This window comes from Ranitomeya imitator, chromosome 3, assembly GCF_032444005.1.
Source record: "Ranitomeya imitator isolate aRanImi1 chromosome 3, aRanImi1.pri, whole genome shotgun sequence".
Classification (NCBI taxonomy): Eukaryota; Metazoa; Chordata; class Amphibia; order Anura; family Dendrobatidae; genus Ranitomeya; species Ranitomeya imitator.
The window spans coordinates 149,506,714-149,756,573 of NC_091284.1; the positions used below are offsets into that span (position 1 = coordinate 149,506,714).

A 249,860-nucleotide genomic window follows, 5' to 3' on the forward strand; every position below is an offset into this window, starting at 1 on the left:
ACAGGAGAAATTGGACCCCAGAAATTGTTGCGCAGTTTATCCTGAGTACACTGATACCCCATATGTGGGGGTAAACCACTGTTTGGGCACACGTCAGGGCTCGGAAGTGAGGGAGCACCATTTGACTTTTTGAATACGAGATTGGCTGGAATCAATGGTGGCGCCATGTTGCGTTTGGAGACCCCTGATAGGCCTAAACAGTGGTAACCCCTCAATTCTACCTCCAACACTAATCCCAACACACCCCTAACCCTAATCCCAACTGTAGCCTAACCCTAATCACAACCCTAACCACAACCCTAATTCCAACCCTAACCCTAAGGCTATGTGCCCACGTTGCGGATTCGTGTGAGATATTTCCGCACCATTTTTGAAAAATCCGCGGGTAAAAGGCACTGCGTTTTACCTGCGGATTTTCTGCGGATTTCCAGTGTTTTTTGTGCGGATTTTACCTGCGGATTCCTATTGAGGAACAGGTGTAAAACGCCGCGGAATCCGCACAAAGAATTGACATGCTGCGGAAAATACAACGCAGCGTTTCCGCGCGGTATTTTCTGCACCATGGGCACAGCGGATTTGGTTTTTCATATGTTTACATGGTACTGTAAACCTGATGGAATACTGCTGCGAATCCGCAGCGGCCAATCCGCAGTGTGGGCACATGGCCTAATTCTAAAGGTATGTGCACACGCTGCGGAAAACACTGCGGATCCGCAGCAGTTTTCCATGAGTTTACAGTTCAATGTAAACCTATGGGAAACAAAAATCGCTGTACACATGCTGCGGAAAAACTGCACGGAAACGCAGCGGTTTACATTCCGCAGCATGTCACTTCTTTGTGCGGATTCTGCAGCGGTTTTACAACTGCTCAAATAGAAAATCGCAATTGTAAAACCGCAGTGAAATGCGCAGAAAAAAACGCGCCATAAATCCGCAGCGGTTTAGCACTGCGGATTTATCAAATCCGCAGCGGAAAAATCCGCAGAGGACCAGAATACGTGTGCACATACCGAAACCCTAACCCTAGCCCTAACCCTAACCCTACCCCTAACCCTAACCCTACCCCTAGCCCTAACCCTAGCCCTACCCCTAACCCTACCCCTAACCCTAGCCCTAACCCTAGCCCCACCCCTAACCCTAACCCTACCCCTAACCCTACCCCTAACCCTAACCCTATTCTAACATTAGTGGGAAAAAAAAAATTTCTTTATTTTTTTATTGTCCCTAGCTATGGGGGTGACAAAGGGGGGGGGGGGTCATTTATTATTTTTTTATTTTGATCACTGAGATATAATCTATCTCAGTGATCAAAATGCACTTTGGAACGAATCTGCCGGCCGGCAGATTCGGCGGGCGCACTGCGCATGCGCCCGCCATTTTGGAAGATGGCGGCGCCCAGGGAGAAGACGGACGGGACCCCGGCAGGATCGGTAAGTATGATGGGGTGGGGGGGGGACCACGGGGGGGGGATCGGAGCACGGGGGGGGGAATCGGAGCGCGGCAGGCGTGGAACAGAGCACGGGGGGCGTGGAACGGAGCACGGGGGGGCTGGAACGGAGCACGGGGGGCTGGAACGGAGCACGGGGGGGTGGAACGGAGCACGGAGGGGGGTGGATCGGAGTGCAGGGGGGGTGATTGGAGCACGGGGGGGTGATTGAAGCACGGGGGTAGCGGACAAGAGCACGGGGGGAGCGGAGCACTGGATGGAGGGGAGCCGGAGCAGTGTACCGGCCAGATCGGGGGGCTGGGGGGTCGATCGGTGGGGTGGGGTGGGGGCACATTAGTATTTCCAGCCATGGCCGATGATATTGCAGCATCAGCCATGGCTGGATTGTAATATTTCACCCGTTATAATAGGTGAAATATTACAAATCGCTCTGATTGGCAGTTTCACTTTCAACAGCCAATCAGAGCGATCGTAGCCACGAGGGGGTGAAGCCACCCCCCCTGGGCTAAACTACCACTCCCCTTGTCCCTGCAGATCGGGTGAAATGAGAGTTAACCCTTTCACCGGATCTGCAGGGACGCGATCTTTCCATGACGCCACATAGGCGTCATGGGTCGGATTGGCACCGACTTTCATGACGCCTACGTGGCGTCATGGGTCGGGAAGGGGTTAAAGCCGTATCTGAACCTTTGTGTTAAAAACATGTCAAATAAAATTGCAAAATTCTCCTGTAAATAATTGTTCTAAGAGGGAACCATCATACCATTAAAAAATAGGAGTAAATTTTCCTGGACCCATCCAGTATGTGGGTTCCAAGGCCTAATGGGGTGCATATGACTGACTATGCAGCAGGGCTGGCCTTGCCGCCAATGTGTAAAACCAAGGAGTACGGGAGTACAAAATGCATATTGTGAAGTGGGTTTTCCTGGGCACATCCAGTATGTGGTTTCAAGGTTTAATGGGGAGCATATGACTGACTATGCAGCATGGCTGGCCTTGCCGCCAATGTATAAAACAAAGGAGTATGGAGCACAAAGTGCATATTGTGAAGTGGGTTTTCCTGGGCAAATCCAGTATGTGGGTTCAAAGGCTTATTGGGGTGCCTATGAATTGGTAGCAGGGCATGCCTTGATTTCAATGCAACACTTTTTCAGGACATCTTATGACAGGGGTATTGTGGTGCGTTGTAATTCTTGGCAGCCCATCCACTCACAGCATAGGCTACAACAGTTTTGGAGACCCACTGTTTCATACTGGCCCTTTAAGAAGATTAATGCCGCCTAATGTACCAGTTGAAATAGGCTCTGTGACTTTAAGAGTCCCTCCTTCGTAAATGAAGCAAGATGGGTCTGCTTATGTGTCACACACCACATGGCCAGCTAGGGTTGTTAAATGTTACAATGACATTTTCCAGTGAATGCATTTGTAGTGGTTGAAAGCAATGTTAAAGTTGAAAAACGCTTCAAAAACGCAGCATCTGAACTAAGCCTAACTGGGAGAGGAAATTTTCGGTCTGGGGTGAAATATTTGTACTTTCAGGCAAGTCATTAACTTGCAAAGGATGTACCTTGACATATTTCCAAGCAAAACCCATTTTAGTTTCGTTTTCATGTGTTTTTTTGTGGTACTGGGAAAAATGGCATGAATCTCAGAAAAAAATGATTAAAGCCGTGAACTAGGAGTCAGGAATGCTTCAAGGGGCGATCCCCACGATGTCCCTGTGTTATTTGAGCAGTGTTTCCATCATTTTCAGACGTTTTTAGACCCTAGAGGACCCCCTGAGGGATTGCGGCAAAAATACTCGGGTCTCCCATAGACTTACATTGGACTCGTTGTTCTGGCCGAGTACCCGAGTATTCCAATTTGCTCGACCCGCGCAACGAGCAGCCGAGCATTTTAGTGCTCGCCCATCACTAGTTATACATTTTTGTGGAAATTCAAAAACTGAAAAGTGGGGCGTGCAATATTATTCGGCCCCTTTAACTTAATACTTTGTTGCGCCACCTTTTGCTGTAATTACAGCTGCAAGTCGCAAGGGGTATGTCTCTATCAGTTTTGTACATACAGAGACTGAAATTCTTGCCCATTATTCCTTGGCAAACAGCTCAAGCTCAGTGAGGTTTGATGGAGATCTTTTGTGAACAGCAGTTTTCAGCTCTTTCCACAGATTCTCGATTGGATCGAGGTCTGGACTTTGAATTGGCCATTCTAGCACCTGGATACATTAATTTGTGAACCATTCCATTGTAGATTTTGCTTTATGTTTGGGATCATTGTCTTGTTGGAAGTCAAATATCCGCCCCAGTCTCAGTTCTTTTGCAGACTCCAACAGGTTTTCTTCAAGAATGGTCCTGTATTTGGCTCCATCCATCTTCCCATTGATTTTAACCATCTTCCCTGTCCCTACTGAAGAAAAGCAGGCCCAAACCATGATGCTGCCACCACCATGCTTGACAGTGGGGATGTTGTGTTCAGGGTGATGAGCTGTGTTGCCTTTTTGCCAAAAATATCGTTTGGCATTGTTGCCAAAAAGTTCGATTTTGGTTTCATCTGACCAGAGCACCTTCTTTCACGTTTGGTGTGTCTCCCAGGTGGCTTGTTGCAAACTTTAGACAACACTTTTTATGGATATCTTTGAGAAATGTCTTTCTTCTTGCCACTCTTCCGTAAAGGCCAGATTTGTGCATTGTACGACTGATTGTTGTCCTATGTACAGACTGTCCCACCTCAGCTGTAGATCTCTACAGTTCATCCAGAGTGATCATGGGCCTCTTGGCTGCATCTCTGATCAGTCTTCTCCTTAGTTTGAGATGAGAGTTTAGAGGGATGGCCATGCCTTGGTAGATTTGCAGTGGTATGATACTCCTTCCATTTCATTATGAACACTTACACAGTGCTCCTTGGGATGTTTAAAGTTTTGGAAATCCAGCTTTAAATTTCTCCACAACAGTATCACGGTCCTGCCTGTTGTGTTCCTTGGTCTTCATGGTGCTCTATGTTTCAAACAGAACCCTGAGACTATCACAGAGCAGGTGCATTTATACGGAGACTTGATTACACACAGGTGGATTATATTTATCATCATTAGGCATTTAGGACAACATTGGATCATTCAGAGATCCACAATAAACTTCTGGAGTGAGTTTGCTGCAATGAAAGTAAAGGGGCTGAATAATATTGCACGCTCCACTTTTCAGTTTTTGAATTTCCTCAAAAATTTAAAATAACTAATAATTTTAGTTCAACTTCACAATTGTGTTCCACTTCTTGATTCTTCACCAAAAATTAACATTTGGTATCTTTATGTTTGAAGCATGATATGTGGAAAAAGGTTTCAAAATTCAAGAGGGCCGAATACTGTACTTTCGCAAGGCACTGTTTGTTACAGTAAATACATAATAAGTAACATTTCCCACATGTCTACTTTACATCAGCACAATTTTGGAACCAAAACTTTTTTGGGTTAGGGAGTTATAAGGATTGAAAGTTGACCAGCGATTTCTTATTTTTACAGCACCGTTTTTTTTTAGGGACCATATTACATTTGAAGTCACTTTGAGGGGTCTATATGATAGAAAATACCCAAAAGTGACACCATTCTAAAAACTGCACCCATCAAGGTGTTCAAAACCACATTCCAGATGTTTATTAACCCTTCAGGTGCTTCACAGGAATTTTTGGAATATTTAAAAAAAAAATGAACATTTAACTTTTTTCACAAAAATTTACTTCAGATCCAATTTGTTTTATTTTACCAAGGGTAATAGGATAAATTGAACCACAAAAGTTGTTGTACAATTTGTCCTGAGTACGGCGATACCCCATATGTTTGGATAAACCACTGTTTGGGCGCATTGCAGAGCTTGAAAGGGAAGAAGCGCTGTTTGACTTTTCAGTGCAAAATTGGCTGGAATTGAGATCGGATGCCATGTCGCGTTTGCAGAGCCCCTGATGTGCCTAAACAGTGGAAACCCCCCACAAGTGACACCATTTTGGAAAGTAGACCCCCTAAGGAAGTTATCTAGATGTGTGGTGAGCACTTTGAACCCCAAGTGTTTCACTAAAGGTTATAACGCAGAGCTGTGAAAACAACATCTTTTTTTCCCACAAAAATAATTTTTAGCCACCAATTTTGTATTTTTCCAAGGGTAACAGGCGACATTGGACCCAAAAAGTTGTTGTTCAATTTATCCTGAGTATGCTGATACCCGATATGTGGGAGAAAACTACTGTTTGTGCACACGTAGGGGGTCAGAAGGGAAGTAGTGATGTTTTGGAATGCAGACTTTGATGGAATGGTCTACGGGCATCATATTCCATTTGCAGAGCCCCTGATGTGCCTAAACAGTAAAAAAAAACATAAGTGACATTATTTTGGAAACTACACCCCCCCAAGGAACTTATTTAGATGTGTTGTGAGAACTTTGAACCCCCAATTGTTTCACTAAAGTTTATAATGCAGAGCCGTGAAAATCGCAAAAATCATTTTTTACCACAAAAATTATTTTTCAGCCCCCAAATTTTTATTTTCCCTAGGGTAACTGGACAAAGTGGACAGCAAAAATTGTTGTCCAATTTGTCCTGTGTACGCCGATACCCCATATGTGGGGATAAACCACTGTTTGGGCGCATTGCAGAGCTCAGAAGGGAAGGAGCACCGTTTTAGTTTTTCAGTGCAAAATTGGCTGGAATTGAGATCGGACACCATGTCGCATTTGGAGAGCCCCTGATGTGTCTAAACAGTGGAAACCCCCCACAAGTGACACCATTTTGAAATGTTGACCCCCTACGGAACTTATCTAGATGTCTGGTGAGCACTTTAAACCCCCAAGTGTTTCACTAAAGTTTATAACGCAGAGCCATGAAAATAAAAAAAATCCTTTTTTTTCCACAAAAATAATTTTTTAGCCCCCAATTTTGTATTTTTCCAAGGGTAACAGGTGACATTGGACCCCAAAAGTTGTTGTCCAATTTATCCTGAGTATGCTGATACCCCATATGTTAGAGAAAACTACTGTTTGGGCACACGTCGGGGCTCAGAAGGGAAGCAGTGACGTTTTGGAATGCAGACTTTGATAGAGTGGTCTGCGGGCGTCATGTTCCGTTTGCAGAGCACCTGAAGTGCCTAAACAATTAAAAAAACACAAGTGACATTATTTTGTAAACTACACCCCCCCAAGGAACTTATCTAGATGTGTTGTAAGAACTTTGAACCCCCAACTGTTTCACTAAAATTTATAAAGCAAGGCACTTGAAAATAAAAAATCATTTTTTTCCCCACAAAAATAGTTTTTCAGCCTCCAACTTTTTATTTTCCTAAGAGTAACAGGAGAAATTGGACAGTAAAAGATGTCCAATTTGTCCTGAGTATGCTGATTCCCCATATGTGGAGGTAAACTACTGTTTGGGCGCATGGCAGAGCTCAGAAGGGAAGGAGCACTGTTTTACTTTGTCAACACAGAATTGGCTGGAATTGAGATAGGACACCATGTCGCGTTTGGAGAGTCAGTGATGTGCCTAAACATTGGAAACCCCCCAATTCTAACTACAACCCTAACTACAACACACCCCTAACCCTAATCCCAACCCTAACCACAACCACACCCCTAACCCGAACACACCACTAACTCCAATCCCCACCCAACCACAACCCTAACCCCAAGACACCCTTAACCCCAACACATCCCTAACCCTAATCCCACCCCTAACCCTAACCACACCCCTTAACCCTGACACACCCCTAACCTTAATCCCAACCCTAATCCCAGGCGTAAACATAATCCAAACCCTAACCCCAACCCTGACTTTAGCCCCAACCCTAACCCTAACTTTAACCCCAACCCTAACTTTAGCCCCAACCCTAACCCTAACTTTAGCCCCAACCCTAACCCTATTGGGAAAATGGAAATAAATACATTTTTTATTTTATTATTTTTCCCTAACTAAGGGGGTGATAAAGGGGGTTTGATTTACTATTTATAGCGTGTTTTTATGTTGGATTTTATGTTTGGCAGCTGTCACACGCTAAAAGACACTTTTTTGCATCACCAGATTTTGAGAGCTATAATTTTTCCATATTTTGGCTCACAGAGTCATGTGAGGTCTTGTTTTTTGCGGGACGAGATGACGTTTTTATTGGTACAATTTTCAGGCACATGACCTTTTTTGATTGCTTTTTATTATGATTTTTTGGGAGGCAGAATGAACAAAAAACAGCAATTCATGAATTTCTTTTGGTTGGGGCGTTTATACTGTTTCGCATGTGGTAAAATTGATAAGGCAGTTTTGTTTTTGTGTCAGTACGATTACAGCGATACCTCATTTTTTTTTTTTATGTTTTGTTGCTTTTATACAATTAAAACTATTTTATATAAAAAATAATTGTTTTTGCATCACTTTATTCTGAGAGCTATAACTTTTTTTTTACGCCGATGGTGCTGTATGGTGGCTGTTTTTTTGCGGGACAAGATGACATTTTCAGCGGTACCATGTTTATATCTTTTTGATCACGTGTTATTCCACTTTTTGTTCGTCTGTATGATGATCAAGCATTGTTTTTTGCTTAGTTTTTTTATTTTTTTTTACGGTGTTCACTGAAGGGGTTAACTAGTGGGACAGTTTTATAGGTCAGGTCGTTACGTACGCGGGGATACCAATTATGTGTACTTTTATTGTTTTTTTTATTTACATAAAGAAATGTATTTATTGGAACAATATTTTTTTTTTTATTTAGGAATGTTTAAAAAACTATTTTTACACAGTATAATATTTAACGTTTTACTTTTTTACATTGTCCCAGGGTGGGACATCACTGTTTAAAGTCAGATCGCTGATCTGACACTTTGCAGAGCACTGTCAGCGATCTGACAGCACTGTATCAGATCAGCGATCTCACAGGCAGTGCAGGAGGCTTGCCGATGCCTGCTCTCAGCAGGCACTGACAAGCCACCTCCCTGCAGGACCCGGAAAGACCCTGTGGCCATCTTGCATCCAGGGCCCTGCAGATCGCGTTGTTCTGAGGGTCTCGGAAGCATGCAGGGAGCCCTCTCCCTGCGCGATGCTTCCCTATGCCACCGGAATGCTGCGATGTTGTTTGATCGCAGTGTTTTGGGGTTTAACGTGTCGGGAGCGGTCCGTGACCACTCCTGGCACATAGTGACGGGTGTCAGCTGTGATAATCAGCTAACACCCAGCCACGATCGGCTGCGCTCCCCCCGTGAGCGCAGCTGATCGCATATGACGTCGATGGTCATACGGGCCCAAGTCACCTCGAAGGGATAGTACATCTGATGTCAGAAAGGGGCTAGAAAGTATGTCAATAAATTGTACATAATGCCCCCATAAACAGAACAACCTAAAATAATAGTATCCGCCACAAAGCATGTCCACAAACTGTAGATAGAGAATGCCCCCATAAATAGTATCAACCAGTGTACCCTCATAAACAGCTAGCAAGACACTACCCTGTTACCTCCTTCCTGACATGCGCCATACATATACTGCTGTGTGGGAGGTGCGCTTCCATTTCAGGTCACCGCGTGGCATCGCGCAGTGACCGGGTTAAGATGGTTGCTGTCCCTGATAGCAGACCATACCTGCACATTGACCCGGGGGTCTGTACTGCCCCCCCGCATCTGTGATCACTATGATTGGCTGGTCAATTCTGACCAGCCAATCATTGCAATATGTCAATAAAGTTATGGAAAATAAACAAAAACATGTGACATACTGTCATCGGTTCTGTGTGACACAGCACCAATCACAGCCGTTGCAATATGTGGAATGATCACGACGTCACCTGATTTGATTAACCCCTTTAGCACTGATTGGCCAAACAATAGTTAGTATAGCATAGTTTTAGAGGTAGCGTAGATGGCGTCCTACAGAGTAGTTTTAGGTAGCGAGGTAGCACATTAGGTAGCCAGCGTCACAGTGTTAGTGACTATCGATCTTGTTTTAGAAAAAAATTTTTTTACAGCATATGTTAGGTGTTCAGTTCCCGCCGCTGCACAGGGGGAATCTCAAACCATCTCCGCTGCGGTCTCCCATTCTCCTCCAGCCACAGTGGAGCCTGCTCAGCTGAGACGTCAGTCCCAGCGTCTGGCTCAAGCTGATACTGTGCGGCTGGTTACTGCTGTCCTTCCAGGCTCAGCCATTGTAACCAATATTGATCAACGGCAAGCAGGCGCTCCTGGGACTAAGTCCTGCTTTGTTTCTTCTGAGCATTTGCAAGGGACGACCTCCCATTGGAGGTCATGGGTCACATTCTCAGGTCCTGAAGCAGCTCCTATTTACCACTAGGAAGGTCCCGGAGAGCTTCCGCTATAAAAGGCTTGCATGGCCACACGGCCATGCGCTAGTATAAACCTGTTATCGTGTGTGTGTGGATGTATGCCTGTTCTGGTGAATGCTCCTTAATCATACCCATTCCTAGTGATGTTGAATGTTCGCGAATGATAGAGCTACCTAGCGCCTGACAGTGCTATCCTGCACAGAAGCACGACTTTACTGCGTCAAATCAGCAGCAACCGCCAGTACGGCGCCGTGCGCAACTAGTGCGCTTTCCTGACCCTAGTTAGGGTGAATAGTGGTGTCCGCCAGTGCGGCGCTGTACGCACTCTGTGCGGTAAATGTTAGTTTAGTTCTGTCCTGACAACTGGACAGTGTAGAGTGGGAATTCCCGCTTGGACTCTGCATCTGACTCAGGGCGTCCTCAGGAGTGGGCTCAAAAGCCACCGAGGGCCAGAGCGAGTCCAATCACCAGTTTAGTGGGGGTGATTCATAGGGATCCCATCAGCGTCTTTCAGCTGCACCCTGTGACTGCTAACAGGGTGCAGCGTTTATTTGGCGACTCTGTGAAGCAACAGAGTTCGCTTCCATTCACACTGGGTGAGGTCTAACCCACGTGTGAGCAAGCGTCCCTCTGCCATTACTCAGCAGCAGGTTCCATCTCTGCCCGGTGGATCCCGGGCGTCACAGTGTTAGTGTTATAGTTTTATAGGTAGCAAGGTAGCACGTTAGTGTAGCCAGAGTCACAGTGTTTGGTGACGACTGATCTTTTTTTTAGAGAAAAACAAAAGTCATACAGAGTAGTTTTATAGGCAGCGTGTTAGTATAGCCGGCGTTAGTGTTTGGTGATGTCCGATCTTGGTTTAGGGAAAAAAAAGTATAGAGTAGTTTTATAGGTAGGGAGGGAGCATCTTTTTTTTATGCATAAAAAATACTGCTATCGCCGGGTAATTTCTAGTGCGTTAGAGGAGCGTACATCACATTGTTGGTGACATTTGTTTTTCTCTTGTAGAAAAAATAGCTGCATCGAGTAATTTTTAGCGAGTGCATTAGAGGAGCGTTCGTCACATTGTTTTTGATGTTCGTTTTTCTTTAGTAAAAAAATAATTAGTTGCATCAAGTAAATTTTTAAGGGAGCGTACGTCACATTGTTTGTGACGTTCGTTTTTCTTTAGTAAAAAAAAAGTTAGGTGCGTTGAGTACATTTTTAGCAAGTGCATTAGGGGAGCGTTAGTCACATTGTTGGTGATGTGCGATTTTCTTTAGTAAAAAAATAATTAGTTGCGTAAATTTTTAGGGGAGCGTATGTCACATTGTTTGTGACGTTTGTTTTTCTTTAGTAAAAAAAAGAATTAGCTGCGTCGAGTAAATTTTACATCGTGCATTATGGGAGCATGCGTCACATTGTTGGTGATATTCGTTTTTCTTTTGTAAAACAAAATTAGTTGCATCGAGTAAATTTTTAGCGAGTGCATTAGGAAAGCGTACGTCACATTGTTGGTGACGTCCGTTTTTCTTTTGTAAAAAATAATTATTTGCATCGGGTACATTTATAGGGAGGGCATTAGTGAAGAGAATGTCTAATTTTTTTTTATACAAACTTTTTTTTTCATCTGATTTATCTATTTTTTTTCATTTTTTCATTTTTTTTTTTCATTTTTTTCATTTAATTTTTTTTAATTTTATCTCTCTACTTTTTCCTCTCTCTGTTTTTTATAATAAATAGTACCTGTAGCACCCGCATTTCTACCTGCAGTCCCTCTCTCCCTGCAGAGACACCAGTGTACTCACCGCCGAGGCTCCCATCCTGCTCAGAAGGCGTGCACTCCAAGCAAATCTCCAGGAACTATGCTTAGGGCGTGCGCGAGCACACTTCCTCTTTCTTAAAGGGACCATGTGCATTCCTCTAAAGTGTCCCCAGCCAATAAGTGGAGCTCACTTACTATTTAAACCGCCACCTCCAACATGGAGGTGTCTGTGCAATGTTGTGAGTTTGTTCTTAACATGCTTGTCAGTTATTAGGTCCCTGTACTTGCATCTCAGCCTGCTGCACCCTCCAGTGCTTTTTTCAATGGTAGCCGAGTATACGGTACCCACCAGTGCCGCCACGGCAGCTGAACCAGCTTCACCCACCAGTGCTCACCTCAACGGCAGTCAAGCCAGCTGCACCAGCCAGAGCTCACCTCTACGGCAGCTGAACCAGCTGCACCTGCCAATGCTCACCTCAACGACAGCCAAGCCAGCTGCACCTGCTAGTGCTCTACTCAACGGCAGCTGAGCCAGTTGTACCAACCAGTGCTCATCTCTCCATCAGACTGTCATGCCTGCACCTGTGATTCCTGTCATCTTCTCTGCCTACATCTGTTGGACATGTCCCCGGGCCATTCCAGTTATCCCTTCCTAGGGGTCAGCCGCCATCTACCTAAGGTCAGTCCTGGAGTAGCACCTCCCTTGTCTCTCCACAGACCGCGGTATCATTAGCTGTTGTGTGTCCACGGTCAGATTGGGTGAGGCTCCTAGTCATGTCCCTTCAGGTCTTCCTTGAGCTTTGGCACAGTGGTTCCACCACCCAGCCCGTTACAGATTGCACAGGCCATGGAATCTGCTGGCTCTCAGGCGTCTTCCATCTCGAACGTATACCAGGAATTCTCTGGCCAGAAGGATCAGCAGGACAAGATTCTTTCTTATCTATGGTCTGTGAATATCCATCTTGATAAGCTGGCAGTACTGGCCGCTTCCACACCCTCTCAGGCGGCAGTTACCACCACGGTGACCCACCAGGCAGCCAGTTGTGCATAAGGTTCCAGACCTCGTCTGTTGGCTCCCCCATATTTTAGCGGAGAACCCGCACTGTGTCAAGGGTTCTTTAACCACTGCACACTATACTTCCAGCTCCTGGCTCATCAGTTCATACCGAGCTAAAGTGGCTTTCATCATGTCACATCTATTTGGTGAGGCTCTAGCATGTAGCATGACTCAATCCTCTGTTGGAAAGAGGGGATCCAGTAGCGTTGAACCTACAGTCCTTCTTAGAAGCCCTTTGTAAGGTCATCGACGAGCCGGTCATGTTTCTTCTGCAGTCTCTTCTCTGCTCCAGTTACGCCAAGGTAACCTCTCCATGGACCGGTGTGCTGTCCGTTTTCGTACCTTGTCTTCGAAACTCGCTTGGAACAATGAGGCTTTGGTAGCAACCTTCTGGAAAGGCCTCTCCAAGTGAATCAAGAAAGAACTGGCTGGCCGGGAGATACCCACCTCTCTGGATGTCCTGGTGTCTCTCGCAAACTGAATTGACATTAGGTTTCAAGAATGGACCAAAGAGATGAACCGCAAGAGAAGATTGGTATGCCTGGCTCCCACCTTTCAACGACCAATCATTAAGCAAGTTCCTGCTGCGACTTCTTCATTTTAACCTATGCAGATTGACCAGGTTATGCAATCCAAGAGGTTCATCGGGCCGAAAGAACATGCTTCTAGAAAGAACGGGAAACGCCAGTGCCTAGGGTTGGTAGGAGAGGCTACTCTGGGCAAGACTTCTACCTCTCCATCATTGACCCTGACTCTGTCTGTCTCCTGTGGCAAAGGGTCTTTTGTTGACTTGGCCCACCTGGACTCCAGCTCTGCGGGTAACTTTGTTCAACAGGCTGTGGTTGAGCAATATAAGATTCTGGTCCTACATTTTCTGAATCTGTTGGTGATTTCTTCAGTAGATGGAAAGCCTCTTCCCGAGACCATCCAGTTCATCACGGAGCCCGTGGAGCTTCAGGTGGGGATGCTGCATTCAGAGAAGATTTCTCTTCATGTGCGATCTGGTCTTTTTTATCCTGTACTTTCAGGTCTCCTGTGGCTGCAAAAACATGAACCTGTTCTGGACTGAAGGTCTGGAGAAGTACTCAGGATGTCAAGAAATGTGCCTTGCTCCCTTTTGTCCTGTCCGGTCTTCTAGTTTTCTTACTAATTTGCTTGGCCTGCCCGCGGCAAATTGGACATATGCGGACATCTTTGACAAGAAGGAGGCTGAGACCTTTCTACCTCATAGGCCATATGACTGCCCGATGGACCTCCTACCGGGTTCCTCACCTCCATGAGGCTGAATCTACCCCCTGTCCCAGGCAGAGACTTGTGCTATGTCCGAGTAAAATGAAGAGAACCTCGCTAGAGTATTAATCCGGAAATCCTCATCTCCGGCCAGAGCAGGGTTTTTCTTTGTGAAGAATGGGCCTTAACCAAATCACCGTAAAAAATAAGTACCCCCTACCCCTGATCTGCGAGCTGTTTGATCGCCTGAAGGATTCCAGAGTCTTCACGAAACTTGACCTACGAGAGGCATGCAACCTGGTTCGAATTTGGCTGGGAGACGAGTGGAAGACGGCTTTCAACACCCTCGATGGCCATTACGTGTATCGCGTTATGCTGTTTGGACTCTGTAATGCTCCAGCCATCTTCCAAGAACTGGTGAATGACATCTTTCATGACCTGCTCTATACATGTGTGGTAGTATAACTGGATGATATCTTGGTATTCTCTCCTGAGCTGTCAACACACAGGAGAGACATTCACCAGGTTCTACAAAGATGAAGAACTAACCGTCTCTACCCCAAATATAAAAAGTTCATATTCGAACAGTCCCTTCCATTTCTGGGATACATCGTTTCTGAGACTGGTCTGAAGATGGATCCCAAGAAGGTATACGCTGTAATGAAGTGGCCCCGTCCAGACGGTCTTAAGGCTATCCAGTGGTTTATCGGATTTGCAAATTATTATCGCCAAATAGTTCTTCATTTTTCTTCCCGGACTGCTCCTATTTTTGCTCTGACCCGCAAAGGAGCCAATCCTAAGGAATGGACTCCTGAAGCAGAAGATGCCTTTGTATCACTCAGGCATTCTCCTCGGCTCCAGTGCTGCATTGCCCAAACCATAACAAGCAGTTCTTCCTAGAGGTGGATACATCTTCCACAGATGCCTGTGCCGTTCTCACTCAGAAGTCTTCATCCGGTCGCATGGTGTCCTGTGGCTTTTCCTCTAAACTCTTCACAGCACCAGAATGTAATTACTCTATTGGCGATAGAGAACTGCTCATGAATAGAGATAATAGATATTGCGGTGTTCGAGTTGAACTGTTCGCCAATTTCAAATTCGAGCTGTTTTAGGCGGTGTTGTGTCATTCGTCGAACTCGAACAATTTGTTTAAAATTCGAGTTTCTGTTCGATAACTGTTCATTCACCAAAAGCCTAACTTGATTTTCACATTTAAACTGTTTATCAATGTTAAAAGACTGTTTCAGTGTATAGTGGGCGGGGGATAGATCTGTGCTGAAATAATGCTGATCTCCATTTTTTTTTCTTTCTCGCATTTACAGTGGGGTGGTGCAGTCTCTCAGCCTATCAGCAGTGCACACACAGCAATGTGCATGTGATGCACACAAGCAAGGGCATGCGTATGTCACATGTCCTTGCTCTATAAGAACCAGTCATTTTCCCCGTCGCCACCATTTCCTCACTGCTGCAGCTTAGTGTTAGACGGCACTGCTGCTGCTGTGTGCGCTATACAGTCTAAGAGTGGTTTTTGCGAGCAACATAGAGCAACATAGAGAGAGATATGTTTAGGGAGTCGGGACTAGTTGTAATATCAGCTCTTTTCAGGGTAGGTTACAGCAGTTCATAGCACTTTTTGCCAGGCAGGTCTGTGCCAGTGCTGTGCAAGTGTTTGTCGCAGCATTTGGTGTAATCCAGCTCAGCCAATCCTTTTGGGCTAGTAGCATTGTCTGGTAGTCATCTGAGTAGCCTGCCTGTGAAGCTAGCTACACCGCCTGTGCATCTAAATTTTTACTGCATCTAACCCACTAAATCATTTTGGGCTTAGTAGCAGTGTCTGCACGTCAGCGGAGTAGCCCGCCTGTGAAGCGACACCGCCTGTGTATCTAAATTTTTACTGCATCTAACCCAGTAAATTGTTTTGGGCCTAGGAGCAGTGTCTGCACGTCAGCGGAGTAGCCCACCTGTGAAGCTACACCGCCTGTGTGTGTATCTAAATTTTTACTGCATCTAACCCAGTAAATCGTTTTGGGCCTAGGAGCAGTGTCTGCACGTTAGCGGAGTAGCCCGCCTGTGAAGCTAACTACACTGCCTGTGTATCTAAATTTTTACTGCATCTAACCCAGTAAATCGTTTTAGGCCTAGGAGCAGTGTCTGCACATCAGCGGAATAGCCCGCCTGTGAGGCTAGCTACACCGCCTGTGTATCTGAATTTTTACTGCATCTAACCCAGAAATCGTTTTGGGCCTAGTAGCAGTTTCTGCTACTCAGCAGAGTATCCCACCCATGAAACAAGCTACACCGACTTCTTCCTTTCTCAATCTAACCCCTCGGCTCTGGGGTGTCCACTCTCCCTCCAGCTCTCTCCTTCTCACAGGTGGACTACCGCATGTATTCACACTGTGGCGAATGTTTTGGGCCCAGGCATAAGAAGTTGTCGAGGTAATGGATAATATGTGCCCTCTTAGAAACGTACATGACGACCCATTCGAGGAAGCAACTAAACTCAAATAGTGAGCAGGATATGGAGCACCCCATGGGCAAACAGTGATCTATGTAGGATGCTCCTTCACAGAAGCAGCCTAATAGGCGGACACAATTCGGAGGCACAGGTAGTAACTGGAACGCCCCCTCAATGTCTGTTTTGGCCATTAGGGTGCCTGTTCCCAACTTCTTGACCCACCTGATTGCCTCGTCAAAGGAGGTACAGTATATAGTACTGTACTTGGTTCCGCATCGAGGTTGTCGTTTACTGACCTGCCCCTTGGATATGACAAATGGTGGATTAGTCTGAATGTATTGGGTTCCTTTTTTGGCACGACTCCCAATGGGGATACCACTACATCTTCTAAGGAAAGTGTTCTGAATGGACCCGCCATTCTACCTAAAGATATTTATTTTTTAAAATTTTTTGTCATGACGTCTGGGTGTTGGTAGGCTAATTTCAGATTTTTACTCCAGCCTTTCTTGATTTTAGAAGGGCATGACATGCCTATATCTGTGTCTCCTCCTCCTTTTACTCCTCCACCTCTTTTACTTTCGCATGACTATATGTACTTGTGACTTTTCCATGTGTTTGTTGTGTCTTCTGAGCAGTTTGTCAGCTTTTGGACACCTTTTAAGGTGTTTTCTATGTGTTTGTATGTGTTTGTGTTTGCCTGCCATTGGTTTCAATGGGGTTCTATGGTGTTCGTCGAACGTTCGAGGAACATTCGTCGAACATGCCCCAATTCGACGAACTGAACTTGAACACTAGGGGGGAGGCTCAACACTACTCGTAAACAAGCTGGCTCTGGAGGAGTGGCAGTACTTGCTCAAAGGAGCGTTGCCCCCTGTGGTAATTTACATTGACCACAAGAATCTGGCATATCTGCAGTCTGCTCAGTGGCTTAACCCCCGTCAAGCCTGGTGGTCTTTGTTCTTCGCTCTTTTCAACTTCACACTCCACTTTCGACCGGCTGATAAAAACTTTAAGGCAGACGCACTCTCCAGGTCCTTCCAGGCCTCCGACCAGGAGGAGGAGCCTAAACATATCATCAAGTCCTCAAAAATAATCACAGTCTCTCGGCTAGACTTGTCTACCCGCTGGTAAGACTTACTTGGCTGAACCTGACAGGAAGAGGGTTCTTCTCTGGGACATTCTTCTAAGGTGGCTGGCCATGCCGGACAGAAGACAACTCTCCTTATCTCTCAACGCTATTGGTGGCCAACACTGGGCAAACATGTTGCAAATTTTGTGTCCGCTTGTCCCTCGAATGCCCGAAATAAGACTCCCAAACAGCTTCTGACCGGTTGGTCACATCCCTTTACTGTGCCGTCTGCTCCCTGGCAGCATATCTCCACGGATTTTATCACGGATCTGCCAGTGTCGGCTGGATGTACCGTCATCGTCATCTGGGTGGTAGTGTATCATTTCTCCAAGATGGCTCATGTCATCCCGATATCTGGTCTTCCATATGCGCCAGTACTGGCAAAATAATTAATTCTTCAGATTTTTCGTTTCCATGGTCTACCGCTTCACACAGTCTCCAATAGAGGTGTCCAGTTTACCTCTCGTCTCTGGAGGGCCATCTGTAAGCTACTGGATGTTACTTTGACTTTCTCCTTTTCTTACCATCCTCAGTCCAATGGCCAAGTGAAATGAGTCAATCAGATCCTGATTAATTTTCTCCAGCATTTTGTCAATGCTCACCATAGTGACTGGGCTGAGCTCCTGGCTTGGGCCAAATTCTCTTACAATAACCATGTGAGTGAGTCTTCGGTCAAATCTCCGTTTTTTGTGGTCTACGGTCAGCAACCCAAAGTGCCGTTCCCTGTGGCTGTTACCTCCGATATTCCCGCTGCCGATTCCCTCGTCAGGAACTTTTCTGAGATCTGGGAAGACACCAAAGTGTCCATGGTGAAATCCTCTGAACGGATGAAAAGACATTCCGATAAGAGACTTCGGAACTCAACTCTGTTCCATCCTGGAGATAAGGTCTGGCTATCATTTAAGTATATCCGCATCAAGATATCCTACTATAAATCTGGTCCTCGCTTCATTGATCCCTTTGAGGTGTTGAAGCAGACTAATCCAGTAGCCTACAAATTTAAACTCCTGGCCTCTTTGAGAATCCCTAATTCCTTCCATGTGTCTCATTTCAAACCTGTTGTCCTCAGTTCTTTCTTTAAGGTTCCTGGTGCCACTCCGACTCCTGTCAGTGCTGAGGGCGTTTTTGAGGCAGAGAACATTTTGGCCACCAAGAAGGTAAGAAGGAAGACCTTCTTTCTTGTAGATTAGAAGGGTTTGATCCTGAGGAGAGGTCCTGGGAGCCCAGGGAAAACATCCATGCCCCTCTCCTCCTGGAGAAATTTCTGACAGGCTTGAAAAAGAGTGGGTGTAAGGGGGCTACTGTAGCTCCCGCATCTCTGCCTGAAGTCCCTCTCACCCTGCAGAGACACCAGCGTGCTCACCACCAAAGCTCCCGTCCTTCTCCTTCCAGGTCTCCTGCTGCCCTGAGTGCATGCACTCCTAGCAATTCTCCAGGCACTGTGCTTAGGTCACGCGCGCACACTTCCTCTTTCTTAAAGGTGCCGCGCGTGTTCCTCTAAAGTGTCCCCAGCTAATTAGTGTTCGGAGTATGTAAAAGCCATTTGCACAAGTTGCAAAGTTTAACCCTTTCACTGCCTTACTACACTCATCATTTTTTAAGCCAAATATATCTCCTTCTGATAGAGTCCCTTGTATGGAGCCAGACACGTTTTTCCTATAGTAAAACCGGTTTACATCAAGAATAAAAGCTTCATATGTCTAATGCAAAATGAAAAAAATAATGAGGTAAATTATTTGTAGAAAAACTGCTACAGAAAAAAACAACAAATCTGAAAACAGCCGTATGTAGTCAGTAATGCTTGTCACGCAGTTATAATTCGACTGCAAATTAATTCAAGTAAAAGTTAAGAAGTAATTTGTATATTCCATATGCTGAAGGTTCTTATGGCTCTAAGTGCCTCATAAGTAGGTCAGATGAGAAAGCAATTGTCTGAGCCCTGCTAAGTCCTCTGGAGTAACACCTCTCAGTGGGAAAGCAGCTTATAAAAGCCGACTGAGCTGTTGCATATCATACCAACATGTGCTCCTCCGAAGAACTTGAATACCCTCAGAAACTTCTTGACTATGCACATGGATTTTTAGTCTCAAAGGTAAGAATTCAGTTGTATTTGTGCAGATATTCAGCGGATTTAAAGATTTGTCTGTGGAATCTTTAACTTTAGAATTTTTTACCTACTCAGACATATAGCTTGCAAATATAATTTTTCTGGTTAGCCAATATAGGCATCATTCTTAGGGTACGGTCTTCCTATTGTAAAAATTGGACAAGTGCTATCCATCATTTTGACTGACAGCATTTTACTGCATGTTATTATGGAGCCGTGCACATGTCCGATTTTTTTCTTTTTCAAGTTGCATCTGATTAACAGATCATACTCAACTATTCATGTCTATCGGTCCGTGGAAATAATCGCAGCATGTATAATATGCATCTAATTATTGGTTTGCTCTTGGCCATTTATGTCTGAGGGTCTGTGCAGATAGCATCCGAGTGTGGTCTAATTTTCATGGAAAGACTAAGGCCTCTTTCACATTTCCGTCGGTATGGGGCCGTCGCAAACCATCGGCCCGACATACCGTCGGACGTTGTGCAAAATTGTGCACAACGTGGGCAGCGGATGCAGTTTTCCGACACACCCGCTGCCCATTCTGAAGTCCGGGGAGGAGGGCGCGGAGTTCCGGCCGCACATGCGCGGTCGGAAATGGTGGACTTGACGGACGAAAACGTTTTTTCATCACGATGGTCCGCAAAAACACGACGCATCCGTTGCATGACGGATGCAAAGTGTGGCCATCCGTCGCAATCCGTCGTCAATAAAAGTCTATGGCAAAAAAACGCATCCTGCGAGCACATTTGCAGGATCCATTTTTTTGCCAAAACGACGGATTGCGACCGATGGCAAAAAACGGAAGTGTGAAAGAGGCCTAAATGGAGAAGATGGAAACATTTTTGTCACATCTGAGAGAATCAGATCAAACTCAGATTTTCTATAATGAGAGAAATTCAGTAATGTGAACGTGGCCTTAGAATGCTTTTATCTTTTTGGAGTATAAAAGTATTTACATCGATTTTTCTCGCTAACTTGGTACCACAATGTAATTTTTTTAATGTACATCAGGATATAATAATAATATTCTATGTACAGGTCCTTCTCAAAAAATTAGCATATAGTGTTAAATTTCATTATTTACCATAATGTAATGATTACAATTAAACTTTCATATATTATAGATTCATTATCCACCAACTGAAATTTGTCAGGTCTTTTATTGTTTTAATACTGATGATTTTGGCATACAACTCCTGATAACCCAAAAAACCTGTCTCAATAAATTAGCATATTTCACCCATCCAATCAAATAAAAGTGTTTTTTAATAACAAACAAAAAAACCAACAAATAATAATGTTCAGTTATGCACTCAATACTTGGTCGGGAATCCTTTGGCAGAAATGACTGCTTCAATGCGGCGTGGCATGGAGGCAATCAGCCTGTGACACTGCTGAGATGTTATGGAGGCCCAGGATGCTTCAATAGCGGCCTTAAGCTCATCCAGAGTGTTGGGTCTTGCGTCTCTCAACTTTCTCTTCACAATATCCCACAGATTCTCTATGGGGTTCAGGTCAGGAGAGTTGGCAGGCCAATTGAGCACAGTAATACCATGGTCAGTAAACCATTTACCAGTGGTTTTGGCACTGTGAGCAGGTGCCAGGTCGTGCTGAAAAATGAAATCTTCATCTCCATAAAGCATTTCAGCCGATGGAAGCAAGAAGTGCTCCAAAATCTCCTGATAGCTAGCTGCATTGACCCTGCCCTTGATGAAACACAGTGGACCAACACCAGCAGCTGACATGACACCCCACACCATCACTGACTGTGGGTACTTGACACTGGACTTCAGGCATTTTGGCATTTCCTTCTCCCCAGTCTTCCTCCAGACTCTGGCACCTTGATTTCCGAATGACATGCAAAATTTGCTTTCATCAGAAAAAAGTACTTGGGACCACTTAGCAACAGTCCAGTGCTGCTTCTCTGTAGCTCAAAAGTGGCTTTACCTGGGGAATGCGGCACCTGTAGCCCATTTCCTGCACACGCCTGTGCACGGTGGCTCTGGATGTTTCCACACCAGACTCAGTCCACTGCTTCCTCAGGTTCCCCAAGGTCTGGAATCGGTCCTTCTCCACAATCTTCCTCAGGGTCCGGTCTCCTCTTGTTGTACAGCGTTTTCTGCCACATTGTTTCCTTCCAACAGACTTACCATTGAGGTGCCTTGATACAGCACTCTGGGAACAGCCTATTTGTTGAGAAATTTCTTTCTGGGTCTTACCCTCTTGCTTGAGGGTGTCAATGATGGCCTTCTTGACATCTGTCAGGTCGCTAGTCTTACCCATGATGGGGGTTTTGAGTAATGAACCAGGCAGGGAGTTTATAAAAGCCTCAGGTATCTTTTGCATGTGTTTAGAGTTAATTAGTTGATTCAGAAGATTAGGGTAATAGGTCGTTTAGAGAACCTTTTCTTGATATGCTAATTTATTGAGACAGGTTTTTTGGGTTATCAGGAGTTGTATGCCAAAATCATCAGTATTAAAACAATAAAAGACCTGACAAATTTCAGTTGGTGGATAATGAATCTATAATATATGAAAGTTTAATTGTAATCATTACATTATGGTAAATAATGAAATTTAACACTATATGCTAATTTTTTGAGAAGGACCTGTATAGTACGATATATGGATTATACCAGTATTTGTAAAGAATAATGTAAGTCTTAGCTCACCAGTCTTTATCAAACTTAGATTTTTTATTACAGTTATTAGTTTGCATGTGTAAATGACAAAACATGTGCTGAACATTAGAAATATTATAATGGTAGGAAGATAGTCCATCATTGCAAAAGGCTTATTTTTTCCTTGTGGATTTTAACTATCAAAGTGTTTTGTTTTTTTAAATCTGCAGCTTGCCAATTCTGTCAACTTTTTTGCAGAGTTTTTCACCCCTTCAAATGAGTGGGAAAAAAGTACATGGAAAAACTCATGGATTTTATATAGTGTTTGTCTTATATTTATAAACCAGGTCTATGTGTTACCCAGTAAAACATGAAATGAAAGCCATATGAGCAATAAAAAAGATTTTTATTGAAAAATATTTAAAAAAAACAACACATTAAATTAAACTTCAGAAAAAGGTGACAAAAGAAGGGACACAGGTTCTAATACTATACGCATAGAAAATACATGATCTCTCTTTATTGTTGCGGTTGGAGGTTGCTCATTGTAGCGGATGCAAGATTGTAATTGCCTATTGCGGACACTAATGTTTTATCTTAGATAAATATTAAAGTAAAATATTCACTTGCTAAATAAACCACTTGTGTAATAATGTGAGTATTGTACTGAAATCACATAAATGCAGTCATGTAAGGATACCTGGAACTGGAGCCAAATGATACGGGTGAATACATTACACACAGAGTCGGACTGGACCACCAGAGAACCGGAGGATTCTCCGGTGGACCCAGGCCCTGACGCCTGCTCGCATACAGGGCCAGCAACTGCCTAGGGCCCCGCTGCTCCAAGGGCCCCCAGCTGCATGGCGTGTCACTAATAGCGGCACACCACGCAGCTGCTATGGGGGTTCCTGGTGCCAGCGGAGCAGCAGCGGGTGACAGGAAGTCTAAGCCTGTTCCCGCTGCTAAAGTGAAAAGAATATTCACGCTGCCCCATGCCCCCATGGGTGTGGAGAGGAGTGATTTCATTTAACTTTAATAGGGGGCAGTGTTCGCTGCCAGCTGCGGCTAACACTGCCCGCTATCAGGGCCTGGAGACCAGGGGCCCTGCTCCCTCAGGTGCCCCCAGCCCATGCGTCCGCTATGGGGCCATAAGCCAGAGGTTCCCAGCATCAGCGCCGCCCCTCAGTGCGCATTAATAAAGGAGACAGCGTCAGATGATGCTCCCTCTCTCATCATTCCCCTCTGCCTCTGACACACAGCGGGTGCACGATGACGTCACTTAATTGCGTACCTGCTGTGTGCCAGGCCGACTGCAGCGCATCTCCTGACATCGGAGCAGAGCTGCCACCGGAATGAGCATGGGAGTGAGGAGGAGAGGGGAGTATTGTTTTTTTTTTTTTATATATATATATATCAGTGAGTCCTGGTTGTATGGGGTGGGGAGTTGCATGATACCCTATTGTGGGTGACCTGCATGATACTCTCTGGGGTGGTGAGCTGCTTGATACCCTATAGGTGGGAGCTGCATGATACCCTAGGGGAGTGATCTGCTTAATACCCTATGGGGGGTGAGCTGCATGATACCCTAGGGGAGTGAGCTGCATGATACCCTATGGGGAAGAGCTGCATGATACCCTATGGGGGAGCTGCATGATACCCTATGGGCAGCTGCGTGATACCCTATGGGGGGCAGTATGATACCCTATGAGGGGGGGCAGCCTGATATCCTATGAGGGGGCAGCATGATACCCTATGAGGAGGAGCAGAATACTATCCTATGAGGGGGGCAGCATGATATCCTATGAGGGGGGCAGCATGATATTCTATGAGGTGGGGCAGCATGATACCCTTTGAGGGGTGGAAGCATGATACCCCGTGAAGGGGCAGAATGATATCCTATGGGGGGAACATGGTACCCTATGGGGGGCAGCATGATACCCTATGGGGGGCAGCATGATACCCTATAAGGGGGCAGCATGATTACCTATGGGGGCATGATATCCTATGAGGGGGTCAGCATGCTACCCTATGAGGGGGGCAGCATAATACCCTATGAGGGGGGCAGCATGATACCCTATGAGGAGAGGGCAGCATGATACCCTTTGAGGGGGGGCACATGATACCCTGTGAGGGGGCAGAATGATCCCCCATGAGGGGGGCAGCATGATATCCTATGAGGGGGGCAGCATGATACCCTATGGGGGGGCAGCATGATACCCTATGAGGGGGGGCAGCATGGTATCCTATGGGGGCAGCATGACACCATATGGGGGCAGCATGATACCCTTTGAGGGGGCAGCATGATACCATATGAGGGGCTGCATTATATTCCATGAAGGGGCGGCTTTATACCTTATGATGGGGCTGCATTATACTCTGAGGGGGCTACCTTATATTTTATGGGGGGCTGTATTATGCTATTTGAAAGGGGCTACATTATACGTTATGAGGGGGCTACCTAATATTCTATGCGGGGACTGCATGATACCTTATGATTGGGTTGCACTATACTCTAAGGGGGCTATCTTATACCCTATGGGCTTCATTATACTCCAAGGCTGGTTGCATTATATTCTATGGGGGGCCACATCTTCTATGGAGGGCTGCATTATTTGCTATGAGGGGGCTACATTCTATATGAGGGCTGCATTATATTCTGTGAGGGGGCTACATTATACTATATAAGGGGGCTACTTTATATACTATGAGGGGGATGCATTGTTGTACCCTATGACGGGGCTACTTTATATGCTATGAGGGGGGCTACCCTAATCCCCGCTACATAATTAAGACATGTACTACTTTATATTATACCCTGATATTAGCGTGTTTTACCGCACAATTGGTGGTCTTGTATTTATTTATATGTAGCTACATAGTGGGCCCCAATAATGATTTTCTTTGGTGGCCCAAGGTGCTCCAATCCGACACTGGTTACACAACACTTGGATTTTTCTTTGGCAAGGTGCAGTTTCCTGAACATTTCCATGGGGGCTGATAAGGTGGTTTACTCTTTCCAACTTTTTTTGCTTCATTATTATGTCCGTGTTAAAAATAAAATCATTTCGGGATTGTTAAGAGGCTGAATCAGCAGAACTGCTGAGCCCAGAGATTAGCTGCAGCGGTCACTGTTGCAGCCTGCAAACAATCACCAGAGCGGCGATGGAGATGCAGCCCTGGTCCTTGGGAGGAAGAGTAACTGCTGATTTAATTGTTTTTAGGCCAGAAACTGTGATGGAGTAAAGAAAGTTACTATACTATTGCTTCCTGCTTGTGGCTAGGCTGACAAATAGCATTTGTGTGTAACACAGTAAGACCATACACAATGTGCTGTAATACTGCAGCATATCGAGGTGACGCTCATACAAACCATCTCATCACCTGTACCTGCTGCAGATCCATTTACAAGTACAGGTAAAGTACATGAGTTTTTTTGTTTTTTAATTGAACTCACTGAAAAAACAATAGTAAACCGCTTGTCTTTTCCACTCGATTCCTGGCTGCACATTATCCTACCACTCCTCAAACTGCACAAGGGCACTTGGCTTCAGAATCAAAATTAACCATATGTTAGTTACCCTCTGCTTACATACATTTATTTATTTATTTATTTTTTACATAAAATGTCTAAAACTGTTGACATGCAGCAGGGATCTGAATGTCATTTTCTGGCTTTCCTTTGTAGACCATGTTCACAGCATGTGAACTAGGAGTATTTGATTGTCTACATGAAGCACAGGAACCAGTGTCTGCAGCAACCATTGCTTCTCGCTTGAGCACGACTGTGGATGGGATGGAGCGCTTGCTTGACGCCTGTGTTGGACTGAAGCTGTTAAAGGTTGACTTGAAAAATAATGAAGGTAATTTAATTTTAGGAATTTAAGTTTCTCATTAGAGTCTACAATGCCGGGTACAAGTCAAATCTGATATCATCACGTGAAGTTGTCCTCATGGTTGAACATGCCGTCCCAACACAATCCCCTACACAGTCCTCCATACCAACCTGTTGGATTGACAGAAGCCTGTCCTAAAATGGTTATAGGATAGGAGCATGTGCAGTATGAAGCTTCACCTCCCAATTTTATGTGCAGTAGGAAGCTACATTGCTGTGACCTGGAGATTACCGCCCTCACGCCGCATCCCATTTTCATTTTTGCGTTTCTTTCTTTTCCTCCCCTTCTTCCCAGAGTCATAACTTTTTTTTATTTTTCCGCCACTATAGTCATGTAAGGGCTTGTTTTTTGCGTGATGAGTTGTAGTTGTAAACGACACCATTGCTTTCAAAATATAGTGCACTGGAAAACAGGAAAAAAATTCCAAGTGCTGTGAAAATCCCCCCAAAAAGTGCAATTCCACAATTTTTTTTTTTTACTAATTTAACCAAATTTGTTTTCAAAGTAAAAAGGTAAATGTAGGAGTATACTAAATTAATTAATCACCACGAGAGACCCCAATTTAAAGATACATTAAAATATAACTTTTAATACATTTTGTAAAATTACTAATACAGTGAAATCGATGTGAATACTTTTCTGCCCAATGATGACAGAAGTATTCTAGGAGTGATACCTTTATTGGCTAACCAGAAAATAATATGTTTGCAAGCTTTCAGAGCACAGCGGCTCCTTCTTCAGGCAAGATTACAGATAGATTAATAAGAAAAAAGCACAATATTTAAAGAACAGTACAGCAGGACATTTTTGATGTCTGTACTGTTCTTTAAATATTGTGCTTTTTTCTTATTAATCTATCTGTAATCTTGCCTGAAGAAGGAGCCACTGTGCTCTGAAAGCTTGCAAACATATTATTTTCTGGTTAGCCAATAAAGGTATCACTCCCAGAATACTTCTGTCATGATTGGGCAGAAAAGTATTCACATCGATTTTTCTGGCTAACACGGTACCACAATACAATTTGTTATTGTACATCATAATACAGTGAAATAAACACATACCACCACCAAAGTATCATATAGACACGTGATAAGAAATACCTAAGGAGGTGCCCATCCCTATAGTACGCTACCTAACAGTGGAGGTTGGCACTATAAATCCTGCGCAATGGCGCACCCGCTCGTCGACGGCTCACCCTGCTGGCCATACTGGCCCTACTATGGAACAGGGGAAAAAGAAAAAAAATTAAAAAGATTACAGCACTAAATAGAGATATAGTGTTCAAAAAGTGGGGCTAGAGAATTTTGTAATTCAAAAGTGTCTTATATGGAAAATATTTTTAGCTGCCCCTATACTCACAAGAGTGCCTAACAGCGGGGGTTGGCAACCTAGATATAGCGAGAATGGTGCCCCCACTCATCGGTGGCTGTCCCTTCAATCCATTGTCTGAATTAGATACCTTTATGGTCTAATTTAAAGGGAGAGGGTGAGGAGGTGCTTGATATCAGTGGCTATAAGGTTATAGTTGATGTAACGCAGAGTACAGCCGTAACATTGTAGTGAGAATGATAATAACAAGTCCCACAAATATAACAAGACTAAAATAGATAGTAACTGGTGTTACAGTGGGGGAAATAATTATTTGATCCCTTGCTGATTTTCTAAGTTTGCTCACTGACAAAGACATGAACAGTCTATAATTTTAAGGGTAGGTTAATTGTAACATTGAGAGATAGAATATCAAAATTCAAAATCCAGAAAAACACATTGTATAAATTACCGGTATATACATTTATTTGAATTTTCAGTTTGAAATAAGTATTTGATCTCCTACCAACCATTAAGAGTTCTGGCTCCTACAGACCAGTTAGAGGCTCCTAATCAACTCATTACCTGAATTAATGACAGCTGTCTTACATAGTCACATTTATAAGACTCCTGTCCACAGACTCAAGTAATTAGTTAGACTCTAACAGCTACAACATGGGCAAGACCAAAGAGATTTCTAAGGATGTCAGGGACAAGATCATAGACAAAGCTGGAATGGGCTACAAAACCATAAGTAAGATGCTAGGTGAGAAGGAGACAACTGTTGGTGCATGGAGGAAATAAATAAACTGTCACCCAAAAAAGTGTATCAATAAAAAAGTACTACTGGGTATACCCTGTCAGGGGACGTGCCATACAAAGTTTAGTACTTATTCAAGATTTTTGTGCAGACGCTGGCAGTGGTCCAGTGTCCTATCACTCAACCCAAGGTACCTGATTAAATGGAAATAATGCCTATAGAGGAAGCATTTATCAAATGCTAATACAGATAAACAGATAACCTTGGTTGCATTAGTATTAGCAGTTATCACAAAATAAAGGGAGGGGTAAGATCAATTGGAAAAGGTATGTACACAAATGTAATATTGGAACAATCTCACCAATTGCTGAGGATAGGTAAGGCGGAGCCCCAATTTGCTTAGGTGGAGAAATCCTTCAAGCCACAACATCAGGAGACAATTCCCTGTCAGTCCCTGGGGGGCTATCAATAAATCTCAATCCCCGAGCTCCAGCCCTTAAGGTACCTTCACACATAACGATTTAGTTAACGATATCGTTGCTTTTTGTGACGTAGCAACGATATCGTTAACTAAATCGTTATGTGTGACAGCGACCAACGATCAGGCCCCTGCTGGGAGATCGTTGGTCGCTGCAAATGATCAGGACCTTTTTTTGGTCGCTGATCACCCGCTGTCATCGCTGAATCGGCGTGTGTGACGCCAATCCAGCGATGTGTTCACTGGTAACCAGGGTAAATATCGGGTTACTAAGCGCAGGGCCGCGCTTAGTAACCCGATATTTACCCTGGTTACCATTGTAAAAGTAAAAAAAAAAACACTACATACTCACATTCCGATGTCTGTCACGTCCCCCGGCGTCAGCTATCTGCACTGACTGTGTCAGCGCCGGCCGGCCGTAAAGCAGAGCACAGCAGTGACATCACCGCTCTGCTTTACGGCCGACGCTTACACAGTGCAGGGACGCTGACGCCGGGGGACGTGACAGACATCGGAATGTGAGTATGTGTTTGTTTTTTTTCTTTTACAATGGTAACCAGGGTAAATATCGGATTACTAAGCGCGGCCCTGCACTTAGTAACCTGATGTTTACCCTGGTTACCCGGGGACTTCGGCATTGTTGAAGACAGTTTCAATGATTCAATGTTTTTCCCCTGATCGTTGGTCGCTGGAGAGAGCTGTCTGTGTGACAGCTCCCCAGCGACCACACAACGACTTACCAACGATCACGGCCAGGTGGTATCGCTGGCCGTGATCGTTGGTAAATCGTTTAGTGTAACGGTACCTTTACAAGGACAGTCCACATCTACCAAGGTTATCTGTTTATCTGTATTGGCATTTGATAAATACTTCCTCTATAGGCATTATTTCCATTATTTCCATTTAATCAGGTACCTTGGGTTGAGTGATAGGACACTGGACCACTGCCAGCGTCTGCACAAAAATCTTGAATATGTACTAAATTTTGTATGGTACATCCCCTGACAGGGTATACCCAGTACTTTTTTATCGATACACTTTTTTGGGTGACAGTTTATTTAATATATTCCTTTATTTGGTTACTAGATGGCAGCCCGATTCTAAAGAATCGGGAGTCTAGAATCCATATATACTTTATTTATTCAAATGTAAAAATAATACAATTAGTAAATAATAGTAAGAAAGAACAAAAAATGGCTGCACTCACCAGCTCTTGACAATTCTTGTTATTTAAGGTACAGTTACACAGGATCCATGAACATGCTTATGAGGGGAGGGATGAAAGACATCAGACGACAACTTTGCGTGTTGTGGGCAGTGTCAGGTAGTAGGAAAATAGCCAGTTAATAATAGGCAATAGTTCTTTGCAGGAATGCAGATATTAATAAATAGGCAGTTTATATTGCAGAGAAATTGCTGGGCAATAATGGACAATGTCCTTATGTGGCAAATAATAGAGCAATATACCCAATGTGGCAAAGAAGAGGTTAATAAACGGCAGTCTCTCAGTATAACAGTCAGTGAATAATAGGCAGTATATGGAGAAAACACCAAACAAAAGTTCAAAATTGGTGTGAAAATGTCACTGAACCACTTCACAACTAAATATATATAGTTTTGGTAAATGGTATTATCATTTTTTTGACGAAATTCGGCAGGAGCTTGAAGAGCAACGTCACTGGGCCCGCCTCCACGCAGTAGAAACTTGCTGTGAGGTAAAAATTTAAAAATCACACCAAAATGGCGGGCGGAGTGTGTCACAGTACGGCACGTTTCTGATTGGTCGCTCGCAGCAGGCGGCAACCAATCAGACACTGGACACTGTTGACGTCACTTATCTCCGGACATTAGCTCCGGACATTATCTCCGGACATTAGCTCCGGACATTAGCTCCGGACAGGAAGTTGGCACAAATTGCAGGAAGTAGTATTCTAGGCAATTATATATTAGATACATTAAAAGTTATGTTTTAATTCCTGCTTATGCTATGTTCTCAAGATTTTGGTAGGATCATGTGATACATTTAAACTATTATATATTGCTGTTTTCGCGTGCATGGAGGAAATACAAAATGACTGTCAAGCGACATCAATCTGGGGCACCATGCAAAATCTCACTTCGTGGGGTATCCTTGATCATGAGGAACGTGAGAGATCAGCCTAAAACTACACGGGGGGAACTTGATAATGATCTCAAGGCAGCTGGGACCACAGTCACCAAGAAAACTATTGGTAACACATTACGCCGTAAAGGTTTAAAATCCTGCAGTGCTCGCAAGGCCCCCCTGTTCAAGATAGCACATGTACAGGCCCATCTGAAGCTTGCCATTGAACACATGGATGCTTCTTTGAGTGATTGGGAGAAGGTGCTGTGGGCAGATGAGACAATAATTGAGCTCTTTGGCATTAACTCAACTCGCCATATTTGGAGGAAGAGAAATGCTGCCTATGACCCAAAGAACACCGTCCGCACTGTCAAGCATCGTGGTGGAAACATTATGTTTTGGGGGTGTTTCTCTGCTAACGGCACATGACTACTTCACCACTGTTGTGTGTCGGCGCTTTCCCCTGGACCACCTATGCGGATGACGTGACCCCTGCACCACCGATGGATATTCTATATGGGTGAATCCACGCCACACCGGTATTCACTCTAAGGGTTATCCTCTGCGTCCATTTCCTACATTCCTCCTGCTCTTGCCAAGCAACACTTGCTGCATAAGGACCCTAGAGCTCTACAGCTGTATCCACCTCACACGGGTACATTTATGCTGCATGGTATCCTCTGCTTCTGCCTTCTACAGTCCTTCCTTGTATTGCCATGGAACATGTGTTACATAAGGACCTTAGCTGAAACCTACATTGGACTATTGTACTGTACTTGAACCACACATAATTTTACTATTAAGAATAAGTACCCGCCGACATCCATCTGGGAGATCACGGGGCCGTACTTATTATTGAAGTCAATACTTACCATACGATACGTTTTGGACTACTACTAAGGCACCACTCTGTGATCAAGGCCACTGTGTGGCCGAAACATTAGAATTGTTGCCTTGTTACGTCTTCAACTTTTGCACCTTGAATAAAAACTTTCACTTCAGCAAAATTGACTTGCCCTGACGTGTGCAGTGATTCGTTTTCTTCAAGTATTTGGGGCCATCTGACTCCGTTCACTTGCACCGCCTACATCCCATCTACAGTCGAGTGCTAGCTCTTTGTTTACTCTACTTCACCACATCAACGGGAGAATAATAATAATTTATAATAATAATTTTATTTATATAGCGCCAACATATTCCGCAGCGCTTTACAAATTATAGAGGGGACTTGTACAGACAATAGACATTACAGCATAACAGAAATACAGTTCAAAACAGATACCAGGAGGAGTGAGGGCCCTGCTCGCAAGCTTACAAACTATGGGTTGAGAATGGATGGAGTCATGAACTGTAAAATCCCTGTTGATGGCAGAGTAAAGTACTGCAGTGCACAAATTCTGGGCCTCTCTGCCCTTTGTCGGCGCCTGTTAACCCCGTCCCGACCCATGACGCCACGTAGGCATCATGAAAGTCTGTGCCAATCCGACCCATGACGCCTATGTGGCGTCATGGAAAGATCGCGTCCCTGCAGATCGGGTGAAAGGGTTAACTCCCATTTCACCCGATCTGCAGGGACAGGGGGAGTGGTAGTTTAGCCCAGGGGGGGTGGCTTCACCCCCCCCCCGTGGCTACGATCGCTCTGATTGGCTGTTGAAAGTGAAACTGCCAATCAGAGCGATTTGTAATATTTCACCTATTAAAACTGGTGAAATATTACAATCCAGCCATGGCCGATGCTGCAATACCATCGGCCATGGCTGGAAACACTAATGTGCCCCCACCCCACCCCACCGATCGCCCCCCCCCAGCCCTCCGATCTGTCCGGTACACTGCTCCGGCTCCCCTCCGTCCTGTGCTCCGCTCCCCCGTGCTCTTGTCCGCTCCCCCCGTGCTCCAATCACCCCCCCTGCACTCCGATCCACCCCCCGTGCTCCAATCACCCCCCCTGCACTCCGATCCACCCCCCGTGCTCCGTTCCACCCCCCCGTGCTCCGTTCCACCCCCCCGTGCTCCGTTCCACCCCCCGTGCTCCGTTCCACCCCCCCATGCTCCGATCCCTTCCCCCCCGTGCTCCCCCCCACCCCATCATACTTACCGATCATTGCCGGGGTCCGTCCGTCTTCTCCCTGGGCGCCGCCATCTTCCAAAATGGCGGGCGCATGCGCAGTGCGCCCGCCGAATCTGCCGGCCGGCAGATTCGTTCCAAAGTGCATTTTGATCACTGAGATAGATTATATCTCAGTGATCAAAATAAAAAAAATAATAAATGACCCCCCCATCCTTTGTCACCCCCATAGGTAGGGACAATAAAAAAATAAAGAATTTTTTTTTTCCACTAATGTTAGAATAGGGTTAGGGTTAGGGCTAGGGTTAGGGCTAGGGTTAGGGCTAGGGGTAGGGTTAGGGGTAGGGTTAGGGGTAGGGTTAGGGGTAGGGTTAGGGCTAGGGTTAGGGTTAGGGTTTCGGTATGTGCACACGTATTCTAGTCCTCTGCGGATTTTTCCGCTGCGGATTTGATAAATCCACAGTGCTAAACAGCTGCGGATTTATGGCGGATTTACCGCGTTTTTTCTGCGCATTTCACTGCGGTTTTACAACTGCGATTTTCTATTTGAGCAGTTGTAAAACCGCTGCGGAATCCGCACAAAGAAGTGACATGCTGCGGAATGTAAACCGCTGCGTTTCCGTGCAGTTTTTCCGCAGCATGTGTACAGCGATTTTTGTTTCCCATAGGTTTGCACTGAGCTGTAAACTCATGGGAAATTGCTGCGGATCAGCCTTTAGAATTAGGCTATGTGCACACGGTGCGGATTTGGCTGCGGATCCGCAGCGGATTGGCCGCTGCGGATTCGCAGCAGTGTTCCATCAGGTTTACAGTTCCATGTAAACCTATGGAAAACCAAATCCGCTGTGCCCATGGTGCGGAAAATACCGCGTGGAAATGCTGCGTTGTATTTTCCGCAGCATGTCAATTCTTTGTGCGGATTCCGCAGCGTTTTACACCTGTTCCTCAATAGGAATCCGCAGGTGAAATCCGCACAAAAAACACTGGAAATCCGCGGAAAATCAGCAGGTAAAACGCAGTGCCTTTTACCCGCGGATTTTTCAAAAATGATGCTGAAAAATCTCACACGAATCCGCAACGTGGGCACATAGCCTTAGGGTTAGGGTTGGAATTAGGGTTGTGGTTAGGGTTAGGGGTGTGTTGGGGTTAGGGTTGTGGTTAGGGGTGTGATTAGGGTTATGGCTACAGTTGGGATTAGAGTTAGGGGTGTGTTGGGGTTAGTGTTGGAGGTAGAATTGAGGGGTTTCCACTGTTTAGGCACATCAGGGGTCTCCAAACGCAACATGGCGCCACCATTGATTCCAGCCAATCTCGTATTCAAAAAGTCAAATGGTGCTCCCTCAATTCCGAGCCCCGACGTGTGCCCAAACAGTGGTTTACCCCCACATATGGGGTACCAGCATACTCAGGATAAACTGCGCAACAATTACTGGGGTCCAATTTCTCCTGTTACCCTTGTGAAAATAAAAAAAATGCTTGCTAAAACATCATTTTTGAGGAAAGAAAAATGATTTTTTATTTTCACGGCACTGCGTTGTAAACGTCTGTGAAGCACTTGGGGGTTCAAAGTGCTCACCACATATCTAGATAAGTTCCTTGGGGGGTCTAGTTTCTAAAATGGGGTCACTTGTGGGGGGTTTCTACTGTTTAGGAACACCAGGGGCTCTGCAAACGCAACGTGACGCCCGCAGACCATTCCATCAAATTCTGCATTTCAAAAGTCACTACTTCCCTTCTGAGCCCCGACGTGTGCCCAAACAGTGGTTTACCTCCACACATGGGGCATCAGCATACTCAGGAGAAACTGGACAACCACTTTTGGGGTCCAATTTCTCCTGTAACCCTTGGGAAAATAAAAAATTCTGGGCTAAATAATTATTTTTGAGGAAAGAAAACGTATTTATTATTTTCACGGTTCTGCATTATAAACTTCTATGAAGCACTTGGGGGATCAAAGTGCTCACCACACATCTAGATAAGTTCCTTTCGGGGTCTAGTTTCCAAAATGGGGTCAATTGTGGGGGGTTTCTACTGTTTAGCCACATCAGGGGCTCTGCAAACGCAATGTGACGCCCGCAGAGCATTCCATCAAAGTCTGCATTTCAAAACGTCACTACTTCAATTCCGAACCCCGGCATGTACCCAAACAGTAGTTTACCCCCACATATGGGGTATCACCGTACTCAGGAGAAACTGGACAACAAATATTGGGGTCAAATTTCTCCTGTTACCCTTGGGAAAATTAAAAAATTCTGGGCTAAATAATTATTTTTGAGGAAAGAAAACGTATTTATTATTTTCACGGCTCTGCATTATAAACTTCTGTGAAGCACTTGGGGGTTCAAAGTGCTCACCACACATCTAGATAAGTTCCTTTCGGGGTCTAGTTTCCAAAATGGGGTCACTTGTGGGGGGTTTCTACTGTTAAGCCACATCAGGGGCTCTGCAAATGCAACGTGACGCCCACAGAGCATTCCATCAAAGTCTGCATTTCAAAACGTCACTACTTCACTTCCGAGCCCCGGTATGTGCCCAAACAGTGGTTTACCCCCACATATGGGGTATCAGCGTACTCAGGAGAAACTGGACAACAACTTTTGGGGTGAAATTTCTCCTGTTACCCTTGGGAAAATAAAAAATTCCAGGCTAAAAGATAATTTTTGAGAAAATAATTTTTTTATTTTCATGGCTCTGCGTTATAAACTTCTGTGAAGCACTTGGGGGTTCAAAGTCCTCACCACACATCTAGATTAGTTCCTTTGGGGGTCTAGTTTCCAAAATAGGGTCATTTCTGGGGGATCTCCAATGTTTAGGCACACAGGGGCTCTCCAAACGTGACATGGTGTCCGCTAATGATTGGAGCTAATTTTCCATTTAAAAAGCCAAATGGCGTGCCTTCCCTTCCGAGCCCTGCCGTGCGCCCAAACAGTGGTTTACCCCCACATATGGGGTATCAGCGTACTCAGGACAAACTGGACAACAACATTTGGGGTCCAATTTCTCCTATTACCCTTGGCAAAATAGGAAATTCCAGGCTAAAAAATCATTTTTGAGGAAAGAAAAATTATTTTTTATTTTCATGGCTCTGCGTTATTAACTTCTGTGAAGCACCTGGGGGTTTAAAGTGCTCAATATGCATCTAGATAAGTTCCTTGGGGGGTCTAGTTTCCAAAATGGGGTCACTTGTGGGGGAGCGCCAATGTTTAGGCACACAGGGTCTCTCCAAACGCGACATGGTGTCCGCTAACAATTGGAGCTAATTTTCCATTCAAAAAGTCAAATGGCGCTCCTTCCCTTCCGAGCCTTACCATGTGCCCAAACAGTGGTTTATCCCCACATGTGAGGTATTGGTGTACTCAGGAGAAATTGCCCAACAAATTTTAGGATCCATTTTATCCTGTTGCCCATGTGAAAATGAAAAAATTGAGGCTAAAAGAATTTTTTTGTGAAGAAAAAGTACTTTTTCATTTTTACGGATCAATTTGTGAAGCACCTGGGGGTTCAGAGTGCTCACTATGCATCTAGATAAGTTCCTTGGGGCGTCTAGTTTCCAAAATGGGGTCACTTGTGGGGGAGCTCCAATTTTTAGGCACACGAGGGCTCTCCAAACATGACATGGTGTCCGCTAAAGAGTGGAGCTAATTTTTCATTCAAAAAGTCAAATGGCGCTCCTTCCCTTCCAAGCCCTGCCGTGTGCCCAAACAGTGGTTTACCCCACATATGAGGTATCAGCGTACTCAGGACAAATTGGACAACAACTTTCGTGGTTCAGTTTCTCCTTTTACCATTGGGAAAATAAAAAAATTGTTGCTAAAAGATAATTTTTGTGACTAAAAAGTTAAATGTTCATTTTTTCCTTCCATGTTGCTTCTGCTGCTGTGAAGCACTTGAAGGGTTAATAAACTTCTTGAATGTGGTTTTGAGTACCTTGAGGGGTGCAGTTTTTAGAATGGTGTCACTTTTGGGTATTTTCAGCCATATAGACCCCTCAAACTGACTTCAAATGTGAGGTGGTCCCTAAAAAAAAATGGTTTTGTAAATTTCGTTGTAAAAATGAGAAATCACTGGTCAAATTTTAACCCTTATAACTTCCTAGCAAAAAAAATTTTGTTTCCAAAATTGTGCTGATGTAAAGTATACATGTGGGAAATGTTATTTATTAACTATTTTGTGTCACATAACTCTCTGGTTTAACAGAATAAAAATTCAAAATGTGAAAATTGCGAAATTTTCAAAATTTTCGCCAAATTTCCGTTTTTATCACAAATAAACGCAGAATTTATTGACCTAAATTTACAACTAACATGAAGCTCAATATGTCATGAAAAAACAATCTCAGAACCGCTAGGATCCGTTGAAGCGTTCCTGAGTTATTACCTCATAAAGGGACACTGGTCAGAATTGCAAAAAACGGCAAGGTCTTTAAGGTCAAAATAGGCTCGGTCATGAAAGGGTTAAGCAAAAAGAAATTGTGTCATTTTCCAAGACCCATAGCATCTTCATTTCTCATGATCTTGGGCTGGGTGAGAACTTGTTTTTTGTGCACCGAGCTGACATTTGTATTGATAAATTTTTGGTGTAGATACAATGTTGCAGCCAACAGAAAAAGGTAATTCTGTCATTTTGACTTTTTTTCTCTTTACGACGTTTACTGATCGGATTAATTTTTTTTTTTTTTTTACAGTGGGAAAAATAAGTATTTAGTCAGCCACCAATTGTGCACGTTCCCCACTTAATAAGATGAGAGACCCCTGTAATTGACATCATCGGTAGACCACAACTATGAGAGTCAAAATTGAGAAAACAAATCCAGACAATCACCTTGTCTGATTTGGCAAGATTTATTTTGAAAACTACGGTGGAAAATAAGTATTTGGTCATTAACAAAAGTTCATCTTAAAGGGAACCTGTCACCCCGTTTTTTCAGATTGAGATATAAATACTGTTAAATAGGGCCTGCGCTGTGCGTTACTATAGTGTATGTAGTGTACCCTGATTCCCCACCTATGCTGAGAAATACATTACCAAAGTCGCCGTTTTCGCCTGTCAATCAGGCTGGTCAGGTCGGGTGGGCGTGGTGACATCGCTCTTTTCTTCCCCAGCTTTCCGTTGGTGGCGTAGTGGTGTGCGCATGTCCAAGTTCCGAATTCCCTGCACGCACGTGAAGACACAGCGCGCGATCTGCGCTGTCATCCCTTTCATCGGTGAGGGCGGCCATCTTCCTGGGGCCGCGCGTGCGCAGATAGCGTGCTCTGCTGCACGGGGCTTCAGGAAAATGGCCGCGGGATGCCGTGCGTGCGCAGAAGAGATCGCGGCGGCCATTTTCCCAAAGCCGAGATGCAAACTCGGCTTTGGGAAAATGGCCGCCGCGATCTCTTGTGCGCACGCGCGGCATTCCGCGCCCATTTTCCTGAAGCCCCGTGCAGCAGAGCACTCTATCTGCGCACGCGCGGCCCCAGGAAGATGGCCGCCCCCACCGATGAAAGGGATGACAGCGCAGATCGCGCGCTGCTTGTTCACGTGCCCACAGTGGATTAGTCACTTCAACATGCGCACACCACTACGCCACCAACGTAAAGCTGAGGAAGAAACAGCGCTGTGAACATGCCCACCCGACCTGACCAGCCTGATTGACAGGCGAAAACGGCGACTTTGGTAATGTATTTCTCAGCATAGGTGGGGAATCAGGGTACACTACATACACTATAGTAACGCACAGCGCAGGCCCTATTTAACAGTATTTATATCTCAATCTCAAAAAACGGGGTGACAGGTTCCCTTTAATATTTTGTTATATATCCTTTGCTGGCAATGACAGAGGTCAAACGTTTTCTGTAACTCTTCACAAGGTTGGCACACACTCTTGTTGGTATGTTGGCCAATTCCTCCATGCAGATCTCCTCTAGAGCAGGGGTCCCCAACTCCAGTCCTCAAGGCCCACCAAGATGTTGGTAATAATTGCATCACCTGTGCAATGCAAAGGAAATCCTGAAAACATGACCTGTTGGTGGGCCTTGAGGACTGGAGTTGGGGACCTCTGCTCTAGAGCAGTGATGTTTTGGGCCTGTCGCTGGGCAACACGGATTTTCAACTCCTTCCAAAGGTTTTCTATGGGGTTGAGATCTGGAGACTGGCTAGGCCACTCCAGGATCTTCATATGCTTCTTATGAAGCCACACCTTCGTTGCCCTGGTGGTGTGCTTGAGATTATTATCATTCTGAAAGACCCATCCATATTTCATCTTCAATGCCCTTGCTGATGGAAGGAGGTTTGCACTCAAAATCTCATGATATATGGCCCCATTCATTCTTTCATGTACACAGGTCAGCCATCCTGGTCCCTTTGCAGAGAAACAGCCCCATAGCATGATGTTGCCACCCCCATGCTTTACAGTAGGTATGTTGTTCTTTGGAAGCAACTCAGCATTCTGTCTTCTCCAAACACGACGAGTTTTGTTTCTCTACCAAACCATTCTACTTTGGTTTCATCAGACCATATGACATTCTTCCAATACTCTTCTGGATAATCCAAATGCTCTCTAGCAAACTTCAGATGGACCCGGACATGTACTGGCTTAAGCAGGGGGACACATCTGGCACTGCAGGATCTGAGTCCCTGGCGGCATAGTGTGTTACTGATGGAAACCTTTGTTACAGTGGTTCCAGCTCTATGCAGGTCATTCTCTAGGACCCCCCGTGTGGTTCTTGGATTTTTGATCACCATTCTGGTAATCATTTTGACCCCACAGGGTGAGATTTTGCGTTGAGCCCCCAGATCGAGGCAGATTATAAGTGGTCTTGTATGTCTTCCATTTTATTATTTCTGCCACAGTTGATTTCATCACACGAAGCTGCTTGCCTATTGCAGATTCAGTCTTCCCAGCCTGGTGCAGGGCTACAATTCTGCTTCTGGTGTCTTTCGACATCTCTTTGGTCTTCAAAATAGTGGAGTTTGGAGTATGATTGTTTGAGGTTGTGGACAGGTGTCTTTTATACTGATAACAAGTTCAAACAGGTGCAATTACTACAGGTGGACAGAGGAGCCTCTTAAAGAAGAAGTTACAGGTCTGTGAGGTGACCATAATATTCAAAATAAATCTTGCCAAATCAGACATGGTGATTTTCTGGATTTGTTTTCTCAATTTTGACTGTCATAGTTGTGGTCTACCTATGATGTCAATTACAGGCCTCTCTCATATTTTTAAGTGGGAGAGCTTGCACAATTGGTAAGAAAGTAACATAGTAACATAGTTATTAAGGTTGAACGAAGACTTTAAGCCCATCTAGTTCAACCTATAGCCTAACCTAACATGCCCTAACATGTTGATCCAGAGTAAGTTCCACATTGGGGAAAACGATTCCTTTTCGACTCCACATACGGCAATCAGACAAGTTCCCTGGATCAACGCCCTATCAAGGAATCTAATATATATATATAACCTGTAGCATTATACTTTTCAAGAAAGGCATCCAGTCCCCTCTTAAATTTAAGTAATGAATCAGTCATTAAAACATCATACGGCAGAGAGTTCCATAGTCTCACTGCTCTTACAATAAAGAACCCACGTCTGTTATTATGCCTAAACCTTCTTTCCAGACGTAGACGATGCCCCCTTGTCCCTGTCTCAGGTCTATGATTAAAAAGATCATCAGACAGGTCTTTGTACTGTCCCCTCATACAGTCATGGCCAAAAGTATTGACACCCCTGCAATTCTGTCAGATAATACTCCGTTTCTTCCTGAAAATTATTGCAATCACAAATTCTTTGGTATTATTATCTTCATTTAATTTGTCTTAACCCTCCGTTACATACAACTGATCTGACAGGCGCTTCTCTTTTACTTTTATTTCTCCTTCCTCACCAGATTGTGAGGAAACCCCCTCCCTCCAGGTAGTCTCCTGTCTCTTGAAGGTCTGTGAAACCTGATATCACAGTTGGATTTCAGAGCTTCAGGGGAGAGGATATAGCTGCACAGATCTCTCAGGCTCATTGTATGTGAATACGTCACATTCGGTAAGGTTGGTATTTTATGTTTTTATTCATCACAATAGTTTATTTAGCTTGTTTTATGAATGTATAGCACAAAATGTGAGGATATTTCATAGAAATAAGGGAGATTTTATAAAAGAAAGTGTGCTGCTCAGGCATATACAGTAGTTCCCTAACATATTCCTTCTCTTGCTTCAGATTATCTGCTGAAATGGAGAGGAAAATGTACAATTTATCCAAACAACTTGCTGTTGAGGAAGTTACAAACATGCTGTTAGATGATAGAGACCTCACACTGAATGAGGATTTAGGAGAGGAAAGTGAGATTGATTCTCATGATGAGGTGGAAGAATGTGTCCTGGATTCTGAAACAGAGCAAGATGGTGACAGTGGTGAGGATGAAGAAGTTGGATCATATTATATTGGAAAAGATAAAAATACTAAATGGAACAAGAAGCCATTCCAGAAAAAACGTAGGGAACCTTTAAACATTATTACTCACCTTCCTGCAGTAATAGGAACTGCACGTAATGCAAAAACTGCAGTTGAATGCTGGAACAGTATATTTACAGATGACATTCTGGACTCTATTGTCACATATACCAACCAATATATAGACATTATAAAGGACAAGTACATCTGCAACAGAACCATCAAGCCCACAGATGAAATAGAACTGCGTGCATTTTTTGGATTACTGTACCTTGCAGGAGCTTATAGGGCAAATAGACAAAGTTTGGAGGAACTTTGGGGTAAAGATGGGGATGGAGTTGAAAAATTTAGCCTTGTTATGTCCATAAACAGATTCAAGATTCTAATTCGTTGCCTTCGGTTTGACGACAGAACTACCCGAACCGAACGCAAAACACATGACCGACTTGCTCCAATTCGTGATATATTTCAAAGATTTGTTGTAAACTGTAAACAAAGTTATTACCCTGGAGAGAATCTCGATATTGACGAAATGCTCCCTGGTTTTCGTGGTAGATGTGCCTTTCGTCAATATATTCCATCAAAGCCAAACAAATATGGAATAAAAATTTATGCCCTTGTTGATGCCAGTAAGACCTACACTTACAACCTGGAAGTTTATGCAGGAAAACAACCAGAAGGTCCTGACTGTGTGAGCAACAAACCCATTGATGTTGTAAAAAGACTGGCTGAACCCTTATTTGGATCGGGTCGCAATATTACAGCTGACAATTGGTTTACAAGTTGTGATCTGATTGATTATCTGAAAATTCAGAAGCTGTCATATGTGGGAACTGTAAGAAAAAACAAAAGGGAATTGCCGCCACAGTTTGTAAGTGTGAAAGAGAGACAACAGTACAGCAGTATGTTTGCATTCCATAATGGAAAGGCTTTAGTTTCCTATGTACCACATGCCAAAAAAATCGTACTTCTTCTATCAACACTTCATGATGATGCTGCCATCGATCCTGGGACTGGGGCAGAAAAAAAACCGGAGATAATTACATTTTACAATGCCACCAAAGGGGGTGTGGATACAGCAGATCAGATGTGCTCCACTTTCAACGTCAGCAGAAACATCAAACGCTGGCCAATGGTCATATTTTTTGCTATGTTGAATTTGGGTGGTATAAATTCACAAGTAATTTATCTTGAAAACAAGCTTGAACCACTCCGTAGACGATTGTATCTGAAAAAATTGGCCCATGAACTAGTACTTGGAGAGCTACGCAGGAGAAGCGTGAAAACAATCGGTATCCCCTCTCGCCTTCAAGTTCAGCTCAAAAGGTTCCGCCCAGAAGATGATGGTGAAAAGTCACCATCTGCACCACCTCACAAAAGAAGGAGATGCACCACCTGCCAAACGGAAAGCGGAACCAGAAGGCTTTCAAATTATGAATGTGTCTCAAATGTCATAAAGCAATTTGCCTGACACATGCAAAAATGGTGTGTAATTCTTGCTATTTGCTCTGCAAGTGTGACATTTCTGGGGAAACCTCAGCATCTACTTCTGACTGAATATGTTTTTAATAGTACTTAAGGTACCTTAAAATTAAGTTTGTGTTCAAAAATTTTCTTTGTACATTTTTTTGAGAGAGCCGAACTGGGGACTATTTGGCGGGAGTTTTGAAAAGTTTGTATTTCATAGTTATTAGTTTTATGTTAAGTAAATGTTTTTTTTTGCAACTGATTATGTGTAGTCTCTTTTATTACATCCCTATGAAGGTCACTGATCACTTTTAGAGCACTGAAATTGCAAACATTAGATATTATAGGTATTTTTCCAGCAGGCGCCTGACAGGCACATTGTATGTGAACTCGTTAGTCCGAATATTGTATGTGACAGAGGGTTAAATGAAAAAACACAAAAGAGAATGAAGCAAAAAGCAAAACATTGATCATTTCACACAAAACTCCAAAAATGGGCCAGACAAAAGTATTGGCACCTTCAGCCTAATACTTGGTTGCACAACCTTTAGCCAAAATAACTGCGACCAACCGCTTCCGGTAACCATTAATGAGTTTCTTACAATGCTCTGCTGGAATTTTAGACCATTCTTCTTTGGCAAACTGCTCCACGTCCCTGATATTTGAAGGGTGCCTTCTCCAAACTGCCATTTTTAGATATCTCCACAGGTGTTCTATGGGATTCAGGTCTGGACTCATTGCTGGCCACCTTAGAAGTCTCCAGTGCTTTCTCTCAAACCATTTTCTAGTGCTTTTTGAAGTGTGTTTTGGGTCATTGTCCTGCTGGAAGACCCATGATCTCTGAGGGAGACCCAGATTTCTCATACTGGGCCCTACATTATGCTGCAAAATTTGTTGGTAGTCTTCAGACTTCATAATGCCATGCACATGGTCAAGCAGTCCAGTGCCAGAGGCAGCAAAGCAAGCCCAAAACATCAGGGAACCTCCGCCACGTTTGACTGTAGGGACCATGTTCTTTTCTTTGAATGCCTCTTTTTTTTCTCCTGTAAACTCTATGTTGATGCCTTTGCCCAAAAAGCTCTACTTTTGTCTCATCTGACCAGAGAACATTCTTCCAAAACGTTTTAGGCTTTTTCAGGTAAGTTTTGGCAAACTCCAGCCTGGCTTTTTTATGTCTCGGGGTAAGAAGTGGGGTCTTGCTGGGTCTCCTACCATACAGTCCCTTTTCATTCAGATGCCGACAGATAGTACGGTGGTATGATACGGTGGTCTAGGAGCAACATGGAATGAGCTCTGAAGGAAGTGGTAACTGTACTGACCGCAGTCCCTAAGCTCAACACAACACTAGAAGTAGCCGTGGAATGCTCCTAACTCTCCCTAGGCATCTCGTCACAGCCTAAGAGCTAACTACCCCTAAGAATAGAAGCAGGAAAGCTATCTTGCCTCAGAGAAAATCCCCAAAGGATAGATTAGCCCCCCACAAATAATGACTGTGAGTGGAGAGGGAAAAGACATACACAGAATGAAATCAGGATGAGCACAGGAGGCCAGTCTAACTAAATAGATAGGACAGGATGGAATACTGTGCGGTCAGTATAAAACACTACAAAAATCCACACAGAGTTTACAAAAAATCTCCACACCTGACTAAAGGTGTGGAGGGCAAATCTGCCTCCCAGAGCTTCCAGCAAGACAGAATTAATTCACACTGATAAGCTGGACAAACATAGAAAGCACAGAATGGATAAGTCCACAATCTATGGACAGAAAAGGGCAAGCAAAAACTTAGCTTAGCTGAACTGGTCAGGATAACAGGGAACTCCAAAGAGATGTGAATCCAACCAGGAACCATTTACAAGTGGCACTGGCTGAAGATAGAGCCAGACTTAAATAGCCGAGCAGAAGAGACGATAAGTGGAGGCAGCTGATGACAGCTAACTCCAAGGAGCAGCCATACCACTAGAAACCACAAGAGGGAGCCCAAGAGCAGAACTCACAAAAGTGCCACTTACAACCACCGGAGGGAGCCCAAGAGCGGAATTCACAACAGTACCCCCCTCCCCTTGAGGAGGGGTCACCGAACCCTCACCAGAGCCCCCAGGCCGATGAGGACGAGCCAAGTGAAAAGCACGAACCAAATCGGTGGCATGGGCATCGGAGGCAACAACCCAAGAATTATCCTCCTGGCCATAACCCTTCCACTTGACAAGATACTGAAGCCTCTGCCTCGAAAAACGAGAATCCAAAATCTTCTCAATCTCATACTCCAACTCTCCTTCAACCAACAACGGGGCAGGAGGGTCAACCGAGGGAACAACGGGCACCACATATCTCCGCAACAAAGATCTATGGAAAACATTATGAATGGCAAAAGAGGCAGGAAGAGCCAAACGAAAAGACACCGGATTAATAATTTCAGAAATTTTATAAGGACCAATAAACCGAGGCTTAAACTTTGGAGAAGAAACCTTCATAGGAACATGACGAGAAGACAACCAAACCAAATCCCCCACACGAAGCCGGGGACCAACACACCGACGGCGGTTGTCAAAACGTTGAGCCCTTTCCTGAGACCACGTCAAATTGTCCACCACATGAGTCCAAATCTGCTGCAGCCTGTCCACCACAGAATCAACACCAGGACAATCAGAAGGCTCAACCTGCCCAGAAGAAAAACGAGGATGAAAACCAAAATTACAAAAGAAAGGTGAAACCAAAGTAGCCGAACTAGCCCGATTATTAAGGGCAAACTCGGCCAACGGCAAGAAAGACACCCAATCATCCTGATCAGCAGACACAAAGCATCTCAAATAGGTCTCCAAGGTCTGATTAGTTCGCTCAGTTTGGCCATTAGTCTGAGGATGAAACGCCGAAGAAAAAGACAAATCAATGCCCATCCTAGCACAAAAGGCCCGCCAAAATCTAGAGACAAACTGAGAACCTCTGTCAGACACAATATTCTCCGGAATGCCATGCAAACGATCCACATGCTGAAAAAATAATGGAACCAGATCTGAGGAGGAAGGCAACTTAGGCAAAGGTACCAGATGGACCATTCTAGAGAACCGGTCACAAACAACCCAGATAACAGACATCTTCTGGGAAACAGGAAGATCCGAAATAAAATCCATGGAAATATGCGTCCAGGGCCTCTCAAGGACCGGCAAAGGCAAAAGCAACCCACTAGCGCGGGAACAGCAAGGCTTTGCCCGGGCGCAAGTCCCACAGGACTGCAAAAAAGCACGCACATCGCGCGACAAGGAAGGCTACCAAAAGGACCTAGCAACCAAATCTCTGGTACCAAAAATCCCAGGATGCCCAGCCAACACTGAACAATGAACCTCAGAAATTACCTTACTTGTCCATCTATCAGGAACAAACAGCTTCCCCACTGGACAGCGGTCAGGCCTATCAGCCTGAAATTCCTGAAGCACCCGCCGCAAATCAGGGGAGATAGCAGAAAGAATCACCCCCTCCTTAAGAATGCCAACCAGCTCAAGGACTCCAGGAGAATCAGGCGAAAAACCCTTAGAGAGGGCATCAGCCTTAACATTCTTAGATCCCGGCAGATACGAGACCACAAAATCAAAACGGGAGAAAAACAGGGACCATCGAGCCTGTCTAGGATTCAGCCACTTGGCCGACTCGAGGTAAATCAGATTGAGATGAGAGGCATGATGGGAAAATAAGAGAAGTGAGGTGCTATAACTAACCACAGATATTTACTATGCCCAGGCAACGCCGGGCTCTTCAGCTAGTATGTGTATATATATATATATATATATATATATATATATATATATATATACAGTCATGGCCAAAAGTATTGACACCCCCGCAGTTCTGTCAGATAACACTCATTTTCTTCCTGAAAATGATTGCAAACACAAATTCTTTGGTATTATTATCTTCATTTAATTTGTCTTAAATGAAAAAACACAAAAGAGAATGACTCAAAAAGCAAAACATTGATCATTTCACACAAAACTCCAAAAATGGGCCAGACAAAAGTATTGGCACCTTCAGCCTAATACTTGGTTGCACAACCTTTAGCCAAAATAACTGCGACCAACCGCTTCCGGTAACCATTAATGAGTTTCTTACAATGCTCTGCTGGAATTTTAGACCATTCTTCTTTGGCAAACTGCTCCACGTCCCTGATATTTGAAGGGTGCCTTCTCCAAACTGCCATTTTTAGATATCTCCACAGGTGTTCTATGGGATTCAGGTCTGGACTCATTGCTGGCCACCTTAGAAGTCTCCAGTGCTTTCTCTCAAACCATTTTCTAGTGCTTTTTGAAGTGTGTTTTGGGTCATTGTCCTGCTGGAAGACCCATGATCTCTGAGGGAGACCCAGATTTCTCATACTGGGCCCTACATTATGCTGCAAAATTTGTTGGTAGTCTTCAGACTTCATAATGCCATGCACATGGTCAAGCAGTCCAGTGCCAGAGGCAGCAAAGCAAGCCCAAAACATCAGGGAACCTCCGCCACGTTTGACTGTAGGGACCATGTTCTTTTCTTTGAATGCCTCTTTTTTTTCTCCTGTAAACTCTATGTTGATGCCTTTGCCCACAAAGCTCTACTTTTGTCTCATCTGACCAGAGAACATTCTTCCAAAACGTTTTAGGCTTTTTCAGGTAAGTTTTGGCAAACTCCAGCCTGGCTTTTTTATGTCTCGGGGTAAGAAGTGGGGTCTTGCTGGGTCTCCTACCATACAGTCCCTTTTCATTCAGATGCCGACAGATAGTACGGTGGTATGATACGGTGGTCTAGGAGCAACATGGAATGAGCTCTGAAGGAAGTGGTAACTGTACTGACCGCAGTCCCTAAGCTCAACACAACACTAGAAGTAGCCGTGGAATGCTCCTAACTCTCCCTAGGCATCTCGTCACAGCCTAAGAGCTAACTACCCCTAAGAATAGAAGCAGGAAAGCTATCTTGCCTCAGAGAAAATCCCCAAAGGATAGATTAGCCCCCCACAAATAATGACTGTGAGTGGAGAGGGAAAAGACATACACAGAATGAAACCAGGATGAGCACAGGAGGCCAGTCTAACTAAATAGATAGGACAGGATGGAATACTGTGCGGTCAGTATAAAACACTACAAAAATCCACACAGAGTTTACAAAAAATCTCCACACCTGACTAAAGGTGTGGAGGGCAAATCTGCCTCCCAGAGCTTCCAGCAAGACAGAATTAATTCACACTGATAAGCTGGACAAACATAGAAAGCACAGAATGGATAAGTCCACAATCTATGGACAGAAAAGGGCAAGCAAAAACTTAGCTTAGCTGAACTGGTCAGGATAACAGGGAACTCCAAAGAGATGTGAATCCAACCAGGAACCATTTACAAGTGGCACTGGCTGAAGATAGAGCCAGACTTAAATAGCCGAGCAGAAGAGACGATAAGTGGAGGCAGCTGATGACAGCTAACTCCAAGGAGCAGCCATACCACTAGAAACCACAAGAGGGAGCCCAAGAGCAGAACTCACAAAAGTGCCACTTACAACCACCGGAGGGAGCCCAAGAGCGGAATTCACAACAGTACCCCCCTCCCCTTGAGGAGGGGTCACCGAACCCTCACCAGAGCCCCCAGGCCGATGAGGACGAGCCAAGTGAAAAGCACGAACCAAATCGGTGGCATGGGCATCGGAGGCAACAACCCAAGAATTATCCTCCTGGCCATAACCCTTCCACTTGACAAGATACTGAAGCCTCTGCCTCGAAAAACGAGAATCCAAAATCTTCTCAATCTCATACTCCAACTCTCCTTCAACCAACAACGGGGCAGGAGGGTCAACCGAGGGAACAACGGGCACCACATATCTCCGCAACAAAGATCTATGGAAAACATTATGAATGGCAAAAGAGGCAGGAAGAGCCAAACGAAAAGACACCGGATTAATAATTTCAGAAATTTTATAAGGACCAATAAACCGAGGCTTAAACTTTGGAGAAGAAACCTTCATAGGAACATGACGAGAAGACAACCAAACCAAATCCCCCACACGAAGCCGGGGACCAACACACCGACGGCGGTTGTCAAAACGTTGAGCCCTTTCCTGAGACCACGTCAAATTGTCCACCACATGAGTCCAAATCTGCTGCAGCCTGTCCACCACAGAATCAACACCAGGACAATCAGAAGGCTCAACCTGCCCAGAAGAAAAACGAGGATGAAAACCAAAATTACAAAAGAAAGGTGAAACCAAAGTAGCCGAACTAGCCCGATTATTAAGGGCAAACTCGGCCAACGGCAAGAAAGACACCCAATCATCCTGATCAGCAGACACAAAGCATCTCAAATAGGTCTCCAAGGTCTGATTAGTTCGCTCAGTTTGGCCATTAGTCTGAGGATGAAACGCCGAAGAAAAAGACAAATCAATGCCCATCCTAGCACAAAAGGCCCGCCAAAATCTAGAGACAAACTGAGAACCTCTGTCAGACACAATATTCTCCGGAATGCCATGCAAACGATCCACATGCTGAAAAAATAATGGAACCAGATCTGAGGAGGAAGGCAACTTAGGCAAAGGTACCAGATGGACCATTCTAGAGAACCGGTCACAAACAACCCAGATAACAGACATCTTCTGGGAAACAGGAAGATCCGAAATAAAATCCATGGAAATATGCGTCCAGGGCCTCTCAGGGACCGGCAAAGGCAAAAGCAACCCACTAGCGCGGGAACAGCAAGGCTTTGCCCGGGCGCAAGTCCCACAGGACTGCAAAAAAGCACGCACATCGCGCGACAAGGAAGGCTACCAAAAGGACCTAGCAACCAAATCTCTGGTACCAAAAATCCCAGGATGCCCAGCCAACACTGAACAATGAACCTCAGAAATTACCTTACTTGTCCATCTATCAGGAACAAACAGCTTCCCCACTGGACAGCGGTCAGGCCTATCAGCCTGAAATTCCTGAAGCACCCGCCGCAAATCAGGGGAGATAGCAGAAAGAATCACCCCCTCCTTAAGAATGCCAACCAGCTCAAGGACTCCAGGAGAATCAGGCGAAAAACCCTTAGAGAGGGCATCAGCCTTAACATTCTTAGATCCCGGCAGATACGAGACCACAAAATCAAAACGGGAGAAAAACAGGGACCATCGAGCCTGTCTAGGATTCAGCCGCTTGGCCGACTCGAGGTAAATCAGATTGAGATGAGAGGCATGATGGGAAAATAAGAGAAGTGAGGTGCTATAACTAACCACAGATATTTACTATGCCCAGGCAACGCCGGGCTCTTCAGCTAGTATGTGTATATATATATATATATATATATATATATATATATATATACAGTCATGGCCAAAAGTATTGACACCCCCGCAGTTCTGTCAGATAACACTCATTTTCTTCCTGAAAATGATTGCAAACACAAATTCTTTGGTATTATTATCTTCATTTAATTTGTCTTAAATGAAAAAACAAAAAAGAGAATGAAGCAAAAAGCAAAACATTGATCATTTCACACAAAACTCCAAAAATGGGCCAGACAAAAGTATTGGCACCTTCAGCCTAATACTTGGTTGCACAACCTTTAGCCAAAATAACTGCGACCAACCGCTTCCGGTAACCATTAATGAGTTTCTTACAATGCTCTGCTGGAATTTTAGACCATTCTTCTTTGGCAAACTGCTCCACGTCCCTGATATTTGAAGGGTGCCTTCTCCAAACTGCCATTTTTAGATATCTCCACAGGTGTTCTATGGGATTCAGGTCTGGACTCATTGCTGGCCACCTTAGAAGTCTCCAGTGCTTTCTCTCAAACCATTTTCTAGTGCTTTTTGAAGTGTGTTTTGGGTCATTGTCCTGCTGGAAGACCCATGATCTCTGAGGGAGACCCAGATTTCTCATACTGGGCCCTACATTATGCTGCAAAATTTGTTGGTAGTCTTCAGACTTCATAATGCCATGCACATGGTCAAGCAGTCCAGTGCCAGAGGCAGCAAAGCAAGCCCAAAACATCAGGGAACCTCCGCCACGTTTGACTGTAGGGACCATGTTCTTTTCTTTGAATGCCTCTTTTTTTTCTCCTGTAAACTCTATGTTGATGCCTTTGCCCAAAAAGCTCTACTTTTGTCTCATCTGACCAGAGAACATTCTTCCAAAACGTTTTAGGCTTTTTCAGGTAAGTTTTGGCAAACTCCAGCCTGGCTTTTTTATGTCTCGGGGTAAGAAGTGGGGTCTTGCTGGGTCTCCTACCATACAGTCCCTTTTCATTCAGATGCCGACAGATAGTACGGTGGTATGATACGGTGGTCTAGGAGCAACATGGAATGAGCTCTGAAGGAAGTGGTAACTGTACTGACCGCAGTCCCTAAGCTCAACACAACACTAGAAGTAGCCGTGGAATGCTCCTAACTCTCCCTAGGCATCTCTTCACAGCCTAAGAGCTAACTACCCCTAAGAATAGAAGCAGGAAAGCTATCTTGCCTCAGAGAAAATCCCGAAAGGATAGATTAGCCCCCCACAAATAATGACTGTGAGTGGAGAGGGAAAAGACATACACAGAATGAAACCAGGATGAGCACAGGAGGCCAGTCTAACTAAATAGATAGGACAGGATGGAATACTGTGCGGTCAGTATAAAACACTACAAAAATCCACACAGAGTTTACAAAAAATCTCCACACCTGACTAAAGGTGTGGAGGGCAAATCTGCCTCCCAGAGCTTCCAGCAAGACAGAATTAATTCACACTGATAAGCTGGACAAACATAGAAAGCACAGAATGGATAAGTCCACAATCTATGGACAGAAAAGGGCAAGCAAAAACTTAGCTTAGCTGAACTGGTCAGGATAACAGGGAACTCCAAAGAGATGTGAATCCAACCAGGAACCATTTACAAGTGGCACTGGCTGAAGATAGAGCCAGACTTAAATAGCCGAGCAGAAGAGACGATAAGTGGAAGCAGCTGATGACAGCTAACTCCAAGGAGCAGCCATACCATTAGAAACCACAAGAGGGAGCCCAAGAGCAGAACTCACAAAAGTGCCACTTACAACCACCGGAGGGAGCCCAAGAGCGGAATTCACAAAAGTACGGGTTGACACTGTTGTACCCTCGGACTGCAGGGCAGCTTGAACTTGTTTGGATGTTAGTCGAGGTTCTTTATCCAACATCCGCACAATCTTGCGTTGAAATCCCTTGTCAATTTTTCCTTTCCGTCCACATCCAGGGAGGTTAGCCACAGTGCCATGGGCTTTAAACTTCTTGATGACACTGCGCACGGTAGACACAGAAACATTCAGGTCTTTGGAGATTGACTTGTAGCCTTGCGATTGCTCATGCTCCTTAACAATTTGGTTTCTCAAGTCCTCAGACAGTTCTTTGGTCTTCTTTCATCTCTCCAGGCTCAATGTGGTACACACAAGGGCACAGGACAGAGGTTGAGTCAACATTAATCCATGTCAACTGGCTGCAAGTGTGATTTAGTTATTGCCAACACCTGTTAGGTGCCACAGGTAAGTTACAGGTGCTGTTAATTACACAAATTAGAGAAGCATCACATGATTTTTAGAACAGTGCCAATTACTTTTGTCCACCCCTTTTTTATGTTTGGTGTGGAATTATATCCAATTTGGCTTTAGGACAATTCTTTTTGTGTTTTTTTCATTTAAGACAAATAAAATGAAGATAATAATACCAAATAATTTTTGTTTGCAATCATTTTCAGGAAGAAAATGAGTATTATCTGACAGAATTGCAGGGGTGTCAATACTTTTGGCCATGACTGTATATTTATACATTAAAATAAGATCACCCCTTAGACTTTGTTTTTCCAAACTAAATAGCCCCAAGTGTAATACCCTATCAAGGATGCCCCCTTGTCCCTGTCTCAGGTCTATGATTAAAAAGATCATCAGAATGATGATGTCCCTTCATATATTTATACATTGTAAAAAGATCACCCCTTAGCCTTCGTTTTTCCAAACTAAATAGCCACAAGTGTAATAACCTATCTTGGTATTGCCCCCCAGTCCTCTAATAACCTTGGTCGCTCTTCTCTGCACCCGCTCTAGTTCAGCTATGTCTTTCTTATACACTGGAGAGCAGAACTGTACACAGTATTCTAAGTGTGGTCGAACTAGTGACTTGTATAGACGTAAAATTAATCTTTTAATGCATCCCATTATTTTATTTGCCTTTGTAGCAGCTGCCTGACACTGGCCACTAAATGTGAGTTTGTCATCCACCCATACACCCAGGTCTTTTTCATTGATGGTTTTGCCCAGAGTTTTAGAGTTAAGCACATAGTTATACATCTTACTACTTCTACCCAAGTGCATGACCTTACATTTATCCCCATTAAAGCTCATTTGCCATTTATCAGCCCAAGTTTCTAGTTTACATAAATCATCCTGTAATATAAAATTGTCCTCCTCTGTAGTGATTACCCTGCAGAGTTTAGTGTCATCTGCAAATATTGAAATACTGCTCTGTATGCCCCCTACAAGGTCATTAATAAATATGTTAAAAAAGAAGAGGGCCAAATACTGACCCCTGTGGTACCCCACTGCTAACCGCGACCCAGTCCTAGTGTGCTCCATTAATAACCACTCTTTGTTTCCTATCCCTGAGCCAGCTCTTAACCCACTTACACATATTTTCCCCTATCCCCATTATTCTCATTGTATGTATCAACTGTTATGAATAGGTAATTCAGAACCACAATGGACCTTGAAGTTCAGAGCACACAAGTGACCTGACTAAAACCATAAAACATAGGACGAGCTCTGAGACGTGGAAACTCTGCTGACCGCAATCCCTAAACCTATAAAACCACACTAGAGGTAGCCGTGGATTGCGCCTAACGCTCCCTATGCAACTCGGCACAGCCTGAGAAACTAGCTAGTCCTGAAGATAGAAAAATAAGCCTACCTTGCCTCAGAGAAATTCCCCAAAGGAAAAGGCAGCCCCCCACATATAATGACTGTGAGTTAAGATGAAAATACAAACACAGAGATGAAATAGATTAAGCAAAGTGAGGCCCGACTTACTGAATAGACCGAGGATAGGAAAGATAGCTTTGCGGTCAACACAAAAACCTACAAACAACCACGCAGAGGGGCAAAAAGACCCTCCGCACCGACTAACGGTACGGAGGTGCTCCCTCTGCGTCTCAGAGCTTCCAGCAAGCAAGCAAAACCAAAAAAGCAAGCTGGACAGAAAATAAAGCAACAAAAGTAACACAAGCAGAACTTAGCTTATGCTGAGCAGACAGGCCACAGGAACGATCCAGGAGGAAGCAAGACCAATACTAGAACATTGACTGGAGGCCAGGATCAAAGCACTAGGTGGAGTTAAATAGAGCAGCACCTAACGACTTAACCTCATCACCTGAGGAAGGAAACTCAGAAGCCGCAGTACCACTCGTGACCACGGGAGGGAGCTTGATCACAGAATTCACAACAGTACCCCCCCCTTGAGGAGGGGTCACCGAACCCTCACCAGAGCCCCCAGGCCGACCAGGATGAGCCATATGAAAGGCACGAACAAGATCGGCAGCATGGACATCAGAGGCAAAGACCCAGGAATTATCTTCCTGACCATAACCCTTCCACTTAACCAGATACTGGAGTTTCCGTCTCGAAACACGAGAATCCAAAATCTTCTCCACTATATACTCCAACTCCCCCTCCACCAAAACCGGGGCAGGAGGATCAACAGATGGAACCACAGGCGCCACGTATCTCCGCAACAATGACCTATGGAATACGTTATGGATGGAAAAAGAATCTGGAAGGGTCAAACGAAAAGACACAGGATTAAGAACCTCAGAAATCCTATACGGACCAATGAAACGAGGCTTAAACTTAGGAGAGGAAACCTTCATAGGAATATAACGAGATGACAACCAAACCAAATCCCCAACACGAAGTCGGGGACCCACACAGCGTCTGCGATTAGCGAAATGTTGAGCCTTCTCCTGGGACAAGGTCAAATTGTCCACTACATGAGTCCAAATCCGCTGCAACCTGTCCACCACAGTATCCACACCAGGACAGTCCGAAGACTCAACCTGCCCTGAAGAGAAACGAGGATGGAACCCAGAATTGCAGAAAAACGGTGAAACCAAGGTAGCCGAGCTGGCCCGATTATTAAGAGCGAACTCAGCCAACGGCAAAAAGGACACCCAATCATCCTGATCGGCAGAAACAAAACATCTCAGATATGTTTCCAAGGTCTGATTGGTTTGTTCAGTCTGGCCATTTGTCTGAGGATGGAAAGCCGAGGAAAAAGACAAATCAATGCCCATCCTAGCACAAAAGGCTCGCCAAAACCTCGAAACAAACTGGGAACCTCTGTCAGAAACGATGCTCTCCGGAATGCCATGCAAACGAACCACATGCTGGAAGAACAATGGCACCAAATCAGAGGAGGAAGGCAATTTAGACAAGGGTACCAAATGGATCATCTTAGAGAAGCGGTCACAAACTACCCAAATGACCGTCATTTTTTGAGAGACGGGGAGATCCGAAATAAAATCCATAGAGATATGTGTCCAAGGCCTCTTCGGGATCGGCAAGGGCAAAAGCAACCCACTGGCACGAGAACAGCAGGGCTTAGCCCGAGCACAAATCCCACAGGACTGCACAAAAGAACGCACATCCCGCGACAGAGACGGCCACCAAAAGGATCTAGCCACCAAATCTCTGGTACCAAAGATTCCAGGATGACCAGCCAACACCGAACAATGAACCTCAGAGATAACTTTATTCGTCCACCTATCAGGGACAAACAGTTTCTCTGCTGGGCAACGATCAGGTTTATTAGCCTGAAATTTTTGCGGCACCCGCCGCAAATCAGGGGAGATGGCAGACACAATTACTCCCTCTTTGAGAATACCTGCCGGCTCAGGCAAACCCGGAGAGTCGGGCACAAAACTCCTAGACAGGGCATCCGCCTTCACATTTTTAGAGCCCGGAAGGTACGAAACCACAAAGTCAAAACGGGAGAAAAACAGCGACCAACGAGCCTGTCTAGGATTCAACCGTTTGGCAGACTCGAGATAAGTCAAGTTTTTGTGATCAGTCAAGACCACCACGCGATGCTTAGCTCCTTCAAGCCAATGACGCCACTCCTCGAATGCCCACTTCATGGCCAGCAACTCTCGATTGCCAACATCATAATTTCGCTCAGCAGGCGAAAACTTCCTGGAAAAGAAGGCGCATGGCTTCATCACCGAGCAATCAGCACCTCTTTGCGACAAAACAGCCCCCGCTCCAATTTCAGAAGCATCAACCTCAACCTGGAACGGAAGCGAAACATCTGGTTGACACAACACAGGGGCAGAAGAAAAACGACGCTTTAACTCTTGAAAAGCTTCCACAGCAGCAGAAGACCAATTGACCACATCAGCACCCTTCTTGGTCAAATCGGTCAATGGTTTAGCAATACTAGAAAAATTACAGATGAAGCGACGATAAAAATTAGCAAAGCCAAGGAACTTTTGCAGACTCTTCAGAGATGTCGGCTGAGTCCAATCATAAATGGCCTGGACCTTAACAGGGTCCATCTCGATGGTAGAAGGGGAAAAAATGAACCCCAAAAATGAAACCTTCTGAACACCAAAGAGACACTTTGATCCCTTCACAAACAAAGAATTAGCACGCAGGACCTGGAACACCATTCTGACCTGCTTCACATGAGACTCCCAATCATCCGAGAAGACCAAAATATCATCCAAGTATACAATCAGGAATTTATCCAGGTACTCTCGGAAGATGTCATGCATAAAGGACTGAAATACTGATGGAGCATTGGCAAGTCCGAATGGCATAACTAGGTACTCAAAATGGCCCTCGGGCGTATTAAATGCAGTTTTCCATTCATCGCCCCGTTTAATACGCACAAGATTATATGCACCACAAAGATCTATCTTGGTGAACCAACTAGCCCCCTTAATCCGAGCAAACAAATCAGATAGCAGCGTCAAGGGGTACTGAAATTTGACCGTGATTTTATTTAGAAGAGGGTAATCAATACAAGGTCTCAGCGAACCATCCTTCTTGGCCACAAAAAAGAACCCTGCTCCCAATGGCGATGACGACGGCCGAATATGACCCTTCTCCAAGGATTCTTTTACGTAACTCCGCATAGCGGCGTGCTCAGGTACAGATAAATTAAACAGTCGACCCTTAGGAAACTTACTACCAGGAATCAACTCGATAGCACAATCACAATACCTATGCGGAGGTAGGGCATTGGACTTGGGCTCATCGAATACATCCCGGTAATCAGTCAAGAACTCTGGGACCTCAGAAGGGGTGGATGATGAGATAGACAGAAATGGAACATCACCATGTACCCCCTGACAACCCCAGCTGGACACAGACATTGATTTCCAATCTAATACTGGGTTATGGACTTGTAGCCATGGCAACCCCAACACGACCACATCATGCAGATTTTGCAACACCAGAAAGCGAATATCCTCCTGGTGCGCAGGAGCCATGCACATGGTCAGCTGGGTCCAATACTGAGGCTTATTCTTGGCCAAAGGCGTAGCATCAATTCCTCTCAATGGAATAAGACACTGCAAGGGCTCCAAGACAAACCCACAGCGCCTAGCAAACTCCAAGTCCATCAAATTCAGGGCAGCGCCTGAATCCACAAATGCCATGACAGAATAGGAAGACAAAGAGCAGATCAAAGTAACGGACAAAAGAAATTTCGACTGTACCGTACCAATGGTGGCAGACTTAGCGAACCGCTTAGTGCGCTTAGGACAATCGGAGATAGCATGAGTGGAATCACCACAGTAGAAACACAGCCCATTCTGACGTCTGTGTTCCTGCCTTTCAGCTCTGGTCAAAGTCCTATCGCACTGCATAGGCTCAGGTTTATGCTCAGATAATACCGCCAAATGGTGCACAGATTTACGCTCACGCAAGCGTCGACCAATCTGAATGGCCAAAGACATAGACTCATTCAGACCAGCAGGCATAGGAAATCCCACCATGACATCCTTAAGGGCTTCAGAGAGACCCTTTCTGAAGATTGCTGCCAAAGCACATTCATTCCATTGAGTGAGCACAGACCACTTTCTAAACTTCTGACAATAAATCTCTATCTCATCCTGACCCTGACACAGAGCCAGCAAATTTTTCTCTGCCTGATCCACTGAATTAGGTTCATCGTACAGTAATCCGAGCGCCAGAAAAAACGCATCAATATTACATAATGCAGGATCTCCTGGCGCAAGGGAAAATGCCCAGTCTTGAGGGTCGCCACGTAATAAAGAAATAATAATCTTAACTTGTTGAACTGGGTCACCAGAGGAGCGAGGTTTCAACGCCAGAAACAGTTTGCAATTATTTTTGAAACTCAGAAATTTAGCTCTATCTCCAGAAAACAAATCAGGAATAGGAATTCTTGGTTCTAACATAGAATTCTGAGCCACAAAGTCTTGAATATTTTGTACTCTTGCAGTGAGAAGATCCACACATGAAGACAGACCTTTAATGTCCATCACCACATCTGTGTCCTGAACCACCCAAATGTCTAGGGGAAAAAAAAGGCAAAACACAGTGCAAAGAAAAAAAAATGGTCTCAGAACTTCTTTTTTCCCTCTAGTGAGAAGCATAGTACTTTGGGCCTCCAGTACTGTTATGAATAGGTAATTCAGAACCACAATGGACCTTGAAGTTCAGAGCACACAAGTGACCTGACAAAAACCACAAAACATAGGACGAGCTCTGAGACGTTGAAACTCTGCTGACCGCAATCCCTAAACCTATAAAACCACACTAGAGGTAGCCGTGGATTGCGCCTAACGCTCCCTATGCAACTCGGCACAGCCTGAGAAACTAGCTAGTCCTGAAGATAGAAAAATAAGCCTACCTTGCCTCAGAGAAATTCCCCAAAGGAAAAGGCAGCCCCCCACATATAATGACTGTGAGTTAAGATGAAAATACAAACACAGAGATGAAATAGATTAAGCAAAGTGAGGCCCGACTTACTGAATAGACCGAGGATAGGAAAGATAGCTTTGCGGTCAACACAAAAACCTACAAACAACCACGCAGAGGGGCAAAAAGACCCTCCGCACCGACTAACGGTACGGAGGTGCTCCCTCCTCGTCTCAGAGCTTCCAGCAAGCAAGCAAAACCAAAAAAGCAAGCTGGACAGAAAATAAAGCAACAAAAGTAACACAAGCAGAACTTAGCTTATGCTGAGCAGACAGGCCACAGGAACGATCCAGGAGGAAGCAAGACCAATACTAGAACATTGACTGGAGGCCAGGATCAAAGCACTAGGTGGAGTTAAATAGAGCAGCACCTAACGACTTAACCTCAATACCTGAGGAAGGAAACTCAGAAGCCGCAGTACCACTCGTGACCACAGGAGGGAGCTTGATCACAGAATTCACAACAATCAACCTTTTGTGTGGCACCATATCAAAAGCTTTTGAAAAGTCCATATACACTACGTCCACTGCGTTCTCTTGGTCCAGTCCGAAACTTACCTCTTCATAGAAATTGATCAGATTTGTCTGATAGGAACGGTCCCTAGTAAACCCATGTTGATATTGGGTCATGAGGTTATTCTTCCTCAGATACTCCAGTATAGCATCCCTTAGAATGCCCTCCAGGATTTTACCCACAGTAGAGGTTAAGCTTACTGGCCCGATGGTCAGGGTTAGTGACGCATTTACGGCGCTTCAGAGATTGGCAGCAGCATTTAACAGGTTAACAGCTGCAGGTAGATTGTGGTACATTATGGGCACATGTCAGCTGTTGAAATGAGCTGAAGTGCCGGAAAAGATGTGAGCTTAGCTCTGGAGCCCACATCAAAGTGAGAAACCCGACATGTGCCGTACATGTATAGCGCATGTTGTTAAGGGGTTAACTCTTCCTTGTATTGTTATTCAAAAAATCAGCAGTGTGAGCTGCATTTTCTTACCTCTGGACCTCAAGTATCACCAGTATTAGATCAAATATACAGGGTGAGCAGCAGTGCGAGCAGCCTCTCTTTTCCTCAGTATCACTGATATTTCCAGTATTAGATCAGATAGACAGGGTAGGGAGTAGTGTTAGCACATTAGGTCCGTTCCTGTAATGTAGTGTGACTTGGCTCAACCCTGCAGACTCAGCCCTGTTAGTGCCTTGTTTTTTGCTCATGTTTATTGTATATGTCTATATTTGCCCCCTTTTCACATGTAAAGCGCCATGGAATAAATGGCACTATAAAAAATGTATAATAATGATAATAATAATAATAATAATAATAATAATACTACTAAAACATCAAATATTGTTTACAGACACATCAATAAAGTATTACATTGACCCAAATTTAGGGGGGGCCCTGAACATGCGCCTGGGAGCAATGCAAAAAGTCTGAATCTTTCCTCCACTGATGTTGGTGCTGATCCATCCCATCATTGGTGCAGGTCCATCCCTTGGCATCGGAAAAGCAGTTGTGACTTTCCACAGCGCTCCCGATTCCACAGCTATCTAATATATAATTGCCTAGAATACTACTTCCTGCAATTTGTGCCAACTTCCGTGGCTTTGTCCGGAGCTAATGTCCGGAGCTAATGTCCGGAGCTAATGGTCGGAGATAAGTGACGTCAACAGTGTCCAGTGTCTGATTGGTTGCCGCCTGCTGCGAGCGACCAATCAGAAACGTGCCGTACTGTGACACACTCCGCCCGCCATTTTGGTGTGATTTTTGAATTTTTACCTCACAGCAAGTTTCTACTGCGTGGAGGCGGGCCCAGTGATGTTGCTCTTCAAGCTCCTGCCGAATTTCGTCAAAAAAATGATAATACCATTTACCAAAACTATATATATTTAGTTGTGAAGTGGTTCAGTGACATTTTCACACCAATTTTGAACTTTTGTTTGGTGTTTTCTCCATATACTGCCTATTATTTTTGTTCTTTCTTACTATTATTTATTAATTGTATTATTCTTACATTTGAATAAATAAAGTATATATGGATTCTAGACTCCCGATTCTTTAGAATCGGGCTGCCATCTAGTCTAATATATAATTGCCTAGAATACTACTTCCTGCAATTTGTGCCAACTTCCGTGGCTTTGTCCGGAGCTAATGTCCGGAGCTAATGTCCGGAGCTAATGTCCGGAGATTAATTGCCTAGAATACTACTTCCTGCAATTTGTGCCAACTTCCGTGGCTTTGTCCGGAGCTAATGTCCGGAGCTAATGTCCGGAGCTAATGTGCGGAGCTAATGTCCGGAGCTAATGTCCGGAGCTAATGTCCGGAGATAAGTGACGTCAACAGTGTCCAGTGTCTGATTGGTAGCCGCCTGCTGCGAGCGACCAATCAGAAACGTGCCGTACTGTGACACACTCCGCCCGCCATTTTGGTGTGATTTTTGAATTTTTACTTAAATAACAAGAATTGTCAAGAGCTGGTGAGTGCAGCCACTTTTTGTTCTTTCTTACTATTATTTATTAATTGTATTATTCTTACATTTGAATAAATAAAGTATATATGGATTCTAGACTCCCGATTCTTTAGAATCGGGCTGCCATCTAGTTTTGTATAAAATGACAATGGGATTCCAATCTGACACAGAGAGGCAGCGGCAGCTGAACAGGAAGCACCAGGTATGGTGACTGTATATCAAAATGTTACATTTATTGTTGTGATGGATGGTCGCTTTAAGTTACACATCACACCTTTTGATGCTTCTGTCAGTCTGTCTGCATTTCATACAATATGATCACAACTGCAGTCTTAACGGACAAAATTAATATTTACATGCTTCCAAAAACATTTATATGCAGTAATAAAAAAATTACAAATGTCATATTTTACTTTTCTTTCTTTTAAGGTTATTATTCCAATACTGATGTTTCCTCTGTATATTTGGTCAAGTCTAGCCCTCGGACTCTCTTTCATATGATGAATTATGCCTCTCAGACCACATACATGTGCTGGCACTTCTTACCACAAGCTGTAAGGTACTGTACGTCTAAATGCAGTAGAGATGATAAAATTGTACATTAAAGGGCATTTGTTATAAAAAGACATTTAACATCTATCCAAAGTATGATTTCTGGAAGATCCATCCCTGAGAGTCCCACCAATCTCTAGAACTGGAGTCTTCATCCTCGATTACTATTCACTGCGGTTGGAAGAGAATCAAACTGCCTGGTTGTGCATGATCACTATCACTCCATTCATTGTCTATGGCACTTACAGAGGGAAGGAAGTGCTGAACAGTGCTCAGCCATCTGTCATTCCCATAGGCATGAACAGGGCAGCTGCGATCATGAGTGACCATACCACTACATCTAATCTGTGGTGGTACATCTAATCTGTGGGGGTCCCGGCAGCACCACACACAGCAATCAGACATTTATCATCCTACCTATAGATTTACATGAAATAAAATTGGAAGCACAAAAAAGGTACACTATAGCCCTATAACAGTCTATGGGTGCCATATTAAAGTGACTCTGGTTTTCTATAAAAATGTTACTTCAAATGCTAAATTTAAATTTAAAGTTAAAATGCCCTAAGCCCTCGTTTTCATCTTTCTGTTGTGATTTCTAAAATTCCATGTCCCCTTTAGTCTGACACTCCATCCTGCTCTCTGATAGACTGGTGCTGATGACCATAGGTCCTCCGAGCTTATATGTTTCTTGACTTGCTGTCAGTGATTATAAAGTCAGCTTATTCTTAGACTCAAGAGACTAATAAATAATATATACTATATACATAGAATTTATTTGTGTCAGTGATCATCAGTCCCATCTCGGATCACAATGCACTGACTGGCTGCATGTCTTGTGACTCCAAGGGTGACAGCTTCATATATTTCAATGAGGCCGTCATGCTCGGGGTCAGGAGACACATGGCCAGTCAGTGCATTCTGATCTGAGATCAGACCATTGATCACAGACATCTGAAAGAGCCCTAACTGTGCTGGATCTGTAGAATGTTTGCTTTCAATTTGTAGGGTTATGTCTTTACGACATGTTCCCGGAAGGAGTCAATCAATTCCCATAATCTTAGCTGGGCATTGTTGCTGCTCATATAGGGATGTCACTTTATGAGGTAAAACTCTGGACCACTTCCATGGATCCTGCTGATTCTGAGATAGTCGTTTCATGATATATTGTACTTCATGATAGTGGTAACATTTCTTCAATATGACTTGTGTTTATTTGTGTGAACCCCCCACCCCCTAGAAATTTGGTGAATATTTAGAAAGATTTGCAATTTTCAAACTTTGAATTCTTATGCCCTTAAATCAGAGAGATATGTCACATAAAATAATTAATATATAACATTTCCCACATGTCTACTTTACATCAGCACAATTTTTGAAACTATTTTTTTTTTCTTAGAAAGTTATAAGGGTTAAATGATGACCAGCATTTTTCTAATTTTTCCAGCAAAATTTTCAAAAATCATTTTTTTAGGGACCACATCACATTTATCATTGTGACTTTGAGGGGGGTCTATGTTATGTTTGCTAATGACAGGTGTTATGAAGGCAATCCAGAAACACAGTGTGCTTAGCGATCAGAGCACACACAGTGATCTGACAAATACCCAAAAACACAAGAACGAGCTCTGAGACGTGGAAACTCTGTAGACTGCACACCTGATCCTATCCTAAACACAACTAAAAGCGGCTGTGGATAGCGCCTAACAACTACCTAGGCAACTCGGCACAGCCTAAGAAACTAGCTAGCCTGAAGATAGAAAAATAGGCCTGACTTGCCCCAGAGAAATTCCCCAAAGGAAAAGGCAGCCCCCCACATATAATGACTGTGAGTAAGATGAAAAGACAAAACGTAGGGATGAAATAGATTCAGCAAAGTGGGGCCCGATATTCTAGGACAGAGCGAGGACAGTAAAGCAAACTTTGCAGTCTAAAAAAAAACCCTAAAGCAAAACCACGCAAAGGGGGCAAAAAAAACCCACCGTGCCGAACTAACGGCACGGCGGTACACCCTTTGCGTCTCAGAGCTTCCAGCAAAACAAAAGACAAGCTGGACAGAAAAAAAGCAACAAAAAAGCAAAAAGCACTTAGCTATACAGAGCAGCAGGTCACAGGAACAATCAGGAGAAGCTCAGATCCAACACTGAAACATTGACAAGGAGCAAGGATAGCAGCATCAGGCGGAGTTAAGTAATGAAGCAGTTAACGAGCTCACCAGAACACCTGAGGGAGGAAGCTCAGAAGCTGCAGTACCACTTGTGACCACAGGAGTGAATTCAGCCACAGAATTCACAACAGGTCTATATGACGAGTGAACCTATTTTGGAAACTAGACCCCCAAATAAATTTATATAGATGTGTGGTGAGCATTTTGAACTTTCAAGTGCTTAACAGAAAAATTATAACGTTGAGTTGTGAAAATAAAATACCGTATATACTCGAGTATAAGCCGACCCGAGTATAAGCCGACCCCCCTAATTTTGCCACAAAAAACTGGGAAAACTTATTGACTCGAGTATAAGCCTAGGGTAGAAAATGCAGCATTTACCGGTGAATTTCAAAAATAAAAATAGATGCTCCATACCGTTCATTATTGCCCCATAGATGCTCCATATACAACTGTGCTATATAGAATGCTCTGCACCGTTGATTATGGCCCCATAGATGCTCCTTATAATGCTGTGCCATATATGCTCTGCACCTTTGATTATGGCCCCATAGATGCTCCTTATAATGCTGTGCCATATATGCTCTGCACCTTTGATTATGGCCCCATAAATGCTCCTTATGTTGTGCCATATATGCTCTGCACCTTTGATTATGGCCCCATAAATGCTCCTTATAATGCTGTGCCCCATATATGCTCTGCACCTTTATGGCCCCATAGGTGCTCCTTATAATGCTGTGCCCCATATATGCTCTGCACCTTTATGGCCCCATAGGTGCTCCTTATAATGCTGTGCCCCATATATGCTCTGCACCTTTATGGCCCCATAGGTGCTCCTTATAATGCTGTGCCCCATATATGCTCTGCACCTTTATGGCCCCATAGGTGCTCCTTATAATGCTGTGCCCCTTATATGCTCTGCACCTTTATGGCCCCATAGGTGCTCCTTATAATGCTGTGCCATATATGCTCTGCACCTTTGATTATGGCCCCATAGGTGCTCCTTATAATGCTGTGCCCCATATATGCTCTGCACCTTGGATTATGGCCCCATAGGTGCTCCTTAGAATGTTGTGCCCCATATATGCTCTGCACCTTTGATTATGGCCCCATAGGTGCTCCTTAGAATGCTGTGCCATATATGCTCTGCACCTTTGATTATGGCCCCATAGGTGCTCCTTAGAATGCTGTGCCCCATATATGCTCTGCACCTTTGATTATGGCCCCATAGGTGCTCCTTAGAATGCTGTGCCCCTTATATGCTCTGCACCTTTATGGCCCCATAGGTGCTCCTTAGAATGCTGCTGGTGCTGCCATAAAAAAAAAAAAAATCACATACTCACCTCTCTTCTCAGGACGCCGGCGCTTTCAATAATTACCTGCTCCTCGTGCGGCTCCGTCTCCAGCACTGACGCTCAGCAGAGGGCGCGCACTGACTACGTCACAGCGCCCTCTAACCTGAGCGTCACTGCTAGAGGACGCTGCAGACGGAGCCGGAGCGAGGAGCAGGTAATTATAGCGCTGCGCTCCCCTTACCTGCTGCGGCGCGGTCCCTGCAGTCCCTGGCTTCTCCGGCGCTGCAGCTTCTTCCTGTAATTGAGCGGTCACATGGCACCGATCATTTACAGCAATGAATATGCGGCTCCTCCCCTATGGGGGTGGAGCTGCCTATTCATTTCTGTAATGAGCGGTGCCATGTGACCGCTCAGTGCAGGAAGAATCTGCAGCGCCGGAGAAGCCAGGGACTGCAGGGACCGCGCTGGGAGCAGGTAAGTATGATTACACGGCCCCCGCTCTCCCTCCCCTGCTGACACCCGGGTATATGACTCGAGTATAAGCCGAGAGGGGGACTTTCAGCCCCAAAAAATGGGCTGAAAATCTCGGCTTATACTCGAGTATATACGGTAATCACATTTTTTCCACAAAAAAGTTATTGTAGAACCCCCCAACTTATTTTAATAAGGATAACAGGAGAAAATGAACCTCAAAATTTGTTGCGCAATTTCTCCTGAGTACACTGGTACACCATATGTGGGCGAAAACTACTGTTTGGGCGCTCGTCGGGGCTCGGAAGGGAAGGAGTGACATTTTGGAATACAGACCTTGATGGAACGGTCTGTGGGCATCATGTCGCATTGGCAGAACCCTTCATGCGCCTAAACAGTGGAAATGCCCCACAAATTACCTCATTTTTTTTAATTATCTACTGTTTTCTGGTATGTGAATTTTATAATGTATTGGCATATGTAAATAGTGTAAAGTGCATCAGGTTGGCATACGCTAGTAGTGTAGTGTACGTCAGGTTGGCATTCTGGAGTTGTGTAAGTCTGAAATGAATTTAGGGGGTCCATGAATGTGTGGTACAGTCTGAAGCATTCTTTTATCCACATACCAGGTTTGTACTGGTAGGTGACATACTGATAAGTGGTGTCCTTAGGTATCCCCCTTCTGTAACACACTCGTCACTTGTTTTGAAACTTTTCCAATTTTTTACACTTTGGGGAACCTCCCCTGGGAAATGTTGGCCTGGAACGATACAAATACCTTCCGTTCTGGAAGTACTGGGGCCTGCTCCTTCCTGACATCCAAAGATTAGGACCTTGATCACTACCTCCTGTTACTGTAGGTACGACGTACCGTTCTGTCCTGCACATCGTGATAGAATAAAAGCGTTGTACATTGCCAACTGTATGATGTGCACGGCCAGTTTCTTGCACCACACTTTGGTCTTTCTTATGGCACTGTATGGCTGGAGGACTTTATCAGCGAGGTCAACACCCCCCATGTTCTTATTGTACCCCAGTACACAGTCTGGATTGCAGTCCTGTATAGAGGTACCTCGTACATGTATGATGGTTAAGAAAAGGACATCCCTCTTGTACTTAACCACCAGCATGTTGTCACTACATTGGGCTCTGCTCTTACCCTTTCCGAGAAGCTGCCCAATTATTGGTATAGGGAAGCCTCTCTGATTTTTGCGGAAAGTAACGCAGGCTGCAGTAGCTCGCGCAGTGAGGGACATGTACAGTGGGATGATGGTATAAAAGTTATCTGCACCAAATCCCACACAGTTTTCCCACTCACTCCCAGGACAGGGGGAAATTCAGGGGGGTCAATCTGGGATTCCTTCTGTTCATAAACCCTAAACTTGTAGGTGTACCCTGCAGTACTCTCACACAATTTGTACAGCTTACTTCTGTACCTAGCCCTTTTACTGGGCAGGTATCAGCGGAATTTCTGCCTCCCCTTGAAATGTATTGGGGAATGTACAACTCAGCAAACTTGTTGGTGAAGTACTCAATGACAAGCCGAAGTTTGAAAAGACGGTCAAAGTTGGGGTCACCTTGGGGAGGACATTGTACATTATCATTATAGCGCAAGATTTTTTGGATGGCCTCAAAATGTTTACAAGTCATGGCCATTCGTAACACTGTAGTGTTATATAAAACATCATCATTCCAATATTACTGAAATTCTGGCTTCTTCAGCAGCCCCATGTAAAGGACCAAGCCCCATAACAATCATAATTTCTACTGTGTCTGCAGGAGTCCAGCTACAAAATGATTACTGGCTGTTTTGTGACAAAAATTGTTTGGTTGACAATGAGGGTTACAAAATCCTCAGAGAAAAATACTTTGAAAAAGTCTATTTCTGTGAGGCCAGTGGTTTGAAATTTGATTCCTGATTGCGCCACAAAATCAGAAATCAGTGGCTCATAATCTTCTGGGGGTGAGGTCCATATAGGGTCAAAAACGTTGGGCAGTGGTCCAGTTTCTTGTCTGATGTGTCTGCGTGGTGGTTCGGTATCACTGGAGGAAGACGATGACGATGCATAGGAAAAATAAAGGAAGTTAGGATCCTCTCCCTAGCTGCCAGTGTCAAAGGCAAGGAAAGCATATGCCTCCTCTGCTGAATATTGGGTTGGGGACGAGCGGGACTTTTTTTTTTTTTTTATACATCGGTGATGTTTGTGTGAGTACAAAATTTTATTTGTGTGTGTGAGTGTTTGGTGTAAACTTTTATATTTTTTATAAATAAAAAAGCAGCAATTGGAGCTCGGTCACTGATGTACGTAGGACGGAAGCACGAATGTGGTGCATAAACGGTATTAATAAAAAATAGACATTGTGAGGGGGTTGACTCACTCAGTGGCTTCACAAGGTAGACACAGGAACATTATTAAGGGAGCTTAGTCTCCAGAAACGCGTTGAGATTCTTACCCATATGGTTCGTGCTGAAGTCTGTATCCTCTATGCTTAAAGTTTGTGAATAAAGAAAACTCTTTTTTACGGATTCAGTGAAGCTGGACATTCTCTTCTTTTTTTAGACACAGGAACAGTTCTGGTAGTAGTTCACCTGCTGGTTTGTTACATACAGCATAAACCTTAGCAGGGTTCAGCAAAATAAACAGAGCCTTTCTGGCATAAATGTAAAACAAAGAGAAAGTCCATCAGAGTCCTTTTACTTCAGGCTTCACTGCACGTGGGAGCCATGTGGGAGTTCCACCTCTCCTCAATACAGCCACCCACTGATGCTCATGGCCAGGTATTTAACACACATGTGATGGTCACATTACCTTGAGCTCACACAGGTCCTGTCAGGACTCTGCATGTGTAGATACGTGGACTTCCGCGCCCACCCGCTCTTTGAAGGTCCACTAAAACCAGCCCATTACATAGGTTCCTATTAACCCTCTCATTACTTAGCATGCTGGAGGCAAAAAACACTCTGGTTTTACACCACTGACCACAGTATGCGCAGTGATACGTATCTCCCTTCACGTACTATGCCAGTGACTCTGTCATATAATCTCCCCCTCTGCCCAAAGTCAGTGGTTTTGGCACCTTCAGATACTAAACAGGGAATTCGGGAGAGAGCATTGGCACTGCCATGTAACTTCTCTGGCCTTCTTGGAATGCGAAGTCTTGAAGGGCTAGGAACAACCTAGTCACCCTGCTAGTCACCCTGATGTTCTTACCCTTCTTCTTTCTCAACCATCTCAGAGGGGCATGGTCAGACACTAACTTAAACCTACAACCTAGCAGATAGTACTTCAGTGTGTCTACGGCCCACTTTATGGCTAAGCACTCTTTCTCCACTATTGTGTAGTTCTTTTCACAAGATGAGTTTCCAGCTCAGGTATAGGATGGGATGCTCTTCTCCATTGATTTGCTGTGATAGCACGGCTCCCAACCCAACCTCTGAAGCATGAATTTGTGGTCACATGACCTTGACCTCACACAGGTCCTGTCAGGACTCTGCATATGGAGATACATGGACTTCCGCCCACCCACTCCATGAAGGTCCACTAAAACCAGCCCATTACACAGGTTCTGTATTAACCCTCTCAGCACTTAGCGTGCTGGAGGAAAAAAATACTCTCTGGTTTTACATCACTGTTCATAGTGCAGTGACACATGTCTCCCTTCACATGCTTTGCTAGTGACTGTTACAATAGGAAAAAGTATATACAGTATATAGTACAGCAGCACTAGTACAGCAAAAATGGTCTCCTATTGCTGCAAATCTAGACAATAACCGCAATTTTGTCAATAGGATAAATCATTTTCTAGTAATAGATTTGCGCAGAATAAGACCTAGAAGAAAAACTGGGGGTAATACTTGAGACTGTCAGCTCGGGAAAAAACAATAAACCAATAAACAGATTGCACTATGCCCATAAGATAATTACACTTAGCCCATCTTGGTTCTTGCACCTTGCTCAGCTGTGGATGAAAAATACATTTAAACAGTTAAACAGCCAGCAATGGTTAATAGCCATCTGGAAGAATTTGTTAGGGGTCCTGCAATAAAAAACCTGCAATCAAAATAGTTTAGTGGAACAATAGGACAATGATATCAGCGATGTATGAAAGTCCGTAGGCTATTAACAGAGTCTTGGCAAGAACCAATTTGGGCTAAGTGCAATTATCTTATAGGCATAGTGCAATCTATTTATTGTTTTTTTCCATGCTGACATTCTCAAGTATTACCCCCAGAAAACACATGTTTTTCTTCTAGGTCTCATCTAGCACATAATTATTACCAAAATTACTGTGGATACACAGTATTTTTCTCTAGGTCTTATTCTGCGCATATCTATTACTAGGAAAAAAAAAAGTCCTTGCCAAAAATGAGCTCTGGCGCTAATCAGTGGTGTACGTTTGATTAGCGGCTCGGCGGCTGCAGGACTCACACATGAAGTGGTGCAAAAAGGAGGGAAGAAAAAATAGTGAGGAAAAAAAAGTTGTGGAAAACAGCAAGCATGAATGCGAATCAGCGATTTGAGTCCCTGATCAATGCTCGGCGGCTGCTGAATGCATGCCCGGACAAAAAAAAAGTCATTGCCAAATTAAGCGTTGGTGCTAATAAATGGTGAACGTCTGATCAGCGTATCCGGGGCTGCATAACGCACACACTGAGTTATTCAACGGGGGGGATAAGAAATAGTGAAAACAGAAAAGTTGTGTAAGGCCATGTTCACACGTAGCGTCGGGTCCCTGCGGGTTCTCCCACAGCGGATTTGATAAATCTGCAGGGCAAAACCGCTGCGGTTATCCCTGCAGATTTGTCACGTTTTGTCCTGTGGTTTCCGCTGCGGGATTTCCTACTATTGATGCTGCATATGCAGCATCAATAGTAATGTTAACCCCTTCCCGACCTTTGACGCCACGCAGGCGTCATGAAAGTCGGTGCCAATCCGACCCATGACGCCTATGTGGCGTCATGGAAAGATCGCGTCCCTGCAGATCGGGTGAAAGGGTTAACTCCCATTTCACCCGATCTGCAGGGACAGGGGGAGTGGTAGTTTAGCCCAGGGGGGGTGGCTTCACCCCCCCGTGGCTACGATCGCTCTGATTGGCTGTTGAAAGTGAAACTGCCAATCAGAGCGATTTGTAATATTTCACCTATTAAAACTGGTGAAATATTACAATCCAGCCATGGCCGATGCTGCAATATCATCGGCCATGGCTGGAAACACTAATGTGCCCCCACCCCACCGATCGCCCCCCCAGCCCTCCGATCTGTCCGGTACACTGCTCCGGCTCCCCTCCGTCCTGTGCTCCGCTCCCCCCGTGCTCTTGTCCGCTCCCCCCGTGCTGCAGTCACCCCCCTGTGCTCCAATCACCCTCCCTGCACTCCGATCCACCCCCCGTGCTCCGTTCCACCCCCGCGTGCTCCGTTCCACCCCCCCGTGCTCCGTTCCACCCCCCGTGCTCCGTTCCCCCCCTGCGCTCCGATCCACCCCCCCATGCTCCGATCCCCCCGTGCTCCCCCCCACCCCATCATACTTACCGATCCTGCCGGGGTCCGTCCGTCTTCTCCCTGGGCGCCGCCATCTTCCATTTTTTTTTTCCACTAATGTTAGAATAGGGTTAGGGGTAGGGTTAGGGTTAGGGGTAGGGTTAGGGTTAGGGGTAGGGTTAGGGTTAGGGGTAGGGGTAGGGTTAGGGTTAGTTGTAGGGTTAGGGGTAGGGGTAGGGTTAGGGTTAGGGGTAGGGTTAGGGCTAGGGGTAGGGTTAGGGCTAGGGGTAGGGTTAGGGCTAGGGTTAGGGTTTCGGTATGTGCACACGTATTCTGGTCCTCTGCGGATTTTTCCGCTGCGGATTTGATAAATCCGCATTGCTAAACCGCTGTGGATTTATGGCGGATTTACCGCGTTTTTTCTGCGCATTTCACTGCGGTTTTACAACTGCGATTTTCTATTGGAGCAGTTGTAAAACCGCTGCGGAATCCGCAGAAAGAAGTGACATGCTGCGGAATGTAAACCGCTGCGTTTCCGTGCAGTTTTTCTGCAGCATGTGTACAGCGATTTTTGTTTCCCATAGGTTTACATTGAACTGTAAACTGATGGGAAACTGCTGCGGATCCGCAGCGTTTTCCGCAGCGTGTGCACATACCTTTAGAATTAGGCTATGTGCACACGGTGCGGATTTGGCTGCGGATCCGCAGCGGATTGGCCGCTGCGGATTTGCAGCAGTGTTCCATCAGGTTTACAGTTCCATGTAAACCTATGGAAAACCAAATCCGCTGTGCCCATGGTGCGGAAAATACCGCGCGGAAACGCTGCGTTGTATTTTCCACAGCAGGTCAATTCTTTGTGCGGATTCCGCAGCGTTTTACACCTGTTCCTCCTTAGGAATCCGCAGGTGAAATCCGCACAAAAAACACTGGAAATCCGCGGAAAATCCGCAGGTAAAACGCAGTGCCTTTTACCCGCGCATTTTTCAAAAATAATGCTGAAAAATCTCACACGAATCCGCAACGTGGGCACATAGCCTTAGGGTTAGGGTTGGAATTAGGGTTGTGGTTAGGGTTGTGGTTAGGGTTACGGCTACAGTTGGGATAAGGGTTAGGGGTGTGTTGGAGGTAGAATTGAGGGGTTACCACTGTTTAGGCACATCATGGCGCCACCATTGATTCCAGCCAATCTTGTATTCAAAAAGTCAAATGGTGCTCCCTCAATTCCGAGCCCCGACGTGTGCCCAAACAGTGGTTTACCCCCACATATGGGGTACCAGCATACTCAGGATAAACTGCGCAACAATTACTGGGGTCCAAATTCTCCTGTTACCCTTGTGAAAATAAAAAAAATGCTTCCTAATACATCATTTTTGAGGAAAGAAAAATGATTTTTTATTTTCACGGCTCTGCGTTGTAAACGTCTGTGAAGCACTTGGGGGTTCAAAGTGCTCACCACATATCTAGATAAGTTCCTTGGGGGGTCTAGTTTCTAAAATGGAGTCACTTTTGGGGGGGTTTCTACTGTTTAGGCACACCAGGGGCTCTGCAAACGCAACGTGACGCCCGCAGACCATTCCATCAAAGTCTGCATTTCAAAAGTCACTACTTCCCTTCTGAGCCCCGACGTGTGCCCAAACAGTGGTTTACCCCCACACATGGGGTATCAGCGTACTCAGGAGAAACTGGACAACAACTTTTGGGGTCCAATTTCTCCTGTAACCCTTGGGAAAATAAAAAATTCTGGGCTAAATAATTATTTTTGAGGAAAGAAAACGTATTTATTATTTTCACGGCTCTGCATTATAAACTTCTATGAAGCACTTGGGGGTTCAAAGTGCTCACCACACATCTAGATAAGTTCCTTTCGGGGTCTAGTTTCCAAAATGGGGTCACTTGTGGGGGGTTTCTACTGTTTAGCCACATCAGGGGCTTTGCAAACGCAACGTGATGCCCGCAGAGCATTCCATCAATGTCTGCATTTCAAAACGTCACTACTTCAATTCCGAGCCCCAGCATGTGCCCAAACAGTGGTTTACCCCCACATATAGGGTATCAGCGTACTCAGGAGAAACTGGACAACAACTTTTGGTGTCAAATTTATCCTGTTACCCTTGGGAAAATAAAAATTTGCAGGCTAAAAATCATTTTTGAGAAAATAATTTTTATTTTTTATTTTCATGGCTCTGCGTTATAAACTTCTGTGAAGCACTTGGGGGTTCAAAGTCCTCACCACACATCTAGATTAGTTCCTTTGGGGGTCTAGTTTCCAAAATGGGGTCATTTTTGGGGGATCTCCAATGTTTAGGCACACAGGGGCTCTCCAAACGTGACATGGTGTCCGCTAATGATTGGAGCTAATTTTCCATTTAAAAAGCCAAATGGCGTGCCTTCCCTTCCGAGCCCTGCCGTGCGCCCAAATAGTGGTTTACCCCCACATATGTGGTATCAGCGTACTCAGGACAAACTGGACAACAACATTTGAGGTCCAATTTCTCCTATTACCCTTGGCAAAATAGGAAATTCCAGGCTAAAATATCATTTTTGAGGAAAGAAAAATTATTTTTTATTTTCATGGCTCTGCGTTATAAACTTCTGTGAAGCACCTGGGGGTTTAAAGTGCTCACTAGGCATCTAGATAAGTTCCTTGGGGGGTCTAGTTTCCAAAATGGGGTCATTTGTGGGGGAGCGCCAAAGTTTAGGCACACAGGGGCTCTCCAAACGCGACATGGTGTCCGCTAATGATGGAGATAATTTTTCATTCAAAAAGTCAAATGGCGCTCCTTCCCTTCCGAGCTTTACCATGTGCCCAAACAGTGGTTTACCCCCACATGTGAGGTATTGTTGTACTCAGGAGAAATTGCCCAACAAATTTTAGGATCCATTTTATCCTGTTGCCCATGTGAAAATGAAAAAATTGAGGCTAAAAGAATTTTTTTGTGAAAAAAAAGTACTTTTTCATTTTTACGGATCAATTTGTGAAGCACCTGGAAGTTCAAAGTGCTCACTATGCATCTAGATAAGTTCCTTGGGGCGTCTAGTTTCCAAAATGGGGTCACTGGTGGGGGAGCTCCAATTTTTAGGCACGCGGGGGCTCTCCAAACGTGACATGGTGTCCGCTAAAGAGTGGAGCCAATTTTTCATTCAAAAAGTCAAATGGCGCTCCTTCCCTTCCAAGCCCTGCCGTGCGCCCAAACAGTGGTTTACCCCCACATATGAGGTATCAGCATACTCAGGACAAATTGGACAACAACTTTCGTGGTTCAGTTTCTTCTTTTACCATTGGGAAAATAAAAAAATTGTTGCTAAAAGATAATTTTTGTGACTAAAAAGTTAAATGTTCATTTTTTCCTTCCATGTTGCTTCTGCTGCTGTGAAGTACCTGAAGGGTAAATAAACTTCTTGTATGTGGTTTTGAGTACCTTGAGGGGTGCATTTTTTAGAATGGTGTCACTTTTGGGTATTTTCAGCCATATAGACCCCTCAAACTGACTTCAAATGTGAGGTGGTCCCTAAAAAAAATGGTTTTGTAAATTTTGTTGTAAAAATGAGAAATCGCTGGTCAAATTTTAACCCTTATAACTTCCTAGCAAAAAAAAAATGTTGTTTCCAAAATTGTGCTGATGTAAAGTATACATGTGGGAAATGTTATTTATTAACTATTTTGTGTCACATAACTCTCTGGTTTAACAGAATAAAAATTCAAAATGTGAAAATTGCGAAATTTTCAAAATTTTCGCCAAATTTCCGTTTTTATCACAAATAAACGCAGAATTTATTGACCAAAATTTACCACTATCATGAAGCCCAATATGTCACGAAAAAACAATCTCAGAACCGCTAGGATCCGTTGAAGCGTTCCTGAGTTATTACCTCATAAAGGGACACTGGTCAGAATTGCAAAAAACGGCAAGGTCTTTAAGGTCAAAATAGGCTGGGTCATGAAGGGGTTAAAAAAAATGGTTATATACTCACCCTTTGACGTCCCAATCTCCTCGGTGCTGCAGGCGGCGGTCCGGTTCCAAAGATGCTGTGCAAGATGGACCTTCGTGACGTCACGGTCATGTGACCGCGACGTCACCGCAGGCCCTGCTTGCATAGCAAACCTGAGATCGGACGGGCGCGTGCAGCGCTGAGAGGTGAGTATATCATTATTTTTTATTTTAATTCTTTTTTTTTTTTAACCACAAATATGGTTCCCGGGGCCTGGAGGAGAGTCTCCTCTCCTCCACCCCGAGTACCACCCGCACATTATCCGCTTACTTCCCGCATGGTGGGCACAGCCCCATGCTGGAAGTAAGCGGATCAATGCATTTCTATGTGTGCAGAATCGCTGCAATTCTGCACAAAGAAGTGACGTGCTGCGGGTTGTAAACCGCTGAGTTTCTGCGCGTTTTTTCCCGCAGCATGTGCACAACGGTTTGTGTTGTGAATTCTGTGGCAGAGCTCCCTCCTGTGGTCACAAGTGGTACTTCGGCTGATTCTCTCTGGGAGCTTCTGTTTGGGAAGTAAAGTGGTACTGCGGCTTCTGAGTTTCCTCCCTCAGGTGATCTGGTGAGGTTGTTAGGTGCTTCTCTACTTAACTCCACCTAATGCTTTGATCCATGCTTCCTGTCAATGTTCCAGTGTTGGACTTGTTTTTCCCTGGATCATTCCTGTGGCCTGCTGCTCTGCATAGCTAAGTTCTTCTTTGCTATTTGTTTGCTATTTTTTCTGTCCAGCTTGTCTAATTGTTTTGCTGGAAGCTCTGGGACGCAAAGGGTGTACCTCCGTGCCGTTAGTTCGGTACGGAGGGTCTTTTTGCCCCCTTTGCGTGGTTTTCTTTAGGGTTTTGTGTAGACCGCAAAGTTATCTTTCCTATCCTCGCTCTGTTAAGAAAGTCGGGCCTCACTTTGCTGAATCTATTTCATCCCTACGTTTGTCTTTTCATCTTAACTCACAGTCATTATATGTGGGGGCTGCCTTTTCCTTTGGGGAAAGGTAGGCTTATTTTCTATCTTCAGGCTAGTTAGTTTCTCAGGCTGTGCCGAGTTGCATAGGCAGAGTTAGGCGCAATCCACGGCTGCCTCTAGTGTTGTTTGGAGAGGATTAGGGATTGCGGTCTGCAGAGTTCCCACGTCTCAGAGCTCGTTCTATTATTTTGGGTTATTGTCAGATCACTGTATGTGCTCTGACCGCTATGTCCATTGTGATACTGAATTGCGTATCACAACAGTACAGGAAGCCCAAAGTGCTAATGATTCTCAATAGAGGGAAAAAAGAAGTTCTGAGACCATTTTCTTTGCACTGTGTTTTGCCTTTTTTTTCCCCTAGACATTTGGGTGGTTCAGGACACAGGTGTAGCAATGGACATTAAAGGTCTGTCTTCATGTGTGGATCAGCTCACGGCAAGAGTTCAAAATATTCAAGATTTTGTGGTTCAGAATTCTTTGTTAGAACCGAGAATTCCTATTCCAGATTTGTTTTTTGGAGATAGAACTAAATTTCTGAGTTTCAAAAATAATTGTAAACTATTTCTGGCTTTGAAACCTCGCTCCTCTGGTGACCCAGTTCAACAGGTTAGGATCGTCATTTCTTTTTTGCGTGGCGACCCTCAGGACTCGGCATTTTCTCTTGCGTCAGGAGATCCTGCATTAAGTAATATCGATGCGTTTTTCCTGGCGCTTAGATTGCTGTACGATGAGCCTAATTCAGTGGATCAGGCAGAAAAAAATTTGCTGGCTCTTTGTCAGGCTCAGGATGAGATAGAGGTATATTGCCAGAAATTTAGAAAGTGGTCCGTGCTCACTCAATGGAATGAATCTGCGCTGGCAGCTATATTCAGAAAGGGTCTCTCTGAAGCCCTTAAGGATGTCATGGTGGGATTTCCTATGCCTGCTGGTTTGAATGAGTCTATGTCTTTGGCCATTCAGATCGGTCGACGCTTGCGTGAGCGTAAATCTGTGCACCATTTGGCGGTCTTACCTGAGATTAAACCTGAGCCTATGCAGTGCGATAGGACTATGACCAGAGTTGAACGGCAAGAACACAGGCGTCTGAATGGGCTGTGTTTCTACTGTGGTGATTCCACTCATGCTATCTCTGATTGTCCTAAGCGCACTAAGCGGTTCGCTAGGTCTGCCACCATTGGTACAGTACAGTCAAAATTTCTTCTATCCGTTACCTTGATCTGTTCTTTGTCATCGTATTCTGTCATGGCGTTTGTGGATTCAGGCGCTGCCCTGAATTTGATGGACTTGGAATATGCTAAGCGTTGTGGGTTTTTCTTGGAGCCCTTGCAGTGTCCTATTCCATTGAGAGGAATTGATGCTACGCCTTTGGCCAAGAATAAGCCTCAATACTGGACCCAGCTGACCATGTGCATGGCTCCTGCACATCAGGAGGTTATTCGCTTTCTGGTGTTGCATAATCTGCATGATGTGGTCGTGTTGGGGTTGCCATGGCTACAAGCCCGTAATCCAGTATTGGATTGGAAATCCATGTCGGTGTCCAGCTGGGGTTGTCAGGGGGTACATGGTGATCTTCCATTTCTGTCAATTTCGTCATCCACCCCTTCTGAGGTTCCAGAGTTCTTGTCTGATTACCGGGATGTATTTGATGAGCCCAAGTCCGATGCCCTACCTCCGCATAGGGATTGTGATTGTGCTATCAATTTGATTCCTGGTAGTAAATTCCCAAAAGGTCGACTGTTTAATTTATCCGTGCCTGAGCACACCGCTATGCGCAGTTATGTGAAGGAATCCCTGGAGAAGGGGCATATTCGCCCGTCATCGTCGCCATTAGGAGCAGGGTTCTTTTTTGTAGCCAAGAAGGATGGTTCGCTGAGACCTTGTATAGATTACCGCCTTCTTAATAAGATCACTGTTAAATTTCAGTACCCCTTGCCATTGTTATCTGATTTGTTTGCTCGGATTAAGGGGGCTAGTTGGTTCACCAAGATAGATCTTCGTGGTGCGTATAATCTGGTGCGTATCAGGCGAGGCGATGAATGGAAAACTGCATTTAATACGCCCGAGGGTCATTTTGAGTATCTAGTGATGCCATTCGGACTTGCCAATGCTCCATCAGTGTTTCAGTCCTTTATGCATGACATCTTCCGAGAGTACCTGGATAAATTCCTGATTGTGTACTTTGATGACATTTTGATCTTCTCGGATGATTGGGAGTCTCATGTGAAGCAGGTCAGAACGGTTTTTCAGGTCCTGCGTGCTAATTCTTTGTTTGTGAAGGGATCAAAGTGTCTCTTTGGTGTGCAGAAGGTTTCATTTTTGGGGTTCATTTTTTCCCCTTCTACTATCGAGATGGATCCTGTTAATGTCCAAGCCATCCATGATTGGACTCAGCCGACATCTCTGAAAAGTCTGCAAAAGTTCCTGGGCTTTGCTAATTTTTATCGTCGCTTCATCTGCAATTTTTCTAGTATTGCCAAACCATTGACCGATTTGACCAAGAAGGGTGCTGATTTGGTCAATTGGTCTTCTGCTGCTGTGGAAGCTTTTCAAGAGTTGAAGCGTCGTTTTTCTTCTGCCCCTGTGTTGTGTCAACCAGATGTTTCTCTTCCGTTCCAGGTCGAGGTTGATGCTTCTGAGATTGGAGCAGGGGCTGTTTTGTCGCAGAGAGGTTCTGATTGCTCAGTGATGAAACCATGCGCTTTTTTTTCCAGGAAGTTTTCGCCTGCTGAGCGAAATTATGATGTGGGCAACCGAGAGTTGCTGGCCATGAAGTGGGCATTCGAGGAGTGGCGTCATTGGCTTGAAGGAGCTAAGCATCGCGTGGTGGTATTGACTGATCATAAGAACTTGACTTATCTCGAGTCTGCTAAGCGTTTGAATCCTAGACAGGCTCGTTGGTCGCTGTTTTTTGCCCGTTTTGACTTTGTGATTTCGTACCTTCCGGGCTCTAAAAATGTGAAGGCGGATGCTCTGTCTAGGAGTTTTGTGCCCGACTCTCCGGGTTTATCTGAGCCGGCGGGTATCCTCAAGGAAGGAGTAATTGTGTCTGCCATCTCCCCTGATTTGCGGCGGGTGCTGCAAAAATTTCAGGCTAATAAACCTGATCGTTGTCCAGCGGAGAAACTGTTTGTCCCTGATAGGTGGACGAATAAAGTTATCTCTGAGGTTCATTGTTCGGTGTTGGCTGGTCATCCTGGAATCTTTGGTACCAGAGAGTTAGTGGCTAGATCCTTTTGGTGGCCATCTCTGTCGCGGGATGTGCGTACTTTTGTGCAGTCCTGAGGGATTTGTGCTCGGGCTAAGCCCTGCTGTTCTCGTGCCAGTGGGTTGCTTTTGCCCTTGCCAGTCCCGAAGAGGCCTTGGACACATATCTCTATGGATTTTATTTCAGATCTTCCCGTTTCTCAAAAGATGTCAGTCATTTGGGTGGTCTGTGATCGCTTTTCTAAGATGGTCCATCTGGTACCCTTGTCTAAATTGCCTTCCTCCTCTGATTTGGTGCCATTGTTCTTCCAGCATGTGGTTCGTTTGCATGGCATTCCAGAGAATATCGTTTCTGACAGAGGTTCCCAGTTTGTTTCGAGGTTTTGGCGAGCTTTTTGTGGTAGGATGGGCATTGACTTGTCTTTTTCCTCGGCTTTCCATCCTCAGACTAATGGCCAGACCGAACGAACCAATCAGACCTTGGAAACCTATCTGAGATGCTTTGTTTCTGCCGATCAGGATGACTGGGTGTCCTTTTTGCCTTTGGCTGAGTTCGCCCTTAATAATCGGGCCAGCTCGGCTACCTTGGTTTCGCCATTTTTCTGCAATTCTGGATTCCATCCTCGTTTCTCTTCAGGACAGGTTGAGTCTTCGGACTCTCCTGGTGTGGATACTGTGGTGGACAGGTTGCAGCAGATTTGGACTCATGTAGTGGACAATTTGACCTTGTCCCAGGAGAAGGCTCAACGTTTCGCTAATCGTAGACGCCGTGTGGGTCCCCGACTTCGTGTTGGGGATCTGGTTTGGTTATCTTCTCGTCATATTCCTATGAAGGTTTCCTCTCCTAAGTTTAAACCTCGTTTCATTGGTCCGTATAGGATTTCTGAGGTTCTTAATCCTGTGTCTTTTCGTCTGACCCTCCCAGATTCTTTTTCCATACATAACGTATTCCATAGGTCATTGTTGCGGAGATACGTGGCACCTATGGTTCCATCTGTTGACCCTCCTGCCCCGGTTTTGGTGGAGGGGGAATTGGAGTATATTGTGGAGAAGATTTTGGATTCTCGTGTTTCAAGACGGAAACTCCAGTATCTGGTTAAATGGAAGGGTTATGCTCAGGAAGATAATTCCTGGGTTTTTGCCTCTGATGTCCATGCTCCCGATCTTGTTCGTGCCTTTCATGTGGCTCATCCTGGTCGGCCTGGGGGCTCTGGTGAGGGTTCGGTGACCCCTCCTCAAGGGGGGGTACTGTTGTGAATACTGTGGCAGAGCTCCCTCCTGTGGTCACAAGTGGTACTTCGGCTGATTCTCTCTGGGAGCTTCTGTTTGTGGAGTAAAGTGGTACTGCGGCTTCTGAGTTTCCTCCCTCAGGTGATCTGGTGAGGTCGTTAGGTGCTTCTCTACTTAACTCCACCTAATGCTTTGATCCATGCTTCCTGTCAATGTTCCAGTGTTGGACTTGTTTTTCCCTGGATCATTCCTGTGGCCTGCTGCTCTGCATAGCTAAGTTCTTCTTTGCTATTTGTTTGCTATTTTTTCTGTCCAGCTTGTCTAATTGTTTTGCTGGAAGCTCTGGGACGCAAAGGGTGTACCTCCGTGCCGTTAGTTCGGTACGGAGGGTCTTTTTGCCCCCTTTGCGTGGTTTTCTTTAGGGTTTTGTGTAGACCGCAAAGTTATCTTTCCTATCCTCGCTCTGTTAAGAAAGTCGAGCCTCACTTTGCTGAATCTATTTCATCCCTACGTTTGTCTTTTCATCTTAACTCACAGTCATTATATGTGGGGGCTGCCTTTTCCTTTGGGGTATTTCTCTGAGGCAAGGTAGGCTTATTTTCTATCTTCAGGCTAGTTAGTTTCTCAGGCTGTGCCGAGTTGCATAGGCAGAGTTAGGCGCAATCCACGGCTGCCTCTAGTGTTGTTTGGAGAGGATTAGGGATTGCGGTCTGCAGAGTTCCCACGTCTCAGAGCTCGTTCTATTATTTTGGGTTATTGTCAGATCACTGTATGTGCTCTGACCGCTATGTCCATTGTGATACTGAATTGCCTATCACAACAGGTTTGCAGTTTCCCATTGGTTTACATGTTACTGTAAACGCAATGGAAACTGCTGCGGACCCACAGCATCAAAATCACAGCGGTTCCATGGTAAAAACCGCAACGTGTGCACATAACCTAAAACTGCGGATGCTGAATGTAAACATGGAGGCGGTGCAGCGGGGAGGGGGAGAGAAAAATGGACAGGGACAATAAAAGGCTGGGAAACAGCGAGTATGGAAGCTGATCAGAAAAAAACTGCCAGAAATGAATCGATCAAGTAGTGATCAGCGATCAAGTACTAAGCAGCGCTTGGCAGCAGAGGGGGGCTTTACGGTGGCTGAGGGGGAAAAAGGGTGGGTGGAAGAAGGGAGAGGGTGACTGGGGTGGATGAGGAGAGATCAAGCAAGGATCAAGGATCAGGAACTCTTTTTACTTCTTTCTTCAGCAGGAATGGCGATGATCAAGCAGCAGCAGCAGGATCTGTGAAGTCACAGGCTTGTGTGGTGCAACAGGGCTCAGGAAAGTGCACAGAGTGACCGCTGTGTACAAATCCGAAATTAGATTGAGGAAGTAAAGAGCGGTCACATGCAAGTCACAGCACGTCTGTGCGCTCTGATTATCATCGTCGATGGCACCAATCAGAGCTGGCCCTGGTGATCCTGGCATTGCCAGGTGGCGCCACTCCTCGGGACTGTGACACCATGTGCCCACCTCCAAGATGGTACTGGAATTTTAATGGTAGAACCGGGACCGCAGTGACAGTGCCGCATTAAAGATGAGATGCATCCATATGTACCCAGGTCAATCAGTACCAGGTCACAGGGACGTATGGATACTGTCGCACAGTCTGTTTGCTCCTACTCTGGCGCTGAGAAGATGCGCTTCTCCTTCATTTTAAATGTCTTTATTTCTTCTGGCAGAATCGGTGGTTAATTGGCCATGTTGGAAATTCCTGTGTTCACAGCTGAGCTCGGTTAGCCACTCCTTTCTCCTTTATAATCTGGGCTTTGCTATCAATTCTAGTCAGAGCAAGCATTTGCTGCATGGCTAACGGAGGGAGAGGAGCAGAGATGAGCAAATATTTCAATGTTCGGTTCAGATTACAATTGTTGAATTTGCAATATTCCTTGAATATTCGCAGAACATAACCAAACGTCATTCAATGTCAATGGGAGGCAAAAGGAAATGCATGCATAACACCTTATAACGGCACCAAATGTTGCCAAAACACATCAAATGAGGGACAAACACCAGGAACATTGCCTTTATTCACCCACAGTACAAATTGTAGCATGGCACTGCAGTAGTCAGCCAGGCATGAGGTATCAGGGTCTGGGACAGCATTTGCAGCTTTCAATTGAACGTCACAGTAAGACGAGGTGGGTGAGGGATTGGTGTTGGTGTTTGCTGGGAGCCCTGAAACCACATGCGACACCTCTACCTGTTTCATGCTGAGCCACACTCAGGTGGCACAAATATCAGTTTCGTAGACTACCATTGTCAGAAACATTTAAGGATAGTGACACCAAACATGGAGTGTTCACATTTAAAGAAAGTGGCATCAATTTTACCACAGTATAGACAGTATAATACGGACTGACATGTCTTCCACTACACCCAATCCAACAGATGGACACCCAACCAGGAGTGTTCACATTTCCAAAAATTATTGGCACACACCACCAAATTATCATCAATTTCACCACAGTAGAAATAGTATAATAGGGACCGAGAGGTCTTCCACTATGCCTAATCCAGCAGATGGACACCAAACCTGGATTTTCCATCTTTTAAAAAATGAGGGTCTGACACCATAGAAGTGGAAAACCTGTCACAAGAATAGAAATGGTATAATTGGGACTGACACGTCTTCCACTATAACTAACCCAGCAGTTGTAGACCAATCATGACTGTTCACATTTCCACAAATTTGTGTTAACATCAGCAAGAGCCACAGCAGGCACAGAAGCCACACTAAAGATCAGTTACATGACATTAATGCATCACACTAAAAAAATGCAATATCACTTAGTCTGTACAGTCTGCGATTGGGGTACAAAAGTCTTTGGAGATCCATGACTTGTTCATCTTCATCTAAGTTAGGTGGTCTACATTTTCAGGGGACAGCCGGCTGCGCTTATCCATTAGGACACTACCAGCATCGCTGAAGATATGTCCTGAGAGAACACTGTCTGCCGGGCACTATAAAACCTCCAAAGCATGTGAGGCAAGCTCAGGCCACTCATCCATTTTGGAAGAGCAAAATTTGAAAGGGTCCAAACCCTCCCTGATGGTATTGATATTTAGTTCTAGATACTCCTGCACCATAGTAACATAGTAACATAGTAACATAGTTAGTAAGGCCGAAAAAAGACATTTGTCCATCCAGTTCAGCCTATATTCCATCATAATAAATAAATACCCAGATCTACGTCCTTCTACAGAACCTAATAATTGTATGATACAATATTGTTCTGCTCCAGGAAGACATCCAGGCCTCTCTTGAACCCCTCGACTGAGTTCGCCATCACCACCTCCTCAGGCAAGCAATTCCAGATTCTCACTGCCCTAACAGTAAAGAATCCTCTTCTATGTTGGTGGAAAAACCTTCTCTCCTCCAGACGCAAAGAATGCCCCCTTGTGCCCGTCACCTTCCTTGGTATAAACAGATCCTCAGCGAGATATTTGTATTGTCCCCTTATATACTTATACATGGTTATTAGATCGCCCCTCAGTCGTCTTTTTTCTAGACTAAATAATCCTAATTTCGCTAATCTATCTGGGTATTGTAGTTCTCCCATCCCCTTTATTAATTTTGTTGCCCTCCTTTGTACTCTCTCTAGTTCCATTATATCCTTCCTGAGCACCGGTGCCCAAAACTGGACACAGTACTCCATGTGCGGTCTAACTAGGGATTTGTACAGAGGCAGTATAATGCTCTCATCATGTGTATCCAGACCTCTTTTAATGCACCCCATGATCCTGTTTGCCTTGGCAGCTGCTGCCTGGCACTGGCTGCTCCAGGTAAGTTTATCATTAACTAGGATCCCCAAGTCCTTCTCCCTGTCAGATTTACCCAGTGGTTTCCCGTTCAGTGTGTAATGGTGATATTGATTCCCTCTTCCCATGTGTATAACCTTACATTTATCATTGTTAAACCTCATCTGCCACCTTTCAGCCCAAGTTTCCAACTTATCCAGATCCATCTGTAGCAGAATACTATCTTCTCTTGTATTAACTGCTTTACATAGTTTTGTATCATCTGCAAATATCGATATTTTACTGTGTAAACCTTCTACCAGATCATTAATGAATATGTTGAAGAGAACAGGTCCCAATACTGACCCCTGCGGTACCCCACTGGTCACAGCGACCCAGTTAGAGACTATACCATTTATAACCACCCTCTGCTTTCTATCACTAAGCCAGTTACTAACCCATTTACACACATTTTCCCCCAGACCAAGCATTCTCATTTTGTGTACCAACCTCTTGTGCGGCACAGTATCAAACGCTTTGGAAAAATCGAGATATACCACGTCCAATGACTCACCGTGGTCCAGCCTATAGCTTACCTCTTCATAAAAACTGATTAGATTGGTTTGACAGGAGCGATTTCCCATAAACCCATGCTGATATGGAGTTAAACAGTTATTCTCATTGAAATAATCCAGAATAACATCCCTCAGAAACCCTTCAAATATTTTACCAACAATAGAGGTTAGACTTACTGGCCTATAATTTCCAGGTTCACTTTTAGAGCCCTTTTTGAATATTGGCACCACATTTGCTATGCGCCAGTCCTGCGGAACAGACCCTGTCGCTATAGAGTCACTAAAAATAAGAAATAATGGTTTATCTATTACATTACTTAGTTCTCTTAGTACTCGTGGGTGTATGCCATCCGGACCCGGAGATTTATCTATTTTAATCTTATTTAGCCGGTTTTGCACCTCTTCTTGGGTTAGATTGGTGACCCTTAATATAGGGTTTTCATTGTTTCTTGGGATTTCACCTAGCATTTCATTTTCCACCGTGAATACCGTGGAGAAGAAGGTGTTTAATATGTTAGCTTTTTCCTCGTCATCTACAACCATTCTTTCCTCACTATTTTTTAAGGGGCCTACATTTTCAGTTTTTATTCTTTTACTATTGATATAGTTGAAGAACAGTTTGGGATTAGTTTTACTCTCCTTAGCAATGTGCTTCTCTGTTTCCTTTTTGGCAGCTTTAATTAGTTTTTTAGATAAAGTATTTTTCTCCCTATAGTTTTTTAGAGCTTCAATGGTGCCATCCTGCTTTAGTAGTGCAAATGCTTTCTTTTTACTGTTAATTGCCTGTCTTCTTTGTTTAGCCACATTGGGTTTTTCCTATTTCTAGTCCTTTTATTCCCACAAGGTATAAACCGCTTACACTGCCTATTTAGGATGTTCTTAAACATTTCCCATTTATTATCTGTATTCTCATTTCTGAGGATATTGTCCCAGTCTACCAGATTAAGGGCATCTCTAAGCTGTTCAAACTTTGCCTTCCTAAAGTTCAATGTTTTTGTGACTCCCTGACAAGTCCCCCTAGTGAAAGACAGGTGAAACTGCACAATATTGTGGTCGCTATTTCCTAAATGCCCAACCACCTGCAGATTTGTTATTCTGTTAGGTCTATTAGATAGTATTAGGTCTAAAAGTGCTGCTCCTCTGGTTGGATTCTGCACCATCCTCTCCATTCGTTCACCAAGTGTAAGACTTGGACTCTGTTGTGCTGGTGCACAAGCTGGTCTAAAAAAAAGTGTCAAAGAACTCACAGAAATTGCTTCATCTACTCTACACTGCTACTGCTGCTAATGTTTTGCCATTGGCAAATTGATGTTCTGGTGGTTGGAAGTCTAGAGCTGCGTTGCGAACTGTGTGCTTCACTGCTGTCTTGGGGAAACGCTCTCTTAAGGTTGTGTAAAAGCGTGTTTCGATACTCCAGCATTCGCGGGTCCCTTTCCAGGGCAGGAAGCATCTGGTAAAATTTGGTTTTATAATGTGGATGTAACAGAGTGGCAACCCGGTAGTCAGCAATATTTCTAATCATAACTATACGGGGATCATGTTGCAGATAGTGCAGCAAGAAGGCACTCAGATGTCGGGCTCTACCATGAGGTCCAAGCTCATGCTGTGTTGGTAGCTGGGTAGCAATGATGCTTGGCTCCTCCATCCCCTCCCGCCAATCATGAACAACAGAGAGGGGGGACTATCCTCTTCATCTGACAGTTGCTCGCTCATCACCTCTGTTATGGCTGGCAATCAGGCAACACAGCGTGCAGTAATCAGCGCACATACAGAGATCTGGCAATAACCAAAAACAATAGGACGAGCTCTGAGACGTGGAATCTCTGTAGACTGCAGTACCTGATCTATCCTCACACAACTATAAGCAGCAGTGGATTGCGCCTATCACTACCTATGCAACTCGGCACTGCCTGAGGAGCTGACTAGCCTGAAGATAGAAATACAAGCCTGACTTACCTCAGAGAAATACCCCAAAGGAATAGGCAGCCCCCCACATATAATGACTGTTAGCAAGATGAAAAGACAAACGTAGGAATGAAATAGATTCAGCAAAGTGAGGCCCGATATTCTAGACAGAGCGAGGATAGCAAAGAGAACTATGCAGTCTACAAAAAACCCTAAAACGAAAACCACGCAAAGGGGCAAAAAGACCCACCGTGCCGAACTAACAGCACGGCGGTGCACCCCTTTGCTTCTCAGAGCTTCCAGCAAAAGTTAATAGCAAGCTGGACAGAAAAAACAGAAAACAAACTAGAAGCACTTATCTAGCAGAGCAGCAGGCCCAAGGAAAGATGCAGTAGCTCAGATCCAACACTGGAACATTGACAAGGAGCAAGGAAGACAGACTCAGGTGGAGCTAAATAGCAAGGCAGCCAACGAGCTCACCAAAACACCTGAGGGAGGAAGCCCAGAGACTGCAATACCACTTGTGACCACAGAAGTGAACTCAGCCACAGAATTCACAACAGTACCCCCCCCTTGAGGAGGGGTCACCGAACCCTCACCAGAACCCCCAGGCCGACCAGGATGAGCCACATGAAAGGCACGAACAAGATCTGGGGCATGGACATCAGAGGCAAAAACCCAGGAATTATCTTCCTGAGCATAACCCTTCCATTTGACCAGATACTGGAGTTTCCGTCTAGAGACACGAGAATCCAAAATCTTCTCCACAATATACTCCAATTCCCCCTCCACCAAAACAGGGGCAGGAGGCTCCACAGATGGAACCATAGGTGCCACGTATCTCCTCAACAACGACCTATGGAATACATTATGTATGGAAAAGGAGTCTGGGAGGGTCAGACGAAAAGACACCGGATTGAGAATCTCAGAAATCCTATACGGACCAATAAAACGAGGTTTAAATTTAGGAGAGGAAACCTTCATAGGAATATGACGAGAAGATAACCAAACCAGATCCCCAACACGAAGTCGGGGTCCCACACGGCGTCTGCGATTAGCGAAAAGCTGAGCCTTCTCCTGGGACAAGGTCAAATTGTCCACTACCTGAGTCCAGATCTGCTGCAACCTGTCCACCACAGAATCCACACCAGGACAGTCCGAAGACTCAACCTGTCCTGAAGAGAAACGAGGATGGAACCCAGAATTGCAGAAAAATGGAGAGACCAAGGTAGCCGAGCTGGCCCGATTATTAAGGGCGAACTCAGCCAACGGCAAAAATGACACCCAATCATCCTGGTCAGCGGAAACAAAACATCTCAGATATGTTTCCAAGGTCTGATTGGTTCGTTCGGTCTGGCCATTAGTCTGAGGATGGAAGGCCGAGGAGAAAGATAGGTCAATGCCCATCCTACCACAAAAGGCTCGCCAGAACCTCGAGACAAACTGAGAACCTCTGTCAGAAACAATATTCTCAGGAATGCCATGTAAACGAACCACATGCTGGAAGAACAAAGGCACCAAATCAGAGGAGGAAGGCAATTTAACCAAGGGCACCAGATGGACCATTTTAGAAAAGCGATCACAGACCACCCAAATGACCGACATTTTTTGAGAAACGGGAAGGTCAGAAATGAAATCCATCGAAATATGTGTCCAAGGCCTCTTCGGGACCGGCAAGGGCAAAAGCAACCCACTGGCATGTGAACAGCAGGGCTTAGCCCTAGCACAAATTCCACAGGACTGCACAAAAGCACGCACATCCCGTGACAGAGATGGCCACCAGAAGGATCTAGCAACCAACTCCCTGGTACCAAAGATTCCTGGATGACCGGCCAGCACCGAACAATGAAGTTCAGAGATAACTTTACTAGTCCACCTATCAGGGACGAACAGTTTCTCGGCCGGACAACGATCAGGTTTATTAGCCTGAAATTTCTGCAACACTCTCCGCAAATCAGGGGAGATGGCAGACACAATGACTCCTTCCTTGAGGATACTCGCCGGCTCAGATAACCCCGGAGAGTCGGGCACAAAACTCCTAGACAGAGCATCCGCCTTCACATTTTTAGAGCCCGGAAGGTATGAAATCACAAAATCAAAACGAGCAAAAAATAACGACCAACGGGCCTGTCTAGGATTCAAGCGCTTGGCAGACTCAAGATAAGTAAGGTTCTTATGATCAGTCAATACCACCACGCGATGCTTAGCACCCTCAAGCCAATGACGCCACTCCTCGAATGCCCACTTCATGGCCAGCAACTCTCGGTTGCCCACATCATAATTACGCTCAGCAGCAGAAAATTTCCTGGAAAAGAAAGCACATGGTTTGAACACTGAGCAACCAGAACCTCTCTGTGACAAAACCGCCCCTGCACCAATCTCAGAAGCATCAACCTCGACCTGGAACGGAAGAGAAACATCAGGTTGACACAACACAGGGGCACAGCAAAACCGACGCTTCAACTCCTGAAAAGCTTCCACGGCAGCAGAAGACCAATTAACCAAATCAGCACCCTTCTTGGTCAAATCGGTCAATGGTCTGGCAATGCTAGAAAAATTACAGATGAAGCGACGATAAAAATTAGCAAAGCCCAGGAATTTCTGCAGACTTTTTAGAGATGTCGGCTGAGTCCAATCCTGGATGGCCTGAACCTTAACCGGATCCATCTCGATAGTAGAAGGGGAAAAGATGAACCCCAAAAATGAAACTTTCTGCACACCGAAGAGACACTTTGATCCCTTCACGAACAAGGAATTAGCACGCAGTACCTGGAAAACCACTCTGACTTGCTTCACATGAGACTCCCAATCATCTGAGAAGATCAAAATGTCATCCAAGTAAACAATCAAGAATTTATCCAGATACTCACGGAAAATGTCATGCATAAAAGACTGAAAAACAGATGGAGCATTGGCAAGTCTGAACGGCATCACCAGATACTCAAAATGACCCTCGGGCGTATTAAATGCCGTTTTCCATTCATCTCCCTGCCTGATTCTCACCAGATTATACGCACCACGAAGATCAATCTTAGTAAACCAACTAGCCCCCTTAATCCGAGCAAACAAGTCAGAAATCAATGGCAAGGGATACTGAAACTTAACAGTGATCTTATTAAGAAGGCGGTAATCAATACACGGTCTTAGCGAACCATCCTTCTTGGCTACAAAAAAGAACCCTGCTCCCAATGGTGACGACGATGGGCGAATATGTCCCTTCTCCAGGGACTCCTTCACATAACTGCGCATAGCGGTGTGTTCAGGTACGGACAAATTAAATAAACGACCCTTAGGGAATTTACTACCAGGAATCAAATCGATAGCACAATCACAATTCCTATGCGGAGGTAGGGCATCAGACTTGGACTCTTCAAATACATCCTGAAAGTCCGACAAGAACTCTGGGATGTCAGAAGGAATGGATGACGAAATAGACAAAAATGGAACATCACCATGTACTCCCTGACAACCCCAGCTGGTTACCGACATAGAGTTCCAATCCAATACTGGATTATGGGTTTGTAGCCATGGCAACCCCAACACGACCACATCATGCAAATTATGCAGTACCAGAAAGCGAATAACTTCCTGATGTGCAGGAGCCATGCACATGGTCAGCTGGGCCCAGTACTGAGGCTTATTCTTGGCCAAAGGTGTAGCATCAATTCCTCTCAACGGAATAGGACACCGCAAAGGCTCCAAGAAAAATCCACAACGTTTAGCATAATCCAAATCCATCAGATTCAGGGCAGCGCCTGAATCCACAAACGCCATGACAGAATACGATGACAAAGAGCACATTAAGGTAATGGACAAAAGGAATTTGGACTGTACAGTACCAATAACGGCAGAGCTATCGAACCGCCTAGTGCGTTTAGGACAATTAGAAATAGCATGAGTAGAATCACCACAATAGAAACACAGTCTGTTCAGACGTCTGTGTTCTTGCCGTTCTACTTTAGTCATAGTCCTGTCGCACTGCATAGGCTCAGGTTTACTCTCAGACAATACCGCCAGATGGTGCACAGATTTACGCTCGCGCAAGCGACGACCGATCTGAATGGCCAAGGACATAGACTCATTCAAACCAGCAGGCATAGGAAATCCCACCATTACATCCTTAAGAGCTTCAGAGAGACCCTTTCTGAACAAAGCCGCTAGTGCAGATTCATTCCACAGAGTGAGTACTGACCACTTCCTAAATTTCTGACAATATACTTCTACATCATCCTGACCCTGGCATAAAGCCAGCAGATTTTTCTCAGCCTGATCCACTGAATTAGGCTCATCGTAAAGCAATCCCAGCGCCTGGAAAAATGCATCAACATTACTCAATGCAGAATCTCCTGGTGCAAGAGAAAACGCCCAGTCCTGTGGGTCACCGCGCAAAAAAGAAATAATAATCAAAACCTGTTGAATAGGATTACCAGAAGAATGAGGTTTCAAGGCCAAAAATAGCTTACAATTATTTCTGAAGCTCAGGAACTTAGTTCTGTCACCAAAAAACAAATCAGGAATCGGAATTCTTGGTTCTAGCATCGATTTCTGATCAATAGTATCTTGAATCTTTTGTACATTTACAACGATATTATCCATTGAGGAGCACAGAGCCTGAATATCCATGTCCACAGCTGTGTCCTGAAGCACTCTAATGTCTAGGGGAAAAAAAAGACTGAAGACAGAGCTAAGAAAAAAAAAATGATGTCAGGATTTCTTTTTTCCCTCTATTGGGAATCATTGGTGTGGCTCCTTGTACTGTTATGGCTGGCAATCAGGCAACACAGCGTGCAGTAATCAGCGCACATACAGAGATCTGGCAATAACCAAAAACAATAGGACGAGCTCTGAGACGTGGAATCTCTGTAGACTGCAGTACCTGATCTATGCTCACACAACTATAAGCAGCAGTGGATTGCGCCTATCACTACCTATGCAACTCGGCACTGCCTGAGGAGCTGACTAGCCTGAAGATAGAAATACAAGCCTGACTTACCTCAGAGAAATACCCCAAAGGAATAGGCAGCCCCCCACATATAATGACTGTTAGCAAGATGAAAAGACAAACGTAGGAATGAAATAGATTCAGCAAAGTGAGGCCCGATATTCTAGACAGAGCGAGGATAGCAAAGAGAACTATGCAGTCTACAAAAAACCCTAAAACGAAAACCACGCAAAGGGGCAAAAAGACCCACCGTGCCGAACTAACAGCACGGCGGTGCACCCCTTTGCTTCTCAGAGCTTCCAGCAAAAGTTAATAGCAAGCTGGACAGAAAAAACAGAAAACAAACTAGAAGCACTTATCTAGCAGAGCAGCAGGCCCAAGGAAAGATGCAGTAGCTCAGATGCAACACTGGAACATTGACAAGGAGCAAGGAAGACAGACTCAGGTGGAGCTAAATAGCAAGGCAGCCAACGAGCTCACCAAAACACCTGAGGGAGGAAGCCCAGAGACTGCAATACCACTTGTGACCACAGAAGTGAACTCAGCCACAGAATTCACAACACACCTCTTCCTTCTCCATTTGTTCGTCGGATCTTGCACCTTCGATAACAGTTTATGTGTTATCACCAGCCCTCCTCAATCACAGTAATGTAATTCACCCTCCCTTGGACGTGAGCCATGCCAGGCATGTGTGTGAGCTTGCCTCATCGTAGGGCCGCCACCAAGTTCGCACTATTATCGGACATGGCCTTCCCTGGATTCAGGTTCACAACTCTTCAGCTGTATGACTGCAATCTCCAAGACATATCAATTTTAATACTGCCTGATTGTGGTGAGCCCTGGCTGCGCAGTACGGAGGTGGTGGCGATTCACTCTGCACTGTTGGAACGCATGTCTAATTAAGGCAGAGGTTGATGTCACAGGTGGAGGCCCTAGAAGAGATACAGGAGGAAGCAGAAGCAGTGGAGGAAGTATTAAATGTAGAGATTTGTCCTGCAATTTTTGGGGATTCCAAGACTTGTGGAGCAGCGCCTTCCCCACAGCCACCAGAGTCACCCAGTGCCCAGTCAGTGAGATGTAACCGCATTGGCCATGCTTACTCGTCCAAGTGTCTGTGTGAAATGCACTCTGGCAGACACAGATTTAGTCAAGGAACAGGTGATGTTGTCTGCGACATGCTGGTGTAGTGCAGGCACAGCTTTCTTAGAAAAGTAATGGCAACTGGGCAATTGGTACTGGGGGACTGCGATGGCCTTCAGCTTTCAGAAACCATCTGTATCTACCAGGCAGAAAGGCAGCATTTCTGTGGTCAACAGATTGGAGATGGTGGAGTTGAAACTCTTAGCTTTGCCATGCGTAAGAGGAAACAATCTTTTATGTGACCACAAATGCGGAACTGTGTGCTGGCTGCAGTGTTGAGAGAGGGTGGAGTACGGTGAACCGGACAAACTGCTGGACTGTGAGAGAGGTGCAGGTGTACGGTGGATTGAGAAAGTTAAACAAGGCTCACCAACACAAAAATAGGACTTCAAAAATCCTCCAAAATTTTTTTTCAAAAAAGTAACAGAGAAAGAAGCAGAGATGTTTACCTGCTCAGGCCTCCAGAACAAATGCACTGTCAGGGTGCAGCGGACCCGATTAATGATGGCAGAAGCACAGGTGCCACAATACCGATGAAACAACCACTTTCAATCTAGTGTTGGCTGTTTGGTATTTAAGTGCACAAAAAGATAAAAGATAATATTCTGTATGTGGCATTATTCACACAGGCAATGTAGAGCATCTGGCTTACAGCCAATTACTAACGCACATATAGGCGGGCTGCCCAGTGCTACAAAATGCATGCTGTGCGAACAGAGGCCACAGTTTACAGAGCCATCTTGGTCCAACTGCACCCTGAAAGATAAAGTGCAAAAAAAAAACATATCAATGTATGCAAGGTATTGGTTAATATTGGGGCCCAATATATAAGCTGGCAACCCACGTCAAGGGTCCTTACATTTTGCCAGTCCTAACGCTAAACATCTCCTAACGCTAATCAAACAATAGGCCTGAGCAGGTAAATATCTCTGCTTCTTTCTCTGTGACTTCTTTGGATTGAGAAAGTTGTGGTGTGCTCATTCTCTGAGATCGGTCAAAAACAGCAGGCATGTCTGCTTCCATTACAGCTGAAGGCAGGCTCTCAGTCAGCGTGGCTTGATCTGGTAAAGAACTGAGGTTCTATGGTCGAAGACCTGCGTTTCAATAGTTGGCACAGTATCAGAGGAGGAGGAATAAGGAGCAGATGCATTTGATGTGGCAGATATTGGTTGTTGATGTCCGCTGTTCTACATTTTTGCGTAGTTGGATTCCCACAGTAAAGCATGTTGATTGCGCATGTGAAGGTTCATACATGTAGTAGTCAAATTATTGCACGTTTTTCCTCGACTCAGTTTTTTTTTGCAAAGTTGGCAGATTACGTGAGTTGGTTCATCCTTTGCAGTGTCAAAAAAGGCCCGGGCTAGGCAACCCTTGCCACCCCTGCAAGCTGAAGACCAGCAGACGCTGCTGGTCACAGCCACAGTTGTGACTGAGGATGCATTGCTCATCATGGCTGCATCACTATGTGTCTGCGACGTACGGCGCAACATAACCTCCTTGTCTTCCTCCACAGATTACCTATTCAGCTGTGTGCCTCTATGTTCATGCTAACTGGGATCTAACACCTCATCATCATCCTCTGTGTTATCACATTCCTCGCCTTTGAAGTCGCCCTCCTCCTCTTTCTGCCCTGACAGCAACATACAGTCTACGTAAACCTCAGATATCTGCGTCTCATCAGGATCACCTTTCCCCCAGTGGATAACATCTGACGAGGGTCATTATGCTGTTCGGACCCTTCTTCGTCCTGCCCTGGATCCAAGCTAAAAAAGTTTTGGGCATCCGTGCAGATTTCCTCCTTTTGACTCTGTGAAGCTTTTGAGTACACTTCTGATGACCATGGCATAGAATGTGTGAACAGCTCTTCAGACTCACCCATCTGTGGTTCCATACAGTCATTTTTATGGTTGGAAAGTTGGGATGTGGGGGGAAGCAAGGGGAATTTTGGTGCCATATCTGTCGACTGTACTAGGTGTGATGTTGAGGTAGAAGAAGAGAAGGAGAGGCCACTTGAAGCTGTGCTTGCCATCCACTTGAGCACATGCTCTTTCTGGGCCTCATCAACAAAGCGTACCGCTGTGCGTCTGCCCAATAAGGTAGTGGTGTAGCCCATCCAGTAACAGAAGTTGTCACTTGTCTTTGCATAGAACGTGATGTTGTTGGTTCACTAGTGCTTTCACGTACCTTACCATCTACCCCCAAGTACACTTTTGAACACCAAACATAATTCCCCTTCCACCACGGCCTCACTTTTTCCAAGGCATGTTTTTCAAATAGTGTGGTAGGATCACAGTATTTGCAACGAAAAATTGGATTTTTAACTCTGCACCACCTCTGCAAACAGCTGAATTTCAGCGACAGTAAATTCCAAGGTGAAATATGGCATGATGTATCACGTTAGTAACAGAAGAAAAAATTGTTTGAGAGTGCTTGAGGCCTGTATGACAAAGAAGATATACTACAAACAATATGAAAGTCAGATGTCCCCTAATGTATGACGTTAGGAACACAATTTAATGGTGGCCTCTGGATCAGGCCTCTATAACACTAGATGCTATAAACTATTTAAAGTCAGGTCCCCTACTGTATGATGTATAGCAACAGAACATGTTTTGGTTATGTGCGTGAGATCTGCAGAAAGCTTAATTTCAACCCAACAAAATTGTAAAGTGTGATGCAGCAGGCTGTCTAACTTTTTGCAATAGAAAAATTATATATACTATATTTTTTTTTAATGTGTGTTAAGTCTGCCGACAGTTTCATATCACCACAGCACTAAATGACAAGGTGGGATACAGCAGGCTGTTTCACATTTAGCCAGCAAAAAAAATATTATTTAGAATGCTTTACTCGTGCATGGACCACAATAGAAGCATTGCACACTAACTACACTATCTGACTGATACACAACTGCGTAGCTAACTAGCTAAAATCTTGCTGCTAACAGTGCCAGCATCAGGAGCAGCCTCTCTGCTCTGTTAGTGTCAAAATTGTGCTAAAACAAGATGTCCCTCTCCATATAAAGAGCAGACATGTGATTTCAGCAGCCAATGACACAAGCCGTGATATCAGGACATTGTGGATGTTTCCTGCGCCCTGATTGGCTAGCCACAATGTGCACACATAAAGTTAGGAAAAACAAAAAAAAGTTTACAAGAACGCCGCACCTGTGAGTTCTGCAATCTCCCTTACCTCATTAAACACATGCAAAACACTCATGATGCACCACCATTATCGTTGCAAAAGTGCTGAAAATACTTTTGTGGCAGCACAAATATTTTCACCGGATGTTACCGTTTGTTTGTTTTTTTAATATAATTTTGCTCATGTTTCCGATTACAAATACAAATGTGCCATATTCGTGCCGAATTTATGTTTGCCATTGTTTTCCGAACAAATTTGCTCATCACTAGAGAGGAGTTCATATGAGAAGGAGAGTTGGAGGAGTTATCTGTTACTGTTACTTGGTTTGTATGCATGGTAATTTCCTACCCTTCTCTATTTTGGTTTATTCCCTTACATCCACGCCCCGGTGCATTCCTCTGTTATATGTGAGTGAATATTTTGTATGCCTGGAGTTTTCTGTTAACCCTCGTTTGTGTTGCCTTGTTTGTTGGGTTGGTGTACTACGGTGCACAGTAGCCCACCTCTTCCCTGGGTGGAGGAAGAGAACAAATGGAGGGCTAACTAAGGAGATAAGGCAAGGGTGGAGGCCCTTGAAAAGTATCCCAGGGAGCAGGGTGAGCTAGGGCACCCCCTAGTGTTAGGGATAGGGAAGGAGCAGGGCCGGCGTCAGCACCCGGCATACCCAGGCAAGTGCTGGGGCCCTGGTGAGACAGGGGGGCCCATTCAGGGCCAGCGTTAGGGGTAGGCAGCTGCCAGTGCCTAGGGCCTCCGCTCCCCCAGGGGCCCTCAGCTAGCGGCACATCATGCAGCTGCTATGGGGCCCATGTGAGGCAGGGGGGCCCGCCTGTCACAAGCGCCAACTCCCCCGCAGCCGCTGTGAACTTTACCATCATTCCCCACTCTGCCTCTGACACTGCAGCTGCGATGTCATCGTGCACTCACTGTGTGTCAGGCAGTGCAGCGGCAGCCGCCGAGACCGGAGCAGTGAGGGAGCAGTGTGGCGCGGTAACGTTGAGAGGTGAGGAGTGATTTTTTTTTTTGTAACTATAAGAGTGAGTACTGGACTATAGGGCCATTCTTGGGGGGAGGGGGGCTGTTATGTTTGCTAATGACAGGCGTTATGAAGGCAATCCAGAAACACAGTGTGCTTAGCGATCAGAGCGCACACAGTGATCTGACAAATACCCAAAAAATACAAGAACGAGCTCTGAGACGTGGAAACTCTGTAGACTGCACACCTGATCCTATCCTAAACACAACTAAAAGCGGCTGTGGATTGCGCCTAACAACTACCTAGGCAACTCGGCACAGCCTAAGAAACTAGCTAGCCTGAAGATAGAAAAATAGGCCTGACTTGCCCCAGAGAAATTCCCCAAAGGAAAAGGCAGCCCCCCACATATAATGACTGTGAGTAAGATGAAAAGACAAAACGTAGGGATGAAATAGATTCAGCAAAGTGGGGCCCGATATTCTAGGACAGAGCGAGGACAGTAAAGCGAACTTTGCAGTCTACAAAAAACCCTAAATCAAAACCACGCAAAGGGGGCAAAAATAACCCACCGTGCCGAACTAACGGCACGACGGTACACCCTTTGCGTCTCAGAGCTTCCAGCAAAACAAAAGACAAGCTGGACAGAAAAAAAGCAACAAAAAAGCAAAAAGCACTTAGCTATACAGAGCAGCAGGTCACAGGAACAATCAGGAGAAGCTCAGAACCAACACTGAAACATTGACAAGGAGCAAGGATAGCAGCATCAGGCGGAGTTAAGTAATGAAGCAGCCAACGAGCTCACCAGAACACCTGAGGGAGGAAGCTCAGAAGCTGCAGTACCACTTGTGACCACAGGAGTGAATTCAGCCACAGAATTCACAACAGTACCCCCCCCTTGAGGAGGGGTCACCGAACCCTCACCAGAGCCCCCAGGCCGACCAGGATGAGCCACATGAAAGGCACGAACAAGATCGGAAGCATGAACATCAGAGGCAAAAACCCAGGAATTATCTTCCTGAGCATAACCCTTCCATTTAACCAGATACTGGAGTTTCCGTCTAGAAACACGAGAATCCAAAATCTTCTCCACAATATACTCCAATTCCCCCTCCACCAAAACCGGGGCAGGAGGCTCAACAGATGGAACCATAGGTGCCACGTATCTCCGCAACAACGACCTATGGAATACATTATGTATGGAAAAGGAGTCTGGGAGGGTCAAACGAAAAGACACAGGATTGAGAACCTCAGAAATCCTATACGGACCAATAAAACGAGGTTTAAATTTAGGAGAGGAAACGTTCATAGGAATATGACGAGAAGATAACCAAACCAGATCCCCAACACGAAGTCGGGGACCCACACGGCGTCTGCGATTAGCGAAAAGTTGAGCTTTCTCCTGGGACAAGATCAAATTGTCCACTACCTGAGTCCAGATCTGCTGCAACCTATCCACCACAGAATCCACACCAGGACAGTCCGAAGACTCAACCTGTCCTGAAGAGAAACGAGGATGGAACCCAGAATTGCAAAAAAATGGAGAAACCAAGGTAGCCGAGCTGGCCCGATTATTAAGGGCGAACTCAGCCAACGGCAAAAAGGACACCCAATCATCCTGGTCTGCAGAAACAAAACATCTCAGATATGTTTCCAAGGTCTGATTGGTTCGTTCGGTCTGGCCATTAGTCTGAGGATGGAAAGCCGAGGAAAAGGATAGGTCAATGCCCATCCTACCACAAAAGGCTCGCCAAAACCTTGAAACAAACTGGGAACCTCTGTCAGAAACAATATTCTCAGGAATGCCATTCAACCGAACCACATGCTGAAAGAACAAAGGTACCAAATCAGAGGAGGAAGGCAATTTAGCCAAGGGCACCAGATGGACCATTTTAGAAAAGCGATCACAGACCACCCAAATGACTGACATCTTTTGAGAAACGGGAAGGTCAGAAATGAAATCCATCGAAATATGTGTCCAAGGCCTCTTTGGGACCGGCAAGGGCAAAAGCAACCCACTGGCACGAGAACAGCAGGGCTTAGCCCTAGCACAAATCCCACAGGACTGCACAAAAGTACGTACATCCCGTGACAGAGATGGCCACCAGAAGGATCTAGCCACTAACTCTCTGGTACCAAAGATTCCAGGATGACCAGCCAACACCGAACAATGAAGTTCAGAGATAAGTTTATTAGTCCACCTATCAGGGACGAACAGTTTCTCTGCTGGACAACGATCAGGTTTATTCGCCTGAAATTTTTGCAGCACCCGCCGCAAATCAGGGGAGATGGCAGTCACAATGACTCCTTCCTTGAGGATACCCGCTGGCTCAGATAAACCCGGAGAGTCGGGCACAAAACTCCTAGACAGAGCATCCGCCTTCACATTTTTAGAGCCCGGAAGGTACGAAATCACAAAGTCGAAGCGGGCAAAAAATAACGACCAACGGGCCTGTCTAGGATTCAAGCGCTTGGCAGACTCGAGATAAGTCAAGTTCTTATGATCAGTCAATACCACCACGTGATGCTTAGCTCCTTCAAGCCAATGACGCCACTCCTCGAATGCCCACTTCATGGCCAGCAACTCTCGATTGCCCACATCATAATTACGCTCAGCGGGCGAAAACTTCCTGGAAAAGAAAGCACATGGTTTCATCACTGAGCAATCAGAACCTCTCTGTGACAAAACCGCCCCTGCTCCAATCTCAGAAGCATCAACCTCGACCTGGAACGAAAGAGAAACATCTGGCTGACACAACACAGGGGCAGAACAAAAACGACGCTTCAACTCCTGAAAAGCTTCCACAGCAGCAGAAGACCAATTAACCAAATCAGCACCCTTCTTGGTCAAATCGGTCAATGGTTTGGCAATGCTAGAAAAATTACAGATGAAGCGACGATAAAAATTAGCAAAGCCCAGGAACTTTTGCAGACTTTTCAGAGATGTCGGCTGAATCCAATCCTGGATGGCTTGGACCTTAACTGGATCCATCTCGATAGTAGAAGGGGTAAAGATGAACCCCAAAAATGAAACTTTCTGCACACCGAAGAGACACTTTGATCCCTTTACAAATAAAGAGTTAGCACGCAGGACCTGAAAAACCATTCTGACCTGCTTCACATGAGACTCCCAATCATCTGAGAAGATCAAAATGTCATCCAAGTAAACAATCAGGAATTTATCCAGATACTCACGGAAGATGTCATGCATAAAAGACTGAAACACAGATGGAGCATTGGCAAGTCCGAACGGCATCACTAGATACTCAAAATGACCCTCGGGCGTATTGAATGCAGTTTTCCATTCATCTCCTTGCCTGATTCTCACCAGATTATACGCACCACGAAGATCTATCTTAGTGAACCAACTAGCCCCCTTAATCCGAGCAAACAAGTCAGATAACAATGGCAAGGGATACTGAAATTTAACAGTGATCTTATTAAGAAGGCGGTAATCAATACACGGTCTCAGCGAACCATCCTTCTTGGCTACAAAGAAGAACCCTGCTCCCAGTGGTGATGACGATGGGCGAATATGTCCCTTCTCCAGGGATTCCTTCACATAACTGCGCATAGCGGCGTGTTCGGGCACGGATAAATTAAATAATCGACCTTTAGGGAATTTACTACCAGGAATCAAATTGATAGCACAATCACAATCCCTATGCGGAGGTAGAGCATCGGACTTGGGCTCTTCAAATACATCCTGATAATCAGACAAGAACTCTGGGACCTCAGAAGGGGTGGATGACGAAATCGACAAAAATGGAACATCACCATGTACCCCCTGACAACCCCAGCTGGATACCGACATGGAATTCCAATCCAATACTGGATTATGGGTTTGTAGCCATGGCAACCCCAACACGACCACATCATGCAGATTATGCAACACCAGAAAGCGAATAACTTCCTGATGTGCAGGAGCCATGCATATGGTCAGCTGGGCCCAGTATTGAGGTTTATTCTTGGCCAAAGGTGTAGCATCAATTCCTCTCAATGGAATAGGACACCGCAAAGGCTCCAAGAAAAACCCACAACGTTTAGCATAATCCAAATCCATCAGATTCAGGGCAGCGCCCGAATCCACAAACGCCATGACAGAAAACGACGACAAAGAGCATATCAAGGTAATGGACAGAAGGAATTTGGACTGTACAGTACCAATGACGGCTGTTATGGCTGGCAATCAGGCAACACAGCGTGCAGTAATCAGCGCACATACAGAGATCTGGCAATAACCAAAAACAATAGGACGAGCTCTGAGACGTGGAATCTCTGTAGACTGCAGTACCTGATCTATCCTCACACAACTATAAGCAGCAGTGGATTGCGCCTATCAACTACCTATGCAACTCGGCACTGCCTGAGGAGCTGACTAGCCTGAAGATAGAAATACAAGCCTGACTTACCTCAGAGAAATACCCCAAAGGAATAGGCAGCCCCCCACATATAATGACTGTTAGCAAGATGAAAAGACAAACGTAGGAATGAAATAGATTCAGCAAAGTGAGGCCCGATATTCTAGACAGAGCGAGGATAGCAAAGAGAACTATGCAGTCTACAAAAAACCCTAAAACGAAAACCACGCAAAGGGGCAAAAAGACCCACCGTGCCGAACTAACAGCACGGCGGTGCACCCCTTTGCTTCTCAGAGCTTCCAGCAAAAGTTAATAGCAAGCTGGACAGAAAAAACAGAAAACAAACTAGAAGCACTTATCTAGCAGAGCAGCAGGCACAAGGAAAGATGCAGTAGCTCAGATCCAACACTGGAACATTGACAAGGAGCAAGGAAGACAGACTCAGGTGGAGCTAAATAGCAAGGCAGCCAACGAGCTCACCAAAACACCTGAGGGAGGAAGCCCAGAGACTGCAATACCACTTGTGACCACAGAAGTGAACTCAGCCACAGAATTCACAACAGTACCCCCCCCTTGAGGAGGGGTCACCGAACCCTCACCAGAACCCCCAGGCCGACCAGGATGAGCCACATGAAAGGCACGAACAAGATCTGGGGCATGGACATCAGAGGCAAAAACCCAGGAATTATCTTCCTGAGCATAACCCTTCCATTTGACCAGATACTGGAGTTTCCGTCTAGAGACACGAGAATCCAAAATCTTCTCCACAATATACTCCAATTCCCCCTCCACCAAAACAGGGGCAGGAGGCTCCACAGATGGAACCATAGGTGCCACGTATCTCCTCAACAACGACCTATGGAATACATTATGTATGGAAAAGGAGTCTGGGAGGGTCAGACGAAAAGACACCGGATTGAGAATCTCAGAAATCCTATACGGACCAATAAAACGAGGTTTAAATTTAGGAGAGGAAACCTTCATAGGTATATGACAAGAAGATAACCAAACCAGATCCCCAACACGAAGTCGGGGTCCCACACGGCGTCTGCGATTAGCGAAAAGCTGAGCCTTCTCCTGGGACAAGGTCAAATTGTCCACTACCTGAGTCCAGATCTGCTGCAACCTGTCCACCACATAATCCACACCAGGACAGTCCGAAGACTCAACCTGTCCTGAAGAGAAACGAGGATGGAACCCAGAATTGCAGAAAAATGGAGAGACCAAGGTAGCCGAGCTGGCCCGATTATTAAGGGCGAACTCAGCCAACGGCAAAAATGACACCCAATCATCCTGGTCAGCGGAAACAAAACATCTCAGATATGTTTCCAAGGTCTGATTGGTTCGTTCGGTCTGGCCATTAGTCTGAGGATGGAAGGCCGAGGAAAAAGATAGGTCAATGCCCATCCTACCACAAAAGGCTCGCCAGAACCTCGAGACAAACTGGGAACCTCTGTCAGAAACAATATTCTCAGGAATGCCATGTAAACGAACCACATGCTGGAAGAACAAAGGCACCAAATCAGAGGAGGAAGGCAATTTAACCAAGGGCACCAGATGGACCATTTTAGAAAAGCGATCACAGACCACCCAAATGACCGACATTTTTTGAGAAACGGGAAGGTCAGAAATGAAATCCATCGAAATATGTGTCCAAGGCCTCTTCGGGACCGGCAAGGGCAAAAGCAACCCACTGGCACGTGAACAGCAGGGCTTAGCCCTAGCACAAATTCCACAGGACTGCACAAAAGCACGCACATCCCGTGACAGAGATGGCCACCAGAAGGATCTAGCAACCAACTCCCTGGTACCAAAGATTCCTGGATGACCGGCCAGCACCGAACAATGAAGTTCAGAGATAACTTTACTAGTCCACCTATCAGGGACGAACAGTTTCTCGGCCGGACAACGATCAGGTTTATTAGCCTGAAATTTCTGCAACACTCTCCGCAAATCAGGGGAGATGGCAGACACAATGACTCCTTCCTTGAGGATACTCGCCGGCTCAGATAACCCCGGAGAGTCGGGCACAAAACTCCTAGACAGAGCATCCGCCTTCACATTTTTAGAGCCCGGAAGGTATGAAATCACAAAATCAAAACTAGCAAAAAATAACGACCAACGGGCCTGTCTAGGATTCAAGCGCTTGGCAGACTCAAGATAAGTAAGGTTCTTATGATCAGTCAAAACCACCACGCGATGCTTAGCACCCTCAAGCCAATGACGCCACTCCTCGAATGCCCACTTCATGGCCAGCAACTCTCGGTTGCCCACATCATAATTACGCTCAGCAGCAGAAAATTTCCTGGAAAAGAAAGCACATGGTTTGAACACTGAGCAACCAGAACCTCTCTGTGACAAAACCGCCCCTGCACCAATCTCAGAAGCATCAACCTCGACCTGGAACGGAAGAGAAACATCAGGTTGACACAACACAGGGGCACAGCAAAAACGACGCTTCAACTCCTGAAAAGCTTCCACGGCAGCAGAAGACCAATTAACCAAATCAGCACCCTTCTTGGTCAAATCGGTCAATGGTCTGGCAATGCTAGAAAAATTACAGATGAAGCGACGATAAAAATTAGCAAAGCCCAGGAATTTCTGCAGACTTTTTAGAGATGTCGGCTGAGTCCAATCCTGGATGGCCTGAACCTTAACCGGATCCATCTCGATAGTAGAAGGGGAAAAGATGAACCCCAAAAATGAAACTTTCTGCACACCGAAGAGACACTTTGATCCCTTCACGAACAAGGAATTAGCACGCAGTACCTGGAAAACCATTCTGACTTGCTTCACATGAGACTCCCAATCATCTGAGAAGATCAAAATGTCATCCAAGTAAACAATCAAGAATTTATCCAGATACTCACGGAAAATGTCATGCATAAAAGACTGAAAAACAGATGGAGCATTGGCAAGTCCGAACGGCATCACCAGATACTCAAAATGACCCTCGGGCGTATTAAATGCCGTTTTCCATTCATCTCCCTGCCTGATTCTCACCAGATTATACGCACCACGAAGATCAATCTTAGTAAACCAACTAGCCCCCTTAATCCGAGCAAACAAGTCAGAAATCAATGGCAAGGGATACTGAAACTTAACAGTGATCTTATTAAGAAGGCGGTAATCAATACACGGTCTTAGCGAACCATCCTTCTTGGCTACAAAAAAAAACCCTGCTCCCAATGGTGACGACGATGGGCGAATATGTCCCTTCTCCAGGGACTCCTTCACATAACTGCGCATAGCGGTGTGTTCAGGTACGGACAAATTAAATAAACGACCCTTAGGGAATTTACTACCAGGAATCAAATCGATAGCACAATCACAATTCCTATGCGGAGGTAGGGCATCAGACTTGGACTCTTCAAATACATCCTGAAAGTCCGACAAGAACTCTGGGATGTCAGAAGGAATGGATGACGAAATAGACAAAAATGGAACATCACCATGTACTCCCTGACAACCCCAGCTGGTTACCGACATAGAGTTCCAATCCAATACTGGATTATGGGTTTGTAGCCATGGCAACCCCAACACGACCACATCATGCAAATTATGCAGTACCAAAAAGCGAATAACTTCCTGATGTGCAGGAGCCATGCACATGGTCAGCTGGGCCCAGTACTGAGGCTTATTCTTGGCCAAAGGTGTAGCATCAATTCCTCTCAACGGAATAGGACACCGCAAAGGCTCCAAGAAAAATCCACAACGTTTAGCATAATCCAAATCCATCAGATTCAGGGCAGCGCCTGAATCCACAAACGCCATGACAGAATATGATGACAAAGAGCACATTAAGGTAATGGACAAAAGGAATTTGGACTGTACAGTACCAATAACGGCAGAGCTATCGAACCGCCTAGTGCGTTTAGGACAATTAGAAATAGCATGAGTAGAATCACCACAATAGAAACACAGTCTGTTCAGACGTCTGTGTTCGTGCCGTTCTACTTTAGTCATAGTCCTGTCGCACTGCATAGGCTCAGGCTTACTCTCAGACAATACCGCCAGATGGTGCACAGATTTACGCTCGCGCAAGCGACGACCGATCTGAATGGCCAAGGACATAGACTCATTCAAACCAGCAGGCATAGGAAATCCCACCATTACATCCTTAAGAGCTTCAGAGAGACCCTTTCTGAACAAAGCCGCTAGTGCAGATTCATTCCACAGAGTGAGTACTGACCATTTCCTAAATTTCTGACAATATACTTCTACATCATCCTGACCCTGGCATAAAGCCAGCAGATTTTTCTCAGCTTGATCCACTGAATTAGGCTCATCGTAAAGCAATCCCAGCGCCTGGAAAAATGCATCAACATTACTCAATGCAGAATCTCCTGGTGCAAGAGAAAACGCCCAGTCCTGTGGGTCGCCGCGCAAAAAAGAAATAATAATCAAAACCTGTTGAATAGGATTACCAGAAGAATGAGGTTTCAAGGCCAAAAATAGCTTACAATTATTTCTGAAGCTCAGGAACTTAGTTCTGTCACCAAAAAACAAATCAGGAATCGGAATTCTTGGTTCTAGCATCGATTTCTGATCAATAGTATCTTGAATCTTTTGTACATTTACAACGAGATTATCCATTGAGGAGCACAGAGCCTGAATATCCATGTCCACAGCTGTGTCCTGAAGCACTCTAATGTCTAGGGGAAAAAAAAGACTGAAGACAGAGCTAAGAAAAAAAAATGATGTCAGGATTTCTTTTTTCCCTCTATTGGAAATCATTGAATGGCTCCTTGTACTGTTATGGCTGGCAATCAGGCAACACAGCGTGCAGTAATCAGCGCACATACAGAGATCTGGCAATAACCAAAAACAATAGGACGAGCTCTGAGACGTGGAATCTCTGTAGACTGCAGTACCTGATCTATCCTCACACAACTATAAGCAGCAGTGGATTGCGCCTATCAACTACCTATGCAACTCGGCACTGCCTGAGGAGCTGACTAGCCTGAAGATAGAAATACAAGCCTGACTTACCTCAGAGAAATACCCCAAAGGAATAGGCAGCCCCCCACATATAATGACTGTTAGCAAGATGAAAAGACAAACGTAGGAATGAAATAGATTCAGCAAAGTGAGGCCCGATATTCTAGACAGAGCGAGGATAGCAAAGAGAACTATGCAGTCTACAAAAAACCCTAAAACGAAAACCACGCAAAGGGGCAAAAAGACCCACCGTGCCGAACTAACAGCATGGCGGTGCACCCCTTTGCTTCTCAGAGCTTCCAGCAAAAGTTAATAGCAAGCTGGACAGAAAAAACAGAAAACAAACTAGAAGCACTTATCTAGCAGAGCAGCAGGCCCAAGGAAAGATGCAGTAGCTCAGATCCAACACTGGAACATTGACAAGGAGCAAGGAAGACAGACTCAGGTGGAGCTAAATAGCAAGGCAGCCAACGAGCTCACCAAAACACCTGAGGGAGGAAGCCCAGAGACTGCAATACCACTTGTGACCACAGAAGTGAACTCAGCCACAGAATTCACAACAGACGGCAGACCTAGCGGACCGCTTAGTGCGCTTAGGACAATCAGAAATAGCATGATTGGAATCACCACAGTAGAAACACAGACCATTCAGACGTCTGTATTCCTGCCGTTCAACGCTAGTCATAGTCCTATCGCAGTGCATAGGCTCAGGTTTAACCTCAGGCAGTACCGCCAAATGGTGCACAGATTTACGCTCGCGCAAGCGTCGACCGATCTGAATGGCCAAAGACAAAGACTCATTCAAACCAGCAGGCATAGGAAATCCCACCATGACATCCTTAAGAGCCTCAGAGAGACCCTTTCTGAACAAAGCTGCCAGCGCAGATTCATTCCACTGAGTGAGTACTGACCATTTCCTAAATTTCTGACAATATACTTCTATATCATCCTGACCCTGGCACAAAGCCAGCAAATTTTTCTCAGCCTGATGCACTGAATTAGGCTCATCGTACAGCAATCCGAGCGCCAGGAAAAACGCATCGACACTACTCAATGCAGGGTCTCCTGGCGCAAGAGAAAATGCCCAGTCTTGAGGGTCGCCGCGCAAAAAAGAAATAATAATCAAAACCTGTTGAATAGGATTACCAGAAGAATGAGGTTTCAAGGCCAGAAATAGCTTACAATTATTTTTGAAACTTAGAAACTTAGTTCTATCTCCAAAAAACAAATCAGGAATAGGAATTCTTGGTTCTAACATAGATTTCTGATCAATAGTATCTTGAATTTTTTGTACATTTATAATGAGATTATCCATTGAAGAGCACAGACCCTGAATATCCATGTCCACACCTGTGTCCAGAATCACCCAAATGTCTAGGGGAAAAAAAAAAGTGAACACAGAGCAGAAAAAAAAAAAAAAAATGATGTCAGAACTTTTTCTTTCCCTCTATTGAGAATCATTAGTTTGGCTCCTTGTACTGTTAAATTTGCTAATGACAGGTGTTATGAAGGCAATCCAGAAACACAGTGTGCTTAGCGATCAGAGCGCACACAGTGATCTGACAAATACCCAAAAATACAAGAACGAGCTCTGAGACGTGGAAACTCTGTAGACTGCACACCTGATCCTATCCTAAACACAACTAAAAGCGGCTGTGGATTGCGCCTAACAACTACCTAGGCAACTCGGCACAGCCTAAGAAACTAGCTAGCCTGAAGATAGAAAAATAAGCCTGACTTTCCCCAGAGAAATTCCCCAAAGGAAAAGGCAGCCCCCCACATATAATGACTGTGAGTAAGATGAAAAGACAAAACGTAGGGATGAAATAGATTCAGCAAAGTGGGGCCCGATATTCTAGGACAGAGCGAGGACAGTAAAGCGAACTTTGCAGTCTACAAAAAACCCTAAATCAAAACCACGCAAAGGGGGCAAAAATAACCCACCGTGCCGAACTAACGGCACGGCGGTACACCCTTTGCGTCTCAGAGCTTCCAGCAAAACAAAAGACAAGCTGGACAGAAAAAAAGCAACAAAAAAGCAAAAAGCACTTAGCTATACAGAGCAGCAGGTCACAGGAACAATCAGGAGAAGCTCAGAACCAACACTGAAACATTGACAAGGAGCAAGGATAGCAGCATCAGGCGGAGTTAAGTAATGAAGCAGCCAACGAGCTCACCAGAACACCTGAGGGAGGAAGCTCAGAAGCTGCAGTACCACTTGTGACCACAGGAGTGAATTCAGCCACAGAATTCACAACAGGGGGCTGTGCTGTATACTACATGTCTGTGCTATATACTACATGGCTGTTCTATATACTACATGGCTGTTCTATACACCACATGGCTGTGCTATATACTACATGGGCCGTGTTATATACTACGTGGGCTGTTATATGCTACATGGGCTTTGCTATATACTACATGGCTGTTCTATAAAATACGTGGGCCATGTTATACACTATGTGGCTGTGCTATATACTATATGGGCTGTTATATGCTACGTGGGTTGTGCTATATAATACATGGCTGTTATACATACTACGTGGGCTGTGTTATATAATATGTGGCTGTGCTATATACAATATGGGCTGTTATATGCTACGTGGGCTGTACTATATACTACGTGGAGGGGTTATATGCTACATGGACAGTTATATACTACATGGCTGGGTTATATGGTACATGGCTGTGTTATGCGATCATGAATCATGGTATGTGTTAAAGGGGGGGCCCACTGAGACTCTTTCACCCGGGGCCCTCAAAAACCTGGAGCCGCTCCTTCCGAAGGAGCCCCTGGTCCCGGGACACCCGACAGCTGGGTCGTGACAGATATGTCTCAGATGGTAAATGGGTTAAAGAGATTGTCCACTACTTTAGCATTCATGAACTATTCTTAGGATATGTCATCATTGTCTGGTTGGTCAGGGTCCATCAGTCGACAACCCTGCTGATCATTTGTTATCGATGTCAGCGGCGGACAGAAATATTCACTTGTAGAGCTGCCCGTCTTCTGATAGTGGACGAGACTTGTTGTTACACTTCCGCCTCCTATTCAGAACCAATAGGAGATGGATGTGCAGTACCCTACTCCGCCCACTATCAGAAGATGGTCAGCTTTGCAAATGAGTATTTCTGACCAGGGACACTGACACCGAAAACAGCTGATCAGCGGGGTGCTGGGTGTCGCACCTCGACCGATCAGACAATGATGACCTATCCTAAGAATAGGTCATCGATGCTAAAATAGTGGACAACATCCTTAAAGTACACCCTGTCATTTCTCCCAAACCAGAGTAAAAGTATAATTCTGCTGCCTAATTCCTTAAAAGTTAAAGCTGCTGGTGATGCACATGCCAGACTGTCCAAAAGCTGCCACGATTCTTAAGCTCCGTAACATGCAAGGCACTTAAGAATTGGCATCCTTTTATTCATCATTCTGCCAGCACTATATGTGAAAGAATTTCCTTTTACTCATCTCCCAGCATGCATTGTTCCTGCCACTGTCCAATGGCGTGCCTATCCCAAACTGAAAGCCCAACCCAGGAGACGAGGAGCAGAGAGTCAAAGACCACTCCCCACTTCTTGTAATTCATCTCAGCATTTCTGCAGTTAGAGACGGATCACACTTTTTTTAATCTGAAAGCATTATTTTGGGTAAAGGGTTATTTAATTTTATTAATTTTTGCTTTGGTGATTGTTTAAGCCTACATTTATTCAAAGTTTGACCATTTAATTCTAAGTTTTCAGGATCAATTATTGAAGTTGTTTCTCCTGTACTATTTTTTTTCCAAGTAAGGAAAGATTGATGATGGAGAACAGAACTTGTGCACCCCATTGCATATATATGCAATATTGCACTTATGAGGTTCTACCTTACCTCATACAGTATTGGGGTATGCTGCAATTATATATACAGCTGTGTGAAAAAGTGTTTTCCCCCTTCCTGATTTCCTATTCTTTTGCATCTTTGTCACACCTAAATATTTCATATTACCAAAAAAAATATTAACCCCTTAGTGACAGAGCCAATTTTGTACTTAAAGACCGAGCCAATTTTTACAATTCTGACCAGTGTCACTTTATGAGGTTATAACTCTGGAACGCTTCAACGGATCCCGCTGATTCTGAGAATATTTTTTTGTGACATATTGTACTTCATGTTAGTGGTAACATTTCTTCGATATTACTTGCGATTATTTATGGAAAAAATGGAAATATGGCGAAAAATTTTAAAATTTGGCAATTTTCAAACTTTGTATTTTTATGCCCTTAAATCAGAGAGATATGTCACGAAAAATAGTTAATAAATAACATTTCCCACATGTCTACTTTACATCAGCACAATTTTGGAACCAAAATTTTTTTTTGTTAGGGAGTTATAAGGGTTAAAAGTTGACCAGCAATTTCTCATTTTTACAACACCATTTTTTTTTAGGGACCACATCACATTTGAAGTCATTTTGAGGGGTCTATATGATAGAAAATAACAAAGTATGACACCATTCTAAAAACTACACCCCTCAAGGTTCTCAAAACCACATTCAAGAAGTTTATTAACCCTTTACGTGCTTCACAGGAACTGAAACAATGTGGAATGAAAAAATGAACATTTAACTTTTTTTTTGCAAACATTTTAATTCAGAACCATTTTTTTTATTTACACAAGTGTAAAAACAGAAATGTAACCATAAATTTTGTTATGCAATTTCATCTGAATACGCCAATACCCCATATGTGGGGGTAAACCACTTTTTGGGCGCACCGCAGAACTTGGAAGTGAAGGAGCGCCGTTTGACTTTTTTAATGCAGAATTGGCTGGAATTGAGATCGGACGCCATGTCACGTTTAGAGAGCCCCTGATGTGCCTAAACAGTGGAAACCCCCCACAAATGACCCCATGTTGGAAACTAGACCCCACAAGGAACTTATCTAGATGTGTGGTGAGAACTTTGAATGCCCAAGTGCTTCACAGAAGTTTATAATGCAGAGTCATAAAAATAAAAAATATTTTTTTTTCCACAAAAAAGATTTTGTAGCCCCCAAGTTTTTATTTTCACAAGGGTAACAGGAGAAATTAGACCCCCAAAAGTTGTTGTCCAATTTATCCCGAGTACGCTGATGCCCCATATGTGGGGGTAACCCACTGTTTGGGCGCACGGCAGAGCTCAGAAGGAAGGGAGCACCATTTGACTTTTTGAGCGCAAAATTGGCTGTCGTGTTTGGAGACCCCCTGATGTACCTAAACAGTGGAAACCCCCCAATTCTAGCTCCAACCCTAACCCCAACACACCCCTAACCCTAATCCCAACCCGATCCATAATCCTAATCACTAACCCTAATGATAATCACAACCCTTACCCCAAAACAACCCTAATGTCAACCCTAACCATAACCCTAATAAAAACCCTAAATCCAACACACCCCTAATCCTAATCTCAACCCTAACCTCAACCCTAACCCTAATCCCAATACACCCCTAATCACAACCCTAACCTTAACCTTAATCCCAAACCTGACCCTAATCCCAAGCGTAACCCTAATACCAACCCTAACCCTAATACCAACCCTAATCCAAACCCTAACCCTAATCCCACCTCTAACCCTAACTTTAGCCGCAACCCTAGCCCTAACTTTACCCCAACCCTAACCCTAAAGCTACTTTCACACTTGCGTTTGGCATCTGTCGCAATCCGTCGTTTTGGACAAAAAACGGATCCTGCAAATGTGCCCGCAGGATGCGTTTTTTGCCCATAGACTTGTATTGCCGACGGATCGCAACGGATGGCCACACGTCACGTCCGTCGTGCACTGGATCAGTTGTGTTTTGGCGGACCGTCGGCACAAAAAACGTTCAATGTAACGTTTTTTTTGTACGTCGCGTCCGCCATTTCTGACCGTGCATGCGTGGCCGTAACTCCACCCCCTCCTCCCCAGGACATAGATTGGGCAGCGGATGCGTTGAAAAACTACATCTGCTGCCCACGTTGTGTACAATTTTCACAACGTGCGTTGGTATGTCGGCCCCGTACCGACGTAAGTGTGAAAGAAGCCTAACCCTAAATTTAGCCCCAACCCTAACCCTAAATTTAGCCCCAACCCTAACCCTAAATTTAGCCCTAACCCTAACCCTAGCCCTAACCCTAGCCCTAACCCTAACCCTAATTTTAGCCCCAACTGCTCTTCTCCTGCCGGCCAGCAGATGGCAACAGATGGCGGGTGCACTGCGCATGCACCCGCCATTTTCTTTTGCCAGGAAAACTCCGGTGGCCAGGAGGAGCAGCAGGAGGACCCAGGGACACCGGTAAGTATGGCAGGGTCCCCGAATCCCCCTATTTCTCTGTCCTCTGATGTGCGATCACATCAGAGGACAGAGAATTACACATTACTCTTTTTTTTTTTTTTTTGCGGTCGCCGGTAAACAGTTAATTACCGGTGATCGCAAAACAGGGGTCGGTAAAACCGACCCCGATCATGTTCTTTGGGGTCTCGGCTACCCCCGGCAGCCGAGACCCCAAAGATTCACCCGATGCCGGCCGGCGGGCGCACTGCGCATGCGCCCGCCATTTTTTTGCCGGAAAAAGATGGCGGCGCCAATTGGGAGCCACGAGGAACACCGGAGGAGACAGGTAAGTATTGGGGGGCTACCTGGGACCCCATTTCTCTGTCATCTGATGTGCGATCACATCGGAGGACAGAGAAATTTTTTGCGATCGCCGGTAAACGGTTAATTACCGGCGATCGCCAAAGCGGGGTCGGTAAAAAAAACCCGAATCATGTTCTCTGGGGTCTCGGCTACCCCCGGCAGCCGAGACCCCGGAGAAAGTTCGACTCTGAGGGGCGCTATTTACTTTTTCCACAGCGCCGTTAATTAACGGCGCTGTGGTTTAAGTACCCTTAGCGGCCGCCGTTAAAAGGCGTATCGCCAGTCGTTAAGGGGTTAAATATTTTACAAAGATAACACAAGTAAACACAAAATGCAGTTTTTAAATGAAGGTCTCTATTATTAGAGGAAAAAGAAATCCAAACCTTCAGGACTCTGTGAAAAAGTGATTGCCATATAACCTAATAGCGGGTTGAGCCACCCTTAGCAGCAACAACTGCAATCAACTGTTTCGATAACTGGCATTTAGTCTTTTACAATGCTCTGGAGGCCTTTTGGCCTACTCATTTTTGCACAATTGTAATCAGCCACATTGGATGGTTTACAAGCATGAATTGCCTTTTTAAGATCATGCCACATCATCTTAATCGGATTAAGATCGGGACTTTAACTTGGCCACTCCAAAGTCTTAATTTTGTTTTTCTTACGCCATTCTGAGATGCACTTGCTGGTGTGTTTTGGATCATTGTACTGCTGCATAACCCAAGTGTGCTTCAGCTTGAGGTCATGAACAGACGGCCTGGCATTCTCCTTCAGGATTTTTTGGTAGACAGCAGAATTTATGGTTTAATTTACTACAGCGAGTCTTCCAGGTTCTAAAGCAGCAAAATAGCTCCAGACTATCACACTACCACCATCATATTTTACTGTTAGTATGGTGTTATTTTTCTGAAATACCATGTTACTTCTACGCCAGATGTAATGGGACATACACCTTCCAAAAAGTTCAACTTTTGCCTCATGAGTCCAGAGTATTCTACCAAAAGTCTTGGGGATCATCAAGATGTTTTCTGGAAAAACTTAAATTAGCCTTTATGTTTTTATTGCTCAACAGTGGGTTTCATCTTGAAACTCTGTCATGCAGGCCATTTTTGCCTAGTCTCTTTCTTATGGTGAAGTCATAAACACTGACCTTATAATAAGAAAAATAAGGCCTGCAATTCTTTGGATGTTGTTGTTGGGTGTTTTATGACCTCTTAGATGAGTCGTCGCTGCACTCTCGGGGTAATTTTGGTCTCCCGGCCACTCCTAGGAAGGTTCAGCACTGTTGCATATTTTTGCCATTTGTGGATAAGGGCTCTCATTGTGTTTGGTTGGAGTTCCAAAGCTTCCAGACAGATTGATCTCAATTACTTTGTTTCTCATTTGTTCCAAAATTTCTTTGGATCGTGACATGATGTCTAGCTTTTGAAGATCTTTTGGTCTACTTCACCTTGTCAGGTAGGTCCAATTTAATTGATGGCTTGATTGAGAACAGTCGTGACAGTAATTAGGCCTTGGTGTGGCTAGGGAATTTGAACTAAGCTTCCAAAGATGTTATAAACCACAGTAAATTTACGTTTTAAGGGTGGCAATCACATTTTCACAAAGTGCCCTGTAGGTTTGGATTTTTTTTTTTACTGTGATGCCCTCCCCCCCCCCTCCCCGGGGCAATGTTATAAAGTTAAAACAATATATATTTACATATGTAAAAAAAAAACAAAAAAACTAAACAATGAAGAAAAAAATTGTTCCAATAAATACATTTCTTTAAATAATTAAAAAACAGTAAAAGTACACATATCTAGCATCGCCGCTTCCGTAACGACCCGACCTATAAAACGGTCCCACCAGTTAACCCCTTCAGTGAACACCGAAAAAAAACAACAACAAAAAAAACGAGGCAAAAAACAATGCTTTATTATCATACTGCCGAACAAAAAGTGGAATAACACGCGATCAAAAAGACGGATATAAATAACCATGGTCCCACTGAAAACAACATCTTGTCTCGCACAAAAAGAGCTGCCATACAGCATCATCAGCGAAAAAATAAAAAGTTATAGTCCTCAGAATAAAGCGATGCAAAAATAATAATTTTTTTATATAAAATAGTTTTTATCATATAAAAGTGCCAAAACATAAAAAAATGATATAAATGAGGTATCGCTGTAATGGTACTGACCCGTAAAATAAAACTGCTTTATCAATTTTATCAAACGTGGAATGGTATAAAGGCTCCCCCAAAATAAATTCATGAATAGCTGTTTTTTGGTAATTCTGCCTCACAAAAATTGGAATGAAAAGCGATCAAAAAATGTCACGTGCCTGAAAATGGTACCAATAAAAACGTCAACTCGTCCCGCAAAAAACAAGACCTCACATGACTCTGTGGACCAAAATATGGAAAAATTATAGCTCTCAAGATGTGGAGACACAAAAACTATTTTTTGCAATAAAAAGCGTCTTTTTGTGTGTGACAGCTGCCAATCATAAAAATCCACTAAAAAACCCGCTATAAATAGTTAATCAAACCACCTTCATCACCCCCTTAGTTAGGCAAAAATAATAAAATTAAAAAAATGTATTTATTTCCATTTTTCCATGAAGGTTAGGGTTGGGGCTAAAGTTAGGGTTAGGGTTGGGGCTACAGTTAGGGTTGGGGCTACAGTTAGGGTTAGGGTTGGGGCTACAGTTAGGGTTAGGGTTGGGGCTAAAGTTAAGGTTAGGGTTGGGGCTAAAGTTAGGGTTAGGCTTGGGGCTAAAGTTAGGGTTAGGGTTTGGATTACATTAATGGTTGGCATTAGGGTTAGGAGTTTGTCAGGGTTAGGGGTGTGGTTAGGGTTATGGTTGGGATTAGGGATTTGTTGGAGTTAGGGGTGTGGTTAAGTTTGTGATTAGGGATAGGGGTGTGTTGGGGTTAGGGGTGTGGTTGGGATTAGCAGTGTGGTTGGGAATAGGGTTAGGGGCATGTTCGGGTTAGGGGTGTGGTTAGGGTTGTGGTTAGGATTGGGATTAGGGTTAGGGGTGTGCTTGGGTAAGGGTTTCTGTTAGAATTGGGGGTTTACACTGCTTAGGCACATCAGGGGCTCTCCAAATGCGACATGGCATCCTATCTCAATTCCAGCCAATTCTGCATTGAAAAAGTAAAACAGTGCTCCTTCCCTTTCGAGCTCTCCCATGTGCCCAAACAGGGGTTTACCCCAACATATGGGGTATCAGCGTACTCATCGACAAATTAGACAAAATCTTTTGGGGTCCAATTTCTCTTGTTACCCTTGGGAAAATAAACATTTGGGGGGCTAAAAAAAAACATTTTTGTGGGAAAAATGATTTTTTATTTTCACGGCTCTGCGTTATAAACTGTAGTGAAACACTTGGGGGTTCAAAGCTCTCACAACACATCTAAAAGTTCCTTAGGGGGTCTACTTTCCAAAATTGTGTCACTTGTGGGGGGTTTCAATGTTTAGGCACATCAGGCTCTGTCCAAATGCGACATGGCATCCCATCTCAATTCCAGTCAATTTTGCATTGAAAAGTCAACCGGCGCTCCTTCCCTTCCGAGCTCTGCCATGCGCCCAAACAGTGGTTTACCCCCACATATGGGGTATCAGCGTACTCAGGACAAATTGCACAATAACTTTTGGGGTCCAATTTCTCCTGTTACCCTTGGTAAAATAAAACAAATTGGAGCTGAAGTAAATTTTTTTAACCCCTTAAGCCCCGAGGGTGGTTTGCACGTTAATGACCGGGCCTATTTTTACAATTCTGACCACTGTCCCTTTATGAGGTTATAACTCTGGAAATCTTTAACGGATCTTGGAGATTCTGACATTGTTTTCTCGTGACATATTGTACTTCATGGTAGTGGTAAAATTTATTTGATAAAACTTGCGTTTATTTGTGAAAAAAACGGAAATTTGGCAAAAATTTTGAAAATTTCACAATTTTCCAACTTTAAATTTTTATGCCCTTAAATCACAGAGATATGTCACGCAAAATACTTAATAAGTAACATTTCCCACATGTCTACTTTACATCAGCACAATTTTGGAACCAAAATTTTTTTTTGTTAGAGAGTTATAAGGGTTAAAAGTTGACCAGCAATTTCTCATTTTTACAACACCATTTTTTTTTTAGGGACCACATCTCATTTGAAGTCATTTTGAGGGGTCTATATGATAGAAAATACCCAAGTGTGACACCATTCTAAAAACTGCACCCCTCAAGGTGCTCAAAACCACATTCAAGAAGTTTATTAACCCTTCAGGGGTTTCACAGGAATTTTTGGAATGTTTAAATAAAAATGAATATTTAACTTTTTTTCACACAAAATTTATTTCAGCTCCAATTTGTTTTATTTTACCAATGGTAACAGGATAAAATGGATGCCAAAAGTTGTTGTACAATCTGTCCTGAGTACGCTGATACCCCATATGTAGGGGTAAACCACTGTTTGGGCGCATGGCAGAGCTCGGAAGGAAAGGAGCGCCATTTGACTTTTCAATGCAAAATTGACAGGAATTGAGATGGGACGCCATGTTGCGTTTGGAGAGCCCTTCATGTGCCTAAACATTGAAACCCCCCACAAGTGACTCCATTTTGGAAAGTAGACACCCTAAGGAACTTATCTAGATGTGTGGTGACCACTTTGACCCACCAAGTGCTTCACAGACATTTATAATGCAGGGCCATAAAAATAAAAAATATTTTTTCACAAAAATGATCTTTTTGCCCCCAATTTTTTATTTTCCCAAGGGTAAGAGAAGAAATTAGACCATAAAAGTTGTTGTGCAATTTGTCCTGAGTGCGACGATACCCCATATGTGGGGGTAAACCACTGTTTAGGCGCATGGCAGAGCTCGGAAGGAAAGGAGCGCCATTTGACTTTTCAATGCAAAATTGACTGGAATTAAGGTGGGATGCCATGTTGCGTTTGGAGAGCCCCTGATGTGCCTGAACAGTGGAAACTCCCCAATTCTACCTGAAACCCTAATCCAAACGCACCCCTAACCCTAATCCCAATAGTTACCCTAACCACACACCTAACCCTGACACACCCCTAATTCTAATCCCAACCGTAAATGTAATCCAAGCCCTAACCCTAGCCCTAACCCTAGCCCTAACCCTAATGGGAAAATGGAAATAAATACATTTTTTTAAATTTTATTATTTTTCCCTAAGGCTAGGTTCACATTGCGTTAGGGCAATCCGTTTAGCGCTAGCGGATTGCGCTAACGCAATGTCCTTTTAGGTGTCGCGTTTAGTGGTCGCGTTAACGTCCCCGCTCTGGAAGGCGGGGATCGGACCTCGGGCGTGCCGCGGACGCTGCAAGCAGCGTCCGAGGCGCGCCACAAAAGAACGGCACCTTGCTAGCGCGAGCCGAAAATGGTACGCTCTAGCGATGCGCTACACCCGAATATCACATTGCTGTCAATGGGTGCGCTAACGGACCCGTTGCACGGCGATAATTGCGACATTTTCGCTGTGCAACGCTGTCCGTTAGCGTTAACCCATTAACGCAATGTGAACGTAGCCTAACTAAGGGGGTGATGAAGGGGGGTTTGATTTACTTTTATAGCATTTTTTATATCGGATTTTTATGATTGGCAGCCGTCACACACTAAAAGACGCTTTTTATAGCAAAAAAGTTTTTGCGTCTCCACATTTTGAGACCTATAATTTTTCCATATTTTGGTCCACAGAGTCATGTGAGGTCTTGTTTTTTGCGGGACGAGTTGACGTTTTTATTGGTAACATTTTCGGGCACGTGACAGTTTTTGATCGCTTTTTATTCTGATTTTTTGTGAGGCAGAATGACCAAAAACCAGCTATTGATGAATTTCTTTTGGGGGAGGCGTTTCTACCGTTCCGTGTTTGGTAAAATTGATAAAGCAGTTTTATTCTTTGGGTCAGTACGATTACAGTGATATCTCATTTATATCATTTTTTTATGTTTTGGCGCTTTTATACGATAAAAGCTATTTTATAGAAAAAATAATTATTTTGGCATTGCTTTATTCTGAGGACTATAACTTTTTTATTTTTTTGGTTATTATGCTATATGGCAGCTCGTTTTTTGCGGGACAAGATGACATTTTCAGTGGTACCATGGTTATTTATATCCGTCTTTTTGATCGCGTGTTATTCCACTTTTTGTTCAGCGGTATGATAATAAAGCGTTGTTTTTTGGCTCTTTTTTTTTTTTTGCTTACGGTGTTCACTGAAGGGGTTAACTAGTGGGACAGTTTTATAGGTTGGGTCGTTACGGACGCGGCGATACTAAATATGTGTACTTTTATTTTTTTTGTTTTTTTTTAGATAAAGAAATGTATTTATGGGAATAATATTTTTTTTCTTCTTTATTTAGGAAAATTTTTTTTTTTTACACGTGTGGAAATTTTTTTTTTTACTCTTTCACTTTGTCCCAGGGGGGGACATCACAGATCACTGATCTGACAGTGTGCACAGCACTCTGTCAGATCGGTGATCTGACAAACAGCCGGGCAGGATTAGAGCTGTAGCTGCAGCCTGCTCCTAACCCGGAAGTGCTCCCTGCAGGACCCGGATGCAGCACCGCGGCCATTTTGGATCCGGGGACTGCAGGGAGAAGACGCTCGGTACACGGTGAGTACATCACCGTGTACCGATCGTCTCAGGGAAGCCCGCAGGGAGCCCCCTCCCTGCGCGATGCTTCCCTGCACCGCCGGCACACCGCGATCATGTTTGATCGCGGTGTGCCGGGGGTTAATGTGCCGGGAGCGGTCCGAGACCGCTCCTGGCACATAGTGCCGGATGTCAGCTGTGATAGGCACCTGACACCCGGCCGCGATCGGCCGCGCTCCCCCCGTGAGCGCGGCCGATCGCTATGATGTACTATCCCGTCGGTGGGAATTAAGGCCCATCCCACCTTGACGGGATAGTACGTCATATGGGATTAAGGGGTTAAACATTAAAAAAATTCCTGTGAAACACCTGAAGGGTTAATAAACTTCTTGAATGTGGTTTTGAGCACAGTTGGTTATTTTCTATCATATAGACCCCTCAAAGTGACTTCAAATGTGATGTGGTCCCTAAAAACTGGTCAACTTTTAACCCTTATAACTCCCTAACTAAAAAACATTTTGGTTCTAAACTTGTGCTGATGTGCTGATGTGGGAAATGTTAATTATTAAGTATTTTGTGTGACATATCTCTGTGATTTAAGGGCATAAAAATTCAAAGTTGGAAAATTGTGAAATTTTCAAAATTTTCACCAAATTTCCGCTTTTTTCACAAATAAACGCAGGTAATATCAAAGAAGTCTTACCACTGTCATGAAGTACAATATGTTACGAGAAAACAATGTCAGAATCATCAGGATCCGTTGAAGCGTTCCAGAGTTATAACCTCATAAAGGGACAGTGGTCAGAATTGTAAAAATTGGCTCGGTCATTAACGTGCAAACCACCCTTGGGAGTAAGGGGTTAAGGCAAATGGTTTAAATTTTTTTAAATCTATTCTTCCTAATATGAGTTTATAAGAAAAAGTGACAGAAAAGTGACCTTTTCTTTTATGCTGGAGATGAAGCTTTGAAGCTTGAATACAGTATGATGTTTGTACATGATAGATAATTGCACATAAAATGTACGGAAGGAAATGTTTTGTCAATGTAACCAATAATGCTCCTTATTATATTGCAGAGAAGGGAAAAGTCAATTTGAGAGGGCTTTTGGGGTATCTTCAAAAGAAGTATTTGAAGCTATTTACAGGTAACTTGTGCACATACTGTAAGTTTGCAACAATGATTGTTGATTTTCCAAACAAAATGAAGTTCTGGGCCCAATTGTAAAAGTATTTCCTGGTGTGTAACCACTGAGAGAGCATGGTTTGTTATGTAGATATTTTGAAATTGCATTCTATTTTGTAACTGTGTATGAAATCATTTTGGAGACTTTTTAGATATGTATAAATATATTGGAAGTTTAAAACAAAATGCTGCCTCCCCCGTGGTGCTCTCTCTGCTAGTAGAATAGGAAAAATAAATATGTCATTGTGTAATTCATATAATTCTTGGGGATATTCCAAAGTGTCCACTGGATAGATGCTGACTGTTACGGTACCGTCACACTAGACGATATCGCTAGCGATCCGTGACGTTGCAGCGTCCTCGCTAGCGATATCGTCCAGTGTGACAGGCAGCAGCGATCAGGCCCCTGCTGTGCTGTCGCTGGTCGGGGAAGAAAGTCCAGAACTTTATTTGGTCGCTGGACTCCCCGCAGACATCGCTGAATCGGCGTGTGTGACACCGATTCAGCGATGTCTTCACTGGTAACCAGGGTAAACATCGGGTAACTAAGCGCAGGGCCGCGCTTAGTAACCCGATGTTTACCCTGGTTACCATCCTAAAAGTAAAAAAAAACAAACAGTACATACTTACCTACAGCCGTCTGTCCTCCAGCGCTGTGCTCTGCACTCCTCCTGTACTGGCTGTGAGCGTCGGTCAGCCGGAAAGCAGAGCGGTGACGTCACCGCTCTGCTTTCCGGCCGCTGTGCTCACACAGACAGTACAGGAGGCCCTGCGCGGCCCTGCGCTTAGTTATCCGATGTTTACCCTGGTTACCGGCATCGTTGGTCGCTGGAGAGCGGTCTGTGTGACAGCTCTCCAGCGACCAAACAGCGATGCTGCAGCGATCGTTGTTGGTATCTCTGCAGCGTCGCTAAGTGTGACGGTACCTTTACACTTCTGTATTATCACTGGGAGCCCGACATACACTGCCCCATTGTCCACCAGCCACAGGACTGTAGTTGGGAGGAGATAATTGAAGTGATGGCTGCCCATGCACCCTGCTGCTTCATTCAAATTCTGTGACACTGATACCTACTAATTGGGGTAGCAGCTAAACTAAAGGTTCCGTCACACTCAGCGATGCTGCAGCGATGTAGACAACGGGCCGATCGCTGCAGCATCGCTGTTTAGGTTGCTGTAGAGACGTCAAACACAGCAACTCCAGAACGATGCAGGAGCGATCCAGTGACGTAACGGCGACTCACTTATCGTTCTCGCTGGTTGTTAGCTCCATGTAAAAACATTGCTGGCATCGTTGCTTTTGCTGTCAAACATGACGATACACGCCGACCTGACGACGAAATAAAGTTCTGGACTTCTAGCTCCGACCAGGGATTGCACAGCGGGATCCAGATCGCTGCTGCGTGTCAAACACAACGAGATCGCTATCCAGGACGCTGCAACGTCACAGATCGTTGTTGTTCTCGTTGTAAAGTTGCTGAGTGTGAAGGTACCTTTATAGATCTGAACTAGCTTGCCTTGTAAAAATAAGGTTGTGTAATCCCACAGGATACATTGATGTCCTACTAATCAGATTTGTGTGCTATAAGATGTTGTGATTGTCAGAGTCCATGTACTAGAGAGAGACCCTAAATAATAACACAAAGCCTGGTTCTCAGTGCCACATACAGGTCATATACAGGGGACCTATGTTTTTGGGTGCACTGCTGTTCTATAATGAAAGTGTTTCATCCAGGTGAGCTCCTGGGACATTACAAGAGTGTTTTTGTCAAGCTAGCTCTGACATCACTAGTGGTTTCTAGTGAGGTGAGATGCAATGACATCACAAGAAAGCTTCACTCACGTGACCACTGTGACATCACAAGAAGGTTTCAGTCAAGTACGCCGTGGCATCACAACAGAATTTAGTCGGGTAAGCTGCTGTGACATCATGATGGTGTTTTTGTCAGGCAAGCTCTGGTGACATCATGCAGTTTTCAGTCAGGTAGGCTCCTGTGATATCACAAGGTTTCAGTGAGGTAAGCTGTGACATCACAAAAGGGATTTGGTCAAATAAACTGCTGTGATATCACAATTGGTCATCAGGGTGATATGCTCAGGGGTTAGACATACAGTATGTACCATCAAATCAGCTTTGGAAATCGAGGAACCCCTGTGGGAACCACTGCTGTAGGTGTCTACTCCTGTCCTTTTTAAAAATGCGGAACAAAATCTGACCCAGCTTAGACAACTGCATTATAACTACATCATAATGCTTTGTATTTCGAGGTATAAAATGCTGTACCCATTTCTCTTTTAACTAATTTGTAATTAGATCAGAAGAGGAGATGGTGACTTTCATCCATAATATGGACACAATATGGAAAGTTTGTGGAAAAGATGTTATACAAGCTTTTGACCTCTCTGCATTCCACACAGTCATTGATCTTGGAGGTAAAATTTGTAGGACTTTTCTTTTTTATTATGTCATTATTTTATTTTATTTCATTTATTTCATATACATAAATGTATGCAGTAAATCCACAGCACGTTACATTGAAATCTGTAACAACAAATATCTAATATATCAGGCAGATTTTTGTACAGATTGTATGTATAACGGCTTTGATTTAAAAAATAGAAATTTCTAACCTTATGCCTATTGTCAGTTTCACATTGGTCTCACACTCTCTAGTGATAAACAATTAACACATGTGACCACTTCTATCTGCGATTGACTGTGTAGGTCACCTGTGAACATGAGAAGTCATCACTGGATGCTAGTGTGCAGAGACTGATGGAAGATCTCAGTAGGGCCAGACTGGGACTAAAAACCAGTTCTGTCACACAAACACTCTACCAGATCTCCTGTCTTTGTTAACAGGTTGCAATCATGACATCATGACCACAGCCCTTATTACTGCTGCTGCCAATCACTGGAATCTCATGACATTGGTATTGTCGACCACCGTGAATAAGTGTCTCTCCAAGGGTCTCTGACCCCTTTCCTTCCCAGCATCCGAATAATAGCATGAGTCTCAAGTTGGATATAATTGGCCACAGCGGCCTTTATTATAAACAAACAAAACATTTAACCGTAACATGATCTGGGAAAGGGTCCTTGAAGCTAAAAGTCTGGTGTTAACCATAGTATAAACAAGTGGACAAGAGACCAACCGTAGATTACTCTCAGCCGTTACCCCACAGGCTCGAGAGCACCAAAATACCCCGAAGGGTTACCTGTTGTGAGTTCCGTTCTGGAGCTCCTTCCTGTGGTTGCTAATGGTGTGTTTGCGAGTTCTGCCCTTGGGCTCCCTCTGGTGGTTTCGAGTGGAACTGCTGCTCCATTAGGTAGCTGTAGCAGCTGCCTTCACTAATCGCCTTGCCTGGGTTTGTTATTTAAACCTGCTCTGGGCTTTAGTCCATGCCTGCTGTCAATGTTCTTGGTTGGATTTGATTCTTCCCTTGGATTTCTCATATGGCCAGTCCTTGTCTGCAAAAGATAAGTTTTGCTAGTTTGTTTGTCCATTTGTTTGGACTCTATTGCTTTGCATTTTGTCTCTTTTGTCCAGCTTGTCACTATGTCTTATTTAGGCTAGCTGGAAGCTCTGGGAAAGCAGATTTGCCCCTCCACACCGTGAGTCGGTGTGGAGTTCATTTTTGTAAACTCTGCGTGGATTTTGTAGTTTTTAATACTGACCGCACAGTATCCTTTGCTCTCTGTCTATCTAGTTTAGTATTGGCCTCCCCTTTGCTGAATTCTAATTTCATTTCTCCTTTCACAGTCAATATTTGTGGGGGGCTATCTTTCCTTTTGGGGGTTTCTCTGAGGCAAGATAGCTTGCTATTTCCTTCTTTAGAGGTAGTTATATCTTAGGCTGTGACGAGGTCTCTAGGGAGTGTCAGGAACATCCCACGGCTATTTCTAGTTGTGTTGTTAGGATTAGGGACTGCGGTCAGTAGAGATACCACCTTCTCAGAGCTCGTTCCATGTTGCGTTTTAGCCACCAGGTCATTTCAGTGTGGCCTCTTAACCACCAGGTCATAACAGTTACCCTTGTCAACTTCCAACTTAGGAATCTGGCGCACCGTTACCAAGATTCCCCCAAATCACCAGACACGCAACCAAAACTTATACCAACTGGAGAATCCGTATCCCGACGGACCCCCCAGGCCAATTTAGCACCAACTCCAAGGACCCCTCCCCCCGCCACCATGAGGATACTTGACCCCCTCAAGTATCCGAGACCCCACCAACCTTAACCGCTATGGCCCGCTCAATTCCAGACTGCACCCCAAAGGCCCACAAGTCAATGCCCACCACGTTCAGATGAACGCCATCACCCAAAAGACATTGGTCACCACCACACTCCAACTCTCAAAATGACGCACGGCAAAGCCCCCATTCCGTACGACAAAACCAGACACGGCCCGATTCACCTTGATGCAGGCCTTATTAATCTTGTCCACCGACCTAGCGTACCTCCAGGATTTCCGTGGAACAATCTCCGACCACACAATAGACATGTCCCGAAAAGAGACCCATAACCGTAGCAAGTCATGTTTAATGTCCCGGATCAACTCACGGCAAGGACGAACTCCCAAGTCGTTTCCCCCAACGTGTAAAACCAAAATGTCGGGAGGCCTGTCCAACCGCACGCCATTGTGTACCTCCTCCAGTACACTGTTCCAACCTAAGCCCCGAAACCCCAACCACCTGATGATGGCCACGTCCCTGGAAAAGCCGAGCTGTCTTCCATCCCGTCGGACGTCTGCTCGCTTTGCGCCCCATTACACGTAAGAGTGGCCAACAATCCACACCAACAGTGAGGATGAACCTGAAAAACATAAACAACTTAGGCACGCGCCAACTACGAGTACAAAGACCGACAGTCACCAGCCTCTCAGGGCCTCACGTAACTCCGATAAAGACCAGACTCCCACCGCCCTATCCTCTGTACCACCACAGGAGCCAAACCACTCCGCGCCGCCTCCGTAGCGGCCCCGATCCGAAAAGAATGCGAGGCGAACCTGGAAGAATCCACGCCAATGGCCTCCAAAGACTGCTGAAAAACCGCTACAAACTGGTATTTAGACAGAAAAGATCCGTCCTCATGACGTAACAAAGGCCCATCACCCCGCGGGTGAAGTCTATCAAAATCCTGCCAGCAATGGATAGGACACATAACGGACCCGGGAACGGCGCCCAAAAACACCCTTTTACCCCATCCCGCCTGATCCATCTTAGACTTCCGAATCCAAAATTGCAACGACCCCTCGGAAACAAAAAAGTCCCCCGCCCAAAGGCCCCCCTGATGAACTGTAGTGGGAGACACCAACTCCCCCACCCTCAAGGCCCCGTAAAAGGCCAACAAGAAAGCCAGGCAAAATAGTGCAACCTCAAAACCAGAAACACATATATCGCCCAGACGTGCCCCCAACCGCTCCAACTTCTCAAAAGACATCGGGCGCCTGCAATCGCCATAGCTACCCGTTCTTCTCAACCCCTTCGCAGCTTGCTTTACCAAAAATGACTTCGTCAAGTCCTGCAGGCCCCGGTGTTATGATCTGGTGGCCTAGGAGCAGCATGAGACGTACTCTGGAGAAGGTGGTACCTGTACTGACCGCAAACCCTGAACTTAACAGCGCAACTAGAAGTAGCCGTGGGGGGTACCTAACACTCCCTAGACCCCTCGACACAGCCTAAGAACTAACTACCCCTAAAGACAGAAACGGGAAAACTATCTTGCCTCAAAGAAAAGAGGATAGACAGCCCCCCACAAATATTGACTGTGAGAGGAGAGGGAAATAACATACGCAGACATGAAATCAGGATTTAGCATAGGAGGCCATACTAGCTAAAAAGAAAGAATAGGACAGAGTACTATGCGGTCAGTATTAAAACACTAGAAAATATCAACCACAGAAAATACAAATCACCACATCTGACTAAAGACATGGAGGGTATATGTTGTGAATTCTGTGGCTGAGTTCACTTCTGTGGTCACAAGTGGTATTGCAGTCTCTGGGCTTCCTCCCTCAGGTGTTTTGGTGAGCTCGTTGGCTGCCTTGCTATTTAGCTCCACCTGAGTCTGTCTTCCTTGCTCCTTGTCAATGTTCCAGTGTTGGATCTGAGCTACTGCATCTTTCCTTGGGCCTGCTGCTCTGCTAGATAAGTGCTTCTAGTTTGTTTTCTGTTTTTTCTGTCCAGCTTGCTATTAACATTTGCTGGAAGCTCTGAGAAGCAAAGGGGTGCACCGCCGTGCTGTTAGTTCGGCACGGTGGGTCTTTTTGCCCCTTTGCGTGGTTTTCGTTTTAGGGTTTTTTGTAGACTGCATAGTTCTCTTTGCTATCCTCGCTCTGTCTAGAATATCGGGCCTCACTTTGCTGAATCTATTTCATTCCTACGTTTGTCTTTTCATCTTGCTAACAGTCATTATATGTGGGGGGCTGCCTATTCCTTTGGGGTATTTCTCTGAGGTAAGTCAGGCTTGTATTTCTATCTTCAGGCTAGTCAGCTCCTCAGGCAGTGCCGAGTTGCATAGGTAGTTGATAGGCGCAATCCACTGCTGCTTACAGTTGTGTGAGGATAGTTCAGGTACTGCAGTCTACAGAGATTCCACGTCTCAGAGCTCGTCCTATTGTTTTTGGTTATTGCCAGATCTCTGTATGTGCGCTGATTACTGCACGCTGTGTTGCCTGATTGCCGGCCATAACAGTACAAGGAGCCACCAATGATTTCCAATAGAGGGAAAAAAGAAATCCTGACATCATTTTTTTTTCTTAGCTCTGTCTTCAGTCTTTTTTTTCCCCTAGACATTAGAGTGCTTCAGGACACAGCTGTGGACATGGATATTCAGGCTCTGTGCTCCTCAATGGATAATCTCGTTGTAAATGTACAAAAGATTCAAGATACTATTGATCAGAAATCGATGCCAGAACCAAGAATTCCGATTCCTGATTTGTTTTTTGGTGACAGAACTAAGTTCCTGAGCTTCAGAAATAATTGTAAGCTATTTTTGGCCTTGAAACCTCATTCTTCTGGTAATCCTATTCAACAGGTTTTGATTATTATTTCTTTTTTGCGCGGCGACCCACAGGACTGGGCGTTTTCTCTTGCACCAGGAGATTCTGCATTGAGTAATGTTGATGCATTTTTCCAGGCGCTGGGATTGCTTTACGATGAGCCTAATTCAGTGGATCAAGCTGAGAAAAATCTGCTGGCTTTATGCCAGGGTCAGGATGATGTAGAAGTATATTGCCAGAAATTTAGGAAATGGTCAGTACTCACTCTGTGGAATGAATCTGCACTAGCGGCTTTGTTCAGAAAGGGTCTCTCTGAAGCTCTTAAGGATGTAATGGTGGGATTTCCTATGCCTGCTGGTTTGAATGAGTCTATGTCCTTGGCCATTCAGATCGGTCGTCGCTTGCGCGAGCGTAAATCTGTGCACCATCTGGCGGTATTGTCTGAGAGTAAGCCTGAGCCTATGCAGTGCGACAGGACTATGACTAAAGTAGAACGGCACGAACACAGACGTCTGAACAGACTGTGTTTCTATTGTGGTGATTCTACTCATGCTATTTCTAATTGTCCTAAACGCACTAGGCGGTTCGATAGCTCTGCCGTTATTGGTACTGTACAGTCCAAATTCCTTTTGTCCATTACCTTAATGTGCTCTTTGTCATCATATTCTGTCATGGCGTTTGTGGATTCAGGCGCTGCCCTGAATCTGATGGATTTGGATTATGCTAAACGTTGTGGATTTTTCTTGGAGCCTTTGCGGTGTCCTATTCCGTTGAGAGGAATTGATGCTACACCTTTGGCCAAGAATAAGCCTCAGTACTGGGCCCAGCTGACCATGTGCATGGCTCCTGCACATCAGGAAGTTATTCGCTTTTTGGTACTGCATAATTTGCATGATGTGGTCGTGTTGGGGTTGCCATGGCTACAAACCCATAATCCAGTATTGGATTGGAACTCTATGTCGGTAACCAGCTGGGGTTGTCAGGGAGTACATGGTGATGTTCCATTTTTGTCTATTTCGTCATCCATTCCTTCTGACATCCCAGAGTTCTTGTCGGACTTTCAGGATGTATTTGAAGAGTCCAAGTCTGATGCCCTACCTCCGCATAGGAATTGTGATTGTGCTATCGATTTGATTCCTGGTAGTAAATTCCCTAAGGGTCGTTTATTTAATTTGTCCGTACCTGAACACACCGCTATGCGCAGTTATGTGAAGGAGTCCCTGGAGAAGGGACATATTCGCCCATCGTCGTCACCATTGGGAGCAGGGTTCTTTTTTGTAGCCAAGAAGGATGGTTCGCTAAGACCGTGTATTGATTACCGCCTTCTTAATAAGATCACTGTTAAGTTTCAGTATCCCTTGCCATTGATTTCTGACTTGTTTGCTCGGATTAAGGGGGCTAGTTGGTTTACTAAGATTGATCTTCGTGGTGCGTATAATCTGGTGAGAATCAGGCAGGGAGATGAATGGAAAACGGCATTTAATACGCCCGAGGGTCATTTTGAGTATCTGGTGATGCCGTTCGGACTTGCCAATGCTCCATCTGTTTTTCAGTCTTTTATGCATGACATTTTCCGTGAGTATCTGGATAAATTCTTGATTGTTTACTTGGATGACATTTTGATCTTCTCAGATGATTGGGAGTCTCATGTGAAGCAAGTCAGAATGGTTTTCCAGGTACTGCGTGCTAATTCCTTGTTCGTGAAGGGATCAAAGTGTCTCTTCGGTGTGCAGAAAGTTTCATTTTTGGGGTTCATCTTTTCCCCTTCTACTATCGAGATGGATCCGGTTAAGGTTCAGGCCATCCAGGATTGGACTCAGCCGACATCTCTAAAAAGTTTGCAGAAATTCCTGGGCTTTGCTAATTTTTATCGTCGCTTCATCTGTAATTTTTCTAGCATTGCCAGACCATTGACCGATTTGACCAAGAAGGGTGCTGATTTGGTTAATTGGTCTTCTGCTGCCGTGGAAGCTTTTCAGGAGTTGAAGCGTCGTTTTTACTGTGCCCCTGTGTTGTGTCAACCTGATGTTTCTCTTCCGTTCCAGGTCGAGGTTGATGCTTCTGAGATTGGTGCAGGGGCGGTTTTGTCACAGAGAGGTTCTGGTTGCTCAGTGTTCAAACCATGTGCTTTCTTTTCCAGGAAATTTTCTGCTGCTGAGCGTAATTATGATGTGGGCAACCGAGAGTTGCTGGCCATGAAGTGGGCATTCGAGGAGTGGCGTCATTGGCTTGAGGGTGCTAAGCATCGCGTGGTGGTTTTGACTGATCATAAGAACCTTACTTATCTTGAGTCTGCCAAGCGCTTGAATCCTAGACAGGCCCATTGGTCGTTATTTTTTGCTCGTTTTGATTTTGTGGTTTCATGCCTTCCGGGCTCTAAGGATGTGAAGGCGGATGCTCTGTCTAGGAGTTTTGTGCCCGACTCTCCGGGGTTATCTGAGCCGGCGAGTATCCTCAAGGAAGGAGTCATTGTGTCTGCCATCTCCCCTGATTTGCGGAGAGTGTTGCAGAAATTTCAGGCTAATAAACCTGATCGTTGTCCGGCCGAGAAACTGTTCGTCCCTGATAGGTGGACTAGTAGAGTTATCTCTGAACTTCATTGTTCGGTGCTGGCCGGTCATCCAGGAATCTTTGGTACCAGGGAGTTGGTTGCTAGATCCTTCTGGTGGCCATCTCTGTCACGGGATGTGCGTGCTTTTGTGCAGTCCTGTGGAATTTGTGCTAGGGCTAAGCCCTGCTGTTCACGTGCCAGTGGGTTGCTTTTGCCCTTGCCGGTCCCGAAGAGGCCTTGGACACATATTTCGATGGATTTCATTTCTGACCTTCCCGTTTCTCAAAAAATGTCGGTCATTTGGGTGGTCTGTGATCGCTTTTCTAAAATGGTCCATCTGGTGCCCTTGGTTAAATTGCCTTCCTCCTCTGATTTGGTGCCTTTGTTCTTCCAGCATGTGGTTCGTTTACATGGCATTCCTGAGAATATTGTTTCTGACAGAGGTTCCCAGTTTGTCTCGAGGTTCTGGCGAGCCTTTTGTGGTAGGATGGGCATTGACCTATCTTTTTCCTCGGCCTTCCATCCTCAGACTAATGGCCAGACCGAACGAACCAATCAGACCTTGGAAACATATCTGAGATGTTTTGTTTCCGCTGACCAGGATGATTGGGTGTCATTTTTGCCGTTGGCTGAGTTCGCCCTTAATAATCGGGCCAGCTCGGCTACCTTGGTCTCTCCATTTTTCTGCAATTCTGGGTTCCATCCTCGTTTCTCTTCAGGACAGGTTGAGTCTTCGGACTGTCCTGGTGTGGATTCTGTGGTGGGCAGGTTGCAGCAGATCTGGACTCAGGTAGTGGACAATTTGACCTTGTCCCAGGAGAAGGCTCAGCTTTTCGCTAATCGCAGACGCCGTGTGGGACCCCGACTTCGTGTTGGGGATCTGGTTTGGTTATCTTCTCGTCATATACCTATGAAGGTTTCCTCTCCTAAATTTAAACCTCGTTTTATTGGTCCGTATAGGATTTCTGAGATTCTCAATCCGGTGTCTTTTCGTCTGACCCTCCCAGACTCCTTTTCCATACATAATGTATTCCATAGGTCGTTGTTGAGGAGATACGTGGCACCTATGGTTCCATCTGTGGAGCCTCCTGCCCCTGTTTTGGTGGAGGGGGAATTGGAGTATATTGTGGAGAAGATTTTGGATTCTCGTGTCTCTAGACGGAAACTCCAGTATCTGGTCAAATGGAAGGGTTATGCTCAGGAAGATAATTCCTGGGTTTTTGCCTCTGATGTCCATGCCCCAGATCTTGTTCGTGCCTTTCATGTGGCTCATCCTGGTCGGCCTGGGGGTTCTGGTGAGGGTTCGGTGACCCCTCCTCAAGGGGGGGGTACTGTTGTGAATTCTGTGGCTGAGTTCACTTCTGTGGTCACAAGTGGTATTGCAGTCTCTGGGCTTCCTCCCTCAGGTGTTTTGGTGAGCTCGTTGGCTGCCTTGCTATTTAGCTCCACCTGAGTCTGTCTTCCTTGCTCCTTGTCAATGTTCCAGTGTTGGATCTGAGCTACTGCATCTTTCCTTGGGCCTGCTGCTCTGCTAGATAAGTGCTTCTAGTTTGTTTTCTGTTTTTTCTGTCCAGCTTGCTATTAACTTTTGCTGGAAGCTCTGAGAAGCAAAGGGGTGCACCGCCGTGCTGTTAGTTCGGCACGGTGGGTCTTTTTGCCCCTTTGCGTGGTTTTCGTTTTAGGGTTTTTTGTAGACTGCATAGTTCTCTTTGCTATCCTCGCTCTGTCTAGAATATCGGGCCTCACTTTGCTGAATCTATTTCATTCCTACGTTTGTCTTTTCATCTTGCTAACAGTCATTATATGTGGGGGGCTGCCTATTCCTTTGGGGTATTTCTCTGAGGTAAGTCAGGCTTGTATTTCTATCTTCAGGCTAGTCAGCTCCTCAGGCAGTGCCGAGTTGCATAGGTAGTTGATAGGCGCAATCCACTGCTGCTTACAGTTGTGTGAGGATAGTTCAGGTACTGCAGTCTACAGAGATTCCACGTCTCAGAGCTCGTCCTATTGTTTTTGGTTATTGCCAGATCTCTGTATGTGCGCTGATTACTGCACGCTGTGTTGCCTGATTGCCGGCCATAACAGGTATATCTGCATCTACAGAGACACAGCTTGGCTGCAAAAAATCCTTCACAGACAAAGCTGAACAAGACAAAACATGAAAATGCACTGAATTATAAGGCCCACAGCATGTGGACAGCAAAAACAAGGCCAGGACTTATCTTTGTTGAAAAGCACAGCAAACAGGAGAGACCAGAAAGAGATGAGAATCCTCCAAAAACAATGGACAACTGGCACTGACTAAAGGATCAAGCAGGACTAAATAGCTGAGTCCAAATTGCAAAAAGTGAACACACCTGATAAATGCTGCGATCCAAAGACAGCAGCACTACCACTCATAACCACCGGAGGGAGCCCAAGAGCAGAATTCACAACAATACCCCCCCTTGAGGAGGGGTCACCGAACCCTCACCAGAGCCCCCAGGCCGATCAGGACGAGCCAAATGAAAGGCACGAACCAAATCATCAGCATGAACATCGGAGGCAACAACCCAAGAATTATCCTCCTGGCCATAACCCTTCCATTTGACCAGATACTGAAGCCTCCGCCTCGAAAAACGAGACTCCAAAATCTTCTCAACCACATACTCCAACTCCCCATCAATCAACACCGGGGCCGGAGGATCAACAGAGGGAACAACGGGCACCACATACTTCCGCAACAAAGATCTATGGAAAACATTATGGATGGAAAAAGAGGCTGGAAGGGCCAAACGAAAAGACACTGGATTGATAATCTCAGAAATCCTATAAGGACCAATAAACCGAGGCTTGAACTTAGGGAAAGAAACCTTCATAGGAACATGACGGGAAGAGAACCAGACCAAATCCCCAACCCGAAGCCGGGAACCAACACACCGGCGACGGTTAGCAAAACGCTGAGCCTCCTCCTGAGACAACACCAAATTGTCCACCACATGAGCCCAAATCTGCTGCAGCCTGTCAACCACACAATCCACACCAGGACAATCAGAAGGCTCAACCTGCCCTGAAGAAAAACGAGGATGAAAACCAAAATTACAAAAAAAGGCGAAACCAAGGTAGCAGAACTAGCCCGATTATTAAGGGCAAACTCGGCCAATGGCAAGAAAGCCACCCAATCATCCTGATCAGCAGACACAAAACATCTCAAATAAGTTTCCAAAGTCTGATTAGTTCGCTCGGTTTGGCCATTTGTCTGAGGATGAAATGCGGAAGAAAAAGACAAATCAATGCCCAGCCTAGCACAAAAGGCCCGCCAAAACCTAGAAACAAACTGGGAACCTCTATCGGACACAATATTCTCCGGAATGCCATGCAAACGAACCACATGCTGAAAAAACAACGGAACCAAATCAGAAGAGGAAGGCAATTTAGGAAAATGTACCAAATGAACGATCTTAGAAAACCGGTCACAAACCACCCAGATAACAGACATCCTCTGGGAAACCGGAAGCTCTGAAATAAAATCCATAGAAATATGCGTCCAAGGTCTCTCAGGGACCGGCAAATCAGAAGCAACCCACTAGCACGGGAACAGTAAGGCTTAGCCCACGCACAAATCCCACAGGACTGCACAAAAGAACGCACATCCCGCGACAGAGAAGGCCACCAAAAGGACCTACCAACCAAATCTCTGGTACCAAAAATCCCAGGATGGCCAGCCAACACAGAACAATGAACCTCAGAAATGACTTTACTAGTCCATCTATCAGGAACAAACAGTTTCCCCACTGGACAGCGGTCAGGTTTATTAGCCTGAAATTCCTGAAGAACCCGTCGCAAATCAGGGGAGATGGCAGAAAGAATCACCCCTTCCTTCAGAATGCCGACTGGCTCAAGAACCCCAGGGGAATCAGGAAAAAAACTCCTAGAGAGGGCATCTGCCTTTACATTCTTAGTACCAGGAATGTACGAGACCACAAAATCAAAACGGGAGAAAAACAGGGACCATCGACCCTGTCTAGGATTCAGCCGTTTGGCAGACTCGAGGTAAATCAGATTCTTATGATCGTCAGGACCACAATACGGTGCTTGGCCCCCTCAAGCCAATGTCGCCACTCCTCAGATGCCCACTTCATAGCCAACAACTCCCGATTGCCGACATCATAATTGCGTTCCGCAGGCGAAAACTTCCGAGAAAAGAAGGCACACGGTTTCATCAAGGAACCATCAGAATTCCTCTGAGACAAAACGGCCCCTGCCCCGATCTCAGACGCGTCAACCTCAACCTGAAATGGAAGAGAAACATCCGGCTGACGCAACACAGGGGCAGAAGTAAATCGGCGTTTAAGCTCCTGAAAGGCAGAAACAGCCGCGGAGGACCAATTCGTCACATCAGCGCCTTTCTTCGTCAAATCGGTCAGAGGTTTAACCACACTGGAGAAGTTGGCAATGAAACGACGATAAAAATTAGCAAAGCCCAAGAATTTCTGAAGGCTCTTCACAGATGTGGGCTGAATCCAATCATGAATGGCCTGAACCTTAACCGGATCCATTTCTATAGATGAGGGAGAAAAAATGAAGCCCAAAAAAGAAACCTTCTGCACTCCAAAAAGGCACTTCGACCCCTTCACAAATAAAGCATTATTACGGAGGATCTGAAATACCATCCTGACCTGTTTCACATGAGACTCCCAATCCTCGGAAAAAATCAAAATAACATCCAAATATACAACCATGAATTTATCAAGATAACTCCGAAAGATATCATGCATGAAGGATTGGAACACAGATGGGGCATTAGAGAGTCTGAATGGCATCACAAGGTATTCAAAATGGCCTTAGGGCGTATTAAATGCAGTTTTCCTTTCGTCACCCTGCTTAATACGAATAAGATTATATGCCCCTTGAAGGTCAATCTTGGTAAACCAGCTAGCCCCCTTAATCCTAGCAAACAAATCAGTAAGCAAAGGCAAAGGGTATTGAAATTTGACCGTGATCTTATTCAAGAGGCGATAATCAATACAGGGTCTCAAGGAGCCATCCTTCTTGGCAACAAAAAAAAACCTGCTCCCAATGGTGAAGAAGATGGCCGAATATGCCCCTTCTCCAAAGACTCCTTAATATAGCTCCGCATGGCGGCATGTTCTGGCACAGACAGATTGAAAAGTCGGCCCTTAGGGAACCTACAACCTGGAATCAAGTCAATAGCACAATCACAGTCCCTATGCGGTGGAAAGGAACTGGATTATTGTCAAGAATCTGCCGATACTGAGAGGAATCCATGCGTCCCTCAACTTTAACAAGATTCCCGGTCACGGCATTGGCCACACAGCCCCAAAGCATGATGGAACCTCCACCAAATTTTACTGTGGGTAGCAAGTGTTTTTCTTGGAATGCTGTGTTTTTTGGCCGCCATGCAGAACACCTTTTTGTATGACCAAGCAACTCAATCTTGGTTTCATCAGTCCACAGTACCTTCTTTCAAAAAGAAATTGGCTTCTCCAAATGTGCTTTTGCATACCTCAGCCGACTCTGTTTGTGGCGTGCTTGCAGAAACGGCTTCTTTCGCATCACTCTCCCATACAGCTTCTCCTTGTGCAAAGTGCGTTGTATAGTTGACCGATGCACAGTGACACCATCTGCAGAAAGTTGATGCTACAGCTCTCTGGAGGTGGTCTGAGGATTGTCCTTGACTGATCCGACCATTCTTCTTCTCTGCCTTTCTGATGTTTTTCTTGGCCTGCCACTTCTGGCCTTAACAAGAACTGTACCTGTGTTCTTCCATTTCCTTACTATGTTCCTCACAGTGGAAATTGACAGGTTAAATCTCTGAGACAGCTTTTTGTATCCTTCCCCTGAACAACTATGTTGAATAATCTTTGTTTTCAGATCATTAGACAGTTGTTTTGAGGAGCCCATGATGCCACTCTTCAGAGGAGATTCAAACAGGAGAACAACTTGCAAGTGGCCACTTTAAGTAGCTTTTCTCATGATTGCATACACCTGGCTATGAAGTTCAAAGCTCAATGAGGTTAGAAAACCCCAAAAAGTGCTTTAGTAAGTCAGTAAAAAGTAGGTAGAAGTATTTAAAACAAGAAATTAAAGTTATTAACACTTAGGCCAGCGTCACATTATCGTAGAATATGGGCAAGTGTTATCGCATAGCATTTGGACCAGTGTGAATCTGTGGGGCATCAAACATCAGCGTATCCGACGTGAGTGTGGAATCAAAGCATGCTGCGACTGTTTGTATATGTTGTCCAAAACTCAGCAATGCACGCCTGTGGGTGCAAGAAATAAAATCTCACAGCACTCGGACCATGCAAGTGCTGTCCAATTTTTATGCACCAGTGTCCATTGAAAAGCCGGCAATTCATGTGCATGTACAGTAATATCAGAGCATGACAAGTTAGAATAGAATAGATAGAATAGACCTGCACATAGAATACATACAGTGGGGCAAAAAAGTATTTAGTCAGTCAGCAATAGTGCAAGTTCCACCACTTAAAAAGATGAGAGGCGTCTGTAATTTACATCATAGGTAGACCTCAACTATGGGAGACAAACTGAGAAAAAAAAATCCAGAAAATCACATTGTCTGTTTTTTTAACATTTTATTTGCATATTATGGTGGAAAATAAGTATTTGCTCAGAAACAAACAATCAAGATTTCTGGCTCTCACAGACCTGTAACTTCTTCTTTAAGAGTCTCCTCTTTCCTCCACTCATTACCTGTAGTAATGACACCTGTTTAAACTTGTTATCAGTATAAAAAGACACCTGTGCACACCCTCAAACAGTCTGACTCCAAACTCCACTATGGTGAAGACCAAAGAGCTGTCAAAGGACACCAGAAACAAAATTGTAGCCCTGCACCAGGCTGGGAAGACTGAATCTGCAATAGCCAACCAGCTTGGAGTGAAGAAATCAACAGTGGGAGCAATAATTAGAAAATGGAAGACATACAAGACCACTGATAATCTCCCTCGATCTGGGGCTCCACGCAAATTCCCACCCTGTGGGGTCAGAATGATCACAAGAACGGTGAGCAAAAATCCCAGAACCACGCGGGGGGACCTAGTGAATGAACTGCAGAGAGCTGGGACCAATGTAACAAGGCCTACCATAAGTAACACACTACGCCACCATGGACTCAGATCCTGCAGTGCCAGACGTGTCCCACTGCTTAAGCCAGTACATGTCCGGGCCCGTCTGAAGTTTGCTAGAGAGCATTTGGATGATCCAGAGGAGTTTTGGGAGAATGTCCTATGGTCTGATGAAACCAAACTGGAACTGTTTGGTAGAAACACAACTTGTCGTGTTTGGAGGAAAAAGAATACTGAGTTGCATCCATCAAACACCATACCTACTGTAAAGCATGGTGGTGGAAACATCATGCTTTGGGGCTGTTTCTCTGCAAAGGGGCCAGGACGACTGATCCGGGTACATGAAAGAATGAATGGGGCCATGTATCGTGAGATTTTGAGTGCAAACCTCCTTCCATCAGCAAGGGCATTGAAGATGAAACGTGGCTGGGTCTTTCAACATGACAATGATCCAAAGCACACCGCCAGGGCAACGAAGGAGTGGCTTCGTAAGAAGCATTTCAAGGTCCTGGAGTGGCCTAGCCAGTCTCCAGATCTCAACCCTATAGAAAACCTTTGGAGAGAGTTGAAAGTCCGTGTGGCCAAGCGAAAAGCCAAAAACATCACTGCTCTAGAGGAGATCTGCATGGAGGAATGGGCCAACATACCAACAACAGTGTGTGGCAACCTTGTGAAGACTTACAGAAAACATTTGACCTCTGTCATTGCCAACAAAGGATATATTACAAAGTATTGAGATGAAATTTTGTTTCTGACCAAATACTTATTTTCCACCATAATATGCAAATAAAATGTTAAAAAAACAGACAATGTGATTTTCTGGATTTTTTTTTCTCAGTTTGTCTCCCATAGTTGAGGTCTACCTATGATGTAAATTACATACGCCTCTCATCTTTTTAAGTGGTGGAACTTGCACTATTGCTGACTGACTAAATACTTTTTTGCCCCACTGTAGATATGTAAATGTCAGTGACACATATATATGTATATATATTACATAGATAGAAGAAAAGCCGGCAATTCATTTGCCATGTACTGTAAAATCACTGCAGGAGCTGACACGATAGAAGAGATGGATTGCATACAATAAATACAAATAGAATAAGTAGATATATAGATGTCTGTGACAAATACAATTAGTACTGTGTTTGTGCAGCTTACTGTATATGTATGTAATAAAAGATTATTTTTCTGAGAAAAAATGGTGTGGGCTCCCATGCTATTTTCGTAACCAGGAGAGGGAAAGCCGGCTACTGGAGGCCAATGTTTATAGCCTGGGAAGGCGGTAATACCCCTTGAGCATCCTAGGCTATTAATATCAGCTAACAACTGTATACTTAGCCTTTACTGGCTATTAAAATAGGGGACCCTAAAAAAAATGATGTAGGGTCCCCCTATGATTAATAACTAGCAAAGAGTATGAAAACAGCAGCAGGCTAATATTAATAGCCTAGGTAAGGGACATGGATACTAGCCCCCCAGGCTAAAAACATCAGCTCTCGGCCACCTCAGAAAAGGCGCATTTCTAAAATTCAAAGATGCGACAATTCTGGCACTTAGCCTCTTCCCACTTGCCCTGTAGCGATGGCAAGTGGGGTGATAGTTGGGGGGTTGATGTCACCTTTGTATTGTCAGGTGACATCAAGCCCCGATGTTAGTAATAGAGGGGCATCAACAAGAAGCCCCATTACTAACCACATAGTCACATTGTATGAAAACAGACACCCAGAAAAAAGTCCTTTAATTGAAAGCATGACAAAGACTCCAATCTTAAACCATACTTATGACCTCGCCCATTCCCCCAATGCCCTCGTCATCTGCAAAAGAGTTAAAAAGAAACAACAATATTCCTCACCTTTCCGCATAGATGCAGCTAATCCATTTGTCCCACGACGGGTCCAGCTCTGCTACATCTAGATGGCAGGCTGCATGGTTGCATGATGTGACCATACAGGCTGTCATCCAGCAGAGAGACTGAGCACCTTGTCTCTCTGTGAACTCTTATAACCTATAAGACGGCACCGTGAGCGTGAGAAAGTTTTCCTGCTCACGGAGCCGTCACACAGGTCCTGCGAGTTCTATTCTAACCTGGCACTCTGTAATATTACTGTTCCTGGCAAATGAATTGCCAGCTTTTATTCTTTCTATCTATGTTTTGTTGAATATTTCCTTTGAAAACGATGTTTAAATGACATAGAGCAATTCTCTATGTAAAAGTTCATGTTAAAATCGATCGGATAGCAATTGCACTGCATTTGAATTTAAATAGGATGCTACGTGTGAAAAATTGGATTGTGCTCGCATGACACTCACATTACACTCGCCAGACTCTCAACAGGGAGACTCGGACCGATTTTTAATATACTTAGCGTAACTCCGGCCTTAGGCTAAGAATTTGGCTGCTGTGACACAATTTGCACATTAAAAGATCACATTATTCGGCAGCAAAATCTCACTAAATGAATCCAAATAAATTGGATTAATTAATTTTGTGTCATGGTCAGGCAACCACATTCACTAACATTACATACAGTACTATCACATTGTGATATTTAGCCACTCAGTGTTTCAAAGCCACTGTCTTCCTGCAGCCATTACAATATTATGTACCTTTTGCCTACCCTTCCCCCCACAGCTTGATCCTGCACCTCACAATGCAACAAGTATACAGTATTTTACAGGAGTGTGCACACATCACCAAGTACAGCGTACACATCACACAAACGGCGCACGCACACATCACACAAAGACAGCAGTGCACATTAGACAAACAGCGTGTGCGCACATACTGGCATATGCCATACTGGCAAAATTTTTGGGCCCCCTTGAGACTCAGCCCAGGCTCCTCCCCAGCTCCACCTCCAAACCTGGAACCTTTCATAGTCCCACCGCCCACTCATAGAAAAACTCCTCATCTGCACCACGTCCTCACCAATCACTCAATAACAGTTCCCATCTAACACCAGATAACATACATACAGTAGCCAGCAGCTTTTGTTTCGGCTAAATAATTTTTTTCAAGCCACCACCATGACAAGGTAGACTCTTTTGGCAGGTCTCTACGCTAACCTATTAAATATTAAATATTTGTTAAAATATCAAATAGTCTTTTTAGGTATATTTTTATTTATGTTTCTTTTAAGGGAATATGTCATATCCTTTTTTTTAAATGAACAATAATACCACATACAAGGAACAAATACTGTCACACCGTGACCAGACCACATATTGCCACCACATAGTGACCAAATAATACCACAAACAAGGCATAAAATACCACTACCCCATAGGTGGACCACATATTGTCACCACATAGTTACGAAAAAATACCACATACAAGGGACAAATACGGCCACACCATGTCCGGACCACATATTAAAGTCACATAGTGACCGAATGCTACAATGCTGATTATTAATTAATATAAAACACAGTACTAATTTTACCATAAGTGCCATTATGCACAGCAGATTTGTATGTAGTACACAGTAGATAGTGTCAGTGTACACATAATACAGTGATCACAGGTGACATATAACGGAGCTCTGTATATAGTGTCAGTGTACAGGTAATACAGAGATCACCAGTAGACATGAGCAAATATCTTCGGCTCCCTCCTTATTCAGCAAGCTGTAGCGCCTACCGAAGAAGCTGCAGTGGGAACCCAAATACCTGGAGCGCTCCGACAATCAGGTGTCTGGCACCACAGCTGCATGTGTCGTGGCTGTGTGACAGTCACAACACACAGGCTCTCCATGCCTGTGGGTATTCGTGTGCTCGGGGTAGAGCACAGTTCAGCACAATCTCTGTGGCCGGACATTTAACCTGCCGAACCACACCATTGAGGTTAGATATGGTGAGTAGCCATCCCACCCATCTCTTACACCTACTCACAAAAAAAACAACCCTGACATGGCCGATTAACCGCTCAGCACATAACATGCTGAAGAGAAACTCTTGGTTTCACATCATGGAACATATCAATCTTCGTGATACATATCTCCTCTCGCATACATTGCCAGTGGCCCTGTCACAACCTGTACACACCAGTTTTCTGTTTGGAAGTGACAGTCAGACTTGTCATTTATATATTAGCTCTCTGACCGAGCACTACACACATCAGCCTATGGCAGTTTTAATTGTAGCTGTCATGATTCATTCCAGAGTTTAGTTCTGACTGCTCTTTCTCCGGGCAGGTCATGTCAAGGGTTAACTTTGCTCTGCCTCATTCTGGGCTCAGGTTTGCTATTTAGCTCCCAGGTATCCTGAGGGTGGTGTCAGCTATAGTTCTGCCTTCGGCGTGTGAAACTGACTCTGGAAGCCCTTGATTTGTCCTGCTGTGAACCCTGACTTGTCCTGTGTCTGTTATCTCCTTCTGTCTGCCCTTTCCCAGCGTTTCTCTGTCTGTTGATCTGGTTGATTCTCCGGTTCTGATCTCATGGCTTGGCTATTGACTCCATTTCGATTTGTCCCTATTGTACCGTATTTTACCCGTCCTGGTTTACTGATCTCTTGCTACATCCTGACTATCCATTCTGTCTAAATCCTTTTGTACTGTCGTGCTATCTCGCGCTCTGACTCGGCTTTTCTGACCACTTTCTCGCCACTTGGTGGCGTCTGTTCTGCTGCTCAGTGTGTGCAGTCTTGCTTCCCTATCAAGCTCCCCCTGGTGGAGGTTGCGCTGTACTGCACTGCAGCTTCATGACAGTAGCAGGGTCCTTCCTACCCATATAAATACAGGCAATCCTAGTAGAGGATTCACATTAGGATAGGTCTCCAGCAACAGGAGATCGCATTGTCGTTGGCTGCTGGGCATTCAAGAATAGGCCAAATTATTCCGCTCATTCTTACCCGCTGCGGCGCACTCCTCCTGCAGGCGCGTGTCCTCTCCTTCATTCTTCTCCGCTCCCTGGTTCTCGTTGGGTGCGCGTGCGCACCGCTCACTCCAGCACTTCCTCTTTCTGATTTACAGGCGCTCTGTATCTCCTTTCTGTGTTCCTAGAGGACCGTGACCCGGAAGTCCTCCAGTACTCCATGTATATAAGGCGATTCCTTCCTCTGCTCCTTGCCTGTCTGTCATTTATGCTTCTGTGACTCAGGTCCACCTTTGTCTTTGCACTGCCTGTTTTTAGTCTCCACTCTGTCCAGTCAGTTCAGCTTCTCTGTCTCTCCCAGGCTTCCTTGTCTCCTCGTCCAGTCCAGCCCTCCCAGTGTCCTCTCCGTACTCTGTTAGTCTGGTGTCTGTCCTGTCCTGCTTCCTTTGTGTCTTCCCCTTCGCAGTGCTCCTTTGGTCTCGCCTGTACCCAGCTCTTACCTAACTGTACTTCATCTTACCCCGCTCTGTCCGTCCTATGCCTAGCTTCTCTATTTTGTACCTCCTACTACCTGTCTCCGGGTTCCAGCTTCTGCGGCAATAGTCTCCCTTGGGTCTGCCCATAACACTCCCTGTATAGGGGGTGGTCTACCTGGTCAGCTCACCCTTGGGAGGTTCGTTGTCGTGGATCTGCGGGTCCATCCCAGGTATTCCAAAAGATCTCACAATAGGACTGCACTCAGATGACATCTGAGTGCAGTCTGATTTTCACAGTACAGACAGGCCATGGACCCCGCTAGGACCTCGACTCCAACTCAGAAGGAGTTATTGTTCCTACGGGAAAATCAGTCCAAGATTATGTCCTTTTTGAAGTCTATGGAGTCTTGTCTCTCCGTGCTACAGGCTTCTGATCCCGGTAGTGCTTCGCAGCTGGCTACTCTCCAACAGGAGCTAGCTCAACAGCAAGATACTCAAGCCCATATACTTAATTTTATGGCTTCAGTGGATGATCGCCTTCGTGCTCTTCAAGCTTCTGCTCCCGTTTTCCCCCTGGCCTCGGTCCCTCACCCACCTCCTCGTCTGGCTAAACCTCCTCGCTATAGTGGGGATCCCAAATTGTGTAGAGGGTTTCTAAACCAATGCCAGCTCCACTTTGAGTTACTTCCCTTGCAGTATCCCACTGACCGTGCTAAGGTAGCCTTTGTAATTTCTCACTTGGAGGGTGAGGCTTTGGCATGGGTTAATCCTCTCTGGGAGCGGGATGATCCTCTTGTTTCTCAACTTTCCATCTTTCTTGATACTTTCCGTAAGGTATTTGATGAACCGGGTCGTTTGGCCTCTACCACAGAGTCCCTTTTTAACCTCCATCAAGGTATGCTTTCGGTGAGTCAATACGCCATCCGCTTTTGCACTCTTTCATCTGAATTAGGATGGAATAATGAGGCTCTGGTAGGAGCTTTCTGGCGGGGGCTTTCTCCTTGGATCAAGGACGAGTTAGCGGGTTGTGATACTCCGACCTCCCTGGAGGATCTTATTTCTTTGGCAACATGCATCGATTTACATTTTCAAGAACGTTCTCGAGAAATCACTAGAGAGAGAAGGTCTCCTCGTCTTCTTCCGGCTATTCCTAGTTCTTCCCGTCCTCGTTCAGATTTGACTTCTGCTAGTACTGCTCCAGACCCTATGCAGGTGGATCGCCTAAAACCTGTAGACCAGCGTCGGAGGGAAAGGCTAACCCAAGGTCTTTGCTTCTATTGCGCCTCCACCTAGGGCAGGTAAGAGAGGTCTCCCTAGGTATCTCTGAACCCTCTCAACCCCTTACTCTTTCTGTTCTTTTGCATTTGGGTGATAAGCGTTTTTCTGATTTCGCCTATATAGATTCTGGGGCTGCTGGGAATTTCATCCATCTCGAGGCTGTTAGGAGATTGCAGATTCCGGTCAGATCCCTGGAGACTCCTCGACAGATTGCGTCGGTCGATGGGCAACCTCTGCGGGAGTCCGTTACCTTGGTTACCGAAGAATTGGAGCTTCAAATTGGAATTCTGCACCGGGAAAAGATCGCCTTCTATGTGCTGCCTTCCTTGTCTCATACTATCTTGCTTGGTCTTACTTGGTTGAGGATTCATGAGCCTATTCTTGACTGGCGGTCAGGTGAAATCCTGCGTTGGGGTCTCTTCTGTCAGAAGAACTGTCTTCTTCGGGTTCAGCCAAGAAAACCTTCTCGTCTTATTTCTGAGTCCTCAAATTTACCTTCCTCATATCAGGCTTTTTTGGATGTCTTCAATAAGAAAGAAGCAGAGACCTTGCCTCCGCATCGACCATACAACTGCCCAATTGATCTTGTACCAGACTCTACTCCGCCTCGAGGTCGAATCTACCCGTTATCTCCTATCGAGACACAAGCCATGTCTGAATATGTTCAGGAGAATCTAGCTAAAGTCTTTATCCGCAAATCTTCCTCTCCAGCAGGCGCAGGTTTTTTCTTCGTTAAGAAGAAGGATGGAACCCTTTGTCCTTGTATAGACTACCGTGGTCTCAACAACCTCACGATCAAGAATAAGTACCTACTTCCACTCATTCCTGAGTTGTTTGATCGTCTTAGGGGAGCAGGTATTTTTACGAAACTGGATCTTCGTGGGGCCTACAACCTCATCCGTATTCGCTCTGGTGACGAATGGAAAACCACCTTCAACACCCGAGATGGCCACTATGAATATTTAGTCATGCCTTTTGGCCTGTGTAATGCTCCAGCGGTGTTTCAAGAGTTTGTGAATGATGTTTTCCGGGACTTACTCTACTCCACTGTAGTGGTATATTTGGATGACATTCTTGTGTTTTCTTTGGATCTAGCTTCCCACAGAAGACACATCCGCCAAGTTCTGTCTCGACTAAGAGAAAACCATCTTTACGCCAAAATCGAAAAGTGCGTTTTTGAACAAACTTCGCTACAGTTTCTTGGCTATGTCATTTCTGATTCTGGTTTACGGATGGACCCGGATAAAGTGTCTGCTGTGCTTAACTGGCCGCGTCTGCAGGGAGTAAAGGCAATTCAATGCTTTCTCGGATTCGCAAATTATTATCGGCAGTTTATCCCACATTTTTCCTCTCTAGTCGCCTCAATTTCAGCCTTGACTCTGTAACAACTCTGCTGGCAAAACGTCATGGCCTCACATCTCTCACACTATCTTACCCACTGCTCCAGGTCAACCTACATGGTGAGCTGCAGCATGTGCTACATGTTCACAGATCGACCAGAAGAAGAATCCAATTTCACCTGTCAGAAGTGTAGACTAGTGGCCCTTTTAGAAGAAAAGGTGCGGGGTCTGGAAGAAAGAATAGCAACTTTGAAACTCATCAAAGAGAATGAAGACTTTCTAGACAGAACAGAAGCATCTCTACTGGTCACAGAAGGTGCAAAAAGTGTCAGAGAACCTCCAAAAGCAGATGAGTGGAAGCATGTGACCAAAAGAAGCGAGAAGACCGTGGAGAAATCACCAACCACACAACTGAAGAACCGATATCAAATCTTTGTAGAGGATGTAGATGGCACACCTAAGAATGAAGCAATACCAGCAAGCAAAAAAGAAAAGTGCACACAGCAACAAGTGACAGCAAAAAGTACAGCCAAGAAGCAACGAAGAGTGGTGGTGGTGGGAGACTCACTACTGAGAGGCACAGAAGCAGCCATCTGCAGACCGGACATAACTGCAAGAGAAGTATGCTGCCTTCCAGGTGCGATGATCAAGGATGTGACCGATAGGATACCAAAGCTCTTCAGCTCCAAGGACGTCCACCCATTTCTTCTGATACATGTTGGCACCAATGACACGGCAAGGAAGGACCTACCGACAATCTACAAGGACTTTGAAGAGTTGGGGAAGAAAGTAAAGGAACTGGATGCACAGGTAGTTTTTTCTTCTATCCTTCCAGTAGATGGGCATGGCACCAGGAGATGGAACAGGATCCTTGATGCAAACAACTGGCTAAGACGATGGTGCAGACAACAAGGATTTGGATTCCTGGACCACGGTGTGAATTACTGGTATGATGGACTCCTCGCCAGAGACGGACTACACCTCAACAAACCTGGGAAACACACATTCGCCAGAAGACTCGCTACACTCATCAGGAGGGCGTTAAACTAGAAGAAGAGGGGACGGGAAGAAAAACATTAGACTCGAACAAAGACAACCCAGGAAAACATACTCAGAAGGGAGGTAAGAACATTTCTAAAACAATCCACAGTGAGGAGATTGGAACAAAAAAAAATCCTCTAAACTGCATGCTCGCAAACGCCAGAAGCCTGACAAACAAGATGGAAGAACTAGAAGCAGAAATATCTACAGGTAACTTTGACATAGTGGGAATAACCGAGACATGGTTAGATGAAAGCTATGACTGGGCAGTTAACTTACAGGGTTACAGTCTGTTTAGAAAGGATCGTAAAAATCGGAGAGGAGGAGGGGTTTGTCTCTATGTAAAGTCTTGTCTAAAGTCCACTTTAAGGGAGGATATTAGCGAAGGGAATGAGGATGTCGAGTCCATATGGGTTGAAATTCATGGAGGGAAAAATGGTAACAAAATTCTCATTGGGGTCTGTTACAAACCCCCAAATATAACAGAAAGCATGGAAAGTCTACTTCTAAAGCAGATAGATGAAGCTGCAACCCATAATGAGGTCCTGGTTATGGGGGACTTTAACTACCCGGATATTAACTGGGAAACAGAAACCTGTGAAACCCATAAAGGCAACAGGTTTCTGCTAATAACCAAGAAAAATTATCTTTCACAATTGGTGCAGAATCCAACCAGAGGAGCAGCACTTTTAGACCTAATACTATCTAATAGACCTGACAGAATAACAAATCTGCAGGTGGCTGGGCATTTAGGAAATAGCGACCACAATATTGTGCAGTTTCACCTGTCTTTCACTAGGGGGACTTGTCAGGGAGTCACAAAAACATTGAACTTTAGGAAGGCAAAGTTTGAACAGCTTAGAGATGCCCTTAATCTGGTAGACTGGGACAATATCCTCAGAAATGAGAATACAGATAATAAATGGGAAATGTTTAAGAACATCCTAAATAGGCAGTGTAAGCGGTTTATACCTTGTGGGAATAAAAGGACTAGAAATAGGAAAAACCCAATGTGGCTAAACGAAGAAGTAAGACAGGCAATTAACAGTAAAAAGAAAGCATTTGCACTACTAAAGCAGGATGGCACCATTGAAGCTCTAAAAAACTATAGGGAGAAAAATACTTTATCTAAAAAACTAATTAAAGCTGCCAAAAAGGAAACAGAGAAGCACATTGCTAAGGAGAGTAAAACTAATCCCAAACTGTTCTTCAACTATATCAATAGTAAAAGAATAAAAACTGAAAATGTAGGCCCGTTAAAAAATAGTGAGGAAAGAATGGTTGTAGATGACGAGGAAAAAGCTAACATATTAAACACCTTCTTCTCCACGGTATTCACTGTGGAAAATGAAATGCTAGGTGAAATCCCAAGAAACAATGAAAACCCTATATTAAGGGTCACAAATCTAACCCAAGAAGAGGTGCGAAACCGGCTAAATAAGATTAAAATAGATAAATCTCCGGGTCCGGATGGCATACACCCACGAGTACTAAGAGAACTAAGTAATGTAATAGATAAACCATTATTTCTTATTTTTAGGGACTCTATAGCGACAGGGTCTGTTCCGCAGGACTGGCGCATAGCAAATGTGGTGCCAATATTCAAAAAGGGCTCTAAAAGTGAACCTGGAAATTATAGGCCAGTAAGTCTAACCTCTATTGTTGGTAAAATATTTGAAGGGTTTCTGAAGGATGTTATTCTGGATTATCTCAATGAGAATAACTGTTTAACTCCATATCAGCATGGGTTTATGAGAAATCGCTCCTGTCAAACCAATCTAATCAGTTTTTATGAAGAGGTAAGCTATAGACTGGACCACGGTGAGTCATTGGACGTGGTATATCTCGATTTTTCCAAAGCGTTTGATACCGTGCCGCACAAGAGGTTGGTACACAAAATGAGAATGCTTGGTCTGGGGGAAAATGTGTGTAAATGGGTTAGTAACTGGCTTAGTGATAGAAAGCAGAGGGTGGTTATAAATGGTATAGTCTCTAACTGTTGTGAATTCTGTGGCTGAGTTCACTTCTGTGGTCACAAGTGGTATTGCAGTCTCTGGGCTTCCTCCCTCAGGTGTTTTGGTGAGCTCGTTGGCTGCCTTGCTATTTAGCTCCACCTGAGTCTGTCTTCCTTGCTCCTTGTCAATGTTCCAGTGTTGGATCTGAGCTACTGCATCTTTCCTTGGGCCTGCTGCTCTGCTAGATAAGTGCTTCTAGTTTGTTTTCTGTTTTTTCTGTCCAGCTTGCTATTAACTTTTGCTGGAAGCTCTGAGAAGCAAAGGGGTGCACCGCCGTGCTGTTAGTTCGGCACGGTGGGTCTTTTTGCCCCTTTGCGTGGTTTTCGTTTTAGGGTTTTTTGTAGACTGCATAGTTCTCTTTGCTATCCTCGCTCTGTCTAGAATATCGGGCCTCACTTTGCTGAATCTATTTCATTCCTACGTTTGTCTTTTCATCTTGCTAACAGTCATTATATGTGGGGGGCTGCCTATTCCTTTGGGGTATTTCTCTGAGGTAAGTCAGGCTTGTATTTCTATCTTCAGGCTAGTCAGCTCCTCAGGCACTGCCGAGTTGCATAGGTAGTGATAGGCGCAATCCACTGCTGCTTATAGTTGTGTGAGGATAGATCAGGTACTGCAGTCTACAGAGATTCCACGTCTCAGAGCTCGTCCTATTGTTTTTGGTTATTGCCAGATCTCTGTATGTGCGCTGATTACTGCACGCTGTGTTGCCTGATTGCCAGCCATAACAGTACAAGGAGCCACACCAATGATTCCCAATAGAGGGAAAAAAGAAATCCTGACATCATTTTTTTTTCTTAGCTCTGTCTTCAGTCTTTTTTTTCCCCTAGACATTAGAGTGCTTCAGGACACAGCTGTGGACATGGATATTCAGGCTCTGTGCTCCTCAATGGATAATCTCGTTGTAAATGTACAAAAGATTCAAGATACTATTGATCAGAAATCGATGCTAGAACCAAGAATTCCGATTCCTGATTTGTTTTTTGGTGACAGAACTAAGTTCCTGAGCTTCAGAAATAATTGTAAGCTATTTTTGGCCTTGAAACCTCATTCTTCTGGTAATCCTATTCAACAGGTTTTGATTATTATTTCTTTTTTGCGCGGCGACCCACAGGACTGGGCGTTTTCTCTTGCACCAGGAGATTCTGCATTGAGTAATGTTGATGCATTTTTCCAGGCGCTGGGATTGCTTTACGATGAGCCTAATTCAGTGGATCAGGCTGAGAAAAATCTGCTGGCTTTATGCCAGGGTCAGGATGATGTAGAAGTATATTGTCAGAAATTTAGGAAGTGGTCAGTACTCACTCTGTGGAATGAATCTGCACTAGCGGCTTTGTTCAGAAAGGGTCTCTCTGAAGCTCTTAAGGATGTAATGGTGGGATTTCCTATGCCTGCTGGTTTGAATGAGTCTATGTCCTTGGCCATTCAGATCGGTCGTCGCTTGCGCGAGCGTAAATCTGTGCACCATCTGGCGGTATTGTCTGAGAGTAAACCTGAGCCTATGCAGTGCGACAGGACTATGACTAAAGTAGAACGGCAAGAACACAGACGTCTGAACAGACTGTGTTTCTATTGTGGTGATTCTACTCATGCTATTTCTAATTGTCCTAAACGCACTAGGCGGTTCGATAGCTCTGCCGTTATTGGTACTGTACAGTCCAAATTCCTTTTGTCCATTACCTTAATGTGCTCTTTGTCATCGTATTCTGTCATGGCGTTTGTGGATTCAGGCGCTGCCCTGAATCTGATGGATTTGGATTATGCTAAACGTTGTGGATTTTTCTTGGAGCCTTTGCGGTGTCCTATTCCGTTGAGAGGAATTGATGCTACACCTTTGGCCAAGAATAAGCCTCAGTACTGGGCCCAGCTGACCATGTGCATGGCTCCTGCACATCAGGAAGTTATTCGCTTTCTGGTACTGCATAATTTGCATGATGTGGTCGTGTTGGGGTTGCCATGGCTACAAACCCATAATCCAGTATTGGATTGGAACTCTATGTCGGTAACCAGCTGGGGTTGTCAGGGAGTACATGGTGATGTTCCATTTTTGTCTATTTCGTCATCCATTCCTTCTGACATCCCAGAGTTCTTGTCGGACTTTCAGGATGTATTTGAAGAGTCCAAGTCTGATGCCCTACCTCCGCATAGGAATTGTGATTGTGCTATCGATTTGATTCCTGGTAGTAAATTCCCTAAGGGTCGTTTATTTAATTTGTCCGTACCTGAACACACCGCTATGCGCAGTTATGTGAAGGAGTCCCTGGAGAAGGGACATATTCGCCCATCGTCGTCACCATTGGGAGCAGGGTTCTTTTTTGTAGCCAAGAAGGATGGTTCGCTAAGACCGTGTATTGATTACCGCCTTCTTAATAAGATCACTGTTAAGTTTCAGTATCCCTTGCCATTGATTTCTGACTTGTTTGCTCGGATTAAGGGGGCTAGTTGGTTTACTAAGATTGATCTTCGTGGTGCGTATAATCTGGTAAGAATCAGGCAGGGAGATGAATGGAAAACGGCATTTAATACGCCCGAGGGTCATTTTGAGTATCTGGTGATGCCGTTCGGACTTGCCAATGCTCCATCTGTTTTTCAGTCTTTTATGCATGACATTTTCCGTGAGTATCTGGATAAATTCTTGATTGTTTACTTGGATGACATTTTGATCTTCTCAGATGATTGGGAGTCTCATGTGAAGCAAGTCAGAATGGTTTTCCAGGTACTGCGTGCTAATTCCTTGTTTGTGAAGGGATCAAAGTGTCTCTTCGGTGTGCAGAAAGTTTCATTTTTGGGGTTCATCTTTTCCCCTTCTACTATCGAGATGGATCCGGTTAAGGTTCAGGCCATCCAGGATTGGACTCAGCCGACATCTCTAAAAAGTCTGCAGAAATTCCTGGGCTTTGCTAATTTTTATCGTCGCTTCATCTGTAATTTTTCTAGCATTGCCAGACCATTGACCGATTTGACCAAGAAGGGTGCTGATTTGGTTAATTGGTCTTCTGCTGCCGTGGAAGCTTTTCAGGAGTTGAAGCGTCGTTTTTGCTGTGCCCCTGTGTTGTGTCAACCTGATGTTTCTCTTCCGTTCCAGGTCGAGGTTGATGCTTCTGAGATTGGTGCAGGGGCGGTTTTGTCACAGAGAGGTTCTGGTTGCTCAGTGTTCAAACCATGTGCTTTCTTTTCCAGGAAATTTTCTGCTGCTGAGCGTAATTATGATGTGGGCAACCGAGAGTTGCTGGCCATGAAGTGGGCATTCGAGGAGTGGCGTCATTGGCTTGAGGGTGCTAAGCATCGCGTGGTGGTTTTGACTGATCATAAGAACCTTACTTATCTTGAGTCTGCCAAGCGCTTGAATCCTAGACAGGCCCGTTGGTCGTTATTTTTTGCTCGTTTTGATTTTGTGATTTCATACCTTCCGGGCTCTAAAAATGTGAAGGCGGATGCTCTGTCTAGGAGTTTTGTGCCCGACTCTCCGGGGTTATCTGAGCCGGCGAGTATCCTCAAGGAAGGAGTCATTGTGTCTGCCATCTCCCCTGATTTGCGGAGAGTGTTGCAGAAATTTCAGGCTAATAAACCTGATCGTTGTCCGGCCGAGAAACTGTTCGTCCCTGATAGGTGGACTAGTAAAGTTATCTCTGAACTTCATTGTTCGGTGCTGGCCGGTCATCCAGGAATCTTTGGTACCAGGGAGTTGGTTGCTAGATCCTTCTGGTGGCCATCTCTGTCACGGGATGTGCGTGCTTTTGTGCAGTCCTGTGGAATTTGTGCTAGGGCTAAGCCCTGCTGTTCACGTGCCAGTGGGTTGCTTTTGCCCTTGCCGGTCCCGAAGAGGCCTTGGACACATATTTCGATGGATTTCATTTCTGACCTTCCCGTTTCTCAAAAAATGTCGGTCATTTGGGTGGTCTGTGATCGCTTTTCTAAAATGGTCCATCTGGTGCCCTTGGTTAAATTGCCTTCCTCCTCTGATTTGGTGCCTTTGTTCTTCCAGCATGTGGTTCGTTTACATGGCATTCCTGAGAATATTGTTTCTGACAGAGGTTCCCAGTTTGTCTCGAGGTTCTGGCGAGCCTTTTGTGGTAGGATGGGCATTGACCTATCTTTCTCCTCGGCCTTCCAGCCTCAGACTAATGGCCAGACCGAACGAACCAATCAGACCTTGGAAACATATCTGAGATGTTTTGTTTCCGCTGACCAGGATGATTGGGTGTCATTTTTGCCGTTGGCTGAGTTCGCCCTTAATAATCGGGCCAGCTCGGCTACCTTGGTCTCTCCATTTTTCTGCAATTCTGGGTTCCATCCTCGTTTCTCTTCAGGACAGGTTGAGTCTTCGGACTGTCCTGGTGTGGATTCTGTGGTGGACAGGTTGCAGCAGATCTGGACTCAGGTAGTGGACAATTTGACCTTGTCCCAGGAGAAGGCTCAGCTTTTCGCTAATCGCAGACGCCGTGTGGGACCCCGACTTCGTGTTGGGGATCTGGTTTGGTTATCTTCTCGTCATATTCCTATGAAGGTTTCCTCTCCTAAATTTAAACCTCGTTTTATTGGTCCGTATAGGATTTCTGAGATTCTCAATCCGGTGTCTTTTCGTCTGACCCTCCCAGACTCCTTTTCCATACATAATGTATTCCATAGGTCGTTGTTGAGGAGATACGTGGCACCTATGGTTCCATCTGTGGAGCCTCCTGCCCCTGTTTTGGTGGAGGGGGAATTGGAGTATATTGTGGAGAAGATTTTGGATTCTCGTGTCTCTAGACGGAAACTCCAGTATCTGGTCAAGTGGAAGGGTTATGCTCAGGAAGATAATTCCTGGGTTTTTGCCTCTGATGTCCATGCCCCAGATCTTGTTCGTGCCTTTCATGTGGCTCATCCTGGTCGGCCTGGGGGTTCTGGTGAGGGTTCGGTGACCCCTCCTCAAGGGGGGGGTACTGTTGTGAATTCTGTGGCTGAGTTCACTTCTGTGGTCACAAGTGGTATTGCAGTCTCTGGGCTTCCTCCCTCAGGTGTTTTGGTGAGCTCGTTGGCTGCCTTGCTATTTAGCTCCACCTGAGTCTGTCTTCCTTGCTCCTTGTCAATGTTCCAGTGTTGGATCTGAGCTACTGCATCTTTCCTTGGGCCTGCTGCTCTGCTAGATAAGTGCTTCTAGTTTGTTTTCTGTTTTTTCTGTCCAGCTTGCTATTAACTTTTGCTGGAAGCTCTGAGAAGCAAAGGGGTGCACCGCCGTGCTGTTAGTTCGGCACGGTGGGTCTTTTTGCCCCTTTGCGTGGTTTTCGTTTTAGGGTTTTTTGTAGACTGCATAGTTCTCTTTGCTATCCTCGCTCTGTCTAGAATATCGGGCCTCACTTTGCTGAATCTATTTCATTCCTACGTTTGTCTTTTCATCTTGCTAACAGTCATTATATGTGGGGGGCTGCCTATTCCTTTGGGGTATTTCTCTGAGGTAAGTCAGGCTTGTATTTCTATCTTCAGGCTAGTCAGCTCCTCAGGCAGTGCCGAGTTGCATAGGTAGTGATAGGCGCAATCCACTGCTGCTTATAGTTGTGTGAGGATAGATCAGGTACTGCAGTCTACAGAGATTCCACGTCTCAGAGCTCGTCCTATTACATAGTAACATAGTAACATAGTAAGGCCGAAAAAAGACATTTGTCCATCCAGTTCAGCCTATATTCCATTATAATAAATACCCAGCTCTACGTCCTTCTACAGAACCTAATAATTGTATGATACAATATTGTTCTGCTCCAGGAAGACATCCAGGCCTCTCTTGAACCCCTCGACTGAGTTCGCCATCACCACCTCCTCAGGCAAGCAATTCCAGATTCTCACTGCCCTAACAGTAAAGAATCCTCTTCTATGTTGGTGGAAAAACCTTCTCTCCTCCAGACGCAAAGAATGCCCCCTTGTGCCCGTCACCTTCCTTGGTATAAACAGATCCTCAGCGAGATATTTGTATTGTCCCCTTATATACTTATACATGGTTATTAGATCGCCCCTCAGTCGTCTTTTTTCTAGACTAAATAATCCTAATTTCGCTAATCTATCTGGGTATTGTAGTTCTCCCATCCCCTTTATTAATTTTGTTGCCCTCCTTTGTACTCTCTCTAGTTCCATTATATCCTTCCTGAGCACCGGTGCCCAAAACTGGACACAGTACTCCATGTGCGGTCTAACTAGGGATTTGTACAGAGGCAGTATAATGCTCTCATCATGTGTATCCAGACCTCTTTTAATGCACCCCATGATCCTGTTTGCCTTGGCAGCTGCTGCCTGGCACTGGCTGCTCCAGGTAAGTTTATCATTAACTAGGATCCCCAAGTCCTTCTCCCTGTCAGATTTACCCAGTGGTTTCCCGTTCAGTGTGTAATGGTGATATTGATTCCCTCTTCCCATGTGTATAACCTTACATTTATCATTGTTAAACCTCATCTGCCACCTTTCAGCCCAAGTTTCCAACTTATCCAGATCCATCTGTAGCAGAATACTATCTTCTCTTGTATTAACTGCTTTACATAGTTTTGTATCATCTGCAAATATCGATATTTTACTGTGTAAACCTTCTACCAGATCATTAATGAATATGTTGAAGAGAACAGGTCCCAATACTGACCCCTGCGGTACCCCACTGGTCACAGCGACCCAGTTAGAGACTATACCATTTATAACCACCCTCTGCTTTCTATCACTAAGCCAGTTACTAACCCATTTACACACATTTTCCCCCAGACCAAGCATTCTCATTTTGTGTACCAACCTCTTGTGCGGCACGGTATCAAACGCTTTGGAAAAATCGAGATATACCACGTCCAATGACTCACCGTGGTCCAGCCTATAGCTTACCTCTTCATAAAAACTGATTAGATTGGTTTGACAGGAGCGATTTCTCATAAACCCATGCTGATATGGAGTTAAACAGTTATTCTCATTGAGATAATCCAGAATAACATCCCTCAGAAACCCTTCAAATATTTTACCAACAATAGAGGTTAGACTTACTGGCCTATAATTTCCAGGTTCACTTTTAGAGCCCTTTTTGAATATTGGCACCACATTTGCTATGCGCCAGTCCTGCGGAACAGACCCTGTCGCTATAGAGTCACTAAAAATAAGAAATAATGGTTTATCTATTACATTACTTAGTTCTCTTAGTACTCGTGGGTGTATGCCATCCGGACCCGGAGATTTATCTATTTTAATCTTATTTAGCCGGTTTCGCACCTCTTCTTGGGTTAGATTGGTGACCCTTAATATAGGGTTTTCATTGTTTCTTGGGATTTCACCTAGCATTTCATTTTCCACCGTGAATACCGTGGAGAAGAAGGTGTTTAATATGTTAGCTTTTTCCTCGTCATCTACAACCATTCTTTCCTCACTATTTTTTAAGGGGCCTACATTTTCAGTTTTTATTCTTTTACTATTGATATAGTTGAAGAACAGTTTGGGATTAGTTTTACTCTCCTTAGCAATGTGCTTCTCTGTTTCCTTTTTGGCAGCTTTAATTAGTTTTTTAGATAAAGTATTTTTCTCCCTATAGTTTTTTAGAGCTTCAATGGTGCCATCCTGCTTTAGTAGTGCAAATGCTTTCTTTTTACTGTTAATTGCCTGTCTTACTTCTTTGTTTAGCCACATTGGGTTTTTCCTATTTCTAGTCCTTTTATTCCCACAAGGTATAAACCGCTTACACTGCCTATTTAGAATGTTCTTAAACATTTCCCATTTATTATCTGTATTCTCATTTCTGAGGATATTGTCCCAGTCTACCAGATTAAGGGCATCTCTAAGCTGTTCAAACTTTGCCTTCCTAAAGTTCAATGTTTTTGTGACTCCCTGACAAGTCCCCCTAGTGAAAGACAGGTGAAACTGCACAATATTGTGGTCGCTATTTCCTAAATGCCCAACCACCTGCAGATTTGTTATTCTGTCAGGTCTATTAGATAGTATTAGGTCTAAAAGTGCTGCTCCTCTGGTTGGATTCTGCACCAATTGTGAAAGATAATTTTTCTTGGTTATTAGCAGAAACCTGTTGCCTTTATGGGTTTCACAGGTTTCTGTTTCCCAGTTAATATCCGGGTAGTTAAAGTCCCCCATAACCAGGACCTCATTATGGGTTGCAGCTTCATCTATCTGCTTTAGAAGTAGACTTTCCATGCTTTCTGTTATATTTGTGGGTTTGTAACAGACCCCAATGAGAATTTTGTTACCATTTTTCCCTCCATGAATTTCAACCCATATGGACTCGACATCCTCATTCCCTTCGCTAATATCCTCCCTTAAAGTGGACTTTAGACAAGACTTTACATAGAGACAAACCCCTCCTCCTCTCCGATTTTTACGATCCTTTCTAAACAGACTGTAACCCTGTAAGTTAACTGCCCAGTCATAGCTTTCATCTAACCATGTCTCGGTTATTCCCACTATGTCAAAGTTACCTGTAGATATTTCTGCTTCTAGTTCTTCCATCTTGTTTGTCAGGCTTCTGGCGTTTGCGAGCATGCAGTTCAGAGGATTTTGTTTTGTTCCAATCTCCTCACTGTGGATTGTTTTAGAAATGTTCTTACCTCCCTTCTGAGTATGTTTTCCTGGGTCGTCTTTGTTCGAGTCTAATGTTTTTCTTCCCGTCCCCTCTTCTTCTAGTTTAACGCCCTCCTGATGAGTGTAGCGAGTCTTCTGGCGAATGTGTGTTTCCCAGGTTTGTTGAGGTGTAGTCCGTCTCTGGCGAGGAGTCCATCATACCAGTAATTCACACCGTGGTCCAGGAATCCAAATCCTTGTTGTCTGCACCATCGTCTTAGCCAGTTGTTTGCATCAAGGATCCTGTTCCATCTCCTGGTGCCATGCCCGTCTACTGGAAGGATAGAAGAAAAAACTACCTGTGCATCCAGTTCCTTTACTTTCTTCCCCAACTCTTCAAAGTCCTTGCAGATTGTCGGTAGGTCCTTCCTTGCAGTGTCATTGGTGCCAACATGTATCAGAAGAAATGGGTGGTCGTCCTTGGAGCTGAAGAGCTTTGGTATCCTATCGGTCACATCCTTGATCATCGCACCTGGAAGGCAGCATACTTCTCTTGCAGTTATGTCCGGTCTGCAGATGGCTGCTTCTGTGCCTCTCAGTAGTGAGTCTCCCACCACCACCACTCTTCGTTGCTTCTTGGCTGTACTTTTTGCTGTCACTTGTTGCTGTGTGCCCTTTTCTTTTTGGCTTGCTGGTATTGCTTCATTCTTAGGTGTGCCATCTTCATCCTCTACAAAGATTTGATATCGGTTCTTCAGTTGTGTGGTTGGTGATTTCATTGTTTTTGGTTATTGCCAGATCTCTGTATGTGCGCTGATTACTGCACGCTGTGTTGCCTGATTGCCAGCCATAACACTAACTGGGTCGCTGTGACCAGTGGGGTACCGCAGGGGTCGGTATTGGGACCTGTTCTCTTCAACATATTCATTAATGATCTGGTAGAAGGTTTACACAGTAAAATATCGATATTTGCAGATGATACAAAACTATGTAAAGCAGTTAATACAAGAGAAGATAGTATTCTGCTACAGATGGATCTGGATAAGTTGGAAACTTGGGCTGAAAGGTGGCAGATGAGGTTTAAACAATGATAAATGTAAGGTTATACACATGGGAAGAAGGAATCAATGTCACCATTACACACTGAATGGGAAACCACTGGGTAAATCTGACAGGGAGAAGGACTTGGGGATCCTAGTTAATGATAAACTTACCTGGAGCAGCCAGTGCCAGGCAGCAGCTGCCAAGGCAAACAGGATCATGGGGTGCATTAAAAGAGGTCTGGATACACATGATGAGAGCATTATACTGCCTCTGTACAAATCCCTAGTTAGACCGCACATGGAGTACTGTGTCCAGTTTTGGGCACCGGTGCTCAGGAAGGATATAATGGAACTAGAGAGAGTACAAAGGAGGGCAACAAAATTAATAAAGGGGATGGGAGAACTACAATACCCAGATAGATTAGCGAAATTAGGATTATTTAGTCTAGAAAAAAGACGACTGAGGGGCGATCTAATAACCATGTATAAGTATATAAGGGGACAATACAAATATCTCGCTGAGGATCTGTTTATACCAAGGAAGGTGACGGGCACAAGGGGGCATTCTTTGCGTCTGGAGGAGAGAAGGTTTTTCCACCAACATAGAAGAGGATTCTTTACTGTTAGGGCAGTGAGAATCTGGAATTGCTTGCCTGAGGAGGTGGTGATGGCGAACTCAGTCGAGGGGTTCAAGAGAGGCCTGGATGTCTTCCTGGAGCAGAACAATATTGTATCATACAATTATTAGGTTCTGTAGAAGGACGTAGATCTGGGGATTTATTATGATGGAATATAGGCTGAACTGGATGGACAAATGTCTTTTTTCGGCCTTACTAACTATGTTACTATGTTACTATGTTACTATGATGTGGTTTCTGTTTCATGCCAGCTCCATGTTCTGTGTCTCTGCTCTCTGCATGCCTCATGGCCATGTGTATAGGGGGCCGGCGCTTGAACTCTCTGGTTCTTATAGGAATCAGGTGCATCTGTCTAATCAGTTCCTGACCAATTATCAAGAGGCCTCCTGTATATAGTGCAGCTCCACCCTGTGGTCTGGGCCTGTGCAATATGTTAGCTCAGTTTGTTTCTTGCTTCTGAGTTTGCCAGGTCCTGCTCTGAGTTTCTCCCTCTCTGGAGGCTTTTCTCTGTGCTATTGCCTTGATCTTGTAGTCTGCCCTCCAGGAGGCAGAATATCCTGGTCCCTGTGTCTTTGTCCCTGTGTCTTGTTCCATTGCCTTGTCTGTACTTTGTCTTTTCTCGGTCTCCTTGCCTGTGGCTTCCTTCCCTGCTGTGTCTTTCCTTGTGTTCTCAGTCTGCTTACACTCTGCACTCTTGCGGCTCTGCCTGCTCTGTATCTTGGTGGCTTTGCCGCTGCTCCGTACTCCTGCGGTTCTGCTCCGTTCTACTCTGCTCCGCTCCCGTTGCTGCAGAAACCTTTCTGCAATCCTTGCGATTCCATTCTGCTTAGCTTCTGCAGTATCTCTTGCTGCAGCTTCTCTCCACATTCTTTGTGGCTTTGCTCAGCTTTTGTTGCTACGCTATCTCTTGCTGCTTTTCCACTCCTATCTGCAGTCTTGCACTCCTCTCCTGTGTGAACAGGTCCCAACCTGTTTCTTCATACCTCATTCCTTTCTGCTTGTTTCCTTTCCTGCTCCTCCTGTGTGAACAGGTCCCTACCTGTCCCTCCAAACTACATATCTGTTCCTGCACCTCCAGTGTGAACAGGTCCCTACCTGTTCCTCCAAACTACATATCTGTACCTGCACCTCCTGTGTGAACAGGCCCCTACCTGTTCCTCCAAACTACATATCTGTACCTGCACCTCCAGTGTGAACAGGCCCCTACCTGTTCCTTCATATACCACATCAACCAATCCTGTGTTCCTGCCAGTCCTGCCGTTCCTGCCCTGCCTTCCAGTCCTGTGTTCTCTGCAGTGCCTCCCAATCCTGTGTTCCTGCCAGTCCTGCCGTTCCTGCACTGCCTTCCAGTCCTGTGTTCCTGCTGTCCTAGCCAGTCCTGTGTTCTCTGCCGTGTCTCTGCCAGCCTACTCGTCTGAGTTCCAGCTGTGCTCTTCTGCCAGTCCTGCCTAATGCCCGCACCAATCCTGGTGTTCCTGTCTCCCAAGTGGGATCAGCAGCCACAGCCAGACACCACCCTGGAGTAGCACCTGGCAGCTGCCTGCTGCACAAGCCTGACCTCACCATTAGAGGCTCCAGTGAAAACCCAGGCAGCTGTCATAGTTACGCCCCTTCCAGGGTAGTCTGGTTTGTGGCACAGTGGGGCCACAAACCCCCTGAGCTCACGCCCACCAGTCAGGGCGTGAGCGTGACAGACTCGTAAAGGATCTAACCCTCACATTTGGTCTTCGGAGGCTGAAGATGCTTTATGCTCTCTAAAACAAGCCTTTGCCTCGGCTCCTGTACTCCGTCGACCTGAGATCAATAAGCCCTTCATTTTAGAAGTAGATGCCTCTGCCATCGGCGCCGGCGCAGAACTTTCCCAGAGATCTTCTTCCGGACAACTGGCTACCTGTGGTTTCTTTTCCAAGATCTTCTCCGTCTCTGAAAGAAATTACACCATTGGCGACAAGAAACTATTGGACATCAAGTTGGCGTTGGAGGAGTGGCGGTATCTGTTAGAAGGAACTGTTCATCCTTTCAAGATCTATACTGACCACAAGAATCTGCAGTATATCTGCTCAGCGCAAAGACTTAACCCCCGACAAGCCAGATGGTCATTATTCTTTGCCCGCTTTGACTTTGAATTCCATTTCCGTCCCAGCAACAAGAACCTCAAGGCTGATGCTTTATCCAGATCTTTTCTCGCATCCGATGCGGAAGAGGAGCCTTCACACATCGTGGATCCCAGCAAAATCATTCTTGTGGCTCCGTTTAGCATGTCTTCTTTGCTCCCTAGTAAGACCTTTGTCCAGGAGAACGAGAGGACTCAAGTTCTTCGTTGGGGTCATGCCTCTAAACTGGCAGGCCATGTGGGATATAAGAAGACACTTGCTCTCATTTCGCGCCACTATTGGTGGCCATCTCTTCTTCCGGATGTCCGAGGTTTTGTCGCTGCGTGTCCTTCGTGTGCAAGGAACAAGGTTTCTAAACGTCTGCCCTCCGGTCTCCTGCATCCGCTTCCAGTTCTTTCGGCTCCATGGCAACATATTGCAATGGATTTCATTACCGATTTACCCCGGTCTTCTGGTCATACAGTCATATTTGTGGTCGTACATCGATTCTCCAAGATGGCTCATTTCGTTCCTTTGCCAGGCTTACCTTCTGCTCCAGAATTGGCAAGAATCTTCATTACTCATATCTTCCGGATTCACGGTTTCCCGCTACACATTGTCTCTGATAGAGGAGTCCAGTTCACCTCTCGATTCTGGCGGGCTCTTTGCAAACTAATGAACGTTACTTTAGATTTCTCTACAGCTTACCATCCACAGACCAACGGACAAGCAGAGTGCACAAACCAAATTCTAATGACTTATCTTTGTCATTTTTCCAACGGTCATCAAAATGACTGGTCTGATTTGCTTCCATGGGCCGAGTTCGCATACAATAACCATATCAATGTTTCTTCTTCCAAGTCTCCCTTCTTTATCGTCTACGGGCAACATCCTGGTATTCCTCTGCCGGTAATTCCTGTCTCGGGTGTGTCGGCAGCCGATCTTCTGTCCGAGGAGTTCTCCAGGGTCTGATGGGAGACCAAAATCACGTTAGATCAGGCACAGGCCAGGACTAAGAGATGTGCTGATAAGAGACGCCTGGATCCTCCGTTATTTCAGCCTGGTGATAAGGTGTGGTTGTCTTCCAACTTTCTTCATCTTACAATCCCCTCGTATAAACTGGGTCCACACTACGTAGGTCCTTTCAAGGTTTTGTCTCATATCAATGATGTTGCCTACAAATTGAAATTGCCCACCTCACTTCGCATTCCCAACTCTTTTCATGTCTCCCTTCTAAAACCTGTCGTTTTCAATCAGTTCCATGTTTCTCCTGCTCAAACTCCTTTACCTGTCTCTGACCCAGACGTCTTTGAGGTTAAGGACATTCTTGCCATGAAAAAGTCTTGAGGCAAAACTCTCTTTTTGGTTGATTGGAAGGGTTTTGGTCCCGAAGAGAGGTCTTGGGAGCCCCGTGAGAGCATACAAGCTCCTCAGATTTTATCCAGATTTCTGTCTGGTCTTAGAAAGGAGGGGAGTAAGGGGAGGGGTACTGTCACGGCCACTCCTTCCGCTCATTCTTCCAGCTGCGGCGCGCTCCTCCTGCAGGTGCGCGTCCTCTCCTTCATTCTTCTCCGCTCCCTGGTTCTCGTCGGGGCGCGTGCGCAACGCTCACTTCAGCACTTCCTCTTTCTGATTTACAGGCGCTCTGTATCTCCTCTCTGTGATCCTGGAGGACCGTGACCCGGAAGTCCTCCAGTACTCCATGTATATAAGGCGATTCCTTTTTCTTCTCCTTGCCTGTCTGTCATTTGTGCTTTTGTGACTCAGGTCCACCTTTGTCTTTGCACTGCCTGTTTTTAGTTTCCACTCTGTCCAGTCAGTTCAGCTTCTCTGTCTCTCCCAGGCTTCCTTGTCTCCTCGTCCAGTCCAGTCCTCCCAGTGTCCTCTCCGTGCTCTGTTAGTCTGGTGTCTGTCCTGTCCTGCTTCCTTTGTGTCTTCCCCTTCGCAGTGCTCCTTTGGTCTCACCTGTACCCAGCTCTTACCTAACTATACTTCATCTTACCCCGCTCTGTCCATCCTACGCCTAGCTTCTCCATTTTGTACCTCCTACTACCTGTCTATGGGTTACAGCTTCTGCGGCAATAGTCTCCCTTGGGTCTGCCCCTAACGCTCCCTGTATAGGGGGTGGTCTACCTGGTCAGCTCACCCTTGGGAGGTTCGTTGTCGTGGATGTGCGTGTCCACCCCAGGTATTCCAAAAGATCTGACAATAGGACTGCACTCGGATGACATCTGAGTGCAGTCTGATTTTCACACATGCTATAGAGTACAACTTTATTTGTTAATTATGTACAGAGATTGCTACTCTTAGTTTGCACCTTGTGGTAATGCTACTCACTCGGCTGTTCACAGAGGTAGGCACAGAAAGGTTTCTGCAGCTGGTTTATTTAACACTGCATAAACCAATATGGGTTCAATAATATAAGCATATATTTTTATGTTTCCATGCTATAGCATTAGAGTGCAACGTTGTTTCTTAATTATCTACTGCTTCAGCCAAATGTTTGAAATTTTGACTTCTCCATCCAGAGCACCAGCTGCTATTTTTCTGCACCTCAGTTGCTATACTTTGGTGCATAGTTGAATCAATTGGTTTTGTTTGCCTGTCAAATTTAAATTTTTCTGGCCCAATTTTTCCGTGAAGTCCACTTCTGGCCAGAGTTCTCCGAACCGTGGAATGGGTCTTGTTGGTTTTGGATAGTAATCTGAATTGATGACGCTGCTGGACATCTTACGATTTTTTAAGGAAAATAATCATGACTTGTCATTCACGTGTAGCACAAAGTTTCCTTGGCCGACCACTGCATCCAGTCTGCTTTGAAATCTTTGCCTGAGTGAGATCTTGCTGATTCAGTATAACTACTTAGTAGGGTTGAGCTACTTTTACTTTTATAGGGTCGGGTTTCACGAAACCCGACTTTTTCAAAAGTCGGGTCGAGTGAAATCGGCCGATCCTATAAAAAAGTCGGGGTCGGGTCGGCCGAAACACGAAACCCAATGCAGTGCATTGGGTTTCCAATGGTTCCCAGGGTCTGAAGGAGAGGAAACTCTCCTTCAGACCCTGGGATCCATTTTTAAGTGTAAAATAAAGAATTAAAATAATAAATATTGCTATACTCACCCTCTGACGCGCCCTGGTACTAACCGGCAGCCTTCCTTCCTTAGAATCAGCGCGTGAAGGGCCTTAGATGACGTCGCGGCATGTGACCGCTCGCGCGACCAATCACAAGCCGCGACGTCACCGAAGGTCCTTCAAGCGCTGATTCTTAGGAAGGAAGGCTGCCTTAGAATCAGCGCTTGAAGGACCTTCGGTGACGTCGCGGCTTGTGATTGGTCGCGCGAGCGGTCACATAAGCGGTCGTGCGACCAATCACAAGCCGCGACGTCATCTAAGGCCCTTCACGCGCTGATTCTAAGGAAGGAAGGCTGCCGGTTAGTACCAGGGCGCGTCAGAGGGTGAGTATAGTAATATTTTTTATTTTAATTCTTTATTTTACACTTAAATATGGATTCCGATACCGATTTCCGATATTGCAAACATATCGGAACTCGGTGTCGGAATTCCGATACCAGATTCAGAAGATCGCCGACCTCATGGCCGACCCCACACAGGGGTCGGGTCGGGTTTCATGAAACCCGACTTTGCCAAAAGTCGGCGACTTCTGAAAATGGCCGACCCGTTTCGCTCAACCCTACTACTTAGTAGTAAAAGCTCACCGACAAGATGAAACAACCACTTTCAATCCAGTGTTGGCTGTTTGGCATTAGTGCACAAAAAGATAAGAGATAATAGTCTGTATGTGGCGTTGTTAAGACAGGCAATGCAGAGCATCTGGTTTACAGCCTATTACTAACGCACAGATGCTCTGCATTGCCTGTGTGAACAACGCCACGTACAGACTATTATCTCTTATCTTTTTGTGCACTGATGCCAAACAGCCAAGACTGGATTGAAAGTGGTTGTTTCATCGGTATTTTTTGCACCTGTGTGTTTGCCATCATTAATTGGGTCCGCTGCACCCTGCAGTGCATTTGGTTGGAGGCTTCAGCAGGTAAACATCTCTGCATTTTTCTCTGTGACTTTTTTCAATAACTACTTAGTAGTAGTATAACTACTTGCTGGGCTCAGTATTGCCATAATGTAAGATCTGTGATGTGAAACAGACTTCCACAGAGTTTGCCGTTTGTTCACCCAGTTTTGAACCTCCTACACAGCTGTGTCTGTTTCAGTTAATGACTGTATTCAAACTACATATAAAGATGATGATCATTATCACATTTGGAATAATGGATACTCATACACCTGACTATAATGCTACAAAATCCCTGACCTTGTGCAAGCATGCCAAGAAAAATGCATGCTGTTATAAAGACAAAGGGCCGTCACACCAAATATTTATGTGATTTAGATTTCTCTATTGCTTGTTTACTTTACATTTTGGTAATTAGTAAAAATAAACTATTATCACTTCTATTTTAAAATTGAAATTATTCTTGCTTTGTAGCATTTTTCCCACACCTGCCTAAAACCTTTGCTTAGTGGTATATGCAGTATGTATACATATATTTGTCAGCAGTTTACATGGAAAACTATTTTTTTTTCTTTTAGGATGTTCAGGAGCTCTTGCAAAACAATTTGTGTCTAGATACAATGAGTCAACAGTCACCATAATGGATCTGCCCAAAGTTGTGGAAACAGCTAAGAAACATTTTATAACAGATAAGGATCAACAGATATATTTCCTTGAAGGTGCAGTAAATAAAATTTCATTGGCTATATAATGAAGAACATTTCAGATTTGTGTATTGACTTACTAGCTGTACATTCTTACATCCGACGTACTATCCTGTTGAGGTGGTCTGGGCCCCTTATGACCAGCGACGGGATAGTACGTCATCACCGATCAGCCGCGCTCACGGCCGGGTGTCAGCTGTCAAAGCTGACATCTGGCACTATGTGCCAGGAGCGGTCACGGACCACTCCTGGCATATTAACCCCTGGAACACTGCGATCAAACATGATCGCAGCGTTCCGTGGGCATAGGGAAGCATCGCGCAGCTCCCTCGGAACAACGCGATGTGATCGTGTTGTTCTGAGCGTCTCCTCCCTCCAGACCCCGGATCCAAACTGGCCACGGGGCTCCTTCCAGGTCCTGCAGGGAGGTGGCTTGCAAGCGCCTGCTCAGAGCAAGCAAGAGCAGCACTGCCTGTCAGATTGCTGATATGACACAGTGCTTTGCAAAGCGATCTGACACTATACCTTGATGTCCCACCCTGGGACAAAGTAAAAAAAGTAAAAAAAAAAAATATTTACATGTGTAGAAAAAAAAAAAAAAAAAACCTAAATAAAGAAAAAAAATGTTCCAATATATACATTTCTTTAAATAAATAAAAAAACAATAAAAGTACACATATTTAGTATTGCTACATCCGCAACAACCCGACCTATAAAACTGTCCCACTAGTTAACACCTTCAGTGAACACCATAAAAAAACAAGGCAAAAAACAACGCTTTATTATCATACCGCCGATCAAAAAGTGAAATAACACGCGATCAAAAAGACGGATATAAAAAAACATGGTACTGCTGAAAACGTCATCTTGTCCCGCAAAAAAATGAGCCACCATACAGTGTCATCTGTGAAAAAATAAAAAAGTTATAGTCCTCAGAATAAAGCGATGCAAAAATAATTATTTTTTATATAAAATAGTTTTTATGTATAATAGCACCAAAACATAAAAAAATTATATAAATGAGGTATCGCTGTAATCGTACTGACCCGAAGAATAAAACTGCTTTATCAATTTTACCAAACGTGGAACGGTATAAACGCCCCCTCAAAAGAAATTCATGAATTCCTGGTTTTTGGTCATTCTGGCTCACAAAAATCGGAATAAAAAGCGATTAAAAAAATGGCACGTGCCCGAAAATGGTACCAATAAAGACGTCAACTCGTCCCGCAAAAGACAAAATCTCACATGACTCTGCGGACCCAAATATGGAAAAATTATAGCTCTGAAAATGTGGAGATGCAAAAACTATTTTTTGCAGTAAAAAGCGTCTTTTAGTGTGTGACAGCTGACAATCATAAAAATCCACTAAAAAACCCCGATATAAATAGTAATTCAAACCCCCCTTCATCACTCGCTTAGTTAGGGAAAAATAATAAAATTAAAAAAAAGTATTTATTTCCATTTTCCCATTAGGGTTAGGGTTGGGGCTACAGTTAGGGTTGGGGCTAAAGTTAGGGTTATGGTTGGGGCTAAAGTTAGGGTTGGGGCTCAAGTTAGGGTTGGGGCTAAAGCTAGAGTTTTGGGTTTCGATTACATTTACGGTTGGGATTAGGGTTAGGGATGTGTCAGGGTTAGGGGTGTGATTAGGGCTATGGTTGGGATTAGGGTTAGGGATGTGTTGGAGTTAGGGGTGTGGTTAGGGTTTGGATTAGGGGTGTGTTGAGGTTAGGGGTGTGTTGGAGTTAGGGGTATGGTTGGGATTAGGGTTAGGGGCGTTTTTGCGTCAGGGGTATGGTTAGGGTTATAGTTAGGGTTGGGACTGGGGATAGGGGTGTGTTTGGGTTAGGGTTTCAGTTAGAATTGGGGGGTTTCATGGTTTAGGCACATCAGGGACTCTCCAAATGCGACATGGTGCCCGATCTCATTTCCAGCCAATTCTGCGTTGAAAAAGTAAAACAGTGCTCCTTCCCTTCCGAGCTCTCCCGTGTGCCCAAACAGGGGTTTAACCAAACATATGGGGTATCAGCGTACTCAGGACAAATTGGACAACAACTTTTGGAGTCCAATTTCCCGTGTTACAGTTTGGAAAATAAAAATTTGGGGGCTAAAAATCATTTTTGTGGGAAAAAATGATTTTTTATTTTCACGGCTCTGCGTTATAAACTGTAGTGAAACACTTGGGGGTTCAAAGTTCTCACAATACATCTAGATAAGTTCCTTAAGGGTGTCTACCAAAATGGTGTCACTTGTGGGGGATTTTAATGTTTAGGCACATCAGGGGCTCTCCAAACGCAACATGACGTCCTATCTCAATTCCAGTCAATTTTGCATTGAAAAGTCAAACGGCTCTCCTTCCCTTCTGAGCTCTGCCATGCGCCCAACCAGTGGTTTACCCACACATATGGGGTATCCGCATACTCAGGACGAATGAATTGCACAACAACTTTTGGGGTCCAATTTCTTCTGTTACCCTTGGTAAAATAAAAAATTGGGGGCAAAAAGATCATTTTTGTGAAAAAATATGATTTTTTTATTTTTACGGCTGCACGTTATAAACTTCTGTGAAGCACTTGGTGTGTCAAATTGCTCACCACACATATAGATAAGTTCCTTAGGGGGGTCTACTTTCCAAATTGTGTAACTTGTTGGGGGTTTTAGTGTTTAGGCACATCAGGGGCTCTCCAAACGCGACATGACGTCCTATCTCAATTCCAGTCAATTTTGCATTGAAAAGTCAAACGGCGCTCCTTCCCTTCTGAGCTTTGCCATGCGCCCAAATAGTGGTTTACCCCCACATATGGGGTATCATCGTACTTAGGACAAATTGTACAACAACTTTTGGAGTCCAATTTCTCCTGTTACCCTTGGTAAAATAAAACAAATTGGAGCTGAATTAAATTTTTTGTGAAAAAAAGTTAAAGGTTCATTTTTTTTTTAAAACATTCTAAAAATTCCTGTGAAACACCTGAAGGGTTAATAAACTTATTGAATGTGGTTTTGAGCACCTTGAGATGTGCAGTTTTTAGAATGGTGTCACACTTGGGGATTTTCTATCATATATATACACCTCTCAAAGTGACTTCAAATGTGATGTGGTCCCTAAAAAAAAAAAACTGGTGTTGTAAAAATGAGAAATTGCTGGTCAACTTTTAACCCTTATAACTCCCTAACAAAAAAAAATTTGGTTCTAAAATTGTGCTGATGTAAAGTAGAAAGGTGGGAAATTTTACTTAAGTATTTTGTGTGACATATCTCTTTGATTTAAGGGCATAAAATTTCAAGGTTGGAATATTGTGACATTTTCAAAATTTTCACCAAATTTCCATTTTTTTTTCACAAATAAGCACAGATAATATCAAAGAAATGTTACCACTATCATGAAGAACAATATGTCATGAGAAAACAATGTCAGAATCATCAGGATCCGTTGAAACGTTCCAGAGTTATAACCTTATAAAAGGACAGTGGTCAGAATTGTAAAAATTGGCCCGGTCATTAACATGTAATCCACCCTTGGGGGTAAAGGGGTTAATAACGGCGATTGTAACCCGGGGGTTGGTAAAAACCAACCCAAATCATGTTCTCTGGGGTCTCGGCTACCCCCAGCAGCCAAGACCCTCGAGAAAATTCGACTCCAGGGGTCGCTAAACACTTTTTCTACAGTGCCATTAATTAACGGCGCTGTAGTTTAAGTACCCTTAACTACTACTGTTAAAGGCTTATCGGCTGTCGCTAATGGGTTAAATTAGCATAGCTTGCATTGATCTTTCAAAATATTACATTATTCAACCCATAAAGTAGGTGCTGCAGAGAAAAAAATTGAATGCTATGAATACTGTTTTTCATTCACTTCACGTCTCCCTAAACAGACTCTAAGGCCATGTGCACACGCTGCGGATTCCGTTGCGGAATTTTCCGCTGCGGATTTGATTAAATCCGCAGTGCAAAAAGTACTGCGGATTTATCGTGTTTTTTTGTGCAGTTTCCACTGCGGTTTTAGACACCTGCGGATTTTTAATATGGAGCAGGTGCCAAACCGCTGCGGATTCCGCACAAAGAATTGACATGCTGCGGAAAATAAACCGCAGCGTTTCCGCGCGTTTTTTTCCGCAGCATGTGCACAGCGGTTTTTGTTTTCCATAGGTTAACATTGTGCTGTACACCACATGGAAAACTGCTGCGTATCCGCAGCGTCAAAACCGCTGCGGATCCGCAGCAAAAACCGCAACGTGTGCACATACCCTTAAAGCGATCAAGAATGATGCCTTTTGAAACTTTAGAATGATGTATTTCAAAGCCCTCTGGCAGCTTGGGAAAAAATACAAAAAAGTTATGACTCTTGGAAGAAGATCAATTTCTTGTTGTTTTATGCCTGTGTTATCTTAATTTTTTATGTTTACAATGTCTTTCCCTCTTTATCAAAGGAGACTTCTTTAATGATCCTATTCCTGATGCAGACCTATTTATTATGGCCAGGATTATTCATGACTGGACAGAAGAAAAATGCCTTGCACTGCTGCGGAAGATATGCCAGTCTTGTAGACCGGGTGAGCTCATACTCTGTAGTAAAATGACAATGTAAGGCTGGGGTCACACTAGAGAGTTTTATGGACGTATGAGAGGCGCAAAAACTACGCATTGCACACGGACCAATGATTTTCTATGGGGCAGCTCCTATCTGCCGTATATTTCTCAGCTGTATTCTACGGGTGTAGAAAATCGCAGCATGCTGCATTTGTCAGCATATTGCGCAAAAAATCCGCCAATGAAAGTCTATGGGGGTGAGAAAAATACAGATTACACACGGACCATCAGTGGGACTTGCAAGAAATACGCATCGGTGTTCTATAGAAAAGCCAGCAATTCAGCGCGGTGTACAGTAAAATCACACTGACAGGTTAGAAGAGAACAGATAAAATTAATGTCTACACATAGTATAGGTAGATGTGTATATATATGTCAGTGAGACACACACATATATATATATATATATATATATATATATATATATATATATATATTTCATACAACGCTAGATAGCAGAAAAGCCGGTAATTCAATTGCCGGCTTTTGCTATCTCCTTTCCAGACCCGACAGGATATGAGACATGGTTTACATACAGTAAACCTTTTCATATCCCTTTTTTTGCACATTCCTCACTACTAATGTTAGTAGTGTGTGTGTGTGTGTGTGTGTGTGTGTGTGTGCAAAATTTTGGGGCTCTAGCTGTTAAAATAAAGGGTTGAATTGCGGAGAAAACTGGCATGGGCTCCTGCGCAATTTTCTCCGCCAGAGTGGTAAAGCCAGTGACTGAGGGCAGATATTAATAGCCTAGAGAGGGACCATGGTTATTGGCCCTCCCCTGGCTAAAAACATCTGCCCTCAGCCACCCCAGAAAGATCTGGAAGATGCACCTATTCTGGCACTTAGCCTCTCTCTCCCCTGCAGCGTAATAAAGGGTTAATGCCACCTTGCTATTGTAAGGTGACATTAAGCCTGGTTAATAATGCATAGATGTCAATAAGACACCTATCCATTATTAATCCAATAGTAGTAAATGGTCAATAAAACACACACACATTAGGAATAAAGTATTTTAATGAAATAAAGACACAGGGTGTTGTAATATTTTATTATACTCTTAATCCAAATGACGACCCTTGTTCTGTAAAAAAGGAAAAATAAAAAAACAACAATATCCCATACCTTTCCGCCGTTACAGTCATGTTCCACGATGTAAATCCATCTGAAGGGGTTAAATAATTTTACAAGCAGGAGCCTGCTAATGCAGCTGTGCTCCTGTGTAAAATTTGGGGAATAAATTGAAAGCAGGGGAAAGTAGCCATCTAGACTTGCGGTGTTGCGCCCCCTGCTGGCATAACCTCATATGAACTCGAGCGTGAGAAAATATTCAGAAAAATTCCCTGCAATATCGGTTATCGGCTGATATTCGCTGTATCGGAGTTCCGATACTTTTAGAATATCGAATAACGGAATCGGAAGTTCCCATAATGCAATGAGAGCCAGTTTGATTTTATTCAGCTAATAAGGAATCCTAAGAAGTGTGGGCACATCCTGTTATGCATGTTAGGCATGTTAACTAATGGCATGGCTGTGATTGACTGCTGAAATGATGTCATGATGCACTATAAAAGCCCCCGCCGCCATTTTGGGTTCACTCTGCTCTGAATTTACTTAGGGACAGGACGCTGCTCATCTGACTCTGAGGGACAGTTTAAGCTAGCGATTTGCTTTATTGTGCTTTACCCAGGCTACTTTAGCAACTGCTGTGTGAGAAGCTTTCTTTTGTCTTGCAGCGCTGTTCACGGCTGTCTGCGAGGTCTGTGTGTGAGTGCAGCTCACGCTGTAATGTGTTCTGCAGCCACCTCCGGTTGTAGTCCACTTAGCGTGCGTCACTGCCTCATACATTGTCCTTTTTTGCATTAGTGCTGCTCATTTTTCCTGATTTCTCCTATTAGTGTGTTTCCATCCGTATCCAGCTAAATTGCTTGAAAACACTATATAGGAGTAGATAGAGGAGCTTTTCTGCAGCCTTGCAGTGCTGTTCACGGCTGTCTACGAGGTCCCTGTGTGTGAGTGCAGCTCACACTGTAGTGTGTTCTTCAGCCACCTCCGGTTGTAGTCCGCACAGCGTGCGTACCTTCCTGCATTGTAATAGCTACAAAAAGTTTGTGATACTATCGGTTTTACATCTTTGGGCACATCCAGTGTCTTTTTGTGAAGAAAAAAAAGTTAATAAAGTTCACCAAACACTCCACTGTACAGTTGTGTAGGCCACATTAGCTCATATTAAAGTCTAGTCCACACTTTATAAAATTAGTGTTTCTTATACCTGTTAGCAGCTGTTCAGGAATAAGCACACTAAGCCCTTAGTACTTTTCTGCTTATCTTTATCAGTCTACCAAGATGAAGAAGGCGGGAGTAAGGCACATGGTCGTGGGCGTGGAGTTTCTGCAGGGAGAGGATGTGGGGATTCTGTGCCTGCTGCGGGCACGAGTGACTCAGCATCCCCCAGTTTTACCAGGGAACAGTCCTTTATGCGCAGCTTTGTAGGAGCTCGCTGTACCCTACTGCTGCGGGACGAACAAATTGAAGCCGCTGTCGGATGGATGGCAGCTAACACATCGACTTCAACTAGTTCCTGATCCTCTCAGGTCCAGAGCACTGAAGAGCACCCATCTGTCTCTTCACCACCTGCCAAATTGCCCAGGCAGTCAGAGAGCCCTGGACAGGAGCCATCTCTACTTCTGTTCTCTGAATCTGTTGGCTTGGAAAGAGGGGGCCAGCCAAGCATCATTCGAGAATTTGAAGAAGAGGTAGTATGCAGTGATGCGCAACAGCTTTGTCTCTCTGAATCTGAAGAGGCGGGTGGGCCAGTGCCTATGGTCAGCACACCTCAGTACGCATCTGATGATGAGGTACAGGAAGGTGGTGGGAGCAGCTCTGAGGACGAGATTCCCCAAACGGCCAAAAAAGGAGGGAGAGGGCAGACTCGGTTGCCTGTAGCCTCCACTTCGGCACCCATTAGGAGCATGCCTCTTCCAAAACCCAAAACGGGCGCTCCCAAGACTTGCAGTGCCTGGTCCTTTTTTGACACAGTTGCAGATGACATTTGCTTTGTCAAATACAAGCTGTGTAATCAGAAAGTGAAAAGGGGGGAAGTGTCAGCAACCTCAATACCACAAATATGTGGAAACATGTGCGGACCAAGCACGTAGTGGAGTTACAAAGACACACTGAAGACCTAGGCCAACCTACATCGCCACCTACCACCTCTTCAGCTCGTGTTGTAGCCTCTTCCTCCAGCTCACACACAGCTGGTTCGGCTTCCTCACAGGATCGCCATGGAAGAACCTCTGGCACTGTTGTACAGAGACACAATGTCATTCCACCCACAGCACCACGTTCCCTGTCATGCTCACACTCCCAGGCCAGTCTACAGCCATCGGTAGCACATGCATGGGAGAAAAGGTGCCCATACTCGGCAAACCACCCCCGAGCACAGGCTCTGAATGCTGGCATTGCAAAACTACTGTCCCTTGAAATGCTCTCATTCAGGCTGGTGGAGACTGACACCTTCCTTAACTTCATGGTATTGGCAGTCACACAATACAACGTGCCCAGCCGCTTTTATTTCAACAGGCAAGCCGTACCTGCCCTGCAAAAGCATGGGGAGGGAAAAATTAAACATGCGCTACTAAATGCCGTCAGTAGCAAGGTCCAGCTGACCACCGATGTGTGGACCAGTAACCATGGACAAGGATGACCTCTTTCCCTCACTGTCCATTGGGAAAATGTTGTGAAGCCAGGTACAGATCTTGAGAGTGGCGCTGTACATGTTCTGCCAACTCCATGTATTGCAGGAATCCCGTCTGTACACATTGACTCCTCCTCATACTCCAGTTCCTCTGAATCAGCGCTGCAGGAGCCGTCACAGTCTACCTCCATATGGACCCGTGAACGCTTACCTTTTACGACCGATATGAGCACAGCCGTGGCCAAACGTCAACAGGCCATATTGAAATTAATTTCTTTGGGGAATCGAGGCCACACAGCGCAGGAGCTCTGGAATGCCATCAAGCAGCACAGCGACGTGTGGTTTGTGCCAGCGAATCTCCAGCCAGGCACGTCGTGGTAGTGTGTTACAATGGCCAAAATCTGGTGGCAGCTCTGGGCCTAGGCAACCTCACTCACATCCCATGTTTGGCACATGTGCTCAACTTGGTTGTGCAGAGTTTTTTGAGGGACTATCCGGATCTTGATGCACTGCTGCACAAGGTCCACATAGAGTGTGCTCACTTGTGGCATTCCAGCATGGCAAGATTGCCGATTCCAAATTCCGGAACATTGCATCATATGTGACCTACCCACCAGGTGGTATACAACGTTACATATGTTAGAGAGGTTGTGTGAGCAGCAGGCAGCAGTAATGGAGTACCAGCTGCATCAGGCACAAACAAGTCACACTGCGTGCCGTTCACACTTCACCACCACTACTACATTACATTACACAACCTGAGACAGGGCCAACAAGGTCTTCTCAGTTTGATCCACAGAATTAGGTTCATCATATAATAATCCTAAAGCCTAAAAAAAGGAGTCTACATTAAGCAAAGTAGGATTCCCAGATTCCAGGGAAAATGCCCAATCCTGTGGATCGCCACGCAGCAGGGAGATGATGATTTTGACCTGCTGAATGGAATCACCAGAGGATCGAGGTCTCAAAGCAAAAAACAGTTTAAAGTTGTTTTTAAAACTCAAAAATTTGGACCTGTCACCAAAAAATAAATCAGGAGTAGGAATCTTCGGTTCTAAAACAGGAGTCTGAACAATATAATCCGAAATACCCTGCACCCGAGCAGCAAGCTGGTCTACACGAGAAGCTAATTCCTGAACATTCATGCTAGCACAAGGCTCCTCAGCCACCCAGAGATTAAGAGGGAGGAGAAGACAAAGCAAACTGAGGAAAAAAAATGGCTCAAGAACTTTCTTCCCTTCTTCTGAGATGCATTTAACTCATTATTGGCCAGTTGTACTGTTATGATCAGGTGACCTTGGAGCAGCATGAAAACTTTCACTGGAGTAGGTGGTAACTATAGTGACCGTAAATCCTGATCTTAACACCACAACTAGAAGTAGCCGTGTGGTGTGCCTAACAAATCCTAGACACCTCGACACAGCCGGATGACTAAATACCCCTATAGATGGAAATATGAATTCTACCTTGCCTCAGAGCAGAACCCCAAAGGACAGGCAGCCCCCCACAAATATTGACTGTGAGTAGTAGAGGAAAAGACACATGCAGGTAGGAAACAGGATTTAGCAAAAGAGGCCACTCTAGCTAAAATAGGAAAGGATAGGACAGGATACTAAGCGGTCAGTATTAAAATCCTTCCAAAAATGTCCACAGCAGAAAATACAAAAACTCCACCATCTAACTAAAGATGTGGAGCGTATATCTGCAATTCCAGTGAATCCAACAAGACTGAGAAAACACTGACACAGTCTAAGCTGGACAAGAGAAAACAAATGAATAGCACAGAATATAAGCACACAGCTTGTGTGCCACAGAAAAAGAAACAGACACTTATCTTTGCTGAATTGGCAGCTAAGCAGGAGAAGCCAGACAAAGATCCAACAGGACTAATGAATCCTGCAAACCTAAATACCCCAGTCAGAATTGCAATCCGCAGAAACACCTGACTATGACTGCAGCCCTGAGACAACTGCATTACCACCTACAACCACCGGAGGGAGCCCAAAAGCAGAATTCACAACACGCCCCTTCCAGGTTTTCAGAGGGATATGGAACAGTGATTCTACCACCTTGCCAGTTACAGTCTCGATCTGCTGGGTTGGCTTTACCGGAAGAGGTGTCGGTCCCCGCTAAACTAATTCTACTTTATTGCAATTGATTCCACTTTGTTGGTGTTTGCCACTAATTTTTGTAAATGTGTAGACTCCTGGTTGGGTCTCCTTCATGCGTGTTGCCTGTAGCAGTAGGCCTTCGAGACCGTCAGGCCTCCACTTCCTTGCACTCAACTACCCATGTTAGTATCATTACATTTTTCTGACAATGGTAGTCTAGAAAACTGATATTTCTGCCACCTGAGTGTGGGTCAGCATGAAAGAAGGTAGAGGTGTTGCATGTGGTGTCAGGGCTCCCAGCAAAGGGGCCCTACACCGATTCCTCACCCACCTTGTCTTACTGTGACGTTCATTGGAAAGCTTTAAATGCTGTCCCAGTTCCCAATCCCTCATGCCTGGCTGATTGCTGCAGTTCCATGCTGCAATTTGTACTGTGGGTGAATAGAGGCCACTTTCCTGGTATCGGTCCTTCATTTGATGTGTTTTGGCAGCATTTGGGACCATTCTAAGGTGTTGTGCATGCGTTTGTTATTGCCTCCCATTGTCGTGAATGGTGTTCTTCTATGTTCTGCAAATATTAGATGAATTAATCAGCGAATATTGCAAATTCGGCGAACGTAATCTGAAATAGAATATTGAAATATTCTCTCATCTCTAATACATTCATTATTATCTTTAGCAAAAATAATAATTTTTTGTTGATGGGTATATTTTTTTATATCAAATCTCTATGCCATAAATGTCTGCTAGATGTGGATTCCACCTTTGGAACCTACACTTATTTTGAAGAGGACCTGTCCCATGCTGCTGGGACGGGAAAGTAGGTCAGAAACGTTAAACTCTTTCCTTTCAATTTCCTGATAACTATGAAAATAATGTATCAAGATATTGGTGTATTTTATTTAGATTTTATTTTGGCTTTTTACATTTTCAGTTTATAAGTCTTGTAGTGCGGCAGTAGTGTTCACATCATGCGGTAATGAGGCAGTGAGCTAGTAAAGTAAAAAGCAAAATGTCTTTAATGTCCAAAAACTCACAAATGAAAAGTAAACAGTATCCTCTGGATCGCAGCCGGGGCATTAAAGCAGTCCGTACCGGAGACCGGTTGTCGTGGGCGACTGCACCACTGTGTCACGCTGAGGGGGCACTAGGCATTTGTTTCCCTTGGCTCTGTGTTGACTGCACACATAAGCCGGATGTTGCAGAGCCACCTGCTGTGCAGCTTGCAAACCATCACATTTGTAAAACCTTATTTTTTCATGCACAAAACTCAATTAATGAGAATGGGATTTTAAATACAACAGATGACAATTACCTGGATATCGCTGTGCACGCTGCTTGTGCCGCTATCAGGACCTTAGCCTCTCTCCCCAGGCTAAGGTCCTAACAGCAGCACAAGCAGCGTGCACAGTGATATCCAAGTAATTGTCATCTGTTGTATTTAAAATCCCATCCACAAATCTTACTAGCCACTTGTATTTTCAAGCTAGTATGGCACGGTCTGAGCTATTGAATATATAGACATGTGTATAGTTTGATAGGAAATCGCACCTTGTGATATTTATGCAGCCTGATTGTTGTTGGGAGATTGCAACTTTGGATTATTATATAAGAGATGCTTATGCAGCTGTATTTGCTTTTTCTTGGCAGCAAACATGTATTAAACTTATGAATTTATTTTTTCTGCTTTTTTTGAGCAGTACCACCATCTAGTGGCTAATCTTCATAGTGGTGGCAGGAATTGGTAATATGCACTTTATATTAATTATCAGTAAATGATCTTTGCACTAGGCACTATATTTTGTATAATATCTCATTGCTGATATTCAAACTTACCTTTTTAATCAATCTACTATTGGCTGTCATCTGTTGTTATTTATAATTGCCATATTTAAAGCTATCTGCCACATATGTAAGTGGTGAATCTTTATCAACCTCCATCTTTCCAGTATTTGTATGTTCATGAACATTTTAAATTATATTTTGTATAAACTAATAAAAACTATCATAGTTTTAAAATACACTGCTCAAAAAAATAAAGGGAACACTTAAACAACAGAATATGACTCCAAGTAAATCAAACTTCTGTGAACTCAAACTGTCCACTTAGAAAGCAACACTGTTTGACAATCAATTTCACATGCTGTTGTGCAAATGGAATAGACAACAGGTGGAAATTATTGGCAATTATCAAGACACACTCAATAAAGGAGTGGTTCTGCAGGTGGGGACCACAGACCACATCTCAGTACCAATGCTTTCTGGCTGATGTTTTGGTCACTTTTGAATGTTGGTTGTGCTTTCACACTCGTGGTATCATGAGACGGACTCTACAACCTACACAAGTGGCTCAGGTACTGCAGCTCATCCAGGATGGCACATCAATGCTAGATGTGGCAAGAAGGTTTTCTATGTCTGTCAGCATACTGTCCAGAGATTGGAGGTGCTATCAGGAGACAGGCCAGTACACCAGGAGACGTGGAGGGGGCCGTAGGAGGGCAACAATCCAGCAGCAGGACTGCCAGAGCACTGCAAAATGACCTTCAGCAGGCCGCAAATGTGCATCTGTCTACCCAAATGGTTAGAAACCGACTCCATGAGGATGGTCTGAGTGCCCGACATCCACAAATGGGGGTTGTGCTCACAGCCCAACACCGTACAGGATGATTGGCATTTGCCACAGAACACCAGGATTGGCAAATTTGCCACTGGCGCCCTGTGCTCTTCTCAGATGAAAGCAGGTTCACACTGAGAACATGTGACAGACGTGACAGAGTCTGGAGACACCGTGGAGAGCGATCTGCTGCCTGCAACATCCTTCAGCATGACCGTTTTGGCAGTGGGTCAGTAATGATATGGGGTGGCATTTCTTTGGAGGGCCGCACAGCCCTCCATGTGATCGCCAGAGGTAGCCTGATTGCCATTAGGTACCGAGATGATATCCTCGGACCCTTTGTGAGATCATATGCTAGTGCAGTTGGGCCTGGGTTCCTCCTAATGTAGGACAATGCCAGACCTCATGTGGCTGGAGTCTGGAGCGTGTCAGCAGTTCCTGTAAGATGAAGGCATTGAAGCTATGGACTGGCCCACCCATTCCCCAGACCTGAATCCAATTGAACACATCTGGGACATCATGTCTCGCACCATCCACCAACGTCACATTGCAGCACAGACTGTCCAGGAGTTGGCGGATGCTTTAGTCCAGTTCTGGGAGGAGATACCACAGGAGACAATCTTCCGCCACATCAGGAGCATGCCCAGGCATTGTAGGGAGGTTATACAGGAACATGGAGGCAACACACACACACAACTGAACATCATTTCCTTGTCTTGAGGCATTTCCACTGAAGTTGGATCAGCCTGTAATTTGATTTTTTAGTTTGATTTTGAGTATCATTCCAAATCCAGACCTCCATGGGATATTCATTTTGATTTACATTGATCATTTTTATGTTTTATTGTTCTCAACACATTCTACTATGTAATGAATAAAGATTTGCAACTGAAGTATTTCATTCAGTGATATCTAGGATGTGGGATCTTAGTGTTCCCTTTATTTTTTTGAGCAGTGTATATTCTGTGTCCACTTCTGAAAATGGTTTTTGCACCTCATTAATTGAGTATGGTGCATGAAAAAATAATGTTGCACAGCTAAAGTTAAAGGAAGTGTTGGCCTCAGATTTTGGGCTTTCTGATTGAGGGCTTGTTTTTTTTATCCAAACCATCACATTTGAAGGAACTTTAAGTGGCCTATGTGACAGAAAAAAACCCAAACTCATCATTTTAAAAACTGCACACCTCAAAGTGCTCAAAACCACATTCAGTAAGTTTGTTAACTGTTTAGGTGCTTCACAGTGATTAAAGCAATGTGTTAGGAAAAAATGAAAATTAGAATTTTTCCAGAGATATTACTTTAGTTCGAAATTTTGCATTTTCACAAGGTTAACAGGAGAAAATGGAAAAATTTGTTGCGTAATTTCTCCTGAGTACACAGATTTTCCATATGAGGGAGAAAACTATTATGAGCAGGTGATTCAGAACCACAATGGACCTAGTGGTTAAGAGCACACAAAGTGACCTGCTAGTTACTAACATAGGACGAGCTCTGAGACGTGGGAACTCTGCTGACCGCAATCCCTAATCCTATCATACCACACTAGAGGTAGCCGTGGATTGCGCCTAACGCTCCCTATGCAACTCGGCACAGCCTGAGAAACTGACTAGCCCTGAAGATAGAAAAATAAGCCTACCTTGCCTCAGAGAAATTCCCCAAAGGAAAAGGCAGCCCCCCACATATAATGACTGTGAGTAAGATGAAAATACAAACACAGAGATGAAATAGATTTTAGCAAAGTGAGGCCCGACTTACTGAATAGACCGAGGATAGGAAAGATAGCTTTGCGGTCAACACAAAAACCTACAAACAACCACGCAGAGGGGCAAAAAGACCCTCCGCACCGACTAACGGTACGGAGGTGCTCCCTCTGCGTCTCAGAGCTTCCAGCAAGCAAGAAAAACCAATATAGCAAGCTGGACAGAAAATATAGCAAACAAAAGTAACACAAGCAACTTAGCTTATGCAGGGCAGACAGGCCACAAGAACGATCCAGGAGAGAGCCAGACCAATACTGGAACATTGACTGGAGGCCAGGAACAAAGAACTAGGTGGAGTTAAATAGAGCAGCATCTAACGACTTAACCTCGTCACCTGAGGAAGGAAACTCAGAAGCCGCAGCCCCACTCACATCCACCAGCGGAAGCTCATAGACAGAACCAGCCAAAGTACCACTCATGACCACAGGAGGGAGCCTGACCACAGAATTCACAACAGTACCCCCCCCTTGAGGAGGGGTCACCGAACCCTCACCAGAGCCCCCAGGCCGACCAGGATGGGCCAAATGAAAGGCACAAACCAGATCGGCAGCATGAACATCAGAGGCAAAGACCCAGGAATTATCTTCCTGACCATAACCCTTCCACTTAACCAGGTACTGAAGTTTCCGTCTCGAAATACGAGAATCCAAAATCTTCTCCACTATATACTCCAATTCCCTCTCAACCAAAACCGGGGCAGGAGGATCAACGGATGGAACCACAGGTGCCACGTATCTCCGCAACAATGACCTATGGAATACGTTATGGATGGAAAAAGAAGCTGGAAGGGTCAAACGAAAAGACACAGGATTAAGAACCTCAGAAATCCTATACGGACCAATGAAACAAGGCTTAAACTTAGGAGAGGAAACTTTCATAGGAATATAACGAGATGACAACCAAACCAAATCCCCAACACGAAGTCGGGGACCCACACAGCGCCTGCGGTTAGCGAAACGTTGAGCCTTCTCCTGGGACAATGTCAAATTGTCCACCACATGAGTCCAAATCTGCTGCAACCTATCCACCACAGTATCCACACCAGGACAGTCAGAAGACTCAACCTGCCCCGAAGAGAAAAGAGGATGGAAACCAGAATTGCAGAAAAACGGCGAAACCAAAGTAGCCGAGCTGGCCCGATTATTAAGGGCGAACTCAGCCAAAGGCAAAAAAGACACCCAATCATCCTGATCGGCAGAAACAAAACATCTCAGATATGTTTCCAAGGTCTGATTGGTTCGTTCAGTCTGGCCATTTGTCTGAGGATGGAAAGCCGAGGAAAAAGACAAATCAATGCCCATCCTAGCACAAAAGGCTCGCCAAAACCTCGAAACAAACTGGGAACCTCTGTCAGAAACGATGTTCTCCGGAATGCCATGTAAACGAACCACATGCTGGAAGAACAATGGTACCAAATCAGAGGAGGAAGGCAATTTAGACAAGGGTACCAAATGGACCATCTTCGAGAAGCGATCACAAACAACCCATATGACCGACATTTTTTGAGAGACAGGGAGATCCGAAATAAAATCCATAGAGATATGTGTCCAGGGCCTCTTTGGGACTGGCAAGGGCAAAAGCAACCCACTGGCACGAGAACAGCAGGGCTTAGCCCGAGCACAAATCCCACAGGACTGCACAAATGAACGCACATCCCGCGACAGAGACGGCCACCAAAAGGATCTAGCCACCAAATCTCTGGTACCAAAGATTCCAGGATGACCAGCCAACACCGAACCATGAACCTCAGAGATAACTCTACTCGTCCATTTATCAGGGACAAACAGTTTCTCCGCTGGGCAACGGTCAGGTCTATTAGCCTGAAATTTTTGCAGCACCCGCCGCAAATCAGGGGAGATGGCAGACAAAATTACCCCCTCCTTGAGAACACCCGCCGGTTCAGACAAACCCAGAGAATCGGGCACAAAACTCCTAGACAGCGCATCCGCCTTCACATTTTTAGAGCCCGGAAGGTACGAAACCACAAAGTCAAAACGGGAGAAAAACAGTGACCAACGAGCCTGTCTAGGATTCAACCGTTTGGCAGACTCGAGATAAGTTAAGTTCTTATGATCAGTCAAGACCACCACGCGATGCTTAGCTCCTTCAAGCCAATGACGCCACTCCTCGAATGCCCACTTCATGGCCAGCAACTCTCGATTGCCAACATCATAATTACGCTCAGCAGGTGAAAACTTCCTGGAAAAGAAGGCGCATGGTTTCATCACCGAGCCATCAGAACTTCTTTGCGACAAAACAGCCCCTGCTCCAATCTCAGAAGCATCAACCTCGACCTAGAACGGGAGCAAAACATCTGGTTGACACAACACAGGGGCAGAAGAAAAACGACGCTTCAACTCCTGAAAAGCTTCCACAGCAGCAGAAGACCAATTGACCACATCAGCACCCTTCTTGGTCAAATCAGTCAACGGTTTAGCAATACTAGAAAAATTATTGATGAAGCGACGATAAAAATTAGCAAAGCCCAGGAACTTTTGCAGACTCTTCAGAGATGTCGGCTGAGTCCACTCATAAATGGCCTGAACTTTAACAGGGTCCATCTCGATAGTAGGAGGGGAAAAAATGAAACCCAAAAATGAAACCTTCTGAACAACAAAGAGACACTTTGACCCCTTCACAAACAAAGAATTCGCACGCAGGACCTGGAACACCATTCTGACCTGCTTCACGTGAAACTCCCAATCATCCGAGAAGACCAAAATATCATCCAAGTATACAATCAGGAATTTATCCAGGTACTCTCGGAAGATGTCATGCATAAAGGACTGAAACACTGATGGAGCATTAGAAAGCCCGAATGGCATAACCAGGTACTCAAAATGGCCCTCGGGCGTATTAAATGCTGTTTTCCATTCATCGCCCTGTTTAATGCGCACAAGATTATACGCACCACGAAGATCTATCTTGGTGAACCAACTAGCCCCCTTAATCCGAGCAAACAAATCAGACAGCAGCGGCAAGGGGTACTGAAATTTGACCGTGATTTTATTTAGAAGGTGGTAATCAATACAAGGTCTCAGCGAACTATCCTTCTTGGCCACAAAAAAGAACCCTGCTCCCAATGGCGACGACGACGGGCGAATATGACCCTTCTCCAAGGATTCCTTTATGTAACTCCGCATAGCGGCGTGCTCAGGCACAGACAAATTAAACAGTCGACCTTTAGGAAACTTACTACCAGGAATCAAATCGATAGCGCAATCACAATCCCTATGTGGAGGTAGGGCACTGGACTTGGGCTCATCGAATACATCCCGGTAATCCGACAAGAACTCTGGGACCTCAGAAGGGGTGGATGATGAAATAGACAGAAATGGAACATCACCATGTACCCCCTGACAACCCCAGCTGGACACAGACATTGATTTCCAATCCAATACTGGGTTATGGACTTGTAGCCATGGCAACCCCAACACGACCACATCATGCAGATTATGCAACACCAAAAAGCGAATATCCTCCTGATGCGCAGGAGCCATGCACATGGTCAGCTGGGTCCAGTACTGAGGCTTATTCTTGGCCAAAGGCGTAGCATCAATTCCTCTCAATGAAATAGGATACTGCAAGGGCTCCAAGAAAAACCCACAGCGCCTAGCATACTCCAAGTCCATCAAATTCAGGGCAGCGCCTGAATCCACAAAAGCCATGACAGAATAGGATGACAAAGAGCAGATCAAAGTAACGGACAAAAGAAATTTCGACTGTACCGTACCAATGGTGGCAGACCTAGCGAACCGCTTAGTGCGCTTAGGACAATCGGAGATAGCATGAGTGAAATCACCACAGTAAAAACACAGCCCATTCCGTCGTCTGTGTTCTTGCCGTTCAGCTCTGGTCAAAGTCCTATTGCACTGCATAGGCTCAGGTTTATGCTCAGATAATACCGCCAAATGGTGCACAGTTTTACGCTCACGTAAGCGTCGATCGATCTGAATGGCCAAAGACATAGACTCATTCAGACCAGCAGGCATAGGAAATCCCACCATTACATCCTTAAAGGCTTCAGAGAGACCCCTTCTGAAAATTGCTGCCAGAGCACATTCATTCCATTGAGTGAGCACAGACCACTTCCTAAATTTCTGACAATATATCTCTACCTCATCCTGACCCTGACACAGAGCCAGCAAGATTTTCTTTGCCTGATCCACTGAATTGGGTTCATCATAAAGCAACCCGAGCGCCAGAAAAAACGCATCAATATCACATAATGCAGGATCTCCTGGCGCAAGGGAAAATGCCCAGTCTTGAGGGTCGCCACGTAATAAAGAAATAATGATCTTTACTTGTTGAACTGGGTCACCAGAGGAGCGGGATTTCAAAGCCAGAAATAGTTTACAATTATTTTTGAAATTCAGAAACTTAGCTCTATCTCCAGAAAATAACTCAGGAATAGGAATTTTAGCTTCTAACATAGGATTCTGAACCACTAAATCTTGAATGTTCTGAACACTTATAGCGAGATTATCCATCAAAGAGGACAGACCTTGAATGTCCATGTCTACACCTGTGTTCTGAACCACCCTGATGTAAAGGGGAAAAGAAAGGCAAAACACAGTGCAAAGAAAAAGGTCTCAGAACTTCTCTTTTCCCTCTATTGAGAAGCATTAGTACTTTGGGCCTCCAGTACTATTATGAGCAGGTACTATTATGGACCTAGTGGTTAAGAGCACACAAAGTGACCTGCTAGTTACTAACATAGGACGAGCTCTGAGACATGGGAACTCTGCTGACCGCAATCCCTAATCCTATCATACCACACTAGAGGTAGCCGTGGATTGCGCCTAACGCTCCCTATGCAACTCGGCACAGCCTGAGAAACTAACTAGCCCTGAAGATAGAAAAATAAGCCTACCTTGCCTCAGAGAAATTCCCCAAAGGAAAAGGCAGCCCCCCACATATAATGACTGTGAGTTAAGATGAAAATACAAACACAGAGATGAAATAGATTTTAGCAAAGTGAGGCCCGACTTACTGAATAGACCGAGGATAGGAAAGATAGCTTTGCGGTCAACACAAAAACCTACAAACAACCACGCAGAGGGGCAAAAAGACCCTCCGCACCGACTAACGGTACGGAGGTGCTCCCTCTGCGTCTCAGAGCTTCCAGCAAGCAAGAAAAACCAATATAGCAAGCTAGACAGAAAATATAGCAAACAAAAGTAACACAAGCAACTTAGCTTATGCAGGGCAGACAGGCCACAAGAACAATCCAGGAGAGAGCCAGACCAATACTGGAACATTGACTGGAGGCCAGGAACAAAGAACTAGGTGGAGTTAAATAGAGCAGCATCTAACGACTTAACCTCGTCACCTGAGGAAGGAAACTCAGAAGCCGCAGCCCCACTCACATCCACCAGCGGAAGCTCATAGACAGAACCAGCCAAAGTACCACTCATGACCACAGGAGGGAGCCTGACCACAGAATTCACAACAGAAAACTACTCTTTAGGCGCACAGCAGGGCTCGGATGGAAAGGAGCACCATTTGACTTTAAGCTTTTATTGTTGGCAGTTTGGTTAGAGAACATTTTGTATCAGTTCAAATTGATTCTGTCCTCAGCGCTGAGCACTTACATTGGGGTTTTCCCTTAAATATCTGAAACGCATGATCCAGATGAAACCCCCAGATGGATCAATTCACTAATGAGGCAGTCTGAGTTAATCTGGACTCTGTTGGGTTTCTGTTCAGCTGTGTCCAGCTTTTCAGACGTGCACAAAACTATGGCTGACTGCGCTTTTGTGCACTCTAAAAAAGATGCCTAAAAAGATTGACACTGCCGGATCATAGGCCAGACGGGATCCACAGTGCCTCCATCTGCCTCATTATAGGGAATCTTCTGTCATGGGTTCTGTCTTAATCATGCATTTTAGAAACTTATATGGAAATCCTGATGTAAGCGTTCAACGTAGAGCACAGGTCACTTGTGAGCTGAGCCTTACTGCGATCTTTAGGAAGCAGAATGAGCAAATCAACAGCATGTGAAGAATTGGTTTTATTGTTACTTAAGCCATTCCTCATGCGGTATAGGTGATTAGACAACTTTATTCTTTGGGTAGATGCAATTACAGCGATACCAGATTTACATAGTTTTGTTATGTTTGGCTGCTATTGTAATAAGGAAGGGGGAACCGGGGTGGTAGTCCCAGCCGAGTCACAGTCAGTATACACCTTGGCACCTTGTACAGGAACAGACAAGATGGACACAATCCTCAGGCACAACTTGCAGTCCAACAGGGAACAAAAATTAATAACACAGAGCAGGGATGAAGTGGTAAAGTACAACACTGGCTTTCTGCGCTATCCCTAGCAGTGTCCACGGCCATACCCGCAACAGCCACTGCAGCTGGTAGGAGCAATAGTTCATACGCCAGAATCAGGATGCTTAAAATCCCTTTGGCAGGGCCCTTACTGAGGCCTGGGGCCCGTGTTGCAGTCCTTAAATCCTGGGCAACAGAGTCTATCCCCTCCTGGGGTCTGTCAATGCCCGTAGTGATGTTGTTGAGTCTGTAGCAACAGATTCTTTCCCTCCTGGGGTCTGGCAATACCCCGGCTGTGACTACAGATCCACTCAGGACAGACGTGCCCAGGCTATTGACTTGGAGCAGCAGCTTCCTGCGGCCTTTCTGCTGCTGACCCAGCCCACCCATTAACTCCTTGCTTTCCCTAATTCTACAACAGTGACACATACATATAGGAACAAGGCAAAATAGGGCAAACACAGCACAGCATATTACAACTGGAATAATGCAAACACAGAAGTCAGCAAATTAAAACTACATGACATATGCAGTGCAATACATATTTATATAACATAGACAATTTAAAGGAGAACTTCCCACAATGAAATATGACCATATTTGCAGGGTAATACACAGTAGTACATAGTAGGATAACATATTTACCTATGACGGCACATAATGAACACATGAGGCTTAACATATAAAAGTAGAATGCCCGCTAGGGCCGTGGGGTACCCGGTACCGGGTCCGGTGTTCACAGGGGGATGTCACGGTGGTGACCCAGTCCGTGGCTCTGGGCGCCCATGTAAAAGAGGAAATTGATTGAAGTTCGCGTTCATGACTCCACCTGTGGTATTCGGTCAGTGGGGACCGACGCTGCTTTAAGGGGTCCTCTGGGGTGATGTTATGGCAGCTAGATGGTATAACTTTCCACAGGTGAAGTATATCCCCAGGGCTCCCGGTGTGTAGATATAAGATGGTGAGTAGTGCAGTAAAGAATGAGAACACAGGTTTGCAGTCTCTTTACCTGGTATACTGAAGACTTCAGGCAGCCACAATCCAGGGTACCAGATCACAGGACAGGCAGGGACCGGCCCGCTTGGAAGCGAATTCAGAGTCCCCTTTACCAGGTGGAGTTAAAAGCCTTCCTCATAGCGCAGTGGTATTGTAGTCCCTTACTGTCTATGGCTTCTGATAAGGTCCTCACTAGTGATGAGCGAGCACTAAAAAGCTTGGGTGCTCGTTGCTCGGGTCGAGCAGATTGGAATACTCGGGTACTCAGCCAGAACAATGAGCCCAATGTAAGTCTATGGGAGACCCGAGTATTTTTACCGCGATCCCCCCAGGGGTCCTTTTAAGTTCTAAAAACAGCTGAAAATGATGAAAACACTGCTCAAACGACACAGGTACATCATGGGGATCACCCCTTGAAGCATTCCTGACTGCTAGTTCACCGCTTTAATCAATTTTTTCCGAGATTCATGCAATTTTTCCCGCTGCCACAAAAAACACATTTAAACTAAACCAAAATGGGTTTTGCTTGGAAATATGTCAAGGTACATCCTTTGCAGGTTAATGACTTGCCTGTAAAGCCAAATATTTAACCCCAGACCGAAAATTTCCTCCCCCACTTAGGCTTAGTTCAGACGCAGCGTTTTTGAAGTGTTTTTCAACTTTAACATTGCTTTCAACCGCTACAAATACATTCACTGGGAAATGTCATTGTAACATTTAACAACCCTAGCTGGCCATGTCGTGTGTGACACATAAGCAGACCCATCTTGTTTCATTTATGAAGGAAGAACTGCTAAAATCACAGAGCATATTTTTACTGGTGCATCAGGCAGCATTAATCTTCTTAAAGGGCCATTATGAAACAGTGGGTCTCCTAAGCTGTTGTAGCCTATGCTGTGAGTGGATGTCCTTCCAAGAATTGCAACGCACCACAATACCCCTGTCATAAGTTGTCCAGGGTAGACTCCTGAAAAAGTGTTGCATTGAATTCAAGGCCTGCCCTGCTACCAATTCATATGCACCCCAATAAGCCTTTGAACCCACATACTGGATGGCCCATGAAAATCCACTTCACAATATGCATTTTGTACTCCCGTACTCCTTTCTTTTACACATTGGCAGCAAGGCCAGCCCTGTTGCATAGTCAGTCATATGCACCCCATTACGCCTTTGAATCCACATACTGGATGGGCCCATGAAAATCCACTCGTATTTTTAATGGTATGATGGTTCCCTCTTTGCATAATTATTTACAGGAGAATTTGGCAATTTTATGTGCCATGTTTTTAACACTAAGGTTCAGATACGGCTTTAAAAAAAGGCTAATACTTGCAATACAACGCAATTTTATTGCAAACTACAAAATTCAAGGAAAAGTATGATTGAATAGTGTAAGTGTGTACACCTTTGTATATGTTAACATACACAGGTTAATAAGTGCATATAAGGATTAAATAAATATAGTGATTACGTATATATGAAGATTAACTACATACAGTATCCTTAGATCATCACCAAGAGGCTTTTAAACATCATCCGTCTGGAATATCAGAGAAGCAACACCAAGACAGAGAACCCCTGGGAGATTACCTACACTGCATGGGCGTCCCCAATTATGCAGGTATCAGCATACTATACATGTACAGGTACCCCAGTTTTAGCATCTGTCTTAATCATGTTTCTCTGGTATTATATAGTGATTTACACTATTTAGTAACTCTAGTTTCACCCAGACCTTCAAATGGCCACTTTTCAAGGTTGGATGAAACTGAGATATCATGGAGTCATCAGACGAGGGGCCATAAACTCCTAGAAAATAAAAGCCACAAGGATTTAGATCAAACCACCACCGCCATAGTTTCAGTAAACCTTAATGTTTTACAATGACAAACAGCAAACATAATATGGACTGACTGACCATTCAAAAATCGCTGACTTTTGGCAAAGTCGGGTTTCATGAAACCCGACCCTATCCTAGTGTGGGATTGGCCATGAGGTTGGCGATCTGCGCGCAAAAGTCGCGTTTTGTATGACGCTTTCAGCGTCATATTTCAGCCAATGAAGGAGGACGCAGAGTGTGGGCAGAGTGATGACATAGGTCTCGGTCCCCACAATCTTAGAGAAGGGCATGACAGTAATTGGCTTGCTTTCTGCGGCGTCACATGGGTTATAAAAGGGCGTGCACGCCGGCCGCCATCTTACTTCTGCCGATCTTAGCATAGGGAGAGGTTGCTGCAGCTTCATCAGAAGAAGGGATATAGTTAGGGTGGGAAGATTAACCCCCAAACTGCTTGTGCTGTAGCGATTTCCACTGTCCAACACCACCATTTTTTGCAGGGACAGTGGAAGCTATATTTTTGTGCATCATCTCTGTAGCTTATTAGGCTGCCTTATAAGGTTCCCTGTTAGCTGCATTGCTGTTTGCACGCTGCTGTGCAAACCAACTGCTTTTTTAAAAGCAAATATCCTGTTGCTCCTTTCTGCACAGTTCTCTTGTTTCTTTGTCCACACTTTTGTGTGCAGCAGTCCTTTTTATTGATGCCATACTTTTCCTGAGATCATTGTAGGGAGATTGAAATTGTACTACAGTCCTTGTATTTTTTCATATATCTTCCAGCCACTTTCTACCACTTACATTGTGTTGTTTTATACACTGGGCCTGAGTTTTGGTTCAGTCTCCCCCCAAAAAAAGTGAGATTCAAATTCTCACAAAGTGGATATACTTCAGTCCTGTTAGTTTGTCGTACGCCAGCCAGCCACTTTCTGCCACTTAGATTGCGTTGTTATATACACTGGGCCTGAGTTTTGGTTCAGTCTCACCCAAAAAAAGGGAGATTCTAATTCTCACAAAGTGGATATACTTCAGTCCTGTTAGTTTGTCGTATATCAGCCAGCCACTTTCTGTCGCTTACATTGTGTTGTTTTATGCACAGGGCCTGAGTTTTGGTTCAGTCTCCCCCCAAAAAAAAGTGAGATTCCAAATCTCACAAAGTGGATATACTTCAATCCTGTTAGTTTGTCGTATGTCAGCCAGCCACTTTCTGCCACTTAGATTGTATTGTTATATACACTGGGCCTGAGTTTTGGTTCAGCCTCCCCCAAAAAAGGGAGATTTAAATTCTCAACAAGTTTATATACACCTTCTACCTTGTTTTACAGTACCATATAACGGTTGTTATTTTGGTTAGATTTTCCAAAAATGAAGTCTGGTGGAAGAGCCCGTGGGCAGTGGTTGCCAGCTGGTACTGATTGTGGTGGTGGTGCATCTGGTGGTAGTGGCAAAAGCACAATGGCACCTAAGGCTGGAGTTGTTGAGCCAGCGTCATCGTCTGGCTACAGAAGGCCTCGAAGGCTCCCTTATCTGGGAGTAGGAAAACAGCTTTTAAAGCAGGAGCAGCAGGAAAAAGTTTTGGCTTTCCTTGCTGACTCAGCCTCTAGCTCTTTCGCCTCCTCTTCAGAAAGTTCCAAATATAAAAGCAGCGAGTCGTCAGTGGATGCTCCCGGTCAGGAACAAGACGTTTCCTTGTGTCCTTCACCCAAACCAAAAGTGAAGGATGCATCAGGCGACACTACAGGTTACTCCATGGAGCTCTTTACACATACCGTGCCTGGGTTACAAAGGGAAATTGTTAATTGCCCATTACAAGATGAATCGGACATGGAGTGCACTGATGCACAGCCACAGCTAGATTATTATGCTGTTCCATTGACTCAGATCACTACATTGCCCTTGCAATGTACTGAGCCAGAATCTGACCCCGCTGAGACTATGGTGCCCCATCCCGAACGCTATAGCACCTTACACAGTGACACAGAGGAAGGTGCACATGACATTGAAGAGGAGGTGATAGATGTCCCAGTTGACCCAGATTGGCAGCCATTAGGGGAAGAGGCTGCCGCTGCCAGTAGCTCAGAAGGGGAGGAGGATGATCTGCAGCAGCCATCTACATCGCAACAGCTGACATCTGGCAGGCCCGTATCAGGCCAAAAACGTTTGTCAAAAACAAAAAACAGTTTTAGGACAGCGTGGCCATCCGGTAAAAGTAGCACAGAGTGCAATGCCTGAAAAGGTATTCCATAGTAGGAAGAGTGTAGTGTGGCAATTTTTTAACCAAGATCCGAATGATCAGTCAAAAGTTATCTGTAAGTAATGCTCAAAGACCTTTAGCAGAGGGAAGAATCTTCAAAACTTAAATACAATGTGCATGCTTAGACATTTAACCAGCATGCACTTGCAAGCCTGGACTAACTACCAAATGTCCCGTACCGTTGATGCACCTGCTCAGAATGACGGTAGTCAGCAACGCTACATTGCTTCTCTCACTGTAAGCCCACCGGTTAGGACACCACTAGCAGCAAATCTGGAGGTATCGTCGCAAGGCCAAAGCAGTCAGGGAATCACAAGGTTATTGGTAGGAAACACTGTATGTATTCCAATATCAAGAATACCATCACCAACCCTCTCTCAATCTGCCATGTCCACCACCACCACCGCTAGTTCCACCATATGCAGCTCTCCAGTCCAGCTCACCACTCATCCACGTACACAGGGTTTGAACACCCACATTGCTATACTAATCTCGTTAGAGATGATGCCCTACCGGTTGGTTGAAAGCGTAGCTTTCAAAAACCTGATGGCCTACGCAGTACCACGCTATGACCTACCCAGTCGGCACTTCTTTGCGAGAAAAGCCATCCCAGCCCTCCACCAGCATGTCAAAGACCGCATTGTCCATGCACTGAGGCAATCAGTCAGTGGAAAGGTGCACCTCCCAACAGATGCATGGACCAGTAGGCATGGCCAGGGACGTTACGTGTCCATCATGGTGCACTGGGTTAATGTGGTGGATGCAGGGTCCACAGGGGACAGCCATAGTGGGACAGTTCTGCCTAGCCCACGGTCTAGGAAACAGTTGGCTGCAGGCGTTCGCCACCCCTCCTCCTCCTCCTCCATAAGCAAAAGCTCGTCCACAGAGCGCAGTCGCATGACCACTCCATCCGCAGCTGCCAGTCTTGCACACAAGGTGTCCCATTTTTGAACATCTAAGTGTTAAGCGTCAGCGGGCTGTGTAACAAATGAAGTGTTTGGGCAACAACAGACACACCGCCGAGTACTTGCAGCAACAAACTCAGTCATGGCTGGGCAGTGTACATCTTGAGGCAGGCAAGGTAGTCAGTGATAATGGAAGGAATTTTATGGCTGCCATAGCGCTTTCAGAACTGAAACACATACCTTGCCTGGCTCACACCTTGAACCTGGTGGTGCAGTGCTTCCTCAAAAATTATGCGGAGTTACCAGCCCTGCTCCTGAAGGTGCGAAGACTTTGCTCGCACATCCGCCAGACGGCAGCCGTATGCTGAACCATCAGCGATCGCTGAATCTTCCCCAGCACCGCCTAATAAACGACGTTGCAACAAGGTGGAACTCCACATTGCACATGGTTCAGAGGCTGTGCGAACAGAGGCGTGCTGTAATTAATTTGTGGGAGGATACACATACACGGGCAGGCACTTGGAATGCAGACATGGAGTTTGTCTGGTGTGCAGTGGTCGAAGCTACAAGACCTCAGTCAAGTCCTTCAGTGTTTTGAGGAATGCACATGGCTGGTAAGTGCAGATGACGCCAGCATAAGCATGAGCATCCCACTAATGCGACTGCTGATGCAAAGTTTGACGCACATTAAGGAGCTAGCGTCTGCAGCCGAGGAGGAGGGAAGCCTTCATGACAGTTAGCCATTGTCTGCTCAGGGAACTCTCCTGGACGAGGTGGTGGACGAAGAGGAGGAGGAGGAGGATGATGGTGATGAATATTTATGGGAGGAGGATGCTTCTCAGGGGGCAATAGAAACTGGTGGCGTTGCAAGGTCAGGTACAGGGTTTTTGCGGGACACAAGTGATGTTGATTTGCAAGAAAGTGCTCCTCAACCCAGCACAAGCAGTGAATTGACACCTGGAACATTGGCCCACATGGCTGAGTATGCCTTGCGTATCCTAAAAAGGGACCCCTGCATTATCAAAATGATGACCTATGACGATTACTGATTGGCCTGCCTCCTGGATCCACGATATAAAGGAAAATTACAAAATATCATGCCACATGAGAACCTTGAGCAAATATTGACTACCAAACAAGCAGCTCTTGTAGACCGTTTGGTTCAGGCATTCCCAGCACACAGCGGCGGTGATAGTTCTCACATGAGCCGTAGGGGGCAACATGGCAGAGGTGTTAGAGGTTTTATGACCAGTTTGTGGAGTGATTTCGCATTGACCGCTGACACGACCGGTACTGCTGCGTCGATTCAAAGTGACAGGAGACAGCATTTGTCCAGTATGGTTACAGACTACTTTTCCTCCCTTATCGATGTTCTCCCTCACAGGTCATTCCCCTTTGATTACTGGGCATCTAAAATAGACACCTGGCCTGAATTGGCAGAATATGCACTACAGGACCTCGCTTGCCTTGCTGCTAGTGTGCTATCAGAAAGAGTCTTCAGTGCTGCTGGTTCAATACTGACCGAAAAAAGGACACGTCTGGCTACCCAAAATGTTGATGATCTAACCTTCATTAAAATGAACCAATCATGGATTTCAAATTATTTTGCCCCACCTTCCCATGCTGACACGTAGCTTGCCTGAAAAATGTCTTGATTTTGGCCTCCTCTTACTGACTTCTCCAATTCCTCCATTTGCAACTGCTGAATGTCCACCATAGGCCATTTTTATACCTCCCTAAATTGGCTGACTCCCCCCACAGGGCCGTGGTCACCACCTGGCGCAAGCACCCGTGCGAGTGCCGTTTGCCTGGACAGGTGGGTGTGCCCACTCTTGGGTGACGGCACTGGCACAGGGTCCCTTATAGTACAATGAAGTGTCTCTGACGGTGGTGGTGCACAACCAGCGTCAGACACACCGTCGTAATATCAGGGGCCCTGTGCCAGTACCGCCGCCCACGAGAGAGTGTTCCCCCCCAACTCGAACAGTGCTCTTCCTCTTGCAATACTTACCTCTCTCTGCTCCTCCACTGTGTACTCTGTGCTGTTAAATCCTTCAATGGCACTGCCAATACAATTTTGTTGAAATGATAGATTATAGTTAAAATATACAGGGGCCCTGGCCTCCATTTAGACCAGTTAATACTTTGCGCCTACTACCACTGTCTGCTACTCAGCAGAGGAGCCCACCCCTGTACCTAGCTATGCCACCTGTTTAGTCCTGTTACCAATTTTGAACTGCATTTAGCCTACTTTGTTATTTGGGCCTATATCTGTGTTTCCTCCTCATCCTGCTCATTGCCCAGCCACTGCTAGATGAGTCTGCTGGTACATTGACCCAGACCACTACATTCCCCTTGCACTCTACACAGCCAGAATCTGACCCTGCTGAAAGTCAGGTTCCCCTTCCCGCATACCATACCACCTTACACGGGGACAAAGAGGAAGGTGCAGATGAAAGTGCAGGTTCCTTCATCAGGTGGGGGGGCATACTCGTTGGCGACGTCACTGGCACAGGGCCCCTCATAGTACGCAAAAGTGTCTCTGCCAGTGGGAGGCGCCACCTGCCATCAAACAAACCACCGTACTATGAGGGGCCCTGTGCCAGTGCTAACTAGTGGGCCCCCCCTGCTTGCTCAGGATCACAGCACTTGCAAAGTTGAAATACTTACCTCTCCCTGCTCCACCACTGTGACGTATTCCGTGTTTCCTGGGCCCACGAAAATCTTGAGCCAGCCCTACCCCCACAACTTTAGCCAAATGACCCCCTGTTTTCAATGCCTAACTATTATTATAAAGTAAATTAAGATTGACAAGCTTAAGTAATAAGAATTGATGTTTTTGGCATTAAAATGGGCACTGTAGGTGTTTTCCTGTCCTTCACTCACTGCCGACTTTGATTCCCCATTGACTTGCATTGGGTTTCGTGTTTCAGTCGGCCCCCGACTTTTCGCAATAATCGGCCGATTTCACCCGACCCGACTTTTGACAAAGTCGGGTTTTGCGAAACCCGACTCGATCCGAAAAAAGTAAAAGTCGCTCAACTCTACTTCTCACAGTACTCTTTGTCCTCTATAAAGGTGGGACATAAACCTGTATGGCAGGTGACTCGAGCCTTTTTACAGGATCTCTATCATGACCCGGGCTTTGTGTCACTGTGTCTCCTGGGTGTTAGGGCGGACAAGTGATGTGTAATCCAGCTATCCTGCCGGTTTCTGCTGTCAGTCTTAAGAGTCACTCACAACCTCCATGTTCCGAATACCGGTAATCTGCGCCAGCCAGGGAGGTAGCTAATTCCCTGCTCTGCTCCACTGGTGTTCCTTCTTCTGTGCTTCGCTCTCCCACACGCTCACTACAGTCTGCTTACGGTATTATCTGTGTCCAGGAGCTGCAGCACTTTCTCGTGGCTGCACGGCTCCTCATACGTTCTTCCTGCCTCAGACTGCTCCAGTCTGCTCTTCGGCACTAACTTTCCTTCCAAACCACAGTATATCTCTATATGCAGTGGAGTCCCCTGGAAATAGGATCAAAAGCTCCCCCTTGTTGCCTGGAGTGTGAACATATTGCATGTTTGTGTTACCTGGTGAGAGTTATCCTTCATCGCTTCCAAGCGTGACATCACTCTCCCCGTGAGGAAAGCAATGCCACTGTGACCACCAGGACCCTAGGGCATCGCAAAACGTGCAAACAGGGCCGCATGAACTCCACGTTAGGGAGGGGCAATCAAGGTTTTTCACCACCTCCTTACACTATCACACACTGAAACTTTTTTTTTTCGGAAAAAAAGTTTTTGCATCACCATATTTTGAGAACCGTAATTTCTCTATATTTCTACTGACAGTCGTGAGGGTTTGTTTTTTTTGCAGGATGAGTTGATGATTTTATTGGTAATATTTTCGGGCACATGAATTTTTTTATCGCTTTCTATTCCCATTTTTGGGAGGCAGAATGAACAGAAACAAGCAATTCAGGAATTGTTTATTACTGGGTTTTTTATGCCATTCACTGTGTGCTAAAAGTAATAAGGCACCTTTATGCTTCGGGTCAGTATGAATTCAGCGATCCACATTTATATCTTTTTTCATTTTGACAGTTTTGCACACTAAAAACTGTTCTATAGAAAAAAGAATTATTTTTGCATCACTATATTCTGAGAGCTGTAACTTTATTATTTTTCTGCTGATGGAGCTCTATTGTGTTTTCAGAAGTACCATTTTTATTTACATTCATCTTTTTGATCGCGTTTCATTCCACTTTTTGTTCAGTTTGATGAAAAAACATAATTTTTGGCCATGTGTTTATTTTTTTTTCTTTATTTTATGATTTTGTTTGAAAAATATTCCCCATCTTCCCTTCCCTTTATCCCCTACCATTTCTTATGCAAAATTTCAATTAAAATATTTAAAAAAGAAAAATATTTAAATTTTTTTTTTTTACTTTTTTATTTATTCCCTCTATGGGACTTAAACTTTTACTACTCTGATAGATGGTTTAATGAATTTCAATGCATGTTTGGTGCTCTTTCAACAGCCAATGAACATGCAGGGATTGTCTGCCACACACTGTAATGGTGCAGCCATGTTGGTTGGGGCATTACAGTGATTGGCTGGCTGCACAGCATCATCAGGTCTATATAAGATCTGGCAGTGCCGTGCTAGTCAGTCTACTCCGGAATCAGGAGGGTGCTGCTGAGCTAGAGAGAGATTTGCTTGTTTCTAAAGGTACCGTCACACTCAGCAACTTTCCAACGATCACGACCAGCGATACGACCTGGCCGTGATCGTTGGAAAGTCCTTGTGTGGTTGCTGGAGAGCTGTCACACAGACAGGTCTCCAGTGACCAACGATGCCGAAGTCCCCGGGTAACCAGGGTAAACATCGGGTTACTAAGCGCAGGGCCGCGCTTAGTAACCCAATGTTTACCCTGGTTACCATTGTAAATGTTAAAAAAAAACACTACATACTTACATTCCGGTGTCTGTCACGTCCCTCGCCGTCAGCTTCCCGCACTGACTGTGAGCGCCGGCTGGCCGTAAAGCAGAGCACAGCGCTCACAGTCAGTGCGGGAAGCTGACGGCGAGGGACGTGACAGACACCGGAATGTAAGTATGTAGTGTTTTTTTTTAACATTTACAATGGTAACCAGGGTAAATATCGGGTTACTAAGCGCGTCACTGCGCTTAGTAACCCGATATTTACCCTGGTTACCAGTGAACACATTGCTGGATCGGCGTCACTCCAGCGATGTCAGCGGGAGATCCAGCGACAAAATAAAGTTTTGGCCTTCTAGCTCCGACCAGCGATGTCACAGCAGGATCCAGATTGCTGCTTGCGATGGCAAGCTGATGGTGCATGCAGAGGCCGTGGGCAATCTTAAATTGTGCCACAACAAACACCCACATCTTCTCGTCCGACCTTCCTGTCCCAATTACTAGGGGACCGCAGCACACCACTATTGAACCCAGAGCAGTCTCAAAAGGTTGTTGGTTGGATAGCGGATAATGCTTCCAGTGACTTTGCCACCACCACCACCACCCTGTGTTCCACACGGTCGAGTCTCAGTAGCCGTGAGTCTGGACCACATATTCCTCACCCTGAACCTCCTTCTTCCCACCATGCTGAGTGTTCAGAGACAACTGATCCCACACTTGGACATTCAGAAGAGCTGTTCACTTTTCCATTTATAGATTTGGCCTCTCGCCTGTTCCACTAGAGGTGGGGCAAGAGGAGATCTTATGTAGTGATGCCCAAATGTTTGAGCAGCCACGGTCACATGAATGTGACAGTGGGAAAGTGTCACAAGAGGGGGACAATGATGAGACATAATTGACCCAATCTGGCAGGAGGACATGCAGAATGAGGACAGCAGCACACAGGGGGAAGGAAGCGTAGCACCCTAACAGGCAGGAAAAAGCAGTGTGGTGGCCGCAGACAGAAGGCGGGCAACCGTTCTCCATAACATCAACACGATGGAAGTTGCCAGTACAACTGTTAGGTCTTCCCGAGTCTGGTTGTTTTTTAAAGGCTCTGCCGATAACCACAAAAAGGCCATTTGCACCACCTCCCAGGGCAGCATCAGCAGGGGTAGGAAAACTACCAGCCTGACCACCACCAGCATGATCAGACACATGTCAGCAAAGCACCCGACTTTGTGAGCTGAACCCCAGGGTCCAGGAACAGTGTCTGCAGGTGACACCACTGCTTCTTCCACTGTTGTGCGTGCAAGCCAATCCCCTGTCCATGGTGTATGCAAAGTTGCCTCCTGCCCTGCACCTGTCATTGCACACACCCAACTAGCACCATCAGCAAGCATGTCCACGTCCTTGCCCCAGTGCAGCGTTCAGTTGTCCATACCCCAGTCCTTGAAATGCAAGCGCAAAAACGCAGCCAACGCCCCATAGGCCACACTACTAAGTTCCCACATTTCGCGACTGCTTGCACTCAAAATGTTGCCTTTTAGGCTCTTGGAGATGGAAGCTTTCCGCAACCCCATAGTGGTGGCCGTCCCTCTGTACTCAGTCCCCAGCCGCCACTATTTCTCCCGGTGTGCAATCCCCGCATTACACAAGCACGTGTCCTACAACATTAGCTGAGCCCTCAGCAATGCAAGTTCACCTATCTACAGACACGTGAACAAGTGTTTGTGGGCAGGGACTGTACATCTCGCTGATGGCACAATGGGTTAACATAGTGGAAGCTGGGACCCAGTCGGACCTTGGGATGGAACACGTCCTCTTGACACCGAGGATTGCGGGTCCTAGGTCAATCAGGATTGCCCTCCTAGTCTACAGCTCCTGCAACTTCATCCTTCTCTTCAGCCTCCATCACCGAAATGACCACATCAGTCACAAGCTGGAAGCACTTCCTCACTGACTCAGTCAAGCGGCAACAGGCTGTTCTGAAGCGAATATGCTTAGGTGACAAACCGCACAATGCTGAAGAGTTGTTGACAGCTCTGAAAGAGCAGGCTGATTTATGGCTGACACCGCTGAACCTACAGCCAGGCATGGTCATGTGTGACAAGGGCCAGAAACTGGTGGCCGCTCTGAGGTGAGGCGAGCTCACACACGTACCATGCCTAGCCCATGTGCTTAACCTTGTGGTTCAGCAGTTTCTGAAAAGCTACCCAGAGCTGCCAGATCTGCTTTACAAAGTATGCCATCTGTGTGCTCATTTTAGAAAGTCAGCGACAGCTTCCGCCACCCTTGCTGTGCTTCAGCAGTGTTTGCAGCTTCTGGCTCACTGACTGGTGTGTGATGTCCCCATGCGTTGGAACTCTATACTGCAGATATTGGGAAAGATTTGTGAGCAGAAGAGGGCAGATCCACTTCCTAATAATAGGAACATTTTTTCATGAGGCACTCCTCTACGTCTCTTCAAAGGGGCATTGGAATGCCTCCAAATTTATGGCAGCCCTTGCATTCTCTGCATAGTCAAACAGTATTGGAGATCTACTTCCTAATAATGGGCACATTGTTTTCAAGAGGCCCTCCTGTACATCTCTTCAAAGGGGTGTTGGGGTGCGTCCAAATTTTGGGCAGCCCTGTCACTCACTGTATACTTAACAACAGTATAGGAGACCCACTGTTTAACAATGGGAACAACAAATCATAGCTGGCTGATGGCTCTCTAAGGCTAGGTTCACATTGCGTTAGGGCAGTCCGTCTAGCGCATAGCGCTACGGACTGCACTAACGCAATGTCCCAAAAGGGTTACTCAAATGACCACACCGCTAGCGCACGCCAATGTGGGCGTGCACTAGCGATGCGTTCACCATTACAAGCAATAGCGGCGTTAATGGACTACGTTACACCGCATTATGCCGCGGTGTAACGTTGTCTGTTAAACGTACCGCCATAACGCAATGGGAACCAAGCCTAAGAATAGTGAGGGCCGACTTCTGGTCCTTTAAGAATAGTAAAGGCCACCTGATAGCCCTATAAAAATAGGCTTTGTGACTTTCAGAGACCCTCCTTCATAAATGAAACAGGATGTGTCTGATGTGTCACACACCACATGGCCAGATAAGGTTGTAAAATGTTAAAATGACATTTCCCAGTGAATGGATTTGTCTTGGTTGAAACCAATGCTAAAGTTCAAAACGCATCAAAAACGCTATGTGTGAACATAGCCCAAGGTGTGGCGGAGCATTTTTATTTTTGGTTATTAATGTTGCCTTATATACAAGTCATTACCCTGGAAATGATGTTCCTTAGCATATTTCCCAGGAAAATCCATTTTGGTTTATTTTTTGTATGTTTAATTTTGAGTCTATATAAGCGGCGTAAGACTCTGACAAAATTGTTCACAGCAGTGACCTGGTAGTCAGAAATGCTTTCAGGGGTCTTCCCCATGTTTTTTCCATGTCATTTGATCACTGTTCTCAACGATTTTTGCAATTTCTAGTCCCTCTGCAGACTGCCGGGGGAACACCAGAAAAATGTTCGAGTTTCCCATAGACTTACATTGGGCTTGTTGCTCGGGTCGAGCACCCAAGCATTCCAATTTGCTCAACCCGAGCAACGAGCACCTGAGCATTTTAGTGGTCGCCCATCACTATTTGTAGCATCTAGTGTGTTATAGAGGCCTGATACATAGGCCACAAAAAAATTCTTCTTTTATTAATGTCATACAGTATGGGACCAGAGTTTAAAAAGAGTTTGTGGTATCTAGTATGTTATATAGGTCTGATCCTTGGTCCAAAGAAAAAAATGTTTTTTCTGTGACAAACATGATACAGCATGCCATATTTCAATTTTGAATTTACTGTTGCTGAAATTCAGCTGTTTGCAGAGGTGGTGCAGAGATTAAAATATAATTTTGGTTGTTAACCCCTTCATGACCCAGCCTATTTTGACCTTAAAGACCTTGCCGTTTTTTGCAATTCTGACCAGTGTCCCTTTATAAGGTAATAACTCAGGAACGCTTCAACGGATCCTAGCGGTTCTGAGATTGTTTTTTCGTGACATATTGGGCTTCATGTTAGTGGTAAATTTAGGTCAATAAATTCTGCGTTTATTTGTGATAAAAACGGAAATTTGGCGAAAATTTTGAAAATTTCGCAATTTTCACATTTTGAATTTTTATTCTGTTAAACCATAGAGATATGTGACACAAAATAGTTAATAAATAACATTTCCCACATGTTTACTTTACATCAGCACAATTTTGGAAACAAAAATTTTTTTTGTTAGGAAGTTATAAGGGTTAAAATTTGACCAGCGATTTGTCATTTTTACAACGAAATTTACAAAACCATTTTTTTTAGGGACCACCTCACATTTGAAGTCAGTTTGAGGGGTCTATATGGCTGAAAATACCCAAAAGTGACACCATTCTAAAAACTGCACCCCTCAAGGTACTCAAAACCACATTCAAGAAGTTTACTGCCTTTACTGTTAGGGCAGTGAGAATCTGGAATTGCTTGCCTGAGGAGGTGGTGATGGCGAACTCAGTCGAGGGGTTCAAGAGAGGCCTGGATGTCTTCCTGGAGCAGAACAATATTGTATCATACAATTATTAGGTTCTGTAGAAGGACGTAGATCTGGGTATTTATTATGATGGAATATAGGCTGAACTGGATGGACAAATGTCTTTTTTCGGCCTTACTAACTATGTTACTATGTTACTGTGTTATTAACCCTTCAGGTGCTTCACAGCAGCAGAAGCAACATGGAAGGAAAAAATGAACATTTAACTTTTTAGTCACAAAAATTATCTTTTAGCAACAATTTTTTTTATTTTCCCAATGGTAAAAGGAGAAACTGAACCACGAAAGTTGTTGTCCAATTTGTCCTGAGTACGCTGATACCTCATATGTGGGGGTAAACCACTGTTTGGGCGCACGGCAGGGCTTGGAAGGGAAGGAGCGCCATTTGACTTTTTGAATCAAAAATTGGCTCCACTCTTTAGCGGACACCATGTCACGTTTGGAGAGCCCCCGTGTGCCTAAAAATTGGAGCTCCCCCACAAGTGACCCCATTTTGGAAACTAGACGCCCCAAGGAACTTATCTAGATGCATAGTGAGCACTTTGAACCCCCAGGTGCTTCACAAATTGATCCGTAAAGATGAAAAAGTACTTTTTTTTCACAAAAAAATTCTTTTAGCCTCAATTTTTTCATTTTCACATGGGCAACAGGATAAAATGGATCCTAAAATGTGTTGGGCAATTTCTCCTGAGTACACCAATACCTCACATGTGGGGGTAAACCACTGTTTGGGCACATGGTAAGGCTCGGAAGGGAAGGAGCGCCATTTGACTTTTTGAATGAAAAATTATTTCCATCGTTAGCGGACACCATGTCGCGTTTGGATAGCTCCTGTGTGCCTAAACATTGGCGCTCCCCCACAAGTGACCCCATTTTGGAAACTAGACCCCCCAAGGAACTTATTTAGATGCCTAGTGAGCACTTTAAACCCTCAGGTGCTTCACAAATTGATCTGTAAAAATGAAAAAGTACTTTTTTTTCACAAACAAATTATTTTCGCCTCAATTTTTTCATTTTCACATGGGCATTAGGATAAAATGGATCATAAAATTTGTTGGGCAATTTCTCCCGAGTACGTCGATACCTCATATGTGGGGGTAAACCACTGTTTGGGCACTCGGCAGGGCTCGGAAGGGAAGGCGCGCCATTTGACTTTTTGAATGGAAAATTAGCTCCAATTGTTAGCGGACACCATGTCGCGTTTGGAGAGCCACTGTGTGCCTAAACATTGGAGCTCCCCCACAAGTGACCCCATTTTGGAAACTAGACCCCCCAAGGAACTTATCTAGATGCATATTGAGCACTTTAAACCCCCAGGTGCTTCACAGAAGTTTATAACGCAGAGCCATGAAAATAAAAAATAATTTTTCTTTCCTCAAAAATGATTTTTTAGCCTGGAATTTCCTATTTTGCCAAGGATAATAGGAGAAATTGGACCCCAAATATTGTTGTCCAGTTTGTCCTGAGTACGCTGATACCCCATATGTGGGGGTAAACCACTGTTTGGGCGCACGGCAGGGCTCGGAAGGGATGGCACGCCATTTGGCTTTTTAAATGGAAAATTAGCTCCAATCATTAGCGGACACCATGTCACGTTTGGAGAGCCCCTGTGTGGCTAAACATTGGAGATCCCCCAGAAATGACACCATTTTGGAAACTAGACCCCCAAAGGAACTAATCTAGATGTGTGGTGAGGACTTTGAACCCCCAAGTGCTTCACAGAAGTTTATAACGCAGAGCCATGAAAAAAAAAAAAATTATTTTCTCAAAAATGATCTTTTAGCCTGCAATTTTTTATTTTCCCAAGGGTAACAGGAGAAATTTGACCCCAAAAGTTGTTGTCCAGTTTCTCCTGAGTACGCTGATACCCCATATGTGGGGGTAAATCACTGTTTGGGCACATGCCGGGGATCGGAAGTGAAGTAGTGACGTTTTGAAATGTAGACTTTGATGGAATGCTCTGTGGGCGTCACGTTGTGTTTGCAGAGCCCCTGATGTGGCTTAACAGTAGAAACCCCCCACAAGTGACCCCATTTTGGAAACTAGACCCCCAAAGGAACTTATCTAGATGTGTGGTGAGCACTTTGAACCCCCAAGTGCTTCATAGAAGTTTATAACGCAGAGCCGTGAAAATAATAAATACGTTTTCTTTCCTCAAAAATAATTATTTAGCCCAGAATTTTTTATTTTCCTAAGGGTTACAGAAAAAATTGGACCCCAAAAGTTGTTGTCCAGTTTCTCCTGAGTACGCTGATACCCCATATGTGGGGGTAAACCACTGTTTGGGCACATGCCGAGGCTCGGAAGTGAAGTAGTGACGTTTTGAAATGCAGACTTTGATGGAATGCTCTGTGGGCGTCACGTTGCGTTTGCAGAGCCCCTGATGTGGCTTAACAGTAGAAACCCCCCACAAGTGACCCCATTTTGGAAACTAGACCCCGAAAGGAACTTATCTAGATGTGTGGTGAGCACTTTGAACCCCCAAGCGCTTCATAGAAGTTTATAATGCAGAGCCGTGAAAATAATAAATATGTTTTCTTTCCTCAAAAATAATTATTTAGCCCAGAATTTTTTAATTTTCCCAAGGATAACAAGAGAAATTTTACCCTAATATTTGTTGTCCAGTTTCTCCTGAGTACGGTGATACCCCATATGTGGGGGTAAACTACTGTTTGGGCACATGCCGGGGCTTGGAATTGAAGTAGTGACGTTTTGAAATGCAGACTTTGATGGAATGCTCTGCGGGCGTCACGTTGCGTTTGCAGAGCCCCTGATGTGCCTAAACAGTAGAAACCCCCCACAAGTGACCCCATTTTGGAAACTAGACCCTGAAAGGAACTCATCTAGATGTGTGGTGAGCACTTTGAACCCCCAAGTGCTTCATAGAAGTTTATAATGCAGAGCCGTGAAAATAATAAATACGTTTTCTTTCCTCAAAAATAATTATTTAGCCCAGAATTTTTTATTTTCCCAAGGGTTACAGGAGAAATTGGACCCCAAAAGTTGTTGTCCAGTTTCTCCTGAGTACGCTGATACCCCATGAGTGGGGGTAAACCACTGTTTGAGCGCACGTCGGGGCTCAGAAGGGAAGTAGTGACTTTTGAAATGCAGACTTTGATGGAATGGTCTGCGGGTGTCACGTTGCGTTTGCAGAGCCCCTGGTGTGCCTAAACAGTAGAAACCCCCACAAGTTACCCCATTTTAGAAACTAGACCCCCCAAGGAACTTATCTAGATATGTGGTGAGCACTTTGAACCCCCAAGTGCTTCACAGACGTTTACAACGCAGAGCCGTGAAAATAAAAAATCATTTTTCTTTCCTCAAAAATTATGTTTTAGCAAGCATTTTTTTAGATTCACAAGGGTAACAGGAGAAATTGGACCCCAGTAATTGTTGCGCAGTTTGTCCTGAGTATGCTGGTACCCCATATGTGGGGGTAAACCACTGTTTGGGCACACGTCAGGGCTCGGAAGTGAGGGAGCACCATTTGACTTTTTGAATACGAGATTGGCTGGAATCAATGGTGGCGCCATGTTGCGTTTGGAGACCCCTGATGTGCCTAAAAAGTGGTAACCCCTCAATTCTAACTCCAACACTAACCCCAACACACCCCTAACCCTAATTCCAACTGTAGCCATAACCCTAATCACAACCCTAACCACAACCCTAATTCCAACCCTAAGGCTATGTGCCCACGTTGCGGATTCGTGTGAGATATTTCCGCACCATTTTTGAAAAATCCGCGGGTAAAAGGCACTGCGTTTTACCTGCGGATTTTCCGCGGATTTCCAGTGTTTTTTGTGCAGATTTCACCTGCGGATTCCTATTGAGGAACAGGTGTAAAACGCTGCGAAATCCGCACAAAGAATTGACATGCTGCGGAAAATACAACGCAGCGTTTCCGCGCGGTATTTTCCGCACCATGGGCACAGCGGATTTGGTTTTTCATATGTTTACATGGTACTGTAAACCTGATGGAACACTGCTGCGAATCTGCAGCCAAATCCGCACCGTGTGCACATAGCCTAATTCTAAAGGTATGTGCACACGCTGCGGAAAACGCTGCGGATCCGCAGCAGTTTCCCATGAGTTTACAGTTCAATGTAAACCTACGGGAAACAAAAATCGCTATGCTGCGGAAAAACTGCACGGAAACGCAGCGGTTTACATTCCGCAGCATGTCACTTCTTTGTGCGGATTCCGCAGCGGTTTTACAACTGCTCCAATAGAAAATCGCAGTTGTAAAACCGCAGTGAAATGCGCAGAAAAAAACGCGGTAAATCCACCATAAATCCGCAGCGGTTTAGCACTGCAGATTTATCAAATCCGCAGCGGAAAAATCCGCAGAGGACCAGAATACGTGTGCACATACCGAAACCCTAACCCTACCCCTAACCCTAGCCCTAACCCTAGCCCTAACCCTACCCCTAACCCTACCCCTACCCCTACCCCTAACCCTACCCCTATTCTAACATTAGTGGAAAAAAAAAATTTCTTTATTTTTTTATTGTCCCTACCTATGTGGGTGACAAAGGGGGGGGGGGTCATTTATTATTTTTTTTATTTTGATCACTGAGATAGATTATATCAAATTCAAATTCAAATTCAAATGAGCTTTATTGGCAGGACTAAGTACATGTTAGCATTGCCAAAGCATATGGTAAAAATACGGGGGTGGGGGAGGGGGGGCATATAGAGGTCCAGGGAATATCAAATTCCTTTTAGAGGATAGGGGATGTTTCCAGGGTGGGGTATAGGAGTCCATGACATATCGTGCTCTTTAGTCGGGGGATATATCTCAGTGATCAAAATGCACTTTGGAACGAATCTGCCGGCCGGCAGATTCGGCGGGCGCACTGCGCATGCGCCCGCCATTTTGGAAGATGGCGGCGCCCAGGGAGAAGACGGACGGGACCCCGGCTGGATCGGTAAGTATGATGGGGTTGGGGGGGACCACGGGGGGGGGGGATCGGAGCACGGGGGAGGGAATCGGAGCGCGGGAGGGGTGGAACGGAGCACGGGGGGCGTGGAACGGAGCACGGGGGGGCTGGAACGGAGCACGGGGGGGGTGGAACGGAGCACCGGGGGGGTGGATCGGAGTGCAGGGGGGGTGATTGGAGCACGGGGGGGTGATTGGAGCACGGGGGGAGCGGACATGAGCACGGGGGGGAGCGGAGCACAGGACGGAGGGGAGCCGGAGCAGTGTACCGGCCAGATCGGGGGGCTGGGGGGGGGCGATCGGTGGGGTGGGGTGGGGGCACATTAGTATTTCCAGCCATGGCCGATGATATTTCAGCATCGGCCATGGCTGGATTGTAATATTTCACCCGTTATAATAGGTGAAATATTACAAATCGCTCTGATTGGCAGTTTCACTTTCAACAGCCAATCAGAGCGATCGTAGCCACGAGGGGGTGAAGCCACCCCCACTGGGCTAAACTACCACTCCCCCTGTCCCTGCAGATCGGGTGAAATGGGAGTTAACCCTTTCACCCGATCTGCAGGGACGCGATCTTTCCATGACGCCGCATAGGCGTCATGGGTCGGGTTGGCACCGACTTTCATGACGCCTACGTGGCGTCATGGGTCGGGAAGGGGTTAATACTGTGTTCTTACCACACTATCTGAGCAACATGACTGGGAAAAAGTGAGGCTGTGGTGGAAGGGGAATTAGACTTGGTGTTCAAAGTGTACGTGGGGTAGGTGGTAATGTTGGTGAAAGCACTAGTGAAACTTATGTTTCTGGACAGGCTACACTACTACCTTTATTTGGCATGGCAGCCACACAGCGGTACCCCTTGTCGATGATGCCCAGAAAGAGCATGTACTCGAGTGGATGGCAAGTGCACCTTCAAGTGGCCTCTCCTCCTCTTCCTTCACCTCAACATCACACCCAGTACAGTCCACAGATGTGCCACCAAAATTCCCCTTGCTTAACCCAGCGTCCCAACTATCCAAATGTTCAACTGATTGAACGAAACCACAGATGCGTGATTCTGAAGAGCTGTTCACACATTCTATGCCATGTTCATCAGAAGTGTACTCAAAAGCTTTGCAGAATCAAGATGAGGAAATCTGCACCGATGCCCAAATTTTTTTTAAGCTTAGATCCGGAGCAGGAAAGAGTAGATAGATCCCAGTTGGCATGAATATAGAGGCACACAGCTGAGTAGGTCATCTGATGAGGAAGACGAGGAGGTTACATTGTGCCGTCCATTGCAGACCCGTAGTGATGCAGCCACGATGAGTGATGTATCCTCAGCCACAACTATGCATCTGATCAGCAGCATCCGCAGGTCTGTAGCTCGCAGGTGTGGCAAGGTTGGCCTAGCCTTTGCCTTTTTTTGACACAGCGAAGGATGAGCCATCTCACGTAATCTGCCAACTTTGCAAAAATAAACTGAGTCGAGGTAAAAAGTGCAATAATTTGACTACCACATGTATGAACCTTCATATTCGCAATCAACATGCTTTACTGTGGGTACCCCACTACATAAAAATGCGACCAGTGGACATCAACCACCATCAGCCGCCCCATCAATCACATCTGCTGCTTCTTCATCCTCCTCTGTTACCGTGCAAACTATTGAGATGCAGGTCTTTGACCGCAGAACCTCAGGTTCTTTACCCGACTGAGTCACACTGAGAGGCTGCCTTCATCTGTAAAGGAAGCTGACATGCCTGCTGTTTTTGACCGATCTCAGAGAACGATCACACCGCAAGTTTCTCAATCCACAGTAACATCTCCGCCTGCACCTCTCTCACGGTCCAGCAGTTTGTCTGGTTCACCATATTCCACCCTCTCAAAGCACTCCAACCAGGCCATGGTTCTGCAGTTGTGGTCACAGAAAAGATTGTTTCCACCTACGCATGACAAAGCTAAGAGGTTGAACTCCACCATCTCCAATTTGTTGGCCATGGAAATGCTGCCTTTCTGCCTGGTGGATACCGATGGTTTCCGAAAGCTGATGGCCGTCGCAGTCCCCCAGTATCAATTACCCAGTCACCATTATTTTTCGAAGAAAGCTGTGCTTGCGCTACACCAGCATGAAGCAAACAACATCACCCATTCCTTAACAAAATCTCTGTCGACTGGACACTGGGTGACTCTAGTGGCTGTGGGGACAGGCGCTGCTCCACAAGTCTTGGAATCCCCAAGGTTTGCAGGCCAAACCTCTACATTTAACACTTCCTCCACTGCTTCTGCCTCCTCTATCTCCTCTAGGGCCTCCACCTGCGCCCTCAACCTCTGCCTTCAAGAGACACGCATTCCAACAGTGCATAACAAACCCCCACCACCTCCGTACTGCACAGCCAGGGCTCAACGCAATCAGGCAGTTTTAACATTGATGTGCCTTGGAGATTGTAGTCATACAGCTGAATAATTGTTGACAGCTTTCCAGGCTGAATTTGAGCAATGGCTGTCTCAGCTGAACCTGCATCCAGGGAAGGCCATGTCTGATAACGGTGCAAACTTTGTGGCTGCCCTACGGCGAGGCAAGCTGACACGTGCCTTGCATGGCTCACATCCTCAACCTGGTGCTGCAGTGTTTTCTCAGCCATTATCCTGGCCTTTGTGACCTGCTCCAGAAATCACGTAAGCTGTGTGCTCATTTCTGCCATTTGTACCCCTCTGCTCATCGATTTGCATCAATACAGAGGTCTTTGTCCATGCCAGTTAACAGGTAGATATGCGATGTGTCGACACGATGGAATTCCACTCTGCACATGTTACAGCAACTGTGGCAGCAGCAACGAGCCCTGACGCAGTATGTCATGTCGCATAGCCTGGGCCAACGTAGTACTGAGGTGGCGCATATAACGTTTACAGAGTGGGCACAGATTAAGGACCTCTGCACCCTTCTGCACAGTTTTGAAATGGCTACTAAGATGGATAGCGCTGATGATGCTGTCATCAGCATCACTATTCCGGTCATTTATATGTTAGAGTAGACTTTAAATAGCCTGCGGGAGGAGATGGTGATTCCAGAAGAAGAGGAGGAAGCAGGGGAGGCTGCGAAAGGGATAACATTGTCTCGAAGTTTAAGACTGTCGATCAAGGGGGGCTGGTGATGATAACAGACAAGCTGATATCGAAGGTTCAAGATCCGAGGAACAAATGGAGGAGGAAGAGGTGATGGGTGAGCAACAGTCTGATGAAGAGGATAATCCTCTCTCTGTTGTTTGGGGTTGGTGGGAGGGCAAAGAGGAAACGAGCTTCATTGTTACCCAGCCACAAACACAGAATGGGCTCGGACCTCATGGTATGCTATCTGCAACATGATCGCCGTATAGTTATGATTAGGAATAATGCTGACTACCGCCACTTTATTAGACCTACGTTATAAAACCACATTTTTCCAGCTGATTCCTGCCTAGAAAGGGACCCGCGAATGCTGGAGTATCAAAACACACTTTTATACAACCTTAAGAGAGCTTTTCCCCAAGACAGCAGTGAAGCACACAGTTCGCGTAGCAGCTGTAGACTTCCAACCTCCATCCTGTCAATTTGTCAACACCAAAACTTAAGCAGCAGCAGCAGCAGCAGTGGTGGAAGTGGAAGAAGCAATTTCTGTTAGTCCTTTGGCACTTTTTTTAGACCAACTCATTCACCAGCACAACAGAGTCCAAGTCTTTCAAGTGGTGAAAGAATGGAGAGGATGGTGCAGGAGTATCTAGATCTAAACAGCAATACCATCTGGGAGGGTTTGGACCATTTTATATTTAAGTCTTTAAAAATGGAGGAGTGACCTGAGCTTGCCTCACGTGCCTTGGAGGTTTTATCATGCCCGACAGCTAGCATTCTTTCAGAAAATGTCTTCAGTGCTGCTGGTGGTGCCCTGACGGATAAGCGCATACGGTTGTCCCCTGAAAGTGTTGACCACCTAACTTTCAGACAGTCAATACATCTTTTTACTGACCTGAGATATAAGAGACTAGCATCCCCATACGGGTGACAATCTAGCAGATGTCGGCTGTACACTATAGCTGATAACTTGCTGCATTAGCGACGATCCGTATTGGCACCGTCCATATTTGTTTAACCCCTTAGATGCTGCTGTCAATAGTTATTGACCCCATTAGCACCCTGAGATCAATTGTGTGGTCCTGATGTTTGCCATGGCAGTTCATGATCAAATAATGGCCTTACAGTCTGCCGCCTGTAGTAATCTGTTCAGAAGTTACCAACACTTAGGTGGTAAAAATACATTTTTTCATTCTTGTTATGTCACTTTGCATTAATTCCTGAAAATTACCTGGAGGGTAAATGATCTACCTGACAGCAGTTTTCAATATTTCAAGAGGTGCTGTTTTTAAAATGATATCACTTTTGAGGGGTTTCTAATATATAAGCCCCTAAAAATCACTTCAAACCTGGATAGGTTCCTAAAAAAAAATAATTTTGTAAATTTCCTTAGGAAAAGGAAAAATTACCGCTACATTTTTAAACCTCCTAAAATGCTAACAAAGTAAAATAACATTTTAAAAATGGTGCTGATTTAAAGCAGACCTGAGGGAAATGTTATTAATGTTTTGCTATGCGATGACTATCTGGGTTAAATGGATAATCATTCAAAATTTGAAATTGTTATTTTGTTTACATTTTTGTCATGTCAATTTCTGATATTTTTTATAAGTAAAGACAAAACATATTAATCTAAATTTAACATCATCATAAAGTATAATGTGCCATGAAAAAGCAGTCTCCAAATCAATGGGATATGTTGAAGGGTTTCAGAGTTATTACCACATAAAGTGACACTGGTCAGATTTCAAAAATTTGGCCCGGTCACTAAGGGGTTAAGATAAGCAAGTCATGGATCTCCAAGGACTTTTACACCCCAATCGCAGACTGTACACACTAGGTGATATTGCATTTTTTAGTATGATGCAGTAATGTCACGTAACTGTGATATCTTTAGTGTCGCTAATGTGACTGCTGCTGCTGATGTTAACACAAATTTGTGGAAGTGTGAACAGTCATGGTTGGTCTACATCTGCTGTGTTAGCTGCAGTGGAAGACATGTCGGTCCCAATTAAACTATTTCTATTCTCGTGAACGTTATTCCACTTCTGTGGTGTAAGGCCCTTATTTTTTAAAATGTGAACACTCCAAGTTGGGTGTCCATTTACTGCTGGTTTGGTTGTAGTGAAAGACCTGTTGGTCCCTATTACCCTATTTCTACTGTGTTGAAATTGATACCACTTTGGTAGTATCTGCCAATAATTTTTGGAAATGTGAACACTCATGGTTGAGAGTCCATCTGCTGTATTGGGTGTAGAGAAAGACATGTCAGTCCCTGTTCTACTATTTCTACTGTGGTGAAATTGATACCAATTTGGTGGTGTCTGCCAATAATTTTTGGAAATGTGAACACTCTTTGCTGAGTGTCCATCTGCTTTTTTTTGGGTGTAGAGAAAGACCTGTTTGTCCCTGTTAGGGCTCATACTCACATGCGAGAAACTTGGATGAGTCTCGCACGTCAATATCCGGCACTCAGGAGCGGAGCGTGCGGCTGCATGTATTGCTAGGCAGCTGCACACTCCGATCTGAGTGCCGGGTATTTACATGCGAGACTCATCCGAGTTTCTCGCATGTGAGCATGAGCCCTTACACTATTTCTACTGTGGTGAAATTGATGCCACTTCTGTGGTATAAGACCCTCATTTATCTAAATGTGAACACACCTTGTAGGTTGTTCATCTGTTGCACTGGGTGTAGAGAAAGACCTGTTGGTCCCTATTCTACTGTGGTTAAATTGATGCCACTTTGGTGGTGCATGCCAATAATTTTTGGAAATGTGAACACTCCTTGTTGGGTGTCTATCTGCTGGATTGGGTGTAGTAAAAGACCTGTCGGTCCCTATTCTACTATTTCTACTGTGGTGAAATTGATGCTACTTTTGTGGTGTCTGACAATAATTTTTGGAAATATGAACACTCCTGCTTAGGTCTCCTTCATGCGTGTTGCCTGCAGCAGTAGGCCTCAAAGACCGTCAGGCCTCTGCTTCCTTGCACTCAACTACCCGTTACTATCCTTACATTTTTCTGACATTGGTAGTCTATAAAACTGATATTTCTGCCACCTGCATGTGGTATCAGGGCTCCCAGCAAAGGTGTCCTACACCTATTCCTCACCCACCTCATCTTACTGTGACATTCAATTGAAAGCTGTAAATGCTGTCCCAGACCACGATACCTCATGCCTGGCTGATTGCTGCAGTTCCACGCTGCAATTTGTACTGTGGGTGAATTGAGGCCACTTTCCCGGTGTTTGCCCCTCATTTGAGGGGTTTTGGCAGCATTTGGGGCCATTATAAGGTGTTGTGCATGCGTTTGTTTTTGCCTCCCATTGATATAAATGGTGTTCAGTAATGTTTGACGAATATTCGATTAATTAATCGGCGAATATTGCAAATTCGGCAAACGTAATCCATATCGAACATTGAAATATTCGCTCATCTCTAGTTGTAATGACATTGGCACTGTATTGTGAGATAAGATATATTCCTGTTGTCTGAGTTTACTAATAGTAATTGTTTATGTTTAGTAACAAATGCATCAGACTATTATGTCTTTGGCCTTCAGACACGGCTAACAATTTTAATGTGTTTTTGATGTTATTAATAATTTAATTGATATGACATTGATGTGATATGTTAATAATATGAACATTGATAGATTAATATGTAAATTGAGCTTATTGTTACAACCAGAGACAACAAATCAGACGGTTCTTGCTTTACCTTTGTGATAATAATTGCCACTATCTCTCTCGGTAATCTTTAGGCGGTGGGGTGCTGCTAGTTGAAGTTCTTTTAAATGAAGACAGAAGTGGCCCCGTGACTTCCCAGCTGTTCTCACTGAACATGTTGGTCCAGACAGAAGGCAGAGAACGGACGCCATCTGAGTATACCAAGCTCCTTACAGACTCTGGCTTTAGGGGCGTTGAGGTCAAAGCCACTGGAAAGCTATATGACGCAATACTGGGAAGGAAATGAATCTAAGAGGCATCTTCTTATGGCTGTGATTTTAATTTTTTTTTTTACATATTTGGAATTTATTTTCCTAATGTTGAATAAATAGCAAAAGTAATAACATTTTATTTAGACTGACGTATTTCACATAGTCATAATTTTAAGGGCTTGATTAATTTTACCCTGGATTTCTCCTGCTGTCTTAATAAATATCCTGTAGATGTCGCTAGTGTTTCAAATGGTATTAGCTGTTTTTTTTTTGTTTTGTTTTTTATATAGATGCACAGATAGATATTAGATAGATAATGTCTGTAAAGCGCTGTGGAATTAATGGCACTATATAAGTGAGTAAAATAAATAGATATGAGATAGATATCTGATTAGATAGATACAGGAGATAGATAAAAAAAAATGAAGCAGCGTTAATAGTATGTTGCCGGGTGCATGCCTTCAGAGGTTTACCAAAACCCAATAAATAACTAACTAAAACAAGGAGGGCAGCAAAAATATGTGCAAAACCCCCTCTTTTAGCCAGTAAAGTGCAATGTAACTTTTCATCTTATGCACTTTTTGTTTAGATGGATAGAAGGAATAAAAAAAAGGCAGCACTCCAAAATCATTATGCGAAACGTGTGGGTATTTTTTTGACAACCGTGAGCATTTCTCCAGCATTAGACACCTACATCTTCCTTATTAATTTTGGAGTGCTACCTACTATTTCATTCAATTTTATGGGTGAACTCTGAGTTGGTGTTAGGAGGCTTGCACCCTACATTTCGCAGAGCTACTCTAGTTCATTTTTTAGATTGATATGTGGTATTTTCCAGATTTACAGTAATTTTATCACACAACTAGAAAGTTTATTAACACACATGTGCTAACGTTATGTTGCTACTTTCCTTTTCTGTAATTTGCAATCTACTATATAATTGTCTAAGGGTCACTTCCGTCTGTCCTTCTGCCTATCTGTCTGTCTGTCACGGTTATTCATTCGCTGATTGGTCTCGCCAGCTGCCTGTCATGGCTGCCGCGACCAATCAGCGACGGGCACAGTCCAAAAGAAAATGGCCGCTCCTTACTCCCCGCAGTCAGTGCCTGTCGCCCGCATACTCCCCTCCTGCCATCGCTAACACAGGGTTAATGCTGGCGGAAACGGACCGCGTTATGCCGTGGGTAACGCACTGCGTTACAGCCGCTATTAACCCTGTGTGTCCCCAACTTTTTACTATTGACGCTGCCTATGCGGCATCAATAGTAAAAAATGTAATGTTAAAAATAATTTAAAAAAAAAACAAAAATCTCCGTTGCAGCTTGTGCCGGCCGCCATCTTCCGTTGCAGGTTCCGGTGGCAGAAGGACCTGCCATGACGTCACGGTCATGTGACCGCGACGTCATCACAGGCCCTGCGCGCCTGCGCAACAAGGACCTGCCATGACGTCACGGTCATGTGACCGCGACGTCGTCACAGGCCCTGCGCTAATACCAACTCTGGGACCGGAACCTGCCGTGGACTACAAGGGCTCCCTCGGAAAGGTGAGTATATGTTTATTTTTTCACCTGTGACAAACCTAGCTGGGCAATATACTACGTAGCTGGGCAATATACTACGTGACTGGCCAATATACTATGTGGCTCTGTGCTGTTTACTACTTCGCTGTGCAATATACTACATGGCTGGGCAATATACTACGTCACTGGGCAATATACTACGTGGCTCTGTGCTGTATACTACGTCACTGGGCAATATACTATGTCTCTGAGCAATATACTACGTGGCTTTGTGCTGTATACTATGTCACTGGGCAATATACTACGTCACTGCGCAATATACTACGTGGCTGCACAATATACTACGTAACTGGGCAATATACTATGTGGCTGGGCAATATACTACGTGGCTGCGCAATATACTACGTCACTGGGCAATATACTATGTAACTGGGCAATATACTACGTGACTGGGCAATATACTACGTGGCTGGGCAATATACTACGTGGCTGGGCAATATACTACGTGGCTGGGCAATATACTACGTGACTGGGCAATATACTACGTGGCTGGGCAATATGCTAGAATACCCGATGCGTTAGAATAGGGCCACCATCTAGTCTGAAATAATTGTCTAAACCATACTTGTGCTTTGAGGTAACTTTTCAGAATAGGCTGTAATGTGTGTACATGAGGAATTACACTATTTCTGGTCATCATGTGGCTTGTATCCTCTTTGACCTTGTAGGTGGAGACTATTATGTTTCCAATACACAGTGCACACAGAGAGATTAATTCCTATTTTTCTTTCTCTATAACATACCAAAGAAGCTCCAGCAGCATGGAAGTTATTATACAGGGTAGGCCATTTATATGGATACACCTAAATAAAATGGGAATGGTTGGTGATATCAACGTCCTGTTTGTGGCACATTAGTATATGGGAGGGGGAAAACTTTTCAAGATGGGTTGTGACCTTGGATGCCATTTTGAAGTTGGCCATGTTGGATCCAACTTTATTTCTTTCAATGGAAAGAGGGTCATGTGACACAAACTTAATGAGAATTTCACAAGAAAAACAATGGTGTGCTTGGTTTTAACGTAACTTTATTCTTTTATGAGTTATTTAAAAGTTTATGACCACTTATAAAATGTGTTCAAAGTGTTGCCCATTGTGTTGGATTGTCAATGCAACCCTCTTCTCCCACTCTTGACACACTGATAGTAACATCATAGAAAAAATGCTAGCCCAGGCTCCCAGTATCCATTGTTTCAGATGCTGCACATCTCATATCTCCACATGGTGTGGTTTATGGGGTACAAAGATAGTGGGGCCATTCTTCATCAATGGAAACCTCAATGCCACTGTATATCTGAAATTGCTACATGATGATGTGTTGCCCTCTTTATGCACTGAAGATGACACGTTCCCTGAGTTTTTCCAGCAAGATGGTGCACCACCACATTATGGGTGTCAGGTCCAAGCATTCCTACATGAAAAATTTCCTGGAAAGTGGATTGGTCATCGTGGGCCAGTTAAATGGCCACCAAGGTCTCCCGATCTGACGCCCTTAGACTTTTATCTTTGGAGTCATATGAAGGCAATTGTCTATGCTGTGAAGATACGAGATGTGCAGCATCTGCAACAACGGATACTGGAAGCCTGTGCTATCATTTCTTTTGTGGTGTTGCTATCAGTGTGTCAAGAGTGGGTTGCATTGACAATCCAACACAATGGGCAGCACTTTGAACACATTTTATAAGTGGTCATAAACTTGTTAATAACTCATGAAAGAATAAAGTTACATTAAAATCAAGCACACCATTGTTTTTCTTGTGAAATTCTCAATAAGCTTGAAGTGTCACATGACCCTTTTCCCATTGAAAAAAATAAAGTTGGATCCAAAATGGCCAACTTCAAAATGGCCACCATGGTCACCACCCATCTTGAAAAGTCTTCCCCCTCCCATATACTAATGTGCCACAAACAGGAAGTTGATATCACCAACCATTCCCATTTTATTTAGGTGTATCCATATAAATGGCCCACCCTGTAGAATAGAACTGAGCAATGTAAATGTGAATCTTGCTATGGGGGTGCGAGAAAACAGTTGTCCTAGGATAAACTAAACTACTAACTGCATCACAATCAGTTTCTCTTGTTTTTCTCTGCTTGATTTCTCATTTTGCCCTCCTCGACACCTCTCAACTCTCTTGTCTATTATGTAAAACTAGATGTGGCCCGATTCTAACGCATCGGGTATTCTAGAATATGCATGTCCTTGTAGTATATTGCCCAGTCACGTAGTATATTGCCCAGCGACGTAGTATATTGCCCAGCGACGTAGTATATTGTCCAGTCACATAGTATATTGTCCAGCGACGTAGTATATTGCCCAGCGATGTAGTATATTGCCCAGTCACGTAGTATATTGCCCAGCCACGTACGACGTAGTATATTGCCCAGCGACGTAGTATATTGCCCAGCGACGTAGTATATTACCCAGCCATGTAGAATATTGCCCAGTCACGTAGTATATTGCCCAGCTATGTAGTATATTGCCCAGTCACGTAGTATATTGCCCAGCCACATAGTATATAGAAGAGCCACGTAGTATATTGCCCAACGACGGAGTACATTGCCCAGCCACATAGTATATTGCCCAGTCACGTAGTATATAGCAGAGCAACGTAGTATATTGCCCAGTCACATAGTATATTGGCCAGCACAGAGCCACGTAGTATAGAGACTTAAAAAAATAAAATAAACATATACTCACCTATAGCCCGTTGAAGTCCTGCTATACTTACCATCCGCCGCCTTTGCCGCACTTCGCCACGTTTCTGGGACCGCTCCATTGCAAGCGGCAGCTTGCGCTCCCAGGGCTGATGTGAGCAGGACCTATGATGACGTCGCAGTCACATGACCGTGACGTCACGGCAGGTCCTTGCCGCACACCAGCCCTGGGACAGGACCGGAAGCTGCCGCTTGCAATGGAGCGGTCCCAGGAGCGTGGCGAGGAGCGGCAAAGGCGGCGGAGGGTGAGTATAGCAGGTTTTTTTTTTTTTTATTATTTTTAACATGACCTATTTTTACTATTGATGCTGCATAGGCAGCATCAATAGTAAATAGTTGTGGACACACAGGGTTAATAGTAGCGGTAACGGAGTGCGTTACACCGCGGGCCGTTACCGCTGCCATTAACCCTGGGTGAGCGGTGAGTGGAGGGCATTACGGAGCGGGCGCCGGGCAGTGAGTGCAGGGGAGCAGGGGAGGGACTAATCGGACTGTGGCCGTCGCTGATTGGTCGCGGCAGCCATGACAGGCAGCTGCCGAGACCAATCAGCGAACGAATAACCGTGACAGAAGGACAGACAGACGGAAGTACCCCTTAGACAGGCAGCTGCCGAGACCAATCAGCGAATGAATAACCGTGACAGAAGGACAGACAGACAGACGGAAGTACCCCTTAGACAATTATGTATATAGATGGCAGTTGTGTCCTGACACCTCACTGTTCTGGCAGTCCATCTTTCCTCAACACGGTAAGATTTTACCTGTTTTTCAGGGTGATAAATTCAGGAGGCAGGGTGTGGGTATAAAGTGGTTCATAAGTGAAGAAAGAAGAATTCTCTGATAACATACAGTGCTCAGCATAAATGAGCACACCCCATTTGAAAAGGACAATTTTAATGAATATCTCACTGAACACAAGAACACTTTCCAAAATAACTCTACAAAATTATCAGTTTTATTCAGATTAGTTGATTCAAATTCAATACACCCCACATAAAAAATTACTACATCTAGTATTTTTTATGACCTAAATAATTTTTCAGGTTATCACCAATTCTTCTTGGAATGAAAAAGATGGCGGCATTGCAACATTTTATCTTTTTACACTTTTGAACATCCTCTTTTAGAGCCTGGATGCTCTCACACAATATAATATCCCCACAGACCCACATATAATAAAGTGTCCCCAACGGACCCACATTTGATATAATGTCCCCACAGACCCACATGTAATATAATGTCCCCGCAGATCCACATGTAATAATAATAATAATTTTTAATTATATAGCGCCAACGTATTCCGCAGCACTTTACAATTAAGCGGGGACATGTACAGACAATAAATTCAATACAAGTTAAGACAATTTAAACAGTGACATTAGGGATGAGGTCCCTGCTCGCAAGCTTACAATCTACAAGGAAATGGGGGGACACAATAGGGGAAAAGTACTTGTTATTTCAGGTCTGGCAATTATAATAAGTAGGGATTTTCATATAATGCTGCATGATCCGGTCATCAGCCCGTGTGTTTAAGTGCAATAGTCAAGTGTCAAGTGTAGTTATCATGTGCATGGAGGGTGTGGAGACAGATGAATAGTAGGATGCAGATTCAGAGTAATATTTGGAAAGAGGGAGCAGGGCAAAGTTAGTTTACTGAGTAGTTGATGTGGTAGGCTTGTTTGAAGAGATGGGTTTTCAAAGCGCGCTTGAATAGGTCGGGGCTAGGTATCAATCTGATCGTCTGGGGAAGTGCATTCCAGAGAGCTGGCGCAGAACGAGAGAAGTCTTGGAGACGGAGGTGCGAGATTTGGATTACGGGGGATGTTAGTCTTAGGTCATTTGTAGAACGGCGGGCACGTGGAGGGCGATAGACAGTGATGAGAGAGGAGATATGAGGCAGTGCAGAACTGTGGAGAGCTTTGTGGGTGAAAGAGATGAGTTTATACTGGACCCTGCAGCAAATGGGTAGCCAGTGTAATGACTGGCACAAGATGGAGGCATCGGTAAAGCAGCTGGACAGAAATATGACCCTGGCTGCTGCATTCAAGATGGATTGGAGAGGAGAAAGTTTGTTAAGAGGGAGACCAATCAGAAGAGAGTTGCAGTAGTCCAGACGAGAATGAATAAGAGCGACAGTAAAAGTCTTAGCAGTTTCAAAAGATGAGAAAAGGTTGGATTCTGGAGATGTTTTTAAGATGTAGGTGACAAGAGCCAGTGAGTGATCGGATATAGGGAATAAAGGAAAGTTCGGTGTCGAATATGACCCCCAAACAGCGGGCATGCTGCTTGGGAGTTATGGTTGAACCCTCCAGGGTAATTTCGATGTAGGGTAGAGTGAGGTTATTAGAAGGGAGAAACACAAGAAGTTCTGTTTTGGAGAGATTTAGTTTCAGATAGAGGGATGACATGATGTTAGATACAGCAGACAGACAATCCTTGGTATTTTAAAAGTAGGGTAGGGGTGATGTCAGTGGAAGAAGTGTAAAATTGGGTGTCATCAGCATAGAGATGATACTGGAACCCAAATCTGCTGATTGTTTGTCCAATAGGGGCAGAGTATAGAGAGAAGAGGAGGGGGCCTAGGACTGAGCCCTGCGGAAGCACAATAGTAACGAGGAGAGGAAGAGGAGCCAGCAAAAGATACAGTGAAGGAGCGGTCAGAGAGGTAGGAGGAGAACCAGGAGAGGGCTGTGTCTTTGAGGCCTATAGAGTGGAGCATAGTGAGGAGGAGCTGGTGATCCACAGTGTCAAATGTGGCAGAGAGATCCAGGAAATCAGCAGGGAGCAATGACCTTTGGATTTAGATGTTATTAGATCATTAGAAACTAATCCCAAACTGTTCTTCAACTATATCAATAGTAAAAGAATAAAAACTGAAAATGTAGGCCCCTTAAAAAATAGTGAGGAAAGAATGGTTGTAGATGACAAGGAAAAAGCTAACATATTAAACACCTTCTTCTCCACGGTATTCACGGTGGAAAATGAAATGCTAGGTGAAATCCCAAGAAACAATGAAAACCCTATATTAAGGGTCACCAATCTAACCCAAGAAGAGGTGCGAAACCGGCTAAATAAGATTAAAATAGATAAATCTCCGGGTCCAGATGGCATACACCCACGAGTACTAAGAGAACTAAGTAATGTAATAGATAAACCATTATTTCTTATTTTTAGGGACTCTATAGCGACGGGGTCTGTTCCGCAGGACTGGCGCATAGCAAATGTGGTGCCAATATTCAAAAAGGGCTCTAAAAGTGAACCTGGAAATTATAGGCCAGTAAGTCTAACCTCTATTGTTGGTAAAATATTTGAAGGGTTTCTGAGGGATGTTATTCTGGATTATCTCAATGAGAATAACTGTTTAACTCCATATCAGCATGGGTTTATGAGAAATCGCTTCTGTCAAACCAATCTAATCAGTTTTTATGAAGAGGTAAGCTATAGGCTGGACCACGGTGAGTCATTGGACGAGGTATATCTCGATTTTTCCAAAGCCTTTGATACCGTGCCGCACAAGAGGTTGGTACACAAAATGAGAATGCTTGGTCTGGGGGAAAATGTGTGTAAATGGGTTAGTAACTGGCTTAGTGATAGAAAGCAGAGGGTGGTTATAAATGGTATAGTCTCTAACTGGGTCGCTGTGACCAGTGGGGTACCGCAGGGGTCGGTATTGGGACCTGTTCTCTTCAACATATTCATTAATGATCTGGTAGAAGGTTTACACAGTAAAATATCGATATTTGCAGATGATACAAAACTATGTAAAGCAGTTAATACAAGAGAAGATAGTATTCTGCTACAGATGGATCTGGATAAGTTGGAAACTTGGGCTGAAAGGTGGCAGATGAGGTTTAACAATGATAAATGTAAGGTTATACACATGGGAAGAAGGAATCAATATCACCATTACACACTGAACGGGAAACCACTGGGTAAATCTGACAGGGAGAAGGACTTGGGGATCCTAGTTAATGATAAACTTACCGGGAGCAGCCAGTGCCAGGCAGGAGCTGCCAAGGCAAACAGGATCATGGGGTGCATTAAAAGAGGTCTGGATACACATGATGAGAGCATTATACTGCCTCTGTACAAATCCCTAGTTAGACCGCACATGGAGTACTGTGTCCAGTTTTGGGCACCGGTGCTCAGGAAGGATATAATGGAACTAGAGAGAGTACAAAGGAGGGCAACAAAATTAATAAAGGGGATGGGAGAACTACAATACCCAGATAGATTAGCGAAATTAGGATTATTTAGTCTAGAAAAAAGACGACTGACGGGCGATCTAATAACCATGTATAAGTATATAAGGGGACAATACAAATATCTCGCTGAGGATCTGTTTATACCAAGGAAGGTGACGGGCACAAGGGGGCATTCTTTGCGTCTGGAGGAGAGAAGGTTTTTCCACCTACATAGAAGAGGATTCTTTACTGTTAGGGCAGTGAGAATCTGAAATTGCTTGCCTGAGGAAGCGGTGATGGCGAACTCAGTCGGGTTCAAGAGAGGCCTGGATGTCTTCCTGGAGCAGAACAATATTGTAACATACAATTATTAGGTTCTGTAGAAGGACGTAGCTCTGGGGATTTATTATGATGGAGTATAGGCTGAACTGGATGGACAAATGTCTTTTTTCAGCCTTACTAACTATGTTACTATGTTTAGTTAAGACCGTTTCAGTGGAGTGTAAAGAGCGGAAAACAGATTGTAAGGGGTCGAGAAGAGAGTAATCCGAGAGATAGCGAATTAGACAGGAATGGACCAAGCGTTCCAGGAGTTTAGAGATGAAGGAAAGGTTAGAGACAGGTCTATAGTTAGCAGTGCAGTTCTGGTCCAGGGATGGCTTTTTAAGTAAAGGGGTTATGATTGCATGTTTAAATGAGGAGGGAAAGATACCCGAAGAAAGAAAGAGGTTAAATATTTTAGTCAGGTGAGTGGTGACCACTGGTGAGAGACTGCAGGAGATGTGAAGGAATGGGGTCACTGTTGCAGGTGGTAGGCCGAGCAGAAGCGAGGAGCTTGGAATCTTCTTCTGAAACAGGCTCAAAGATGTCTAGTGAGCGTGAGGTGCGTCAGGGAAGGGGATCCAGGCAGTGAGGAGATTGGGTCGAGATATCCTGATGGATGTGATTGATTTTTCCTAGGAAATAAATGGCCAGATCCTCACCGCTGAGGTTGGTGATGAGGGCTTGTTCCACAATTTGACCTCACTGATAATCTGGCATATCTGACATTGGGTCAGAACACAAACAGCTACAACAGCTTTGGCGCCCAACATGGGGCCAAAACTGTTGTAGCTGTTTGCGCTCTGACCCAATGTCAGATATGCCAGATCACCAGTGAGGCCAAATTGTGGAATTACGCCCTCCATTGACAAGCACGCTTGGAGAAAAAGGAAGATGCACATATGCTGTGAGCAAAGTCACTTTTATCTGACGTAATAAAGCAAGAGGTAGTACTTTATACCATTTACAACAAATGTAACTCTCAATGTAATTCATGTAGCCCTCCCCCCTGTTACCCCTGTTATTTCTCACGTGCCCAGAACAAGCCTTTTTTATGACTATTGAAAACACATAAGATAAGAAGTATACAATTCTTGAAGAGACTACACTACCAAACTACAGAGTCATAAGAATACATTCTAGCAATTAAAGGCAAACACATTAACCTCTCTAGATCAATATATATAACATAATGTAGTAGGTACTGTGGAGCTGTGATATAGTTATTTACTGGGCACTGCGCCTGTGTATATAATTTGTAGCAGGGAGTCCACACCATATACAGAGCTCCACACTATATACTGTGTTATAAAGCAGGGGTGTCAAACTGCATTCCTCGAGGGCCTCAAACCATGCGTGTTTTCAAGATTTCCTTAGCATTGCACAAGGTGCTGGAATCATTCTCTGCAGGTGATTAAATTATCAACTGTGCAATGCAAGGAAATCCTGAAAACATGACCTGTTTGCAGCCCTCGAGGAATGCAGTTTGACACCCATTATAAAGCACTAGATTGTGGCCCGATTCTAACGCATCGGGTATTCTAGAATATGCATGTCCCCGTAGTATATGGACAATGATGATTCCAGAATTCGCGGCAGACTGTGTCCGTCGTTGATTGATCGAGGCAACCTTTATGACATCATCGTCGCCATGGCAACCATTATGACATCATCATCGCTGTGCCCGTTGCTGATTGGTCGAGGCCTGGCGGCCTTGACCAATCAGAGACGCGGGATGTCTACGTCCTTTATGACATCATCGTCACTGTGCCCGTCGCTGATTGGTCGAGGCCTGGCAGCCTCGACCAATCAGGGACGTGGGATTTCCAGGACAGACAGACAGACAGAAAGACAGACGGAAAAACCCTTAGGCATATATATATATAGATGGTAAGGAGCGGTGTTTATATTATACAATGTAGAGATGTGCCTGGTATATAGTTTAGAGTACACACACACACACTATCTAATACACACAGCACCATCTATATATATAATTGTCTAAGGGTTTTTCCGTCTGTCTGTCTTTCTGTCTGTCTGTCTGTTCTGGAAATCCCACGTCCCTGATTGGTCGATGCCGCCAGGCCTCGACCAATCAGCGACGGGCACAGCGACGATGATGTCATAAAGGACGTAGACATCCCGCGTCTCTGATTCAGCAATCAGCAACGGGCACAGCGATGATGATGCCATAATTGTTGCCATGGCGACGATGATGTCATAAAGGTTGCCTCGATCAATCAGCGACGGACACAGTCTGCCGCGAATTCTGGAATCATCATTGTCCTTATACTACAGGGACATGCATATTCTAGAATACCCGATGCGTTAGAATCGGGCCACAATCTAGTATTATATACACATCTACACTATAAATATACCCAGCACCTTACTGTATGCTATTTATGCAAATCCTCGCTATGTACTTAAAGGGAACCTGTCATGAAGATTGTGCTCAATAACCTACAGACAGTGTCAGGTCGGCCCTGCTATACTGATTGCAATAATACCTGGTGATAAAATCCATCTTGTGGTTGTTGTATAACATTTATATTCAGTTTTGAGTTAATGAAATGCCCGCGTTACAGAGCGGAGCGGCCTGTGGGGGGGTCTTCATGTGGTGCTCTGATTAGGTATTCATCAGTATGGCTTCTGACAGGTCACCGATCCCTCACTGACCTGCCGCATAGTTTACATAATGAGATAGAAATATATATATTATATACTAGATTGTGGCCCGATTCTAACGCATCGGGTATTCTAGAATATGCATGTCCCCGTAGTATATGGACAATGATGATTCCAGAATTCGCGACAGACTGTGCCCGTCGCTGATTGGTCGAGACAACCTTTATGACATCATCGTCGCCATGGCAACCATTATGACATCATCGTCGCTGTGCCCGTCGCTGATTGGTCGAGGCCTGGCGGTCTCGACCAATCAGAGACGCGGGATTTCCAGGACAGACAGACAGACAGAAAGACAGACAGACAGACAGAAAGACAGACAGACAGACGGAAAAACCCTTAGACAATTATATATATAGATATATATATATATAACATGAAAAAAAATTCATAATTGCACATGTAATATGTATATAATTCATTTAAGGTTATCCTGAAATTCATTAAAAAAAATCTGTTTGAAAATGGCGCTGGCTACGCCTGCACAGTAGCAGCTATTGGTGGATATAAAGGTGATGCAATAGCTGCTACTGCACAAGTGACGGCGGCGCCATCTTGGAGGAGGAAGCCTGCACCATTTTCAAACTTTTTTTTAAAATAAATTTTAGGATAACCATAAACAAATTAATACACACATATGTACACACACACATTGCAAAATATGCACATATGCACGCTCACTCACACATGAAAGCACACATTCTGCATTCTTGCTGCACTATGATCCCCTTATAGTTATCTTTAAAAATAGTGCTGACTACTGGGTTGCCAACTCTGTTAGATCCACGTCATAAAACCAAATTTTGCCAGATGCTTCTGCCCTGGAAAGGGACCCGCAAATGCTGGAGTACCTAAACATGCTTTTACACAACCTAAAGAGAGCTTTTCCCTGAGACTGAAGTCAAGCACCCAGTTTGCATCGCAGCTCTTGACTTCCAAACTCCGTCACGTCAATTTTCAATGCCAAAACATTAGCAGCAGCAGCAGTAGTGTAAGTGGAAGAAGCAATTTCTGTAAGTCCTTTGACAATTTTTGTTGTTGTTTGGTACATTATTTATATTGCATTCTATTAAGCTTAGTGCATACTGTTATACCATCTACATTATGACCTTTGGACACCTTGCATGTTTTGTATATTGGCTTATGAGGTTAAGTGCTAGTTTTATTATATTCTAATACCTTTATTTGGGCTTGCAGCCTTTTTCAATATTTTTAATGTTCTGTACTGTCTTGGTTTATTAGTAATAAATTATTACTTACTAGATGGTGGCCCGATTCTAACGCATCGGGTATTCTAGAATATGTATAATAATAATAATTTTTATTTATATAGCGCCAACATATTCCGCAGCGCTTTACAAATTATAGAGGGGACTTGTACAGACAATAGACATTACAGCATAACAGAAATACAGTTCAAAACAGATACCAGGAGGAATGAGGGCCCTGCTCGCAAGCTTACAAACTATGAGGAAAGGGGAGACACGAGAGGTGGATGGTAACAATTGCTATAGTTATTCGGACCAGCCATAGTGTAAGGCTCGGGTGTTCATGTAAAGCTGCATGAACCAGTTAACTGCCTAAGTATGTAGCAGTACAGACACAGAGGGCTAATAACTGCATAAAGTAAATGAGAACATAATGCGAGGAACCTGATTTTTTTATTTTTTTATTAAAATTTTTTAAATAGGCCACACAGGGATCGTTAGGTTAATGCATTGAGGCAGTAGGCCAGTCTGAACAAATGAGTTTTTAGGGTACGCTTAAAACTGTGGGGATTGGGGATTAATCGTATTAACCTAGGTAGTGCATTCCAAAGAATCGGCGCAGCACGTGTAAAGTCTTGGAGACGGGAGTGGGAGGTTCTGATTATTGAGGATGCTAACCTGAGGTCATTAGCGGAGCGGAGGGCACGGGTAGGGTGGTAGACTGAGACCAGAGAGGAGATGTAGGGTGGTGCTGAGCCATGGAGTGCTTTGTGGATGAGGGTACTAGTTTTGTACTGGATTCTGGAGTGGATGGGTAGCCAGTGTAATGACTGGCACAAGGTAGAGGCATCGGTGTAACGGTTGGTGAGGAATATGATCCTGGCAGCAGCATTCAGGACAGATTGGAGCGGGGAAAGTTTGGTAAGAGGGAGGCCGATTAGTAGAGAGTTACAATAGTCCAGACGAGAATGAATAAGTGAAACAGTAAGTTTTTGCAGAGTCGAAAGTAAGAAAAGGGCGAATTCTAGAAATGTTTTTGAGATGCAGGTAAGAAGAGCGAGCCAGTGATCGGATGTGGGGGGTGAATGAAAGGTCAGAATCAAGGATGACCCCAAGGCAGCGGGCATGTTGCTTTGGAGTAATGGTGGAACCGCACACGGAGATGGCAATGTCAGGCAAAGGTAGGTTAGTAGAGGGAGAGAACACGAGGAGTTCAGTTTTTGACAGGCTTAGTTTCAGATAGAGGGAGGACATGATGTTAGAGACAGCGGTAAGACAATCACTGGTGTTTTCTAAGGCCGCCGTCACACTTGCGAGTTTTACGGACGTAAGAGCGCAGAAACTACGTCCGTAAAACTCACAAAAAATACGGCACAATTATTCTCTATGCCCCTGCTCCTATCTGCCGTATTAAACTGATCCGTATTATAGAAAATCGCAGCATGCTGCGTTTGTCACCGTACTGCGCAAGAAATACGCCAATGAAAGTCTATGGAAGCGTGAAAAATACGGATTACACACGGACAAGCAGTGTGACTTGCGAGAAATACGCAGCTGTGTTAGAGAGAAAAGCTGGCAATTCAGTGCGGTGTACAGTAAAATCACACTGACAGCTTACAGTCCAATAGGTAGAATAAATGTGTACACATAGAATAGGTATATATATATATATATGTCAGTGAGACACATATATGTATATATATTAATATTTATTCCAGCGCTATACAGCTTGAAAGCCGGTAATTCAATTACCGGCTTTTTCTTTCTCCTTCCTACACCCGACATGATATGAGACATGGTTTACATACAGTAAACCATGTCTTCTCTCCATTTTTTTTGCAGATTCCACACTACTAATGTCAGTAGTGTGTATCTGCAAAATTTGGCCGTTCTATCTACTAAATTAAAGGGTTAAATGGCGGAAAAAATTGGCGTGGGCTCCCGCGCAATTTTCTCCGCCAGAGTAGTAAAGCCAGTGACTGAGGGCAGATATTAATAGCCTGGAGAGGGTCCACGGTTATTGCCCCCCCCCTGGCTAAAAACATCTGCCCCCAGCCACCCCAGAAAAGGCACATCTGGAAGATGTGCCTATTCTGGCACTTGGCCACTCTCTTCCCATTCCCGTGTAGGGGTGGGATATGGGGTAATGAAGGGTTAATGCCACCTTGCTATTGTAAGGTGACATTAAGCCAAATTAATAATGGTGATGCGTCAATTAGGACACCTATCCATTATTAATCCAATTGTAGTAAAGGGTTAAATAAAACACAAACACATTATTTAAAATTATTTTAATGAAATAAAAACAATGGTTGTTGGAGTATTTTATTCTACGCCCAATCCAGTCACTGAAGACCCTCGTTCTGTAACAAAAAAAACATAATAAACCAACAATATCCTTACCCTCCGCAGATCTGTAACGTCCAACGATGTAAATCCATCTGAAGGGGTTAAAATAATTTGCATCCACGAGCTTTGCTAATGCAATGATGCTCATGGCTGCAAAAACCCCAGAAAATGAAGGTAAAGTAGGTCAATGACCTATATTTACCTTCATTTGCGGTGAGGCGCCCTCTGCTGGATGTTTCTAGATCGTGGGAACTTTCCTAGAAAGCTCCCAGGCTCGAGTTCATAAGAGGTGCCCTCTGCTGGTTGTCCTCTTATGAACTCGAGCCAGGGAGCTTTCTAGGAAAGTTCCCACGATCTAGAAACATCCAGCAGAGGGCGCCTCACCGCAAATGAAGGTAAATATAGGTCATTGACCTACTTTACCTTCATTTTCCGGGGTTTTTGCAGCCATGAGCATCATTGCATTAGCAAAGCTCGTGGATGCAAATTATTTTAACCCCTTCAGATGGATTTACATCGTTGGACGTTACAGATCTGCAGAGGGTAAGGATATTGTTGGTTTATTATGTTTTTTTTGTTACAGAACGAGGGTCTTCAGTGACTGGATTGGGCGTAGAATAAAATACTCCAACAACCATTGTTTTTATTTCATTAAAATAATTTTAAATAATGTGTTTGTGTTTTATTTAACCCTTTACTACAATTGGATTAACAATGGATAGGTGTCATAATTGACGCATCTCCATTTTTAATTTGGCTTAATGTCACCTTACAATAGCAAGGTGGCATTAACCCTTCATTACCCCATATCCCACCGCTACACGGGAATGGGAAGAGAGTGGCCAAGTGCCAGAATAGGCGCATCTTCCAGATGTGCCTTTTCTGGGGTGGCTGGGGGCAGGTGTTTTTAGCCAGGGGGGGGGGCCAATAACCATGGACCCTCTCCAGGCTATTAATATCTGCCCTCATTCACTGGCTTTACTACTTTGGCGGAGAAAATTGTGCGGGAGCCCATGCCAATTTTTTCCGCCATTTAACCCTTTAATTTAGTAGATAGAACGGCCAAATTTTGCAGATACACACTACTGACATTAGTAGTGTGGAATCTGCAAAAAATGAAGAGAAAACATGGTTTACTGTATGTAAACCATGTCTCAAATCATGTCGGGTTTAGGAAGGAGAAAGAAAAAGCCGGTAATTGAATTACCGGCTTTCAAGCTGTATAGCGCTGGAAAAAATATTAATATATATATACATATATGTGTCTACTGACATATATATATATATATATATATATATATATATACTGTCTATATATATATATATATATATATATATATAGACAGTATATATATATATATATATATATATTTTTTTTTTTTTGGGACACATGGATCACTTCTATAGCGGTATGTTGGTTTTGCAAGCCTGCGAGAAAACCACGCAGTACGGATGCCATACGGATTACATACGGAGGATGCCATGCGCAAAAAACGCTGACACACCCTGCCTACGGAGGAGCTACGGACCACTATTTTCGGGACTTTTCAGCGTATTACGGCCGTAATATACGGACCGTATTGTTTTACGCTGTGTGTGACGCCGGCCTAATAAGGCAGGCGTGAGATCAGGAGAAGAAGTGTATAATTGGGTGTCGTCAGCATAGAGATGGTACTGGAAACCAAATCTACTGATTGTTTGTCCAATAGGGGCAGTATACAACGAGAAGAGGAGGGGGCCTAGGACTGATCCTTGAGGAACCCCAACAGTAAGGGGAAGGTGAGAGGAGGAGGAACCAGCAAAACATACAGTGAAGGAGCGGTCAGAGAGATAGGAGGAGAACCAGGAGAGAACGGTGTCCTTGAGGCCGATGGAGCGGAGCATAGTGATGAGGAGCTGATGATCCACAGTATCGAATGCTGCAGAGAGATCCAAGAGAATTAGCATGGAGTAGTGACCATTAGATTTAGCTGTTAGTAGGTCATTAGAGACTTTAGTGAGGGCAGTTTCAGTAGAGTGTAAAGAGCGGAAGCCAGATTGAAGAGGGTCGAGAAGAGAGTTATCTGAGAGATAGCGGGTAAGACGGGAGTGGACCAGGCGTTCGAGGAGTTTAGAGATGAAGGGAAGATTAGAGACAGGTCTATAATTAGCGGCACAGTTTTGATCGAGTATAGTATAGTACTATATAGCACAGCCCACGTAGTATATAACACAGCCCACATAGTATATAACACAGGCCACGTAGTATATTGTAGCACAGCCATGTAGTATATAGCACAGCCATGCCATGTAGTGTAGTATATTGCATAGCCACGTAGTATATAGCACAGCCACGTAGTGTATAGCATAGCGACATAGTATATAACACAGGCCACGCAGTATATAACAAAGCCCATGCAGTATATAACACAGCCCACGCAGTATATAACAATGTGGGCACCATATCCCTGTTAAAAAAAATAATTAATATAACAAATAGTTATATACTCACCTTCCGTCGGCCTCTGGATCCAGCCCAGGCATTTAGCTATGCTCCTTGCGACGCTCCGGTCCCAAGAATGCATTACGGCAATAAAACGTGATGATGTAGCGGTCTCGCAAGACCGCTACATCATCATCTCGCGATACCGCGGGTCGTTGCCGCAATGCATTCTTTGGACCGGAGCATCGCGAGGAGAAAAAAAGGCACCAGAAGGTGAGAATATAATGATTTTTAATTTTTTTTATTATTTTTAACATTAGATCGTTTTACTATTGATGCTGCATAGGCAGCATCAATAGTAAAAAGTTGGTCACACAGGGTTAATAGCAGTTAATAGCAGTGTTAACAGACTGCGTTACACAGCATTATGCCGCGGTGTAGCGCAGTCTGTTTAACGCTATGGGGGCACTGACTGGAGGGGAGTAGGGAGGGGCACTGACTGGAGGGAGTACGGAAGGGCGAATTCGCGGCTGGACTGTGCCCGTCGAGGACTGTGGCCAATCAGCGACACGGGAATTCCGTGACAGACAAACAGACGGAAATGACCCTTGGATGATTATATAGATAGATGTATACAATAAATTGATATATTTATAAGGTGATCTCTAGGCATTTGTATAGTTCTTTGTTTCCTCTTTTTAAGATCTATTACATATGTTTTATTGTGTATAATTTACTGTGGTCTGCCCATGGACACAGGTTATAAACCCCTTTCTGACATTAGATGGACTATCCCATTGAGGCGGCCTGGCCCCGTATGACCACCGAAGGGATAGTACGTTATATACTATCAGCCACGCTCACGGGGGGAGCGCGGCCGATCGCGGCTGGGTGTCAGCTGATTATCACAGCTGACATCCGGCACTATGTGCCAGGAGCAGTCACGGTCAGCTCCCGCCACATTAACCCCCAAACCACTGCGATCAAACATGATCTCAGCATTCCGGCAGCACAGGGAAGCATCGCACAGGTAGGGGGCTCCCTGCATGCTTCCCTGAGACCCTCGGAAAAACGTGATGTGATCGCGTTGTTCCGAGCATCTCCTCCTGTCTCCTCGCTATAGCCCCGGATCCAAGATGGCCACTGGGGTCCTTCCGGGTCCTGCAGGGGGTGGCTTTGCAATGCTTTGAAAGTGTCAGATCAGCGATCAGTGATATCCCACCCTGGGACAAAGTAAACAAGAAAAAAAAAAACAATATTAACATGTTTAAAAAATAAAAAAACATAAATCCTAAATAAATAAAAAAAAAAAAAATATATATATATATATATATATTGTTCCAATATCTTTGTGTAAAAAAAAACCAATAAAAGTACACATATTTAGTATCGCCATGTCCGTAACAACCTGACCTATAAAACTGTCCCACTAGTTCAGTGATTTTCAACCTTTTTTGAGCCGCGGCACACTTTTTATACTTAAAAAATCCCGAGGCACACCACCAACCAAAATGGCACAAAATGGTGCGTCCAGGTTTGAGATGAAAGTCTGCAGTCATTCTATGTGACTGCAGGCTTCTGAATTCTCACAGCGCATGCACTGCACACTTTCAGGATTCTCCCTTGCCGGTGGCCAGAGTGGACGGTCATGACAGCACAAGTATGTGATTTGGATACTTCTGGCCACATTCTAACTAGACGTGTCCGGCCTCAGTCAATTCATTTTCATTGAATGAGGCCACACATGTCTAGTCAGCACGTGACCGCATGTATGTAAATCACCAACATCAGAGAATTATGATAGCAGTGTGCACTGTGAGAATTCAGAAGTCTGCAGTCACATAGTATGACTGCAGACTCATCACAACCTTGGACATCCCCTTTAATGTTCCTAACAAATAAAAATGAGAATTAGTATCACAAAAAACACACATTTACATCCAGGTACCTGATAGATGACGTTGTTTGTGGAGTCGCCTCTTTCTTTTCATCTTCACCTCGTCCAGATGCCATGATGACTCTTCTCATCCACCGGCAGAGCTCGTTTCTGCAGACTTCCATCTTCTCCTGTCTTCTGCAGCACATCCCGACACAACACCCTTAAAGATAGCAGTGTTATTATAATGCTCCGGAATAACAATATCTGCCCTAGGCTGAGCCCCTGAGTAAATAATTGCCCCTCACTTTATTCCCAGCACATAATATGACCCTCACTGTCCCTCTTATGGTACATGCCATCCACACTGCCCTCTCTCTCTTTTCCATACTTCACACTGCCTTCTCATACGGTGTCCCTCATAGAGAGCCCAGTCTCTCTACTGTGCCCCTTCATTACACTCCTCCTACTTGGCATACTGTCTCCTCCTGGCTGTTACCCTCACACTACTCAGTATCTATTATGTGTCCACTCACACTTTCATCCCCCCATACTGTCTGCACACATTTCTAATAGCCTCCTCATGTACATCCCCCCCCTGCTAACATACCCCTTTGCTCTCTCCATATTTCCTCCTCACACATTCCCCCCTCACACATTCCCCCGACCCCCCATACTGTCCTCACACATCCCATCACCGTTGCTCCCAATACTGTGTCAGCACACATTTTTCCCCCCACACACTGAATAAATCCCCCCACTCACTGAATAAATCCCCCCACGCACTGAATAAATCCCCCCACACACTGAATAAATCCCCCTCACACACTGAATAAATCCCCCCACACACTGAATAAATCCCCCCACACACTGAATAAATCCCCCCCACACACTGAATAAATCCCCCACACACACTGAATAAATCCCCCCACACACTGAATAAATCCCCCCCACACACTGAATAAATCCCCCCACACACTGAATAAATCCCCCCCACACACTGAATAAATCCCCCCCACACACTGAATAAATCCCCCCCACACACTGAATAAATCCCCCCACACACTGAATAAATCCCCCCCACACACTGAATAAATCCCCCCACACTTAATAAATCCCCCCACACACTTAATAAATCCCCCCACATACTCCCCATAAACCCACCCCACGCTGAATCTTCGGTGTCTTCAGCTCCACAGCACAGGAGCACTTACCACCAAGTCTCTTCTTTCTCCTGCGCGCCGGATAGTGACGTCAGCAGCGTGATCACATGACTTGATCACGCTGCTGGCGTCGCTCTGACCCAGCGGTCAGAGCCTCAATTGTACTCGCAGCTGGTAGATGTCTGCGAGTACAATTGATCTCCGGGAGCCGGCGCGCTGCAGCTTCTCTGTGCCGGCTGTCAGCTTGACAGTCGGCACAGAGAACAGCTGACTCCCGTTCCCCGCGGCACACCCGACCATGTGTCGCGGCACACTAGTGTGCCGCGGCACACTGGTTGAAAAACACTGCACTAGTTAACCCCTTCAATGAACACTATAAAAAAATGAGGCATAAAACAATGCTTTATCATCATACCGCAGAACAAATGCGGAATAACACGCGATCAAAAAGACAGATCTAAATAAACATGGTGCCGCTGAAAACATAATTTTGTCCCGCAAAAAACATGCTGCCATACAGCATCATCGAAAAAATAAAAAAAAGTTATAGCCCTTAGAATAAAGCGATGCAAAAATAATTTTTTTCTATAAAATAGTTTTTATTGTATGAAAGCGCCAACACATAAAAAATGATATAAATGAGGTATCGCTGTAATTGTACTGACCCGAAGAATAAAACTGCTTTATCAATTTTACCAAAGGCGGAACGGTATGAACACCCCCCCCCCCAAAAGAAATTCATGAATTGCTGGTTTTTGTTCATTCTGCCTAACAAAAATCGGAATACAAAGCGATCAAAAAATGTCATGTGCCAGAAAACAGTTCCAATAAAAACGTCAAAAAAACAAGACATCACATGACTCTGTGGGCCAAGTATGGAAACATTATAGCTCTCAAAATGTGGTGATGCAAAAAATATTTTTTGCAATAAAAAGCGTCTTTTAGTGTGTGACAGCTGCCAAACCTAAAAACCCGCTATAAATAGTAAATAAAAAACCCCTTTATCACTGCCAAAGTTAGGGAAAATAATAAAAATTAAAAAAATGTAGTCATTTCCATTTTCCCATTTGGGTTAGGGTTAAGATTGGGGCTAAAGTTAGGGTTAGGGTTGTGGCTAAAGTTAGGGTTAGGGTTGGGGCTAAAGTTAGGTTTAGGGCTAGAGTTGGGGTTAGGGTTTGGATTATGTTTACGGTTGGGTTGGGGGTGCTTCAGGGTTAGGGGTGTGGTTATGGTTATGGTTGGGATTAGGGTTAGGGGTGTGTTGGGGTTAGGGGTGGGTTGGGATTAGGGTTAAGGGTGTTTTCAGTTTAGGGTTAGGGTTGGGATTAGGGTTAGGGGTGTGTTAGGGTTAGAGGTGTGGGGTTTCCACTGTTTAGGCACATCAGGGGCTCTGCAAATGAAACATGATGTCCGATCTTAAAGGGACTCTGTCACCTGAATTTGGAGGGAACACAAGATTGCCTTGTGCAGGCATGTACTACAGAGGACAGAGAATGAACTTCAATCCAATATTGCAGCCAGCATGCAGCCAGCGGGTAAGGAAAGGGTGAATCAAACACCGAAAACCCCGCCCCTATGGCTGAAGATTGTTCCCTCCAAATTCAGGAGACAGAGTCCCTTTAATTCCAGCCAATTCTGCGTTGAAAAAGTAAAACGGTGCTCCTTCCCTTCCGAGCTCTGCTGTGCATAGCATATTCAGGACAAGTTGGACAACAACTTTTGTGGTTCAATTTCTCCTGTTACCCTTGGTAAAATAAAAAATTTGGCGTTAAAAAAATCATTTTTGTGGGAAAACGTGATTTTTTATTTTCACGGCTATGCATTATAAATTTTAGTGAAACACTTGGGGGTTAAAAGTTCTCACAACACATCTAGATAAGTTCCTTGGGGGGTCTATTTTCCAATAAGGGGTCACTTGTTGGAGGTTTCTACTGTTTAGGTACATAAGGGGCTCTGCAAACGCAACATGACGCCCGCAGACCATTCCATCAAAGTCTGCATTCCAAAACGCCACTTCTTCCCTTCCAAGCTCTGCCATGCGCCCAAACAGTAGTTTTCTCCAACATATGGGGTATCAGCGTAATCAGGACAATTTGCACAACAACTTTTGGGGTCCAATTTCTCCAGATACCATTGGGAAAATAAAAAAATTGGGGGCGAAAAGATCATTTTTGTGAATATGATTTTTTATTTTTACGACTCTATATTATAAACTTCTGTGAAGCACTTGGGGGTTAAAACTGTTCACCACACATCTAGATACCGTATATACTCGAGTATAAGCCGAGATTTCAGCCCAAATTTTAGGGCTGAAAGTGCCCCTCTCGGCTTATACTCGAGTCACAGTCGGCGGCAGGGTCGGCAGGTGAGGGGGGAGAGGGCGCTGAGGCATACTTACCTAGTCCCGGCGATCCTGGCGCTCCCCCTGCCGTCCCACGGTCTCCGGGTGCTGCAGCTCTTCCCCTCTTCAGCGGTCACGTGGGACCGCTCATTAAAAAAATGAATATGGACTCCACTCCCATAGGGGTGGAGCCGCATATTCATTTCTCTAATCAGCGGTAACGGTGACCACTGATAGAGGAAGATGCTGCGGCACCGAAGACCAGCTGTCCGGGAGAAAGAGCGGGACGCCGGGAGCAGGTAAGTATGTCATATTTACCTATCCCTGTTCCACACGCCAGGCGTCGCTCCATCTTCCCGGCGTCTCTCCGCTCTGACTGTGCAGGTCAGAGGGCGCGATGACGCATATAGTGTGCGCGTCGCCCTCTGCCTGATCAGTCAGTGCGGAGAGATGCCTGGACCAGACGCTGGGAGCTGCAAGCAAGAGAGGTGAGTATGGCATTTTTTTTTATTGCAGCAGCAGCAGCAATGGCAGAGCTTTATACGGAGCATCTATGGGGCAATAATGAACGGTGCAGAGCACTATATGGCACAGCTATGGGACAAAAATGAACGGTGCAGAGCACTATATGGCAGAGCTATGGGACAAAAATGAACGGTGCAGAGCACTATATGGCACAGTATGGGGCAATAATGAACAGTGCAGAGCACTATATGGCACAGCTATGGGACAAAAATGAACGGTGCAGAGCACTATATGGCAGAGCTATGGGACAAAAATGAACGGTGCAGAGCACTATATGGCACAGCTATGGGGCAATAATGAACGGTGCAGAGCACTATATGGCACAGCTATGGGGCAATAATGAACGTTGCAGAGCACTATATGGCACAGCTATGGGACAAAAATGAACGGTGCAGAGCACTATATAGCACAGCTATGGGGCAATAATGAATGGTGCAGAGCATTGTATATGGGGCACAGCTTTATATGGAGCATCTATGGGGCAATAATGAACTGTATGGAGCATTATATGTGGCACATTTTTACATAGAGCATCTTATGGGCCCATCATGAACTGTATGGAGCATTATATGCTATTTTACACAGTAAAATATCGATATTTGCAGATGATACAAAACTATGTAAAGCAGTTAATACAAGAGAAGATAGTATTCTGCTACAGATGGATCTGGATAAGTTGGAAACTTGGGCTGAAAGGTGGCAGATGAGGTTTAACAATGATAAATGTAAGGTTATACACATGGGAAGAGGGAATCAATATCACCAGAACAATATTGTATCATACTGAACGGGAAACCACTGGGTAAATCTGACAGGGAGAAGGACTTGGGGATCCTGGTTAATGATAAACTTACCTGGAGCAGCCAGTGCCAGGCAGCAGCTGCCAAGGCAAACAGGATCATGGGGTGCATTAAAAGAGGTCTGGATACACATGATGAGAGCATTATACTGCCTCTGTACAAATCCCTAGTTAGACCGCACATGGAGTACTGTGTCCAGTTTTGGGCACCGGTGCTCAGGAAGGATATAATGGAACTAGAGAGAGTACAAAGGAGGGCAACAAAATTAATAAAGGGGATGGGAGAACTACAATACCCAGATAGATTAGCGAAATTAGGATTATTTAGTCTAGAAAAAAGACGACTGAGGGGCGATCTAATAACCATGTATAAGTATATAAGGGGACAATACAAATATCTCGCTGAGGATCTGTTTATACCAAGGAAGGTGACGGGCACAAGGGGGCATTCTTTGCGTCTGGAGGAGAGAAGGTTTTTCCACCAACACAGAAGAGGATTCTTTACTGTTAGGGCAGTGAGAATCTGGAATTGCTTGCCTGAGGAGGTGGTGATGGCGAACTCAGTCGAGGGGTTCAAGAGAGGCCTGGATGTCTTCCTGGAGCAGAACAATATTGTATCATACAATTATTAGGTTCTGTAGAAGGACGTAGATCTGGGTATTTATTATGATGGAATATAGGCTGAACTGGATGGACAAATGTCTTTTTTCGGCCTTACTAACTATGTTACTATGTTACTATGTTACTATATGGGGCTCCTGATTCAATATGGATATTCAAAAACACTTAAACTACTGATGTCTCAATTAATTTTACTTTTATTGGTATCTATTTTTATTTTTGACATTAACCGGTAGCTGCTGCATTTTCCACCCTAGGCTTATACTCGAGTGAATAAGTTTTCCCAGTTTTTTGTGGCAAAATTAGGGGGGTCGGCTTATACTCGGGTCGGCTTATACTCGAGTATATACGGTAAGTTCCTTAGGGGTCTACTTTCCAAAATGGTGTCACTTTTGGGGGGTTTCCACTGTTTAGGCATATCAGGGGCTCTCCAAACACGACATGGCATCTGATCTCAATTCCAGCCAATTTTGCATTGAAAATTCAAATGGCGCTTCTTCCCTTCCGAGCCCTGCCATGCGCCCAAACAGTGGTTTACCCCCACATATGGGCATCGGAGTACTCAGGACAAACTGTACAACAACTTTTGGGGTCCAATTTCGTCTGTTACCCTTGGTAAAATAAAACAAATTGGATCTGAAGTAATTTTTTTGTGAAAAAAGTTAAATATTCATGTTTTTTTTAAACATTCCAAAAATTCCTGTGAAGCACCTGAAGGGTTAATAAATAGTGCTGAGCGAGTATACTCGTTACTCGAGATTTCCCAAGCACGTTCGGGTGTCCTCCGAGTATTTTTTAGTGCTCGGAGATTTAGTTTTCATCGCCGCAGCTGAACGATTTACATATGTTAGCCAGCTTGATTACATGTGGGGATTCCCTACGAACCAGGCAACCCCCACATGTACTTATGCTGGCTAGCAGCTGTAAATCATGCAGCTGCGTCAACAAAAACTAAATCTCCGAGCACTTACAAATACTCGGAGACCCCCCGAGCATGCTCTGGAAATCTCAAGCCAGGAGTATACTCGCCCATCACTATTAATAAACTTCTTAAATTTTATTTTGAGCACCTTGAGGGGTGTAACTTTTTGGTATTTTCTATTATATAGACCCCCTCAAAGTGACTTCAAATGTGATGTGGTCCCTAAAAAAAAAAAAAAGGTGTTGTAAAAATGAGAAATCGCTGGTCAACTTTTACCCCTTATAACTCCCTAACAAAAAAAATTTTTGGTTCCAAAATTGTGCTGATGTAAAGTAGACATGTGGGAAATGTTAATTAAGTATTTTGTGTAACATATCTCTGTGATTTAAGGGCATGAAAATTCAAAGTTGGAAAATTGCGAAATTTTCTAAATTTTCGCCAAATTTCCATTTTTTCACAAATAAATGCAAGTAATATCAAAGATATTTTATCACTATAAAGTTAATTTAAAGTAAGAACAACGGGGTAATAATAATATATATGTAATCATGGATTACCCTAAAAGGACAGATTTTATTAAATATACATCTAAAAAGCCAACAACCAATGGCTCACCAAAAAAAACGAAAAACAACACACCGTGAACAAACTAAAGTGGGGGGAATAGTCAACCCTAGTGAATGTCTATGCTGAACACTGAACAGCTGCCTAACTGCGGGGGTAGGCACCCTAGGGGAAGCGTTGTGGCGCCCCCGCTCCGCGATGGCTGACCCTGGGGTCCCTAGATGAACCCTGATAATACCCACAGGGTCCCGCTACCCAGACAAAATTGTACTGAAAGTACCCCTATACACTATACATAGACCATTCCTATCTCTAGGGAGCCCTAAACCCCACACTGTGCATGTTTAAAAACAACAGGAGAACATGTGACTTAGGCGTCTCGGTAGCAGAATTTTTAGCATATCCCTGATTTTGGATATACTTAAGCAAAAAATAACTAATATGAATATTAGCAATATACTTGGCCCTAGCTCTAGTGCAAAAATCACTGTTTTACCCAGTTAGTGGAATTGTATATACATAAGATAGTGAACCGTGTATTTCAGATATAGTTGGTCGATTATTTCTCAGCTCTTTAGCAAAATTGCAAACGATAGGAAAACAAAGAAGGACCACTTATCCAATGTATAAAGATATATAAACAACACGTTTTATTAATACATATAATACATATAGAAAATACAAAAGAATATGGATACTTGGCAGATGGGACAGTACATAGACCAATATGTGCATGGAACGCCGATGACACAATGTATATAAGAGGAGGACAGCAGCATATACTAATAATAATGATGGTCGAACCTTCTCGGTATCATTTGGGTGGCCCCGGATATCAGCCTACATCCTCACAAGCACTCTATTTACCAGCTTATAATGGCTTTGAAGATATTAGCTTTACTTACCTTTAGTGGTGGTTTAACCTCTTGATATCAGTTGGAGGATCCCAGATATCTACTACGTCTTTACAAGCACTTTATCTACTAACGTATGAGGATTCTGAAGATATCATTTATATGTTATGTGTATTTCTATGTTGATTCAGTCTTGCTGTTATTTATTTATTTATGTTTCTCCAGCCCCTATGGCACCTATACACGTTTATTTAAGTATATTTCCTGTGATGTAGCGAATGTTTTATTATAATTATATATACCATTTATCTATTTCCATGTATTTAGTATATTCACGTGTTTATTATAGTGCTGACTATGATTGTGGTATCCTTTATAGGTAGCAATATTTAGCATATGGCACTTTATCTAACATCACTGTATGTGTGTATGTATTTATCTATATATGGTGTATGATTCATAAAATTTATAGTATTGCACTATTTTATACATAGGGTCTAGTTTTTGATTTATTTTATATATCGTTTTATATATGTTTATAGGTCTGTGCTTGTCCATTAGGTAATTATGCAATATATATTATGTGCATGTGTGCTATATTATGTGCTATTTATTACATATATATATATTTATTGTATGGGAGTATGTTGTAATGGTTATGATTTATGTCGGACATGGTATTAATCACTGTTTTAGAGATGCTTATTTGCACTAACAGTGTTATCATCTTCCCGTGGCCGCTATATTTATATTCGTTATATGTATCTAACTTAATATCACTAGGTTGATCCATGGGTTATCTATACGTCTGTCAGTGCAGACTTAGTGTAGCCGCAGCTGTATGACCCGTTATTATACAGCTTCGTTACAGCGTAGTGTGAGTCGAAATTAAGGCTGTATGCAGTTATTCTGGTGGCAATATGCGCGCATACCTGTGCATGTGCTGTAGCGCCATGGTGAGACGGCGCTCTGTTTATGTTGCTCGTTGTCTGGGATACGGGCGGGTCATGTGACCCGGCTGCGTCACCGGATACCGGGCGCATTGAGCGACGCGCTCTCCATGGCGTTGCATCATGGGGGTTATGCGCCACCGAGTGTGATGCCAAATACCGCATTAGATAGGAGCTATATATGGGGGTCCATTTCTGGCTACTTTACCTCCCGACGAAGCTGTAGGAGACAGCAAAACGCGCGCCGAGGTTTCTTGTGCACGTGCACCTTTGCCGCCATGTCTACAGGTATAGTTTTATTGTATAGATATGTACTGGGGTTATTTCTTGCATTATGGCTGGCCGCTTTTTCAGTCTATTGAGTGTTGCATGAATATTATATAGCAACAGCCATATATGCAGCCAGCTATACCTTTGGTATTACATCTTTGGTGGATAGCAGGATAGGTATATCACTTTGAGCTATAGGTGGATATTCTTTGGATATTTTATCATGATATAGGTATATCTCCTATGCTCTATAGGGAGTCATCATTATTATTAGTATATACTGCTGTCCTCCTCTTATATACATTGTGGCATCGGCGTTCCGTGCACATGTTGGTCTATGTACTGTCCCATCTGCCAAGTATCCATATTCTTTTGTATTTTCTATATGTATTATATGTATTAATAAAACGTGTTGTTTATATATCTTTATACATTGGATCAGTGGTCCTTCTTTGTTCTCCTATCGTTTGCTGTCTATATAGAGTTGAAGGGATCCCCTTATATTATGAGGAAATCTATTGGTGCAATATCTTTAGCAAAATTGCCTAGCATAACTGTCCACACTGGCATTGACTACAGCTCCAGTGCCCTTCACACAGTTCATACAATAGTGCATACATAAGAAAGTATATGATATACTGCAGGAGCTAGGGCCTATTAAGCCTTTAATATTTGATACTCATCGTTCAGATGAACTGCCGCCCGCCTGTTGTCTGCTTTAGCCTCTACGCGTTTCGCCTCACTGGCTCATCAGGAGGCTCGATTGCTAATCATGTTTCTCGATAGGATGTGATAGAGTTGGGTTTCAATGATGTGACCTCGGTTTTTAAAGACGGGGCCCCGGAAGCTGCAGTATTAGTTTGTGCTTCCTGTTTTTCGGCAGGGAGTGCGCCCAGGGTAGATTCCCCAGTGTCAGGGGAGAAAGGTTCCGCCTCACGTGTACTCCCTACTAACCGGCGTTTCCTAGTATTGCCTTCCTCTCTCACTGACAGTTTGAACATAAAATTCATGGTCATAGAAGTGGTAAAACCGAGCCCAAGGGGTGGTGATTTAGATAGGACCATTTTGCAAAGAGAATGCGAATGGACCTTTAGACTGGACACGATGACCCTGAAAGGACTAAACGAACAAATGTCATTTGCTTGTTTTTTGTAGAGATTTTCTGCGCTAATGTTTAATGCTAGGGATAAAGCATGGGAGCAGGGACAACCACAGCCAATATATAGATACAAAAACCAGAAAAGTACACCAAAGAAGAAGTAGATATAAAATGCCTTTATTAAATATAGACGGCAAAAAACATGTAAATAAAATTATATAAAAATGACAATGTGCGCACAAGAGGACAAAAAATATATTTTACATTCCATTATATTAAAAAATATATATATAAAAACAAGGAAAATGAAAAAGGCTGACCAAAATAAGTCCTTATGTTGTAAGGTCGGTGTAACCCCTAGCAGCATATAATAGAAAAAAAATTTTTTGAGTACAAAGTTAGTGGTGGCTAAAAAAATATATATAAAAAATGAAAATGAAAAGAGCCTTAAACATAAACTATATTCATGAAGTAATAAGTGCAAAAAATAGGGGGGACGTATGACCCAGATTATGAGGTGATAAAACTCAATCAATGCCACTCCATAAGAGCAAAAAAATATATACTTGTATGTTATGGAGTTATACAAAAAAGTGCTATGTGCAAAACTAACATTGAGGAGATGAGAACAAAGCTCTGTAAAGTGCTCATATAAAGGGAAATGTGCAAAACCGCAAAGTGAGCTGAATGCACCTGATGATAGTGTGCACAGAGATAATCAGTCCAGCCACAGTCCATACACCGGTGTCAGTGCACATTTACTGAGGCACCGAGTGTGGCTGCAGGTAGTAATCCAGCAAAGAGCCCACCATATAATGTACAAATAAGCCAGGGAGAAACACACAATACCTTTGATCAAATAAATGGGGTCAGCCGAGTCCCTGTGTAACACACCCCGACGCGCGTTTCGGATTTAACTCCTTCGTCAGGGGGTGGCTATTGAGGTGAGTGACTGCTTTATATATGTTCCCCTAATCCAGCGCCACGGCCCGGGTGTAGGCGGCGCATGCGCGGTCCATTCGTTCCTGAGCTTCCGCCGCCCGCGTCACGCAGCCGAACGTACGGGGGCAGAGTACCCGACGTCACCATAGCTACGAAGACGCGATGCGGCAGAGCTCCCTCACGCCGACCGCGCATGCGCACCACCAAGGGCCGCGTCTAGGAATGGAACGAACAGGAAATAAGCAGCCGCAACATAGTATGGTACCATTAACTATTTGTAGGCCTAATTAGAAAGTGAAGCATACATGTATAGCACTATATGGGCAAATAAGTCAGTGTGACAAATGACTTCTCATGGGCCTACTTACTAAATAGATGACACTATGTCACCACACAGGTTATGCTACCGGGCAAAAGGGGTATAATAGATTATATACCCATAGTTTAGGATTGTAATTAACCCCAACCCCATATGTTGCAGCAGTAATGCAAAATAAAAGGGGAAAAAATCAACTAAAAAAAAAGGGGGAAACTTTGTATTCAAAGTACATAGGAGGAAGAAAATATAATGAAAAACCATATTACATATGTATACATGGTTGGAGAGGGCATGTGCTATAATTAGTTAAAAAAATTATTATGCAAATATAACATTATATAATATGTGCACTTTGCATTCATATATACATTACTTATCCAAATAATACTCTATTCATTCCTTTACAAGAATAATCATTGTTTTGTTTTTTCTATACTGAGCATATTTATATATATATTGATTATAATATAAATAATTATTCTATAGGAAAGGGATGTCCAATCCAACTTGAAGAGCGTCCTCATCCTCCAGCCAAGAAGATCCTGTCCAAGTAGACAACATATTTCCACAGCAATAGAGAGTTGAAGAAAATGCGTGAACAGGTAAGAGATCACTGAAATTAAAATTAAAATTAAATATAAGTAAAATCAAAAAACCTCAATAGCAGACTAGTTAAAAATGCTAAAAAGTTAAAAATGTACAAAAATAAAAATTACATATACTGGTGGTTGACTATAAGAATGGAGCAAAACTAAAATTTTCATTGAGCCCTTTTGGTGACACCGTGTCCAGCTGCCAAATCCACTTGGTCTCTAATCGTCCAAGTGGTGCACCAATTTCACCACCCCGTTCATTTAATATAATGGTATCAATTCCTATAAACTTTAATCCGGAAGGGTCACAGTTATGGTGAATTTTGAAATGTTTTGGCAGGGTCTTTAGGTCTGATATATTCTCAACCTCTTTGGCCGCTTGTATGCCCCGCACGTGTTCACGGACACGAACTTTAAACTGTCTTGTTGTCATTCCCACATATATCAAAGAGCACGGGCACATGGCGTAGTAAATAACAGCCTTTGTATTACATGTTATTGTCTGTTTAATTTTAAAAGTGCGGGTCCCACTGGAGTTAGTAAATGTATCTGCTCTTCTTACATTGGGACAAGCCACACATTTACCACATGCTCTACATCCCATTTGCCGCATACCATCATCCAAAAATGTAGAAATTGTTAATTTGGAATTATAGTGGCTCTTGACCAGGTAATCACCCAAATTTCTAGATCTGCGGTACGTGATGTTGGGTCCATCACCCACATATTGTGACAGAATGGGGTCGGCTTTTAGGATGTTCCAAGACTTCAAAAGTTGAGATCTCATTATTTCAGACTGGCCATTATATTGCGTGATAAATCTCACCTTCTGATTAGACTTTTGTGGTCTGCTCCCATAAAGTGCCTGGTGCCGAGTGGTATTTTTGGCCCTGTTATAGCCCCTTTTAATTGATCGTCGGCTGTAGCCACGTTCAATAAACCTCTCCTTCAATGCTGCCGATTGCTCCTCAAAATCAGTATCATTTGAGCATATTCTCCGTAGTCTTAAAAACTGGCCAATCGGGATGGCATTGACCATTGGGGGAGGGTGGGAGGACGTGGCGTGCAACAAGGAATTGACCGCTGTATTTTTGCGAAAAATGTTTGTAGAAAGACAATTCTCAGCATCCCTATACACCTGCACATCCAAGAATTCCATCTCATCCGCATCGAACTTATAAGTCAAATGTAGATTCCTCGAGTTGTGGTTCAGATGTCCCATGAACTCTTGTAATGCCTCAACTGGACCCTGCCAAATAAAAAATATGTCATCGATGAACCGCACCCACAAAGGGATGCGGTCCACCGACGGCATGAGTCCAGACATAAAAAGGTCCCTCTCCCACAGCCCCAGGAACAAATTTGCATAAGCCGGCGCAAAAGAAGCACCCATGGCGGTGCCCTGGAGCTGTAGGTAGAGGGACCCCTTGAATAGAAAGAAATTTTTGGATAAAGAGAACTCGAGCAACTGAACCACAAACTCCCTCATAGATTCGGGCCAAAACGAGGAACCCAAAAAATATTTAGCCGCATGGATACCATCAGTATGGCGGATGTTGGTGTACAGGCTTTCCACGTCACAAGATACTAAAAAAGTCCCCTCTCCCACATGCAAGCCATCGATTTTTTTCAAAAAGTCATTCGTGTCTTTTATATATGAGGGTAGCTCAGTGACCATTGGCTGTAGTCTAGAATCTATAAATTTATTGATTTTTTCTAAATAGTTTCCACAACCAGATATTATCGGCCTTCCAGGTGGATTTGTTTGGTTTTTATGAACCTTTGGCAACAGGTATAGCGTAGGTATTACAGGTTCGTATACATGGAGGGCTCCAAATAGTTCATTGGTAATTGTACCAGATTCAAGAGCCATTTTAAAAATACCCTCCAGCTCACCCTGGAATTTAGTCAGCGGGTTGAAGGTCATTTTCTTATAACATACTTTGTCACCCAGCTGACAAAAAACTTCACCCTCATATAGGTGTTTTGGCCACAATACAACGTTCCCTCCCTTGTCGGCAGGTTTAAATACCACATCCCGTAAATTCTGCAAATTTTTAAGAGCTTTTTTCTCCTGGCTACTTAGATTTTCTCCAATAGGGAATTTAGGTATTTGATCAAAGTCCCTACTGACAGTTTTCACGAATACATCAATCGTGGGACATGCCGACAGGGGAGGGAATTTGCGTGACTTAGGCCGAATAGAGGGCGGAACCTTACCTCCCAACGGCTCATTATGTTCTCTAGCCAATTCGTCAAGAATAGTCAATGTCTCCTGCTCCGCCTCTGTTGGGAACAATTGTAATGTACTCTCGTTATGAAACAATTTTTTAAACATCAACTTCCTAGCAAATAAATGCAAGTCCTTAACAGCCGTAAATCTATCAAATTGGGCTGTAGGACAAAACATGAGACCCCTTTGAAGAATGTCAATTTCCATATTAGTTAACACATGATCACTCAAATTAATCACCTTAAGGCTAGAATTCCCTGGAGAATATCCAAAGCGTTTTGCAGGTGCATAACGGGGCTCACGTTTACGTTTTGGTGTTGAAGCAACTGATGTGACCATAGAGGCGGAGCAGGAGGCACCAGAGACATCACTAGGAGCTTGATTCGATAAAATTGAAGCACTGCGGTCTCGGCCTTCTCCATTAGGATTTGGTCTACGCCATTTATAGACCTTTCCAATAGCAAAATCCTTCTGATCTCTCAATAGCTTGTTTGTCTGATTTATCCGGATGTCCTTAATCCATTGATCCATAAGTTTCTCCAATTGGCTATCTAATGTGCCAATTTGTTCAGTGGATAGACAGGCCTTAGCCTTAGTATATAGGTCATCTAGAGACCTGTCAGTCTCAGTCAGATTTTTAGAGTTATATTTAACAAGGAGTTCCATCAATTGTTTTGAGGCCACATTACATATTTCCTCCCAGCTTTTAATGAACTCTTCATCACCTACGGGAAAGGAAGGAGTTACGTGTATACGTAAACCCCTAGGAACCAATTTATGTTGGATATAATTATCTAGGAATGCTCTGCTCCACCACAAGCGAGTCCTTTTATAAGTTAGGTTTTTAATATTTCTGAATATTTCATCAAATTCCAAACCACCAGTATCACTAGATGCCGTGTCTTTATTCGAAAATACCGAATTGATCTGCCCCTGCCAAGATGCCTCCCTGGATCTGAAATCCATATTCAGCTATGGAAGAGAAAGGCCTGTGCGAAACACGTAATAACAGATTAGAAGGGGCCACAGATACACCAAACACTGTTTTCTTATACCTGTGCCACAATTAGCAAAAATTTAGATAATAGTTAATATCAGTGACCAGTGTTCTGTGGAAAACGTGAACCGAACCACTAGCAAGGGAGCAGGGACAACCACAGCCAATATATAGATACAAAAACCAGAAAAGTACACCAAAGAAGAAGTAGATATAAAATGCCTTTATTAAATATAGACGGCAAAAAACATGTAAATAAAATTATATAAAAATGACAATGTGCGCACAAGAGGACAAAAAATATATTTTACATTCCAATATATTAAAAAATATATATATAAAAACAAGGAAAATGAAAAAGGCTGACCAAAATAAGTCCTTATGTTGTAAAGTCGGTGTAACCCCTAGCAGCATATAATAGAAAAAAATTTTTTTGAGTACAAAGTTAGTGGTGGCTAAAAAAATATATATAAAAAATGAAAATGAAAAGAGCCTTAAACATAAACTATATTCATGAAGTAATAAGTGCAAAAAATAGGGGGGACGTATGACCCAGATTATGAGGTGATAAAACTCAATCAATGCCACTCCATAAGAGCAAAAAAATATATACTTGTATGTTATGGAGTTATACAAAAAAGTGCTATGTGCAAAACTAACATTGAGGAGATGAGAACAAAGCTCTGTAAAGTGCTCATATAAAGGGAAATGTGCAAAACCGCAAAGTGAGCTGAATGCACCTGATGATAGTGTGCACAGAGATAATCAGTCCAGCCACAGTCCATACACCGGTGTCAGTGCACATTTACTGAGGCACCGAGTGTGGCTGCAGGTAGTAATCCAGCAAAGAGCCCACCGTATAATGTACAAATAAGCCAGGGAGAAACACACAATACCTTTGATCAAATAAATGGGGTCAGCCGAGTCCCTGTGTAACGCACCCCGACGCGCGTTTCGGATTTAACTCCTTCGTCAGGGGGTGGCTATTGAGGTGTGTGACTGCTTTATATATGTTCCCCTAATCCAGCGCCACGGCCCGGGTGTAGGCGGCGCATGCGCGGTCCATTCGTTCCTGAGCTTCCGCCGCCCGCGTCACGCAGCCGGACGTACGGGGGCAGAGTACCCGACGTCACCATAGCTACGAAGACGCGATGCGGCAGAGCTCCCTCACGCCGACCGCGCATGCGCACCACCAAGGGCCGCGTCTAAGAATGGAACGAACAGGAAATAAGCAGTCGCAACATAGTAGGGTACCATTAACTATTTGTAGGCCTAATTAGAAAGTGAAGCATACATGTATAGCACTATATGGGCAAATAAGTCAGTGTGACAAATGACTTCTCATGGGCCTACTTACTAAATAGATGACACTATGTCACCACACAGGATGGAATAGAGTATTATTTGGATAAGTAATGTATATATGAATGCAAAGTGCACATATTATATAATGTTATATTTGCATAATAATTTTTTTAACTAATTATAGCACATGCCCTCTCCAACCATGTATACATATGTAATATGGGTTTTCATTATATTTTCTTCCTCCTATGTACTTTGAATACAAAGTTTCCCCCTTTTTTTTTAGTTGATTTTTTCCCCTTTTATTTTGCATTACTGCTGCAACATATGGGGTTGGGGTTAATTACAATCCTAAACTATGGGTCTATAATCTATTATACCCCTTTTGCCCGGTAGCA

At 44.5% G+C, this 249,860-nt stretch overlaps 1 protein-coding gene across 1 annotated transcript; it reads left to right on the forward strand.

Annotated features, from left to right (window-relative positions):
• Window positions 1-19,374: 19,374 nt before the first annotated feature.
• Window positions 19,375-213,856, forward strand: LOC138673020 (acetylserotonin O-methyltransferase-like). Its single transcript, XM_069761556.1, has 8 exons — window positions 19,375-19,450; window positions 25,778-25,952; window positions 61,411-61,540; window positions 120,412-120,480; window positions 122,833-122,951; window positions 165,011-165,151; window positions 169,561-169,683; window positions 213,444-213,856. The coding sequence occupies exons 1-8, from the start codon at window positions 19,379-19,381 to the stop codon at window positions 213,653-213,655; spliced, it is 1,041 nt and encodes a 346-aa protein (XP_069617657.1). The 5' UTR covers window positions 19,375-19,378; the 3' UTR covers window positions 213,656-213,856.
• The last annotated feature ends 36,004 nt before the right edge of the window (window positions 213,857-249,860 follow it).

Coding starts and splice junctions, on each gene's coding strand:
- LOC138673020 (XM_069761556.1), top strand. CDS start 19,379: ATGTGCTCCTCCGAAGAACTTGAATACCCTCAGAAACTTCTTGACTAT. Junction 120,481..122,832: donor GTATTTGAAGCTATTTACAG/GTAACTTGTGCA, acceptor ATTTGTAATTAG/ATCAGAAGAGGAGATGGTGA. Junction 122,952..165,010: donor CACAGTCATTGATCTTGGAG/GTAAAATTTGTA, acceptor TTTTTCTTTTAG/GATGTTCAGGAGCTCTTGCA.